At 40.9% G+C, this 288,358-nt stretch overlaps 9 protein-coding genes across 16 annotated transcripts in view; 5 read left to right on the forward strand and 4 right to left on the reverse strand.

Annotated features, from left to right (window-relative positions):
• Positions 1–77,249: 77,249 nt before the first annotated feature.
• On the forward strand, positions 77,250–209,598 carry nlgn3a (neuroligin 3a). Of its 2 annotated transcripts, XM_085422399.1 has the most exons (8): positions 77,250–77,598; positions 100,192–100,901; positions 101,981–102,040; positions 113,324–113,383; positions 122,376–122,525; positions 166,453–166,638; positions 198,081–198,870; positions 208,630–209,598. In XM_085422399.1, the coding sequence occupies exons 2-8, from the start codon at positions 100,430–100,432 to the stop codon at positions 209,483–209,485; spliced, it is 2,574 nt and encodes an 857-aa protein (XP_085278525.1). In that variant the 5' UTR covers positions 77,250–77,598; positions 100,192–100,429; the 3' UTR covers positions 209,486–209,598. The 2 variants fall into 2 exon arrangements, with proteins under 2 accessions (XP_085278525.1, XP_085278517.1); XM_085422391.1 differs by lacking the exons at positions 101,981–102,040; positions 113,324–113,383.
• Positions 209,599–228,301: 18,703 nt separating this feature from the next.
• Positions 228,302–231,945, reverse strand: LOC146677450 (regulator of cell cycle RGCC). The gene is made up of 5 exons (XM_085382007.1): positions 231,833–231,945; positions 230,908–231,072; positions 230,160–230,240; positions 229,475–229,537; positions 228,302–228,923 (listed from the first exon to the last, which is right to left on the reverse strand). The coding sequence occupies exons 1-5, from the start codon at positions 231,852–231,854 to the stop codon at positions 228,916–228,918; spliced, it is 339 nt and encodes a 112-aa protein (XP_085238133.1). The 5' UTR covers positions 231,855–231,945; the 3' UTR covers positions 228,302–228,915.
• An 881-nt stretch (positions 231,946–232,826) lies between these two features.
• Positions 232,827–237,275, forward strand: pcdh20l (protocadherin 20-like). Of its 2 annotated transcripts, none has more exons than XM_085382019.1 (2): positions 232,827–233,191; positions 233,624–237,273. In XM_085382019.1, exons 1-2 carry the CDS (start codon positions 233,144–233,146, stop codon positions 236,150–236,152), a joined length of 2,577 nt encoding a protein of 858 aa, XP_085238145.1. In that variant the 5' UTR covers positions 232,827–233,143; the 3' UTR covers positions 236,153–237,273. The 2 variants fall into 2 exon arrangements, with proteins under 2 accessions (XP_085238145.1, XP_085238154.1); XM_085382028.1 differs by having other exon boundaries at positions 233,121–233,191; positions 233,627–237,275.
• A 1,242-nt stretch (positions 237,276–238,517) lies between these two features.
• On the forward strand, positions 238,518–246,773 carry plp1a (proteolipid protein 1a). 2 transcript variants are annotated; one of them, XM_085422474.1, is made up of 7 exons: positions 238,518–238,890; positions 240,853–241,039; positions 241,173–241,329; positions 241,671–241,839; positions 244,157–244,230; positions 244,343–244,408; positions 246,245–246,773. In XM_085422474.1, the coding sequence occupies exons 1-7, from the start codon at positions 238,887–238,889 to the stop codon at positions 246,410–246,412; spliced, it is 825 nt and encodes a 274-aa protein (XP_085278600.1). In that variant the 5' UTR covers positions 238,518–238,886; the 3' UTR covers positions 246,413–246,773. The 2 variants fall into 2 exon arrangements, with proteins under 2 accessions (XP_085278600.1, XP_085278594.1); XM_085422468.1 differs by lacking the exon at positions 246,245–246,773 and adding an exon at positions 244,726–244,923 and having other exon boundaries at positions 238,615–238,890.
• A 1,878-nt stretch (positions 246,774–248,651) lies between these two features.
• Positions 248,652–253,320, reverse strand: rab9b (RAB9B, member RAS oncogene family). The gene is made up of 2 exons (XM_085422485.1): positions 253,217–253,320; positions 248,652–252,289 (listed from the first exon to the last, which is right to left on the reverse strand). The coding sequence occupies exon 2, from the start codon at positions 252,214–252,216 to the stop codon at positions 251,605–251,607; it is 612 nt and encodes a 203-aa protein (XP_085278611.1). The 5' UTR covers positions 252,217–252,289; positions 253,217–253,320; the 3' UTR covers positions 248,652–251,604.
• Positions 253,321–255,425: 2,105 nt separating this feature from the next.
• Positions 255,426–258,879, forward strand: pofut4 (protein O-fucosyltransferase 4). Of its 3 annotated transcripts, none has more exons than XM_085422440.1 (5): positions 255,426–255,596; positions 255,798–256,139; positions 256,276–256,656; positions 257,021–257,643; positions 257,821–258,879. In XM_085422440.1, exons 1-5 carry the CDS (start codon positions 255,591–255,593, stop codon positions 257,969–257,971), a joined length of 1,503 nt encoding a protein of 500 aa, XP_085278566.1. In that variant the 5' UTR covers positions 255,426–255,590; the 3' UTR covers positions 257,972–258,879. The 3 variants fall into 3 exon arrangements, with proteins under 3 accessions (XP_085278566.1, XP_085278582.1, XP_085278575.1); XM_085422456.1 differs by having other exon boundaries at positions 256,282–256,656; XM_085422449.1 differs by having other exon boundaries at positions 255,427–255,657.
• Positions 258,783–275,647, reverse strand: znf185 (zinc finger protein 185 with LIM domain). 3 transcript variants are annotated; one of them, XM_085422428.1, is made up of 32 exons: positions 275,490–275,647; positions 274,534–274,597; positions 274,124–274,241; positions 273,915–274,022; positions 273,801–273,827; positions 273,462–273,518; positions 273,336–273,383; positions 273,171–273,242; positions 273,013–273,093; positions 272,767–272,826; positions 272,537–272,659; positions 268,984–272,460; positions 268,198–268,263; positions 267,999–268,070; positions 267,665–267,739; positions 267,368–267,442; positions 267,128–267,208; positions 266,750–266,809; positions 266,281–266,349; positions 265,858–265,908; positions 265,706–265,750; positions 265,034–265,099; positions 264,774–264,827; positions 264,582–264,650; positions 264,155–264,289; positions 263,849–263,890; positions 263,487–263,522; positions 262,700–262,771; positions 261,314–261,376; positions 261,144–261,209; positions 259,483–259,597; positions 258,783–259,310 (listed from the first exon to the last, which is right to left on the reverse strand). In XM_085422428.1, the coding sequence occupies exons 2-32, from the start codon at positions 274,541–274,543 to the stop codon at positions 259,215–259,217; spliced, it is 5,589 nt and encodes a 1,862-aa protein (XP_085278554.1). In that variant the 5' UTR covers positions 274,544–274,597; positions 275,490–275,647; the 3' UTR covers positions 258,783–259,214. The 3 variants fall into 3 exon arrangements, with proteins under 3 accessions (XP_085278554.1, XP_085278547.1, XP_085278537.1); XM_085422421.1 differs by having other exon boundaries at positions 261,144–261,206; positions 267,999–268,073; XM_085422411.1 differs by having other exon boundaries at positions 267,999–268,073.
• Positions 275,648–277,750: 2,103 nt separating this feature from the next.
• nsdhl (NAD(P) dependent 3-beta-hydroxysteroid dehydrogenase NSDHL) lies at positions 277,751–283,918 on the reverse strand. The gene is made up of 7 exons (XM_085422500.1): positions 283,697–283,918; positions 283,441–283,602; positions 283,043–283,189; positions 282,813–282,941; positions 281,041–281,183; positions 279,341–279,443; positions 277,751–279,242 (listed from the first exon to the last, which is right to left on the reverse strand). Exons 1-7 carry the CDS (start codon positions 283,715–283,717, stop codon positions 278,910–278,912), a joined length of 1,038 nt encoding a protein of 345 aa, XP_085278626.1. The 5' UTR covers positions 283,718–283,918; the 3' UTR covers positions 277,751–278,909.
• Positions 283,919–288,143: 4,225 nt separating this feature from the next.
• Positions 288,144–288,358, forward strand: part of cetn2 (centrin, EF-hand protein, 2) — a 3,692-nt gene continuing 3,477 nt past the window's right edge. Inside the window, exons 1-2 of the mRNA XM_085422515.1 lie at positions 288,144–288,203; positions 288,331–288,358. The exon at positions 288,331–288,358 is cut by the window's right edge and continues 52 nt beyond it. The gene's annotated coding sequence lies outside the window, so the exon portion shown is untranslated. The remainder of the gene's footprint in view (positions 288,204–288,330) is intronic.

Here is a 288,358-nt window from a genome sequence, read left to right on the forward strand (position 1 = left end):
GCAGCATCATTAGAAGACATAGCATACATTTTCACTGCTATGCAGATGACACCCAGCTCTAACTGTCCATGAAGCCAGATAACACACACCAATTAGTTAAACTGCAGGAATGTCTTAAAGACATAAAGACCTGGATGGCCGCTAACTTTCTGCTTCTTAATTCAGATAAAACTGAGGTTATTGTACTCGGCCCTGAAAATCTTAGAAATATGGTATCTAACCAGATTCTTACCCTGGATGGCATTACCTTGGCCTCCAGTAACGCCGTGAGGAACCTTGGAGTCATTTTTGACCAGGATATGTCCTTCAACGCACATATTAAACAAATATGTAAGACTGCATTCTTCCATTTGCGCAACATCTCTAAAATTAGAAATATCCTGTCTCAGAGTGACGCTGAAAAACTAGTTCATGTTTTTATTACTTCCAGGCTGGACTATTGTAATTCATTATTATCAGGATGTCCAAAAAACTCACTGAAAAGCCTTCAGCTAATCCAAAATGCTGCAGCAAGAGTACTGACAGGGACTAGAAAGAGAGAGCATATTTCTCCTGTTTTGGCTTCCCTTCATTGGCTTCCTGTTAAATCCAGAATTGAATTCAAAATCCTGCTCCTCACATACAAGGTCTTAAATAATCAGGTCCCATCTTATCTTAATGACCTTGTAGTACCATATCACCCTATTAGAGCACTTCACTCTCGCTCTGCAGGCCTACTTGTTGTTCCTAGAATATTCAAAAGTAGAATGGGAGGGAGAGCCTTCAGTTTTCAGGCCCCTCTTCTGTGGAACCAGCTTCCAGTTTGGATTCGGGAGACAGACACTATCTCTACTTTTAAGATTAGGCTTAAAACGTTCCTTTTTGCTAAAGCATATAGTTAGGGCTGGACCAGGTGACCCTGAATCCTCCCTTAGTTATGCTGCAATAGATGTAGGCTGCCGGGGATTCCCATGATGCATTGAGTTTTTCCTTTCCAGTCACCTTTCTCACTCACTATGTATTAATAGACCTCTCTGCATTGAAACATATCTGTTATTAACCTCTGTCTCTCTTCCACAGCATGTCTTTTATCCTGTCTTCCTTCTCTCACCCCAACCGGTCGCAGCAGATGGCCGCCCCTCCCTGAGCCTGGTTCTGCCAGAGGTTTCTTCCTGTTAAAAGGGAGTTTTTCCTTCCCACTGTCGCCAAAGTGCTTGCTCATAGGGGGTCATATGATTGTTGGGTTTTTCTCTGTATCTATGAAGCGCCTTGAGGCGACTTTTGTTGTGATTTGGCGCTATGTAAATAAAATTGAATTGAATTGAATTAAACAGAAGTGTTGTTAGTTAAGTGTGAACAATGTTCATTTGAAGTAATTCTGACTCCCCGGAGAACTTTGGATTACAGACTTTGTGGAAATCCACAGAAGAGGAATAATTTTCCATTGCAATGGATGGCGAGCCACAGCCCATTTGGAATTGAATCTTGAAGTCTGGTTGCCTGAACTGTGGTAGGACAAAACAGTGCAAACCATACATCGATCGTGGACTGAACTCACACCAATAACTCACTAGATCACCAAACAGGCCTGATCTGGATCCTATTGACACTTTAAAAGACCCGGGTCTAACATTCTATTTTTTTTTTTTTTGGGTATCTGTGCGCGCACGCACAGTTTTGGTTATTATTGTAAATGCAATACAGTGCACAAATTTCAAATACAGTTGAACCATTGCTTCATCATTTGCAGTTGTGTTTTCATTGTGGTTACCCATCCTCTGGGCTCCTGTCGTTCCTGAAGTCTTCTGATTTGCCCATTGTTTATATAGTTTGTTACATACTGGTTACACACACAAGTCATCTCACTGGCTCATTGATTAAATTAGGTCTATATTTTTTGTTGTACATAAGACATCATTTTTTGCAGTTTTTCCTCTGTATACCATCACAGCAAAATAGTCAATGAGGGATTTAAGTGCAGACTTTTTTTTTATACCCATATTTTCAGTGGTTCAAAAAATAACTGAACCAGCTCTTATAATCTTAAGTCACGAACCCATGGACATCCCCAAATGCTGTACTGCTTCCCCTGAGATGCTCTGCTGGGCATTTACTGCAGCTGCTTTAAGTTGCTGTTTGCTTGTGAGTGTTTCTGCATCCAGCTTTGTCTTCAGTACGTGAAAAGCATACTCTCTTGGGCTGAGATCAGGTGACTGACTCGGCCATTGAAGAATATCCCATTTGTCTGCCTTAAGAAATTCTTCGGTTGCTATAGCAGTATGCTTTTTAGGTCATTTAGTTCATGATGCCTCCGCACTGGCTGATCAGTTTTGCAACATTTGGCTGAATCTCAGCAAAGAGCATAGATCTGTACACTTGAGAACTCATCGTGCTGCTCATCAATAAACACCAGTGAATTAAAGCTGAAAGTCTGTGCTTCAATAACTCAAACAACTTGTTTTTTGCCTGTGGTGTTGTACAGGGACAAAACTACAAAAAAATATGGCCCAAAGTATAAATACCAAAATAACACAATTAAGCACATCAAATAAAGCTTATTGTGTAAGTTCAATAAGAAAGATCTGTGATTACTCATCTGTCTGCTTTCCTGGGTGTTTGGTTGATATACTATTCTTTACATCACTTCCATTTTCTCATGCTGTCAAACTCAATGCTGACATCATTGCTCTACTCCAATCACCTTCTTGCTTGCCTTGTCCGAGCCAATCAGCCAACATTTTACTTTCAATATTAGTGCTTTTTTGTCATTCTGACTTCCAGACTTTCATTCAGGAAACACTACCTCCTCCCATATCCACGTTACCCTAGTCAAGTGGACCTCCTGCCAAGCCTACACCTTCACCTACAACATCACCAGCGTCTAGACTGCGGGTTGTCCTGTCCTAATTCCACTCTGCTATAATGGGCCATCATGGTCTAATTGCCAGCTGTTTAACTGAATTCTGTATCTCCACAAATCATGTTAAGTTTTTCGAAATGGTCTCTCCTTTATGAACTGGCAGCTTGAGCCATAACACCCACAAACTGCCCATCACTTGCAATTCCTTCTCAAACTGCTAACTGTTTGACTACTGGAGGATACCAGCAGATCATTGTAGCATCGGCACATAGGTGGAGCATAGTGCATGAACCACTTTTGTATCTCTGTCTCTCCCCGCAAAATAAGGGGGACCAGAGTAAACCGTATTATCTTTAAAAAATTATCACACAATACATTTTTGACACATCTCGTCCTAGCTTAGAAAAGACGGAAAAAAATGGTTACAGTGGTTAGCGGGTTCCTTCAGCCTACTGTGTGTAGCAGTGTTAGCTAGCATTAGAGCATAACATCTGAGATTTTTCTATAAAAGTTGTCTTCTCACCATCCTTTTCAGAAATATTCCAGAAGTCGACTGATTCTTCAACTGCTTTTTTGGTCAAGAGGCTAATTCGGTTGCTTGCTCTCAGCACCAAATGTACATATGATTTGATTATTGGCATGTGCATGGGTTTACAACAGCACCTCCCTGTGGTGATACCTAGTGTCACAGTGTCCCATGTGGGATGGTAAATATGAGTGAATATTACCTGAACTTCTTCTCAATTTGTATTTTAAGAAAGCTTTGTTTTTTCTTCATTCATTGAATAGGCTAAATAAGGTTGTGCTACTAACACATCACTCAAACTTATACTACATTTATGCACTTTTGCTCTTTTCTGTAGTGTTGCCATGAATTACCAATATGTGTTTGAAACCTTCAGGCTGTTGACAATGGAAAAGAAAGATTAGTCATAGCAGAGGTATTGCAGTGATATTGAGCTTCTGGCATCACTGGGGAGATCAACAATGTAATGCCTATTAATTCAGAGATGAACTATGCAGTTCTTTTCATCTTCTCTTTACCCCATGAACTAATGTGATAATACTTTATGCTCGAAACCAAAGTATCAGGTTCAGCAGCTTTACTTTGCAGTTCTTTCTCGTTTCCAGGCACATTTGTTAACATACTGTAAACCATTTAATCTGGATCACTATTTAAACTTCATGGGCTTTCCCTACATTCCCAAAGAAACAGCTTGAATACAATCTAACCAAACAAAATATAACACAACAAAAAATTTCCACAATAAATGATTGAACTTGGAGATTTAATTCAAGCAGCGCTGTGAGTTCTTAATAGCATTCTTCATGATGCACACAGAGATTGCCCCTCAGACTGGTGCTTTCCAAAGCCATCAGCATACATTTAATTATCCCCGGGGCTGTGACAACAATTAGCAAACAAACTCTACAGACATTTGAACAGAACTTTTCTTTGAAAACAGTGTAGGTAAACTGCTTTTAAAGTGTTTTTACTCAGGCTAGCTGCTTCTGTTTTAACGATATATTTATAGACCAACAATGCAGAAACTGTGCACCACATTAAGCTCAGAATCATCCTCCCGACAAAACACTAACATATTTATTTCTTTTTATTTATTATTTTTATCACTGTCCCTTTATGAGGACATCCCATCAAGAATTGAAAGAGCCGTTATAATTTATGCTATATATTCATTGCTTACAGAGAGCTAACAAAAGTACTGCATCCATACCCACAAATGGAATTACAAAAAATTCATCTAGGTACTAAAGCTTGTTAAATGAACATTTTAGATACTTATAAATAATGATAATTTAATTTATATTCTCATTCCCCATCCATCCTCTTCTCTAATTCAGGATACAGAACAAGCCTTACGATGGATTAAAAAATGTCAAAAATATTCAGGCTACAATGAAACAAGCAAACAAAAACACCTCACTTAGTGATTTAGTTGCAAGGCTGATAATGCCTTAGTGCCTCCTCCCCACTCTTTCACTCCATTTGCAGCTAGCATGTTTGTTTAAAGGTGTTTTCACAGTACACATCATGAAGTCTTTCACATTTCTAGGAAAACTTCAAGTAAGCTTCTGTTGTTTGTATTTGTGAAAATCAATTAATAAGATATAAAATGCGATACTTTGCATGGTGATGGATACAGACGACAGCGTAGTCATCCAAATGGTGTTTGATTTGAATGTGTATTCAAGCTCCGTCAGCTTCACTCAGTTGCTTAGTGATGCAGTTGTTATCCTTACTAGACTGCAGCATTAGCTCATTTGAAAACAGTGCACTCTTTATAGGACATAAGTCCATTACCAGAGTTGTCAAAAGTTGAAACTGAAATAAATGTTAAGAAATGATCTGTTAAGTGAAAAATATGTTTGTCCTTGCTCAGAATAGACCTTTGTGGGACGACAACATATCTCAGGATATCTGGCACTTTACAGTAAATGCCAAACAAAAAAATCAATAAATACTGGTAATAATTGTTTCTTAGATCTCTGCTTGGCACATGCATTAATTCACAAAGTTGATAAAGGTTATACAGAGGTTACATAGATCTCGTATGTTTACGAAGTGACTGTTAAATTTGAAAAAATAACGACGGAGGGTGTTTCAGCTAGAACAAAGCCCACTTGTTCATTGCACCCGAGAGATCTTGACAGCCTACAATATATTTCAAATTAAATAAGCTCCCAGTAGACAAAGAACGGCCAATGGATTTTGCACAGGAAATATGTAGGGATAGAAATGAAGCAAATAATAATAGCAATCAAAGTCCTATCCTATATTTCTGTGCAAACAAGCACAGTCTAAGAATAGAAGATTCAGGCAGCATAACTATATTTATTCAGATTTTTAAAGCATTACAAACATGTTATTAACATCAAAGCTCTGGACATCCTGCTCTTAAAATAGGCTTTTTTTAAGAGCAGAATTCACATGTCTGAGCAAACAGATGGTAGTTTCACGCAGTTATTCACTTTGAAGCTGCATCCTCACACAGGACCCCTCCCTTCTATGCTGCAGAGCTATGGGTAAAAACTATCTCCCAGCTAGAACATACTGACATGATTTCAAATGCTCCTACTCTGTTGCTCTCTCTCTCTTTCTCTCTTTCTGGCTGCTGGTGTACTCACCGCAAGCAGTTGAGAATGTGAATGTGTTCTGTATTTGTTTTGCTGAGGGAGAAAATGCACACACTCTAGAGTATGATCTGAAGGAAAGTAGATCGAGACGGGCACAGCCTAGATCTATAATTGGAATCTGTTCTTGTACGTGAAGAGTTCAAATGCCCATTCTCCAAAACCCTTTCTCTTCCTAATGGAAAAGGAACACATGGACACATCTTTGTAGATTTCAGCTTCTGTTTGGCAGTCTCAATGGAAGACTGAGCTAAATATTAATGCTGCATTGCAGAATTTCTCGTGGTAATACCACAACAAGCTCTTATTTCTTTGGGTGCAGATATGCTTTTCTAAATGGCATTATAGTCACGCACTATGCTATATGCTCAAGCATCAGTTACATATTTACAGTGGGAGAATACACATAAAGCTCACTTATTCTGCCAGAGTCTTGGATGGACATCATTACTGCTTACAATTCCTTGTTTTTGTGCTCTCGGGGTCTGAGTCCTGTGTTCTCATTGATTGGCCCATTATAGAAGACACCAACATAGAGCAGCCTGTGGTGCTAATGGCATGCTCTCTCATTCATACAGACACTGAGAGATGGTAAGCCATTACTACATGCAGCTCCTCAGCATAGCCTGTCACTGCTGCGGCTCATTCCGCATCCATCCTCACCAGAAGACCCGTGATTGTTGTTAAGGGAAAATGATAGGGCATGTTCATTTTTTCTCTCTTAAAGAAAACCAAAATAACATGAAAAGTTGAAAAGCAGCCAAAGTTATGATACATTTCTCAATCATTGGACCAAAAGATCTGATTGGAAGGGCTCTCTGTAATGTACAATATATCATTGTCATGGGAACCTATAGTTGACTTTTACTGGCAGAGCTTTGGGAGCATCAAAATCCCTGTTGGTCTGTTTGACCGTTGTTCAAAGCACTCGTTAACACTTCTGATACTAGCTTTAGCTGGCAAGACCTGGTTTTCACTTATTTTATGTAGGCATTCCACATCTCCTGTTTGTACAGAAGCATCTAATCTCACAGTGCAACACAAGGTTTACTGTCTAGTTGGTCTTCGAGTTTAACTCTTTACTCCTTGGCAGCCTACTTGAAGCTTTGTTCTGTTTCTGTTTCTGTTTGTATCAGAAGTTAGTGAGGGTGGTCTCTACCTATGCAGCTACATTTGGAAAGACCCAAAAACTATTCTAATGGTCATCAAACCACATCTTTATTGAAATTAAGGGTAGCACTCCAATGCTGTCTTTATGGAGGAAGGAGTTCACTGTGGTTGACAAACAGCCAGCATTTGGCAGTAGTAGACCATTTCTGCTACCTGGTAGAATCATATTTCATATATGTTACATTATTTTAAGACTAGAACACTTACATATACTATTAAGTTTACTAATTACTAGTGAAAAAGAACCAAAAACCACGAGCCTCATAAACTGCTGAAAACAAACAAGCAATTGTGAAGTGTGCAGCCTGGGCATCCAACAGCTGATGAATTTCAACCAACGTTTGAAGATCCTATTAAAAAAAACACATTTTGTGTAGAGCATAATGCATAGTTACTTTATTGCTGCAGTGAAAATGTGTTAGTTAGCTATAGGAAGTCTATAGAGCTAATCTGGTTCTCTGCTGCAACAAAGAACCAACAAGTTTTACTATTCTTGCTTCATGACTACACTAAACAAGTTATCATTCATGGAGCAGGCGCTACGACATTACACTTACACTATAATCAATAAAAGTGCTGCACTGAAGCTATACTGAAAACTTTTGCTATTTTTCCTTCAGATGCAGGTTCATTGCTGTAATACACTTTGGGGAAAATGTGTATAAGATGAGTTTGGAGACATTTAAGTTTTGTTTATCACAGTCTGTGAATAGCACAGCAATTTTTCACTACCTGTAATCTGCACAGATCAACCTGCTTCACAGAAAAAGAGTGAGTGAAGCACTTCCTCTTTCACATGCACATGTACTATTGGACTGTATAAAGCCAGACTGGCCAGTGACAGGGACCTAAAGGCTGTCAGAGGACAGAGCCACTAACCCTCTCTTGGAGAACTATTTATAGCTGAGCCGTGCAGATGTCAATAATTTATGCTGTCACATGAAAACGCTGCTGTTACATTTATAATTATGTCGCTAAATTAGTCACAGAAACATCACGCAGAGCGAAATGTAGGCGGCTGGGGAACATGGAATGCTTTTCATGAGTGTAAATCATCTAATGTTATTATGATCATAAGAACTGCACTCATGAAAAGCAGCCTTGCAAATGATGTTGGAAATCAGACCGAAACACATGAAACTGGTGACTTCGGTGACATATTTTATTTCAGTGTCATACAGCTTGAGCTAATGACAAATTCCCAGAAAGGAATTTAAATGCCGTTGCAGATACCTAATCCATCTGTCCTATAGCAGTTTGGTGCACAACGTGTCCCGTTTTACAATGAGCACATGAAGAAAGGCATAGCAATCAATATTTCTTGCACTAATTGAAGTGCTTTTTATCTTGTTGGACTTGCAGTGTAGTGTGCGTGTGTGTGTGTTTGTTTGTAGGCACTTGTATATTCAACCACACTGCTGTCCACTTCTCTTTGTCTGGCCTGTCCTACCTTTAAACTCTGTCAGCCTGTGAGAGCCCCTTGCCTTTTATCAATATTTATGCCAGACAGAAATCTGGACTCTGGTCACGAGGTTCTGCGCTACCTACAGCCTTCTGAAGCAACTCATGGATCTCATCAAAGCTGTATGATTCTTCAAATACAACAGAGTTAATCATTCTTTCTCTTTTTTGCCCAAGAATACTATGTGTATTGTGCAGCAGCGTCATGCGTTGTGATAATCAATTTTGAATCAGTCAGAAGTTGGTAAATTTATCCCAGTTTTGTTTTCACAGTTGGAGACTCAATCTGGCACAGTGTCTCAGTACAAAATCCAAAAATCAATACAGGGAGACACTGCAAATGGATGTTGCTGTTTGACAGTCTAATTCCTTTATCATGGCAAAGCCAAGGCCCAAGTCTTGACAATTAATTTAACAAACAAGGCCTCAAGAGATTTACGAAATCTCAAGGGCTTGACGAGTTGTCTATGGCGAAGGTAAGGATGAAGAAAGATAGGAGCAGTGTAATTTTATTCCACTGTCATAATCTGATGATTTATTCGCTCCTAAATGTCATTTCAAGAAAGGACATTAAGACTGATTATTTTTTTCATTTTATCTTTTTTTTTATCCTGGTCTCTCTTTAAATATGTCTTTGTGAGGCAGAAACCATGCCTGTGAATGTCCACTATAAATTCAAATAAGTCTACAGTATTTGAGGTGAGTTTACACAAATGTCTCTGTACATGTTCTGTCCAACAATCATAAGTTTCTCAGCTAAATCTTTGAGACCTTCAAGGCAATTGCATAGCAAATATCAAGTTTGCCAACCGGGAAATTTTGTCTGAGGCTATGCTTATGTGTGGTAATCTTCCAGACTTTCAAGTGCAATCACTCTACACTGGAAAGTCCTGCTCTTCATTTGACACGGGGTGTTACTCTGGACCAGCAGCTAATTATGTTGGCCCACTGATTAACATTTGGAGGAAACTCTATCTCCTACAGTCCGGGCAACAGTTGCATATTAGAGCTTAAGGGGTTGCCAAGATTCTTTTCTCCTTTACTTTTCTTCTTTTGTTGATGTGTCTGTGTTTGTGTGTGTACGCGCATCAATGAAACGATCTTGTCTTTTTTTAAAAAGCGTAATCTAGTTTCAAAACATGCCATTTGTTAGATGTTGCTGGCGTTGCAGTATATATGACCAAGGAGTCCTTCAATATCAGTGCCTTGAAGCACCATCAATATCAGAACATGAGGGATAGCGGTCCTCTTTTAAGGACTGATAATGTCAGTATTTGGAGGCTGGAGGAGTGGAAAGTGGATTAAGCATCAAGTTTGTTTGATGCTAGGGGAAGCTAGGGGACCGTTTAGAGTTCTGTTTTTCCAGTTTGTTTGTTCTCAATCATTTTTTTACTCTTTGGTTAGGTCTAGGCACCAAAAATACACTCACTGACCACCACATCAAGAACACCTTCCTAGTATCAGCCTAATTCTTTCTGGAATATTTTCAACAAGGTGCTGGCAGCATTCGTCAAAGATTTCAGTTTATACTGGCATGATAGCATCACACAGTTGCTGCAGATTTGTTGGCTGCACATCCATGAAACTCCTGTAACCAAAAGTGCTCTACCGGATTGAGACTGGGTGACTACGGAGGCCATTTAAGTCCAGTGAACTCGTTGTGATCTTCAAGAAATGAGTCTGAGATGATTTGGGCTTTATAAAACAGAGTGTTATCCTGCTGCCAGTAGCCATCATGGGAATATGGGTGCATTGTGGTCATAAAGGAAATTCTGACCCTAGCATCTGTATGTCGCAGCAGAAATTGGGACTCATCCGATCAGGCAACATTTTTCCAATTTTCTATTGTCCAATTTTGGTGAGACCATAAGTGGTTATTTGAGTTACTATTGCTCTCAGTCTCATCAAAGCAGTCTTTTCATCCTCTGACTTGTAGCATAAACAAGGCATTTTTACTCAGAACTGCTGCTCACTGGATATTTTCTCTTTTTTGGACTAATGCACGTAAATCCTATAGATGGTTATGTGAGAAAATCTGAATCGATCAGGAGTTTCTGAAATACTAAGACCAATTCATCTGGCACCAACATCCATGCCATATTCATAGTCACTTAAATCACCTTTCTTCCACTTTCTGATGCTCAGCTTCAATGCTAGCAAATCATCCTGACCATTTCTCAATGTCTAAAGTCACTGAGTTGCCATGTGATTGAGTGACTAGATATTTATGTTTTAGTATATTTTGTCTCATCATTTAATCACAGACTGACTCAGTACTGTAGAGATCAAGACTCTGTCTGGAGCCATACCATCTGTTGAAGGACCCTTTGTCCTTGTCAGTCAAGATAGTTCTTTATGACTCAGGCTATGTGTTTGGGCTCTATCACAGCCCTCCCTGATGTTATTGCATACTGGGTAAGAATCTAAACAGTTCCTGAAACTACATATACTGAACTTGAATCTTAATGGAATGTGTCAAGTAAATATTTGACTTTGCTAATATGTATGCACAAATGTAATGACTTTTTAAATCTTAGCTGGTGATCTCAGACTGGGATTTCCAATCTATTTTTGCCAGTTACAATGACAAATGCACACAAGCACAACACACTGAATGTCTGCATGTATCAAGATGGAACTAATGAGCATTGTCAAGATAAAGAACATACTAACAATAACATAATGGCCACAGTTTACAGAATAAATAACTGTATAAGTTTCAACACACCAGTAATTATTCTTTACAAAAAAAAATATCTTGTTCTTAGGCAGAAGCAAAAAAGCCTTATATGGTGTAATCTAGACTGGACATGACAGCATACAATTACAAGCACAAATTACAGGTCTCAGCATAGTTTTGTTTGTAGCTGCCGTGCTGAAACAATCGCTCTTTGAGGGCCATTGTTTTCCAGACTTATAATGGAATTCAAAGATTTAAGAAAGGATTTGTAAGACGCCTGCTCGCAACAATAGCAAGCAGAGACCTCGGGCTCCATTGCAGATCTGTTGCCTCATAAGTACAGCGCAAATTACCATTATACGTTTCTGAAGTTGTAGAAGTGTTTTAATTTGACAACAGGTTAATGCAGGGATAAGATACACTGAGGTTATAAGAAACTGAGCGACAACCAAGATATCCTATGAAAACTCAGCTCTGCAGAAGAAAAATCAAGAACTGGGAAGGCAGCTCAGTGATGCAGGAAATAATGTCCTGTGGCATGCTGCTAAGACCTATCCCCAATGGAAACACGCACACACTGCAGTAACCAAGCTACAGTTTTCAGCCCCCTGTCAGCTGTAAGACTGGGCGAGTCAGTCAGGACTCGCTCTCCTTGCTTCTTCATCTCATGTTGTGTGTCTTTCATGCAACCCTTGCATGGTAAAGTAACACATCTTAACAGGAGCTCATCTCTATATAACACCCAGCCCTGTTTCCTTTGCTAAATATATATCTTTGGCTACCTTAAACCCTCATGCTGCATGTATCTTAATTGCTATTGTTTGAGAAGTTTGCAAGGATACTCTTGTGGGTGATAAAATAGAGCAGACTGTCGGTGAAGTGACAGGTTTAATTTGACGCAGGCACAAACTTTCCTTTTATATATGGTCTATAAATGCCTACTCTCAATTGTTATATTCTACCCTTTGATGTAGTGCTGCTGGAAGTGGTCTGCAGTATAATATATGCCATTAATATGAAATCTATACCCACCAATGTCTTATCAAGTATAACAAAAAGCTTAAATTCTCCCTGTTCAGAGTAAGAGAAAGAGCGGCTTATACATTGCTGTGTGAACGTCACATTTTAGTCAGTAGCATACGCTTAGGTTCTTAACCTTGACATGGTTTATATAAGGGATGTACCAATATATTAGCCAAACACCATTATGGGTGTATCGTTGTTCTGTCCTCACTAAGTGTTGTCCTCATGAACGTAGACTCAGCAATACAGACAGCTAAACACTCTCCTAATCAAAATCCAAAGAACAGGCCGATGTGTTGAGTTGGATGATTTAATAAGGATAAAGTGTGAAACTGCTGACAAAACCAGAAATAAAACCAATAAAAATGTTGCGTCAATGTACAATATAACAAAAACAGCAGTAAGTCACACATTCAAAAATATGAGCACAATATTTACCTGCTTAGTGAGTCCCCAAATAAACCATCAAATGAAATCAAGCTTATGATCAAAATGTCAAAGAAACCACATGGCATATAAGCTAACTTAACCGAACTAGCGTAGGTTATACACCCATTCAAATTAGATTCAAACTACAAACTATATCACGCTTTCACAACAAATAATAATGCACACAAGTTGTTTCAATGATAACAACCAACAACTTTATTTACAGATGATGCTATTTATCAATTTGTGAAGGCATGGATGGCAATAGGTTAACAAAGGTGAAACTGCCACTGGCGAGATTTTGCGGAGTAAAATACACAAAAAACCACTAGAGGGCAAACTGCAGAACAGAAAATACCTAATTCCATCATAAACGATAGTCTGAGAATCTGTTATGGTGTTGTATACCACATGGACTTGTTAAACAGAACTGTGAAAAGTTGAACATAATCTCTAATATAATCCCCAAAAGACAAATCTAGGAATTACTACTCTGCTTTTGTTGTTCCACCTAAAATAATCAAGCAATTCAAGATCAGATTAGAGCAGATTCTGGCTGCTTCTGTAAAGCCACCAAAAACAACCTACCAGTAAGTCTCCACTGTCTCTGTGGGTCTTATATGAGCTGATGCCATAATCTTTGATAAGAGTTTGACAGGTTAGATTCTAAATTAAAAGAAAACATTCAGACTTTGCTCTCAGATGCTTAGATGGAGAGTTTCCAGTAAAAAAAAAAAAAGGTTGCAAAAGCAACTGCATTTTCTATGGTTTCTATGGAAACAATAATTGGAGAAGAAACCTGTCCACTGAGATCCCTTTTGATATCTCTTAGCTAGACAAGATGAGCCCTAGGCAGCAATTAGCTTAGCCTGGGAGGAACACGGCTGAGCATACAGTTTGAACTTCACCCCCAACAATTGACACGTGAGAAATAAGTATGTTTAAACAATTTAAAACACAGCTGACAGCATTTCAAAACACTTCTGTCCATCCATTGTTCCATCTCCTTAGGCATGTGTATGTTAGCTATTGGATGGGGGTTAGGTAATGTTTGAATTCATCTTCTTAAGCTATTGAGATGGTGAAGCACACCAATGAGGGGGTTTGCCTGCTGAAAGAGAAAAGGGCTCCTATACATATTAAACACAGCCCTGAAGAACACTGTGTTAATGTCAGGTGTTCCCTACGGTGCAGCAGTGTCAAGAGCATCTGGCTCATTTCAGGGAAGGGCGAAACATTTTTTTCTCAACATGCTGTGTGGCACAATGGCACAGAATAACAGGGGAACATCTGCATTTTTACCTCAGGTATGAAAGGGAGAGAGAATGACACTAGTTTGATGGCACCAGTGTGCAATATGGTGCCTAATGACTAGCACAGATTGGGGGGAAAACGTGCTGTGAAACAATAAAATTGTTATTGTCATGGACATAAAAGTTTGATCAGTTTTTTTTTACCTTAATCTTAAGTCACTGTGCACATTTAGGCTGAAGCCCTGAACTGTAGAGGAGACTAAAGTATTACTTAGATTGCACAGTGGAAAGATATAATGTTCTTGAGTGTGCTGAATGTCTTTGATGGACTCATGGCTGTATGAATTTTCCATTATTTTCTTAAAATGTGTCAATAATGAACCTGTATATTGAGCTTTTGTAGTCTTGCTGACTACTCTGAATAGTTTCGAATATAAGCCACAATTATATGTACATTCATAAAGTGATTTGTACCTTATCTACCTCACGTCCATTGCTAGTTTAGATTCACCAATTAAGCTAACATTCTTTGGACTGTGGAAGAAAACCACAGTTGAGGATGAGGAGACAGTGTATACTTGTCACTGAAGCCTGAGGTCAAGAGTCTTCTTGCTAACAAATAAAATATAATTCCAGATTCTAAAATAGCAGGTTCTTTGGCCATATCTACACAACATATTTTTATTATATTTTTATTATATTTATTATTTTTCTCATGTAAGTAAATCTTTCTCCACGTGTAAACATTAAAAACTAAATACATTTTTAAAAAATCAAGATCTCAAGCACTATCAAGGGCATTCTGGTGCAACAGGTGGAGCTATACCCTAACAATATAAAAATGTTGGCCAATTAAAAGCCTACATACAATAACAAAAAAACTGCACAACTTTGATGCTGCAGGACACAATTTTGGTCATTTACATGTAAATAGAGAAACTGAGTTTCTGAGAATCTTCAAAATCAAAATGCCGTCCACACGTAGACGAAATTTATGTTTGCCAAAAATAGTTTTTTTTCCTAACAGACCAACAGCCCCAAAACCAAAAATATATGGTGGAAAAGCAGTTCCATTATTATCATTACAGCTTCTAACTTTTATGTAGCCTCTGTTGACTGTTCCTGCAGCAAAACAGATTCAAGTTATTAGCACATAATGTAGGTTTCCATAGGACACTTTTAAAGACGTCAGAATAACAAAATGACAGTGGTTAAAATGGTTTTGAAAAGTCAATGCAAATTGTACAGAAAATCTTTAGAAACCTGGAATGGCTGTCTTCATCTGAGGCTCCACCGATTAATCAACTGATAAGGATGTGACAAAACAACAGAGACATGATGAAACTGTGCAAGGTTTTATCAAAAAGATTTTTTAAGAATCTTTTTTTTATCATCATTATTATTATTACAGCCACAGTCAGCAATACCCAGCTTGGAGTTAAAACAAAGCAATTCCTAATTTCGAGCAGTTACAAATGCCAGAACCCAAGGCACATGGAGGAGGAAGATAAAGTTGTTATTGGCAAATGTCCTTGGTGCAAGCAGAATGAGCGCTCAGTAATCCTACTGTGTTATTAGTCTCCCAAGACCCTGGGACTCTGCGTTACTATCACAGGCTGGTCCCATGTAGATAACACCAGCTCTATTCACCCTCAAATCTACTCATAGCTAAATCGTCTGCAATTATCAGGACTGGTGAGCTTATTATTGCTCCCTTTTATTTCCACGCAGACTCCCATGCAAGCCCTAAACTTTTTTCTCTTTGTGTATGGTGGTAGCCACTGGACATTTCAGAATATGTTTTTAATTCTCTATTATAGCCTCTGGAAAAAACAGCATTGATCTCATCTGCTTTCCCTTAAGCCTTAATTGACCACGGGGCCATCAGGTATTGTATGGTTTTCATTTTGTTGTTGACCATTTAAGAAAGTTACTTGGGAAAACTTGAGGTTAATTCATAGGTTTCCAGTTGTTAAATGTGTACCTATCTGCTACACTAGGTATTAAAAACTACAGTCGTGCTCAGAGGTATTTTGATGATGACTTTTTTTCTGATTTTGCCCGTACACAACACAACAGTGAATTTGAGATCAGTGTGTTTTAGCTTTACTTGTTGTATTGATTTTTTTTTTTTACACGATTTCTCCATTTCCACGGGCTCAAAAATAATTGGACACTCACCTGATAAGCAAGTTAATAGCCCATTTTGATCTGTTTATCTGTTACTTCAATACAAATAAAGGTGATACTAGATTAGGAGTTACTTTCAAGTGTTTAATTTGCATTTACTGATGTTCATGAAAAATCTCAACTTTATTAAAAAAAGATTCTATCGTAGAGTTTGCAGAAACTTTGAGAGTTACCAGACCAACAGTTTAGTCCATTTTCAGGAAGAGGGAAAGTAACACTGAAAGCCTTTTTGTTTGTCTGCAAAGGTGAATATCATTCAAAGGAATCATCAAATGGAGCAATCAACGAATGTGAGAGTTTAAGTACAAGGTTCAGTTCAAGATGCAAGCTGCTGGTCATATTCAAAAACAGAACAGAGAGGTCTGCCTAAATCTGGATAAAGCAAGATAATTTTTGGTGGGCTCATGATGCATGATCACATGATTGAGCCACATCATGGTGATGATGTTACTGTTGATAGAAAAAAGAAGAAGATAGAAACAACCAGATCAATTCTGAGGTCTATGGCGCTAAATGGACTTAAAGCTTCAGGTCAAGATAAACACTTGCAAAACAGATAGAACAGGGCTTGATAGTACAAATGGATGATTTCTGTATTTACGAAGATAAAATACTACTGATAAAGAATTCTTTTCATCATCACAGAAATATGAACATGTGCAGTAAACACATTGCAATAGACTGCCCAAAACAAGATGAGTAACAAAACTTATTTTTACAAGTTTCACATTTGCCTCCATTAACAGCCGCTATATGGATATTTGACCTAGTAAAGCCTGGGAAAATTATTTTTGGACAGAAAGTGTTTTGGGGGATGTTTATGAGCAACAGACGTCAGTCAGTGAGGCTGCAAAGGATTTCCATAGAAGCATTAAAAATAATCCTTGTATTTACAATCATCAGTTTGACTAGTTATTTGCCTGTAAAAATAGAAGAACAATAATCCACGGCTGTAATTCCTAAATGGTTAATACCGGAAATTAAAAACTCAATCAATATGTTGATTGCTTCATTTTAAATCCACTGTAGTGGTGGTCAGAAGCAAAATTTTGCTAAACTGTGTCATTCTCAAATTACTTAGACTACTCTTTCTGTTTACATTTTATTTTATGACTACAAGTCCTGTAATATTTCCGTATTTGTTTCAGTGTTGAGTTCATTTAATGCTAGGAAATGCTTTGAAAACAAGTAAGGCAGGGCCAGCGGCCTCAGTGCAAGCCGTCATTCACTTAAAACAGAAAAAACAAGTAAAGAAAAACAAAAACAAAACAGCATGCTCCTGAAAAATGCAAATTACCAAGCGGAGGAGAAGCACGGCGAGACCATGACCCTCTCTATCAAAAGACTGTCACCTGTGGTCATCTGCTCTTGGTAGAGCCGTGACTTTGCTCTGGTTCAAAATCTGGAAATATGAAGTGGCCAGTCAGTAACGTGACGTCTGGGAGGACACCAGTAAACTGGAAGGGAAAAATATTAAAACTTATCATTTCTGACACGGCATGTGTCGAAGCATTTTCAGTCTCATTTGTATTCTGAGTTCCCAGAGGCTTTTCTTTTCATTCATCCAAGCATGCCAGCTGACAGGCAAAATAAAAATGAGGCTTATCCATATGGGTAAACTGACATATACCGCTGGACCTAAAGCAAAGTAAACGACAAAATATTTTCTCGAAGAAATAGTAAACAACAATATATTTAGGGCCATACGACATAGTTGTACTGTAAAACCTACGTAATATATTCATAATGTTATATTTTTTTAAAAAGATTCAAAAGATTAACATCATAGTCACGCTTACTTGGAGTAACTGCAGGATTAGACAGTCATCCATTGCATCAAAGAAAAAGGGGCATGCATTATGTATGAGCTTTATCATGAATAAGTGACTGCTGCAACCTTATATGTAAGTGCATCAAACAGCCCAGAGTAATCGTTGATAATGCTGAAACAGTTCCTCAGTCTTGTCTTGCTTTTATGGAAGCGAGCCGGCAGTGGGTGCAATGTGGGTCAAAGTTGTGCAGTTAAAAAACGGAGGCACTGAATCAAATAACTCTGAATTCAAGCCCAAAAAATGGCAAATTTTATATGAATAAAGTTTCTGTCAGCAGTGGGGTTATTCATCAAAGACACTGCTGAATAGGGATATATTTGGATAAAACTATATGCATTCAGACATTATTGAAAGACCCATGTGCATCAAGTTTTCTGTGGGCTGTGTTATTCCAGCTGACCTTTTTGAAAATTTAATCTCAGATTATGCTGTATGGAAAAATACTGAAACTGCACAGGTGTTATTGAGAGCTCATATTTCATGTCATTGTTGTACATTTGTGTATGGAAATATGAAATACCTGTGTTTCTCATTTTCCAGGTAGAAAATAGGCAATTTAAAAACAAGTCTAATAGACTGGTCTTCTATTGTACTGACCTTTGAGAGAAGTGATATCTGAGTGGTGCATTCTATGTATCATATACATGAGTATATATAAACATATTCTTGTTTTTGAGTCCTGCTTCACATTTTAAATAGAGAGACATAAAGGTTTGTTCCCTTTTGAATGGAAATTCTGAGCAGTGAATTAGTAATACTAAAAAACCGCAATTAAAACTATTGATCTCGCATAAGTGTTTTCCAAAATTCAAGCTTAACGAGAAACAGACATTTAGAAGAACGGCACAAAAATTGCATGTTGAAATGAATTATTCAATTGGGTGTCTAAATACTTACCATCTTGCTGATACATCTAAATAGACTTAGTAGCTTTTGAAACATTCATGCAATTACACACTACATACACTGTGCAGAGCTGGGAGGAGGTTAAGTCTCATAGGCATTAGTCACACTTAAAAACTCTCCTATAGAATGTGCAGCACGCCAGGTGAACACAGCCACTACATTCTTTGTCATTCTGACTTCCAAGACATTTTTTAACTTTGGTGTAATTATATATTGACCTTATGGTCAGTTGTCGGTAATCATTGCATCACATTTTTTCTTTGTTTCAAAATTTAAAATGATACTCCAAACAACAGAGACTGAGGTGTAACTTACTGAAATATTGAGAACTGGATACAAAGAAATTTTACAGATATTATCTTATCTAGTTGTTGCACAGTTTAAGCAATGAAGACAGGGATTGATTGGTCCAAGAATGACCTTATCACATGGCTTAACTCAGCTGTCTTTTCTTACAAGGATCTGTGATTATAACTGATAGTCATGGTTTAAACAGGGAGTTTAAAAATATCAGAAATTAAGTCCCAGTAGCAACATCAAGATAAAGTCTGACCCATGATTGTTGGAACATCATTTTTGTAAAAAAAAAAAAAAAATGTTAAGGCAATATGATTTCAATATTTAAATGCTTTTGGTGACTTTAATAAGATTTCGTTTTGGTAGCTTGAATGTCCCTGTTTGTGTAATTACGACAGATGTGTGCAGTTAACAATTAAAATTCTAGCATTTAAAAAACAAAGATTCTTGTACACAAAAAAGATTCTAGCATCAGAACAAGCTAAAAATTTAACTTGTTAGCTTGTTAAGCACATGTGCTAACTCCTACATTATAGAAACATGTCATGTTGTAGCTATCTTTCAGTCCATTTTATTTAATAATTAGCAATAATAATTGGTTTGATAATAATTGGTTACAATTATTATTAATTGTAACCCCCCCCCCCCAAAAAAAAAAAAAGCTTCTAAAATATATATTAATTGAACAAGTCGATATTGCTTATCAGATTTTTGATTACTGGAATTACTGAAGAAAACCTTTTCTCAGTTGTCCAGTAGTAACTCCTCTTGTCATGGTTCAAAGGTCATCCACAATGATCACATTAGGCTGATTTTTCCTTTAAGTTGCATTTTTAGGAGAGGAACCCCAGTCTTCTCTTTCTGAATTGTTTCATTTTATGTAATAATCTGTGTTTGTAGAGTTTAATCAAAGCTTTTTAATGAGCTATTTCACATATTTAAAAATTATTCACCTTCCCTTCACAGATAATTCAATATCCGTGACAAGAAAAATAATAAAGGAGGTAAATGTCCAGTTTAACCTCCATGGTAAATTTAGTAATCCTTGCAGGAAAATGAGATATTAGGCTGTAATTGCTTGAGAGTGATTATAGCTTTTATTTTGAAGCCTTTGAAAGAGAAGGAAAATGAATCACCATTACAATGCCATGATTGGTCTGTTCTTGTCATCAACTGGATAATTGTTCACAAGTTCATGATCTCTCTACTGTGTACTAACTGAATTGATTTTGGAAATTAAAATTGCTGCTCTTTCCACACAATCCTATCCTACTGAACCACCTCGGCATTAATTCCGAGTTTGAGCGCCAGTGAATTGAATGGAGGTCCTCTCCAGCATCCTTGCCTGATAGCAGAACTGATGAGGACAGCAGACTTAGTACTGCAGCAATCTGGCCTCATCCAGACAGGCTCCATGGACATCAGCAATGAGATCTCCATTACTCTGTTAAACTGTATCTGAGAACGGAACCTCACTATTATGTCAATGTCAGGGGCTTAATGCTGATTCATACAGCCGCCCAAATCCCAGATTAACCTCCAAGCTGGAAGACTTTTTCCTGCAGAAAACTGCATGGGCAATTTTGTGTCTAGAAGGAGATTTTATTTTGATAGCAGAGGCAGACGGGCAGACAAAGGTGCATAAACTCAGATATCTGTATTGAAATAAACAATTACGCAACCACACAGACAGATAATTACCAAAGCATTCAACAGCATTTATCTTGTTTTAGTTATATTCATATTTTAAGGATATACTGTACTTTAATAGTACAACTTTTAAAATAAAAAAAGGTAAGATATAATTTTTTTAAAAAGTGATTTGAATCGTCATGTGATTTGAATACAGCATTAAAAAACTATTATGTTCTTGGCTACATTTTAAAATGCTGCCAAATGTCAAAAAGAAAAAAAAAAGACCTGAAACAACATTGTCCTTGCTCAAAGATAATATAGGGAAATCCGAGTCACTATTGTTAAAGTGAGCCTTCTACTGTATGCTGCAGTGCACCCCCACCCTGGCCTGGCTTCTTGGGCACTAAGAGCTGCAGTGTTCCTGTAAGAATGAGTATTAAGCCATTGGGGGTGTGGAGCACTGGCAGTGGGGTAGTATTCAGCTGCAAGCCCTTGTGTGCCGCCCAGTGGTATCAGTATTCTTATATAACTTAGCATTGCTGTGATGTGTGCTATATAGCTATATATATCTATTGTGTATGTACATTGTTTGGCTTTGTGGTTTTTTACAGCATACTAGTGCAGGCATGCATACAGTGGTGCTGTAGATTGAGGCACTCCTCGTGAAGTTGCAGAATTGTTTGGGCAGGTTTTGTAGCTGTAACACGTTGAGGCATGGCATGAGAAATTGCGATGTATCTTGTGCGAATCAGCGAACTGCAATCTTGCTGAATGAATAGGTGTTTGTGGAAATGGGTATGTGGTGAAAGAAGTGCAATACAACAATCAAAAACATGAAGACACGAGATGAAAGTTTCTTCCCTGGACAATGGCTTGAAGGGTTTATTTGAAGAAATTAGGGTTTGGTGACTGACAGGCTCTTCTTGAAAGATGTGGCACATCACGATAGCACGTAGCCTTAAGAACGTTCAGACTGTGAGATGTGATTTAGATTTCGAAATTCATTAGAGATCATTGATATAGAGTCTGGGTGGCCAAGTTGCTGAACAGTTCATGTCGCTGCCCACGCCCGCACCACTCTGCCCTCAGGGATATATTTTTACCTTCTTGTTTGATTGAGCTTACATCCATTTCCCATTTTCATGATCTGAATCATCTGTGTTTTGAAGAATCCAAGTTTTAATCCATTTCATCACTGTCTGGAGCAGATTGAGGAGTCCCATCAAGACAATATAAACAAATGTAGTACAAATATATCCAATAAACATGGTAGACTTGGATGATTGAACTGGATTTCTCTTCAAAGTGTATTTGTTTTAGTTTATTTATTTATTGATTTTAGCTCATCTAATCCTTTTCAGAATGGAAATCAAGGCAGACCTGCAAATAACCTGACCAACCAAATCAGCACCATTGCTTTAGTTTAAATGCCGAGCCTGGCCTTGAAGAATGATTCCAGTTATCATCAAGAACTAATTTCCGTGCATTTTTTTTCCATTTCAGTGACAATGTTCTGAATTGCTTCAGTTTTAGGCAGCTCTAGTTTACCAGGTGCATTGCTTTCAAACACCCAATGACAGCTGAGGCGGTCTTCAGTAACTGACTCATAAGGTAATTACAACTTGTTCTTTGCACAAAACGAGAGATCAGCATCTTTTGAAAGGCTGTGATTGAACTCATAGATGCTATATAGCATTCTTTACTTCCACCTCCTGTTTTCTGATATGTTCACATCACAGAAAACTTTAGTTGTTCTTCTAAAGCATGTTTTAAATTAGAAAGACATCCTCAAATGTGTGTGTGTGTGTGTGTGTGTGTGTGTGTGTGTGTGTGTGTGTGTGTGTGTGTGTGTAATTCATTCTTTTAAAAGTCAAAAGACATTTTTAAACAATTGTTAATAACCTCAATTGATGAAATTCAACATGAAACATGTGGCCTGTATACTGCATACTGTACCAATTATTATCTTTTGTAGTGGCTGTATATGGAGTCCATATTTCATAAAAAATATCATTATTGGTAACTGAGGTAATGTGCTCTTGGAAATACCTTATATGGACAAAAGCAGAGCGCCACCTGCACATTGCAACTGCAGGCACTGCTTGGCTAATGGAAACCATGAAGCTCCTGGTGTACAGTTTTTGTGTTGATGTAATAACAGAGTTACTGAGTATTTATTGACTTTACCCACAAGTTGCTGTGGTTCCTAAGTGCTTCCACTTTGCAAGAATAACACGTATCATTGACTGTGGAATATAGGAGGAAAGAAATTTCACGGCCTGATTTGTTGCAGTGATGACACCCTGTTAGTCAATCAGCTGTTTAGACTGAACCATTCCTTCACAAATGCTTGTAAAGGCAGAGTGCATTTCAAAGATTAAAAGGTGTGGCCCAGTGCTTTTGCCTACATAATGTACAGGGAGTGCAGAATTATTAGGCAAATGAGTATTTTGTCCACATCATCCTCTTCATGCATGTTGTCTTACTCCAAGCTGTATAGGCTCGAAAGCCTACCAATTAAGCATATTAGGTGATCTCTGTAATGAGAAGGGGTGTGGTCTAATGACATCAACACCCTATATCAGGTGTGCATAATTATTAGGAAACGTCCTTTCCTTTGGCAAAATGGGTCAAAAGAAGGACTTGACAGGCTCAGAAAAGTCAAAATAGTGAGATATCTTGCAGAGGGATGCAGCAGTCTCAAAATTGCAAAGCTTCTGAAGCGTGATCATCGAACAATCAAGCGTTTCATTCAAAATAGTCAACAGGGTCGCAAGAAGCGTGTGGAAAAACCAAGGCGCAAAATAACTGCCCATGAACTGAGAAAAGTCAAGCGTGCAGCTGCCAAGATGCCACTTGCCACCAGTTTGGCCATATTTCAGAGCTGCAACATCACTGGAGTGCCCAAAAGCACAAGGTGTGCAATACTCAGAGACATGGCCAAGGTAAGAAAGGCTGAAAGACGACCACCACTGAACAAGACACACAAGCTGAAACGTCAAGACTGGGCCAAGAAATATCTCAAGACTGATTTTCCTAAGGTTTTATGGACTGATGAAATGAGAGTGAGTCTTGATGGGCCAGATGGATGGGCCCGTGGCTGGATTGGTAAAGGGCAGAGAGCTCCAGTCCGACTCAGACGCCAGCAAGGTGGAGGTGGAGTACTGGTTTGGGCTGGTATCATCAAAGATGAGCTTGTGGGGCCTTTTCGGGTTGAGGATGGAGTCAAGCTCAACTCCCAGTCCTACTGCCAGTTTCTGGAAGACACCTTCTTCAAGCAGTGGTACAGGAAGAAGTCTGCATCCTTCAAGAAAAACATGATTTTCATGCAGGACAATGCTCCATCACACACGTCCAAGTACTCCACAGCGTGGCTGGCAAGAAAGGGTATAAAAGAAGAAAAACTTTTTTTTTTTTTTTTTTTTTTAAATGACATCAGAAACAGCAGTATGCGACATTACGTGATGGCAGAGCTTCAGTTCATCCTTTGTCATTTTTTTTTTTTTTTTTTTTTTTTTAATAAATAGGACAGGGGGAATGAATGAGAGAGAGAGGGGGAGAGAAAGAAAGAAAACCAAAGGGGAGAAGAGACGGTGAGAAGGGGGGGGAAGAGAGAGAAAAAAAAAACAAAACTCCTGGGTCACCTGTATGGAGAAAAAAAACAAAAAAACAAACAAACAAACAAAAACAAACAGAGGAGACAGCAAACAACAAAGAGCAACATAATAATAGAGAAAACAAAGCACCATCACAATAAACTAGCTAGTCATAGATATCAGTATTTACTAAGTAATAAACGATATTGTGCAGCACGCAAGATAGACAGCGCACAGTGTGCTTTGAGGCAGCAGCCAAGAAAGCTTTAGTCCGCGTCTGTGAATACCCATGTGTGCATACCTGTGTGGATCAGCATGCTTGCATTCCAAAGGTTTCTCCATGTAATGATCTGCTAGGGAGTGTGGGGGGGGCCACAGCCCCGTCCTCCAGGGTGTGAAGCGGGTATGGAGGAGATCAAAACTCCAGACATCCAGAGGCCCCCAGAACACAAGAGACCATGGAAGACCAACAGAGGGGCAGCCGCGCCACTGTTCCAGTAAGAGCTGAGGAGAGTCCCAGATGAGGGCTCGCCCAGCAGCCGCGGAGCAGAAGTCAGGGGGAGTTGCAGTGACGCGCCCGTGAGCTCCGCCGGCCCCCAGCTGCGCCTGAGTGACCGAGCCCTAGGCCGAGAGGCCGGGGGCACCCCACCTCCAAAGGGGCCCGAGCGAGCCCCAGGCCCCAGGCCCCGACAAGCGGCCGCCAAGGAGTGAGCCGGTGTGCACCCGGACGCCCACCCCTAGACACAAAGAACCACCAACACACCGACACCTGAGGGAGTCCGCCACCGGCAGGGGAAGTGGTGGTGAAAAACTAATGACATGGCCACCTTGTTCATCTGATCTGAACCCCATTGAGAACCTGAGGTCAATCATCAAATGTGAGATTTACAAGGAGGGAAAACAGTACACCTCTCTGAACAGTGTCTGGGAGGCTGTGGTTGCTGCTGCACGCAATGTTGATGGTGAACAGATCAAAACACTGACAGAATCCATGGATGGCAGGCTTTTGAGTGTCCTTGCAAAGAAAGGTGGCTATATTGGTTGCTGATTTGATTTTGTTTTGTTTTTGAATGTCAGAAATGTATATTTGTGAATGTGGAGATGTTATGTTGGTTTTACTGGTAAAAATAAATAATTGAAATGGGTATATATTTGTTTTTTGTTAAGTTGCCTAATAATTATGCACAGTAATAGTCACCTGCACACACAGATATCCCCCTAAAATAGCTAAAACTAAAAACAAACTAAAAACTACTTCCAAAAACATTCAGCTTTGATATTAATGAGTTTTTTGGGTTCATTGAGAACATGGTTGTTGTTCAATAATAACATTATTCCTCAAAAATACAACTTGCCTAATAATTCTGCACTCCCTGTATATTGTATAGCTTTGGCTCTTTAGGAGAGATCAGACCTCTGGATTGTTGTTTCCATTACTTTACAGGCAAAAGAGGGAGCACTTCACTATTGGAGATATTGTAATGTAAGCTTCCAGCCTTGATTATCCTAATTTCTTACAGTCACGCCCCACCCCCAGTCTCTGGACATACATTCAGCATGCATTTACTATTAATATGAATTCCTATAAATGTGGCAAACAGTTAAAACCAAGATTGGATACTCTCTGGGAAGACCAGCACCTTATCAAGATTTCATTTTAGATGATAATGACAAATGTAATTTCTTTGAAATGAACTTCAGTTTCATTATGACACGTCTTCCTGATATGAGTTCAAGAACATGGTGTTAAATTCCTGCCTGTTGGTCTGTTATTGATTCATATCTCCGAAGCTCAGTTCTAAAATCAAAGACAATGAGAGATAGCTTCCCTTGATGCAGTGGGATGCTAGATGAACTAATTTGCTTTGACAAAAAAGATTGCTAATATTTTCTGACATGTATGTTGGCATGCACTTTTTTATCTACTTTGCATTTCCAAGTCAGATTAATGAGAGCTAAGGCGTTGTCATTGGATTTATCAGGTTGACTTTGAGCTTCAACTTCAAGAGACAGCCATGTAGCTTTTATGAAAAAAAGAAAAATTGTCTCTGTATTGCATAAGGGAACTAAGAGCAGGAGCTAGTTTCTGGATAAAGTGGGAAATGAATCCATAAGAAGCGGCTCAGCAAGCACAATTGGAACTAAGGCATGGTATATTATAGGGCATGTGCTGCAAGGTCATGGAGATCTTGGTCTTGGCATAAGCAACACAGACACAATGACATCCACAAAAAAGAAGACAATGAATTTAAAAAGGCAAAGATGATATGTAAGTGAGAAGGACTGCAAAGAAAAATTAGTATTTGTGCCTATAGATGTGATGTTTGAAAATGGAAGCATACTGTTCAAAAATTAGTATGCTGAAAACCCTAGATGCACTAGATCCATTAGTGCATCAAAACATTGTCCCAATACCAAAGTAGCTTTCGTTAGTGCAGTGGTCCAATGAAATATTGTACACCCTTCCTGATTCCAGAGTTTATTCTCTATATATTGACTTTCCAGTGCCGCTGAGCAGGTCACATTATGCAAAAATATTCCCAGAGCCTCACTTAATTCTGTTTTTGAACTACTGAATTGGCTATTTCATTTCAAAATGAGCCAGCTGTTCCATTACTGTGTGATTGGCAGTAAAATCTTGTCTCTAAAGTTCTGAGTTGAAGCTATGAGGGTCGGCCGACCCATTAAACTCTGATTGCTGGTTCAGTTCAATGTAGGGATGGGTTTTTATAATCGATTTATCAATTAAAATCGATTCTGGCTTGGATAACATAAAATCGATTCATTAAATATATCAATTTATTTTGCCCGAAATGCCAGAATCTCAGGTGAAACGTCACAAAATTTCAACAACCACCAAACAGCTAAGACAGTAAATGAGAGCAGGAACACGGCTTCTGCACCAAGACTTAAACACACAGCGCGGACCTGCGGATCAGAATCAGTTAGCTGTCGCCTTTCTCACGGTCGGGGATGAAAGCCGACAGCTCGCTGATTCTGATCTGTCGGCGGGTCCGCGCTGTGTGTTTACGCCCTTTATGCGCTGATTCTAAAGCTGTTAGTTTGATGTCTCTCCAAACAATATTGACCGAACCAGCAGCAAAAGAAGATCCAAACTATGCTTCACGTAAACATCGTCATGAATTCACTCTTACTCTTACTGTTTTGCTTCCACCACGATGCACAGCTCTCTCTCTCTCTCTCCCTCCCTCCCTCTATTCCCTTGCTTGTTACCCACAAGTCTACCGTTGTTTACAGCGCTGTCGGCCGCTGTTTTTTTTTCCCTTTTACATTCTTCTGAAAAGAAAACCTCATTTCTGCCGTTCAATACTGAACAAATTTAAACTTTTAAAAACTATGCAAAACGCTTAGACGTGTCTCTAATAAAACCACTGTAACGTCAGAGGTAATGTTCATATGTTGATTAATTGTTTTCTTTCGTTTTTGATGTACTGCAGAATATTTTTATAAAATCCCAGGCCTGGAAAATCACCTTCATGTTTTTCTGTGTTTTATCTTCAGCTACTTTGACACAAAGGCATCTGCTGTGATGCTCACACCTTTGATAAAGTCTTGCGTGTGTCAGCTTCCTTTTTATTGATACAAAAATATGTAAATGTACTGATCCGAATTGTAATATTTCTGACTGTCAAAATTTCCCAGATTTAAATCGAATCGAATTAAATCGAATCGTGGATCGAATCGATTCGGGACCTTGTGAATCGGAATTGAATCGATTCTAGAAATCAGTGACGATACCCAGCCCTAGTTCAATGCTGTTCCTCAACTGCTGAATGGCAAGTTGAAAAGCAGCAGCGTCTGCTATTTTATTGAATGTTGTAGCGGAGAATGACTTTTTTTTTTGACATTTAAATCACAATTATGTAGACTGCGAACAACTGTAGCTATAGGTGAAGTAACTGCGGAATGCTGGATGAGGTATTGTTTGATCAGTGCTACAAGCATGTATAAAGTTTGCATTGGTTTGATGAGACTTTAGACACTTCATGCTAAATCTCTAGAACATTTTTTTTGTTGCCAAATTTATTCAGGTTCCTTATTAATGATTGAATGAGCAATGGATGGTTACAGCAAATGTTGTATTATGGTAAATGTAAAATATATTCACCATAATATCACTTTTTTCAACCCCTTTAGTGAAATATTTTCTATAGGGACCCCACAATGTAGGCAAAGCACCCCTGTAATTACTTATTGATGTAACTGCATTTGTTTTCCCATTGGTTTTTTATCGTAATAGGAAATTGGACACTAAAAAATGAAGTATATATTATATACTATTTAATCTTTTCAAACCTTGATGCTTTTCATTTTAAAAAGTGGATGCAAAATATGCCCCTTCCACACATTCAGTCCTTTCCATTAATCTGACAGCTTCTGAATGCCTGTTTCATGTCTGAATGAGCACCCTGGTCAGTTTTCCATAAAAGTCAAACTAGTTCAAATGCTAAATGGTGAGATTTACATATCATTTTAAAAACTTTCTAAACAGCATACATTTGGACAACATGCAGTCGCAGAATAAGTGTTCACAAGACAATGACGCCTGGTGTTTGCCTTGCATGGATCATCATATGCTGCTCAACTCATTAAAAAGATGGAAGCTGTGGAGAATGCAGAAACGCTAGAAAAATAATCTTTGTTGTGGTAAAACATTAACAGAAGCAGCATGTCGTTGAAACCTTGTGTCTCAATTTATTTCATTCCTACAGCAATATACAACAGGAGGATTTACTGAAGAGCATCTCCAAAGTCAAAACGGTGTACACATTTACACAAGCGGGGACGTCAACAGTCACTTTGTTAATTAACCTGCTTTAAATAAAATGTCACCAACATTGAGACAGGCTCAATCTATGATGTTCACTTCAGACAGGTGAGTTGTTACATAGATCCACACTTTTTAAACTACACTTTAATACTTTTCTGGTCCATTTAGTGTAAAACACTCCGTCGGTTCATAGGTATACCTGTTCAACTGCTTATAAGCAAGACTGAGAAAGAAAAGTGATTTAAGTTAATTTAAACGTGGTTTTTAGTGCCAGATAGGCTGGCTGGTTGGGATTTTTCCCACATAACCATCTCTATGGCTTACGGAGAATGGTCCAGAAGACAAAAAAAAAAACCTGACTTGCTGATGTCAGAGTATAATGGCCAGACATCTTTGAGCTGATCGGAGGGCAACAGTAACTCAAACAACCACCCATTAAAACCAATGTATGTAAAAGAGCATCTCTGAATGCACAATCCTTTGAAGCTTCAAGCAGAAGACCACACCAGGTGCTACTAATTTCAGCTAAGGAAACTGAGCATGGGCGCACCAAACACAGGCTTTTTATTCACAGCCTATTATTCATCAGTGATGCTAGTTTTAGTCATGGTGGAAGGTACTGTTTGCATGGTTGGGGAAATCTACAGTCATCTAATACTGAAGAAATCACTTGGATGCGTGATAAAACATTTCTCCCACTGAAAAGGCTACGTCCAGATGCATAGAATCAACTTACCTGGATGATTGAGCATGCATCAAGAAATGTGGGTCCCTTCAATACCAGTTTAGCATTCTTCAGTCATAGGCTATGTTGTGGAAATTTTAACAATAACCTGCAATACACCCAGTGAGCATTTTGAAGTGGTTTAATAACATATTGCAATATGGAGAGAAACATCTCAGCCAAACACTAGGATCATCTCTGAAATGTGGCCGCCGCCCTCACATCTTATATACATCCACAGAGAGTCTCTCAAACAAAGAACATTCCACAGCAAATTACATATCCCTATAGCTTCAATCCATCTCATCCTTGACCCCATCCCACTCTAAGAAAAGTTATGACCACCGGTCACCTCCCTTGAGCAGGGTGTCTGGAGATCTTTAAGTCTACAATGGGTCCACTGTGAAGTGCAATAAAACTTGGGGCCCACTTGTGATAACATTCTACATGCATGCATACAACTGGTTACAGGAGTGATGCTGCTATGCTAAAGTGAGAAAGTGATGTTACTATTACTAATGTGATATAATTAAAATATATGATTAATACATCAGAAAAGAAATCTGCGAGTACACCTACCTGACTGTTGCTGACGATGTCCATCTCTTTATGGCCAAAGCTCAGATTATCTCATACTGGTTTCTTGAACATTACAGTGAGTTTACTATACTCAAATGGCCTCCACAGTAACCAGATCTCAATCCAATAGAGCATCTTTGTGATGTAGTGGAATGGGAGATTCACATCATGGATGTGCAGCCAACAAATCTGCAGCAACTTTGTGACGCTATCAAGTCAATATGGAGGAATATTTCCAGGATTTTGTTGATGTCATAGAAAATTAAGGCTTTTCAGAAGGCCAAAGGGGATCAAGTCTACCTAATGAAGTGGAATGTGTGTAGGAGTGAGCTGTCATGATTATATATAGCAGCTGCATCTGAAGAAATGTCACCTCTTTACCTTTCTAAATCCAAGGTAACATTTCCAATCTCATCCATGATGGCAGGACTTTCTCTAACATTGTAATGGGAAAAATGTATGTTAAAATGACCTATGAATGTTAAATTGCCATCACTTCAACAGACTGATGAAGGCAGCAATGTTGTGTACGCCATGTCTGAAAAGGGCTATGTGTGGGGTTACTGACTATAAGCTTTTTCTGTCAGCATCAGCAGATAATAGAATAAATTTCTTCTATTAAATATATAGCAATTTGCAGTGATTTTTTTGTTACTATACCGTAAAAATCCTCCACTGTGCAGAAAATAAAATGTGTGATATGTTGAAATACAGTTAGGATTACAGCTCAGAGGATTAGGCTAAACCAGCTGAGCTCGTCTAAGAATTACATGTTAAACATTACGGGTAAGCGTGTTCAGGTGAGATTGTTTATTATTATCCATTTCAAAACACCCCTGACAAAAATAAAATGGAGAAAACCTACAGTCCCTCTGGTGTGTATGAGCTTTATCTGATGAGAGACAGCAAAAGTAGGGTTCAGCAGATTCGAGCCATTCATCACTTGCCTCTGCACCGTTGGGTTGTGTCACCAGCTAGATAGCTGTAAGAGTTTGGAGTGAAGCTGCAAATTTTGGTTGTTTATTTTTAAAAAGGCAAAGGGTTTAAAATAAGTACTGAAAATCCGCACTTATTCTCTTCTCCCTGGCCGGTTTTGGATTGTGTGTTTGTTGTGGTGGACAGAATGATAATGAAGAAGAATGGCATGCAGGGCTCAAGGCTATTTGATTGGATGGGTGACTGTAAATCCCGGGTTAAAATGTCCCAAAAAGCAGACTTGGCTGAATTATTTGACTCCGCTGTTCTCGCTGTGCATGATATTCAGAACTACCAGTTTTGCCAAAGCATAATTGGTAAAATGAGTAATAGTCATCAATGTCACATGAAACTTAAAAAATATTGAGTCAATCTCACTTGTCATGCTTAATTTTTTTCTCATTTGAATGAAATATAATGTAAATATAATGCAGTATTTTTACAATATTATATTAATATTACAATATTAATTTAATAGATTCCAGAAGATAAAGTTAAAACAAAGTTACATAGTCGTTTAAAAAAGATCCGAGTTTTGGAGGCTGCGGTGCCCCATATCCACTTTGGTGATGGAAGGGTGCATAATGCCCTGTGACAGCTATGAAATAAAGTAAACCCAGCCCTGCTGTGAGCAAGTATTTATCTATAAAGCCTAACATTTTGATGGCACAAACATTCAAAAATGATGACAAGCTCTCTATTTTTTTTTCATCTTGAACAAAATATAATTTCATGCTGGATTAACTACATATTGACCAGAAGTAAGAAAGAATAATATATGGGCACAACCGAAGCCTCTGGGCTTGGAGATCTTCATCAATTCATTGCATTTCAGCACATGGCGGAAAAAAGAAAAGAGAGACAGGGAGTGAGTGACGAGAGATGCACAGATGTGAAGTAAAGTGAGTCTGATTTTGACTTGTGACCTGAGGCCTGCCGCGTCCTTAATCTAGAGACATTACTTCTGACGCTGCAGTCTACACTGCCCCACACATCTATGATTAAATCCCACTATTTTACATTTTAATTGCTTTATTACCATGATAGTTCAGCATGTAGGAATGACTTATAGGTCTACGATAGTAAGATATCCCCTGCATAAGCTCCATTACAAAGGCACAGATAGCTGCATTATGAGAAACCTGCAATCATTCAAGCAGAATTATGTTACAAAATCTGATACTGCTGTGTCTTTGTCTTTGAATCTACTTACAAACAGCAAGTTCAGATTTTGAAGTAGATAAGTGCACTTAGATTCTACCTTCTATCTTTTTGTCCTGTAACACACTGTCCAAGCCAGTGCTGAAATATTCCAGCAATCGGTATTTTCACGCCATGCAACAGTGTTCTTTCTGTTCTTTCTTTTGATATATTCATGGAAAAAAAATATTCTGGGAGGTCTTGAGTGATTACTGATCCATGAGTCACAGGTAAGTTCAAAACAAAACTCTGGGGAAAGTGTTCATGGACATGTTACTTGATTGCGTTACACCTGACCTAACATAAAAGTTTATCATATTCCATCATTCAAAAAAAGCAACGATTAAAAAGTGCACTGTGTGTAATTTTTCTTTCATTTTTAATAATTGGTTATCAAAACCCTGAAATGAGCAGTTCTTGTCAAAAAAATTTCACAACTCAAAAAACAGTTTGTACTTTTGCGTGTCAGAACTACGTTTCTCTCTCTTACCTTAATACTGTGCATTTATGTCTGAAAGGACAAGGCCAGTCACACACTGTCAGCGGAAGTAGTGAAACTGGCATTCAGTTGAAAGCAAATATAAAAATACTTGTATCAAAGGTACTTGACACTCTTAGGCTAATTACACAAAAGCGTGTACTATACCTATATGTAGTGTCTTCACTGTCTGTGCTCTGTTCTAAGTTTATATATTTTTTCGTTGTCTGTTTTTGATGCATATAGTGTCAGGAGTGATTTGCAGTGAGAGCTGCTGTGATGTACAGCAGGTTTGGAGACGGTGGCATTGACAAAAAAGACAGGAGGTGGACCTGGAAGTGACAGACCTGAAGATGCTTTGATTTTCATTGGGAGTGACCAGGATGGACAAGATGAGAAATGATCACATCAGAGGGAGTGCTCAGGTTGAGTGGTTTGGAGACAAAGTTAGAGAGGCAAGGCTGAGATGATTTGGACATGTGTAGAAAAAGGATAGTGAATATATGGTGGAAAAGGATGCTACAGATTCAGCTGCCAGGCAGGAGGAAAAGAGGAAGACCACGGAGAAGATTCATGGAATAAGTGATGGTTGGTGTGAAAGGAGCTCTAGGCTGTTTGTTAGAGCCAGTCGAGCACAGAGGAGGATGCTAGGGATCGGGTGAGATGGAGACAGATGATCCGCTGTGGCGACCCGTAAAGGGAGCAGCTGGAAGAAGAAAAAGGAGATGATGTATCATCTTGGCTTTTTTAAACCTTTACGTTTCATTTTTGTGTCTGAACACTTTTTGCACTACATTAGGCCTTCATTCTTTTGCACTGCTATTATGTTTTGAGTATTACATTAAGAGCAAGTAATATTTTTCTCCCCTTTTTTTCAAAAGTATGTAACTGCTAATGCTATATTAAAGTGTATTATTTGGGTTTTAATTTTTAAAATCAGGCTGCAGTAATGAAAATGACGTGGCTTGGGTGGTGTGTGGGGGCGGGGGGCAGATGGATGTGCAGAATATTAGATGAAGCAGATATGTCTTACGGGTGTAGAAGAGAAACTGAATCACAACACACTGTTGTGGTTCAAACACAGAAAAACATCATGGGGCTTTTTGGATCATTAAACATCTTCAAACATTCGCTGTGTTGTGAGAAAATAATTTCACAAATATTAGAATACATTCATTCATCACCAGTAAAATGATGTTATCAAACACTGCTGTTAACTTGAAAATAGATCAAATAGAATTTGGTTTTGTAGATTGTATTAAATTGATAAAACATTTGAAAAATCAACCAAATGCTTCCTTTTTTTTCTACTTTTTCTACTGAATATGAACTTGCTGTGCCACATGGCTTCAAACTGCTGAAACCGAAACATTTTGTTATTTTCAGTTTCAATAATATCCTTTAGGTGAAGCCAACAAAATCTAATGAGCTTTGACTTTACTATACTGGGATTTGAGCAAGTGTTTTGCATGCAGAGTGGCATTGTTTAGAGCTTTCTGTCTTTGTGAAAAAGTTCGGGCTACTTCAGAGGCTTAGGGGGGTGGGATGACTGATTCATTTCAGATTGTATTTATTCACAACAGCCCAACATGTACAACAACCAGACCTCCATCTCTATGTCTAGCAGACAGTAAATGCTTTTTTTTTGCAATGCAACAACTGTGCTGTTAGCTCTGCTTAAGAAGTTTATAATTTCTCATTATTAAATTTGAGGTAATGCAGGTTGAGCTTTGCTAGCTGACCTCAAAATGCTCCCTTTGTATTTTAGACTTTGTCTCCCACTGTTTTTTTAATCTGCATTTTATTTCACTTAAAAGAAGGTTGATTTAATGGAAATATGCAATTTCTATACTACAGCTAGGAACGACTGAGGGAATTCTGAAAGTGTATTGGTGCTATATATAACTTGTCCCGAAATGACCGCAAACGGCAGATGACAGCATCTCAAAGTGAAAAATAATATAACAGCAAAGCACGTTTTGTTAAAGATCCTTAGTTAATGTAAAAGAAAGCACTGCTAAATAATTGAATCAGACTGATTGCAGCGCTACAGTCTACACGAAACCGTTTTTTAAGGCAATCTCAAGTTCATAACTGCTTCACAGTGAAATCTGAATTCATCATGTCATTGTCAACATGTTCTGTCATGCGTCTTTTTATTCCTCTGCATCTGTGTTCACACAAAACAATGCTGATGGCTTGAAGGCGACAGACATCATGCACAGTAACACATTAAGACTCGCCGTGGCCCCACAAGAAGAGGAAAAATATGGGCAATTATCATATCTCTACCAACGGAGTGAACAATTTCCATGATCACCAGCTGCCGCCTGCTAGCGTGTACACCTGTCTAACTAAAAGTCACATGCATAGTGTAAGCCTCAGTGGCAGTCCATGGCTCTGTGCCCTCTGATTGCTCCTAGTTATCCCCAGGTTTCTGCTTAGCTGACAGGCAAGACACACAGGCCAGATGGTCAGAACCCACAACCTGAGCTTTGAGTTCACAAGCCCACTTCCAGAGCTGCCACATAATAATAATAACAATAAAATGGATGATTTAGCAGAAGCTGTAAGTATTGATTTAAATTAATTTTCAATCAGTCCCAAACTCTTGAACAGAATTGAATGTCTTTAACATCATTAAAATTATATTTTTATATGTACACTATCATTTGCACTATATTAATAGCATTAAACTACTAATGGCTCACTGTAGCAGTTCAGTCTAGCTAGCTGTTAGGAGCCAGTATTCTGTTTTCTTGTCACTTTGGAATTGTAATCTTTAGGTAGGAGGTTCAGTGAAATTTATGATAGTATTATGGGAGTCATGTCAGAGTTCAACTTATAATCAGGTCATTAAAAAGCAGTTAAAACTTTGTAACACTTGCTAATCTAATACTAATTTCTTCTTTCAACAAAATCATGTATATTTCTCATCCCATGTCCGTGTTTAATTATTATGATTTCTTTTTAAATATTTTACATATAGTTAAGGGCTTATATCTTTTTTTTTGGTAAAAACTGGACACTAGTGGGGATATTGATGGTGTCATAAGTAATTCATTGAATTTCAAGTAGGCATAATTCTTCAAACTTCACATCACTATACAAGCCTGAAAACAGAATTTTCCTTTTAGAAGTATTAATAATGGAGGAACTATACAGCAACTTTCTTTCCTTACTTGAGAGACTCAAGACTGCTTTTTTTGAGAAATGAGGAAAATCATTGGCATCCACCAGCCCCAGGTCAAACTCATCAACACGTCCTACGCTGATGAAGAGAGAGAGGGGTGAATGCTAATGAAGGTGTCCTTGACTCACATTGAGTTAGGTTATGTATCCTAAGATCATTTAAGAGCAGTTTTATGAAACAGTTGCCTATTTGGTGTTACTTTGTAAACAGTGTTGGGAAGGTTACTTTTAAAATACTTTTAAAATAGTATTCCACTACAGATTACAGAATACATGCATCCTGTTTATACAAATACTCGGGCACTTTTGGCAAATTGTTTTTTCACATCTAAATGTATGTACAATACATTGTATGAAGTTATCTTTTCACACTTGCCTTGAACTGCTGACACACTCCACTTGTTCCCTTTGAAGATTGTATGATGTCCTTCATCTGAACTGTGTTTCTTCTGTGTCTGCAAGGAAAGCCCATCTCCAAAGAACCACTTAGAGGTTTCTCTGTGCAGGAAGTCATCAAAGCGTGTGATATCTTCCCAAGGTTCTTTGTCAGGGAGCTATTAATAGGTTCAAGGGACATCCTCCAGCCCCCAACAGTCCCACCCACCTACACCCCTTTTGCAACTGTCCACAGATGGGTGCGCCTCTGTTGGCGTGCCAAGTGAAAAGGGATGCGCAGCCAGCCATGATGCTGTGTTTAGATGAGAAAACTCCAACATGGTGAGAGACACTATGCTTGTTCTTTACAGTCAACAAGGCATTTATTTCATCTTTGGAATTTCAAGACACTGTTACAAAAAATATGGTGAGGAGCTAACACTGAATATCATAGGTGAATGTTAGTGAGACTGATCAGTTCTATAACCACGTCAGTGTAATTTACTGGACTTCTTTTTGAATATCAGGTGTATCTCACACAAATAGCACTTGTGGATCTACTACCATCAACCAGGCAGAGAGGAAAATACGCAGTACCTGCTGAAATAAAGTACACCATAAAAAAAGAAGTTGCAAAAACTGATGATGTATCAAAGCTTTTATATCAGTTATGTAATAGTATGCCAAAAACCAGTAAGAGCATCAAAGTTTTGACTATCTATGCATAGCTGCAGCCGGCATGCATGTAGCTATGCATAGTCATACTGTGCAAATGTTATAATGCAGAGTTTATTTTTAGCATTTTGTGTTTCTTTACTTACACGAATGAACTTCCAAGACTTATAGTTGAATGACATATGTGATGCATGTGTTATTTACATCTGTCATATGTTACAGATATGATGTCTACATATTTAACACATGTTGTGTGTGTGTGTGTGTGTGTGTGTGTGTTTCATGCCACACGTACATAAAGGCTAAGCTCCACATTCTCGGCATGCAGTTCTCCAATGTCCACTGATGCATCCATGTTATTAAGTACATTATTTCCATGTTAAATATTTGCCCACAGCAGCACCTTGACAGAACTGAATAAGTCAATATTTGTCTTTCATGGCTGTGTGATGAAAACTAAAAGGACTTTTAATACTATAGATTTTGATAACTCTGGAAAAAAAAGGGTGGGGATATTGTCTTTTCTTTTCTTTTAATAGTCTGCTCGCCTTCCATGGAAAATAAACCTTGAAGAATTTTAGAAACATGGAAAATCAACTCCCCAAAAACAGGTAAAGATCTCTATTCATATTCAAGATATGATTGGACCACTTTGTTGGCATTTAGTCTATGCAACATCACCAACCTAAAGAACATCTAGGTCAGTCTATATATGGAATCTCTCCTACTTTTTTAACACCTAAGGAAAGCAAAACTTACCTTCAACAGAAGCTACACCAATCAGCCACAACATTTAAATGGGCAACGAGGTGAATGACATTGATAAGCTCATTTAAATGTAATATTCTACTGAGAAAGCTTGAGCTGTTACATCCACCTGGGTTCCACTTTAACACATAGCATCCTGTTAAATATTGCTGCAAGGCAACCCCTACCATCCCTCTCCTATAAAACCACCCGACAGCAGCAGCCTCACTCAGTAGGTTGATGCGTCCCATCACATTACAAAACCTGCTCAGGAATGCCTCTATGAACACAGCAAGGAGCCCAAGGCTTTGGAGGCCAAACCTCTCACATCCCAGTCCAGCTTATTATTGTTTGTGTTCATCAGAACAAGCCGGATCCAGTGAGGCCCACCCCATCTCCCAATAACTCACAGGAGCCAAATGATTTGTTGCCAACATCCCTGTGCCAGATGCCACAGGACACTCTGAGAAGTCCTGTGTCCAACTGGTAACATAAGGGAAACCGACACAATATTAGGGAAAGTTTGTGGAGGCTAAGTGGGTGAGGTAGGTGTTTTGTTAGTAACACAATGAATGTTACTCTGTGTCATCTTCTTACAGAGTTCATTTATTTCAACATTTCTATTCTGTAAATGCCTGTTGTGTCTTGTAAGAAAATTCTTTCATCAAGCAAGAATTGGTTGGATGTTGCCCCTTTTACCACCTGACCTCTCTTATTAGTGGTCATTAGATTAATAATGTGTGAAGTAGTATTCTGCCACTGACTGACACTTCTCCAGGCTTGCAATTGTAAGCTCAACAATATATCTAATTCTTCAGAAAGTGAGTGCCAGTGCAAATCATCTATAGTATAACATCAACATAACAAGATTTAGAGCACATGTGTCGAACTCCAGGCCTCGAGGGCCAGTGTCCTGCAGGTTTTAGATGTGTCCTTGATCCAACACCACTACTTTTAATGGCTAAATTACCTCCTCAACATGTCTTGAAGTTCTCCAGAGGCCTGGTAATGAACTAATCATTTGATTCAGGTGTGTTGACCCAGAGTGAGATCTAAAACCTGCAGGACACCGGCCCTCGAGGCCTGGAGTCCGACACCCCTGATTTAGAGAATCTGGAGAAATCTCTGTGCACAAGGAACAAGGCTGAAAATCAATATTGGAAGCTGTAATCTTCATGCCCTCAGCTGCCACTGCATTAAAATCAGCCATGTTTCTGTCATGGACATCACTGCATGGACTCAAGAACACGTCCAGAAATCGTGGTCTGTGAACACAGTTCACTATGGCAACCACAACGGCAAGTTAAAGCTCTATCATGATAAGATAAGAACTTATGTGAACATAATCCATAATGATGGGCCAAAGGTAATTTAAAATGGGTAAAAATCTTTTGGAAAACATGGAAACAAGGAACAGCATCCTCAAATACCCCCAAAGCACACCCAAATAATGCATTTTTTCATGTAAACATTTGATAGTTATTTTTTGATGTTTTCTATTATGAATAAAATGTGGACCGGGAGATTCGCATATCATTGCATTTTGTCGTGAGCATTGTACTACAGTATAAGGTATAGTAGGCTGCAATTATGAGGTGGTCCATTAAACTGCACATAAAGACTGCAGGAAGGTTTCGTTAACATTCACTTCATTGCAGAAGGGCTGTATATGAGTGGAAATGCATGAACATATGTTGAGTAACTGATTTTGTCTTGCCCACAGGCTCTTGTAATTCTGTGCCAACTTAAGTCCTTGAACTGACTTTGCCCGAATCCAAATTTAATTGGGCAAATTCTGGCCCTGTTTCACATGATATCATGTAGCCTCCTATGGTACACACATTTTTTAAATCTGTGCCAAGCCAGTTAGTGTATCTTAAAAAAAGGGGGAAACATTATTGTCATAAGGAAATCACTAAATCAGTTGTGATGCTGAGCCAAGTAAGAAATTAGTATAGTAAGTAATATGTCTCTCCATGAACAATTTCCATAAGTGGACATTATCAGAATACTAATGATACACTGTGGTATGCTCAGAGAGCAAAATGGAAAATATCTCCTTGGCAAGGTCACTCTATACGATGATAAAAACCTGTAACTCAATAATTAAGTATATTAAAACACAATCAATTAAGAAATATAATTAAAATAGTCCACTGGAATATAACCATCAGTTGACCATTGCATAGGCTAGGGTTAGCCTAATTTGTTAGCAAGAATCTGTCAGTAATGACAGTCATAACCTTGATGCGCTCTTCTTAAACTTCAATTAAGTCTGTGTGATTGCACATATTGTTTCTGCATGTAGATAAGTCTCTGCTGTCCCTGCTTTAATTTTTCATACTTTGCTTGGCAGGTAAAGAACATTGTAATCACAATCACACTATACGGCATCACTCAGGGGTTTCATTGCGAAAATGAATACCTGAATCATTTTTAACGCACTACAGACTTTTCCTCAGTGTTTGTCCAGATAGTTACGCAGCACAGCAAAGGTCAAACACTTTTAGAAATTATCATTATCCTTTGTTAAGCAGCTCAACAGTCCTCACCTTTGCCACTGCAGTCTGTTGTTTCGTGGATTATTTTTACTGGGCTTGACTGCTTTCCTGAATGATACTGCTAATTGAAAAAATAGAAAAAACAGCCTTTTGGTCTACATCCATGCCTTATCCAGCTGCTGTGTGTAGCGAAGACTTAGAAAGAATTTAACTGACCCAGCAAACAGTGCCACAATTAATGCCACCAATTCAGTATTCAACAGAACCTGAAATACGGTCAGAATCTCAAATTTGCTTCCATCCACTGTCACGATTTGACCTTGTCACCTCAACCCTGACAAATGATATTTGTTTTAGACCTGGTTCTCTAAAAGCCCACAATAATCTCCTCAAGCCCGTCTGTATTCACATCAGTTCCAAAACACAAACTCTTCTTTCTGCCATTTGGCAGCTTGTTCCAAAACTGCAGAGTCGTCTAAAAACATCTGCAAATGGTAAGACTTGCACAGAAAGTCCAAAAGCAAAGACAATTTCTCCCTGCTGTGCTTTGGTGCTGAGATGCTACTAGTAAATGACAGCGAATCATGTGAAGAAGCATTAACCTTCCTGCCTTCTTGGGACCTTTTTGTGCCACTGCTATGTGTTAAATGGCTGCCATTTCCACTGTGTTCAGTGGAATATAACCAAACTTGCCACAGGATAGTTTTTACCTGTCAATGTTAATATTCCAGTGTGAATTCCTTAAATCAGCCTAAAATGGCTGAGCAGCAGAAATCCCCACACCCATCACCCTGGGGACCATTTTCTGCCCATTGACTTCCATTATAAACGCTATTTTTCAACCCCAAATTATCATCATATGATTTTATTTTTTCTTCTTTTCTTGGATGTCAATGAAGACTCAGGGCCTTGAAGTTTTAATTTTTAAATTGCAAAAAAAATGCAAAAAAAATAATGGCAGGTCAAAATGTATGTTGGTGCCAATCTTTGGTCCATCTAAAGGCCTACTTATAATGACAATCACATATTACTTCAACTGGTTTTTTGTGGAAATATTTAGTTTCGTTTTTTGGTTTTTGGGGCTTATAACACAGGGCGCTCATGTAATAACACTGGGATTTGAAGGGTTAAAACAACGAAAATATAATTAAAACTTTACATGAATATTTCAGGGAGAAGTAGTTTTACAAGGTTGGCTAATTTAAAGTGGAATAAGATATGGATATATGGTCTTTTTATGGCGTGGCTGAGAATGGTCCCTAGGGTGATGGGTGTGAGTTTTTTAAAGGATGGCAGGAGGGTTAAACTGGCACAGCATTTGAGAAGTAAATATTAGAGTCGATCTGCAGGAGAAAAAAAAAACACCAAAAAATTCAAAGGAAATTGTTTAGAATTGAGCTGCATCAAAAAATGTCATACTCCCCCCTGTTGCAGCTTAATAGCCTGTCTTTATACCCAAGTAAATGCCTGAATTCATAAATCTCTGCACACCTGAGTTTACAGTACAAAACATTTGTTTATATTTGAGTCTCCAAGTGGAATGACATCATTATGATACGATCTGGGTTATTTTCTCAGTGTGACAAAGCTCACAGAGCCACAGAAGAAATTATACAGCAGTTTCCTCTGGCTTCTGTTCTGACAGCTAAACTAATTATTATGTGCAAAACAAAAATCATATTGCTACAGAAAATAACTTGTCTTGGGAAATACTTGGAGATGTAAGCGGTTTTCAGTTAAAGGACACAGGATATGTTTGGCTTTGATATCGACCATGTATGCACTCTATCATAATCGCTATTGTCACCTCACAGTAACGCAATAATCTTTGCATCAGCATTTGTGCGTCTGTACCTGTGATTGTGTGTGTAGTGTAGCTGACAAGCACATAGTAGATTGAAGAACGCCAACAATCTCAAAATTGACTTTTTTTGTAATCCAATGAAAAGGAGGCACTCTATCAAGGAGAAATTGAAAGATGAATACGAGTCAAAATGCTGAAATTGTGAAAAGGGCCTGACAAATAATGGGGGAGGGGGCATTTCAGAATAGGCCCTGTTATTTTCATTAATGTCTAAAGAGGATGGATTTGTCAGGGTGAAATGGAGAGAGCACAGGCCAGCTCCGTGCATGTTTCCATTCCCATTATTCTGTCATGCTTGTTTCATGGCAGACAGCAGCTCAAAACCTTCACTGCAGTGCTTTTCAAATATAGCTGCTGTCTAAATCAAGGCTATAGGTGTTACTATAAGAATGAATTGCCAGCTTACATCAGTGAAACACAGATATCTTTCACCACTGCCCCGCTTCCTTCCCCATTTTTCACAAAAGTGTCATGAGAGTTCACTTTTATTACAGCAACTCTGGCACTGAAAAAGAAAATAAATTGTTAAGCCGCATGTAAAGCAGTATATTGTTTCAGCATTCATATGGATACAGATCTGGTAATGCTAAACCTACATATCGTCAGTTTGCTGAAGAGATAAGAGTTTGATGTAAAAATGTTTATACTGGGCAAGCTGGTCTTCCAGCTCTGTGGGTGGGAAAACACTCTTCTCTGTTTTCAAGCAGTTCCACTCTGAGAGAAGGCACCCCTGTGATAGTCGACATGTAAATGTAAATTGTAGGTAGGTGGTTATGCTTTTCTGCTCTCCAGCTGTACAGTCTAGTCTAGAAGACCAGTGCCACCTAGTGGTGTCATTCAAATCTGAACTCCAAGTTTGTCAGCATGACATCAGCTGATTAAAACTCAGTTGATGTGTCATTACTACACTCTATTAAGCAGTATATTTAAAATTGGCGTGGCATTATTACAATATTTTACTCTGATATAACAGTAAAGTAGGTACAGGATGAATATTATACTTGTTTTGTGAGGCCCATATGCCTCAAAGATATACAGGACGGCAGTGGCCCATCTAAAACAATGACTATAATTAATACAACACAGAGCAGGTTATAGTGCTACATCAACAATAACGTTTTAAGGTCAGTGCTTCAGGTGTTTCACCCTTTCTTCCTTTATCTCTGCGTCAAAGTGAAATAAATGACTTGGTCTGGGTCCACGATCCTGCAGATTTGTGATCCCGGGGAACCACTCAGCCATACCATGTTCATCAGAGTAATTATGTTTTGTTGTGCCCACAGAAGTGACTCACAAAAGGACAGCTGCATGTGTTGTTGCAAAATACAGGCGCACGCACGCAGACACAGGCATGCACATCTGCTCTCCATCCAAATTATGCTAGGTCAAACAAAGGGTAAAACCATTAGCAAGCTGAAAGCACTAATGAAAATTAAAAGTAAGGGAGCGCTGGGTGAATGTGTGAAAAACTTGAATCAGCTTCGTGAAAATCTGATTAAAGAAATGTTAGAACAAAGCTGTAATCACAGGTGGAAGAGAAATAATGTCATGGGAATGAGGAATTCACTGCAAGCAGTGTATTGAGAAGTTCTATAGACTCTGGAAACACCACTAAAAAGCCAACATATTCACGCACACACACAAGTAAACACAAAAGTACTTTCACCCTTTGAAGCGGGCTCTCAAAGAAATCGAAAGAGGCAAATCATAAATTATACATGACAGGTTATTTCCTTTTATACTTTAAATACTTTGTTTGGCACCTCGCAAGGTACTGTAGCAATGAGCTGGTTCAGTGGTTGATAACAGAAAAATGCTTAAATTCTTGACTACAAATTGTCTCGGAGTGCAAATGTGTTTGATGATTGCATTTCAAACCTTCGAACAATATTCAGCAAAGTGCATCGGCTCAATGGGACAAAACTATCTGTCAGCAAAACCTTAATAAACAGAAGCAGCGAATTAGAAACTAAAACTGGTGCACATTTGATCTCTTATGGGGAAATTAAAGGTGCAAATTCACCACTCAGCGGAAGAACTTCAGCTACGAGCAAGAGTGAGGCTTTTTCCCGGCTGCTGAAATGAATATTCAGAATGAGGAATTGATTGGCCATTATGAGAAACTAGCACTCTTAATTTGCTTGTAGAAATGTGTCAGAAAATAAATTTGCATATATATTGCAAAGGCTTCAAGATATAAGTAGCTTGTGTAGAATTCAGACCAGTTTAGCTGCAACATTGAATTACACCCTAATTTAATCCATCATTTACTGTTGTGAAGGATTAAATTTGGTATCTGAGAGGCCAAAAAGTTTATCAAAGAAAGCTTCTTTTGCAGCAGCTGTCGGGGCCAATTGCAACAGCTCGGCTTCTTATAAAATCACTGTTGTTCTCAATATACTAGTTCACCATATATATATTTTTATGATTATTGATGTTCCTGTAGAAGTTGAAAACTGCGATTTTGTAGGTTTGGCTGAAACTATGCAGTATCTCCCCTGGTCTCTGACTCCATCTCGTTCTCGCTCTCTCTGTGTTTCTTATCATACTCTCCACCACACACTGTATTGTTCAGCTGATGATGAATGACCATGTAGCTGGAAGCCAAAATGAGCTCTCGCTGAGACCACACGAATGCCGCACTTTCAATACCCCTCCAGAAAGATTCATTACAGTAATTAAAGTTTCTGTTTTCTCACATTCTTCCACAGAAGTCACTCCTTGCAATCATTCCAGACTTAAACAGAAGCAGAGCGCGCTGCCGTTCTGCTGGCATTTGGAGTGGGTGGCTAGACGGCTTTTCTATTTTTATCGAGGTGGACATCAGCAGCTTGGATAATCAACTCCAACAGATTGCACTCTGAGAAACAAATTGCTTCATTTAAGCATGAAAATGATTGAGCAAAAGGATGACAAACAGCGGAGTGCATTTATCAAAGCTGTTTACATGAGACACAAATCACTGCTGCTAGATCCACTTGAAAAATTGCTTTGTTATAGTTACAATTTATCATTGACATGTTGTATTTACTGAAAAACAAATCTGTCAGATGGTAGTCAAAATAGATCCAGTGTGTCAATTATTACTACTGGAAAAAAGAAATTACACACACTCTAACGTCTGTGCTGTACAGTTATGCAGGTCAATGCATATTCATGCTTTTTACACACAACTTCAAAAATTTGGCAAAAAAAAAAAGGTTCCAATAGAAAACTGCATTGCATCCATGCCCTTGATATCGCTTTAGTTTGACATATTCTGTATTTGCATATAGATGGCTCATAAATTAAAGGAAGCCAAATAAACGAGTGTAGAAACAGACGAATACAAATCAGTCAGCGCGGGGCATGACAGCTCACTGAATAGCTTGTTGTATAAAACATATTTCCTATGTCCCAAAATTGCAACTTAGATTTTGGAACAAATTGTTAGACAGCACTCTGAAACGCCATCCTCAAAATAATGAATAACGATTAACTCAGACACCTATATGTACCAGTGTTTCTTGCAGAGAAACATATTGACGTGTTTTTCTCCTCGCACGTTACATACCTGCTGAATGCACACTGTTTATCATGACAAGCACCATTTGCTTGCAGTATAGATAAAGAAAGCTTGCACAAAGAAATAGAAATTAGTTAAATAAAGGACAAGTGAAAATGCATCAGAAACATATTTTAAATGAGATGCCCTTCCAAAGTTCTCTTGACGCTGCTAAAAGAGAATTAAGATCACCAAAAACTCTTTTTTTCATCAAGTGAAACAACTAAACAACTAAATTTACATTTCAGTTTACCATTTCAGCGATGCTAGAAGCCTGGTGTCAGAAAAAAACCTGCTTAACCTGATGAATACAAATAATTCAGATTATTTACCATCCATCCATCGTTTTTTTCTGCTTATCCCATTCAGATTTGCAGGCAACGCTGGAACCAGCTGTCACAGGGTAAAAGGATACATCAGGACGTCATGCTATTGCAGGCTGAGCATCCGAGTTGGTGTAAATGTTCAGACAGAAAAATGTCCAGCAGCACTTACACGCTACCTTTAAGATTTACTTTTAATATGGAAACCTTCAAACACCTGTACTGCTGGGTTCACTCTTCTTGCCATTCATTTCATCATATTTCTCGCTGGGACAGCCTGGTAATGAGGTACTTTTTTTCTTCACAGCAAGAAGGTTCTGGGTTCCCTACTTCCTACTTGGCGGGACCTTTTTCTGGTTTGACGGGAAATGTCTTGCGTGGGTTTTCTCAAGGTGTCCAGGTTTCCCTCGTGGGTTGGCTGTGTTACTCCTGTAATTTGCAGACTGCCTCACCACTGGCCACCTACCCGTAAACCTGTGAACTACATAAAATGTTAACAAATTATGTTTCCAGCCTTCACGGTTTCCTGGAGTACATAACTGTGGTAAAAAGTTAAAACAACATAAGTCTACAAAAGTACGAGGTGTTCCCAATATTTGAAAAGTTTATCTCAAGTCAAAATTGGTCCTTTATACATATGCCTGAAGCTGCTTATTCACAGTATATTTATGGTCAGGATGTTAGTTGCCAAAAAGTTAGACAGAAATATTATAGCTCCAATATTATAATTTCAACCCATAATTACTGCTGATCATGCAAAGCATGACTGTTGCCAAGATGCCATTTAGACACCGGTTCTGAGTGTTCTGCCTGTTTCTACTCTGTTATCTGTGGCGGTTTCTGATTGCACAAGACCACACACACTTACACAGCAATCAGGTCATCGAAGAGACAATAAAACTGACCTGAGATTCTGCAATCACTGCTAAATAACCACGTGAACCATGCTTCCAAGTAAGGGTGACAGCAGTAATTAGTAATCACTCCTCACATTACACAGCTAGCCTGACTGTACTAAGCCTCTTTAGTTTGGGTTATAGATGTTTGTATTTAAAGGTTTTCCCTGTTTTTAGGAAAAATTGGGAATTGAGGAAAAATAGAAACATACAATTTCCTCTTTAGATTTTTACCTGAACAGTCATTGTATTGTTAATTGTCAGTTAGAATATTAGCCCTGAAATTCCCTGCCAGTGCATCCCCACCTAAACACATATGTTTGCATTTTCCTGTGTGTGTAATTACTGCCCTCTCCAACAAACCAGCAACTGTGAATTGTTGTCATGTGTTTACGTTCACAACTAAAGCAGAAGTGCCATGACAGTGGTCTACCACCACAAAACTCATGGGAAGGATGGTCAGGTTTGATGCTTTTGTCAACAGTGCATGTGAATATGATTAGACTGTGCTTTCCATCTCATTTCCTCCAAAACAGTCAACAATTGGTATTTCTAAGCATGCAGATATTTCCCTAACTTTAACCTCAAGGCTTTATGAATCACCAAAATATTTGTCCAAACATCATCTAAACAAAGTCATCAAGTTAGCAAATCCACAACCACTGTTTCCAGTGAGCCAAGTTTGAAATATATGTCTACTCTGGGTCTTTATTTTTTTTGGATACCAATTATCAGCCTACTTTAAATTTAAAAGACAAAAAATTGAAAACATTCAGTCGCACAGCCACCGGAGCAGGAAAGAAAAGCAGATCTAATCCCTGGCTTAAAAAAAAAAAAGACTTAACTCCACGACAGGCCCAATGTGACTGTTTTCCTATTACGGCCACATTATATGCCATTAACCACACAACACTCTGCTCTCACAGCAGACAGTAACCATAACAATTGCTTGGGGCCATCTCCAATCAGAGATGATGGTTTCATCAGAGAGACTTTAGCATGCTACTCCCCTCCCTTTCTTCTTCGGCCTGATCTTCACACCACACAAATTCTCCGGCCACACTTGGCACAGTTGAGAGAGATGATTATTAAAATGTGTGAGATGTCTTTGGTTTATTCTACCTGCCTTTGTCCTTGAGGTTTTTTCACAGACTTTAACACCAGCCCACACAGAGAGACACTCCGGAGCCCGAATCCATAAGAATTTACATGGCAGGCTCAGGCAGTGGTAGAGACACTGATGAAAAAGGACTGAAGGTCGAATGAGAATTGTGCTGCAGAGAATCTGATTTAAGGGCTGAGTTCCCAGATAGTTCCAAGCACACAGGGCAGTGATAAGACTTACACTTTGCAACAGTGCATGTTACTACAGTTAGTTGAGTAAGACTGTTCTAATATAATAAACAAATAATATTGATGATCATAATATATAATTGAAGAGAAAGGACTTCGGTGTCACCGAGACTATCATAACACCAGGTCCACTCACTTAAAATTAGCATGTGATTGAAGCAGTTAACCTTGTTGTTTATCAAAGCCTTCTTGAGAGTTTACCACCATCTTCTGCACGAGCGTGATTCCCTACAACATTGTCTTTTTTTCTTTCTTTTCAAAACAAAAGCTTAGGAAATTGGCAGAGAGATCAAAGAATGAAGTCTGTGATTTGGAGAGTGGTGTGTATGCTTGAGAGATTTCCGCACAAGTCTCTTCATTTCCCTGGAAGCAACATTAAATCCTATTCAGCTAGGCCAGCCATATTTTTTGGATTTTCGTCCAAACAAGAACTTGGAAAGAGACCAGTTGTTACCCTCATCGGGATTTATTGGCTCACTACTAGACAGTTTTAAGGTGCAAGATGATAATCTTCTCATCAAAATTAGATTCAGCTTTCCAACCACCACAGATGGCACCAAATACATACAGTGCTAGTTTTTTACACTATAATCGCAAAGTATTTTTCCTACTGCCTGGGTTGCCTTTTGGGTTTGTTTTCTTTTGGGCTCTGTTAGGGTAAGGATTAGTTCATGAGATATTCGTGCTTAATTGGCACTCTGCTCATATCAACTTTATTGTTAAGTTTCTGCAACTACAGAGCAGGAATGCTGTGTGATAGCAACCGCTCTAATTAATTAACTTGTGGAGTTTAAAATGATGTTTGCAGAGAAAAGGGATCCTGTGGGTACGTTGAGTGATAGAAGAATTTTGTATTCTTAAGAATGTGTTCAGCATGCCTGCTTTACAGCTTCTAGCGACTTGATCATCTTCTGAAAGCGGCATGTATTCATCAGAGTTTTATGGGCCTCAGGTAGAAATCTACAGGCCTGACACAGCACAATTTGTTTCAGAAAATATTTGACACATGGATAAATTTTGTATCTCTCAGACCTCAGTTGGCTTAGCTATAAATTGCTTTTTGTGAGACAAGCCCCAAGCTCCATTACCCTCGGTGGAAAACCATCTCATGGAAGGAGTTGTCACCTTGGGGGCGTTTTTTTTTTTTCCCTTTCTCGTGACTGACTGACAGCACTCCCTCTCTCTATCTCCCTGCCTTTCTCTGTTTGTCTCTGTTCCTCTATCTCTTTCTGTACCTCCAACCCCTCATTCTGCAGTCTGCTTAGATCAAACCGCTCCTGCAAGCATCTCTGATTTTCAATCAATTTCAGCAACGGCACTTCTGTTGTCTGCTTGTCTGTCAGTCTTCTGAGCATCCACTGGTGGAGGGAGTAGAAGCTGAATCCCTCAGGGTGACAACGTGATAGCGTTCACCATTTACTTATAAGTTTGAATAACACTTTGTGACCACTGCGATGCTTCTCTACCCTTCAGTTCTATTTTGAGCGTGCTAAATATCAATCTTGGTTAAAAGCTGGAAAATCCAACTCAAGGCTAATGCAAGTAATTACTTGTGATGCCAAGTGAATAGCAGCGTGACAGGCCTATTCATTATGACCAATTACACAAGAACCTGAAGTATTCACAAAACCTTCTAAAAATATATACATATAATCGTTTATGAGGCGTAACATCAATTGAAAAATTGAAATAAGAAGTAATGAGCAGGTTAATAAATTTTGTGTCAGTGAAATAAACCGGTAGCCTTATTAAACAAAAGCCATGAAGGGAGTAGTACGCACATTACTGTAAGTAATCTTATTTATTTATTGGCTTCACATGACAGTTTTTATTTCTTACAACATTAAAAAATAATATCATGCCCCACGCACTCTAAACATACTGCTTCTTTAATCAACAGAGCAGTTAGCATTGCTAGCATAATGAAACCGAATTGAATCAAGATAAATTTGCATTAGGTAACAATATATACCACTGGGACACTGTGATATTTGCAGAAAACACACATCCTCGTGGCTTCAAAGATGTTTGGAAAAAATTCTAATGGATACTTTTTGATTAATGATTACATTATTTGTTGTCTTTTGAAGCATTTCTTATCAATTTCATGCTACATTAGACCAAAGCAGATGTGCTTTCTTTCAATAACAAAGACATTTCTACATGTTACAATCACACAATGGAAAAGAGTGCTTGGAGACCGCAGTACGAACAAAATGACTGCAAATGTGTGCAATGAAATTGTGATTTTGCTGGCTTTGACATGGTTGCTTCAAAGACAGTCGGTTGCCGTCTTCAAAGCAACTTTGGTGGGAAAAGACAAAGGTAAGCTGGAAACATGATGCTATCACTTTGCCTTTAAATGAGATCAAGTTGGCAATTACGTGCAATTTGTTCGTGATAATATGGTTATTAACTGTAATAAATCAGTCAAACATCGCAAATTCACATGCATGACAGCCATTTGTGTGCAGAATGATATAAATGCCCGGCAACTTTACTTTTAAATGTTAATATAATCAACCAGTTGAGTTGTGTCCCTATTGCAAAGAGACATTTTGCAGATGAGTTGCATTTATCAGTGCAGACTGACATAGATTGATTGCAACATGTTGGCAGGAATCTTGCATTTATATATCAGACAGTGATGATTTGCAAACATTTACTAGTCTGTGCAATAGGGATTGCAGTCTGACCAAGTTAGACTGTGATTGTTTGGATATAAGTTGGCTCCCACCAGGAGAAAGTAGTACGCCAAATTTGGAAAAAAAAAAAAAAAAATCAACACAACCATAAGTTTTTCCTAGTTGCAAGAACGTTCTTGTCCGATTTTATGCTACAGTGTGACTGTGCCTCAAACTTTTGAGATGTGGTGTGTTTTAAGCTTCTATACATAAAAATCTTTACATCATAATAAATATGAATGCTATAACAACACAGACAGGCAGTTATATATCAGGTATTATATGTTTATGTTAACGTGCTCCTGTTAGCATGCTAACACTTTTAAGTAGTAGTAAATACAAAGCGCCTGAGGGAGATTCAGTTCACCATGTGATTGATCCTAAACCAGACTACAGGGGGAAAGCAGCATAGCAACATAAGTCATTAAATTCAACACTGTATCAAACATTTACTAAATATCACTGTGTTTATGTAAAGGGGCCAGTTTTATGTGTTTTTGGGGTAATGTCAGAATGGTTAGCTACTTAGTCAGCCAGATTTTGTGTCACATTAATAAAGCCCCAGAGAAGTAAACAAATGCGTTTTCCAGTCTCATTAGTAATGTTTCTGCACTGGTAGACCGCAAGGAAGCTGCTGGGTAATGACGTGTAGATCACAAGATAATAAATTAGACACAACCTAGATTTAACAAACCCTGACAGTTCATGGACAGAATATTATAGCTACATGAGCAAAACCTCCTTATATGGTGTCAGGAATGAATAAGAATATTGGTAATAGGGGCTGAAGGTAATACCTGAGTGATCACTAGTAAAAGCTTTCCGAGGTTAGGGAAAACAAAGTAGAAAACGGGGCAAATAAAAGATGTTTTGTGGTCCGTAAGCATCTGATAAAAGCAGAGGGAAGCACTGTAAAATCACTGGGAAAATGATTGTATATCATGTCCCATCCATTTTTCAAGTTGGTGCACAGCAGCTAAAGTTCCAGTTTTCCTGGAGGATTATAACTTGAGGAAAGGGATTATGAACTGAATCCCATATAATTAGGTCCACTGGGTGAATGTCTTAGAAACAATACATTTCAGAGGAAGCAAAAGTCAAGGTGATTGGGTGCAGAAGTAAGGCAAAGGAAGAAAACATGTTTACATGATTAGGACATGAGTCTGCATTTCACGTGTGGCATTATCTATATTTCTGTCCTTATTAAAAATCCCCCAGGGTATTGCAAGCATATTTATATTATCGTCTGATGGGAGGAAAATTAGCCTTTCACATCTGCTTTTGCTCACACAATCATCTCCTTTTACCTGCCATGAATGAAACGTCTTCTTCACTGTGTGCCATCTCTGTCTACCTAAACCTTTGTGCTTCCTCTAAGGTTCTGCTTCTGGTACCTGCCTTTGGCTTGAATATCTTTATTTTGGTCTCCATTGTGTCCTGTCTGCTCAGCCGGCGAGGCAAGATAAGGAGCAACGTGGTGATGTTCATCCTCGGAAGCACCTGTTGCAACCTTGTCAACCTGAGTCTGTGGCCCATGATCATTCACTGGAGGCAGCACGGCCGGTGGATGCTGGGCTCTCACTTGTGTGAAGTCATGGTGAGCGCCAAACACCTGACGAACTCCGCATCCTTTCATTATGTGTCCTTCATTACCTTCTCTATTTACCTGACAGTGGTATGTGGCTGCAGGCACCTGGTTGACAGCAGGGTTTTCCTAGCCCTAGAGCTTCTCTTTCCTCTGCTTCCAGTGGGCCTGAAGGAGATTGCTGTGAAACTCTTAGGTACCAGCGTGGATCACCTGGATCCCATCAACCTCACCTGTTTCTCTTTTATTAACGATCAAGTTATGAGGATCCTCTTACTGGTGAAGACTGTTGTGTTTTTGCCATTAATCCTGTATTTCTATGCTCACATTCTACACACGATCGTCAAAAGTGCTAAACTGATGAACAGGAGTCAGACAGTTAACGTTCAGCTGGCAAAGGTGTTCAGCCTCATATCTCTCATTACCTTCACAGCACATATACCTGGTAAGTGAAGTGAACTTTTGGATTGTTTAGCATGTTCGGACTTTCTTTTGGATAAATGTCCACATTTCTTATGTCTATATGTTGAAAAAATACGTTTCAGTCACCGTAACAGTTATTTGTCCATTTCCCATCCTGATTAATCAATTTCAAAGTGACTGAAGATAAATCAGCAGTTCTTTTAGAGTCTCCCACAACTTTCCCCAGGTAATTTGAAGCTTTAGCAGTCTAGAAAGTAAAAGGACAGATCCCCCCCCCCCCCCCCCCCAACAGAGCCCTGCAAAGGCATGTCGGGCTGAAAATTTATAACACTGGAATATTCTTTAAACTTCAATAACTTTTCAAATGTACTTTGCACCAATTCTGTTCAGTCTTCCCTCATTGTGGAAGCTGTAAAATAAATAACATATATAAATAATATGTAAATAACACACATATTCTTTATATTTACTTAGTGTTTCCTTAATGTACTTAATTTATTTAATGTACATGTGGTTTCTGCTGTCTCTCTGTTGCAAAACAATTACAAAAGAAAAGCGTAATTATTCATTTCATTTAAGTCGGACCAGTAGGAAGTGTTTTTGAGTATGAGCTCAGTTCCAAAGTATAACAGATACACTCTCACAGCTACATGTATAGACTCTAAACTTAAAAAAGATGACCCTATTTCATTTATGAAAGCTGTATAAATGGATAAAATAAAAATGGCGCCCGTCGCACTTGTTTTCTCTTTAATATTCATAAACACAGTTTCAAACAGAATAATCATCAGGACAGCATATATTAATTAATTTAAATAAATAAATTAAACATTTTGCCTAATTTTACCAGCTGGAAAAATCTTTTTGTGTTTGTTTTTTCTTTCTTACCATCTGTTATAGGATTAAAAATGAAAGCAATTTTAAAGGTTGTATTTGCCATTGTCTGCGTATTTCTTTTGTGCTATAGGTGCTGTGTTTGCACTAATGGATCACCCCTCTGTGTGTCATGAGATGGTTAGAGACTTGTTGCTCGACCTGCCTCTTCTCCTCAGCCCCATAATACTGCTCTGCATGAACAAAGAGCTGAGGAACCAGAGCCTGTTACTGCTGCAGCGCAACCCCACCGACCTCTACATGAAAGAGAGCTCCATCAGTAAGACAGATGAGCATCACAAGAGCTTTAACACTGAAGAAGCAGACACAATTCATCTCTAATTTCTAAGAGTCTGATTTATAGATCGATAAAAGTTAAACATTTCGTGTTGTGCTTAGACTGCATGTGTCAACTTGAAGAACATATAGTGCAGCAGATTAAAAATATTTGGGAGAATTTGTTGTTTTTCAGTGAATCTAAGTAGAAAATACAAACAGGAATTAAACATATTAATGAACAAGAAAGCACAAACGCTTTGTTTTTACTTATTTTAATTATATTAACTGCTTGTGTGTTTGTGGCATGTGAGCCGCAAACACACAAGGTCTGACTGTAAATTAACGTGCTTCAAAGTTTCAGTGACAATAACATTACTTCCCACAGCTTGTATGAGATCGGTATCTGAGAATTACTGTATTATGCAACCTTTTTTTTTATTTGCATTCACTGCACTAGTCAGCTTTTGCTTCACTACTGGTCATGCAGTGCCATCTAGTGATAATTTACTAGACTGCATCTGCATCAGTGCAACAAACCTTTGATTATGAAGTTAAATATTAGTTAAATATTTGACTAAATCCACATTTTTACCTATCCTTTAGCTCATTTGCATCGAATGTGATTGCATTTGTGCATACCTTTACTGGCATCAACTTTGCAAAACTCCTTTCAGTCTGAGATGAGACTTTATAGTTTTTTTATTGACTTATTTCATTTATTTATTTGTTTTCTACATTTTACTGCATCATTGTTTTACATTTTACTTCTTTTAGTGGCATTTTACATTGTTAAGCACTTTTTCCGGCATGAACTGTTTGGAAATGTGCTATATAAATAAACTTGACCTTGACCCTTGAACTTATAGCATTTGTAGTATTAATAAAAAATTAAAACAGCAGCTAAAGTAAATGTAAAGCAACAATACAGGTGGTTAAAAAAATTAAGAAAACATCCCTAAAGCTAATTGTGAGACTGTTACAATGAAGCAGTGTCTCACTTAAAGTCAGTTGGTGGTGCTGTCTGCCCACATTTGAAACGCTAACTAACATGAATGACTGAATAATATCCATCAATCTTCATGATAGATTCTGTGAGAAGGATGCAGCACTGGATGATGAATATGCATATTTATGAGCTTCTTCACTCATGACTTAGATAATCCAGGCACATATAACGCTTCATATTTCCCTGCAGCCAGTTTGCCTTCATTTACTGGAAGCTTCTTTGGGTCACCCACAGCATGGAGCTCTCACCGCTGGACCTTTAACCCTGGTAATTTCCCATGGGTCTCTGTAGCACCGAGAAGCATATAGAAAATGGTAATTACCGGTGTCTGAGACTACCCACATATTATATCAACTCGATGGACCACAATTAACATATTACTGAAACAGTCTAGTGTTTTGCAGCTAGTGGATAGCTGGTGCAGTGCAGTATTAGAGCATTTGTTAACACTGGCAAACAAATATGACCAGAAGTGATGGTGCGTGCACCAAATAAATGTAGCAGGATGTAAATGAATGGAAATAAAGGGCTAATTAAAAATACCACAATTAATTGCAGCACTTGGGTCATGCGCTCTAATTGCTTAGATTTATAAATTACCCTATACAAAAACACAATTAACACATATGAACTGAACACAATGTATATATTTTTTGTTTTTTGTATTAACATGTCAATCAGTGATGATCCATACATTAATGGCTATACTAGCCAGCTAGCACAGCATTCAGTCAGCTATTATCATGAAGTGAATGTGTGTATTTTACTCTCCACATTCATGAGAGCAAAGCTACTTTATGCAAAGTAAGTAGCTTAAAGGGAAATATATTTCAGTGATTTCGCCGTTTCATGTTGAGTGAGCTTGCGCTCTTATTCGCCGTGATGTGTCAACTGACATAACATTACACTCTTTCTAATTACAAAGACCATTTTTATGCAATTATATAAAATTTCTCCCCTGTAAGGCATTATATAAGATCTTTCCTTGAATCAAAGAATCATTTCAGTCTGCAGCAAGTGTCTTCAGTTGCCTAGCAACTCCAGCCCTAGTGCGGACTAATGCTGTCTGGTGTGTGGAGGTAAATCGGGGGGCAATCTGATTTCAAAATAGGTTGAATGTAGGCGGGGGTCAAACTTTGCTGTTGCTCTAGGATAGTTCTCCCAATCAGTGCTGTGCATTGAATTGTGCTGTCTGTCTTTAAAAAATAAATAAGTGGAGAATGGAAAACTGTGCTGCAATTAGAATAAGATTAAGAGACTATCGTCCAAGGACAACAAATAAGATCTATCTATTGTCTAGTGATGGGAAAGTGGCGTTTTGCTGCTGACCATGTAGGCTAAAGCTTACAACTTCTCATACAGTGAAATTAACCATGCTTGCCACCTGAGCTGCCAAGTCCCCAGGCAAGCTGTGGCTCTGTTCAGAGCATGGAAATTTGCTTTGTGGATTGCAGCCATGTCCTTACTTAGTGGTATGTATAATTGCAGTCTTATGCTCACATGTGAAATGCAAATGCCTATAGCAGTTGTTCTTTTCCCAGGTTTCCTCCTTCGTGTCCGTTACGCTTCACTAAAACAGTTCCACATTGCCTTAAGCAAATCAGCTTCTCTTTTGCACTGCTCCCTCTATTTCTACGTTCATTAAAGTTTCATGGCAGATTTTTTTCTTTGATAACATATGCATATTGTATGTCATGCTGCTGGATGCAGGTTGGGATCACAGGGGCTGAAAGAAGTCTGCGTCCTTTTTAGGGAGGCTCTCCAGCTAACCGTGTGCCTGTGCTTTTTTACTTCTCTTTACATCTTTGCAGCTGTGTCACTACGACTTAAGACCACTTTGACGGCAAGATGAGCCATTTTATTGTGTTTAAAATCATCCGTCCATTTCACCATTATGAAAGAGGCTGTATTATTGGATATGCTATTTGAATTTCCATAGGTTGTCATGCTTCCTATCCTATGCGCTGGTGACAGGCTGCATTTCCAACGCACATGCAATCTGTGATGTGCCATCTCAGTTTTGATGAAGAGAATAAAGTATGAGGAATTCTTCATTCAGACAGATGCGAAATGAAATTTCCACACTCGGCAACCATATGGTCAGCATTTTCCGTATTGATTTCTAATCAAAGACTGAATTTCACAAGTAAAAGGCTATATCTTGTAGATGCGGTTGCACTTATATATATAAAGAGTAACAATTTTCAGGGTTGTATTTGATGTTGTGGCCACCTATCACAACAATTCACATTTATCTCTTGGAAAACCAAAGTTATAGGAGATTTATATAAATGACACAAAACAGATCAAGGGAAAAATAGGAAAAGTGTGGACATGTGCACAATCTGAGGGCTCTATCGAGGTGTTCGAATGAATTTCAGCTCTAGTTTAGTAGAGCAGTATTTAAATAATTTATATCACCCCAAACTTTTGACAGTTACATCAGATGTGTTGGTGTTTCTGTTTAACCCTGACAAACAATTTGATGCTGTCTGACTCGGAGGATGCCCCACCCCTCTATCATTCCTTTTTCCTTCCCTCAATCTCGCTTTTCTTTTTCTTTTAAAGCTTTCTGATGCATTTGCGCTACTCTCTTCTTGGCCCGAAAAATCACTTTGTCACATAGCGACGCATCATTTCACATGCTAAATTTTTAAAAAGTGGAACTGGAAATCCTTTCTCAGCATGCAATATCCATTAGGGAGAAAATTATTCATATGATTCCCCTGCATTATTTATCTCCTAATGAAGAGAAATATATATATATGTATATATATATTGTCACCCGCCAATACTTCTCAGGAGTTCAGGTTTGTCTTTACAGGATCGCACTGTGGCTGGAGGATCTATAGTGGAAAATGACTTTTGATCACATAGTAACAGGATTTAAAGTGGCCTCATTCCTCTATCACTGTTGGAAGATTCACTTCATGGAGGTCCCATAAATCTCCACTCCAGAGGCTGTTCATATCTACTATATGTTGCTACGTTTTTACTTCACTTTTTGGGGGGTAGTTGGGCATTTTTTTTTTTTTGCTCTTTAGAGCAGATACACATGAATAACTAATGCTGGACCAAAAACCTACACTCACTATCTTTCCTCTTTAGGTCTGTGGGCCGCACCATCTCTTATACCAGCTTAAAGAGTTGAGATATAATGTGAAAACACGTTCTGAATGTAATTCGGAAAGACAGAAAATGCATTTATTCTGGAGACAACTGTAGCCGCTGCAAAGCATCATGAGGATACGCCTGTGTCAAATACAAACTGTCAGCGAGTATTACAATCAAGGTTGGTTTGATTGTGTGTTGGGTTATGGAGCTTTTGTGTCTTTTGTGCTGTGCAGGGAGAGCAGATGGAGACTTTGCAGGTGGGAGAATCAGGCTTCTGTTCTCCATAGAAGCAGGGAGAGGAGGAGCGGTATGTCTGCCTCTTATATCCCAGCCTCTCTGGGGTTTCTAATATCACAGCATTGAGGGTGATAAATGGACCTGCAAAAGCGACACTAACCAAGTTCATGGTTCAATGATTTGGTCACTCAGCTCCTCTTGTACACATTTAAACAGAATAGATAGTAATTCTTCAAGGGATCCTTATCACACTGGGGCTTACAAATTTCAGTGCATGTGTTCATATATATATATATATATATATATATATATATATATATATATATATATATATATATATATATATATATATATATATATATATATATATATATATATAACCAAGTGGCCGGCATAGTGTACAGGAACATCTGTGCCGAGTATAACCTGGAAGTCCCGAGGTCAAAATGGGAGATGCCCCCAAGGGTGGTGGAGAATGACCGAGCTAAGATCCTGTGGGACTTCCAGATACAGACGGACAAAATGGTGGTGGCTAACCAACCGGACATAGTGGTGGTAGACAAACAGAAGAAGATGGCCGTAGTGATCGATGTAGCGGTTCCGAATGACAGCAATATCAGGAAGAAGGAACACGAGAAGCTGGAGAAATACCAAGGGCTCAGAGAAGAGCTCGAGAGGATGTGGAGGGTGAAGGTAACGGTGGTCCCCGTGGTAATCGGAGCACTAGGTGCGGTGACTCCCAAGCTAGGCGAGTGGCTCCAGCAGATCCCAGGAACAACATCGGAGATCTCTGTCCAGAAGAGCGCAGTCCTGGGAACAGCTAAGATACTGCGCAGGACCCTCAAGCTCCCAGGCCTCTGGTAGAGGACCCGAGCTTGAAGGATAAACCGCCCGCAGGGGCGTGCTGGGTGTTTTTTATATATATATATATATATATATATATATATATATATATATATATACACATATATATACATATATATATATACATATATATATATACATATATATATATACATATATATATATACACATATATATATATATATATATATATATATATATATATATATACATACACACATGACCTTAGTGCCTGTGGCAGCATGCGGCATATCTAGATTAAATTTTACGGATGCAAACACAGAGCTGCATAATGTTTTGAATATTTCTGCATTTACATACAGTACAGTAAATGCAATCAAGTTTGACTGCTTGTGTGCACATGCTTACATGTTTGCAAATTGAGGTAAATACCAAAGACACTGGAAATGTGCGCACACTGACCTTTACCACAAATAAACACTGGCGACGGAGGCTTCTGGTTCTCTGTGCCCTGCAGCTCTTATGGGTCACAAAGAACACTTAAATCTGTACGCATGTAGAGACACTAATGCTTTTGGCAGCAGTGTGTAAACGAAAGGCCAATGATTAATTTTAACTTGGATACAAAAATGCTCAAAGTTTGATTTCATGTCAGAATCTTTATGATATTCGAGGTATTTCGGAGCATTTTGTGGCATTTGTCCGTCTCCTTCTCTGTCCAGCACCATCCTGATGACCCCTTACCTTTATTCACACATTTGCCCTTGTGGTTTTTCCTCACTTTGATAAATAATTGACATGCTCTTCTCCTTTGATATGTACTTTAATGCTTTTTTCACCAACCTTGTAAAAATCTGCTCTCATAGCACTCTATTCCTGCTGTGTTCAGAGTGCACCTCAGCACAGCCACTGATTTCATGGTGACAGTCTCTTTAATTTAATATTTATATACAGTTTGATTCTTCTTTATATTACCAGAAAGAAAAGCAGGCATGAAAACACAAATTTTGCACCTCGCGCGACGTGACTGTCGCTAATTTCCAAAAACAACAGCCGATGAGTGTCTTTGTCTTCAATTCCTTTTGTACCAGGTACGATCCATTAGGCTTTTAATGCGGTTGTTCTGTAGGATGTAGTTAAACTCCATGCTGCACATCTATAGTTCACAACATTTAGTGCATTGTTGACAAAAGTTACTGCCTGCTCACCGGAGCCTCATTTATTGTATGCTCCAGGCAAGAAGCCTTTCAAAGTGAGAAACTGTCTCTGAGAAACATTTTTTTTTCTGGCAAGTGCTGTATTTTTAACAGAACTGCTTGACGTACAGCCTGCATATGCTCAAAACTATTTCAAAATGACATTAGTGCAGCCTTAGAAATGTTTAAATATTTCTCATTTTAAAATCAGGCTAAGGTCTCAAAGAATATCTTGCTGCAAAATTATTCACTATGGATCCATCTGTTATCGATGGAGACATTAGTATGTTTGTACTACTGTACTGGGCATTTTAGAGAGCAGGTCATTATATTTTCCGTTATAAAAAATAGATTTTCTTTTGCCTTCTTCTCCCTGTTGCTTAAGCTCATAGCAGCCCTGACAGGAGAAAACCTGCTACTTAGTTCCTTCTGTGACAGGGCAGTGCGCCAGCAGTCCCCAGCTGTCATTACTACCAATAATAAAGGCAGGAAATGTTGTGTGGCGCTCAGGAGACGGGGCTGAGATATGCAGTAATTTTTTTTGTGTGTCATCATGCATGTTTCAATCCGGGCATCAGTGGATGCCACTTATTAGTCGTTGTTATCTTGTGTTTAATCAGGAATATTAATGCTTTTTTATTAAAAAAAAAAAAAAAAAAGCCAACTTCACACACTTGAGGAAATCCCCACAAGAAAGATGAACGCCGATTCTCAGCAAAATTCTAGGAAGGAAGGAAGAAAAAAAGAAAAGAAAACTGTTCTCCACTGGCATCTTTTTCTGCTTATTACAACTCAATGAAGACAATTTGACACAAAAGTGATTATGCATCCAGGCTAGGAAATGGGAAATAGAAGCGCCGACGGGACGCAGATTCATAAACAGCCAGTGAAAAGTGATATTCTGTTGGAATGCAAATTCTTTGAGGGCTTTGTTCCAGAGGCATGCAGGGTGAAATTGGCCTTTAAACACATTGGCATACTAATGTCTTGAGGTGCCTCCACCCTCGGTCCTTTCAGAATAACCGCGGCATTATAATTGACTTGTAGTTTATAATGACACTGCATACATTTGCATTAGATAGACACTTCTGTACCCTAAGGTGTGTCTGAGAGTATGTTGCCGAGCGAGAATGCATATGTCTGTGCCTGCAGGTATGGAGACAAAAGAGTGACTTGATTCATCCTATGAGGTGCTCTGGGTGGAACTAAGTTTGCTTTGAGATCTGAGTGTGATGGCACTGCTAACCTTGGAAGGCTCAGCAGGTCTGTTGGTTGGCTTTGTAGTGCAGCTGTTTGATTTGCTAAGCATGCAGGTCTATTCTTCTTTTTGGTCTGTTCCTTTGAATTTCGAGATAAAGAGCTGCACAGTAAATGAAATCAAATACAGAAAAAGAAGCAGGTCATATGTATGTATACACCCACACACACAGACACACACATGCACAATTGACACAGAACAAAACCATTAAAAAGCAGCAACAGTGAGAGGGAATAAAAAGAGGCTTCAGCTTCACTTGGTGAAGGGCATTGAGTATAATGTTTTAAACTGACCATCCTGGTTTTACTTAAAACATTTATTTATATCTATTTTAATGAAATCTATTAATTGTATAAAGCATATTGCTTTTAATCTGCTGCCCTCTTTTAATCTTTTTAGCACTGTTTTTCAAAAGTGCTCTGCAAATTGTAATTTTTATAATATATTCATTACTCTTGTTGTATTGTTGTTAGAATACTGAAAACAACAACAATCCATCAGCCGTTTAACAGTTTCCCTTGTTATACAGTGAGCTGCTTAAGCTACAATATTTAGCTTGAAGAGGTAGATTTACATCAATCAGGTGTCATACAGTATAGGGTGTGTTGAATGGCGCAGGCTGCAGATGCATGTTTGTCTCAGTGAGTCAGCGCTACGATTGGCATTCAGTTGAACTCCCTGCAGGATTTCAAGCAATAAATATGGAAATCTGTGCATGAGAGCCAAGCTCTTGTCTAGCTGCTTTTTGCCTATTGCACAGTTTAGTCAAGTATCACTTCAGCATAAACAGACTAATAGCAAACAGTGAGATTGGCGTTTTCACAACTGGCAACTATTTACTTCAACATGATCGCCCTTTTAAAACATTTTAGACAGCGAAACTGAAACATGTCTGCTTACCCCACTTTGTCCGTAATTATACATGGCAGGTATGATAATTGTTATAGTGAAATCATGTGTGCACATTAGATTTTGCATGTTACATTTAGCTTTCTAAAGACTTGGGTAAGAAAAAGCTCAGCTGAGCCCTGGGCACTTGGCACAAAAATATCCCTAAATCCCCTCTCCAACCCTGGCCAGTGACACATGCTGTGACTAACCCTTTTGCGTGATAATGCTGTTAAGATTATTGTACAGAAAATAAAAGCTTGCCCTAATAAAAATAGTATGGCGGTACCTATTAAACCCAACGAAAAAGTACGTCTGCTAAAAACATCAGTATTAAGAGCATGCTTCAACGGCTTGATTAAAACTCTTTATTCCCTCGACTATTGGAATCCCAGGGAGATCTTCTGATTTTTGAGACTACCTGGGAAAGTGCTTGATGTGGAAGCCATAATCAGCCACTGCCTGAGACCCCATCAGCACAAGAGGAAAGTGTCTTGAAATACTATAAATGTGTCCTGAAACCACAAAAAGCAGTTCAGCCAAGCTGAAAATGGATGTTTATAATGAGAAACGGTGAAAGGGTCTGTACAATTTACAGAGGGATTAACGTGAGTTGACTGTAGGCATAAACTGTGAGTAAACCGTGAAAGTCTTACAACGCTATCAAGATTCCCTGAAAGTCTGAACACTGAAAAGCAGAATTATCTGGCTTCAAAAAAAATTGGAAAAGGTAAAAAGCATCTCTGCATGAGTTTATTCAATCAGCCAATGTTCGTTCCGTTCTCCTTATTTGACTTTGCTGTTTTTAAGATAACCTGTGATTTCGTCATCTTGTGAGCACAGTATTTTGAATAACGGACTCGTCCTGATGGATCCTGACAAAATGTGGGGTTCTGTGTGTCTGAGTGCCTGCACTTTGGGCTGGTTGGTGTCTGTTGAGATAAATAAACGGGCAAACAACACACTAAATAGAGGCGCGGTAAAGCGCTGGGTTATCATCCCTTTCATGTTTTCAGGCTTAAGCATATAATAGTGGAAGTCTTACATTTTTATCGTTATGTTTATATGCAGCGAGCATCATTTCACTGCGAGATCAAGATGCCGTATGACCTCAGTTTTTCTGGGTTCAAATTTGTGCCACGGCTGCATTCTGTTTTTTTGTTTCATTCTTCCATCTGCAACCCAAAGGTAAAGAGTGTGAAAGGTCCTGAAGACGGTCCTGCTTTTGCAGAATTTGCCAAAGTCTCTGGGGTGATGCTACAATAAGAGAAATAAGCAGGCTTTAAATTACTCAAAATACAGCAGGAATTATTTTATGGTGTCCATATGAGAAGCATGTAGTGCTCTGCCGTGGACATCTGTTACAGATAGAACTGACAGAAGCACTCAATTTATCCATCCGTAAACAACAGAGGAGAACAGAAGATCCTGATTAATCTGTAAAAGGTTCAACTGAAACACATGATGTCAGCTTTAAACTGTCAACATGATTCAGATCTCTCTGGAGAGAGAATTTGTGCAATGTTTTCCATCCTTTAACCCTTTTGGCATTGTCCTGCAGCAGTTAAATAACTGTAGACACTCTGGTATCACTGCATGCAGGTGCTAACGAATGAAAATAAGCCTGCATTGTATTTACACTGCAGTTATTGTTCGTAAAAAGACATCTGACTGTGTGGCTGGCAAAGAGCAGGATATAGAGATGACATACTAATTGGTCTAGATGCCAGGAGCACATGCTTGGAAGATATTTACATAGTCAGAAAAATGGGTACGTTGAAGGTATAAATACAGGTGACATATTATAGGAAAAATCTACATAAAGTGTGCTGTGTTACAGTCACTCTGGGGAAAACAGTGACCAAAATTATTGTATCTCTGTGCAGTGAACTTTGTTCCCTGTGAAATGGTTGCTTCAAACATGGGAACTAGATCTGCGTGCAATTCAAAGCGGCTTTGAAGTGCATCAGTACAACAATAAAATGGCATTAAGAGGGGATGTGACCCCATTTGTTGTCAAGTTGGCATTACCATAATATTTATTTGTGATAGATGCCGTGGACAGTTCACTGTGATCAATCTGCTGTTGTCTGTTGCAAATCTGTAGCCAGCTACGTAACCAGGAATTAAAATTAACACCTGATATTCAGAGTCCGGACAAAACTTCATACATCTAAAAAAATAAATTCCGTGATTCCTTCACAAATAGTGAATGTAGGATGAGACGCATCAAGAGACTCATCATAGATGAGTTGCACTCATCAGACATTGATGAGTGAATAATTGCTACATGTTGACAATCTGTCTGTGTTTATAAATTAGACAGTGATGATTTTCAAACCTTTACCTTTACCAGAGTTGGACCACTATTGTCTGGAGACTGCAACCTGTGAAACTGCCTGGTGATGAAAAGTGACAGAGACACAAGTGCTTGGAAATGTCAAAGAATGTAAAAAGATTCAATGTCATCATGAGGGAAAATAATAAATCTATGGTATTTTTTTAATAATATATGCAAAGACTATCAACAGATTTCCATCCAGTTAAAAGACCTGACTATGGATCACTGTGTATGATTGCACTTTCCACCGTTATCATCAAAACTACAGGCAGACTGGCTTATCAGCAGGCCAATATTATCTGCTGACATTAGCTATTTGTGAGTCAATCAGTATTAGCATTTATAATGGACACAAAACCAATGATCTTTTTCTTAGTCGCAAGAAGGTTATCCTATTTATCCTTTTGTGTGACTAAGCCTTTACCAAGCTGTTGGCCACTCATGTCTTGGAAATCTCCTGGACAGACACAATACCATTCAAAATCATTTAAAATAATCACTCATTTAGCATTTTGATTAGTGTCTGACCAGTACAGAATTATTAAGGCATATATCTGGTGATATAACAATGTGATATTCCAATATATTACCCATTTTTTTTAAACAAATTGATTTACTTGCTCTCCCCAACTGTGCTCAGATGAGCTTCTTCTTGTTGTTGTAGCATTCTAAACACATGTGATGCAAAAAGGAGCATAGCAAAGTGCCATCCTAGTGGACAAACTATGCAATGTCAACATTCATAACATTCCTGAAGGGTGTTTTTCTTTTCTTTTTTATGTTACACTGCAGAAAATGATGGGCCAACTCATCTCCCATGCAACATGTTTAGTTTTACACAAACTGCAAAAACAGAGAAAGGGTGTATGCTGCCTCATCATGTACTGATTACACTTCTTCTAGCCAGGTGTCAGCGACTGATGCGTAAGACACCAAGCGCCCTCTGCTGGCGAAACTTATATTAACTTATATTATAGCACAATAGACAACTAATTTTTCTTTCATCAGCCATTATAAATGCAGATACTGATAGATTGGTACTGACAAATATTTTTGTCATGGCTGTGTGCAGGCAGGCAAGGAGAAAGGAGCCAAAATGCAGGACTCACGGAGGCAAAGGTGAACTCTAAATAAATCACTTTCTTGCAGGTTGCAGACTGAACAGAAGACTAACTATACTGGGGGACCATAAACTAACACGCATGTAACCAGAACACACAGAGTAGTAGTAGGGTACGACATGACAGAGAACAAAGGAAAACACAGGGCTTATATGCACAGGGGAGTAATCAGGGAATGGGAAATAGGAGGGAGAGACAGCTGGGAGAAATTAGGCTAAGGAGACAGGGGAAGTAAAACTGAATACACTGACATAAGACATGAACCTTCAAAGTAAAACAGGGCACAAGAAACAAAACACAAAGACGTAAACTTGACACTGAACTAAACCCAGAATAATAAATAGCCAAACAGCACAACTAAAGAATCAGAACATAAATCCTAATACAGAAAAATAACCCACCAAAATATAAGAAACAGAAAATGCTGGGTCGAAATGACCCAGAACCGTGACAATTTTAAGGTAAACAGATTGCCATGGTCCTGGGTCATGCAAGCCAGTGTTTCTGAGTTTCATGATATTTTGTTATTCATCTGTATTCTAGTTTCTTTTCAGCTTGTCTGGTTACATTCTGTCAGACCTAGCTTGCAGTTATATGTCATAGTTTATCGGGTTCCCCTTGTGTCTCATCCCTGTGTTAATTCGCCCTTAGAGTGAGTCTTATCTGTTATGTCTCCTGTCTCCATAGTTTACATTGGCTAGCTCATGTCACGTATGGGTCCTATTTAGGGTTCCTGTTTTACTTTGAAGGGATCTTGTGTTCAATGTTCTTTGCTTTACTTTCACTTCCCCTGTGGTGTCATTATAATTCATTTGTATCAGGTGTTCCCCGGGTGTCTCCACTTCCCCTGATAACCTCATGTGTGTATTTAAGTCCTCTGTCTCCCTTTGTTCATTGTTGCATTGTCTGTGTTCCACCCCTCATGTCAGGATTTAGGACTCTGTGGACGTCATAGTCATATGGCTTGTTCATGTATGAGTTCATAGTTCCTTTATGTTCCTGCACAAAGCCCTGTTCATAGTCGTCACAGTCCCCTTGTCACTGTCTTCCTAATCTTTATATTTAAGTCTCAGTTTTCTTAGTTTTCGTTTTTCCCCAGTTTAGGTTTCAGTTTAGTTTTGCCTCTGTGCTTACTGCCTTGTTTTGTTGAACTGATTATCAGCTGTAATAAAACTCACTTTTTGTTCAAGTTAATTGTGGTCTCCTCGCTTGTGTCTGCTCCTGTGAGGACCCAGGAGCAGACACAGGTGTATTTGCACATATTCCACATCATTTATAGAAATATATTATTCCCATGGTAATAAAATACCAAAAGCCACTGGATCCCAGGAAAAATGGTTCAAAGTTTTTCTTTAATTTCTCACCTATATATACAGGGTGGGCCATTTATATGGATACACCGTAATAAAATGGGAATGGTTGGTGATATTAAAGTCCTGTTTGTGGCACATTAGTATATGTGAGGGGGCAAACTCCTCAAGATGGGTGGTGACCATGGTGGCCATTTAGAAGTCGGCCATCTTGGATACAACTTTTGTTTTTTCAATAGGAAGAGGGCCATGTGACACATCAAACTTATTGGTAATGTCACAAGAAAAACAATGGTGTGCTTGGTTTCAATGTAACTTTATTATTTCATGAGTTATTTACAAGTTTCTCACCACTTATAAAATGTGTTCAATGTGCTGCCCATTGTGTTGGATTGTCAATGCAACCCTCTTCTCCCACTCTTCACACACTGATAGCAACACCGCAGGAGAAATGCCAGCACAGGCATCCAGTATCCGTAGTTTCAGGTGCTGCACATCTCGTATCTTCACACCATAGACAATTGGCTTCAGATGACCCCAAAGATAAAAGTCTAAGGGGGTCAGATTGGGAGACCTTGGGGGCCATTCAACTGGCCCACGACGACTAATCCACTTTCCAGGAAACTGTTCATCTAGGAATGCTCGGACCTGGCACCCATCTTGAGGAGTTTGCCCCCTCACATATACTAATGTGCCACAAACAGGACTTTAATATCACCAACCATTCCCATTTTATTACGGTGTATCCATATAAATGGCCCACCCTGTATTCTGCAGGTTTCTGTCACGTACAAAAGTCCCAGTCACAAGACATATTTTCTCAAGTGCTCCTTTTCTTTGGCACAAGATTAAATTGTTCTTGTATGTGAAAGCACGGGCCTAAGAGTTCTGTCTCTGACAATGTGCCCCACAGAGTCCAAACAGACTGTTTGAACCAGACTTGACTTTCTTCAGGTTTTAACAGTGATCAGACTATTTGTGGTTCTGCCATCAAGGAGCTGATATTTGTGGATAAGATGATTCAGTGTGACCTTCTAAAGAAGTACTGGAGTGGGACCAATTTTACCTGCAGACTGCACACTACAAATGACAATCTGTCAACATAACACAGTCACAAAGCACTGTCATTAGGTTGTAATCACTTATTTTATCATTTGAACTGTGTATGAAGCTCTAAATATGTTTTCATCTCAATGCTTTGATTCACACATAAACCCTCCCTATTTCTGGAGATCCCAAATATAAAACTGTAATTGAGAGAAGTCATTAGTCCCAATCCTTGGAAAAAGCACCTGACCACACAATTGCCTGAGCCACTGCCTTTATCTGTGATCACTTGCAAGTGTAAGCTGCATTATCTTACTCATTATGTAGCCACTTATCAAACATACTAATCATTTCACACAAGACTCTGATTTTAATGATTTTTATTACTAGCTTAAGTACATTACAAGCTTCTGGGGAAAATGAATTGAATCCCCAGAAACGCTGAGCCCTACCCTCAATTTTAAACTGATTTATCAAATAGCTTTTTTTCTACTATGTTATTATGCATGAAAATTTTGCCATTTACTAGTCAAACCCAGTATGTCATTATTAACAATTCAGATAAAAGTCAGCAATGTGGAGTGAGGATGGCAATGTACAGGCCACAGGCATCACAAGACCCAGCCACGAGGCAGTTTCAAACAATAAACTCTATTGCTAGGTTAGTAGGTTAAACATAGACTCAATTCTCTTAAGGTCAACACAGTGTGGTTGTTAAGCAATGATATAACAACCCTGCTTCTAGGTCCAAGTGTTGGATGAGGGTACAGTTTTATAGTGCTGTGTCACTAGTTTTTTGTATAGACACAGCCTGAAAAACTACTCAGTTATCATCCAAGGCCTGTTCTCATTGTTCCTGTGTAGCATGTCTGCGCTGGCCACACCCCTAAATTTGCTGGCCCCTATATAAACGTGTGCACGAGAGAGGAAAACACCCTACATTTGAAACAGCACAATAAAACTGGAAATTCTGTTTTTGGTGTGCCATGCCAATATTTTTAGTGGGCCCCTTAAAGCCACCCCTATGAAAAAATTCTGGAGGTGCCCCTGTATCACACGCAGCAAGACGCAAAAAAGGGATCCAGAACTGCATTGTTGGTGCAGATGTCCACAAGGTGTGGTCAGCGTCTTTCTAGCTGCTACAGAAGAGCTGCAAGGTGTCTGCTATCCAAAGGTGCAGCTGCAGTATTTTCCAGGCAGAGAAAAAAAGAATGTGAGATAACTTCACTCAGAGATGGAGAAAGATCTGAAAAAATAAAATAATAAATGAATTAAAAGGTTAGGGGAGGAAGAAGAGATATTATTTTTTAAAGGTAAGGACTGCTCAGTGACATTTGATAAACTGGAAATCTAAAGCTTTTATGTATACTGAAGCATACTCACTTTGTGTTATTCAAAGGTTGCATGATCGCTACAGGGGCTACAGAGCTAGTTTGGGGTTTTTTTGTTTTCTTATTCTCTTTGCTTCTCTGTTCGTGTTCTACATAACAGATGTTCAAGCTGCATACACTGATTAGAATTAGAATTTAACTTGAAATAAATGTTTTATTCCCATGCATTAACATTATTTTATTATTATAAATAATATGACACAGGGTTCAATTTCCCTTGCATAAAAATAGCTGGTAGGAATATTCTCCAACAAGCTGCAGTTCTGTTTACATTTGACACTTTGGTACTTTTTAGGGCCTTGACTTTTTCACTTTTAATTGAGTAAAAAAGTTTAAGCAGCATTTCCTATTCAACAGTAATTTTTTTTTAAACCCAGGAATCTAACTTTTGCCTAAGTGAGCAATGTATCTCTGAAGACTACGCTCTGATTGCGGATGCGATGGTATCAAATGTCCTGTTGGCTGAGGTTTTATCCATTCCCATCTCTTGTTCCTTCTTTGTCCTCATTATTTTCTTTTATTGGAAACAATTTGACCCTTATTGTGCATCTTCACCACATTTATGTGTTTATATTAGCCTATCCACAGCTCTGTAGTTAGCTACAGAGTAGCAGCAACCAAACCGATCGTTAACTGGAGTTGAAAGAATTCGGAACATGTTTTAACTCTCAGTTGTGCTTTGGAATTGAAGGAATGCTTAGATCTGGAAATGGCTAATTGCATCAGACTTAATAAGTAACAAGTTCAGCCTTACCCTAATACTGTCTTTGTTGCACAATTAACAATAAAAGGAAGAAAGTTTTAAAAACAGGTAGAGAACTAGAGAAAATCTTTGTATTTTATCATACCAGCAACACCAGCATCAGACATCATATGAGGAATTACAAAACACTGCAAAAAAAAAAAAAAGGGATGTAGACAGAAACCTAAAGTAGAGAGCTGGCAGTCCTTTGGCTCCCAGTCTAGAGTGTTCAGTATTCATAAGTCAGCAGACCACAATCATTTTCATGCCTGACCTTGTGTAATGCCAGCTAACCTATACACACCTGTCAAAATACTCAAAACTGCCTTGATGGTAGCTCTAACTAGCATTTTAACACAACACATACGACACACACACAAACATAAGGGATCTTGAAGGAAAGTTCTCAGTGGTAGCCTGTGTTGTCTTCCTAATGTCACAGATCATCAAAACAGCACTGCCTGCAACCGTTCAGTCAAAACGATAGAAATTCTGCAGGAAGTGCATTCCAGTATAAAATCAGCACTGAGATCGCTTTGCTTTCGATGATAATCCATCAGGGATGTCATAAATGTCAGCTGAACAGCCCTGCTCTTTCTGTAAACATGCTTATAGCAGATCACTGACCAAAGCCGGATGAAGTTATTCTTTAATTTCCTTACTATTGATTGTTTCTCTGTTTCTATTGTCCCCATTTTCCATTACTGTGCAATATGAAGTTTTTTGTTGTTTGTTTTCATGTGATGGTGATTTTGTAATGCCCACTGGTTTGAATTTTGAACGAAGAGCGGCAATAATAATCTGCTGACAGAAAATTGAAAACACTGTGGTTTTGTCATGTGGATGAACAAAATAAGTGGCTTAGAAGTATAAAAAATATGTTGAACATGTTTTCATGTTTTGCACATCTGTTTTTTCCCCTCCCTTAGTAGATGTCTTCTGCAAAGTTTTTCTATTTCTAGTTCATATCAGTCAGGTTTTCTTGAACTTATCTTGCTTCATTAAGCCCAGCAGTGTAATTCTGAAGCTGTTTAATAGCTATGTATGCTAATCACTTTCAGCAACTCAGGATGGAATGAAATAAGAGAAACTATTAATCTTCTTGAGAAAATGATGTTCCCGCAGACAAAGAACTGAGATGCTAAACTTGGGTTTATAGATGAAAACATTGTCGTACAGTATTCAAACTGCAAAGTTGCTGCAGAAGCAAATAATAAAAGTCTGTAAATAAAAAGGCTTGAAATCATAGCGTTCTTTGCCATGACTTGTATTACATTTAGATATTTCTGTGCAAATAGAGGATAACTTCCACTAATCTGACACAAGCATTTAAGACCGCTGCAGTGATTAAAACGGTCTTTAAAATATATAACAAAAGAACTAGGTCAGTGTAGGAAAACTTGTTGAGTATTGTTGGATATTGGATCCTCTGCATTTCTGTCTTTACCTTTTCTGTTTTATCTTGATTTGCGAGAAAGTGAGGGAGGTGGGCCCCTTTTATGCACATTATCTGTGTGACAAAGAAAAGAAAAGAAATGAAACCGTCAGTTGTGTGAAAAAAAGAATGCAATAATTTACAAATAGTTACAGTCATCACTAGAATAAAGGGTAACATATTAGAAAATACATCAAATACTGAGAAATCTAGTGGGTTAAACGATATTGTAAATCTCTTCTCTTTAAAAGCTTTTGGCAAATGTTTGGGAATATATGAAACTAGTCCCTGTAATTGGAAAAAGAACTGTTTTTGGCTGCTCAGCACATTGTGGTATTTTTCTATTTATTATGTATCAAATGTTTACCACCGCAGAGCCACACGGTTGTAATATTCTTGCTGCAATTGACTGGATGATTTACTAATTTACGAATAAATTCTTTACAAATCCTACCATGTGAATTCATGGATTTTTTTTCACATTCTGTCTCTCACAGTTGAAGTGTACCTCTGGTGCAAATTACTGACCTCTGTCATCATTTTAAGTGGGGGAACTTGCACAATCGGTGGCTGACTAAATACTTTTTTGCCCCACTGTAATTGTGTTTGTGCTGCCTCTACGCCGTATTTAACTTTTGTTTTTTGGCCTTTTACACTGAGTACAGAGATTTCTCTGGACTTTTTCAAATCTTAGGGTGTGCTTCTTAAATTTTTGAACCAATAATCCTTCCACAGGTAGCTCTCTGTGATGATTTTTTGATACCCAGTTGTGTTACTCTATTACTTCCAGTTAATCTAATTAGCTGTAAAATATTCTGTGAGGGGATATTCTACATTTATTCCAGACTTGGTTTATTAGAACAAAGTATCAGTTTCTACATTGACCATATTGCCTTTGCACATTTTAAACAAAATATTGTTTTTAAATAATAATAATAATGGATTGCATTTATGTAGCGCTTTTCGGGGCCCTCAAAGCACTTTACAATGCCACTATTCATTCACTCTTACATTCACACACTGGTGGAGGCAAGCTACAGTTGTAGCCACAGCTGCCCTGGGGCAGACTGACAGAGGCGAGGCTGCCATATCGTGCCATCGGCCCCTCTGACCATCACCAGTAGGCGGTAGGTGAAGTGTCTTGCCCAAGGACACAAGAGACTGTCCGAGCCGGGGCTCGAACCGGCAACCTTCCGGTTACAAAATGAACTGCCAACTCCTTGAGCCACGATCGCCCCCGATAGTAATAAATAATTTGCAAATCATTTTGTTTAGGTTTTTGTTTTTTACATTTGGGTTTCAATTCTTTGTTAATATACAGCAGTGGTCATCAAAATTTTGTTCTGCTGACTCTCGTCCTGCTCGCCTGTCTCATTTACTTGTCTTTTCCTTCTTGTATTTCCTGCTAGACATATAAGATAACCTTTATTAGTCCCACACGTGGGAAATTTGTTTTGTCACAGCAGGAAGTGGACAGTGCAAAAGTTGAGGCAAAAATTAGAATACAATAAGAATAAATACAGTACACAACTGTACAGAATAGAATAAAATAAAATACTATATACAGTAGAATAAAATAAAATAAATATACAATAAGATAAAAATAGAATACAAATACAAATACTATATACAACTGAGTAAAAATACAACGATGACAGAAAGGATTATTGCACTTAGTATTATTGCATATGTATGGATGTGTGTGCTTGATCAGTTAAAGTCTTTATTATGGAGTCTGACAGCAGTGGGGAGGAAAGACCTGCGAAATCTCTCCGTCCCACACCGTGGGTGCCGCAGTCTCCCACTGAAGGAGCTGCTCAGTGCTGTCATATTTTTCTAAAGAAGGGCCCAATCACATTTGACAGACATGAACTCTATTTTTATCTATTTTTATATGTATGTGGGTTTTTCTTTATTTGCTCTACTCCGTGAACTATTTCCCTTTATGTTTTTTGACTAATGTCATCATTTTCAAAACATGTGGTCAAGACAACTGAGAAAAAAAAGAAAAGCTCTGATTTACTTTTTAGACAACCCCAGCTGTTTGCATTCCTGTTTTGTCCACAAAGAGCTGTTTTACTTCATTCAGCCGAAGACTAAATGATATTTGAACATAGTCAGTATTGCACTGCCATAAGAAGCTTTTATGTGTACATCTAAAATCCCATCCCACTCACACTCAATTCCACCTGTTTCCCTCTCATGTGGGTGCTGCGTGTATTGTTATTGATGTAGACAGTGCTCTAAATCTTAATATTTTTGAAAACAGTGTTGCAAAAAATGTCAGAAAACAGTCTCGGGACAGTGAATTGTTGATATTCCTGCATTTCTGTAATGTTCACATGACTCACTTCTAAGGCATAAATAGTTTTTCTGAGTGTGCGTTTGATGTAACCCATCCGGTTGCCTCAGGCAACATTCATCTGTTTGCATGGAGCTGACTTTCTCCTTTGGAAAGAAAAAAATGTCCTTGTGAATGAATGACTTTACTGTGCCCACCTTTAAAACTTGGAACTGAGCACACGCAAAGTTATCCCTCAACATTAGACGGTAAAGGGTTACAACGCTTTAGAGTACCCTTTGAATTTTTGCTCTTCTTTTTTTCAGCTGACTGGTTCATAAAAGTAACAGTGCGTCATGATTGAGCGTCTTGCTCAAAAACAATATGTCTTGTGGATGCATTGCACTCCGGTTTGTTTGTGTCAGTACCCCCCCCCCCTTTCCTTTTCTTTCCCTTTTTTTGTATTTTACACTGTGTGAGAGTTGAACATCAGTGGGGGGAAAAGCAGCAGCAGCAGCATCAACCCCTTGCTGTTCTATAATTAAAAGGTCTCTGCTCACAAGAGTCATGTGTATGCTGGTTTCTGTTCCAAACACCAAATTAGATTTCAGTGATTTCCAGCTTTCTCTTAAAATGTACAAGTGACTATTATACCTCTAATTAGACCTGCACTTAGTATTACCTGTTTTATGTGGTACACTTATGTGGAATAGTGTTTCTTTTATTTGCATTTAAACTGTCCTAAAACGCAGTCAACGCTATTTTTTTTTAGTGTTTCATAGATAGGTTAATTCTGCCAGATCGTTATAGAGGACTCTTTGTAATGCTGCGGCGAATTTGGAAGGACTGCTTTTTATGGTTCATCTCAGAACTAATGTTTGTATTACTTTTTTGACAACTGAAATAATTACTATTGGCCATATTACAACTTCAGTAAGCTGAGAAGAGGAAACGGGTAACAAAATAAAATGTAAACAGCAGAACACAAGGAAAAAAGAGGAACAACAGATGATACAGTATCGATCTCAGTGAGGTGGCCAATGAGAAGCGATGGGAGATTTTAAAATATCAATAGAGAGAGCAGATGTGTTGAGATAAACTGTTCCATATTATTATATAGCGACTACAGACCCAAAATGACTTAGACTTAAATCATAGAATTGTTTTTCACTGCAGTCTCGCATTAATATTTCAACGGTGCACTATGGTTTCAGGAAAATACAGTAAAGGTTTGCAAATACTCGAGAGCTCATTTCATTAAAATTATATGAAAGTTACTTAAATGTTTTACTCAAAAGCATTCATTTGACAGTTATTGCATGCCTGTCTGTTCCAGAGAAGGAACTCTTTCTTTTGCTCTTTGTCAGAGTTTTCTATCTTTCTCCTAATCAATGTAATCTTATTTTGCATATCTGAAACGCGGACCCAAATTCTCTGCTTTTCCCACACCAACACTGGCCAATTCATCTCCAGTTATATGTACTTCAATGCAGCTAACATAAAGCATATTCTACATAAACTACTCAGGCACTGTTACGGTGATATATAGAGGTGGTAATGTAATGACTTGTAATGAAAACAAAATGTTTGAAACCACAAATTATCCATTTGTCTGCTCTGTAATCCTTTTATCACAAACACTTTTTAAAATCAGCGTTGGAAAGAAAAAAAAAAGATGATTTCCTTTTAATGAGTATTTGTTTGAAAACAATTATATAATGAGTTCTGTAGCTCTGGAGGAGGTATGTCAAGCCTGAGAGAATTAACCTGATGATGTCATAATGGCGTAAAGTATGATTTATAATAGAAAGCTTGCACTGGAAACTGACAGCAGGAATAAATGGGGGCTTTTATGATGCTTAGAGACCAATCAAAAGCTGCCTTAGCTCAATACGGCATCCAGTGTTGGTGGATCTGAAGGATTCCAGGCCTAATCTTTACTCACCTGTGCTGCATTGTGTTATATTATTATCTCACTGACTCGTGTAAAGATGGGAGCTAAATAAATGTCACATAAATCTTAAGAAAAGCTATAATAGCTAGTTCATTTATAAAGTGAGAAATGCTGGAGCCATCTGAAAATATGCTGTGATAATTTAATTATTTCTAACCAGCCAGTTCAGCATTTATAGATCTCACCTTTACTTCATTTATTTTTTCTTTGACTTCATCCAAGTGCTTGGATGCCTTTAACGTTTTATCCTCTTTATAAATTGCTAATCTGCCATAGAAATACAATCTTCATTTAAAACGAAGTTCTCAGAGGCCTCAGTAACTCTACAGTCATTATTAAATAGGCTACGTGTCTGACTTGCCTTATAGATTTTGTTCTGGTGAGAAACGTTAGTCCGGGGGAAAAGGGTTGTGTTTGATGAGCTGTCAGAGAAGGTAGAGAATAGTTGGAAGGCATAAACCGTCTGCTCCTTTTCATGTATGATGCGTGTGCCCTTGGTTACCTAGTAACTCTCTTCTCCATCTCAAATCGGCGCTCCCGAATATTCATACGGGATAGCGCCGCGCGTCCCCGCGAAGCTCGTGTTGAGCTCAAGAGTCAAGGCAAAAGCAGCAAAACGCACCAGGACTAGGAGGAGACTTCCCGCAGGAAAAAAAGGAAAGAAAGAAAGAAAGAAAGAAAGAAAATTAATCACTAAAATAAAACGTGGGAGAAATCCATTAAAATGACAGCGGAGTGAGGATAATGAGAGTCGTTATCGCTTCACAGGAAGGTCATTCCCGAAAAACATATAAGCGGTGCGCAGACTATACGGATATTTGGAGTACAGAGACTCGACTGCGAGTGAAGACCCCGAAACAGTGAAACATTATCCCGGCTTTTTATTTCCAGAAAGGCATGGGGGGATTTAGATCTCGACAAGGCAGGTGAGTCATTTCATGAGACTTGATGAGCAACTAGAGGAAGGGGCAGAAAATCTAAGGCTGTCTGCGTTCTGAGTGACTTGGGGAGATGTGCAGGGGGGAAAGAGGGTATATCAGGATACTTGGATTTATTTTATACGACTTAAGCTTCTATTTTATTTGTGTGCGTGTGTGGAAAAGATTAAGAGTGGGAGCTATTTTGTAACGCAACATCGACGCAGCGCTGTACCCCGGCACGGAGGCACGTATACTTCCAAAACGCATTCGGATTTTGTGAGTTGGACGGACTACCCGGAGTCTTATTAGACGCAGGGGTTTTGGATGCTGCTAACTGTCTGCATCTTTTCCTCGCACTGTCATATGTAGCGTGTTGCGATACCAGCGCACGGCAAACGTCAATGCAGAAAATAAATGCTTGCGATAGACGTCCAGAGCACTTGTTACTTGGGCATAAAGACATCTTGTGCGCGTGATGGGCGCAAGCTCTGTGTCATTGTTCATCCTGTAGCAAGGAAAAACCCCGAAAACGCCAAATGAGTTGCGTTTATTGCAAAAACAAGAAATAAAAGGGCGGAAACTGCGAGCTCTGAACTTTAAGGTACATTTAACAAAGAATTGATGGCTTAAATAGATCAGGTTAGAAGCAGATCTAAGGTCCCTTTTTTTTTCTTTTTCTTTTTTTTTTTTTTATAAAATATGATTGGGACCAGTTTGCACCAGGCTACCGACCTCCATCAGGATGAGCAGGATAATCTGCCACGGGGATACATGGGTATCCCCCGATTCCTATTCCCTTTTTTAATAACATTTTCTCCTAATTGGTTTGTGGATGATTAGATGAGTGGCTCAGTATAGAAGCTTCAGTGTGAGCTTAACTGGTTATTAAAGGGCATTTTTCATCTTAGAGTGACAGAGTGTGTGTATATATATATATATATATATATATATATATATATATATATATATATATATATATATATATATATATATATATATATATATATATATATATACACATATATATATATATATATACACATATATATATATATATACATATATAGGTTATTCTACTTGCTGCTTGACACTTATTCATTCTTTTTAACCTTTTGGCTTAATCACATTAAAAGAGATTTTTAAAGAAGCAGGAAAAAGTTATGTTTTTTCCATCTTTAATACCTATAAAAGCTGCAGAACTGAACATATTGCTTGCAAAGCAAAGAGTTTATTGTGCATAAAACAGTGTAATGATCTTGTAGGCCACACACGTCTACTTTCCCATACAGTCTGAAATTCCTGGACACATGGCTTCAGAAATATACTATAAATAAATAGTCTGGTTGTTATCAGTGGCAGTAAGAATAATTAAGAGAGAGAGAGTTGAATTCCAAAGAGAGAGGAGGAAGTGGAAATGTCAAGCAGGAGTTGTCATGGTGATTAGTTGAATAACCAATGTGTCCCTGAAACCTAAACATTTAGGAAGTGATTCAGCCTGTTATTTGGCATGCAAACCACACTGCTGATAAAAGAAGACCCTAATAGATGATAATCACACAGACACGTAGAATTTCTAGTTTTTGTTGCGTACATATTTTTTCAAACAAAAAAGGGGGAAAAAAGGCCTTGTGAAATTCTGAGAAGGGCTCCTCGAATTCAGTTTTGATTTGCAGGAGAATGGTGTGTGTCTGTATTGTAAGTGGCGCTTCAATATCATGTGAAGAATTATGCATGCTGGTGCTGGTGCTGCTGTTTGTGAATTCTCTTTCTGACCCTTCAGTGTTTGCATTCCAGTCGAGCAAAGTGCTATTTTTTCAAGCTCCCTGCTGTTTTAATATCCATTCTTCACCCCTTTCTCAGATTTTTTTCTTTTCTTTCTGGGATGTACTTGAGCTGTGTAACAATCGTGGCAGCTTAATTTACGACAAAAACTGAGCTTTCGGGTTTCAGCCGTTGGAGAGTAATTACAGAGAACGGCGCTCTCCCAGTGTGTTCATTTGCTAGACAGATTACACTGGAAGGGGTTGGGCCATCGAGAAGCGGTCAACATGTGATCACTGATAGGCACACATGCTGACACACTCCCGTAGACACACACGTGCACACATATGCGCGTGCACACACACAAACACACAAGTGCAGCATTGAGTCCGTTGTTTACCCTGTGAGTCTCAGGGCTGCTCAAGAAAAGCTCCATGAGACTCTCTGTCTACTGCAAAGGTCAGCGAGGCTTCGTGCTGACCTAACGTGAATACACCTGAGTGTGTCTTGGCCTGACTTAACATGGATGAGCCGCTCATTGGTCTCTGGCCCGAGAGTCCTCTTGTTCCTTAGCCTTCAGTTTCTCTTTAAGCATCGCGCTCCTTATTGCTTTCTCATCCAGACACATGGGCAGAGGTGTGCAAGCACATGTGCTCCTCTGTGTATACACGGCGGTGTGTCGTCGCACATATAAGGAAGGCTGTGGAAGGTTATTTGTGTTTTCTAATATTCTTCATTGCGTTTGACGTGTTGTCTCGAAGCAGGCAGGAGCTGAATAATTTCCCAAATGGATACCTCTGACCTTCTGAAAATATGTCCTATCACTATTTATCCTGCAGCCAAGGAAAGGCCTGTCATTGTTCTAGCGCTGTTCTCACAACGTTGCAACATCGCTCAAACAAAAGGAAGAGGGGAGGTGTGATGTTTGTGAATCTAAAACAGATTAGCTTATTACCACGTTACCAAGCAAGCGGGATAATTGCCTTGGCTTGACTGCTGCTCTTGAAAATCCACAGGTAACAAATGCCTGCCCAAACAGACATAAAGTTTACAGACTTATTTTACTTCTTGAGACTCATCTAGAGAGCAGATTTAGCTTTTAGGTTATTGCTGCTTAAAATGTAAATGATTCTGAGTCGTGTGAGGTCTTAATGGTCTCTCACAATGGCTGTTTCGCAGAGACCTCTGAGAAAGAGCCCAAATCTTCAAAAACCAAGTAAAAATGTGCCTCATGATGTGTCACCCGAGCCCTTTCCCCCTGCCTTTCGCAGACATGGATGTACAGTGACTAATGCAGGAGGATCAACTTGTCTCTTCGTGTTTGCTCAGGAGGATGCGCCTTCATCATCATTAAATCACACTCGATATGACTGAATCGCTGCAAAACACCCTGATAGTTTCTCTATTAAACATTAGTCGAAACAAGCGGCGGTGCTCCGTACACTTGTGTCACACTCGTTTCAATAATGAATAAGACGTATTTGTTAAATCAGTAAAAAGATGAAAGAGTGTTTGTTAGACTAACAAAGCGGTTTTGGCCCGAGGCACAAAGATATGCCTCAAGTCTTTTGCACATAACATATTTAACTGAGATATTACATTGTTCATGGCCCAAAAAACATCTCCCCTGACTAACAGGTTTCCCTGCCAAAGACCAATGTCTGCTTAGTAAACAAGATTCTTTTGGACATCGCCATTCTAACTACAAAGCAGATGTCACACAGTATGTCTCCACTTACTGTCTGCCAGAAGTTATCTACTTATTAATTATTTATTAATTAGTCAATTTACTCTCAATAACACACAGACCAAGGACGAAGCCGACTGAGCTATAATCAGGGACAGCCGAACGTGCAGTAGAAGCAGCAGCAGCGGCAGCAGCAGCAGCAAGGAGCTGTTTTTGATTGTATCCCCCTTTTAACTGAGACTTTTTAAAAATGCATCACATGGAGGGAGAGACAGCAGGAGCGGGGTGCGGGAGACCATCATGATATGGAAAAGCAAAGTTGTACTTTAAGCTTACGTAAGCTTATGTAAAGTTCACTTCTTTTCATTCATGTGTAACATGCAAACATAAATGACCTTTTTTTTTTTTTTTTTTTGCTATGGCATACAAGAATCAATCCACTGAAGCAGTGCGTGTTTCACATTCCACTGACTTTATTTTGCAAATCCGTTGCATTTATTTGTTGACCCTGACTGCGATTTGCATGCTTGCCGCATGTGCGGTACATATAGATTTCTGGACCTTTGACTACTGAGTCATGCACGGCTTTTAAAGACTTGCCAGCTCACTTGAAATGTAAAAAATCCGTCAGCCATCGTAATATGTAAGGCCGGCCGGAAACAAACAAAGAAGTTAATCGTTCTTTCTGTGTGTCGTGAGCGACAGGGGTGAAACCCTGCCTGTTTGTTTTCGAAAAGTCACCTTAATCCTTATGATTTAAATCGCATTTTATTTTACCTAATCCGCCCTGCAAATACAGAGACAAGTGACAGGGAGTCAACACGTTTTAATCCCAGGGGATGAACGTTACTGTCCAGGTAAAGTTTAAGTGGCAGTGTGCCTTTCCTCTGTCAATTCCTCAGCTTCTTATCCAACTAAGCAATCACTAAGCCCCTTTCTCTCCTCATTTTCTTAACATAGAGTGAGTATTGTGTGGGTCTGGCAGTACACAGAAAGACGGGGCTGTCTAATTCATGGGGTAAATTAGTGGAGATAAGGCCTGAGTCAGTACCTCCAGCCTACCATAGATCCCCCGGGGCAGGCTCTTAAGGAGCTTAGTAAAAGCCTGTCGTATGAAGACATGACATGGAGCTGGCTAAATGGGCTACGTTGGAGTGTCTTCCATCAACCTAATATTCATATATGGGTCACTGTCGTTCAGGCTTAATCCCATTCAATTTATTCACTCTTGGTTATTAATTCAGAGTTTTTAGGAAAATATAGCAATGTGCGCAAGCTAGGTGGGGAACAAGGTGTATTAGCATTTCTTTAATGTAGTTGTGCACCAGAGTGACAGAACACTTAAGCCCACTCATAAGACCGCGTTGTGTGAGACTATGAGTTTGTGCCACCAAATCAATAATGAATGCTGGGTTGCCCGTAGTAAAAGAACAAGAAAGAGCTCCTCCAGAGTCACTGGGTCACATACACTGGGGAAACAATTAGAGGCTTCTTTGCACTTCACAGTGCTGCAGCTTGTTTTTCTCTCTCTCTCTGTCTCTCTTTTTTTTTCATCTGCACACGTTTCCCGTAATTTTTCTCTAGGGTCCGGCAGCATGTCTGTTCCGCTGTTGAGAAATTACAGACATCGGGTGCAAAGTCTTTTCCAGCCAGAACTACAAAAGGCCATGTCAGGTCCTTGTGATATATGTGGGGGCCATGTGAGGTGGAAAGCATAGTGACGGATAGGACACCAGTCTCGCGGGCGTGCGTTAACCTCATAATGCTGACAGATTACAGATTTAAATATTTTAAATCTCAAAGAGCACATGCTCTGGTGATGAAGAGAGTGGAAATGACTGCAGTAATGCAAGAGATTAATAGAGATCCGTCCTCCCTCTCCTCCCACGCACACACTCCAACACGCACAAACTTTCCGTCGCAACTGTTCAGCCGTCATAAAATTGCAGATCTCTGCTCTACAAGTTGGTTTTCAATTACAGTTGCTGTATGTTCTTTAGGATAATCTTTCCTTTATTATCTCCCTTCCTTTTGCCTTTCACCTGGACAAAAACACATACATCTGCTACTCTGGAGAACAAATATTGAAGTTTTACTTTTTTGAAATTATATTTGAGATTTAGTGAAATGTTGACATTGAGTTCAGCACCAGTGTCATGCTAATTCATCTCCTGTTAGTCCTTCCTCTCTGAAGACAATGTGGAAATCATGTAAACACATTTATTTGTGTGTGTTTTTATCTAGACACCAGACCTTTCACCTGTATTAGGATTTATTTGTATTTGTTTTGTTTTTTTGGATATTTGTTTTTTTGTTGGTTTTTAGTATTTTGGATGGCATGTACATTAGGTTAGCCACAGCTCCGAGTTGTTTGAAGCTGCTGCTGACTGAGGCGCTATCTATTTCACTTTTATTATCCATTTCACTATGCTAGCCACTGAGGAGTCTTGAGGCCAGTAGAATATTATGTGTGGGCTTTTGTTTTGTCCCTGTGCAGTTTGTAGAAATACAGCAACTGATTTTTATCAAGGAAAACCCCTAAAAGTAAATACTGAACTACATTGTCTTCATTAATATGTTTCAGTAAACATTGAAATTCAAATTTAGCGCTTCTTTAACTTTAGTGTTTTCGCCCTAATCGTTTATTTTACAGACCAGAAGATCAGAGCAGGCTATAAAATTTCACGTGTAAAGTGTGTGTAATTGCAGAATGTAAACTCTTCCTCAGGTTATTAAAACCCCTCAAATCCCCCCAAAACAGTACTGAGCGCGGGTCCTTTGTGTCTTCGGTGGTGGTGGTGTCTCTGCCTGTGCTTGTGCTCGCATTTCCTCCCCATCAAGCTGACTGGAGACTGAATTGCCTGTAGGTGTGAATGTGAGTAAGTGAGTGGTTGTTTCTGTACTATCTTTTTGATGGAGGGAGTCCACTGTGTTTTGGCCTAGTTGTTGTGCAATGCAGTGTAACAGTTCAGCGAATAAATGAATAAATAACATTTATATGTAAATGAAATATCATATAAATGTAATATATAAGCATAGCTTTGAGTAAAGCCATAAAAATGCATTATAAATGCTATTGTAGTGGTACAAGCACAAGCCATTATATAAAACAGTAAGTAGTAATAAGCAAATCTAATCAGATTCTCTTAATAATGCAGTGTTATGCAGCTTTGGATAATGTTTTGTAAATTTACCTTAACGACATTGTAAACCCTCTGCCTTAATAGGATGCTACCTACTTTGGGACTGGTTTATTTTGGTGCTTACATGTAGACCTGCTCCTCGCTGTCGTCTATTTATATCTCTTGCCAGCTTGGCAATGCTTTCCGATAGCCTTTCCCTTTCAGAGAAATTCCTCTATCAAGCTCAGGGCCCATCTGTGCCCATATTTCTCCCAAAAGGAGCCATCCTCCACAATTATAGCTTTCTTCCAATGATACCATCAACATGCCATCACTCTGTGTAAGAACAGGCTCCAGGAAATTGACTTGATATTAATCTGACAAAATTACCAAGAAAGGAAATTAGACTGGGGAATTTTCTCTGGCATCGATTGTGTTTTCAATACAGGATGCACACTTTTCATGAGTCTTAAAGTTTAAATAACACAACGTTTAGCCATAAAGTAAATGAGCATAAATAAGAAAATCGTTTCTTTGACCTAATATGCTCTCCTTTGATTTGCCGCTGCTCATTACAATGATATGGATCCAGATTTACCTGAGAATCTGGGTCATTACAGAAATAGCCTCGCGACTTACTCCCCTAAGATGGCAGCTGTGATGAATTGGTGGCTGTAGGTCACTATGACAATAGTTTGAGTGAAAAAGTGAGGCTGAGGGGAGGAGCCTCATTTTGATGAGCTTCTTGGTTTGAGGTTTTTAATCTAGAAAAAAAAGACAAGTTTTGTTTCTGGGGAGTATGGTGATGTGGGCGAGCACATAAGACCAGGGAGGAATCCTCGAGGCGCTCTTTAAGTAGCACAGATTTGAGGGTTTTGCTAAAACGCCCCAAATTATGTGCTCCAAAAGCCCATAATCGCATATTATTTGCAGAAAGCTGTAAATATGTGGGTTGCTGTTTGAACCATGACTATTAACATACTGTACTTTTCATAAGCTAAAAGTAAATAGAGCCTCATGGGCTTGTTGTCCAGTGCGAACCTGAAGAGTCGCACTTGCATTTTGTCTTTACGAGTCATTACAGCAGAGGAAGGTAGATTTGGGACAAGAGACTCCAGAGCTGTAGTTTCTCTCGTAGTTCCATTGCCCTGGGCTCACCGTGAATTTCAACCCGGTTTAAGTACAGGTGTTGAATGACATAATAGTGGTGGGCAGTTCAGTCCTGAAGCTGAAGAGTGAAATGATACCGTTGGATAGAAATGGTTCTCTGAGAGTAGCAGGAATGGAGAGGGGATCAGAGAGGATAAGAACGAGGACAGAAGGAAGAGGTGAGATTGAAAAGAAACAAGAGGAAAATAGCTAGGGTGGAGAAAAATAAGCCTGGATAAGCCTTTTGACAAGTGAGCTCTGGGCTGGAGAAAGCCAGTCAAACAAAAATCCACGTTTGTTTTATTCATGCTGCGGACAACTACAGCTTTACTATCTTTTTTTTTTAAAAAACAAAACGAAAACCCCACACTAGTACACAAACAAGCAGAATACAAATCCTAGTCAACTGTATCCTGAAGTTTTTCTTCATTACGTCTTTTTATTTGAAGATTTTTTTTTTGATTGAGGCAGATCTCCATACCATATTATTAAATCATTCAGTGTTTTCTGACACCCCAGAATTTACTGGCATTCTCATCTCATATGCTCTTTAATCACATCCTCTTTGAATCCAAACCTGCTTCACTCAAATTTTTTGCACATTTAAAATTCTACAGAAGCCTTAACTCCAAAGCAAATGATGACAATACGGATTTATTGTTGAAGTTTTTTGTTTTTTTGGGAGGGGGGGGGGGGGAGCCTGGCACCCACTAATATGTTAAATATTGCGATGTCCAATAGAGTTAGGGTTAAGGTTAGCTTATGCTAAAGGATAACAATCGGGCAGGGTAACGAGTTTGCATTCTCTGAGCCTCCTCTTGATTTGTATGACCGAGCTGTCTCCTAAGTCTGCTTCTGAAATAAATTATTTAAATGAAGAAGTGTGTGTGTTTTACAGTGCAAAAAGGCATCAGAGCTCTGCAAGAGTACAGATGCATTTCAGTAGGACTGCTACACATCGCTTTCTTGATTGGATGTTGAAAAAACACCAGAAAGTCATGAGCCATCCTAAACACACACGAACACGCTGCAGCTGGAGACTCCTCGGGGTTGATTCTAATGATACCCATGTGATTTATCCAGCAGATCCAAGATCAGTTTGTATATATATTTACAAAAAAATAATAATAAACTGACCTAATAAGCCATATCTTTGCCTTTGTTTCCCCACTGTGCTTTTTGAAAGAAGAATGAATAAAGGAACCTTATCACAAAGGACGTTGGAAAAGTGACATATTTCCTCAGGGATAATTGTGCTTTGTGTCTCCGTGGCCCACTTTTCTTTTATATTGATGCTTAGCTGCACACAAATGACAAACAGCTGCATCACATGTAAAGGTCTTTCAAAATGTTCGACGCAGTGTGAGAGGAATCGTCAAATTGGGTTAAATGAGGATCCTCTGCTTCCTCTGCTTTTTAATCTGAAACTTGCACCCCGTACTCGTGCAAAAACAACAAAATGCTGCCGGAGATAAAAAAAGCAACCAAAACAGTAGCGCGCGGATATAGTAGTGAATGGCTTATAGAGGATATTTATGTAATCTGGGGGCACCAGGGCTGACTCAAACCCGACTCAGAGCTGCTGTTGCAGAGAGAGGCCCAAGGACAGTAGCACATTTTCTAAATCCCTGGTAGACACAGAAAGTTAAGACAAGCAGCGCTGCAATAAAACAAAGCCCAACCCATTTATCTGAGCATCCCACACAACCCCTGGCCCAGATTTACAGCCCTGGGCATCGAGTGCTACCAAATCTTCTGGCAGCCACCGCCTCAGATATTGATAGGAAGCGCTAGAATCCCACCAAGGAATTCTGAGCTGGAACTTCCCAAAACATGAGCAGTCCCTTAATGGTCTGGGATCACAGAGCAAAAGAGTATGATATAAAACCTTTTGCACTATAATGACATTGTAAATTGGTATAACTTGTCATTGATTTTTTTTTCTCCCTTGCTCTGAACCTGTCTAGCAACTATCTATTGCCGTGTGGCATTAAGAGTTTATGGATTGTTTGACAAAGCCAGGTCTTTGATGAGCATTCGTATCCTCCGGAGACGGAAAGCAGATGCTATTCCATTAAGAGCAAAATGCCTTTTGAAAACAAATAAAAACAGGGCCTCTCTCATCATTACATCTAAAGCGCTTAATCCTACACAGAGGAGACTCTCCCCTCTTCTGAAAACCTTTTCTTTGTATCCATCACACGTGGATTTCTTTCTTGGAGCTTGTCTGCATACCAAGTTGGCGATGCTAACCTCTGGATGTAAAAGGCAATCATGCAGCTCTTAGGTTCTGCAAGAGGTGCATCGTTTCTCTCTTTTTTTTTTAGTTCTAGAAAAGTATAGTATTGAGTTTGAAAGGTGCATTAATTGCAACAACGGGCGCTTTTGTTCCTGCAAAATTAAAGCGTTCCCTTTTTGTGCTGACAATACAAAGAAACTCTGAATAAAAGCTAGAGTAAAAGTTTCCTTATTATTTTTCACACAATTTTTGCAAAACATATATTTAAAAAAAACAACAACCCCAAAAACAAATCACCTGGCACACAAACCCACACTGAGATTTACCTACATAGAGTTTCCATTCACCAAAAGGGTAGCAGTTGTATTGGTAACAGTTGACATGCCATTTTTGGTCCTAAGGGCTCTGCTTTTAGTGTCTGTGAAAATTGCGGGAAGGCCTTGTAGTCACATGAAATTTTACAGCAGGCATGGAGGCACTCTCATTGTTGTGTTTGCTCCTCGCAGAAGCTCCAAGGCTCTTAAGCTAGAAAACAACAATGGCCCCGTTGTTCTGTCTCCTCTACATTCATCCCTGGTAAAAGGAACATAAAACTCCCTTCCCTCTGCGAGCCCCCGCTAGTTGCACTCGTATCAGCGCAGTTCAGGCACAGAGGAATAGTTTTCAAAGTGTCACCGTTTAGGGCATGGTTTGGATGTCAGCAGTGAAATGAATAAATAATGTACCCTCCAGTTTCATTTGATGTAGCGGGATCTGATCTGATATGACTTTTCATTCGAGCTAGCTAACATCCAGATGTTAGTGGATGTTAGTTTTTACCCCCCCTTAGGTTGCTAATGAAACACGGAACAGGAAAGGATGTTTAGAAAAACAGGCGAAAAATAATAATAAGAAAAAGGGTAAAAGAGAGGCAGATCAAGGCGAGTTTATTTTAGAAGAATTTGGAAATCAGTGTAGATGTGTGATCAAAGTTATGCATGGGTTCCCATACAGTATCTACAGTATGTGCTGTCATTGCTCTGGGCTTCGTTGGTGCAGAGTAGGCACAGAATAGGAAGGGAGATTCAGCATCCAGTGTGTGTTTGGTGCAGTTTTTGAGGAAGTGCAGACAACCCGAGGCCAAATTTGCCTGCAGTGTTTGGACATGGCCTACTTCTAAGCGTGCAGTCATTAATGTGGTCTTCTACTCTGCTTAAAGTGCACAAATGGGATTTTAATTCATGCCATATGCATAGTGTCTATGCTGTAGCTTCCCGTTCTGTTGAATTCAAAGATTTTATCTTAGAGTACATATGGTGAGGTCAAAATATCACTGGTTTCACTTCCTATCTTATAATACAACCTTGAGTACCCTCAGCGAGCTGCCGCATCTGAGGACGTATGTGTTCAGCCTACTCTTGTCTTATGGACTTTGTAGCGCCTGTGTGTGTGTTTGAATAATGTCCTGCAGGAGACACTCTAAGTACAATGTCTAGGACTTAGGCGTCAGCAGTAACATCAGGGCAACCTCTCCTCTCCTCTGTGTGCAATGGCATGGGGATATTACAGCATTAGAAAGCATGAATTATAGCCGTGTTGTTTAGCTCAGTGTCAGGGGACAGAGACGTGTTTCCGCTATCACCATGGCATCAGTCAAAAGTTAGAAAAAAAGGAATGGAAAGATTATGAAATGCCTTTTAGGTATATCCCTCAGCATGCTGGTTTTGGAAACTCCTGATAAATTTAGGCCAATTTCACTGAATAATGGTATATTGAATTAGGATGCCACATTTGTCAGAAACTATTTTGAGCTTAAGGCAGTTCTCCTGTTTGATCTGAAGGCTGCTGTACAACCATAGAGCCAGGTACGACTGGGTATTCTGCATCACAGTGAATGGATCTGAGCATTTCCCAAAGACGGGAAGGCGGTGAGACCAACAAGTAAAATAACAAAGGATGCATTACCTAATAGAGTTGGCAGAAATGCAGAGTTCAGGGTAGTCTGATAAAGCTGGGTTACAGTACTTTTAATCAATCACTAAGAACACGAGCCAATTTAGGAAGGAGCCTGACATTCAAGCTAGGCTTTCAGACAGGATTAGAAATAGTGAATAGAGAGTAAACATATCTGCCAGGGCTAGCTGAAAGGACTGCTGTCAGGGGACAGTGTTCCCTCCTCCACGTGTGATATTGAGGCATGTCTCCTTCATCCGCACCCACCCCCAACTCCTCCAGCCAACCCTAACCTCCCTGTTTCTAAATAATAGTAACAGTAACAGTCTCATTTACCAGCTTTGCTCCAGAGATATTTTTTTCCAGTGAATTCAGATCAGTGTTAGCAACAAGACAAAGATGGTTGCCTCCGTTGTTTATGCTATCCCTTCAAGAAAAGGCACTGTCATTTAAAATGTCCCTCTGAGCTCATCATCACGTGGAGTCTCCAGACAGACTAATAATATCAAGAATATCAGGGTGAGCATGCAATGAACAGAGAAATACAGCTGCTTTTCTAAAAGACAACTGGGAGAGACACTGGTGGGAAAACAATAATAATCCAGAGCGCCTTTTAAATGTTTACCATACATTTTTGGATGCTGGAGGTTTCTGTTGACTTTTAAGTTTTATAAATTAAAATTTGATATAAAATGATTTTGATGTTGAGTTTTATGGAAGAGAAATTAGAACACTTACTGTACCTTAAAGTCCAGCATTGGCCTGTGGGCGTCAATGGGAGAAGCAGCCAGCGGCTGTGACGGTGCTGGATAAAGGGGATGCTTTAGCTATGGCAGCTGTCTGTCCACATCTCCTCTAAACTCACCCGGCTTTAGCTATAATTAAACCTATAATGCGAGGAATGACGATGTAAATGCCCAAACCATATTTACATGTAAAAATGCAGATTATTACTGGATTTAAGATAATGCCATCAGGAATTTTTGTTTCTGATGTTTTGTGGGTTTTCGTCTTCATTCATCTGTATTCAGGCTGTCTCGACGCTAAGTACATCACACCTTCTTTTGATCTTTTTTAGATTGGAAAGCATTGAAGGGAATACCAGCTTCTGAAATGTCAAAGATTTTATGTTAAATAGTTCTTCTTAATATTAAAGTACTATTAATTTCTTAAACGCCTCCTATTAATGGCTGATAGAGGCCATGTAGAGCAGTATTAGTCAGTTTGGTCTTTGTTTATGCTGAAGATGAAGGTCACCCCCTCATTAGAGCAGCAGCATCTTTTTTGATGTTGTGATATACATAGTAATCAAGTGTGGCTCACCTTGCTGTTTACTGTTGACCTTTAGTTAAAAGCACATCACTGTCGGGTTGTTTCAAAACTTAATTATGCTCCCATAAAACTCCTGGCATCATGTGCAGACCTCATTTAATCTTCTGTCATTAGGCTAAAGTAACCCTGCGGTCCCTCTGTAAATAGGACCCCCCCTCCACCACCATGTTCTCAGATCCATTATTTTTTTAGTAGTGTGGGTATATGTGCTTTGGGTTTTGCCATATCAAACACACTTGTGTACATCTCTGCTTCCAGCTTTGTATTCAGAAATTCTGCTTGTCACACAACAATACACTCTGGCGCCTCTCACTTCTCTGCAACTACCAGACATTTGCATGTCAATAACATCATTCTACCACTGTGCTTTTGGCATCTGCGAAATACTCTGCAAGGAAGCCAAGTAGTCGCAGTGTTTGAAAGGAAACATCACAATAATGTGTCGTGTGTTGCCGCTTTCATTAACATGTTATTTTCTCAAAATTCACCTTGGTTTAATTGTTCATCAATCACAATTAAGGACTCTCAGGCGTATGATTTAGGGCCGCTTAAGAAGAACAGCTAACATTTAAGTACATGTCTCCAGGGAGAAGGTGAAGCTATTTCTAAGCTGCTCTATATGCTGCAGTGGAGTCCCGTTACAGAAACAGCACGCTTGTAGAGACTCTGATGCTTTCAGATCAAAACATTTAAATTGCCGTAATTTATGTTCTCGAAGTAAGTCTTGAGTCGGACATCATATTTTACCTGAATGTGGAATATTGCTGTTTCCAAATTACCGCTGCAAATGTTAAGGTACTTAAGGCATTATTAGCTCATTAATTTAACAAGTAGCATCTGGGTCATGTCTCTGCTTCCTATATGTATAATTCTGTAAGTCGTTCGCACCGAATGATAAAGCTGATCTTTGGATTCTCAGTCAGAGCCGCGGCCTACTTACCTTAAATTACTGCTCTTATTTAGCTCATTAGGCCACGGAGAGATTCATTTTCCCAGCATACTTACAGTATATGTTCATGCAGATGCACAAAGCCACAGTGGTGCCCCAGAGGCCTTCTTCATCTTCGTCTTTTTTTGCAAAAAAAATTAATGAATTTCACATTCTTTTGGACAAGATGATCTGAATTTTTAATCTCCGTCTTGAGAAAACATAATTCAAAATGCAGTGGATGAAAGTGGTGAATTACATGCACTCAGCACAGGACTCCACTGCTTTTCTGAAAGCACTGTGGCATTATATGGTTTGCAATGTTCCTGTGTTCTTTTGTTTTTTACTTGTTATTATTTTTTATTGGAAGATGGTGGGTGTTTGGGGCATTTGGAAGAATTTATTTTGTCTGCTCCTACTGGGAGATATCTACTAATGATTCCTATGTCAAATGTGTATTTTATGCAGTTTGTTACTTTGTTATTAAAACTGTTCTTCTTCTTTAGCCAGTCTTTTGTTGTTTTTTTTAAAGCACTCCTCAGTCTGAGTTCATTTTAATGCGTATTAGTATTTGATACTGGCACTGCAAATGGTTTTTTGTAGGGCAACGAATGAATGGTTGCTTTAACCCAGAGTAGAAGAGTCAATACTGGCCATAGGAGCTGATCCATCTAAGATTTTATAATGTGGTGCCAATGAACTAGGAACCTTGATTGCGAGAGATCAACTCTCTGTTGTAATTACCAGCCAGACCTCAATTAACTCAAAGCAAACCCTCAGTTCAAGTCTATATGTTTGTTAAGTGTTAATAGCTGCTTTAAGAAAAATGTTTCCCCACTCCCATCCACTTAGGCCAGTCTGATAAATGTGCAGAGTACTGCATATTGTTAGATGCATTACTTAAAATGACATACTTTAAGTATTCAATACAGAGTTTAAATTGGAAATAAGCCATTTATCCCCACCAATATCCCCATTAATCTCTATAACTATAATCAATCAGTGCAAATTTAAGCGTTTTCTTCTCAGGCACTAACTGCCAGGGAACTCCAGGACAAGCAGCATTTAGCCAAAAGAGTGCAGCAAAAGTAATACACAGCAGTTCACATTTGAAGCAATGGTCATAAACTTACACTTGCTTTATATACGTAGTGCCATGCCGGTACTGTTCAGGTTCCTTGCTCTTGCCTGAATTTTATTAGGAAAGAATCCCAGAAGGCTAAAAATCCATCCTCTTTTCCACTGTAAGCCAGAAATTGATGTTTGTGCTGCCATGTTATACGTGCTGTCCTCACAGTGGAGGAGATGAAGGAAGCTGTTTGAAATATCTGCTGAATTCTCCTTGGTATGCTCGAGTGGTTCCTCATGCGTTAAAGCAAGCCCAATCACATGAGTTTTCCACTTCACAGATGTAAGATGATTTGACCAACTACAGAAAACAAAACATTCAGAAAAATGTTCGTTGTAGTAAATTGGACATCCCATGGTTGCATTTCTAATGCACTGATTTACTTAGTCAAGTAGCTAAATGACTACCCACCAACCACCTAAATGAGTGATTACATTGTTTTCTACACCAAAATTATAAACACTCAACAGGAATTTTGCAATGTTCCCCTTTTCAGGTGCTCAGTGAAACAAAATCAGCCAATCAGAGGCAACTCAGTGCATTTAGGCGTATAGATATGATCAAGACAAAATCCTAAAGTTCAAACTGAGCATCAGAGTCAGGAAGAAAGGTGATTAAAGTTACTTTGAATGTGACTGTTCGTGCCAGCAGTAGATCAGCAGCTGCTAATGAGAATATGTTATGTTGTGTGATCAGCAGATCTACTGGGATTTTCCCACACAACTATCTCTAGGATTTACAGAGATTAGTAAAAAAAAGAAAGAAAAGAATATCCTGTTTTCAGAGCGAAAATGTCTTCTTGATGCCAGAGGTCAGAGGAGAATGGCCAGAGTGCATCAAGCTAGGAAGCTTGGTCTCAAAGCAGTTGGACTACAGCAGCAGAAGAGCACATTAGGTACTACACCAGTAAGCTAAGAACAGGAAACCGAGGCTACCATTGCCACAGGCCTCATAAAAGTTGGGCAAAAGAAAACTGGAAAGCATCCCCCAATAAGTCACGATTTCTGCTGCAACATTTGGATGGTAGTGTGAGAATTTGACATCCATCCTTGTATCAACAGCTTAGGCTGTGATATGATGGTATGGTGGTGGTGGTATAACGGTATTGGGATATTTTCTTGGTAACACTTTTGACCAATTAATACCAAGTGAATATCATTTAAACACCACAGCATACCTGAGTATTTTTGCTAATGATGTCCATCCCTTCATGTCCCCTGTGATCACATCTTCTAATGACTGCTTTTGGAAGCATAAAGCTCCATGTCACAAACCCCCAAACAACCGCAGACTGGCTTCCTGAAGATGACAATGAATTCGTTGTACTCAGCTGTTATCAGATCTTAACACCTTTGCGAGGTGGTGGAATGGGAGACTGGTATCATGAATGTGCACCCAGCAAATCTGCAGCAAGTCTGTGACTCGTTCATATCAATAGGGTCTAAAAATTCTGAGAAATGTTTCCAGAACTTAGGTTAAATCTATGTTATAATGAATTAAGGTTGTTCTGAAGGCAAAAGGAGATCTGAATGAGTGAGATGTGCCTTGCTAGTAAAAGGGATAGTGACGAGTATAATATGTGTTTTTAGAATAATGATAAGCATTTAAGTGTATGTTGCATATTGCTAATGAGAATATGTTATGGTGTGTGACTTTGCCTGCAACAAAGGCATCTTCAACTTATAAGATCAACCTTAATACGTAATTACACAGTTATGCAGTGAAGAGTGAAAAGCATTATATAAACAAAATCACAGGATTTTAATTATTATTGTTACGGTCAAAGACTTAACTGAGGCCACCTTCATCTTCTGCTCTTTGGTAAGCAATGCTATGAAACTGTGTTGGCAGGGTGATGGAAACTGCACACAAAAGACTTTGTCAAGAGAACAGATCTCTCCCTGCAATCGGCATCTGTGGGAGCTTGGATAATGAGTATGCCATGTGTAAAGTCTTAATGTGTTTACATACAGCTAGATTAGAGACGGACCCAATACTTGCCCCTGCGGTTTCTCAACGAATCCCTGTGGGCTTCTTGAGTGATTAGCTACTTTAAGATTTTTCAGTAGGAGTGTCTTGTGGGACTCTGTAGGGGATCAATAGGAGTTGGGATGATGAACTGTTTGGGAAAGTTACGTATATATCATTTTTTTTAAATGTAAACTCCTCCGTCCTTTCCCATCTAATTGAGATGGTTAGCTCTGATTAATATTCCTGTACCCCCACATATTGTTTCCCACATCATATTACTTACTAAACTGTATCTGACACTCAGAGGCATACACACACACACACACACACATTCAAGTGAAAGAGAGAGAGGGAATATAGATGTAAGAATGGGCTCTCTGCCTCGACTCGCAGCTTTAAAACTTCTAGATCAAATCTGTCCCTATCATTTAAGTCTCGAAGAGCAAACAGTTGTTTCAAGCACCGTCAGCAGTTAACAGAATGGCCATTATTTATTTGCTGTGCAGCCGCAGAATTCATCTCAACACATGCTCACCTGGAATCTGTCTTTATTTGGCTTGCCAAGCCGATCTTCCTGCGTTACTTTGGCTGCTCGGCTGGTAATGATAGTCATGGACACCTTTATCCAGCACTTAGGAGAAGGGGTGGAGACGCACAGCTTAGCAGGTGGCCACAGCCGCACCATTGTCGTCTCCCATTTGCTTCTTTAAAAATATGTCAGCATCACCGCGGTGATTAGCAGTCAGTATGTGCCGCATTTTTGTCCTTGATTTAGTGCCAAATCTCCTAAGTAATAATGACTGCACAACTCTGTGTCTGACGAAAAAAGGAAGAGAAGGGAAGAGTGGCCCCTTATTGCTCACTACACTGGTTCCCAGCAGGAGCCTTATGATGCCGCAGTTTGGTTTTGACATTTTGTGAATGTTGTTTCTGAAACATGCCAATCTCATTGATTTAATATGGCATGCTATTTTTGTCGAGCCCAGGAGCTTATGTAAAGAGTGTGTCTGTGAGCTAACACATGCACAGTGCATACATTCATCACTGATTTTGGTGTGTAAAGATCCCTTGCATATTTGAAACAAACATGTGTAAGCAGACCATTTAGAGAGATATGTATTTTCCACAGTATTGAAAACAAAGAGACCAGAGAGTAATCCTGTCATAAAAAGAGCTTGTCTGAAAAAGTGGCCTTAGCATCTTTTGGTAGCACAAATCAAAGGTGAAGACAATTTTAACAAGTTCAAGCTAAAGTTACCACCTGGATACTTTGGTCTGCTTTCCATTATATTGACTGTTCCTTAAAAGAACAAGAGTTTTGTCTATAAAATAGGATTAGCTCATTCAGTATAATGATTTAAATGTCCGCTCATTATTTATTTACTTATTTTGCCCATCCTTTCGTGACAATGCCAAGGTATTACAATGATTTACATAATTATCCAGGTAGCACACAACATTGCTGTTCGTTGATAGACAAGCTCTGCCTGAGTTTTTGAAAGTTTTCCAAATGGCATAGGCTCCAGCCCCCGTGCAACCCTGAATTTGATAAGTGGCAGAGGATGGATGGATGGATGAATGGATGGATGGATGGAAAATAGTAGCACTCTGTCTTAGATTTTTGCTCCTCCCTCTGGTTGACCATGAGCATGTTATGTCACACGGGTAATCAAATGTGCAACTCAGAGAATCTGAGTTGAATTGGCTATCTTCGATTGATGCTTTAAAACACTGACCTTCAGTGGGCTGCCCTAATCATTTTTTTGCATCGCATTACATTGTCCCTCGGTTTCCATGTAACAGCGCTGCATTTGTAATCACTGATTACACCCTCTGAGGTCGGGATGGCTCACTTCATTTGAAGTTAGATGTTCCAGAAGACTAATGCAGCTTTTGTTAATGCTTTTGTTGCAGACTAGTTACTATAATAACAGAGTGTGGCGAGTCAGATGCCCCATCTACTCAGAACTCTTATTGGTTCCTTTTTTATCAGAGTCCATTCAGCCTCTCTCTAAGGGATGTCGGAGCGTAGGAGTACATTTGGCTCAGACTTTTATTGCGATGCAGAAATCTCTCTGCTGTAGGAGAACAAAGGGTCTTCTACAGTAAGTGTGCACGGCTCTGGACTCAGACCAATATAAAGAGAAATAAAATGTGGTTTTTTTTCTCTTCTATACATGAGATCTGTACTCACATGATGCACCAGTGTGGCCATTTTGAATAATGCTAAATATGATTTGGACTGCCAGAAATTTCGCATGTCCCATTAATCAGTCACTGGAGAATTGGGGAGGAGGGTGTTTAATGGCATGTACTTGGTGGAGTGCCGTCTTGCATTAAGGGCTAATAACCTGACTTAGAGTCAGCACAGCACCCACCTACCCATCCTCCCCCCCTCCTTCCGCCTCCATCACTCCAGCTGTATTTATTACGGACTGCAAGGCCACAGTGATGAGACGATCAATATTTCTGGGATGATGAGGGAGAACTCATGCAATCGCTCTCTCTCTCTGTTTCTCCCTTGGCAGTGCTTCAGCAGGTAGAGAGATCAAAGCGGAGGACCTCTGAGATGCTGTTGGAGAAGAGACTGATGAAGTCCTCTGTGCTGTGTGTCCTCTAAACACACACACTCCATCACAGTGTCCTATGTCCTTGCTATGTCCTGATTAAAAAGTTTGACCTGATGTATTTTATCTTGACTAGAATTAGTCCCATCACTCCTATTCTCAGACGGTGTGAGAAAATCCAAACAGAAAATACTTCATTTAAAATTGCGATGGAAAATTGACTATCTGTGTCTGCAAATGTGTGAATGGATGGCCTTTATGAAGCCTCCTTTGTCAAGCATTTCTGTTTTTTCAGGGAATCAATATGTGGAGCTTTTTTGTGGCATAACTTGAAATCAAACACAAATCATGTGCAATTGAAGAAGAAACTGTTTTTGAAAAACAGCCTGACATATAGGCCTGGTCATTAGCTTTCTGTCATTAGAATTTAATAGTACTTAAATACTTAGCTTTAATGCAATGTATCCTGCCGTTATGAAGATTAGAATACTAGGAAAAATCTGTTTTAGAAGTAGTTTCATTGGTATTTATTTGACCTTGTGGTAATTTAAGAGTATAGTTTGTGGTGCTTTTGTTTTTTTTAAAGGATGTCGACATTTTATTGGTATTAATAGGCTGAATATGAATAAGGTGGAGTGATTGTTAGACATACAGCAAATTTATTTTAGTGTATCTCTAAAATATATATCTATATAGTAGGATTTTGCACAAGGCTGTTGTGTTAAATAGACAACAAATCACTTTTAAAAACAGGAAAAAATATCATCAGCAAGCTGCTGTGCATATTTACGGTATAATGCACTATTTTTTCTTCGGCGAACACAAGAGCAAACGTTAAGCTTAAATAATTTATTTAAGTGCTGTTATTTTGAGTTTAGTTGTGTTTAAGCTTTAATTACTGGAGATGCAGAGCATGGTTTCTTGGTCAAGAAAATAAGCCACAATGACCAAAACACTTAGCAGTTGGTTAGTTCTCGTCTTGAATATGGCAGCATTCCCATAACGGTGCGGTGTAAAGAGCGGAGGGAGTGTAGCGAAGGTGATTTCTTGTCTTAGTTCAAGTACATGTTATTAGATTTTACAGTAATAAACTTTTCTGTATGGTTGCAAGCAAGCTATCAAAACTATAATGTTAGACTTGTATTGTACTGTGATTTTTCTATTCTTTTACAGTTATAAGCTGTTGATATAGAAAACAATAACTGCAAAATAGCAGTTCAAATTTGATCGCTGTAGCTGCTGGTGCTTTGCTGTTAGTTAATGGGGAAATTTGTAGTTTTTATTTGTCATGCTTTTGCAGGTTAGTTCTTATAGTGCTGTGTTTTAACAGTATCTGATTATGTTCAAGTGTTTCACATTAGCTCGGCCTTTGAATGCTGTGGAATTGGTTTATTGCAGGTCCATGTCTTGTGTAAAATTTACATAATAAACAAAATGTTTTATATAAAACACAAACACAAACACACACATATACATATATATACATGAGTGAAGTGAGATAGGTTTTCTGCTTCTGGTACAGGGATCCTACTGAGCAGTGACCCGACTTTGCCAGATTGGCTTTTTTTAAATTTTGAAGCCTTTTCCACCATCCCCCCCCCCCCCCCCCCCCCCCCAGCAATGAATACCTTTTAGTCCCCACACTGGATATGGATGGGTTTTTTTCGTGTATTATCATTTAACAGGGACTCTGTGTGCCACAATCTCTGAGCAGAATTGTCCAGCACACATGTTCCATTTATCCAAGTGTTATTGAAAGTGGCCTGATTTTGAGTATTTACTAAATATGTGCATGCACGTATGCATTATGTTTTTGATCTGAAGTGAGGTTTTGCATATACAACTAAGCATATAGATTTCACCGGCAGACTGTCTGCTGATCCACAGCTGCGGCGGATGGTAATAGCTGCCTAGCGATAACAGCACCTCCAGAAACGTCAGGATTGGTTTCTCTCAGCGGTTAGGTGCCCTCCAACGGCTGCTGATACATTATAAATCATTTACACAGTCATTTTGGAATGCAATATCCTCCTCTAAATGCTGGCTTTTCTTCTCCATTGTTATTAGAGCAAACTCTGCAGTAGGCACACAAGGTTGAGAGGGACCCTAAGCCACAGAAATTGAAAATTGATCAAGCAGCGTGGGAAGGTGTTGTTACTGGTTCACCCTGGTACTGTTGATTAGCATTTGCAGCGCTGTCACTGGAGGGACCTGCTGCCTGTAGCGAACATCCTCCCCTCCCCCCTTTTGTGTTCATCCCAAAAAGTGATCTCTTGAATAAGCAAACAATGAGAATGACATTTAATTTATACCTTGTGCATAACTACTCCAAAGGGCTACGCAGTGAAAAGGCTGCCAACATTAAAAATGACATGAAATTTTTAGCGTGTTATTATGCGTGTGTGACTCCCACTGCTAGTTTTACCACTGCCTTTTGTCTAAATATTAACCGTTAATATAAACGTCAGACTGTAAAGTAGAGAATAATTACCTAATGACAGCTGATGGCTTTCACACTTCAATTGTCCTGTTAGCATTATTTGGTACATCTTGACAAGTTACCCAACACTTAATTGCAATATCCAAGTCAAAGACAGGTTCTTGATTATATGGATTGATGATTGCACTAAGAGCTCTGTCATGTTTATGTGAGCTTTTTTTATGTCATGACTAAAAAATAAAAAAGGACTCAAAAAGTGGATAAAAATGACTGATTGAAAATGGGAGCAAACAGGTGGATTTTCAAGTAACTGTCATTAATTTTTCTGTCCTTTTTTTGTAGCACTGGTTAGAAGATCCGACGAGCAGAGGAAGGACAGTGAATAAGGACCTCGCCACAGACAGGAACTGCGCAACTTTTGACTGTCTCATCTGTAAGCTGGTGGGCTCCAGTATCCCAGCTGATGACTGTCCCTCAGGTGCCTGCACTACTGGGCTGAGTGGGAAGCCTGTGCATTTGCTGAGGGCGGTGCCCTGGCTTGTATGTTGGTCACTTGCACTTGTACTCGCTCACAAGGACCATGTGGTTTTCTCCCGGGAGAAATCGTTTCCCCTCGCAGAACTGGCACGGTGCCTATAATTGCACCAATTTCAGCGTGTCCTTGTGGGTGTTAAGTTTTTGTTGGTGCTTTGCGGCTGTGAGTGGTCAGAACTACCACCCCACTGTGAACACACAGTATGGGAAACTCAGAGGGGTGAGGGTCCCCCTGCCTAGCGAGATTCTCGGGCCGGTCGACCAGTATCTGGGGGTTCCTTACGCTGCCTCCCCCGTGGGAGAAAAACGCTTCATGCCCCCGGAGCCTCCATCTTCCTGGTCAGGAATCAAGAACGCCACCCATTTTGCTCCTGTCTGCCCTCAAAATATACACAATGCCGTGCCAGAGATAATGATGCCGATATGGTTCACTTTCAACCTGGATATAGTTACCACATACATACAAGATCAACATGAGGATTGTCTTTACCTAAACATCTATGTTCCAACAGAGGATGGTGAGTGTGTCGAGTACACAGGAAGAAACCAAACCTCTCCTCCTCTTCTTTCCTGTCTCTGCTTCCCACTTCCTTCTGTCTTCTTCTCTAAGATTTTGTGCCACCTTTGTTTTTTGCGCGAAGCATGAACCGTTGTTTAGCGCATGCTGTGTCCGTGTCCATCATACGACATCCCATCTTGACTAGATCTCTCATTTAGTCTTTTCATCAACTCTCCCCTTCCATGCCACTGTTAGAGGTTCCTCTTTTGATGACTAAATGACTTCTTAAATATGACTTATTGAGAAAAATAAATAAAGAAAAACGAAATCTAATCAGACATGAAACAGATTGGAAATACTCGGTGCACCTTCCTACCCTCACCGTCTTGATTGTTCTGGGGATATTAGCAATTAGTAGCCTGCCTCATAAGTGAATGATCTTCTGTAGGGTTGGTGAAATATTCTGTCTGGTACATGAGAGGCCTGTGGCATCAGCCTGACCTATGTAAGACCCTTTACTCTCCTTTCTACTTCCAGTTTGTCTTTCCACAAAGAGAAATGCAAAAGGAGACTTTGTGCAAAAAGGCAAACACAGATTGGGAATTTGTGAAGACTGACATTGCTAAAAGTGTTTGATTTCTATATATCTCTTTTAAACAGACCCTATTCTTTATCACTTGAAGGAGAGCCACACAGGAAAATGGGCTTGAAATGTTAAGTGCTCTGAGCGTCGCACATACAACGTCAAATATCACTTAACAGATTCGGATGTGAGCTCCAATATCTTCCAAAACCTAGCCTCTCTGCCTTCCGTGTGGTCGTAATGGGTCTTAAATAGAAGTGCATGTGAATATGGGCTTCTTGTGTCCCAGGGTGCAGCAAATTCATTCCACCATTTTGGAATATTTCTGCAGCAACACCCCAGTTACTTTTTCAAAAGGTCCTCTGTTGTTCTTGTTGTTGATGAAGACCGGGAGGGTGGGAGGAGGAGGGAAAGAGGGAGAAGACGGGTTCTAACTCAGTCTGAGTTGTTGCATGTCACATGCGATCTTTTCCAGAGCTCTCTGTTATTTTGTAGTTTTTCCATTCATTTTACAGTCAAAAGAATATCCAAGGAATGTGCCAGGAAACCCAACAAGAAAATGTGTAGAAAAGGAGGTATGTAAAAAAAAAAAAAAAAAGAAAAGAAAAAGAAAGAAAAAAGAAAAACATGGAACGAAAGGGAGGAATTGAAAGAGTGAAAGAGAGAGGAGAGTGATGGGTGCATCCTTCCAAATCACCACCTATCAACTCCCAAATCAAAGTGCTAATTGGGATGAACATGGGACTTGTGACTCAGATCAACCTTGACATGAGTGTGAAAGATGAGTGAGTGGCTGTGCTGTGCTGCATGCCTGTGTGAGTAAGTGTGTGTGTGTTTAGGTTGTTGTGTTGTTTAAATGTGCGAGCTAAAGTCAAGGAGTAAAACTGCAGGTCTTCAAATAAGCGGCAGAATTTTTGTTCAGCGATAGATTGTGATGTCTACTGATAACCTGTGTTTTTTTTTTTCACAACACTGTGTGGATTGTTCATGTCTAAAGTGCATTTGTTTAAAGGTAAATACAACTGTTGATTAAATCAGAAGCATAAATGCCTTTTTAAATGAATATTATTATTATTTTAAACTATCCCTGAAATGTTAATTTGCTACTACAAGGAACTTGAGTCCCGTTTCAGACAGCACTTAAGCGGCTTATTGAAAGTATTCGTCAAGCACGACACCTGAAAGCACCCCAGCATCAGCGGTTGATTTAATTTTCTACAAAAAAAGTGTAACGCCACCTCTATCTCAAATTGATTATTCCCATTGTTCAAATAAGGGGCGGTGGGGTGTTTTACTGGCACGACAGCTTTGATCTATCCGTGTAGCAAATGGCCTCACGCGCAGCCACGGAAAAGCACATCACAATTTTATTAGCAGCGGCTAAAGCACAACCACTCTTGACAAAAGAGTGTTAATTTTCCCAGCTTTCCCTTAAGGCACCGGGGGCCCTTCCAGGTAGCCTTAAAGTTGTGATCCTGAGCATATCTCGCTGCACAGTAAAGATTCCGTTTCAGCTGGGAGACCTCTGCTGCTGATTTCCACGGAGACAGGAGACAGCTCTTGGCCTCACTCTGTGCCTCGTACATTCAGCTTTGGTAAACCAATTTTGTTCGAGACAGACTAGCCCTTCAGGCAGTTCTGCTTCTGAATTAGTCCCAGTTGTGGAATATACACAGAAATATCTATTTAATATTCCCCTTCCAGTTGGAATTTTTCAATTATCTTCCCCGTGTTTGGTAATGAGAAAATGGTTTATCATAAGTTTTATATGTTGGTTGTTCTGACATATTATTGTGCAGAGAGCTGACTGTTGTATAGTTCCTCTGTTGTTATAAACACAAAGTTCATCATTTTCAGTCTCCATGGAAACGCTTTATATGAGATTCACCTTTTTTTTTAAACTGCTTCCACTAATCATAGCTTTTGCTGACTCACCCAAGAAAATGGAGCATAATTCATTCTTACCAGGCACACTTTGGTTTCGGTCATAATAAAATAAATAAATAAATAAATACTTCCAACAAGGACGTTTTTTTTTAAAATTGGAATTCGAAGAGGAAACAGTTCATGAGTCATGTGAATGATAATATATATTTTTAATTATTGTTTTTTAGTTCCTACTTTTGGTTAAATCCTCTCTGTAAAATTATAAGTAAATACACTATAACCAAGTGTATCTCTGTGTGTGTACACAGATATACACACACAGGGTTTTATGTTTTTGCAGTACAGACCGGTATAATGCAGTAGAGTCATACACACTGTTCATATTCAGTACCAATAACGTCTCCACTACCAATTTTCCAATCTGTAACCGTAACTGATTTTCAGAAAGAAAAATGGTGATTCTGGATGAAATGGTTGTGTGATTGTTGCCAAGCAACAGTATGCAGTTGTGACAGGAGCTGAGTAAAAGGCATGAAGCACCTTTGCTGTAGTGGTGATGCTCAAGTGAGAAAAGTACAAATCCCTAATCGGATGTGATCATAATAAGATTCCTGCGTGCATGAGGTAAAGTCTTCCCATACGATGACTCAGAGAGTGTTTTGCATAGTAAAACCACAGTGAAAAAAAATAATGGTTAAATAAGAGGTTATACAATTCAGTTATAAGGGATTCATTTCCAGCAAACAATAGAGAAAGCCTATCATATGGATTCTGCGCCGTTAGCGTCCTGCAGAGCATTGTGCAAGTAAAACATCTGATGCACTGATATCAAAGCTGCGGCTCATTTTCCTCCATTAAACAGAGGGAAAGCCTTTAAACCTCACTAGCAGTGCCCTGAACAAAGATCAAAGAAAGACTCCTTAAATAAAAAAATAACATAAAGCTCAATACAGATTGCACTAGCTGTTTATTTTTTCAATACCAGCATGGTTGATTGTTAGAGAGAGCGCAGGTTTTGCAGCTAATTTTGACAGGGCTAATTCACCAGAGCGTTTCTCTTTGTTCATAAACACTCTGATGTTTGCACTGACCACAGTGTTGCTCTAGAAGAGCAAGCGAGAAAGACAGAGATGGTCTCTGCCCTCTACCACAGCACCGCACATCCAAGATGTCCGAGCAGGTAGCGTTTGAGGTCATGTGTAGGTGATCTAATGTGCAACATCAGCACCGTAGCCCACTGCTCACTCGCTCTCTCTGATGTGGCCTTACAGCACGTACCGAGAGCATGGAGCAGCGACAGTGCTGGAGACACTGGAGCCTTGGTTATATCACTCAGTCATTTTCCTGCTCTGAGTCAGAGTGAATGGAGTGAAGAGGAGGGTAATGATGTGCGGGGACACAGCTAAGCAGTATTCAGCCCCAGAGTGCTAGATTGGCTGCAGATGGGTCAATTTTGTGAGGACAAACCCGACGAGGTCAATGTTTATCTGTAAAAGAGCTTTGCATTGAGAAATTGATCGACAAACATGAAAAAAAAAAAGACCTGTAAATTCACATGCTTTCAACGAGGTGGAGTTCTGGTTATAATACGCTCCTGCTGCGCCGTGCGCTTCTTGTTTGTATAATGCTCACATTATTTTGTACCAGGTTTTACAGCGTGTCGCTTTCATTGCTTGCAGCCTGCCTGTAAAACTCGTCCTCAGAGTCCTTCATGCTCACGTCTCTGTATAACGCTGATTCTGAGAGACACTCTGAGATCAACCTTTCCGACTCCTAAATTCATCCCTCATCATGAGTCCATTTGAGATAAGTGCAGCAAAATCTGTTGTACGTTTTGGCTTGATTTGGACCACTCAACTATCATTCCTATGTAGCCCTCACAGGCAGCAGGCTGCCATGTGTTACTCAGCTCAGCGCCAGTACTGAACAGTCCGATCGGTTGCCAAACCTGTAGATTAACTACCCCAGAAGAAACATGGTACAGTTTTTTTTCCATCTTACCAGATGACCTCCAGATGCTAGAAAGATGTGAAAACTGTATAAGAGCCCCAGTCCTGGTTAGACTGCAGCAGGGCCGCAGCAAACAGTAACACACCATGGTAATCCTGTTGGTTGGCCGACTGTGCTTGCCTCGAGGAAGGAGGGGCTGCTCCCTGAGTGCTGCCGAGAAGATCTGCACGCCAAGCAGACAGGGCGAAAACTTTCCAAGAAAACAAGAACAAATATTGGCTTGTGTGATTCGAAAACAGAGCAGATGCCCCATGTTTTTGTTTTAGAGAAAATTGCTCCTATGATCTTTTACAATTATCTATCTGGGATGTTTGATGACCCCAGTGAGGGAAGGCTGTTGCCGGCCAGCAGATGCAATCGCGCTGACTTGAGATGCAAAGCATGACCTAAGCAGGAAGTTCCTATTCAGTGGCCTCCTGCTGCTGTGCTGTCCAGCTTCCCCAGTCAATCCAAGGCTCAATATCTCTGTTCTGTTCTTTGTTTATCCCAAATTAAAAAGAAATGGTGGACACAGCCTGTGGAGTCTTAAAGCCCATTTAAAGAGGAAAAAACAATTTGTTGCATCTCCTATCTCTTGTTAAGATAGACCGAGCTTCCACAGCCCCTCGGATTTCCTCTTAAGTGTGATAAATTATTCACACGCATGTCCCTGGCCACACTGTGACATATAATGTTACACGTAAAGAATTCAGTCTTCCAAATTTGGTATCTTAAAAAATTGAGCAATACTTTCACACATATCATGCATTTGTAATTGCGCACCTGTCTGTGTGTTTGGGAGGGATAAAGAGATTAATGGTGCCTTGCGGACTTTACTTGTAAGCAAGCACCACAATGCGTTGCTATTTGTCTCCTTGAGGTGTAAGATAAATATTAAGGGGAATTTATGATTTTTAAACATTTAAAATGATCCATTGTTCACATTTACACTTGCTTGTTAGCTTGCGGTCTTCATCTTTACTGCCTTCGCAGGGCTGGAATTGCAGTGCACACGTACTCGTGTGTAGGGACGTATAGTGATATGAATATATCCAGCGATACCAGTGCCGTTATTGATTTTGCTTACGGGTGTGTTTATTAATTTCCATATTGTGTTAGGTTGCATTTATACTCAGAAACCCGCGGCCTCTGTGAAACTTGTCCCTTTCTATTATGTAGCTGTCGTCGGGCAGAAAGACAGCTTGCTGGCCTTTATTTGTTTTGGGAGTTTTTTATTTATTTATTTATTTATTTTTGTCAAATTTTTTGGAGCAGCTGAATCACAGTGTGAGTTTTGGCTGTCCTTTACAGCAGGATTACAGCCTCCTTAACCTTTTAGCTGCATTCTCCATCATTCTCTCTTATGTGTCCCTCCCAAGCTGTGCCTTCACCTCTATGTAGGAAGACAGATTGAGGGAGATGAAGACAGACAGACAGACAGACAGACAGACAGAGAGGGAAAGAAAAAAACAACAGAAAGAGAAAAAGAGAGAAGAACAAGGGAAAACGGCCACCTGAGGATTACAGACTGAATATAACTGCTCTAAATTGTCAAGGCTGCAACATTTCACATTTCACTAAGTCCCTTTCCACATTCTGACCTTTCTGATATTTAACTCCAAGGCCCATCTATTGTCAGCGAACCTTTTTCCAGCAAAGGAAAGGCAGTTAACATTCAGCCCTTCCACGATGTATTGAGTGAATTGTGGATTCAGTCAAGAAGCCTCCAGAGTGTGAGAGCACTCTGTATCTTAATGTCTGCGTGCAAGTGCGTGGGTGTATGTGTACATACGTACGCATGCTTGGGTTTATTCATGTAAAACTATATAGCAAACTAGGCTGTCTTTATGAAATGTTTCATTTTGATTTCCTCCGTGTAACGAGTAAGCCCAATCGAGTGCGATTTCGTTTGAACCCGATTTGATAAATGCGACAGGTTTCTATTTTACCTGTCAAGGAACATGAATAATAGCTGTTATTCTACATGCCTGCCTGTTTTGAAGCAATGCAGGTTTAGACACCTGAAGGCCAGCTATTCAAAAGGAAACTCGGCACTTCATTGTAGTTTTATTTTAATGGCGCACACTTTTCACTGTGGCATTGCTTCAAACATTCAAGGTCAAGTATAGGATCGCCGGCTGAGTCACTGCAGATGTCACGTATTTGCAGTCCCTGGTAAAGATCCAGCGATTGACACACACACGGGCTCACAGACAACAATTCAAAATGACGGAGCTCACTTGTCGACACCTGTGCCCGTCTTGAGGATTATTACTCAGTAACCTAATTGTTTCAGCATGTCGATAGCAAAGGCGTTCTATAATCACTGTGTTTCTATCATTTATAATTCATAGCAAGGCCTGAAGCTTTTTATTTATTATTTATTTTGTAATTAAATCTGTATTTGTTTAAAGACAAGTAGCCCAAACCAAGTGTCCCTAGAGAGGCCTTTAGGTTACATAAACCCTACAGCAAATACAGAACCCACTGCACAGACTCAACAATAAATAAGTATATATATATATGCACGTTAAAAAAAACGCAAAGCCTGAGCAGATTGAAGGGACAATACAAAACACAAAGCATGATGCAATATGAAATGAGAATTTCCATCTTTAGAAGCTACAACAAAACCTATTTGTACAAAAGAGGATTTACGGGGCACCTTACAATTACAGCCAGATGCTCCACACACTACTTAGCCCAGAACTCATTATTTATGGGGCTGATATTAGCAAATGTAATAAAATGATGGAAGCGAAACTTATTTCATTTCTTGAGAAGTCGGCGGCGATGATCTTCAGACTAATTTCAAAGAGAAAAAGCAAGCAGCCTCTGATGAGTCTAAATGTTTTTGTTTGTTTGCAAGTATTCTTGCTATTTTTGGATGCGTCTAAAATCTAACGTTTGAATAATGCAAGGTTGAGATATTTTATGTCTCAAATCTGTTCAATACAGTGCCTATTAATCTTTAGTTTAAACCCATTTATTTTTATTGAGGCCCAAGCCCCGGAAGAATTGTTTTTCATGCTGAGTATAAAACACCAGTTTCCGAACCATGCTGCTGTTAAATGACCGGATTTATGAGCGGATCACCACCATACATTTAAAAACTTGTTTCAAGACAAGTTTTTGGTAAGTGGGTCATACTGTATATATAAAGGTGACATAATCATCGTCTACTGTTCTAAAGATAAGATTTAAAGATACCAAAAATAAGTTTATATCAGATAAATAAAAACTGGGAGGGTTATGATTAACAATACCACGATTTAATGTGTGAAACGCCTTTTTAAGATCCAGAGAAAACTGCACAGAGTTCTTCACTTTTATCAAATGATGACTTAAGTTGTTCTATAAAAAAAGCAATTAGCAGTCTCTGTGGAATAATTCAGGTGGAATCTAATGGCTATAGATAATGGTTTGACTCTACTTTCTTCGTGGTGAGCTACAACTTTTACTGAAGATTAGAAAATACAGGTACGATACTAATTGACTATAATTGTATGTCTGATGAGCTGCTCCTGATTTATAAATTAGCATCACTCTGCCTTATTTAAAAAAAAAGGTCCTGATGATAATGGAATGGTTGACAAAATCCATAATAGTTTGTTTGTTTTTTTTTACTTTTGTAAAGGTAGTGCACTGGTTTTAAAATAAATGAATTGATTAGAAAAGCACTTATAGTTACCAACCAACTGACCCCCAGTTTTATGTTTACTCATTGTTGGCTGTAGCTGTGTAGTATTTATTTCCTTTTATTGCTGGGTTAGGGCTATGATACTGACAATGAGTTACAGTATAAGCAGCATGTGCCTTAAATCTTGTATAACACGGGTTTCTTACACTGTAGACTTTATTAATAGAGCTATGTTCATGAATTCATTGAACTTCGCTGGACCAGGTTAAACATTTTTTATTTGATTGATTGCTATTCATTTTTAGTAATCAGTTTATTTATATAGAACTTAAAGAAAATCTGCCAAAAAATCTGATTAAAAAAATACAATAAGAACATCACCCTTAACAAGTTCCTGCCTAAAATTGTCCCATTTTACAACAATTAATATATTGTGTATAGCTTTAGGTTAACAGTTAACTTCAGTTAATTTGATGTTGTAGACAACACTTCATAAGAATTAATTTGTGCCCTGACAGATTTTGTGATTTGCATGTCATCTTTAATAATTTGATAGGGGTCAAATGTTGTAATTGACATTTGAAGTGTTGACCGATCGTTGTTATAATCACCAAAAAGAGAAAGATTTCAGATTTAAGGTTGATTGAGTTGTGTAATCATTAACAACACTGTCAAAAGCAGGAGGATTTTATAAAATCATAATCCAAAAGACCACTTAAGACAAAAAAGTAATAGCTATTAAAAATTAATAGCAAGAATCAGACACTATTACAATTGTTGAATATTTATTGAGTTTCCAGTGGAGATTATTGCTCCCTCTCCTTTCCTAGTTTTCCTGTGCTTCCAGTTTGTACCCAGGGACATACATTAATAACAGCTTTGAATCAATTAGCAATGTCTTATTTAATCATGTTTAGGAAATAAACTGCAAACTCTAAAATGTCTACCAAATATTCCCTTTGGTTTATTATATATAGGTCTCATATGACTTTTACATAATTGATGAAGTTTATGTTCACTCAGTAATCTTCTCCTGCAAATACTCATTTGAGACTTTGTCCAGATCTCCTATCATGCAGGTCCCTCTTTGCGCCTTATTCTTTAGCATTTTGAGACAGCGAGTGTTCTCCATGTGGCTTCCTTTTCCCTGTTCGACAAAGCCGTTGTCACTCTCACTGTTATGTCCCCCTCATGTGACTGCATCTCCACAGTTGCACCAGCCACTGCCACCTGCCTTCAACCAGAACCAAGCCAGACCAAATTCTGTCATTGTTTTCCAAGGTCTTCAACCGTGTATATGGCTGCTGCCAACCGGGTTGACAGTTGAAAAATCCTGTGCAGCTATTACAGTCACCAGTTCTACAACAGTGAGCCATGCCAGTAATAGCACCCACTGCCTAAAGGCCCCAGCAATGCCAGCCTGCTTACTGGCATCATTACTGTAGCTTGTGTTGTCTGAATTCTTGCAAAACTACTATTTAAATAAACAGTAGCCAGAACAGTATATGAAAAAAGAACTGGAAACAGTTAGCGTTAGCTAGTATTGTCTATGTGTCCCAAGAATCCATAAAACATAGTTGGAGTTGGCTTGTTGTTCCTTCTTTGTCAAGATGGTGTCATTATGTATCTTATTTCTTTGTACGAGTAGCCAGCTAATGTCACTACAGGTTGTGAAAATGCATTTAAAAAGGCAAAAAGAGAATAAAACAACATGATGCATGCCCAACAGGTCATGCTGATTTGTAGCTGCCTGACCTGCCGGTCTCCACCAAAGCTCTATATTCTGTTCAGGCTGTTAATCTTCTTGTAGGTTTCTAGAAAGCCAACATGATAAATGTGACATTTGATAACTTAATGGTAGCTGATTTCTACAAAGGGAAGTTGACATTAGCGCTACTTGAAGCAACACATTTGCTTCAGTAAGATCACTGTGCTGGCATAACTGGGCTGCTGACACAGAGGGCTCCAAAAATATATCCTGGCGCAGAAGTTACAACATATTCAGCAACATATTCACCAAGTAGCTGACTGGAACACCAGATTAATTATTTTGTTATACGAGTCCCACATTTCTGTTATTATTTGGCTGTAGATACAGGGTAGATGGGATTTGAGAACCAATGCATTGGAATACCGTGCCTCCAAGTTTAGAAATTCCCTTTATTAATACTGATATGTTTTTTTTCTGACTGTTGTGCATTGCAAAACAATGACTTCAAACGCATGGCAGCGGCCCCCATGCTGCTCTGTTTCTACTAAGCAAGTTGATGCTCAGTAAGGAAAATGATAAAGAACATACTAGTAGATTGGATATTGGCATTATTATTAATCAAAATCTCATCAATAACAAATCGGTGTTGTTCACCAACAGTCCACTTACCTTCTGCTGTCAACGAGATGACACAAATGTTGGCATTTAAGCTTAAAGTTGGTATATTCATATCATTATCTTTGTTTATCTAAAAGTAATATAGCATGATATACAGTCTGCATTATTCATTCACCCTATAATTGAAAAATGATGGGCAGATTAAACAAAGTCGCTGTACCAACCATGGCTCCAGTTCAGAGCATAAATTTGCTCAGTAAATACCATCACGCTCAGCCTTTTACATTATGCATAACACTGTATTGCATCTATCAATTAACAATGCATGAGGTATTCAAAGAGGACAACGCATTTATTCAAATAGAGCCTGTTTAACCAGTATCGATGAGGTCCACATTGCTTCTGACTTCTGTGAGTTATAGCGTTCAAGTCCGAGTCCACCAGACTGACTGCGTTTTCGGCATGAACGTTAGAAAAAGTTTCCTAATACTGTAAACTCTCCGTTACAGCAAATAGAGGATTGAGAGGTTCACGCTTTAACATTCGCTGAGTCTCGTGGTCTGAGTGCATCCACTTTTGTCTGCTGTGCCATTACTGTTTGCAACCTCTGTGCTTACTGGGATCTTCCCTACTGATCGGGAATCTACAGCACATTTCATGGTCCCCACCTCAATTTCCTCCAAGGTCATGAGAATAAAAAAAAGGATTACATGGGCAGAGACCAAAAATTCCCCGTGAAATCATGTTCATTGCCTGCAAATTGATGTTAGAAGATGTGGCATTTGTTTCACGCAAGGCTCAAGCTTATCACTCCTGCAAAAGCATTATTCAAATAAGTCATCTTCTTCGAATAATGAATGGTTCTGTTAATTCAATGTCAATCAGCCTATTATATTTTGTTATCAATTTGTATTCATTCTGGTCTTTCACTGGAGGAAATGCCCAAGGTCAATAAAAGCATTAGGAGTTGCTGTAGTGAGTACAGAAGAGGAGCGGACCTGAACAGGCATCAAGATAACGGATCAGGGCATCACCAAAGATCTGCAAGGTTTATAAAAGAAATAGAAAAGATTAGAAAACATTTTTTCTATTTTATTTATATTCCCAATATGTTTAAAAGCTTGTGAGAGGATGATTGACTACTAAATGGATGGTTTTGATGGATTGCCCTGTTGACTAATCACTGCTGATATCCTTAGACTGTGCTGCTGGTGAGCCACAAAAATGACAAGGATGTCAAATGCTTATGGGAAATGGTAGGTGAAGATATAGCTTGCAGACCCAGGGGAGTACATTTATGTACTACTGCAAAACACTGCATAAGGACAAGATATTAGCGACTCTTTTGGGCAAAGAGACAGACAGACCAATTGCATGCATTGTTAGGATTTATTCAGATCTCAGCAGCTCTGGAGAAATTGCATTTGTAGTTTAAAACGTTTCCTTTCAAAAAGCTTCCTGATTTTCCTGTGCTCAAGTATCATTTTTCTGTTATCAAGTTACAAATTAATACCAAGGAGACTTCCTAGAGTCTCCTACAGTGTTTAAATGCACAAAATCCTCCAAAAATCAACATAAAAAGAAAACAAAAACTGAATGAGTTGGTGTATCTGTTCGCTTCTCCAACAGACTAGAAAAAAGTAACTCACATAAATAGGCTTGGGTTGTTTTTCCTGATAAATTTTAAATGGATTTTCTGAAAATGTCAGTGGTGTATGACTCTGCTACAGATACACGTTATAGTAGCAGTGAAGTTGTGTTCATATATAATTCTGTAAGATAGAAATGTTTGTTTTTTTCCTCATTGTAAGGTTGTTTTTTTTTATGTTTGTAGTCCTGCAATTGTATATGCTCTCTGTGCAAAATGAAAATTGTGTGGGAATGTATTTAAATCAGCACTGTTGTAATTCGTGTGTACTTTTTGAAATGCCTCTCTTCCCATCTCTATTTTTCCAAACATGCTATTTTGAATTTCCCTGTGCCTCTCTATGTCTCTCCCTGCTTCAATAACAGGGACCCATGCAAAAAAACAGGGCGAGGATTTATCGGATAACGACGGTGATGAAGATGAAGGTATTTTCCATGGTGATCAAAGATGGTGCATGATTTTCTTACAAAAATGACACTGTTTTCTGATCATTTATGGATTTTTTGTTTTCTTTTCTTTTTTTGTTCCAATTCCAAATGCAATCATCAAGCACCCCTGTCACATTTCAATCTGTAGAGCAATGTAGTGAAAAAGAGTGCATGTGTGTGAATGTGAGTGTACGCGAAGGCTCTTGTTCCTAAGCATCTGAATTCAGTCAGTGAAAGGAGTGTTTAGCTTTAGAGGCAGATGGGATCTAGTAACTGTCTAGATAACCAGGCTCGGGTTGAATAATTTTAATATCTCACACAGGGACTGGAGCAACTGTTATTACAAGGGGAGAGTCGGTAGTTAGAGCCCCCTTTTAAGGTGTGGCCAGTAGCTGAATTGGTGGCGATAATGACAGAGGGAAAGTGAAGCAGCAGTGTAATATCAGACTGTTCACCCGGAGTGCCGGCAGATTTAGATGAGGAGCGGCAGTTCAGGAGTGCTGCTGGAGAGGATTAGAGGCGAGAGGTGTAAAAAATGGGAAGTTGCTGCTCAGCAATCGCATTGTTCGCTTTCCATATTTATCTTGGGATATTCCTGGCTCAGGGTGGATCTCTGCTGAGATTAGAATGAGAGACGATTCTTGTGCTGCAACAGAAACAGCTTAAGTGTCTGAATCTAAATCAAACCCTTGATATCGCCCCGCCCTTGTTCTCCTTTGCCATAGTAGGGCAGGTGATGCGAGCATGATGTCGGGTATCAAGGTAAACCCCTTGTTTTATGCTCCATTTGTTTGTTCTGGACAGATTGGATCTTTGCGCATGATGTGTATATTTGGTGAAAACGATTCAACTGAATCTGGAGGGAAGCTTTTTGGGACTTTAGCACATGTTAAGGACTGAACGTCACACCAAAGCGCCATGTCTTATCACTCATTTCTCTTAGATACTGAAAAAATGAGCACTGGATTGATCCTGCTTTGGGTTCCTTCCAGATATAGGGTCTCTTCTCACTCCTTGCTCAGTGAGCTGTTCTCTCAAAAAGGAGCCTCATGCTGGCCTTGATCACAGAACAGGAAGAGTTGCCATAGCACCACTCTGACACACAGGTGTTTCCTCATTCAAGCCCAGGGCGAGCTGTTGCAACCGAAGCCAAATTGCCTTCAGTCTTCAGCTCGACTGAGTGCGTATGTGCGTGCGTGTGGAAGGTTCTTCTTCCTTCAAGCAAACCCACATGTATGCAGCCCTGAGTCCGTTTAAAATTGCTGACAAGTGCCGATCCCTTTGTCTGGCAAGTCTATGCATGCGTACACAGTGGCTTGGTCTCCAAGCTGTTGTGCTAGACTAGCCTCACTGAAAATGTGACAAGTCTATTCTTTACTGAGCGCAACTAATGCTATTTACAGAGCATCACCGTAGAAGTACAAAACAGTCCCAGCAGAGCCTCTGAAACACTACTGTAACTAATGCCTGTGTGACAGAGTTGGCCATCAATCCCTAAACATGATCCAGAAGATTTTTATTGTTCCGCTGAATGTGTGGAACTGTCATGGCCCAACATATGAACACCGCTGTTCAGGGACTCCTCTTTGTTCCTCTGTAATTCCCCCCGCAGAGAGCTGATGCCTCAGGAGGAAAAGACTTTACTCCCTGAAGGAGTAAAGTGCACAAACCACAAAGTCCTTGTAAGTCCAACGCACATTTGCTCTCACAGGTAGCACTGCTATTATTACCAAAAACTGTGCCTACAGTCAAGGGATCACCAGTGAAATTTAAACATTTGCACTCAAGTTAAAGGGCAAGTAGAATCACAACACGAGCATGACTCGCACTCTCACCCGAGCTGAGCTGGTGCACATCTTATCCACACATTCTCATTCAGTTGCGAGAGCTACTGTCTTGCCTGCTTTCCCTGTCTAACCCCCTCCATCTCTCAGTCTGTTCCTCCCAGCATTACCATGTGGTCTCAGTTGGCTGTCTGTCTATCCTGGCCTAATTTGCTTCCTCCCTACAATATATCTGAACTGCCCTCCTCCCTGTTATAGCCCCTCCAGACATGTTCTCAAAGTCAAATCAAAATAAATATTGGAACAATAAAGAATTTATTTTATTGCCAAAGAAATATAACGTATGGAATCGTAATATATAAATTTACAATAAAGAGGGTGGCTAACAGCCAGTAAAAGTATTCAAATGAGACGAAGAGATAAGAGCAATGAAATATGTAGTCTGGAATATATTATACTGCACTACTATTATATTGATGTATTTCTTTCTAAGGCTCCATGTTTTTAACATATCTGCCTGTTTATCCCTTCCTGTGTCTTGCTGTCTGTCCCTTTGTGTGTCCATCTGTCTGTCTGAGTAACATTCAACCCACTGGCACCCCCAAAGTGCATTCAAATTCTGCACAACACTCCCGCCTGCAAAACAAGCATGGAGGCCAAGTTGCTGTGATTTACACCAGCCCACAATCAAGACTCAATTTTACAGATGGTGTTATTGCACTGTAAAGGGGAGTGCAAGCTTTCAATCACGTACCTGCTGTTGTTAGATAAAGGTGGGCATGTAAATAGAGTAAGCGAGTCCATGTAGGGGCTAAATCTTCCAGGTGGAACATAGCAATGGTGCTGAGGTAGAGCGCCTAGTGATAGCCTGTGAGAATCAGCAGTCTGCTCTCCACCTATGGACTGTCTTGCGCCACTGCTGCCTCAGCCCTATCCCAATGATGAAAAATAGAACTGTGTGTTTCTGTCTTTTGGCGCTTTGAGACTTAGCTCTAATCAGAAGGAATACCTCCACCGAGAGTGTGCTCGCACACACTCAGACATGTACGCTCGCATCCATTAAATCAGTGCACACACAAACTTGCTTGCTGCCCAGCTCTAGAAGCAAACACTTATGAAGACAGCGAGCACATGCAGATACACGCAGACTTACCCCCACCCTTAGAGATGCTCGGGCTGTGCCAGAGAGCAGAGCTGAGCTCCACCTGCCTGGGTATTACCATTAATTCCATCGCACAGGCCTGACTGGATCCCTATCCAGCAAAGCCCTCAGCTCAGCTCAGGCAGCCTGGAGAGTGGCAAATCGACAGTGGGGGCAATTCACACACCATTTTCTCTATTCTGCCACTATCCTATTCTCTCTGATGTGGCAGAGAAGAGGAATCATGCCCCTTGAAGCCCATTTATGCAGAGATCTTTGGAATGCTACTGCTCAGCTTCTTTCCAAGATAAGCATTGCTGCTAATGGCTGATCCACACGGGCATCATTTGAGCCATTTCAAAGGGTAGGAGAGCCAGACTGGTACTGTCATCTTTATTTTTTTCTTTGTCCTTTCCTCTTGAGTGGCACAAAATAATTGGGAAGGCAAAACATGTAAAAACAGACTTCTTTTGAAAAAATTGTCAGGAATGGAGTGGAGAAAGGCTTTGAATTAGTTCACAGAGGCACTTTGACTCTTTCCTCATACAATGCCAGAGCAGGTCTGAAGGGTTTGTGCGCTGCAGTGTGTTTGTTCGTGGGCTGTCATCGAGCTTGCAGTGTGTTTGTACAGTTACCAGCTCTTAAACTCATGTCAAGGACAGCAGGCTTTATTGAAAGACTAAAGGGTTACGTCTCTTTCATTCTGGCAGCAAACAGCTGTCTGTGAGTCTTAGGGATGACAGCACCTCTACTGCTTTCCTCCTCTAAACTAGATCCTGGCCAGCTGTAGGGGGATTTGGCTAATAGCCTTTGTAGGTTTTTCACACTGTCTTTCTTTTCATTTAACTCAACCACTGGCTATCCCTGTGTTTCATTTCTCTATCCTCATGTATTTACACACTCTATCTACCCTGTTTCCAACATCATATTTAACACACATGCACAGCAGCCAGGAAGCAAGATGTCATCTTCACACAAAGGTCATTCCTCCCATTAAGTTTACTGTAGTCAATGTTCCTAATAGAGGCGCACACACTCACAAGCTTCTCCCTTTTACTCTATCCTATTTTCAGTTTTTTAATTTTATTTTATTTTAGTTACTTAGACATATCAGGTATGGAGAGCAATCACGTAGTCTAGCGCAGAGGTGTTTTAATACATATATGACAATATCATAAATATTTTAATAATTGGAATAATTTGGTTACAGACTGTCTCACTACTGTTCACTCACTGTTAGGTCCATAAATATTTGGACAATGATTCAAAGTTGGCAATTGTTCAATCCACAATGCGATTGAAGGGCAGACTTTCATCTTTAATTCAAGGGGTTTAACAAAAATATTCAATTAATTGTTCGCATTAACTGTGATCTTTCAGGCAAAAAGGTCAAGTGGGATTGTAAGATTGTAGAAATATTTCTACGTTAAGAAATTACACCACATCTAGCCAAGTCAGGAATCCTCTCTAGGAGGTAGGTGTATCATTGTATACAACCAAGAGATGCCTTCCAGAATAAAATACAGAATAAGAGGACCAGATTAGACTTTGCCAGAAAATATCTAAAAAAAAAAAGGAAAAAAGATAAGGTTAACTTGAGAAAGTGCAGAGAAGAAGAGAAACAGCTCATGATCTAAAGCAAAGCACATCATCTTCAAAGACAATATTATGGCAATGACATGTTTGGCTGCCACTGGAACCGGGTCACTAGTGTTTATGATGATGTGACTGCTGATGGAAGTAGCAGGATGAAGTATGCAGTTCTGCCCTCTCTGCTCAGATTCAGCCTGAGAAATGCTGCAGAAATGATCAGACAGCCCTTCACAGTGCAAATACATAATGACCCAAAGCACACTGCAAAACCCAAGAGTTTCTCAAGACAACGAAATGTGAAATTCTTCAGTGGCTAAGTCAGTAACTGGATCTCGACCCAGTACAGAGCAGCTTTTAAGTCATTGAATACAAAACTGAATGCAGAGGAACCGACAAACAAGCAGCAGCCGAAGGAGGCTGCAGTAAAGGCCTGGCAGAGCATCTTAAAAGAGGGAACGCAGCACTTGGGAGTCACTGACTACAAAGGCTCTTGATCCAAATATTAAAAACAATCCTCATATTTAAAATTATATTAGTTCATCCAATTAATTTTGAGCCTTTGAAAACAGGCGACTCTGTATAAAAACTGCTGTAATTCCTAAACAGTTAATGCAATACATTTGTTAAATCCCTTAAATTAAAGCTGATAGTCTGCACTTCAGTCACAATCTTGACTGTTTGCTTTAAAACCACAGCGGTGGTGCACAGGGTCAAAAAAGGGAAAAAAGTATCAGTAAAGGACCTGACTGTATATTGTCAGTTTCATTATTCTGCAAAAAAAGACAACAGACAATAAACAAAGTTATTGATGAAGTTGACTGATGACATTATTGATTTGGTGCTGTGATGATATTTAGGTTGCCATGTGTTTTCTTTTTCTTTTTTTTCTCAACCACAATAGTCATGAAGGGAAAAATATGACACCGTGACAGCTCGACTTCAGCCCTTCCCATCCTTGTCTTATAGCAGATTATAAAAGCCCTACTGGCTCAACATTTATTAAATTTTTCAAATTTTATAAATGTTCCTCATTTAGCTGTCTTTTCTTAGCACAAAATAGAAAATTTGTAATTTGTCTCTGTGTGTTCACTCTTTTGAGCCTCTTATCTTTCCCATTGCCTAGCCACCCGCACTAGTTCATTAACTTCGGTGTAAAGTGAATATTAGGAAACATTCAGTGACTTTCAGAATACCACCAGTGACACTGGCAATGAAACAATCCACTGTATAGTTTCTTGTAGTTGCTTTCCCTGTTTTAAAGATCCTCCCAAAATGTATCCGCGATATCCTGTTCTTAAATGCAAACATGCCAGTAATGGGCCTATCACGGGTGGACCGTGAAGCTTGACCTGACAAGAGCACTACAGTAGGCTGCGTGTCATGTCCTGCCACATCAGGACATTGTCACCTGTTCCCCCAAACCTCAGCCCTCACTTATAGCCGCTGACAGCCACCATGTTTCACCAAGTGTTGACACAGTGAATGCCACCGACACTTATCTCCACTTGCCTTTGTCCTGTCCTAGTCCGGAGTGTCAAGGCCAGTTCCGGGGCGCTTAACGTCAGATATATGACTGACTGCTTTCATTGGAGTGAGAAGCAAAAGGACAAAAAGGTGGAGGTACAGGTAGTGAGAGAAAATAAGATTGCATAAAAAAGGAAGGAGTGCTCCAAACCCTCCTGGTGGGTTTCGCTTGCAGCAGCAATACTAAGGGGCTCAGCTCAGGCCTGAGTTATGCCTCCCACTGACACTCCAATCAGACCAGAGCCACTGTGAGGCAACCTATGAAAGGTTGTGCCCCTCAGTTGCTTTTTAAAGCTCATGCTATATATTTTTAACTCCGGCTGCACCTACCATCCAAACGGAAAACATTTGATTTATTCATTCATTAGGCAATTTTTTTTCCCCACAGTGAGACATTTATTTGCTGTTTGTGTAATACGTGCTGGGAGTGTATGAGTGTCACTGTGTAGTAGCTGCTGCATGACACCACATCGTATTAAAATAAATGTGACAAAAGTGTACATACATTAAGTTTTTTTCTCCCCCCGCTGAGTTCATTCTTCATTGCACATCAGCTTTCATCTACATTGCCATCAATCACGTTTTTTTGCCCATCTCCAAAACACAAGTTTGTTTTTGTCTTTCTGTAATATTCTGAGCTTGTTGTGCATGGAGTTCATATTGCAAATATACCAGCCTGTGCATTAATGAATAAATCTCTGTTTCTTTTCCGCCACAGCGCTGTGCTAAATTTTGATTCTAAGAATATGTGTGTTGATGTAATGATGTGTTTGCCCCCGGAGAAGCAGTGAATCAGGAAGCAGCTTTTTATTTTGAGGTAGCCACTTAGTCACCTGCTTCACTAGATTAGGCAATTAACCGTGACCAAGTAAACTCCGATCTGATTGGTTAAGAAGACTTAGTCATCGGCCCAGATGTATCCGTAAAGGATTATCATTTCTCACTGTAAACCAGAATCCGATTGGGATCTGTTGCGTACATATCTTCCTCTGACAACAGATGAGTGAGAGCTGTATATCACATCTATGTGACACCTCCCACATCAGATCAACTCAATGAATAGATTAGAACAAATGGAGCTCGAATGTTTTGTATCGCTCTCCCAAAGGGATTTAACTGTTGTCATGGAGACACGATGTGAATCAACAAAAGAGGTGACTGATAACATTGACATGACTAATCTCTTTTTTTTCTTATTTCTGCCCCCTGTTCCTTCTTCCTTTCTGCCATTCTCTTTGTATCTGTGGCCCATTTGTTTTGAATAGCTTGTGTAGGATATCGTTTTGCCTCTCTGAACCCCTCCTCCTCCTCCTCCTCCTCCCTTCTCTGACTGTACTTTTCATGCCTTCTCACCCCATGCATCCCCTCCTCCTCTTGTCTAAGATAAGTGTGTGTACAGAGAAGTGTCAGCTATAAATCATATTTCACTGTGCAGCCTTCTCAGATACCAGCAAGATAAAGGAATCCATAAATAAGGCCACATCATATATAGTACAACTTATTGCTTTGCTTTAAAATGTAACAGGGCCATGAATAACCAAGGGAATAATGTAAAAAAAAAAAAAAGAAACAGGCTAAGTTCTCTTATAGAGGTTTACAAAAAAAGGGTGTCTGGACAAAATGCATCTAAGTAGTTGTCTTCTGTGTTGAGCATGCTAATGTGTTGGGGTGCATAACGATGAGGAGCGCCTGCAGATCGATGCAGATTAGCCTGTTCAGGATGTGGTCTGCGATTAGCTGTTCTTGAGGATTTTGAATTTTGGCTCTCAGTCACCATAGCAACCAGAATACAATACCATCCTTTTAAATCCGAGCCCATTGCTTTCTTTCCTTTTTTTATTTCTCCTGCTCTCTTCTTAATATCCTTTCCATTTCTATCTGTATTCCTTTCCTTTCTTTTTTCCTTCCTTCCTTATAGTCTCTGTGTTTTTCTTTCTCCCTCTCTGTTCCGATGTCATCCACACTTTTTGCACTCCTGCTCCTTCTCATTCTCACCATTCTCAGGGCTTGTGGGGGGGACAAAAAGAAAGGCAGGGAGTTGGACAGAGACGGGGAGAAGGCGGGAGAAAAAACAGGGAGAGAGACAGGGGAGAGTCTGTGAGTGAAAGTGATACAAAGCAAGGGAGGGGGAAGGCAAGAAGCTGCACCGAATGCAGGGGGGAGCACGAGTGAAAATGAGAGTTTCTTGTCTTGTCTCCCAGCTCTAGCTAGCCAGTCAGTAATTCAGTCTATTCCTCAGACAGAGGCTTTTTTCATCCCTCTACCTCTGGATGTGCTTTATCTGGCTGGAGTGTCGCTCCAGCTGGGTATCAAAAACTGCTCCAGGAATAAAATAAACAGCATTTTGCCAAAAGTGAAGCAGAAATTTTAACTGCCTGCAATCCCAAGCAGGACTGTGCAAATAAATTGCGGCGGCATGATAGGCCTGTGTAAAAAGGAGGCGCGAGGTAGCATTGTGTAATTAGCCAGTGTGTTTTCCCTATCACTGTCAGGCCAGATTAGGCTTCTCTCTGCTTAGGAGATGTGTCAGAGTACCTCTCTCTTTATTCTCCCTAATGGCTTCCTGCATGTCTATATTAGGAAGTGGGTCTGCCTCCTGGGAGGCAATGCAAAACCAAATACAAGCCTAATAGTTTGGTTTATATGAAGTAAATGACTCACCACGTTTTTAGATGAGATAGCTGATTGCTATAATAGAGCTGGACAGCAAAAAAAAAGCGTGGACAGTCATTTGTTTCTCGTACAGCTGATATGAAAAGAATAATGCTTCCAGTTCCATTATTAGGCCAGAAGACTGAATGAATACAGCTGGTATCTGGGAGGTGATCGTCAGCTTGTCTGTTTGTGACCACTATGTGCTATAACTTCTTTATCTGAATCTGCGCTGACCCTTGATCAGAGAGGATGGACGGCTTTGTGAATATGTTAATGATGGCCGCTCTTGCAGACATACGAGACACTGGGGCCAAGCCCGTGATGGTCTACATCCATGGAGGGTCCTACATGGAGGGGACAGGCAACATGATCGATGGGAGCGTGCTGGCCAGCTACGGAAATGTCATCGTTATCACTCTCAACTACCGCGTTGGAGTCCTCGGTAAGCATCCTTTCCTCTCTCTGTTTTTTTTTTATTTCCTTCACCTTATTCTTCAAGGACATTTTCTGGGGCAGCTTTGCAGGCCACCTAGCTTAGAAGTAATGAGCTCTGCTGATTGCCACATACACTCTAAATAAGGCTGAAAGAGAGAGAGAGAGAGAGAGAGAGAGAGAGAAAAGCAGGACTGTAAATACATGGACTGGCTTGTTGATGTAGTGCTCATGTATCAAAATCACAGTAATTGAGTGTGCTGCATAATGTGGGTTTGTTGTTGTGACGGGTTTAGAATAAATTAAGAAATTATTGAAATGAAGTAGAAAAAATGATAAGATGGGCGTGATGCTGGAAGGATAGAGGAGTGCGGAAGAGTGTGCTGGAGAGAAAGAGAGGTTCTCTCTGAGTTGCGGTTGGTTGCATTGACTCATGCAGCTGAATCCCCTTTCAGACACTTGTGCATGTGTGTGTATGTGTAAGCCTGTGTGTGTGTGAGAGAGAGAGAGAGAGAGAGTGAGAGAGGGAAGGGAGAAGCTGAGAAAGAAAGAGTGAGAGAGCAAAAAGGAGAGACAGAGAGCTCCATGGAAACAGCTGCAGCAACACAAAATGGAGTTTGTTAGTGCACTACCCGAGCTTTGTACCTTTTCCATCCATCTCTCTGACACAGTTGATTTCCCTCCTCACTTATTTTTTTTTTTTTTACATTTAGAGTGGCCTGACTACAAACAATTTGAATATAAAATGAAATTTCCATGTTGCTGAATTTCTTTAGAATATTGCTTCCGATTTTATCGAACTTGTTGGCAGCTGTTAGCATAAAGGATATAGCTGCTTTATTCTGTGTTTCCTATTGTCAGTAAATCCCATGAAAAGACAAAAACCCATACTTCCTCAGTGCTTTCAGACTTCACTGCCCTATCAGCCCAAACCCAGTTGCTTCCAACGTACTCTGAATATTTAAAAACATTTTATTTTCAGGCACAATTTAAAACAAGCCCGAGAAACTTAGTCACCACCAGTAAAAGGGGCAAAAATGGGGTGCTGGAATGAAGTGATTGAGCAATGCAGATAAACACCAAAAGCACAGTAAAACAGCAAAATCTAAAGATCACTAACATTATACAACATTAGCAACCGTTGCCATTACACACTGAGCTGGCCTGTAGCAGAGCACGTGATTGCATTTAGCTGAGCATTTTGTGTATTAGCTTTCGGAGCTGCTGTAGCGTGTGCAGGATTAACTCACAAAAAAACAAAAACTGTCCAATGAATTATCATAATAAATGCATGCAACTCAGGAGGAAATGGCTTGGTGAATGTATTTATAGTTAGAGAATAACAATGTGCAATTATGGATTTATTTATATAAGATGTGGATATAGGCATTATTCTGCTTTATTAGCTTTTTGGCTCCAGAAGAGACTGTTTTCAGATGGTTGGGATGCTAGCCAATGCTAGCAGGCTTGGTTAGTGTTGGGTGTAACACATTCCAAATATTTTTCAGTAAGGCAATAATGTAACATTACTGTACTAAAATAAGTAATTACATTACAGTTACAATTAGGTATTACTTTCAGAAATACTCTATATTTATCTGTACACTGTGAATAGAAGGAAAAAACAAACAAATAAATATCTTTTTCTTTGTCTGCATGTTTGCGCTACAGTCAGCTGATTTCATCTCGTATACTGGGAGGAAGAAAACGGTTTAGCGATCTACAGCCTTTGAAAAATGGAAATATAGACATTACTTTTATTTTTATTACACAAAAGGACAAAAGTGCTGTTGTGAAATGCAAACTGTGTCCGGGACGGAGCCAACTGCTACACTGCTAACACAACTGTGGCTCTCGGCAAGCATCTGCACAGACAGCATGCTAACACAAAGCTAGCAAAGAGCCCATAGTAAATGGTGAATAGACTGGGTTTTGTACAGCACTTTTCTACTCTACTCAACCACTCTAAGGACTTTGTACAACCTCTCATTCACTCAGTCACACAAACATTCATACATTGAATATGTGTGTGACTTTTTTCTTCATCTAAGTGCTTTCTATCTAAAATTCACATTTAAACTGAGTGTAGCTTTAGCAACACCTGAGCTCATCGGCCAGACCCTGAATTTGAACCAATACCAAAGCCAGTGATGAGCAGTGAGGCTTGCAGCTTTTTCACCTCCATTTCCACCTGTATGTGTTTCTACAGTAGCATCACAGTGCCTTAAAAGCCTTTTTTTTTTTACTTTGTAAGTGTTGTGTTCATATGTAAAAACTAAAAGTGAGATCATCTGTGTCCTCATTAGGATAGACATTTGCAGGATAGACTTTTAATTATGTGACAGTGCCTTTCAGGTTAGTTTATGGAGTAACACCAAAGTACAGTAACAATAACATAAAGTAACAAAGTTGAGTGCAGTATTACTTTTATGAAAAGTAATAAGTAATGTGTAATAAATTACTTTTTTGAGTAACAACCCCAATTGCACAATGTAAAAAGTCATCCTTCATACATATTTGATATATAAATTGCTGGGTGGTCCAGATAGAGGCTAATCATGTAGATTAATGTATTTCTACTTTGGTAAACAATTTGCATCACACTGGTCTCTCCAATCCACTGTGATTCTCTCTTAAAGTGATGGACAACTGGAAATGAAGGGAGATACTACTGAGTCTGTTTGAGGGCAGCTGGAGCTGTACAATTCAACTAGTGTTGACTTTTTTCTCTTGTTTAAACAACTAGCAAATAAATCACCAGAAACGTCCCTAGTTCATGGTAAGTTGTGAGAATATGTTACTGTAACTTGTTTATTGGCAACCCGTTCTCACTCCCAAAGCGTAACATTTTACGCTAGGTGACAAATCGTCACCATATTACGTTTTCGGCTACCCACCACGTTCCTAAATGACGACCTCGGAAAAAGAGGAAATATGAGAACCGTCTGGACTGAACCTACACATGTTCGCTCTTTTTCTTCAAATCGCTTAGAAACACGCTATTTAACATCATTAAAGACCTGGTTAAGGTCAGGAATAAGGTTATGGTCAGGGCTAGGGATAAGGTTAGGTTTAGGGCTGGAATACAGGTCTGGAACGTCTACTACCGCGGGAGCGTCATTGCACTGGATTCCAGCCATAACCCGCCGCGTACCATAAGAACGCCGAAGGTCTCCTTTCGCGTTCCTCAGGAACGCCGCGGGACGTGACAAAACGTCCACATGTTACGCCTCGGGAGTGAGAACGCTCTGTTATTGGTTGCACTAGTCCTTATACCCATGACTGCTAGGGCTGAATATTCACAGGTTGACACTGAATTAATGTGGTAAGGTGAGGTGAAATGAAACTTTGCTTCACTTTTGGTGTGAACGTACATTAAACTGTACGAGTGCATATGTACATATATGGTTACAGCCATAGATACCTTTGATTAGTGCTAAGAAACATTGTCTTTCATTCTCCAAACTGAAGCACGGATCTCTTGAACACACTGTTAACATTTAAAAAGTCACATCAAGACATGCTATCAGTCAGTATATTAAAATTTTAAAAATTCCATAGCCACCTGTGTAATGGTCAGAGAATCTGATCAAGTCTCTAATAGTGATACTTTCATTCAGACTGCATAATTTAAACTGTGGAAAGAAAAAACATCTCCATCAGCAGCTCATGAGGTTGTAGCTTGGGAATGCCTATAACAGTTAACAGTCGTTGAAAAATAAACTCCTCCCAGCTCTACAACCTGTGATGAGCTGTCACATGTGATTTATTTTTCAAAAGGGCAACAGACATGTGGGATGAAAACGACTGAGCTACAGTACATCATGATTTGGGTTGTCAGGCAAATAAATTGTTAGCAGGATCAATTCATGATTGCTCGTAGTAGCCTTCATGACACTTGTTTTCAACAGTAAAAATATAGGATGTCACCGGTTTTATATATTAAAAAAAACTGTCTGCCTCACCTTGGTGCTCAAAGAATCCAACACATTAAGAGCAGGAGGGTGACTGCTTTATCCTCCAGGACATTCGGATGCTGAATCACAGAAACTGCATTCATCTTAGACTCTCTTTTTGATGGAGATCACAGAGCCACGGCCTATCGATTTTATCATCAGGATTGCTCACCTTGAATACTGTGTGTTTTCCTCTGTCATTTTTTTCCCCAAGTATCATTTTGAGCATTGTAATCAGCCTTCGGGGTGGTAAGATAGTCAGAGGACTGGCTTAGCATGCTGCCTCATGCTCCTGCCCCTGGTTAAACCTGAGCACGTAAGCCCAATACAGATTCTTGTTCATATTTCTTTCATGGCACTTCAATTATGAGTCAGATGTTTCTTCTCTCACTGCCACATTTCAGTAAATGTCATTCTACATGCGTGCACACACACCCTTATACACCACATACAAATACTCGTGAACACCCATGAGCACATTCACACGCATACTACCGGCCACATTAAAACACACACGCATGCACACACTATGAGTGCAGGCATTGGGACAAAGCAACAGCAACCCCCACACACATATACTGATGTTGTTTGGCAGCTTGCACAAACGCACACACTCCAAAATGCAGTTCACAAAGCAGCTCTCTTGGTGAGCTCCCCAACAGCCATTCTGAGCAATGAGCGGAGAAGAAGCGATGCATGTAGTTGAGCGATAATGTCCATCACTGTAGCATGGCCTGATAATCTCCCTACGGTACGGCTTTAAACTGTTATTACCGACACACTCATATAAACCAAATAAAACCAGGGCCAGAGAGAAATCGCACCATGACAGACCAATTAACACTATGCTGTCTGCATATATTCGGCCATAAAGTACAAATTGTAATACTCAGAGTGTGAGAATTCATAATTACATGATTTTATTTCTATTTGTTTGCATTTTTATATAGAAAATGAGTGTCGTTAACAGTGTCAGCCCTAATCTACCCTAAACTGTATTAAATGGAGGGGATTAACTGCTTGTTTTGAATACAGTGAACTGCAGGCTTTAACAGCTAGATAATATATGGTCATATATGGTCATCTGACATGGGTGGGTGGGGGGAGTCTGTTCGAGCTGTGATAGGGCGAAAAGGCAGGGTACAGGTGGCCAGTGCATTGCAAGGCCAATACGTAGAGACAGGAAACCATCCTACGCCTACAGCCGTGGATTGGAGGTCTCTGAGCTGTGGGAGGAAGCCAGAGTACTCTGATAGAAAACGTGCAAACTCCACACAGAAAGGCTCCAGCCGGGCCTGTGTCTCCTCGTTGTGAGACGACTAAACCACCGCAACACCTATAAATGAAGAATAAATAAATCATTAAAACGGTAAATATTTGCTTTGTTAAAATTAAATAAAAAAAGAAAGCTGTTTTAATTAGGCTGCTTAAAGGGATGAGCGAATTAGACGAGATGATTTTTAAAGTGAAAACAGACAAGGCAACTCAAAGTACAATTTCTGACACTAATACAGCTCTCCCTCCGTCCCTAGGCAGCCTGAATAGTACATTAATAATGCAGTAAACACCTTTGAAATACACACAACAATCTGAATATTTAAATCGTTTTAGAGAGGAAAAAAAATACACTTAAACTATTAGGCAACAACAGACACCACTAATGCGTCTGCTCAGAGGATTTCATTTAGACGCGGAAAAACATTTTAATAGCAAGATTTCAATAAACTGAACAGCACCAAGCAATGTTAAATGTCAGTGATGAATGTTTTATTTATCCGTTCATCGATCCATCCATTTTCTGCTGCTTATCCGGGTCCGGGTGACAGGGGCAGGCGTCTAAGCAGAGATGTCCAGATACCACATCCTGTTCCTCCGCTTGTATACGTGAGGCATTACCAAGCCAGCCAACAGACATAATCTTTCTGGCATGTCATGTGTCTCCCTCCCTCAGGGGTCTCCACCCAGGAGGGCATGCCCGAAACACCTCAACCGGGAGCTCAGAGGAGCATTGGCTCTATTCTGCTTTGAATCACTGAGCGTCTAAGACTGAGCATAGACACCTGGCTGTAAATGTGATCTTGTTGTTTTAATCATTACCGACTGTATAGCTTGTGACCATAGGAGTGACTCGGATTGCCTGGTGTCATTTTCATCTCCACAGTGGGTTCTGTCTTCCACTCAACCTGTCTGACAGTTTCCCCCTCTGCTCTGCCCCCACTTGTGAACAAGACCCGAGATAATTAATACTTTTGTTATGTTTTTTTTTCTTTAATTTCATTTTCTTTAGACCGTTTTTACTCAAATGGAGAAAAATTATTGAGAGATGCTCAGTGTGTATGAAATTTAGATTAATGCATTTGGTGTTTTCCACAAGAGCGACCACAGTGGATTAAATGTGGTTTTATGATATGCAAATAGCTGCTGAAGTGAAACAGAAAAAAAAGAGAGAGAGAAAAAGAAACTGAGACTCAGGTGAAGTACTGGAAGAAGGAAGAGATGAACATGATGGAGGAGAGATGTACAGATTCATTTCAGATACCATGATGTGCTGAATTGCCACCAAGCCCGGTCCAATTAAAGAGGAATCTTCTGAGCTTCCAGTGCTGTTCTCTCATCCCCCTGTAGCTATTAGCCCTACGCTGCTGTAATGGTAATTATTGCTTCAAAGGGTGGACCACAATACTTCTGAGGCCCCATTTTTAAACTTTTACGATTCAACCTTTTGCTGTTAAGATGAACGAGAAATAATTTCAGATTTAATCTTTAATTACACATTGACCCACGCGGTGCGATTATCGCCGGATGAGATAACGAGCGTGGAGTTTTACACCGTCTGTGCTGTCCTGTTAGGGTTCGCTTGGGTCAGAGGCTCAAGGAGCTGTGTTTGTTTACTAAAGAGGACCAGTGTTTGGATTTCTTCTCATTGATCTGTATTTGTGTGTGACAAAGAGAGAGACGTGCGCGCGTGTGCCTCAAAATGCCCACATGTATGTGTAGGTTGGTTTTCGGAGAGGGGGTGGCGCACGTGCACGTGCCTAGTTGCTGCTCCTCTCTAATGATGTGTAATGAGTCCCAGTCAGAGGGGAGTATCTTGTATCACTGCTCTTTACAAATATAATTACTCACTGGCTCTCCAGAGCATGTCAATTTCCCAGTCTGTTGGGGGTGGTGGTGGTGGGTTTGGTGTGGGGGGGCTTAATTACTAGTTTCCAAATGCATTAAAAATTAACAAAGGCCGCCTCTCTTGCCAAAACCCAAGGTGAGATTCATCCTCTCGGCCGTATGCTCTGAAAAGGAGAACGGTCAAGTACGGCGCGTACTTGCAGACGCCTTTCACCTCTGATGGGGTTTATATGCGACCTTTGATTTCTATCTTCCATATCTCTGCCATCACAGTCATTTTACTTCACAATCATCTCTGCTTTGGACTGTCACCTCTAGTGAAGTTATTTAGGCCTTCAAAAGTATAGTTTTAGATCCAATCACAATAACCTCAGCCTACAGCATGAGAGTATGTGAAAGCGCTCTCAGCACTGAGGCGGCAGTGTGGTGATTTAGCATTGATTTGCTGAATTGCCAGGGTTATTCTGTGTTTGGTAAGTGACTCTGTCTTTCTCTGTTATGTCCCTCTCCTAAACTAAAGATAGTGACTGTTGGTAATTCAGCCAGGGATTTGGGGAGCAGAGGATATTTGTGTCTGTGTGTGAACGATATTGCAGAGCAAAATATAGTCCATTGCACGAGTTTGTGTAGTCGTTTTTCATTACAGAATAACTGCTGAGCTCCACTGAGAGTTGTGAAGCACCCAGTGTGCTCATGGCCTTCTGACCCAAACACTGTACTCCGCTGGATGTTGATTCAGTAGTAATACTACACGATGTCATCTGAGCACTTCTTGTCTGTGCTATAAAAGCAGTTGCCCTTTTTTATACTCGCTGAAAGTACTTTGCAGCCACAAATGCTTCTCCAAGTGTTACATCATTTATACATTTATTATTATACTGTATAATATCCATTTGCATATAAGATACATTGCAGCAACAGGCTTTGCTGTGGTTAGCACTGTGTGCTCAGAAAAAAGAGGTCCTTGGTTGGCTGGAGCCTTTCTGCATGGAGTTTTCATGCACCAGGCTTAATCTCAAAGTCCAAAAACAGGCTTGTTAGGTTAAATGGTGATTCTAAATTGGCTGTAGATGTGGATGGCTCTCGCCGTTTGACATCCACACCTGCGCCACCAACTCAACACAGCTAAGAAAATTAATAATTGCAGGATAAGATGCATTTTATAGTTTTATTGTATTGGAAAAGAGCTCTGTTTAAAACGTTTATACAATGCCGAGCTGCTGACATTGTCGTGGGGTTTTAACAAGCGCAACGTATAATTAGTAACTGCAACTCCCTAATAAAATGTTGTGAAGTGAAAGTAAAACATACAGACAGATAGACAGCTATATTAAAGACATAAGCATAAAGACTACATTTGCATCTTGCAGAGGCTAAGATTGCATATTAGACCAATGCTGCTTCTGTGCTTCTTGGATGACTTTCCACTCAGTGTGCGGACGTGTAAAGTGATTAAGTGTAAGCAAAATAATCTGTATTTGCTTCAACAATTTTATTTTAGCTCTTTATGATTAAACAGAACCCTTATCATTATTTTTTAAACCTACTAGTTCACGTCGATTATATAATCCGTGTAGCTGCGTCTCATTTGTTACATCCCTCGTCTGGGACCCCGCCCCCTGGAAAAAAAAATCTTTCTGAGTTACTACGGAGTAAAACTCAACATGACAACCTCCTGTGTGGTTTATTGACTTAAAACAAACCCTTCCCATAACACGGGGCTCCCTCAGTACATGTTCCTAGTCTCAGTCATTTTGGTTAGCATCTGATATATGAGCTCAGCACAGAGGAGAGGAATTCTCCAACAGTAGGTGGAAGAAAAAGAGAAGGCAGAGTGAGTTCTCTTTGTCTTTTGTTATCGGGAGGAGAGCTGAGATGGATATTTACTTGTTTTCATAGCCATTTGGATGAATCCATCCAAATTAAGCAGAGAACAAAAACATTTATTCATCCTATTAATGTCAGGGAGTGAGGGATTGAAGTAATGGTTTTCATGCTCCAGTATGCAGCAGCTTGTTGATGCTGCTCTCCTACAAATCACTGCCAGGAAATTAACTCTTAAGCCGCTCTTACTAGACACACTGCTACAAACGTCTGGCTTTTGCAAGAAAGGGCCACGACGGGAGCCTATTGTTTCTCAATGTTTTTCCAGAAGTTGTTTCCTCTGTAGCTTCAAACTTGAAAAATATTGATTAAAACTAAAAGGGGATCATGCTGAGCAGGACTGAAATAATAATAAGCCCATAGAAATAATGGTGCATTTATGTAAAACGGCATTTTTACAGCAGGACCAAGATTCTTCTTTGTGTGTGATGAGTTTGGAAGATACCGCAGCTCTTTTAAATGTGTGATGTTATTAACTTTTTTTTTTTAATAAATTGGTTTTTGGTTGTGAGAAGGAAAAAAACATAATTGATTTCATTTGAAATATACATCCTAGGTTGAAGCACAGAATTGGGCTTTAATTGGTACATATTGCATGCAGGGTGTGTCATTTCCAAATGCTGCAGGCTTCCCTGATAAAAAAGATTTAGTCCACTGTTGAGGGAGGCAAACCAATCAAGGCTAATTTTGTTTTCACACACTGATGGCAGAGACGAAAAGCCAAAACCTGCAAATGAATTTCCTCACACTTTTGCCTTTGTGAGGTATTTTTTGCAGGAATGTAAAACCAGACAAACATGAAACAGCTTCAACCAGTCAAAATGTCTTTTTTTAATACACAGCAGACCGTTTTGCTCTTCAGCAGGAAAAGTGCGTGTGCAGTAGGTAGAACACAAATGAATTTATTTCATTTGGGATTTTTTTACAGGGCTGCTTTGAAAATGTTTGCATTGGAAGTCTGGCTTCCTATCGTGGCTTCCTGGGAACTATTTACAATACAGCCTTTATTTTGTAGTAGCCATTGAAATGGAAATTAAATCTATTTTCTCTCTGTCTACATTACTGATATCAGCTTCACTGTTAGCTCACCACCTTCCTGTTGTCCTGTTAAGGTGTAATAAGTTTGTAAAAATACAAATCTAAACATATTTGATTTCCTTAAAATCAACTTATTAGCAAAAGCAAAAGATGGCTTTTTTGTCTAGAAGATGTTAAGGTTGACAACAGTCATTTATCAAAAGCATTTTGGGGGAATGGCGACCTCCTGGTGAAGTTGTCAGATTACATTTAGTCATTTTTTTTGCCAAATACAAAAACTACAAAAAAAACGTTGCAAGAAGAACAGAATAATTGTTCAGCGTTACTTTGTATTGTTTTATTTTATTGTTGCTATCGACTGCACCCAGTTGGACAACCCCCATTCCTTTATTTTGTAATGATCCCAAAGGCTGTAAGCACATTCATCAAGCAGCCACTAACACCCACTGGTGCAGGGCTTGTGGAGATGATTGGCCTTTACTCTCTGTCACCTAACCTTTTAAAAACAAAAGCGTTAATTATGGCTGCTTATTAACAAATATTCACATTGTTACATGCTAGTATAGAAAGTTACCTGGCTAATGTGGTATTTTTCAGGTTCTGAAAAGCAGGTCGAGTGCTGCATAATGAATAAAAAACCAAACCTGACATTCCTACCCTTTCCGATTGATAGTATTAGAATTATTTTGTCGTGTTATTTCTGCATTGAAGTGTGAATAAGGTGGCACTTTGTTTTTTATTTTTTAGCAAAAAACTCTTTGAGTGCTAGTTTTGCAAACATGCGACTTACTCTTTTTTGTCGTACACGTGCACTCAAAAAATTAAAGGAACACTTTTTAATCAGAGTATATCATCAAGTCAATTCAACTTCTGTGATATTGATCTGGTGAGTTAAGTAGCAGAAGGGGTTGTTAATCAGTTTTAGCTGCTTTGGTGTTAATGGAATTAACAAAAACTATGACACAATCCCGAGAACAGCAATGCTTTTACAGGTGGAGTCCACTGACTTTCTCCCCTCCTCATTTTTTTCTGACTGTTTTGCATTTGGCAGGGGTCAGTGCCACTACTGGTAGCATGAGGCAAATCCTGAAGCCTACACAGGTTGTATAGGTAGTCGAACTCCTCTAGGACGGCACATCAATACGTGTCTTTGCTAGAAGGTTTGCTGTGTCTCCCAGTACAGTCTCAAAAGCATGGAGGAGATTCCAGGAGATAGCCATTTATTTTAAAAGAGCTGGACATGGCCTTGACTCATCAGCAGGACAAGTGTAAAATGATGTGGCATCGTTTTGTTTCTAACACATCATCCATCCTTTCTCAGTATCGATATCCAGCAGGATTTTTTTTTCTCCATTGATATCCAATATGTTTCAAGTTGTTCAAGGTGTTCCAATATGCATTATCATTTTCACCTCTTGCATTTTTCTTGTTATGTACTTTATTTAAGTACCAATAGTTAACTACTCATTAACTAGATTTCTAACTTTGGTAGGTCATCCTATTCAGAGATGAAAGAGGTGGTAGTATCAACAACACACATCAAAGGTTCTTCTACACAGTACGGCGTTCGTGTCTAGCATTTCTGACAAGACATCAGTTTTACATGGAGGCACAAAACATGACAGTTTCCATGTTTCACATTGTAAGACTTCTTTTCTTTCACATACAGCTGCTATCCGATAAATCTGACCACAGAAATAGTTTCTTTCTCCTTCTTCTTTTCACCTTTGGTCAGCAAGTGTTTGCCAGAGTTTTATGGGATATGACTCACTTTGAACTTTGCTTCAGAACCTTCGATTTTTGTCATTTTCAAATCAGCACTCTCGTGTTAAAGGGCATTTATTATTATTAGTCTTTTATTTATCCAGGTAAAAAATCTCATTGAGATTAAAAATCTCATTTTCAAGAGAGACCTGGCATCATGGCAGGTCTCTCTGCCATGATGCCAGAGAGACCTTCATCCCAGCACAAATCGAAACAGGAACAACGCTCATTAAAGAGCTTGTGCATGATTAGCCTGCTTTCCAGAGCCTTTTATTTAAGTTGAACCAACAGGTCTGAGTCATTATAGTAGATTTGTATAAAGATGTACTACACTAGATTAACAAATACTGTGCAAACAAATGTTCTCTTTCTAACTTGAAATCAGATTCCTGATGTATTGTTAATGAGAGTTTGTCCTTTTTCTTCATCCCAGCACAAATCGAAGCAGGAACAAAGCTCATTATGTTTCATAAGCATGACATTTCGGAAAACTGTGACATTAAGAAATCAATTTCTGTGGTACAGTAATGTGTTTCACTATGCAAAACAACCTTTGCTGTAGCACTTTCCAGAGATGAAAACATGTTTAGATGATTGCAGCACTCTCGCCAAAACAGTAAATATGCATTACAAAGACATCAAAGAGCTAACCCGACAATTGCTTTCATCTGGTCAAGGGGTCCTCTGTAGCATCTCATGTAAAAATGGAGCACTTCACCAAAAGATGGCAATATGAAGTGCACAGATGGAACAACAGTTCACTGGGAGAAAATGTCAACCTTGTGTCAGTCTTTGTGGTTGAGATGCTTTATTGCTGGAGGTTTGACCTTTTCTATTAGTGATGGAGCATGTTCTTCTTGAAGCTTTTATTTGCATCCTGAACACGGGTAAACATTATCCCCATTCTGTCTAGCAGCATTCAAAAATTAGAGTTTCTGCAGGCAGAGATTTGAGTGGTTTCTCAAAGACAGAAGACTAATATTTACTCACCCATTCTGACGTGACATGGTAGAGCAACAAGAGATGACATTTCCATTTCCACTTCAGCACAATCTGGCCCAACACAGAATCAGGGCCAGGGCTCCAATTTCCAGGTATCTGGATCTATCACTGCCAATTTTTTTGTTTTAAAATGATCTTTACATTTAGTGCATGTGAGTGTGAGACTCAAATAAAGAGGCAATTTATAATACATTGCACACACAATAGCAGGAGCTGTTCCTGCTTTTTCTTTCATTCTTTTATGTTTTGTTTTTGTTTTATTTTTGTGGCAAAAGGTCATTAAATCACAAAAAATATGCATTTCAGAATTCCGTGTGAATCCCTAACCTTTCAGCTTTTCTTTCAGAACCACATGACCTTTTAATCGCCATACCTGTGAATCCCAAAATATATCCACACCATCCTGTAGTGCTTGGGGTGGCTGTCAACAAATCAGAAGATTGGTGATTCCATCCCTGGCTGCTCTAGTCTACATGTCAAATACCCTTGGGCAAGATACTAACCAAGTTGCTCTCCAGTGCGTCTACTGGAGTGTGAATGTTACACAGAAAGCACTTAAACATAGAAAAAACATGCTTGTATGAATTGGTGTGAATGACAGAAGTGTATAAAGTGCTTTGTCCTCAGGTACAGTAGAAAGGTCCTTTATAAGAACCAGTCCATTTACAAGCCTTTGACTTTGTGGGAACTGCTGGCATGTAGACTGATATATTGCTCAACAGCTGCAAAATGACCTTGGTTTCTCAAGGATATAAATTAAAGTTTGTCTCACTGAATACCATATCACCTTATATCATCATATCATGAACCATATAGTTTTAACTGATGTGTTACCGTGCTCATTCTGTCAAACTAAACCCCATAAACTCAAAAAAACAGAAGTTTCAAAGCATGTGTAAAAAAAAATGTCTAGAAGCTAATAACCAGTATGTGGATTAGCGTGTACTTCTAAATAATGCAAACCACTTTGCATTTCCACAGCTGGGGTGAATTCAGTGGCAGAAAATAGCACAGTAAAAACAATGCATTCTGTATGGGATCTGCAAATTACTGCTGTGTTTCTCCGCTGAGATATTGACACAGGGTCTAAAAATCAATTAAATGAAAACAGCATATATCGTGGTATGAATTCTTTGAACAAATCTCATTCCATCACAAGATGACACCGCCACCATATATTCAATACCTGAAGGTGAATATTTGTATTTCTCAGACTTTTATAACTTTAGTCTATTCCCAACTTGTATTGGGCTCCTTGTTTATGCTTCCTGAAAGATCTATCTGTGGTGATTCATTGCTTGAATGCTTTGTTTTCCTTTATGCTCTACTCTAGGAGGGAGTATGGGGGCTCCTAATGGCAGCACAGCTTTTCTTCTTAGTGCATTTGTCCTTGAGGGATTTTTAACATCACAACCTAAAACACACAGGCACTTCTTCTTCCTCAGGGCAAAATACGCACAGGTAACTGCCTTATCGAACACAAGCCGGCATGTACACCTTCCAGATGAGCCCAGTGCAGCATGTTTGATCATTCAGAGAAGAAATAAAGTATGTGTGAAGCTAAACCTCCCTTCTCTTTCATTTGTTTCCTCCCTCTTTAGCAGTATTGTGCAATGAGGATTACAGGAATCGAAACGGGTTAACATCTGTCCATCATCTGGTTTGCCCATTGACAGAAATGATGTGTGTAAAAAGATATATATTGGTCGGGCAGGTAGAAGTACTTGCTTCTTGTCTTGTAGACACATTAATCATAGCAGCGGCCAAGTCTAACCACCAAGGTCAGCAGTCCTAGCTCATGTGGGAAATACTCCCCACAGCTTTCATCACAAAGGGCTGCTGCAGAGGGCCTAACAGAGGCAGGAGTTTGAAAAGAGTGAGGAGCAGGATGTTGAACTGACAAGGTTAAAGTAGTTGGTGAAGAACAGGGAGAATACGGCTGAATTAGTGATGACCTTGTGGGTGTGTTAAGCAAAGTGTGGCATTTGATGCTGTAGTGAAAGAGATTGCTAAGCAAAGGTAGGTGGACATTTTGGAATAATGGATTAAAGTGGGCAGTATAGCTGTTGGGAGGGTAGCAAATTAACACTGTGCCACTGGTACAGTGGGTGGAACCACCAATCAGGGGGAGGAAGGTTGAGAGGGACAGCATGTGAGCAAGGTCTAGCAACAATGCTTTTAATCACACCCCTCAAGTTGGAGTTTTCTATGATTAGAATCTGACGGAGGTGAGAATTACATCTCTTTGGGAAAAATCATGGCTGCTTGGACCTTTGAGAGAGATTACAACTGATAAAGCTGCTGTTAATTTAGAGCCAGGTATCCAGTGTAACCCACACACTTAAAAAATCCAGGGAAGGATTATAATAAGTAAATAGGTGACAATATATCCATGACAGGGTTTATTACATCAGTTAAGTTCATTCCTCCTATGAGGCCTGATTTTATAGGGTCTTATCAGGTTTTGAATGTGTGGTAACCCAGAGAGGGTTTATCAAATGTGTGGGAGGGTATTTCTGCAAACTGAAGAGAATACAGTCGTTTTCTCCTGCCATGTGAAACAGAGGTGCAGTATATTCTTAAATTCTGTAGTCAAAGCAGTGCTGGCAACAGTCCACTTCAGTCCAGTTTCTACTCCCTCACTATTTAGGAAACCTGGTTGTTATAAATTTGATCCATGAGGGATTTTCCTATATAACCTTTGCCCATCCATTCTTTTCAAACCCCGTAAAGGTGGAGATACTCTGGAAGTGCTTTCTTATTGTAATCCAGCCTACAATGATTTCTCTATGCCTTACCTGTATGAAGGCCCATTGCTTATGTAATTTGTGCCATGTTTTTATGTAGGGAGTGAGGATATACACTATACACTATTTCTGTGTCTAACAATTACATATTACACATAATAAATATCTTTTGCTTTCTGTCTTCTCTATTTAGTTTTCTCTTTCTCTCTTGTTTTTTTTTTAATAGGTAGAAAAACAGCATTGTGCTTCTATGTATGGCCTGAATGACCAATGTATGTTTAGGATGTTTTGAAATATGAGCTAATTGTGAATGTGAAAGGGATGATATCTAGTGGAGAAGACTTACTTACAGTATGCAGATCAATACAGTAGCATTAGAAGTCCTCATGTAGGCTATGCAACTAAAATCATTCAAAACACAGACCTCCATGTGCACTCCTACACTCAGTACCTGCAAAATATTACTTAGAATAAAAAGACTAGTGTAGACTTCAATTACGTATTTGCTTTAAATTCATTACATAATTATCATCAATGAAAACATGTACAAGAAGTACGCCGTTTGACTTGTTCTTTATATTTTTTTTTAATGACATCAGTACTCAAAAATGGAAAAGGCTTCATAAGTTTGCAACAACCCAGGTAACACCTGATATCCCAGCGTGACTTCACAGTGTTTCAAAGAGATGCCAGAAATGCTGGGCTTTGAAAGTCTTCAAGGGCCACCATAAATGTCCTGTGTGACCGTACAGGAACGTCCACGATAGTCAGCTCTCTGAGGTCGTCTTTGGTCTTAGCTTTGCAAAGCTTTGATGTGTAGTTGGGCTCAATGAACTTCAGAATTCTTTCCCAGTATGCAAAAAAGAAGTTAAATCAAGTCTCTGAAAAATGAAAAGGCACTTTTGCTTTTTCAGGTTAGATTATAGAATTTAGTAGTGATTATGGAGCCACATCCTCTCATATATTCAGCCATATACACAATTATTATAGACAATTTATTAATTACACTTTACTTTTTTTGGTTGGATCCCATTTTGCTTTGAGAACTGTCTAAATTCTTTACGGCATTGATTCAACAAGGTGCTGGAAATATTCCTTAGAGATTTTGATCTGTGTTGACTTGATAGCATCACACAGTTACTGCAGATTTGTTGACTGCACATCCATCATGTCAATGTCCTGTTCCACCACATCCCAAAGGTGCTCTACTGGATTGAGGTCTGGTGACTGCGGAGGCCATTTAAGTACAGAGAGAGTTCAAGAAACCAGTTTGACATGAACTGAACTTTGTGACATGGTGTGTTATCATGCTGAAAGCAGCCATCAGAGGATGGGTACGCTGTGTTCATAAACGGATGGACTGCAATATTACTTAGGCAGGCTGTGGTGTTTCAAAGATCCTCAAATAAGAATTGCTACACACTGGATATTTTCTCTTTTTCAGACCATTCTCTGTAAAACCTACAGATGGTTGTACGTAACTCTCTACTTGTAATTCAAGTAGAGAAGTCGTTTCTGAAATGCTCATACCAGCCTGCCTGGTCAACAACAAAAGCACAGTAAAAGTCACTTAAATTGCCCCCATTTTGATGTTCAATTTGAACCCCTGCAGTTTGTCTTGAGCAATGTCTACATACTTACATTTATTGAGTTGCTGCAACGCGACTGGTTGAGTAAATATTTGCTCTAACGAACAGTTGAACAGCTGTACCTAACAAAGTGGCCTGTGATTCTTTTTGAGCCTAGTTATTCCCATTATCTACAGAATAAAGCTATATTTCATATTTCTGCTATACCCTCACACTACACTACATTCTGAAGACTAACAGTGGAGAAAAAAGGAGAGGACTAACTAAAGGTTCACATAACACTGAAATAACATATGTAGTGCCAGACATGGAGGAGGAGAGAGTTGATCAGTGCATGAGCTGGTTTCCAGAGCTGGTTGTTCATGTGTCAACCGTTGGCTAAAATGTAGTCTTACATCCCCTTCCCTTTTCCATTTCCTTTTTTTGTTAATGCACAGCTCCTAAAACGATATTTTGCTCATGAAAACGTGGCCACAGTCTTTCTCATGTAAAAAATGTATGTTAGTTAAGCATGTCAGATAGGAATGACTCTTCGGATAGCCAAGGTCATTATAATTTTTTGTCTAGCAGTCAGGTTGCTAATGACTCAAGTTATGAGCTGTATTTCAGTTAAGAAACTAAATATCGACAATAGTTATTTATTCTGTATGCAGCAAGCAAAACGAGTAGAGTAGGCTGGAAACAGGTTCATGTTTGGGGTTTAAGGTTAGGTGCAGCAGATTTACCAGCTCTTACACTTTGGCATATTGCACTATTACACTTTCACACTGACCATATAATCTCATGCCAAATACGAGAAGCCTTGCTGACCCTGTGAAAAAAATGTAGGTCAAATACTCTTTCTGTCTTCACAGAACAAAAGGCATTTCCAGGCATTCCACATTTCAGCACCAACACTAGTCAATAAGAGAAGACATACTTTAAATTCCTCGAAGGAGGTTCTTATGCATATGTTTTGAGTTTTGCACCATTTACATGGCTTTACAACTCTATTACTATGTTATCTGTTACATTGAAATGGGTGTAAAATATTGTAACAGGCATAGACTCAACCATAAAATAAATGTAATGTGATTCTGACTAAACTTTAACAAGACCTGCTGCAACACTCCCCAACACTCTCTGTGAATGGTATTTATGGCCAATGATCAGTGATCAATAGTCATTGATCAGTGGTTGCTGATCAATGGTCATGACAATTTGCATATTAATGATCAAGAAAACTGACCTCACAGCCCATTGTTCGGCAGTGGTGCTAGTTTGAGTTATTATTACTGTTTAAAAGGCTGGGGTAACCTGCAGTCAGCCGAGACTGAAAAAGTCACTTGGATGAGTGACAAAACATTTCTTCCACTGAAAACGCTACGTCCACATGAACACAATCAACTTTGTGGGTTCTGAAGTTTAGTTTGTTGTTTCCTAAGTTCATTAATTACCTGCAGCGCTGTATCCAAAGGCAAAGACCTGTGTGCATGTACACATGTGGCACAGCAGCGATATCTTGAGTAAATATGTATAGGTCCCATTATAAATCGTCAAATAGGATTGATTCTGATCTCAAGGAAAGTGACATTTTGTACTTTTACACCCTTCAGCTGTGGACACACACAGGGTCTTTCTCATTTACACTTAAGCTCATTTGTTACAGTAGCCATCCTCAGGTGGAGTCTTGAACTCCGTCATAGCTGTCGGGACATTATTTTACTGTAAAGGGCAAAACACAAAGATGTCACGTCAAATCAGCACTCTTCATTCATTTCCATGTAAAGCCTGTCAGTCAGGGCTTGTGATTGCATCATCACATAGCACTTCATGCCACTGTCCTATTGACAGCCTCAGTACCCCTGTTTTTTTTATGATTCAGACTTTGCTTGTACATCCAAACCCCTTTTGCAACTCTTCTCTGATCCTGTGACAGCTCCCTTCTCCTCACTTGCTGTCACTGTCTTTCATGTATGCAGAATAATGGATGAGTAGGGCCTAGCTGCTGAAGTCAAGAAATATCCTAACCAAAGCTATAGTGCTAAAAAAAATATTGTCATTATCATAACAGTAGCAAAAATGATTACCTAAAGGGGAAACTCTGCATATTTGATCTTTAGGTGAGAAATCAATTTTAAGTAGGGTGTGACCATACACACAATAACAATAACAGTGTTGAGCAATAATTCTTGAGGCTTTCTGGAGGTTTTTTTCTTTGGACATTAGCTGCTTTATCATCCATCTTCAGTCAAATTTTTGTTCCTGAAAAAATATTTTTTTTGCTAACACACTCTGACAAGCATAAAATATCTATTTTGGACCAACAAGGTGGTTCCCAAAGAGCAACTAAACAAAAAATTGGCATATCGCAGCATACTACAGTGTGTGTGTGAAAGAAATTGAAGAAACTGGACAAGTGGTGGACAAAAAAAGAAGTGGCAGCCCAGAAAAAAATATATCTACAGCAGATGAACAGTATCTGAAAGTTGTGTTCTTAAGAAATAGTAAAAAACCTAAATATACCTAATATATCTAACACACGACCTGAGAGGTGCATTTGGCCCCATCAGAGTGATGTCAGTAGAAGGATGGCTGTCAAGATGCTATGGGAAACGTAGAGAAAAGGCTGAGGTATGCCAAATTACACAAGAGCTAGACTAAAAATTAGTTTGGGTACAACAGTGAGTCTCCACAGCCATCTGTAAAACATGGTGGAAGCTCTGTCATGGTTTGGAGCAGCATTTCAGCCAGCCGGGTTTTGGAGTTCTGTCAACATTGATAGAATTAGTATCATCAGATTTAGTTCCACAATGCAGAACCATCTCAAAAGCATTTGATAGGCAGTGGTGTAAAGGCATATCTGGACAGAAGAACACACAATAGAACACATTAGTCCTGGATTGGCCTCCGCAGACCTCAACATTATTGAAGCAGTGTGGGATCATCTTGACAGATAACAGAACAAAAGGCAGCCAAGAGAAGAAAAGCTCTAAATGTCCCTCAAGAAGCCTGGAGAACTATTCCTAAAGACTACTTAAAGAAATTACAAGAAAGCTGCCTAAGAGTTTCGAGCTGTATTGAAAATAGTAGTCATACCAATTCTTGACGTTCAAGCTCATTAAATTTGTCCGAATTCAGTTTTTCCATATATTTGCACAATATAACAACATACAACTTACATATAAGTTATAATAAATTTTCCTAGCAAAATATAAAGGAATAAGGGGTTGGTTTTAAACCAGCCATTTTTTTATTGTAGATATTTTTTATTGTGTCTTATTGATTGCTGACATACTGTAGAATGGTGCTAGGGACTAAACTTGACTTCTCTCACATCTACCAGAATTCAATTGGCTTTATGTACCTTCATATTGAATGTCAAATAGCACCAGGTAACTTTGTAACAGTGAAAACACATTTTATGGTACAATCATTTGGTATTATCAGATATCAGATTATCATTGCAATAGAGTTTTTAACAGTTCGGAAAGGACCTGAGTTACACAGTTTACAGTTTCAGAGTGATTATTTAGATGAAATTATGGGACTTTATGTATATCCCCCCCACCCCCCATCCGCGCGCACACTCTCCTCCTCCCTGTTTTCCTGTTCATATACACTACAGCAGTGATCCTCAAAGTAGGCTGCCACAGAGTGCTGGCCTGCCAACTATGTCATTAATTTACTGGATAAAGTTGATTGAAGAGGTTCCAGCTATGCTTAATGTTGTATAAACGCTTTCAAATATAACTGAAGCATTTTCAAATGAAGCAGGTATTGAGTGCAGTAAGATGTATGATATCTCTGTCATATAGCCTTGGCATCAATCCTCATACCAGGATAGTGTGGTTAAGTCAGGTAATTTGAAAATAAATTGTTTCAAAGGACGATGAATTATGAGCATTTTAATGTGAATCAATTTTATCTTTACTTATTATTGTTTATTAAATGGCCCATGGCCTTATTCATTTTTAAATAGTGGCCCCTGGACAAAGCAGGTTGAGTATGCACAGTAGCCTCTGCTGGTCTGTTTGAAAGGAGTTTTTACCCAAATTACTGTCAAATTAAATTCCTTTTAAAGCCTAAACTTTGTTGTCAAAACAGCATAATTTTATATCTTGGCAATTAATTGGCTTTATTATCAGGTTTTGCTAATAATACAACAATTGTTGGCAATTTAGCAGTACTTCCAATAAAGAGATGGACTAAGAACATATCGTTATACAGAATATATAGAACATATATAGAATAAGAATATATCTATAGGTCACAGTTTGTAAAGAAAAAACAAACAGTTTATACATCACTGTGGTGACAAGAATTCTTCATTATTATAATTATAATAATTATTATTAATATTATTTGTTTTATTATTATTATTATGTCAGTAAACAGCAAGTAAAGAAAGTTGCGTATCAAGAGCGTTTTAAATGGGGGAAATGAAATTCCAGCATGACAAAGCAGCTTACAGAGGAAGGGAAGCAGCACAGATGGTTGATATCCAACAGTTCAGTTGAATTTTAGAATAAATCTGACATGGTTTGCGTGTAACTAACCAGAAAATAAAGGGAAACAAATGAAAATCACAACATGCAAAGACTCAGGTTAAACTACCAGGAACCTTTTCAGCATGCAGTATTTGTGTGTTTCATTACAGTAGAGTTTACCTGAGTAACCAGTATACAACCCCTTCATTCCCCCCATGCAAAATATTGCCATTGTAATACAGTGCAGATGCTGAACAGTTCTACCTTTTCAGTCTTTATTGTTTAATTTGATTTGTTATGTTTATCAGAGGATTAAATATGTTTTTTCAAGAGTTTGGGTTTCCAGCAAAAGCCCTTACAGGGTAATCACAGCAAACACAGCCAGTGTGATGTAATGATAAAAACTCAGATATTCAACTTTTTTTAAAAAGAAAAGAAAAGGGAAAAGAGAGTAAATCTATTAAAACTGGTGACTTGCAGGAGGATAATTCAATTGAACATTGTACAGAACTAAAAATAAATACATTAGTGCTATTAGACTTGCCTTTTCTTTTTATAGTGTCCAACCTTTACTGACTTTCAAAGACTGCGCAATCAACAGCAGGGCCTAATTGAGATTATTTTGTGGAACAGAAGGCAGCTTTGTTCCTCACAGGCGAAAGAAGTTCAAGGGATTCTTGTAAATATCATGCAGGACTGATGTGAGTGTCAGGTGCTGCCGAATGCCAGTTTTCTCATGAATAATAGCGGTGAAATGTGTTGATAAATCCTGAATGTCTTGTTGAAGTTGCATGGCTTCAGGTGTTGGCTGACATTCTCTCTGTGGAGCTGCCTGTCAAATCAATGCAGGGCTTCTGGAGAGCTGTCTCTGTCTCTTTCCATGAGGTTTTTTCAATAGCACAGCCACTGCACTTCTATATCTTGCTTTCCTTCCACAATGTGAGCGCAATACTGAAAATCCACAACCTCACCATACTGTAGAGACCCCACCCTCCATATTCTAAGATCTCATCTGTTTCTGTTTTGTTTACACAGAAATGGGCCTTGCTGTGTTTTCCCATATCAAACTGTATTAGTTTCTGTCATCGCTAACCTAACGTAGCAGGCTAATAAAAGCATCAGTGAAGTGTGCAGCACATGGCAGCCGCTCTGGGAACGGTTGCTGCAGAGAAGCAGCTCTCATGTGGATGTGGAGAATTGTGGGTCCTACCATATATTGGCCAGGAGCCCATGTGAGTTGTGACCCCATGCCACTTGTCCTTTACACTCGCTGGCTGCATGCTGGCAAGTTGACCTTTATCATTAACCCAGCCTGTCATTTGAAGTCTTTATTATTCTTGCTTCCCTTTTGGTATATTGTATATCAAGGAGCATAAAGGAGGGATGCAGAGCTAGTTAGCACATTTGCACTTGGCAGTTAGAACACTTAGTTTCTGCTGAGTACAAAAAGCACAAACAGTAAACAAGTTACGTTTCTGCTCCGTTAAAGCCATCTTCCAAGCATACTCTTGTTAATTTATGTTACTAATACACATAAGCCTGTTTATCACTGCACACACACAAACACAAATGTATTTGCTTCAGCTGAGATTGTACCAATGTACTTTCAATGCTTTGAAAAGAACAGAAAAGTGCAAATCACTTACACATTTTTTATATATTATTGAATCGTCTAACCTCTTTATACTGTTTCTTTTCAGCATCTTTTTCATTTCCCCCCCCCACTTTGAACTTTAGAGCTCAGCCAGACGAGCACATGCTGTGGCTGAGGCACTGTTGATATTCTTTGGAGGCTCATCTTCATCCACAGCAGTTTTAATCAGCTGCAATTCTAATTAAACTCAGTTTGCACTTGTAATGCTTTAAAACATGTTCAAACACTTCTGAACGGCAACTTTTTGATTGGACACATTTCTGGCACCGTCCTGTTCGCAGGTGATAAGAGCACAGTCTGCAAAGGGAGTCGGTGGGGATGTATTTTTAAAGTGCAGATTGTCTGTGTGTAATCACACCGAGTCAATCCACATCATACACCTTTCTTGTGATGCTATTCAGGAATGTTTTTACCCAGATCCCACATCCATTACATCTTTATCAACTATTTTCATTATCATCCAGCTCTGCCACTTGCCTTCACTCAACCTCATTCTGCCGCGTGCCAAGTCAGCAGTCTCCCACAAAAAGTAATCCACTGCCTTCACTGATGGCCTGTGATATCGCTCTCATCGTTTTCAGCGCTGCCGCGTCGGCTGCAGAATGTGGCAAACAGGCAGTTGACACCTCACTTCTCCTATTCCATTTGAACCGAACACTTTCACAATGAATCCTATCAAATTACCTGATTACATTATACACTCAATTACAGCATTTCGGTGCAGCTATCACCAAGGCATTTCCATTTGTGAGGCAGGTGAAATATCAACCCATGTACTTGAAGTCAAACGGTACAGCTCAGTTCTGCATACTCTTTGCATGTGTACTGGTTTGCAGTCCGGTCAAAGCCTGAACAGACCCTGCATACTGCATTACATAAAAGTTAGCCAGAGGACAAATTGCAAAATGCTTTCGCCTCAGAAAATTTTCCATCATTAAAAACAGAGCAGAGGCATGCCATTTGGATTACAAATGAAAAAATTGCAAATGCCTATTTTTTCCTCCCTCCTTTAGCCTGTCTGAATCAATTGAACAAACTGGCATGATATTTGATGGCCTGTGAGCTCCAATTATTAGAACAATATTATGGCTAGGGTAAGTCAGGGGCACTCCAGTGGAATTCCAATAGTGTTTGGGAGCTGTTTGTATTGGTGCTAGTCCTTCAGGGGCTGAAGAAGGGCATACAGCTCAATAACTCAATTCTGAACAATTAGCTCCTGACATGTCTTCCAGAAAACAGATAGAGAGGACTTTAGTGGATAATATTTTCCAAACTATGGGGATTATTATTTCAAAGTCCCAAATAGCATCACAACAAAGTTGCAGCTATGATTTCAAAACATGCTTGCCTGCTGATAAGATTGGGCTTGATAAGTACGTAATTCTCCATCTCTCGACTGTTTAGGTGGCTTTTATTTTGCCGGCATCAGCAAGGATCTCATCACAAGCCCCACCGGCTTCTCGCTGTGCTGTGAAGAAAAGAAGACTGCCTGTTCTCCTGGGTCACTGATTATCAACAGCACACTTGCAACATTTTAAATGGCACCGCTCCTTATCGCTCTCAATTATAAAGTATTATAGTGTAATCGAAAGGGGCTCGTGGATCTGGAATCAGATCTCATCTAACTGGCCACATGTGCGCCACTCCCCTCCCCTCCTCTGAGCACACCTCCTCAGCTGTGGACCCAGCAGAGTGACCTTGGACCAGGGCAAATCTTGCTGCATCGCTGCGATCTGATGTTATTAGATTGTTCGGGAGGGAGAAAGGTTGAAAAAGCATACGCAGTCCATTTTGTCTTAGTTTGGTCTATAGTGCACTTTCAAGGGGATTGGAAGAACAAATAGAGCTGTCTGTGGGTGTTTGACTTTAGTGTGCGAGAGTGCAAATGTGTGTTTGATGTTTGCACGTGTGCAAGCACTTGTGTCTGTTCAGGCACATAAAACATGACTTGCCGACAGACATCGAGGTGGCATTTCGAGTTGTCTGCTCAGGGGAGAGCTCCCATGCCTGAGGGGATCATACTCACTCAGGCTCTCCTTTGGGTCTTGATGGGCCATGCGCTGTGGTCTGATTGTGAAGAGGTTATAGCTTTGTAAAAGAAGCCCTAGAGGCCAGCTAGAACAATTAGAAATATGTGTTTCTGGGTCACTGGAACACAGTTACAAGTCTAGTAATACTATTTTATTTCAACAGCAGCAGAGGGAGAGTAAGTGGCTTTACTCGGGCTTTTGTCTGATTTCTGATGCGAAATCTCTGTGCTCAAAACACCACGCACGCTGCCACGTTTCAACGGGTTTGCACTTGCAACAATGCCATAGATTTTCAGGCTTTTACTTTATACTGTATACTCTAATCTTGCTCTCCCAAACTCAGTAGTCCTTAAATCAACAGCAAGCTGTGCTGCAAACACGGCACTGACAATACAAATGCATGAGCAGTAACCTAGCTACAAGTAATCTAAGCCTGAGGCACACATGGCCATCATCTCACATATGCTCAGTATTCAATGCACTGAACCAATGCAGGTAATATATCCTGGAAAATAGGGCTCATTATTTGATAAATATTTGATGAAATCAAAATATAGGCTCTACGAACTTCACTATACAAGAGCACGTATGTAATTTAATTCAGGGCTCCGGTAACACTACTGTGAGCTTAATACTTTCATTGGAGGTAAATTGCCACAGGCTATACCTCTCTCTCTCTCTCAGACAGCAAATCCGGTGCTTAATACAGCAGTAAACAAGTTAACAATGCTTGACAGGCATTAAAATTCATATGGATTTCTGAGAGTCAGAAATCCAATGACACAGATCATATTAGTTTTACTGTAAAAAGTGTCAGACCATGTAAGTTGCATTCAGATTTTGGGTTGCATGTCACGGATGTTCCTGACTCACGCGGGATCTGTGTAATTCTTTGACTTGAAATGTCAAGATAAACAGAAATGGGTTTACGAGACTCAGCTGACAGCAACAAACAGGAGCATGTTTACCTGTACATTTTTTCATTATTAAATATGAAAAGGAAGAGGCATTGAGTTGCTCCTGCGATCAGTCATTCAAGGCGTTATGTATGAATGAGAAAATTGGACGGTATGAATTATCTTAAGGGCTGCATCAAACAGTTTCTCTCCTGGCTCAATAAATTTGATGGGTTGCATCATACCAGTCTAACATGATCATTCACCCCCATCATTTTAGACTTGAATTATGTATCAATTATCCCCGGTATCTAGCAGGCCGGGTTATGAGTTCAGCCCTGTTTAGATTTGGTGTATCCTGGTTCAGGCATAGGAGGCAATATACACACCTCCTGAGGTTGCTCCCGTTTTCATGCAGGATTATAAAACGCTGACTGCATGCTTTTGCAGCCTGCATTTGCAGCTTCGCATAAATTCCCATTTACATTTACTAACAATACCACTGTTTCCTAAATTATAATGGTAATACTAGCAATTGGTTGAGAATAAATAGTTTTGAGGGAAGGGTGGGGGAGCCCTTAAGGCTTTAAAGGAAAAAGGAAGGCCCTGTGTTTTTAAGATATAAAGCTAACACATTTTTCTGTGCAAACAAGTCAAGGTCCAATGCCATTTGCTGGTGGCACTAGTGCTCTAATGCCCATTTCCCCCCATGTTTTAGAAGGCTAAATTAGCCTCCTCTGGAGCCAATTTACTTGAATTAAGGCACTTAGAAAGGTCATACTTACATTTCATTTGAAGTTAATAGACATTGCAATAAGAGTGCTTTTCTGTATTTGCCTACATCACCAGACATTTTCAGATTTAATAAGACCGGATATTCTGTCATTATTCTTGATCCCTCATCATGCAGGAGTTTTACAGGTGACTAGTGCCAAAACCTCAGGTATCCGATATCTTAATGGCATTTTCCCCAATTAAACCAGCAATCCACAGTATGTTTGGCCACTGAACTACCTTGTTAAGTTAAATAATGATTGAATTGCATGGGTAATTATGAAAACTGCTCACAAGCGGGACTAATGCTTCTGCTGGTTTAATTAGAACAGGAGCCTGCCACTCAAGGATGTTCCCCGTGCCAGTCCCAAGGACAGTGGCTCAGGCTGGGGGAGATAAGGCTCAGTATGCTACAGACTTACCGCTACAGCACATGCTGCTACAGGTAGCAAGGCTGCAGAATTTCCATCCACAGGTAGGGATGTTACCAGCAGTGAGCAACAACACAAAGCGTGTTCCAGTTTTCCAAGGAAAGAGATAGGAGAAGCCGTTAATCACCTGTTTCCCAACGTGGGAGTAGCTCTCCTGTCAGAGACAAGAGGAGAGTGTTGCCATCAGCATATGTCTTCATAGTACAACACAGAGCATTACCAAATATTACAGTGCATTATCAATGGAATAGCCAGTTTGTCGACCAAAGTAAATGTGGGCTTGTAGAAACAGGATGATTAGATCAACAGAATTGGCTTCATTTCTGTGCAGCTGCTAGCTGTCAAAGAGCCAGAGGGCTACAGGGGCATTGACTGAAACAAGATGTCTTGCTAATAAGATTCAGAATCCTTTCTTCCAGGTGTCTGTTTTCCCTTGCATTAATGGCATTGTTTTTGAGCCTATAATCCACCCTTGTAACCTCTTGGCAAACTGCCCCTCGAGAACGCAAAGTTAACAAGTAAATTAAAGTAAAATTTTATTTATATAGCACCTTTCAAGATAAAATCACAAAGTGCTTTACAAAGGCAGAAAACAGACATTAAAAACTAAAACAAAACAAAAGCAACCAAAAGCAAGTTTAAACAGATACGTTTTTAACTGCTTTTTACAAAACAACAAAGTGTATTAACTCAAAGATAGAGAGTGGGAGCTCCACGACATGCAGCAATGCCCACTCAGGCTAAGGCCAGACTGAGGAGAGGTGTCATTGGTCTTGATGACCCAGAAACACCACAATGCAATCTGTATAATGAGTGGTTTCCCTCCTGAGATGGCTTGTCATTCCATTCATACGTCGTAGCTCGATACATCCTCGCCAGCTCCACTAAGCGCTCTCAAGCGTGAGGAGACAGTGGGGGTGACATAAACACAGAAAGGCATAACTAAAGTGTTCACCAGGGAGAAGGGATATATGCAGTGTATATTGAATTAAATGCACAGTGGCATTTATTCCATTTACTTAATAATAATATTACAAATACGTGGTAAAATACAAGATTGTGGCATTTAGTTATATAAAGTGTTTTTTTATGTTAATACAATTTCATCAGCACATTGTCAGAAAGTGGTTAGACTCATTTATGCCCCTGGTGCACAGCAAATGTCTGAGCTGTTGTTTACATATGTCTGTTTTGAGAAGTATGAGCATGTGCCCTAGATAAGCCCATAGGCTTAGGCAGCATGCAGCCACCACTCAAACATATGAACTCATAAACGTCTGCTATCAAATAACAAAAGAAACTCAATTAAGAGAAGCGATCTGGCAGGGATTTCATCAAATTAGGTGACTGACGAGCTTGGTCATCTGGAGTATATAGCATTTTTCATCTAATATCACTTGCAGACGTCTTGGAATACGGAGTAAGTTTAGCTGATAGAGGGGACGAGAAGAGCAGAGCCGCCACGGAGGAGGTCGTGTTCGAGCACAGTGACAATTTCTTCCGACAACGTCCCATCTGATTTTTGCTTCGTCAGCATCCTCTTTAGAGCAGGGATGTCGTATTTAATCAAATTACCTGCAGGAGCTGCTCCTCCTTTTATTAATTTATTGGCAGGGTGGGTAAAGGAGCTCCTTCTGGATGAGTGTGTTTTTGCTCTTTGAAACGTGAACCAGAGGAGGCTGAGCTAACAGGACCTGACAGTGGCAACCGCCCTAGCACTCGGCTGTGAGAGGACCAGTCGGCTCTTTCACTCAAGCCTCATTAGGGATACAGTGAGAATAGTCATCTGAGGCTCAGAGACAGGAGCTGGGTCTGGTGCTGCTGCCCTTCAGAGAAAAAAAAATGGATCAGGCTCAACTGTAGATGTCAAGAGTTTGAGGCTCAGGAGCTGTTATGTTAAACGATGGTGAGGATAGTGGGCTCTTATCCAATCACATCTCCTTGGAACACAAGATGCTGATTTAGCGCCGTCGATGAACGATCTGTGATATATTTGTAGTTTAATCACATAACTGTAAGGTTAAAAACCCTAATCTAATTCTCCATCAAAGCCGATTCTGCCAATGAAGATAAAAAGCAGACGGTTAACAAAACGCAGCGAAGGCACAGACAGCGAAATTAACAAGACTGGAAGCTGCTCTTGTCTCCATCCTTCCCCCTCTTCCACACCGCTTTTGCTCTGCGCTTTGGCCTTCGGGCTCTCAGGTGTACAGTGCATCTGGCCAGCCTATAGGGTGTATGGAACAAAGCCACAGTGACATTTTATCTGACGGTAGCTCCTGTGGGGCCTGAGCCATGCTGCCAAACTGTCAGGCAGATTTCAGCACGATGAGGAGGGGGAAGAAAGCCAAACAAACAGAGCACTGGCACAATCTCCCATCGCCAAGCAGCGCAGACGAGCACAGAGAGACGTCCCTGGGGATCGCAGGAGGCCGAGATGAAAGCGAAAGCGAGATCTAACCTTTTTGTTGTTGATGGAACCTAGTTCTTTAGTGCTGCTAGATTAAAAGCAAGAACTGCGAAGTGAAATGAAAAAGGAATCACTTCAGCTGTTCGAACACGGAGACCCTTAGTGGAGACAGGACTTCCATATCAATTGAAACGAAGAAAATAGAGTAAATATTGTCGTCCTTTGTGGGACATGGATACAAGTGTGTTTTGTACAGTGCGTGCCCTCTGTGGTACATACAACGGGCACGTAACGACCACACTCCCTCCTGTAGTAGAATTATGGTAATCACACACAGTATTTCAAAAGCTTTTCATCTATTTTTCATTTCTCGCTGTTCTCGGGGTGAAAGAACAGGCATATTTCATCAACAAAGCAGTACATGAAGCCAAGCAAGACTAGCACCCTCACAAGGTGGAAAGTTATAAATTCTGCATATGCACAAAACCAGTGGTTTCAGATTCTATGATACAGAACTGCTAATATGGATATATCTCATTTGCTCAGTGCTGGTGAACATTTTGTTATCAAAACCACATTATCACACATTCAGTAGGTGACAGTCTAGTGCTGGATATTCTTCTTCTGCTGGTCTAATAAAAAAAACGGTGCCCTTGGTTACAGTTCAGAAAAAAGCTGCAGCACTGACCCATATTTGTTTATTAAAGGTGCTTTGCTATCTCTCTGCAGCATCCATTTTTGGGGAACCTTGAGGGGGGGATTGGCTTTAATACACTAAATGCTCATGTTGACAGTGCCTAATTAAAAATGTGGCACAATGAAGCCACCACCCTCACTCTTAGATATAGGGTTGGTATTAACCTCCTGCTGCTTCGTGAGCAGATAAAGAGATATTGATGTTAAGCTGGAACTTGAGCTGAAGCCCCAGGAGTCTGTGATCAAATCCCCAACTTAACGCTCCACTGTGCACTGCGTAGCCTACTTCACCTTCACATGGCCCATCATGCCCCAGCTTATACCAAAGTGATCCTTTCTCACCATTCTCCCGGCATGAAAAGGAGGCTCACAGTAGAAAGAGATGGAGATCAGATGAAGAAGAAGAAAGTAAGAAGGAGAATGATGATTGAGAGGTACTTGGCACTTCCAGGAATGTCCGCGGCAGTGTCAAAGTTCACGCAAGATGGGCAGGAGCTAATTACAAGGCTTGCTGCTTCTGGGGCTAGCAGCATCAGACCTTTGAAAACAGGGCCCAAAACTTCCCTTTAAAGTGACAGACACTTTAAAATCAGCCTTAGTCCATTACTTAGTGGTGTCAAGCTTTTAAGAACAAGCCAATAAGCAGCTAGTGGGAAGGTTAGACCTTTATACCTGAACTCAGTTTGTCAGCAGTGCTGCTCACTGCACTGGCTGGTACAGATCTTGTACCTTTTTCTACATCAGAGAGTAAGTGCATGCTATTACCATTGGCCAGAGCCGCTGCTCACATTGCCATCATTTCGGCACTTCATCAAATTGATATTGTGGGAAAACACACGGGCAGTGCCCAGTCTTTAGTTCATAAACACACCCAGACTCTCTGCCAGTTTCCACTGGCTAGTGTGCTGGCCATAGACCTAGTCAGTGCTTTTGGCTGATAATATGAATGGTAATGAGTGACTGGCTGTTGGGATTGAAAGCAAAAGCGCTGTCATAATTGAGTTAGATTAATTAAAGGAGCTCCACTGTATTCTTACAGATCAGTGCATCTTGTTAGAGGGCTGTGGGTTGAGGCGCTCGAGGGGGTGTGTTTTTGGCTAAAGTGTATGTGTTTGTGCATGTGTAACCTGCAGATTGTGGGTTAGGAAGGTTGTTGTGTGAGGAACTAATTGAAATGAGAGGCGATGTGCAAGTCTCCGCCAACATGGCCAGTCCATTTGTCAGGGTGACATCACTGCACTCACACCCCATCCATCTCGGTGCAGCACCACAGAACCATGCTTCTCACCGTGATTAATATCCATACCTCCCTCACTGCGCTGCATAACCCCACCACCGTACTCACACAACACCCCACCACAGCTCCACACATGCACATCCACAAGCAAACAAATACTGACACACACACACACACTGTTGGAAGCCCTTCTCTGCACTCACCTGCACTCACTGCCATGGCGCTCCCATTTACTCTGTAATACACACATGGCTGGAGCCCAGAGACAACCCAGATATGCACACATAACCTTCCCAGTTGTCTCAAACAAAAAAATGTCCTTGTAGTTTTCAGTGGGTTTGAGTTGGTTGGTTTGGATGTATATATGTATATATATTAGTTTGGTTTTTTTGTTTTTTTTTGTTTTTTTGTGTGTGTGATAAGACCGTTTTCTCCAGTTTGAGATGATTTGAGCTTTGTGACATGGCACATTACCCTGCTAGAAGCACCCACCAGAAGATGGGTGCACTGTTGTCGTAAAGGGATAGGGATTGCAACGCGGCAATGCACAGGTAGGTTGTGGTATGTAAATGATGGTCACTTAGTAAGAGGCCAAGAAAATATCCACCACTGCCAGAACCATAAAATGCAGGATGGATCCATGTTTTCATGCTCCATGTCATCCCAAAACCTGATCCTACAATCATAATGTGGCACCTGACATTAAAATTCAGCCGTCCAGGCAATGTTTTTCCAGTCTTCTGTTGTCCAGTTTTGGTGAGCCTGTGTTAATTGTAGCCACAGTTCCCAGTTCTTAGCTGGCAGGTATCTGGCTTGTTCTTCGGCTGTTGGCAAACAATCAGAGGCATTTTCTGCATACATTTTTTCAGTTACTGTTGCCTTCCTATCAGCTCAAAGTTTTCTGTACATTCTCATCTGATCTCCAGCATCAACAAAGCATTTGTCCCCAAAGAACTATCACTCAGGCGTCTTTTTTCTTTCTAGACAATTGTAGAGATGGTTGCTTACATCAGCAGCTTCTGAAATATTCACAACAGCCTGTCTTTCACCAACAACCACCAGCAATCAAATTCAAAGTCACTTAAATCATCTTTCTTCCCAATTTTGATGCTCAGTTTCAGCAGACCATCTCTAAATGCATAAATATATTGATTAGATATTTGCGTTAATGAGTAGTTAAACTAGTAACTAGTGACACTGAATTTACCTCTTGCTTTGTACATTTAAGTTGACTGATTGTCTTTAATCAACTCAGTTATTAAGCCACCTATTTATGTGCTTTGTAGTTTTCTTGGATTTCCCACATATGAGCTGTGTGTCTGTTTTTGGATGTCGCCCTTTTGCCTGCTCCTACTGGATTGTTTGTCATGCTGCTTGCCTTCCTGATCGTGTGGTGGTTAGAAGCATCACCTCACAGCAAGAAGATCCTGCATTCAATACCAGTCTGGGGCTTTTCTGTGTGGAGTGTGCATGTTCTCCCCGACTTCTTTCTCGGTACTCTGGCATCCTTCCACAGAAGAAACATGCATGGGGTTAGATTAATTGGTGATTCCAAATTGGCCATGGCTGTGAGCGTGAATGATTGTCTGTCTCTCTGTGTTAGCCCTGCAATAGATTGGCGACCTGTCCAGGGTGTACTCCGTCTCTCACACTATGACAGATGGGGTAGGCTTCACCCCCCCCCCCCCCCCCCAATGACCCTGAAATGTAAGATGGATGAATGGATTTTTGGACCTTATTCTGCCTATGTGCGTCCTGCACTTGGGTCATTCTCCTGTGGTGACTGTGAAAGCATTATTTTTAAAAAAAAGCTGTCATATGTAATACAGTAGGAAATGATTTGTCATCTCAGATTGTCTTTATACTATATGCCATGATTCCATTTCACTTTATCACTGCTGTCTTTGACAAGCTTAAAGGATAAAGCCAGTGATATTCTATATTTCTGCTATTGCCAATAATACCTTACTACATCCCTCAATACTTTTTGACCATCTGTGATTCTTTTCCCAAGCCTGATTTTTACTACTAAAGGTAGTTTTATACCAGAATTTATTGATACAATATATAGAAGAGAAGCGCCTTAAGACAACTGTTGTTGTTTTTTGGCTCTATATAAATAAAGTTGAATTTACTTGAACATGGAAAATCTGTTACCATTTATTTTAATAATAGAACATATTTAGAATCATTTAACCACAGTAAAAAGTTATATGGCACACATGATCTCTGATTCTGCACATTTCTAGATCACCAATTATACTTAATCACTTTTGTGACACTGACCATGTTACGTCCTTTGTGAAAGAGAAAAACACACAAACACATTTCAGTGTGATTTAATCTGCTCATTAGAGGCTTGTCTCAGTAAATGATTTTGTAGCCATTGTAGCATGGAACATGGCATCAGAACCAAGTGGAAGTGTCAGAAGTCAGAGTCATACCTTGTCCAAAGGTTATGAAGGGCGAAAGAAACAGCACAGAAGCTGGATCAGGTGTATCCAAGGTACAAAAGAGAGACTAAAAGTGACCATACATGAAGCTAGAACATCAACGTAAGCAGAGTTAAAGGAAATAAAAGCACATCAATCTCCAATTAGTTGTGTAAAGAAGTCTATGTAGTTTTCTCTGAGGATGAGTACCAGTCTGTCAACCAGCCTTGGAAAGGCAAACTAAGCCAAACACTTGGATGGGCTAAGACCTACCAGCACAGTGGTAACTGTAAAATGGCTTTTTGCTGGAATCAAAAAGTCAGACATGTAGTGACATCATAAAAAAAAAGCACTTTGGAAGATTTTCAAATCATGCTGGGGCAATGTGGGTTGTCAGGTTTTACACGAATTTGTTGAGGCTCTGCCAGCTCGAGTGCATGCTGTCGCTAAAGCACAAGGAAGGCAGGGCAAATATTCAAAGATAGTCTGTAATTAAATTTATGGAGAACATATGTAGATTTATGTAGATTGCATGTTATATGATTTATGTCGATTATATTATATTAATTTAGGGAAATTATGAACCATTTTCATCTGTAAGGGAAAAAATTGTATTCAATTCATAACAAACACAAAAAAACAAATATATTCTAGAGCGACGTAAGAATTTTGGTCTCCAGTCTGCTTTTTCTTTTCTTTTTTTTTTAAATCCAAATTTTGTTCATAAAATAGCTAGACTCGGAAGATTTAAGCAAATACTAGAGTGTATTTGTTGAGGACAATTTTCATTCTTGGTTTTGTTAGGCTATAGAGTATTCATGGTAGCACAATGAATTCCATCAGTCTCTGAATAAACTACAAGTTTATTGTAATGGAGGAACATATCATCCAATCATGTGGTTCTGACCAACAATAGAGGTTCTAGTAAGTAGGGACGAGCTTTATTAGGCTTTGGCTCCACAGGTAGTGCTTGAGAAGGATAATACATTGTTATATATACTTTTTCTCTTTTCAGGACATTTTTTGAGAACAAGAAAACATATATTATCAGCATTCTTCTGCTTTACAATTCTGATTTGTACAGTCAAACAGGTGTAACATGCAAATTTTCTTACTGCACACAATGAGCACAAACAGCACATTTCTGTAAAATTATTGCTTCTTGTGAGCTTTGAGGCAGTTTCAAATTAGAACACAGCCCCACTGGCAAGAGCGCTGCATTGTGTTGCCAACCATATTGTACCCATCTGAAGACAAACACAAAAAAATCACTCATTCAGCACACACACCACAGTGCTAAACCTCTGGAAAACAGATGTTCGTTCAAATTTGCTGCGATAGATTTACAACTCAAGTTGGCAGGTTTCAATAAATGAACAAATACTTGAAGGCAGGATTTACAGTGTCGCAAATGGAAGCTGTAAAATTGGCCGCTGGGGCTTGTTTCTCAACTTTTTCAGGGGTAGGGTCAACCAAAACTAAGCTCGTTATGGCCAGCTATCAGAGCTACTCCAACCTGAGGAGAAGTGGAGTTAGGCTTTGAAGATGCTCTAAATGATGACCTTTTTCTCCTACCCTGCTCCACTGATGTGCTTTGATAAGCTGGGCTCTGATCTCTTCTGTGGTATCACTGCATCACTGCATCACTGCACACTGCGCCGTCCTCTCCGAGCTGGCTTGCGCTAAACTTTCTCACCACGCCCTCAAATTACATCACCCAGGCTTGATGTCATTTTTCACACCATGCCTTTGAACTTGTTCAGCCACAGGCCAAAAAAGTGAGGCAGAGCACCCTGACGATGTCTTGTTTTGAACAAAGGATTATGATTATACTAAGAGTGCATTTAAAAAAAAACATTAGACATTAGTAAAAGAAAATGATTGTGCAAATGTGAAATATATCCAGACGACGCGTGCTCCTCCAAGTAGAACCAAAGTGCTGCTTAACCTCACAGTTGTGGCTCTCAAACACTACTCTCTCCCTCTCCCCTTGTGGAAGCATGCAAGCACGCCTCCGCACCAGCTGTGAGATGCAAAGCTCCCCTTTGTGTAAAAGCCTTTTGCTGTCTTTGAGAAGCCTCTGTCCATGCTATTATGTGAAAAGAACGACAATAAGAGACACGGCAAAGAGAAAAGGTGATGGGTTGGGGGAGGCAGAATGGAGAAAGACACTGAGAGGAGGGGTGGACAGGAAACTGAGCCAGCGAAAGGGAAGGATGGCGAAGGGGAGATCGGGAGAGAAGCAACGAAACTGACAGCCCCAATAGTCGATGTATGATTGATGGAGTGGTGCTCGGATGCCAGGGGTCATACATATGCAAACTGCTCATTTGTAGTTGCTGCCAGAGCTGCTGTTCACTAGAGCCCTTGAACAGTGTCGTCTGACCACTGGGACACATCGCACAATCAGATTAAGCAGCCCCCGAAATCACATGCAGGACGACCAGCAGCTGCCACGTGCACCACCGACTTTGACTTACAGTATCTGTTTTTCATCCCCCGCCTGCCATAACAGGCCCTCGTCTGTCTGTAAGAGATCTGAGTTTTAGGGGCTCAGATATGTGTCAGATGAGCTCTGGTGTCTGTGCGGCATGGATTTTCCCTCTTGACATTTTGTTGTAGGTTTTTGTTTTGTTTTGTTTTTTTCTTATTGCTTTGTTGCACACAGACCACATTTTCCATGTGAGTGGCTCAGTCTGTATGTAGTAGCACAGTATGCATAATAATCTACCAGAGGTGGGACCAAGTCATTGTTTTGCAAGTCTCAAGTAAGTCTCAAGTCTTTATCCTCAAGTCTCAAGTCAAGTCTCAAGTAATGTCAGGCAAGTCAGAGTCGAGTCTCAAGTCACTGGTGTAAAAGTCCGAGTCAAGTCACAAGTCTGAAACTTTGAATTTCAAGTCCTTTCGAGTCTTTAAAAAAAACAAACGAAAAAATAATGTTGCAGTTATGCTAAATGTAAATATTAGACCATGTAATTTTAAAATCTGTGTTTTTCTCAACACATACAAAATAGTGAACTTAGAAAATATACACAAATTGTGAAATTGCACCTCTTTAAAATGCAGCTCAATTAAACCTAGCTCCAAGAATAATTTTCACCGACAGTTCTGAGATAAGCTGCATGTTATTCTTGGATGCGGTTGTAGGACCAGCTTTAAAATCGCATGACAAAAATATCATACACATTAAAAAAAACTGTATCACCAACGTAGCCTGGAAAACATTTGCTAGTTAGATGAAGTCAGCTATCTCATCGTAGCATATTTATATGCATATTTATAATCATACGGTTCTTGGAGTGAGTGCATACACTCATGAAGTTTAGTAACTTCCGGTCACTGCAACAAGCCCAGGTACAGTTTACCGACGGATGGGTGCAGGACCTTGAAATGCACCGTGTAGAACGAAAGACCATCGTACGTATCATAAGTTTACCAGTCTCACAAATCGTCTTCATAAATACACATTCGTTAACCGTTTATTAATAGGACCTTTGAGCTCAACGGTAATTAATTAGTAGTGGAAATAATTTCTGGTAGCATCACAGAAATGTAGCAGTGACAATAATATTGTATGCTGTAATCGTACTGGGCAATTAGTGATACAAAAAACCTGTTTTATCCTGTGAATAAAAGTATATGTTTTTGTCAGTGTACCATAATAACAGAAGCGAAACGCAATATTGTGTCAGGACAATTCACTATTTATGCACAATAAATAAAGGAGCATAGCGCGACAATTTCTGTTCAGCGCCAGACTTGCTTGTAACCTATATCACCAATTATGTTAAGAAAAATGACGCATTAACTACAACAGCAGACTGACCTTTGTGTAAATGTTTGGAGCAGATTAACCTGTGAGCTGGAGGGTTCTGGGACGTTATATTTGATCTTTGAATGGCTGCGATCCAGGCCATCCGTCGCCTCTTTGTTACTTCGGAAACATGGCTCGAACAATTTCTCTTCAACGACGTAATCCGATAACAACCGATCTCTTTACCCGTCGGCTTCCCGTGGCTGTCATGCGACCGGCTATTGCAGTTAATAATACAACAGCTTCTTGACATTTTTGTGTTTCTTTTTATCGCTGTATAACTGATTTTAATTGAAAGCCTGCGTGCGCTAGTACCGCTTGCCACGAGTTCCCAGAATCCTTTGCGGTTCTACCCGTGAATGACGTCACATTTTCAATCTCCATATAATATGCATGTTAAATTTTATATTTGGGGTAAAATATCAAGTCTTTTCAAGTAAACCAGTTCAAGTCCAATTCAAGTCCCAAGTCATTGGTGTAAAAGTCCAAGTCAAGTCACAAGTCTTAGAACATTTTTTCAAGTCAAGTCTAAAGTCATAAAATTAATGACTCGAGTCTGACTCGAGTCCAAGTCATGTGACTCGAGTCCACACCTCTGTAATCTACCTCTAGCAGCGTCCAGCCGACACCCGGCATCTACTGCGTCCGGGAATCTTTGTGCAGCTGAGACTAATGCTAAGCCAAAGCAATTAGGTTTCTTATAATCATCTGCGTGTTGACGTTTTGGGAAAAGACCTGCAGTATACTGACTGTGTTATGATTTGGTTTGAGCTTGCAAAGTGTCAAGGGCTAGGGCCTCGAACATCAGACGGCTTTGTTGCCATGTGAAGCGTTGTGATTTTTAAAATTAATTATTAATTTGCGATGAGGCCAGGACAGAATCGGGGTGGCATGCAGGGGATGGGGGCTTATGCATAAATTCTTTTAACCATTTTCTGGTTTAATTCTGTGCTCATGTTATATTCATTAATATGGAATAAGTAATTTATTGGAGTGACAATCAGAAAATATGTGATTTTCCCACAAGTTTTTATTTCTGTCCACCGCAGAAGCTGTGATGTGGCGTGGATCACAGAGTCTTCTGTGTTCAGCCATAAAGAGGCTTTCTTGTGCTTTTCCGCATTTCACTCTTTCGCTCGCCCTGTTTCTATAGCTCTCTCACTCTCCTTTTCTCAGATCAGACTGTGCTCCAGCCACGCTATTGGGCACCGAGCTGTAAACAGGAGCGGCACACTGATCCGAGTCACCTTCATTCAGGCCCATGCCCCAGTCGCCTCACACACCATTTCTTTTTTTTCCTCCCTCTTTTTGAAACTCGTCAGTGTTTTGAATCCACACTCCCAAAAAACTGGTAAAAATGTCATGGGTACAGCTCCCTGTGCGGAGGATGGACCGCTGGGTATGCCCCTTGCTCATCGTGAGCCTGACACATAGGCCCTTTATGTGGCTGTGAGGAGGGTGGCCCCTTCCATCCTCTGCTTCTCATCCACACCCCAGAGGCTCTCATTCAACCCAGGCCTGGCTGGGGGGAAGTTGAAGCTCTTTTGTATTGGGGGGGAGGGGGATTCTTAGTGGGGGCTGTCAAGGCTGTGACTGTGTGCGCCTTTATTTCCCCAGAAAAGAGATGGGGTGGAGGGGGTAGAGATAGAGGGAGAGGGCAAGAGGGAGGCCGGAGAGGGAGGAGTGGTTCCAAAGGAGAGTTTGGACACAGAAGGCCTTGTTAACCGGCTCCCTCAAAGAGAGAGAGGATGAGACATAGAAAAGAAAGACGGAAAAGGCAAAGTAACACCAAGCATGAATTTTTTTTTTTTTTAAAGCCAAAAAACCGTTTCCCTCTGTTACGTCACTGTGTTATTCCCATTTTACTCTACCCTTCCCTATCTGTTCCCTCCATCTGTCCCCATGTAAGCTCAATCTTCAGCTCAACAAGCTTTTGCCCTCCCCCTCACCTCTTCTCAACCTCGTCCATTAGTTTACGCACATTCTATTATCTGGGAGAGCGGGCTAAAAGAGATGTCTGGGGTCAGAGCGATCATTATCATCACCCCTTGCTGCTACACTTGTGAGTTATAGCCCACCATACTGGAAACAGACATTTAAATCATAATCAATAAAGCAATATCAATGCTGAGAAGCATGGCAAAAGGAAATCAGGCTCCAGGCTCTGGAGGAAACACATACTCTGAGACTGAGACGGTGGCACGCACATATTGATGAAACATGATCAAGCCAAATGAAAAAAAACACACACACAATATGTGACGTCACGCTTTGCACTTTTTTTCTAATGCTCAACTAATGCACATTGTGGCTGGTGTGCAAAAATGTGTGAAAGTGGAGCGAGCGCGTCATCATGAGGGGACGATGACGTGCCGTAACCGCTATCCGACTCTCTGGTCACGTTAAGGTAACTAGGGAAGCAATGGTACTTGCAGGGGTAGCCGTACAAGACGCACACAGTGTTTCGTCCAGCAGGGACAATGCGAGGAGACAGGTGTGACCTGACCCAGCTGTGACCGGACCACGTTCTTCGTTGCCGTTGCAGCTGAGATCACGACTGAGTCTCTGTCTCTTTGCTGCCACGAGGAGAAAATGCCAGTTGCCCGCGTACAGAAAAAGTGAACCACATCACTGTCAGGGAAGAATAGGTTTGGGACATGATACAAAAACTCATCATGTAATCAGTCAGTATAAATTACAGTTCTAACACACAGAGAAAGGCTACACAATCACTGTTATTAACTTGCACAGTTTGTGGTGAATAAGATACTCTCGTGCAAATATAATGCATAATCCAGCTGAACTGCGCAGACTTGTTGGATTCCATATTTAGAAATCTTTGTTTCACCCACAAAGACCATTTGAAGTTACTATTATTATTATTATTAGATGTGGTTCTTTTATAACTTCTTTTCTCACCAGATGTTATTGAAAACATTATGGATTTGCTTTATATGATTTAAGAATAGCAACTTAAATAACGCTTATTTTGATGATTTCTTTTCTCCGCTCAAGCCAACACGTCCCGCTGAGGCTCTCGAGCTTGACGTAGGAGATGAGTATTGTTTTTGAGGTGGCTTTTTTAATGTTTTAAGAGAAAAACAAAGCATTAAGTAAATCACACATTATCATAGGGATTGGGTTTTGAGCATTGCCTCACTTACTGAGTGAAGTGAAAATACCCCACAGCAAATCTATAGTTTGTTACAGAGCTCGCAGCAGGCAAGAATAAAAATGTAGCAGGGAAAATTAAATGAGTACAAATGATGTGTTTAATAATTAATAATTTATTTGTTTACACAGATCAACTAGAACTATTTAGTATTTAATGATGATTTCACGTTTGCTAAATTAACTGGACTGGGACACTGTAATTGCGTATACAGTTTGGTTGAAAGTTAATCGTTGACATCATTTAAAAGATCATTTGCATATTGATTTGAATTTGGGTAACTAACAAAGATGGATATTGTTTGATACTGTATTACAGTTTAGAATTAAATGCTCTTTGCAAAGCACCTAATGTTTAAATGTTTTTTTAAACATTTTTTGTTAAAAATCAAATGGAAGTCAGGTTGAGTAGTGCAGTCAAGCACATTGCCAGCTTGATCAAACACTTCAGGAGCATTGAGCTTCAGTCCAGAATCCCAAGGTCCTGTGTAGGTGTGAGCTGTGAAACGAGAGTGCAATGCACATCATGGTTTATGTGCAGCCAAAGCCCACGCAGTGCTGATCAGACAGGGATCATCTGCTATATCTGGAATCTATAACCCTGTCGCTGGTGCTTAAGGGGAAATTTGGAGAGCTCAAACCAGAACCAAAGTGAAGCTATACAGTGTGTTATGTGTCATTGAAGTAAGCTTACTTTTTAGTAATTTTTTTGTAATCATAGAGGAGACTGAGGTGTTTTATAGGTCATCAACTCCAAATATGTACAAAATGGCACATCCATAGTAAAAAGTCTGCAATGTAAAAATAGCAATAGGCATGCATAAAAACAATTACTTTGCTATCTTAATTGCTTTCCAAAGAAAATACTTTCTGTCACCTTTCCAATTAAAACATAACCAGGAGCTATATTAGATGTATTTTTAAATGGTGCCTGCAGCATGTCTTGCTGTCTAAGATATTGGATTCCACCTCTACATTTTAATGACCAGTTTTATTTATGCAGAGGAATCAACACGGCTAAACAAGAAGCCACAAAAGACCATAGCATGAAACTGTGTTTTGTTTTTCTTTTTTAAACTGTGCCAGCTGAGGATTCAGCTCTAATGATTTACATCTTGTTATTTAGCAATGCCGCATATTACAATGCCACATGGATAGTGTTTACAGTATCTTTTCAATTAGCCTAACAGTTGTACAGAGTCCGTTTTCACATGCCAGTCTCCTGACATTTCTTAACCCAACTGACATACACTTGGTGAAGTGTGAACCATTTTGCAAATGAGGGTTATTCTGGGAGAGTCACGTCTCTCCTCCCTCTCTCTCCCTCTCGCTCTCCTCCATGCACCCTCGAGAAGGTTGTAAAAGCTGTTGTCCTTTAGTGATGACGGAAAGCGAGGAGGAGCCGCGAGAGAAAAAGAAAAGGAAAAGCTCTTCAATTAGAGCCCCGATTTCTCCTCTCTCCGTCTGCGTCTGTCTCTTTCACTCTCACTCTGCATGTGGCCTGCTGCTCTGTCATCCTCAGGGATGCATCTGAAGGAGACCATCTGTTGATCCATTTGTCTCCTGCTTTGCTTCCTGTGCCACTGCCTCTCTCCAATCGATGATCAGGCCTGGCCTTTCCCCTGCCCACCCTCTTTGTGTCTGCCAACAGGCCCTCAGGGCGAGGCGGGTTTGCTGTTCGGGTTGAGATAGGAGATTGTGCCCGGATTCAGACAAAGAGAAATGATAAGCAGTGGAGAACATGCTGGGTTTTTGTACACAGACTGCTCACAATGAACAAGCTAATGACCACAGAGAAAGCTACTTTCTAATCAGTGCTCATCTAAAGTGAGCATTGTTATGCTGACCTGAGTCAAAAAAATGTAATTCTTTTTTATGCGTTGCTAATATCAAAACCGTAATCTTCTTTCGCTTTGACAGTTTATCCTTACACGGATAGACGACAGACCACGAAATAGATGTTAGGAACAATGCCGAGATGCCGAAGGACCACCGGAGGCTTCCAAACATTCACCACCAACACATTCATTGCTTGTGAAGTGTTTGGCAGCGTTGCTGCTAAAGAGAGTGGGGTGCTGGTTTCCACACATCACCCATCTGTCACCTCACATGCATGCTCATGGGTTTGACGGACACCGACTCCACCGTGGGGACTTTGGGGATTGCTTGCCCTTGATCTTCTCCCGTGACTCTCCATTAACCATCAGTCGGCAGAGCTCAGGCCCTGGAGAGCAACTGGGAAAGGGTGGCGTGTGAACACAAGCGCTGATGTAGCCAAGAGAAATTCATTGTCCAAATCTAGCAGATTACTGACATGGAGGAAAATGTACATAAATAGTGCTGGATGTAAATGTTTTGACTGTAAGTTCGTTGGACTATGGAGCAGGAGAGAGAATGGTAATGACAGGATAAAACTCAGAACACGTGTGCAGTGTGTGCGTTCCATACTGCTTATTTTTGCAGCATTTGAAGCTTTTTTTTTTCCTCTTTCTCTGTCCGCAGAGTTTTCATAGATTTGCAAGGTTTTCATCACGGCTGCTCAATATTGTTGATGATGGGTGTTTACCCAGGGAGACATGGCATTGATTTCCAATAAAGTGCAGATGGCATGCGGTCACACACACTCCTATTTTACCAAGAGCCATCCAATAAGTCATGATTTCACAACCGCAGTAACCTGGTGTTGTGGTTCTTCTGACAAAACCGGGGTGGGGTGTCCGTCATTGTGGAAAACCTTTAGTGGCTAACAACTTTATGCCTGGGATTCATTTGACTTGCTTTCACTGCATGGCTTTTTAATTTCTTCTTTTTGTGTTGCAGGCTTCCTCAGCACAGGTGACCAGGCAGCTAAAGGGAACTATGGGCTCTTGGACCAAATCCAGGCTTTGAGATGGATCAGTGAGAACATCGGCTTCTTCGGAGGAGATTCCAATCGCATCACAGTGTTTGGTTCTGGGATCGGAGCTTCTTGTGTCAGCCTGCTCACGCTCTCCCATCACTCTGAAGGTACAGTGGGGCAGAGGCGCCGGTGTGGTGGGGCTGTGTGTGATATAGCTGTTCAGCTTGTGCCTGCTGGTGTGCAGGCTTCTTGATATTATCTAGGCATGCAGGTAGTGAGTTACAGCGAGTAATCTAATCGAGTTCACTGTGCAGCATAAGAAATGTTTTAAGATGAAACAAGTTTGCATTCAAATGAATGTGATTTTCAGTCCAGAAATGGAAACTTCACGGTGGATTTCAAGCCACATGTGGGCTTTGGCATATTCTGCCGGTTTGTTAGTATTCTTCCCTGTACCAAAAAATGGGTGTAGTGTGACACTGGAAGCAAGACACTGTATGTTAAGGAGAGCTTTTCAAGGTAGCCACGTCGTGCTAAATGGTGCACACTTGCAAGTTTTCTTTTTTAAAAAAACAAAATCACAATGTTTAGCTGCTACTTTAATGTCACCTCATGATGATTTACTGCTCATGTTGGACTTGTCTTTAATGCAACATGCAAGCTTGACTTGGACATGAAATAAACATCCCTCATACTAATCCTCCTCTAATGCATCACTAAATTCAAATAGAGCATTACAGGTAAGTAATTGCTGGAGGCCCAAATGCATAATACTGAAAGTGAAATTATTACATGTTTTTGTGCAAACATTTAAAAGTCATTACTGTAAGGGACCGCATCCTCAATTAGATTTGACATCATGGATGGATGCATGGATCTGAGGTTGCAGTTTGGGGAAGGCCTTCATAAGGACTGGCTGCAGCTCCCAAGCTGGGCTGGGGGAGGTAGGGTGAGGTACAAAAATGAGAATGAATTGCCGGTGGTGTAGGAAGGGTCATTTAAGGCATTATGGGTAGTTGTGGCTCAGCAAGTAGAGCAGATCGTCTACTAATTGGAAGGTCATTGCACAGTTTTGTGGCTACTCCAGTATGCATGTTGAAGTATCCTTGGGAATGATACTGAACTTTGAGTTTCCCCAGATCCATCCATTGCAATGTGAGTATTAGACAAACTATATATATAAGTACCAGTTCATTTACCATATAGTCAAAGCACTTGAAGGGGAGTGTATGAGGTGCTGTCCAGCTCCTAAAATTCAGATAAATTAACTCTTAATTGACCACAGTTGTGTGAATGCGACAGGCTGCAGTCCGCAAAGCGATGTTATATTTTTTTATATGTTATTTTCCAACTGAGAGATTTTTACATTTAGCCAGGCTCATGTAGCCTCATTGCAAACATGTTAACAAGCCACAAACATGTTGCTTTGGACACAGATGGCTGGAGGTGTAACACTGGGCTGTTACTGTACATTACATGGAAATAAACCATATCAAAGAAACCACTCTTGCAGTAGATAGAGGCCTGGTCCCAGACAGTGTTGTGGCCACAAAGCTATTAAGCGATACACCCCCATCACTACACACACCAGCTCAAACACACACACAGAAGCACACACTATTCAAGAACAGAGTGAAATCTCTCTTCTTGGATTTTTGATTAGTGGACCAACCAGGGTGAGTTTGAAAGAGGTCATTTGATCGTCTCTTCCTTGGAACCCCATTACAGTGCCAAGGATTTGTGATATGTTTTGCATTCTCCAATTTGCATTAAAGTGTTACTAATTGCCTTGATTTCCTCCGATGACTGATGACTGCTTTTGAATTGAATTTTTACCATAAATGCCTTTTTTTTATTCATACTTCATAATGCTACGCTCCATGTAGCATGTTATTATACTGCCAGAGAAACCATCTCCTCCCAGTAAATTGGATATTACCGGCTCTGTTTTTTCCCCTGAATGGAAATGTATGCCCCACTGATGGGATAAGAAAAAAGAAAAAGCCAGTAAAACTTGAGCGATCCTAGCAAATTGAAACAGGAAGCCTTCTATCACGCCAGGACTCTTGCTGTGAATGTTACCAATGGCAATCAGATTTCACACAGACTCTCTGGGAGCACAGATTGTTGTAATTATATAAAGTTTAGGACTGGAGTGGGCTGCTGGATGTGACAGGAAATACAAGTGAAGAAATGTCTTTTTGCACCTGCTTTCACAGCCTCCACTGTACACCACCCCGCCCCTCCTTCGGTCTTAAGCGTCGAAGCGAAAACTGGTAAGATGCTGTTGTTGCCAAGGCAACGTCACAAACAAGAAAGGAATCAAAGTGTCCGGGTCTACAAAGTGTTGAAAATTAAGGATAAAAATATATAATCAACTGAATTACAAACTGTGACACAAGAACACCTGGTTTCAGGTGGCCTCTGGTAATGGACTTGTGTAATGATTTTCTATCCGTGTCAGCAGACTGTTGCATCTCTGATAGAGCCTCTTATATTGAGCTTCCTACTTTGCAGTCTGAATGAAAATTAAGTCAGAAACACCACTCACGGTGCATCACAGCCCCTGAATTTATACTCCAACTTGCTTGCATGTAAACCCTTTTCCACTAGAGAAGTAGTATTTTCATAGTAGTGGTACATGTGGTATTATGGAATAAGATTTGCATCCCTACATACACAAACATTTCCCTTCCTGTTCTGCTCAGATGCACGATAATGAAGCCCAGGTGAAAAAATAAAAAAAGAGGAAATCAATGATGGCACACTGTACTGAAGCTCCCTGGTGTGTTGGTGTATTTAATGACAGTATTCCCACTCTTACGGTACAAAGTCTGTCATCACCGCCTGCAGTGCATAGACTTTCCATCTAACCGAGACTCTTTTCATGCCTGTTGGTGGCAGAGTGACAACTTATTTTAGATGCTCCATGCTCCTCCTGAAGCTTATTTAATAAGCTGAATTCTCCTATATCATCCTGGCCCTCTGGCCTCTCTCTTTGATTGCCTGCTCCGCTGGCCTGGCCTTGGTGGCGTTTTCGTGTGGGTGTGCCGAGGGCTCCAGTCACAGGGTACATCCATCACGGAGTTTTCCCCTCCTGGCCCGTGTGGAGGCTGGTCTGGATGCCTTCTCGCGAGGGCTAGCTTTTTTAGACCATGGTGCCTGCCCTGCCTCGTCCTACATCCAATCTCATCCTTACTTCACCCATCTGTCTCCTTGCCTACACAGTCAGTAAAAGCATGCACGGGACATGCTCTTTTTCACCATGTGCCAGTGCGTCTCTCTCCCTTGTCTCCCTCTCTAGGTTTCTGCTCCCTAGTCTGCAGCATGTGTGGTGTGTTGCTATTAATAAGATGGCTGCCTTGTCTGGTATGTGGCAAGCAATCTTGCTGCACATCTGAGACTTTGGAAGCAGAATGGTCATTAAAAGCGCAGTCTCTCTCGGCGGGAGAGTGTTTTTGACCAGCTTATTAAATGTAGCTCAACAGTTGTGTTCCCACTGAGGAAAATCTCTGTCCCCATCTTCTTTTTTTCTCCATCTTCAAAAAGAAAATGGCTAAAGAAGTTCAAAAGAAAGGACATTAGCAAGTCCCATGTATTATCTATCTGGCATCGCACAGGCGCTAATTAAACATGCAGATTTGGCTTTTTCCCCTATCTCCTAATAATCGTTATGATTTCAAAATTGAGATGGCTTTTCTGTGCATGAGCAGAATACCAAGTGCCCAGTGACTCAGACATGTGCATTTGTACATATATCTCTAGAGATTCAAAGAAGTGTTGCTCAATTCAAAACCCAAAGGAAATATACTATGCCATTCACACTCAGTGTCAGTGTGCATCTCATCCCCGCACATATGTCAGCACAGGCGTGTCCATTCACAGCTCACACATGAGGGAAGGGCTAGGTGTAGAGGCGCTGAAGGTCGTTTGGTTTCTTTTTTCTTTTTTTTCCTTCCTCCCTCTCTTCCAGTAAGCAATCAGGATAAAAGCTCCACTTCTAAGGAAGTGCTCCCATTTTAATGGAATGTTCTGGACATTAAAGACAGCTAGTGAGGAGGATCCTTCATGCCAATGTCAGCTTTCATTTTTATTAAGACTTCTGGGTTATTGAGAACCATAAATACACATGTTAAATGCCTGGGTTTTATTACAGAAGTGCAAGGAGTACAAATGCATTTTAATGCAAGACGCCTCCTCGCAAATACTTAAACCCCATGAACCATGAGGGCAAGGGAGCAGGTACTTTGTTTTCAGGAGAGGGCATAGGTTTGAATCTATTTAGTGGGAAGAACAGGAGAGGATTTGATTAAGTGATAGAATGTGTGATTGGATCTGGAGAAACTGAAGATCAGAGCGACAGATTGTTTTTGCTTTTTTTTTAAAAAAATCTTAAATATGAACTTTATTACAGGCCACTGATGTTGTTTTAAATTTGCGAGTGTCTAGTGTTTCTAGTGTCATTCTTTCAAAATGTGTTTTGGAAGACACTTACAGAGCATGTTTAGCCAGGTAGGTAAGATACAGCCACAAAGCTTCAAGAGTATAACTGAGATTCAAGCAAAGGTTGATTTTGAACATGGATTTAGCCCTTCTCGTTTCATGGGATTTGATAGATCCACAAGGTATTTTATGGCATTTACTACCATCGGGGACTGTGGCCCTGAAATCATCGCACAAACAAAACCTTTATCAATTATTTATTAATGCTGTTAAGGGGGATTCTTTAACCCAAATCCTAACAAACTAAATATGAAAGGAAAGATTAAAAGAGAGTCCAAAGGATTAAAATCAACAAGTGAAAACCAAGTAAAACAAATAGCAGGCTTGTTAGAGCCATGAGTCATACAGTGATGGATATTACAACATAAGTATGCACTTACACAGAAGGCTAACTAAAGCATTCAGTCTTTGTTTATAGTAAGATGTTGTACAAAAATAGCTGATTGTAGTGTTAACCTGCTGGCGTTAGCTTGCCAATGATTGTAATTTAAAGAAATATTAGGCTTAGCGTTCTTACACCACGACAGTGGCCCCTGCTCATTCTAAAATGGGCGAGCATTGCTCAATCTGCAGCTTAAAGAAAATATCAGCACACCAGAACGAAGACAAGATGGAAGGAAGCTCATTAGCATGCACGAAATACCAGACCTAGTGTCGAAGAATGGCAGTTTCTACATGCACGGTACAGAAATAAACACTCAAAAAGTACAAGCAGGAACCTGCAATAGGTCAAAAATACACAGCCTGACATGTACTTGTTCTTTAAAGCAGCCACACTCCAACTTCTGCGCCACTTTACTCCCCTTTGCCTATGAGAGTATTAATTTAGCCTTCCAGTGGGCGGCTCATTGGTGTCACAACATAATAATGCGGAGGTGATAATCAGGTAACACTTATTATTCTTCAGCAAGAAGAAATCATAAAAAAACAGTAAAAACTCAGAGATGATTAACAAAAGATGATTTTTTTTTTTCATGTTCAGCTCTGGCTAACATATAAGATAAGATAAGAAAGATAACTCTTTATTGTCATTGCACAGTCATCCATAGTACAATAGTACAATGAAATTGGAAAGCTGTACGTCGGCACTTCATATAACACAACACGACATGATACGACACATCACAACGCAACACAAACAACACAACACAGTATATTAACTTAGTAATAAAAAAGAAGAAGAAGTGTATTTGAATTCCACACTGTTATTATTGCACATTAATTGTTATTGCATCTTGTTATAAATATAAATATTATTATTGTTACTGTTTTTACCGTTGTTACCTCCCCCCCAAAAAAGTCCAGGTAGGTAGCCAGTCAGGTCAGCTATTTGCATTGATTAGGACTATTGCCCTGTTGTAAAAGCTGTCCTTGAGTCTATTTGTTCGGGACCTCAGCAGCCTGAACCTCCTGCCAGATGGCAGCAGCTTAAACACCCGCTGTCCTGGGTGTGTACCGTCCCGTAGGATGCTGCGTGCCCTCTTGAGACAGCAAGTGCTGTACAGGTCCTTCAGGGAGGGAAGAGGATGTCCAAGGATTTTTTGGGCCATAATGATGACTCCCTGGAGTGCCTTTCTGTGTGCTGTGGTGCAGCTGGAGAACCACACACCGATGCAATGTGTCAGCACACTTTCAATGGAGCAGCGGTAGAAGACGGTCAGCAGCTAGTGGTGTGGAGCTTTGGGGAGCGGGGCGATTGTGGCCTATGAGTTGGGTGTTCGTCTTGTAATTGGAAGGTTGCCGGTTCGAGCCCCGGCTCGGACAGTGTCGGTCATTATGTCCATGGGCAAGACACTTCAACTACCGCCTACTGGTGATGGCCAGAGGGGCCGATGGCGCGATATGGCAGCCTCGCCTCTGTCAGTCTGCCCCAGGGCAGCTGTGGCTACAACTGTAGCTTGCCTTCACCAGTGTATGAATGTGAGAGTGAATGAATAGTGGTATTGTAAAGCGCTTTGAGGGGTCCCGAAAAGCGCTATATAAATGCAATCCATTATTATTATTATTATTATTGTAGCAATGGCATCTTCAGTTGATCTGTTAGCTCTGTATGCAAACTGGAGCGGGTCGAGTGTGGGTGGCAGGCAGGACACGATGTGACGTCGGACCAGTTTCTCGAAGCACTTCATTATAACAGGTGTTAGAGCAACTGGTCGGTAGTCGTTGAGGCTGCTAATGTTAGTACGCTTTGGCAGTGGGACAATTGTGGCTGACTTTAGGCACGGCAGGATGCAGGACTGGGACAGTGAAGTGTTGAAGATCTTAGTGAAGACCCCAGCCAGCTGGTCTGCACACTCTTTTAGGACCTTTGCGGTTACCCCATCTGGTCCGGCGGCCTTCCTGGGGTTCACTGCCCTCAGTGTGCGCCTCACCTCATATTCCTGCACCATGAGGCTTGGGCTGCTGCTGCTGTCCGATGTTTTTGCTGCTGCCGCCTCTGGTCCCTTCACCTCAAAGCATGCGAAGAAGTGGTTCAGCTCCTCCTCAAGCGCCGCGTTACCCTCAGTCAACGTGGTATTGCAAGGTTTGTAGTTGGTTAAGTGCTGAACTCCCTGCCATACCTGTCATGAGTTGTTGTTGCTGAAGTGGTCTTCGATCCTTCTCTTGTACGCTGCCTTGGCTTCTCTGATGCCTCTTTTCAACTCAGATTCTGGTTGGAATACACCAGGAGACGTTTGTCCACAGTGACACTGTTGACACAGAAGTTAATATATGAGAGCACTGATGTTGTGTGCTCTTCAAGGTCCTGATGTTCGAACACGCTCCAGTCCGTGTTTTCAGGGGTTGCTCTGTAGCCTTTTTGGATGTTGCTGTAGGCTTTATCCAGTGTGTGTTTTCCCCCTCATTGCACATTTAATATGCTGTTCAAATACTGACCTTAAATCAGCATGGTTGAAGTCCCCAGCTATAATGTGCACTGCACATTAACATATGTGATGTGTTACAGTTTCAAGCCTGGTGGGTGTGTACGGGCAAGGCTGTGTGTGTGTGATCCAAGAGCTCACTGGTGTCATGGCTTGTGCGATCCTGTTAATTTATGTATTCCATACATTATAACTTTGTAGATTTTCATTCTGTTTTACACTGGACTTTGAATCTCTCTCAGCTTGAGAAGATTCAAATTTTGAAGGTCAATGTAGGGACTGATTCTGACTGATTCCAAAGCAAAAACAGGGGAGAAAATAAAGATGCCATCTATTTGAACTCAAATAAATCTGCCTGTTTTAACTCAGTGCTTGTGTTGGCATGTGCACCCAACCTCTGCTCTGATAAGCATTTATGATGCACACGCAGGCTTGTAGTTGTCCTTAGAGTAAAGAACACAAACACTGTTGTTCTATGCATGCTTGGAATTGCAAGGGTGTGTTGAGCCTTGAAAACTTGTGCTCTTATTCACTGGTGCATCTTGAGATACAACACGTAATTTAAGGCTAATATATATGCTGCTTTAAATTACCCTGTCTTAGAGAGTGAAGAAGGAGGCCAACAGGCTGCATGAAGTGTTGCAGTGAATCACTTCTTTAACTGTAATGTTGGTCTACGTCTGGCTATGACCTTTGAAAAATAACACGTGTGGGTTTTCTTTCTGAAACAAGACTCATGGGACGTTCTCCTTGCGGAATGGCCTACAGGCCTGCTAATGTCCCTGCACTGAGCTCTTGCTGTACAGATCTAGAGGTGCAATCCATCTACGTTCTTGGCCCACTTCATTTGTGTGGGTTCACCCATCCTTTCCCTGTCTGGTTTAAGCGACAAATAAAGGTACCTCGCAAGAGCTGGAATTTGCCTCAGAGTCGCCAGGAAAGATAGCAGCATAACCGCATCCCTGGGATGTTATTCATACACCATGCAGCTGCCATTGTTGTGCAAATGCATCCAGCTTGAGAAAATTCAGGGACAATTGTCAAACTTGAATAGACCCCATTTCTAAGGTGTCAAAAGCATTCAGCGACTCGGCACTGTAAAGTTACCTGGGTGTTTGGGGCAACAGAATGCCTCTATCTCGAGGTTTGATTTGGCTGTTTGCTGAAGGGTGTCTGTGCATTTCAGGGTGTGAAAAAGACCTATGCGAGATGAGAGAATGGGGACGCGCCTTGTCAGGTGCTGTATTCTTCCACCTCGATTGACAAGAGCGATAATTAAACCAGGGGGATGCCATCTCTGCGGAGCAAGAATGCTTGTATTTATTTACGCTGACTACTCAGCTTTGTTGTCTGCCACATACCGTCGCCTTCATTGTGTGGAAAAAGCAAACTGCTTTTAACAAGTGGTCTTTGTGACATTTTTCAGTCACTCTTCGACTTTGTATAGTGAAGCAAAATTGCCTAATTTTTTCCTAAACAAAGACTGAGGATTACCCACCAAATAAAAGGTATTACACTCTTTTTGAAACTGAAAGAAATTGTAAATAGCCTAATTCAAGCAGCAAATTGGCTTTTTTTTTCTTCCAAAGCTCCGCAGAAGGAAATTGAAATCAAAGTTGTGCTTAGCAGAAGGGGAAAAAAAGGAAAAGCGCCCCACTAGAGTAATGTGAGGTGGGAGGGGTGTTATGAGGGGAAAGAAGCCTTTGAGGTCAGATAGCCAGTTTGAGGTGAACACTCTAGAAAATAATATCCAGTCGGACTGTCCATCAGAGTGTGGCAGCTTTACCTATCCCTCACCAGGAGAGAGCCGAGGAATGAAGAATTGACAAATGGTCCTAAAATGGAGAAAGCAGTTTATTCAAGTGCTCCAGACATTAGTCTGTCTCAGCTTGCAGCAGTTCTTTGAGCCTATAAAGCATGGAGTTATAGGTGTTAAAGAGACAAGCAGCAGGTCAGAGTAAGAAGCAGTGGATAATTGAGTACTTTAGTAAATCCATGCCTCCATCAACCAAGGTAATACCTCAGAGCATTGCATATACCTGCAGCCCAGGACCCACAACTGGTACGATAGACCTCAGCAGCTTGAGAGACTCGTGGCACACACGGGCTGTCTGAGCAGCATTCTTCAAGATAATACAAGGAGACCCATCTGGTGATGTATTGCCGAGATTACTTTTGGGATCTAATCGCAGCTGATGAACGAGGTCACTACAGAATATGTCATCTGTTTATGACCTGCAGTCCCCGGTGAAGACGCTGGCGAGTCATTAGTTCAGGTAGATGTAATCTATGAATCATTCTTGATAAATCATTGTCAAGGGCGCATTCAAACAGCTCCTAATAGACAGTGACAGCAGTGGTGAGGGGAATGGTGGCACAGCTCCTCGCTGTGCCCTTACTGTTCTTTGATCCTCTTAGGCTTTGGATCAATCATACCAATAGCTGCATCATATTGCTCCCAGACTGTCTGGTCTGCTTCCTCTCTTTATTGGTCTAATGACTTGATGGAGGTTTCTTTCCGTCTGTCTGTCTGTCTATTTCCTCGCTGCACTCATCCCCACTCTAGCACCTTCATCTCCGAGGCATTTTCTCGAGCTCCTTTTCCTTGTTCTCAAAGCAGTTTCTTTCTTTCTCTGTTGCGCGCCCTCCCCCGTGTCTCTTCTCGTCTTCTCACCATGTCTCCCTCTCTCTGCCTCAGTCTTTCTCTGGCACCAGTGTAAAGCATCCATTATAGAGCGATGCATGGGTGTCTGTGTGAGTGGGAGAGAGGGACTTGGCACTCCTCCTGCCCCACCTGCAGAGGAAGCACTGACAGCTGAGCACTGGGGGCTCATCGTTCCCCCTCCTCCTCCGCCCATCTCCACATCTCCACTGACCTCCCTCCTCCTCTCACACCTTCTCCCTCGCTTTCTCTCTCTATCTCTCTTTGGTCGCTGTTGTTCAACACAAACCGGCCCAATTTCTGACGCTCACTATCTTCCCTTTACGCCATTTTCACATTTCATTATGTCCATCTAGTTTATTTCTTTCCTCTCCTTATGTCTTCCTATTTTGTTGCCCTCTTTCCTGCTTGTTAAAATTAGTTTTTTGCTCTTTCTTTCTTTTCTTTTTTTTTGTTATACCCATGATTGTTTGTACTCATTCATTAGGCATTCTGCACCAGGCAAAAAAGGCCGGTGAAACGTGTTAATAAATACATGGTTGTTTCTGTGTTTGTCTGCCAGATGAACAACTACAGTGTAATTAGCTGAACTTTCCCCTTTAGCGATGACCCCGAGCACTCCGTGTTTGCTTGTTGTAGCTGACAGCTCACCTCCACGGCTAGCTGGGTCAGTCCTTCGGTGGCTGTGCATCTGTTTTCTCGGCTGAGGGAAAGAAAAAGCGCTCAGTGTCTCTGCATGAATAACAGATGGATACTGTGGAGCTGCTTTTAAAGCACGCCATGCTTGAAAGCGCCATCGCGTTTCTCGTCAATTTCACAGGTTTTCATACCATGTGATTTATGTGTGTACATCCTCCGCTGGCGGAAAAAGGGAGCCTTACCAGGTGTTTCCGAGTGCTTTTCGGTGATGTTTTTCAAACTCCTACATTATTTTCAAATAGGAAATGTATGATTTTACTCTCACTCCATTCTCCTCTAACTACTCCATCCATACAAAGAGAAAAATACTTGCCTGCTTCATGATTATAGGCATCCAGAAACATATGCATCGTTCTGTTTACATTTACCCTACTTGGTACAGTTTGTGCTTACAGACAAGATGGTTTGAAGGGAAATTTGTTTTTTCAGTGTGCGATAAGAAATGTCGCATAGGAAAAAACATCAGTCCAATTACTTTGCAGTTGGGCCGAGCTCGTGGGATTTTCTCGCTGAGAGCCCATCACAGTGTGATGCAGACAATGATATTCGTGTATACCATCTGGATTCCTACCAGTGACATAATGTGCTGTAATTTACACCTCAGCTCTTCACTGTGCGTGTGTGAGGCTGTGACGTGCAGTCGCAAGCTGTAGCTCCGCATTTGAGTCGTTCAGTTCCGGGCAGTGCAAATGTATTAGCTGTAAAAATTTGCATAGTCTGAGCACAATAAAATCCCCAATGAGACGAACTTCAGCAATCATGCTGACAAGCAGAAACCCCTACTGTAAAGGGCCAACATTGTGCAAACTGACAAAAAGACTAAATCTTTAGCTCTCAGGCCCACAAGGCTGTAATAGATTTTTTGCTTAGAGAGGTAACATAAGCTATAGATCCTTTTCAGTGGTAAAAGAGAGTGACTCACCAAATCGAATGCAACTGTTACAGAACAACATTGCCAATTTGCTATTTCACAACTTGAAGACAGTTTCTCTCTCCTGAACAGGAACTTCTATCTCAGGTTACAGTGATCACCTTTGGTTTGTATTTGAACCGAGAGATTACCTGTTACAGGTTTTAGAGACAAATGCTTTGAGAAGAAAAGTTCACTTTTTACCTTTATACCATCCACATGCTACAAATAAAGTATCATCTTAACAACAGGTAATGGCTTCTGCATGCTTTTAACAAAGATGTGGAGCCCACCCACCAGCTGACCTCCTATACCATAATGATTGAGCAATCATAAGAGTATAATTCGGTGCACTCTACAAATTGCTCCCTTCGTGCCACAGATATAGGACTTCAAAACGGAGGAGAACCCGATTTATTTTTTTGCCCTTTGCCACAACTGCCTCAAATAAAATAGTATGCTGAAGTTCACTGCAGTATCTTTGCGCTCATGTAATTCACTGGTGTGTGATGTAAAGTTATCGATGTGCATGTTGCCCTGTATCTATATGTGTCTACACTGCTCCTGGCTCCTCTAGCTCATCTTTCTGGGAGACAGAACATGCACAGGTTGTCAATACAAATGTCTCATCCTGGGACAATGGGTCTATCTTTTTACTAAATCTCTGGCTGTGTGAAAAGGAAGAAAAATAAGAATCAGCTCTGGGTTTACCCCTGGAAATTTGTGTACTGATACATAGAAAACTCACAATCTTTGCACATGATTTATCAATACACAACATTTGCAGCATTGACAGTATAACCAGGTTAGAACGCTGCAGCTACAATTCAATGGTTAGAAGGAAAAGGCTCTCCTGAGCCACGTTAAACTGCTCATGTGTAGAATTTGAAAACTTCTGACTTTAGCAACCATCAAACGCGTAACTGTTTTTATATTTGGGGGGATATATTGGGGTTTTAGGACCTGTGTGAAAAGTTTCACAGTATTTAAGTAGTCTTTAGCTCTGCAAGCTTCATGAAGGATATTCCAAAGCTCTTCTTTGGATGATGCCGTTTGTTACATTCTCTGTAAAGATGATCCCACACACCGCTTCAATATTTTTTTTCTTATTTTCTTAAGGCCTTGACTTTCAGAAGTTGTACATGGTTTTTCAGACCTACAACTTCTCCTGTTACCCTCTATTTGTCTGGTTTCCTCACATTTTTAAGGACATGCTGCACACCATGCTGAGATGTGCCAGGTTTTTGGATACTAGCTCTTTGGAAATCACCTTGTTGGTTCAAAAGTACAATTTTATACCTGTCAAACTGTGTTATCTTTGACATTTTTTAGAGATTCGGCTAAAGAAATGGGAACAAATTATGTGTCTTTGCAACAAGGTGGTAAGAAATTGCCTTAGGGTTCTTGTTGTGTGTAGACAAAACACTGGTTCATCCCTTGAGTTAAAAGGGGTCTTTTTATGCTTGACTGATTCATAGGTCAGTGTTAAGTGTGTTGTAAGGGAATTCCCAGTGAAAAAACACTCCTCACCTGAGTATTGCTTTTGAACGCAGCATTAACCCTGACTCATCTTCTAGCTCTCTGATCAGAGCTTGATTACAAGTGGCATCTTAACCACTGTTAAGTCTCTCTTTGCTTTTTGGTCTCATTCTGCTTGTAGGTATTTAGAAAATGCATTCAATGTGTTAAACTAACTGTCAAAACATGTGTAGTAACTCTCTTTCTGTTATAGTCTTCCTGATCCTAATGTTTGTGGACTAGCTTTGTTATCTCCTTTGGTGGCTTTTTGGCTGCCCAGAGCCTGACAGTGGTGAAAAGGATCACAGCATTAAATCTCTAGTTTGGACTACAGTAAGGCAGATAACAGCCAATTTTCTCCTTTGTAGTGATTTCCCCTGCTACTCTGTTGTCTTTTGTATGTTAGCTTGATTGCATATTTCAATATATTAACCACAGAAGTGTTTTGTATTTGAACTGAGTTGCCTCATTTGGTATTGGGTTTCTGTAGAGTTCATCTGTTTTTGTTTAGTTTTAACTTTCAGTCAGCCTTCACAGTTAGCCTTTGGTGAGGTCCCCTCCCAAGACTTGTGCCTGTGAGTAAAAGCACTGCGGCACAAATACAAAGAATACGATTTCAGTTTGCATTGAAGCACATCTGTTCAGTAGTAAGTTGCACCCCTGGGCACTCCTTAGTGTAAATTGTCTCCCCAAGGTAGCTGTATTAATTTGCTTGTTTTGCTGGGCTGATATTTTAACTATTTTAGTATTGTGATTGTAGCTCTTGTGTTTTTGAAATGGTTAAGATAATACTTTATTATCCATCTATTTTCTTCCACTTGTCCAATTTAGGCTGCGCTTGCACAAATCCCAGCTACTATCAGGTGAAAGGCAGGTACACCCTGGACAGGTTGTCAGTGTATTGCAGGGCTAGTAAAGAGAGACAAAACCAATTGCACCTATGGGCAATATGGAATCTCCAGTTAACCTAACCCCACTACTTGCATGTCTTTAGACACAAATAGAACACACAAACACAGAAAACACATAGAAATCGATTGGCTAGATGAAGGATTGCAACCCAGAATCTTTGTGCTGTAAGGCAAAGGTGCTAACCACCGCACCATCGTACTACCCACTTATACTTCTAATTCTATGGGTTTTATTAAACTTTTGTTTGCTGCAGATCCAGTCTTATTTTTGATTACTTGACTTAATTATCAAATAAACGATTGAAATGAACCTGTTACATCGAGGCCTTGCCACTACCAAGTGATATGATCAGATTAAGATTTCCAAGGTGGCTGGTCTACTTCCTCTTGTAACTACCTCCTGCCATAAGTGGCTTCACAAGCAAACAAAAAAACAAACAAACACAAAAACATTCACCTAAAAATAGTCGGATACAAGGGCTGGACTGAAAATCAGTAACAAGTGAAAAAGCATTCAGTGTCCAAAAGAAAAATCTGAAAGACATCCAGAAAGCCTGGAGCACTATAGCTCAAGACCACTTTGAAAGCACAAAAATTAAATGAGCCATGACTCAAGACTTTTGCACAGTAATGTGTACTGATGTCAAAATTTTCCACACATAAAGTTTTTATATTTCATATCATTGCACCGGTTCATGGATTTGTTTTGATCCAATAGTTTTGGGTTTAAAAAAAAAGAACTGTTTATACAATAACAAGAAAACAGGTGTTGCCTCAACTTGATTATGCCTCCTCGAGTGTTTTTCAAAGCTCGAGGTTGTGGTGGATCAGGAACCAGTGAGCCTCCAGTTCATTAAATTAAAAACAAGAACAGCGATGTACGAGTCAAAGAAAACTCGCGCGAAATCCAGCTAAGGTAACAAAGTCAGATTAAATAAAACACTAAAAGGAACCCTTACGCCTCAGAGCTGTTCGTGATGTGGTGTTTAATATTCAACAGAGTGGCAGAAGTAACCGTGTGAACAACGACCAGAAAAGAAATTGCACTGAACTCCTATTTTCTCACCCACAGTAAGCGCACCTGGCTAATTGCTTCAAAATCTAAGCAGACTTTTAGAATCCTGACACTTCCTGCCCAAGCTTTGATGCAGTTGCACATTCAAAACAGCACTTCATTTAAGCATGCCAGCAGGCTTTGACAGCTAAAGTTACTGCTCAACAAAGCAAACAAGAATACCTGCAAAGTAAATCTTAACTGTGTATCCTTTTGAAGGTGACCCAGGCTTTCAGTACATAATCAAGCCTTTGACAGACTGAACATTTAAGTAAAACAAATAGTGTTTTTTTTGTTAGCCAGACATAATGCTGCATCATATTTTATAATATGAAAAATAGTCAGCACCCCTGAATCATTTCTCCTTGTTTAAGTGAAGGCTGTTTGGAGAGCGCGCATCCTCTGCAGTGGTTCGGATGTTGACAAACCTATATGGCGTGCCACTAATCTTGATCGATGCCCACCACTGTGAACACTGCTCACACTGTAGAGGATAATGAAATGTAACAGTGCAACATTTCACAAAAATCATCCCTGTGATTGGTTTATTATCTGATATGAAATGCTTCATAGCTTCGGACATTTTCCAGCCAGAAAAACACAAAGTCGGTGTTTGGTTACCAAATACAGAGCAGGACGGAGTGCTCATAAAATTGTCTGAGCTTGCTCGCCCAATGTGCTATTCTTAGGGTTCCCCTTAGAGCCACTATCTAATTGGAGCCCGAGTTGTCCTATCGGTGAAGCTATCCTCGACATAGACTTTATAGGAGGATTGTGAGTGACTGAGAGTCCCTGACTGAATGTCTGTGGCTGTTCTCCTGCATGTCACGGGACTCCTGTTCATCGGTGAGGGCTTCATTAGCCGAAGATGGGAGGTGGCAGCAGAGATAGAACAGCTGTTTAGCTAACCGCTTGCATTGTTAGCCAGCCTTCTCCGTATGCCTAACTGCCTAAATCCGTCCCCTAGCTGCTAATAGAATGCTCATTAGGAGGAGGAGAGGGAGACTCTATATGAAACAGAGTCACTTTACTACAGTCCTACCAGCTTTTGCTACTCCTCCTCTCCCTCTGGTCTCTATTAAAGAGATGTACAAAATAATCCTTCCCGGCATAGATCAACTATTATTCCAACTTGCTTTGCCCCCCTCTCTCTCTCCGACCCAAGCCCACAGGGAAAATGTTTGGAGCACGGGCACCTGCGCTTTCTCTGGAGACAGCCACCAGCATCTACGATGCCAGGAAAATGCTCCTCACTTGTAGATAAAGAAAGATACAAGATTTCAAAATCTCAGAGGACGTGCAGATGATACCTTCTGCAGAGAAAAGTGGGCAGTTTGGTGTGTCTGTGTTTTTTGTTTTTTCCAATTCCCCCCCCCCCCCCCCCCCCCCCCCTCAAAAAAAAGTAGTACGGTGTTAAATTATTCAAGGACTGTAGATTGTATTGCTGTAATTTGTCAGAGACCCAAACGCACAAGTCTATTTCTCTGTGTCAAAACTGATGAAGCTGGCAAGGAGGATGGAAAGCTGTGACATCAGAGATGGCACTGTGAATATCTGATGGCATTCACTGGAACAGCTACAGATCAGAGCCAAAAACACTGCACCCACTCTTACAGCCAAAACACATCCCTGGCTAAAAAAGACTGCCTCATGTTTGATTAAAATTCAAACAGGAAAACATGTTACCATGGAAGTACTTCATTGAATTAACACAAGCCAGTCAGTAACAGTTTCCATGCAGAAATGCAGACAAACAAAGTGCACAGCTTCATGGTGAGAAGCTGACAGGAATCAGTGTGTGGTAGAACAGATATGCTCCCAGCTATTTACAGTAAATGACAGCAAGTGCAGACTCTGTTGTCACTTTGAAATCTCAGGAAGTGTACACAGAATAAGTAATTCTTTCCCTGGCAAGTAATAAAACCATGTTGGACAAACATAAGACAATTGCTGACATGAGACAATTAAAGTGCAAAAAGTTGAGAATAAAACAATGTATGTGCACTTATGAATCTTAAGTATTTTAAAGTTTGAGAACACAGCATTTTTCATTAATTCACTTAAGTACATTCATCTGTCAGATTTGCTAAATGCAAATATATCTGTGTAGCCCTTTAGTCTTAAACCGAGCACATCTATCAAAGTGATAAACATTCAGTATGTGCGATATTCTACAAATACACACTGTGATCAGGAGTTTTATTCATACTGCCTTTATGGCACTTAAAAATGAAGTAATTTAAATCTAATTTAGTAAACATGAAACACTACTGCTTGCTGTTTCGACCAAAAAACAAAACAAAAAAACTCTAGCTCCAATTAATACATTTTAACAGTCAGCAGATGGTGTTTGCTCAGTGGCCGTTGTCACTTTATCCAAGGATCCATGGATAGACCATGTAATTTGCTGAGGAGTGTCAAACAAATAGTTGGTGGGCCTTAAATAAATTATTGTGAAAATCAAACATATTTTGATAAATATAGTAATACAATATAGAGACTTATATACATATACATTTCTGGTCAAAAGAACACACCTTCATATATGTATTGTATTCATACAGATATATATACACATGTTCATTTGGACACTGACCAACCTCTGCATTAGCTATACCTGTTTAATTGCTCATTAACATGAATACGTCTAATCAGCCAATCAGGAGGCAGCAACTCAATGCTTTTAGGCATGTCGATATGGTCGAGATGACCTGCTGAAGTTCAAACCGGGCATGAGAATGATGAAGAAAAGTGTTTCCTGTTCCTGTTGGAATAACATGTTATTACTATATAATCCATATTCTTATTATCTAGCAAGGGAATCCTCAGGGAATCCATGTTTGTAAGCCTTTAGCTAGTTAAACCTCATCGATTCTGACCAATCAGCACAAGTGTTAGGTAGTGTGAGAGTTGTTGTTCAAAACCAACAATGGTGGCTCCTCAAGCGATAGCATAGATGCTACTGTGGCATCTGTTATATCAAACAGTTTTTAGTGAAAAAATAAAATTAAGGCTTTTTTTGCCCAATAAAAAAGTTGTTTTCCTTGTTGTATATCTAGCTGGATAATATTGATTATTTGGGGAAGGTATGAAGAAATAACCATGCTGACACTCGTGCATAAAGCTGCATGATGGATGTGCAAGGATTCACACTGCTAGAGAACCACGTAACCTGTTGATGAGCGACATCACTCGATGCACATTCATTTGCACTGACCATATATAGTTGAATGTGGGTGTTTAGATGATGGGATATGAAGCTCATCCACCCTATTTCCAGGTGGACTGCGATTTATAACGGGTACACTGACTGCAGGTGTGCGTACATATTCCTTTGTGTGCATGCACAATTTTAGCATCAAGCCTACGCACTGATTTATAAACGAGGCCCCAGACCCGCTTGTCATTTCTTTAGGTGGTGATGAAAGCTGACAATGACATATTCTATAGTAATGGCAATAGGCTTACCGATGCCACTCTGAATGTGCGCTGGAAAAGAATGTCTGTGGGTGCGATATGTGTCAAGTGTTGTGACGTTAGTTGCTGTTGAATATGTGTTTGTTTGACATTGAGAAAGTGAAGCATGCCAGTATGCGGCCTAACTGATAGACTAGCACACTCTGTCTCATTCACACACACCCGTGCGCACTCATAACTCATCTCTGCAGACTCGCATCAGTACTGCACAAACATGCACAAAAAGTGGGGTGGACATTTTTAGCACACAGCTCATACACACAATCTGGTTTTGGCAGGTCCAAACCCGTGGGACTGACTGTCATTAAAGGTTGTCCTGTGTAAATACTGCACCCCCCTCCCCCGATCTCTGTGCTCACCTCACCACAGCTACACACACAGACACACACACATACACACACTCCATGTGTTCATGTAAGACCACATACTTTCCCTCTCCGGGCGGATTCATGTGGCTACAGCTGTGTGCCTGATGGCACTGGCAGCACGAGGCACAACAGAGAGAAGAGAATACAGGCGAGGATATGAAAACTGAAAAGCATTTTAGCACCAAGAAAGAGGACAGAAACACGACAAAGATAACCGCGCATGCTCTCACATGACCATTATATTTTCTTTTTCTTTTTTGTTTGTTATCTTCTCTCGTCTCCTCTTGCCTCTTGACTGTGAAAGACTGATAATCTGAAGCTGATCGCTGAGGTGGAACGGCAACTATTGAATGGGCACACAGCACACAGCGGCATGACAAAAGTTAACCAGAATGCAGATGTATGTATATGCTATATATGCATACAACATAAGTGAAGAGAGTGATGCCTCTGTGTACGGGCTTTCTCACACACGCACACACACATACAAAAGAGGAGTGAATGAAGTGACCAGGGAAGAGACTCACAGCTTTTTGCCCTTGTGCCGAGACCTCGGCCTGTCACTCTGTGTTTTACTCCCTGCAGCCCGACTCCACTGTAAACAGCCACCACAATATTTGGTATTGAGGTGGTGAAGAAACTGCCCACCACTTCCCATTTGGCCTTTTCAGAGTTTGACAGAGAAGACTGGAGGTAAAAATACTCTACTTTCTCCCCTGCCAAAATTGAAAATGGTTGGAGTGCTGCTCTGAAAGGGGAATGTATATAGTCCTTGTTATTAGACCGTCCCGGATTGAAATGAGGTTGACTCCATGCCAGACATTGAGATGTTTTCTGTCATTCGTTCCCCCCCCCCCCCCCCCCCCCATCTGAAATTCAATATGATACATTAGTGTTCCAAATGGAGGCAGCGCAATAGATATTAATTACTTGTCCATTACAGTTTGTGACACTATCAATCTGTTATCAGCTGGCTCCACCAATGACTGAAATTAACTGTCACATTTCAATATCAGGAAAGTCATCTCCATGCTTTATTGCCTCCATTACAATCTTCAGTTCTTAAATGGTATCCTTAAGAGATCAGAAAGTAACCAGGATTTTTTGGCAAGCACCGACACAGAAGGTGTGTGTGTGAGTGTGTCGCTGTGTTTGTCTTTTGCAAACTTTGTAAATATCAAAGTAAATGTCGGCAGCAGTATCGAACAAGGAATACAATGAGCACGAATGTGCTGCGGTCGTGGGGAAATAATGGGAGCGCTGCCATATCATGATCTCCACAAGTTCATGTATATTTGATAGGGTCTACCAGATGTGGCCTTGGATATGTATCAGCAAGCAATCTCTCTCACTCAGCTCGCAGAAATTAGATTTCATCTCAGGCTCCAAAATCTAATACACAGGCTTATATTTACTCACAGTTGCAGAGCATCATAACCGAATATGACCTCACAAAGAGGTGGCAGAGCTGCACAAAATACGGTTAAATGGAAATACTTACAGTAAATTATTTCAAGTGCCAGCGATGCTGCTTAGCTGTCAACTAGCTGAGAAAATAAAACTGCCCAAATGAAGAAACAAACTTATTTAAGGTTTTTTATGGCTTCAGTAAAATAAAAAATCAAATAGTTCAAGCACTGGTTTGACAAATCTGCATTAGTAGCAAAGCCGTTTCAGTTGGAAATCTCAGGTATGTTGCGATCTCAAACTGCTGAGAAATTACATTTTCCAAATCACAAATCACACTGCAATCATTTCAAAGCCTTCTTATCCGAGCTTTTGGAGCAAGCGCGTATTCGAGATGAAATGGTTGCATGAGTCACCCGATACATTAAGATGCTTGTGTCTTCCTCACAATGAATGCAAAGTCACAGTTAGCATGCTGAGTGCTATTTCCTATGCAGAGAGTCTCTGCCTTGCCTTGAATACTCTCCGGGGACAGTAGCACACACTGAGGAACTTTAAGAGTCTTATCACCCCCCACACACACTCACACACACCCCTATCCTCCTGTTATCCTCCCATGACCTCCCTCTTCTTCCCCGTCCTCTGTTCTTTGTCTGTGACACAATGAGAATAGATGTCGGCGGCTCGGTTCATCCATACGTCAGCCTGTTTGTCTTGCTGCGATATGTTTTTCAGTTTGGACGGCAGAGAGAAGGGGTGAAAAAAAACAAGGCATTTCAGATTGATGAACACTTTGGTCAACACATTTTTAATCTCTATTACTAAAGTCAACATCTCAGCAACTCTGTGTATTTTTCTAATCAAAATAAAAACATTTGAATGGATTGATCGAGATTAGTTTTGAGGAGGTTCGATGCTCAGTCGCTGGTTGCTGAGTTCAGATAGGCTGCACAAATAGCTCTTAATTGTTCGGATTTCCAGTTGACTTGATTTGTTTGAGTAGATTTTTCTGGGAGCCTCTGCTGCCGATGGAACTTTTCCAAACCATTTTTACAGCAGAACATGTCATAACCCAATTGTCTCAACGTCCACTTACAGTAAGTGGCCGTGGTGGCTAAAGAGTCTGCCACGGTAATTGACTCAATGGGAATTTACAGTATGAAGCATGAGGCAGGGAAGGCAGGCATAGTGCTCTCCAGGGATAGGCTGTTGTCACACTGTTGCTATCTCTTCACTGCACACAGTAGGCAGGCTACTGATGGGCACACATGGTAGTGTGTGTTTATGTGTGTGTGTGAACAAACCCAGCTGCCCTCTTCAGAGCAGGTAATTCCACATTCAGGTGCTGAGATCAGGTCCCATCCCAGACTCAGCGTCGCTCTCTATCTTTAATGTGTGCACAAGAATGAGGTTGAGGAGAAGGAGACGCATATCCCTCCCATATTTGGCCGCTGTTTGCATGGAGTGCCGCCTTGAATTAAACAAAGCTTTTGTGGCTTCTGGCTGCAGGGCTGCTGGCACGACGGGCAGAGCAGGGAACAGTGGTGTCAGACGTTGCGAGAGAGGAACACAGAGTGACACAGGCACAGCTAGAAGAATATGTTTACCCTGTTGGAACCCGTGCCCGCCCTGGCACGTTCATGCATGGTACAATAGTTAATCAGCTCAGATTCTGCTGCTGGTGTGAGCACTGACCCTTAAAGGCATCTGTAATGGAGGGAGTCTTTCTAATAGGAAGAGCACTGTAATTTCGAGAGTGGAGCAGGAATTACAACACGTCCAGGGGAGGTTTTTTTTTCCAGTGTGTCCTCTGGTTCTGGTTCATTTATGCTGTTTTAGATTAAAAGAGTTGTTGATGTTCTTGGTCAGAGAAAAAAGGTTGCTGCCTACGAGGCAGTTTTTAATGAGTTTCCTGAATTGTTGAATGTGCCCGTGTATGTGTGTGTGTGTGTGTGTGTGTGTGTGCATTAGTATTTATGTGGGTGTTTTGCATAGTGTATATATAATAAACATCGCCTTTAGGTATTTTCTACGTAAGCCGGAGTAGGATTGGACTTCCCTGGAGAGACAAATGATGCTTTGAGGACGCACATGTGCATGCTTGGCCATCAGCTCTGTGCGCATGAACATTGTTTGCCTTTGTTTGTAAGCTACAATCAGATCAGGGACGTCGTCTATTCGAAACAAGACTCAAAGGCTTGCAAGCAAGCAATCTGCTGTTTTGGAAGTCTGTGAAAAGGCACAGTAAGCTTCCACCCACCAACTGCTTTTAGCTGGGTTGTGCGTATCCATCTCAGTTTCACCTCCCATACCCCTACAGCTCACAGCTAATTTTTTTTTTTTCCATAAGACTTTGACCGGGGCTCTCTTTCTCTCTCCCTGTCACTCTTCCTTTACTTCTCTGCCTCCCCCAGGGGGGTTGTACGCCCCTTGTGATAATTTGTCTGTCACAAATGCAACTGCGCCCTCTCCGTGGCTTTCCTTGGCCCAAAAATGAGTTTCAGCCGTCCCATCTGGCTGTCATTGGCAAGATGTCGCCAAGAATAGAAGCTTCCCATCCTTTCACATTTCATGGCTGAATTGTCGTATTTGTGTGTGACTTATATCTTTGACCCACCCATGCTAGACATATTTTACATCTGATTTGTACTAGCTTCCTTGAAGTCAGTGCTCTCTTTGTTTCCAGCTGTCACTGCTGGCTGCATATATAAAAATGAACCAAGCTTTGGGGCTGCTATACAATGCAGATGGGGTGTAAAATATGGTGCATATATTTAGAAACAACAGGAGTCAGATGTTTTTTACTGGCGCTACGCAGCAGCCACTTGCACAATTCTCTCGTGAAAAACCGGTTTCCGTGGGAGCTAAAAGCACTAATCATTTCCTCTCAGCACACTGATCTGAAATCTATTTGTGGAAGCAGTAAGAGAGAAGAGAGAGGAAATCAGAAAACATCTTTAACAACTTGTCTCATCTAATGAGATTAGCAGAGCCGCTTACACAGTCATGACATGGAGATACACACAGATAACCCTGTAATAACTCATTATTCTTCACATTTCCACATCGACGCCTTGTCAAGGCTCGCTGACAGTGCACGTTGTTGTGTGTACACAGCTATCAGGCCAATCTTAGCACTGCAGCAGTGAGGAGTGAGCGTGGCGAAAAATCGCCTAAAAAAAGCAACTGCACAAAGCGAGCTAGCATTAGAAGGACAGAGAGATAGCTTTCTCTGCTTTTCAGAGGCTGCAGCATTAGTGACACATGCATGAGTGCAAATGGAGAAAAAAAATCACAGCGCCGGCTCTCTGTCTCTCTTGGTGTAGCAGAGTGTCTGAGAGGGGAAAGAAGTAATGAAATCAGTTCGATGTGTGTGCATGCATACTGTAGGTGAGCAGTGCTGGGAATGCACTGGTAGCATCCAAACAGGAAGCAGCTGAACGAGCAAGTGCATGAAAAGGGCAGATTGTTTAAGTATGCATAAAGTCAATAATAAAAACTGTGGAATGATTGCCTCCTTTCTAAACTGAAACTCTCTGTGTCGCATAGAAAGATCTCCATTCATGTTTTATACATATTCTATTTCTTGCATAGTGAATCCCAAAACGAAAAAAAAACAAGCCTGCATGCACCCTTTGATTTTTTTTTTTCATCCATCAAACACGTTTCCACGTGCTTTTCTGGCTTCTAGCCACCACGGTAGAGAGCTTTAAAGCTCTTCTAACCTTCGTTTAAGTGTTACAAATGCTATTATCATCCAGTAGTAAGTGTAGTAAGTGTAGTAAGTGTTGCGGGTACCTTTATATTTGTATTTCTCTCTCTGTGAGTGGACGTCATAACTGGATCACGTATGATGCTCGAATAAATGGCAGCGTCATCCTGCTGAAAATGTCAGATCCAATTTGTCACATCGGGCAGTGCAGCGCAGAAGCAACAAAAAGTTCAGACAATCACAAAGATGTATGCAGAGTAATCTGCTTTATTCTGAATGACAACGCACACTAATCTGGAATGTCCTGGTGTAGTAAACTCCGCCCACACCGATCCTCGGCTAAATTAAATTCTGAGAATTAGTCCACAAATACTGTTTGACTCAGGTGTGGCGTGCACGCCATGTGATTAGCAGCCAGATTGATGAGTTCAAGGAGGAGTCGTGGCCCTGTTGTGCTGTCCGTGCAGACAGGGGGGAGGTCAGCGTGTGTGATGATGAGGCCTGGAGTGTGAGGTATTGACCAGTGGATGTCGTGTCGTGATTAGTAGGAGATATCATACTCACTGGGCTCAGATACACATCGATCCTTAAACCTAGGTACAGCCTGTCAGCGGGGTCATTTTTACCCTCCTTTCCTCTCCTCCTTTCGCCTCCTCCCCCTTTGCCTCACGCTGTTTCACATTTTCTCGCCTCTCCTTCACTAATACCTTCATCTTTGCCCAGCCTTCCTCTTCTCTCTGCCCCCCCCCCCCCCTCCTCTGTTCTGCTTCCCCATTCCCTCCCTCTTCCATCCATCCACCCTCACTCTTTATCTGGCCTAAGCCACAGCCTGGAGGCAAGCAGGCAGTCTCTACAGAGGCTGGAGGAGAAGACCAACAGCTTCAAACAACATTATATAGAGCTGGCATGAAGCATGTCTCACACTGATAGATGAAAACGCTGGCCCCTCAGCCACTGTCTCTTTATGGGCATGATGAAACATGGACATAGGGCAGTCCTCCTGTGTTAAAGCCTGCTCTTCACTTAAGTGTTGCTACAAGGCCACCTGGGATTTAAGCCAGGCTAAAGTTTGCTACAAATTAGGAAACAGTGTACGTCTGTATTATGATCGGTAACAAAAAAGAAAAAAACTGTCAGTTTCTGGGAGGACGATACATTTTCTTTGGCAGCTATCCTGTTGGATCATCTGTTATGAAACAGGTCCAGAGTAAATCTAGTTTAGAGGGGAAAAGAATTGAAGCTACTGTAGGTACTAGTAACAGTTGTAGCTCTGACGCTAAATAAATTGTGCATGCAATCAATCATAAGTGGGCTATTTTATGTCTTTTTTCATTTTTAATGTTTAAGCAAGCAGGTACTACAAATAACAAATCACCTAGATAAAAAAAAAAAATAATAATAATAATAATAAAAATGCATGTTTCTTTCTGATCTGTAATACTATTTACATATCTAGATTGTCTTTGGTGTTAGTTGCCCAGTTTTGGGTCTATAGATTTCTCTTAAAAATAAAGTAGCTAGATAGAACTTGCCTTGTTGTCCATCCATTCTCTTCTGCTTACCCTTACCCAGGTCACAAGGGGGCTGTAGCCAGCTACCATAGTGTGAGAGGTGGAGTACTCCCTAAACAGATCTCCAGTCTGTCGCAGGGCTAACACAGAGAGACAGAAAACCATTCGCTCTCACATCCACACCTATAAGCAAATTAGAATCACCAATTCACCTAACGCTACTAACTGCATGTCTTTGGATTGTGGGAGGAAGCCAGAATACACGGAGAGGACCCACGCAAACACCGGGAGAGCATGCAAACTCCTTATCGCCTTATTATGTTAGTGGAAAAACACAGAACCAAACACATGTTTTTTGAAGATTCCTTTACATAAATGATGACACAATTATTTGTTTTAAATTCCAAAAATCTTGGTGCATTTTTTGTTTATGCAAGAGGTATGTTCTTTACACCAGTCTCCATCCAAGAGTCAAAGGATGTGTGCACCTACTGCAGCTCAGCCTGGAGGTGAAGCCATTAACGTTTACATCATGTCTCACTGTCATGAGCACAAGTCTCTCATTGATGGTAGTTCCTTGCCTCCCTTTCCACAGTAAATGGGTGAGGAGCTGTGTCTTGGTAGGAAATAGGAAAGGAATGATTCATGGATACATGCTCACATAAGGCTTGTGGAATTTTTTGACTGACCTCATCATGACATCTGGAAAGAGAAGCTTTCAAATGAATTTGTTGGTGGTCTAAGACTAAGGCCACCTCACCCCAAACAATCTAGATGGATAAATCCACCTTGTCCGTAACAGCTTTTAAAGTCATGTAAATGTTTCGTATATGCCACTTTTCTACTCTAGCACTCAACGTGCCTGATTCACAAACACGTTTTTCCAAGTCTGAGTGCTTTAAATTCACTCCTGTTGCACTTAGAGCAACAGTTCAATATCTTCAGAGATACTTTGGCATGCAGACTGGAGCAGCTAGGGATTGAACCACCAACCTCCCAAAGCCCTACCGTACCTCCTGAGACTCAGCCACCCAAAGTAGAGCACTGGAAGAAAAAATGAATCACTGACCTATACTGTAAAATGCAAGTTAGCCAGTCCAAACTTTCAAAGTTGTTCCCTGCTTTTTTTGTCACGCCAAACAATCTAAAGCAGCACTACATGCCAGAGAAAAAATATGGACATTCAGTTTGGGCTGAACTGTCCCTTTAAAAAATGTCCTTGCAGCCTAAGGGAATGCAGAAAGTATTTTCAAAGACGCTGCTGTCCTAAAAGTCATTTTGCTCGGATGTTGATTCTGTCAGTGTCATTTTGAAGTTGACAAGTTTAGTGTTGGGTGGAAATTTTAATGGAACAGAAAAAACAATGTAGGTGTTGTTTCGGGGCTGCCATACCGATGTGAAATTACCCATGGACTAATGCATGATCAGACCAGAGGCACTTGTGTTTAAGTGGATGCTGCCTGTAAGCTGTAGCCATGGAGACAACAGCTTTAACTGCAACCGGCCAAGGATAGATAATTTGACAGATTTTATGGTCTCCCACCTGGCTTTAAATATTTCACATGCGAATATTTGCATTAAGTTCACTGCATTTATTCCCGTAGTTAATTTAAAAAAAAAAAAAAAGGAAAAAAAAAGACACTAACACTGTGGATTCCTGGAAGAAGATAACAACACTACCGACTGAGTGAAATGCAGCAAGAGAGGCAGAACAACACTTACTGTGTCCAACTACTGTGCTAGCCTAGTTTGGCTGTAGACGGAGAGAAATGCTTTCAACAGAGGGGGGGCTCTGCAAAGTCCACGGGTCTGTGGAGATTTGCTTACAGTGATGAGATGGTGGAGGTAAGATGGCTCAGAGGATTCAAGCTCCGCTGAACGCAAGCTTATGTCTAATAATCAGCAGGGAAGGACTCAGCGTGGTCCCTCAGAAAAGGAGACTGCGTGAATGCAACAGAGAGGGAGGAAAACCAGAGCAGGGGATGGATTGAAGCAAGCAAAAAAAAACAAGTTGTTAGCGAGGAGAAAAAGGAGCGAGAAATACATGTCCCCATGGCTACGTTATTTCTCCCCTGCGATGGCTTTTATGTGTTGGAGAAGAGTTTTGATAACATTTTGCTGCCTTGCATATTTTTGTCCATAATAGCTTTGAAAGTCGTGTAGGAATATTGGAAGGAAAAATGAATCGCTGACCTATGAAATGAGACCTAGCCGGTCCAAACTTACGAAGGTGTTCTTTGTTTTTTTCTTTTCCTTGTTGTTTGTGCGGATGGCATTTGGAGCGGTTCTGTGGGATGGATTTTGCCGTTAAAAACATCACGGCACCGCAGACTGATGAAACTCACCACTGACGCTTGAGTGCATTTTGCCAGCTGTTCCAGATTACAGAGTACAGTCATTTATCGCACTAACTGGCACCAGCATAGCATCCTTGTCCATTAACACAGACTGAACTCTCACACATGCCCGTAGCTGCCGCATAATACATCACAGTGATCCAAAGTACAACCACGTCATGCTACTCTCTCCACTGATGCAGGATTTGCTCATTAGTATCAGCACGTTATCCATATTGTTATTGTCAAAACAATGTTTAAACTTGTCTGAGCCTGTGGGTGTGTTTTAGTGTGTGTGGCTCTCCAACCGATGCGATGGTCATCATTGGCCCCAAGGTCAAGCTCTTTCTTTCTTATCATCAGTGAATTATCTCCACAAGGCACTCCACCAATACGGGGCCTGAACTACACGCCTGTTTAACGGGAGTCTAGCGAGGATGAAGTGTAGGGGGGGGGCAACGCGGTCGAGGTCAGAAAACCACAGCACAGAGGCGGCTGCGGGGCGACACAACAGCATTTTAGCAGGGGCCCAATGAGTGATTACCTTGCAGCTCCAGTCATAATTCAGCGTGACCTCAATCTGCCAGCAATGCTATAGTTTGATGGATCTGCTCACAGTTTGGGTGTCGGGTCCTCGCATGTCAAACACAGGCAGATAATAATCAGGCTATCTGTTGCTTTTACAAAATAAAACTTGGTGGATATTAATGCTGCGCGTGCGTTCGTGCACTTTCTGTTTAATTCACCCGGATGGCGCGTAAGGAATCACTGCCTCCGCAGGTGTCAGAGTAGATACTAGAGACAAAACGGTGTCACAAATGGTTAATTCCCATCATGATGATGCCTGTCAACGGTTGCTCTATCCATCGACAGGCCCATCTCTTTGCTTTATCAATCAAAGTCAGCAAAAACATGCGTGGATGCACGTACACACACATGCAAACGCACAAGTGTGCTCTCACATATGCAGACATCCTCGTCCCAGTGTGGATAATTAGTGGATTCCCTCAGTGGGTGATAAAGCCTGTGCACTTCTCTCCTCTCTCTTTGACCTTCCCCAGTGAGCTTCCGACCACAGTGGGGCTCATCACACACAGCTCTAATACATATTTATCGGCCCAGTGACAGCTCTTGAGTGCTGGATTTATATGTTTCCTGACAAAACAATAGTAAAACCTTATTCATTCGTCCTTCTTTTCATCAACCAAAGCAGGAGATAAATCCAGGAGTGTCAACCTGGCTGTAGCTTCCTCAGCAGCTGGCCATCTGTTGGTTGGTTGGGGTGTATCTGGACATGGGACCCAGCCAAGGTACACTCAAGCAGCTCTCTCCAATTACTGCAAACGGATTTGATATACGTATGTCTGTCAAATTGCCTTGGCAATCACAGGAACCTGTGCACTGGCAAACGTTTTCCTACAGCAACTTCTGATCAAAGACATTCAAAAAGTGGCTGTGGTATTGCTGGCGGCATTGGGATTCAGGACAGACTTCCTGCACCATGACTGGCTCTATTTGAACAGCGCAATCAGAGTTGAGATGTGAAGAGAGGCAATACCACTAAAGAGTGAGGGGAGGGGAAGGCGAGTGGAGAGGAGAGGAGGAGGAAGAAGAGGAGGGAGGGATGGCAGGATTAAGCCCCAGCCCACCCCCTACCCTCTCTCAGCCTCCAAGCGGCCATCTTTCATCTTGCGACTGCCCCTCTAATGCTTTCAAGTGGGCGAAGCCCTCGACATCTGCTTCCGCTCCGTGGGACACAGCACAGGCCACCGTCCTGCGGAGATGCACAACCACAGCTCAGTTCAAGGGGCACTGTGAGGCCAGCACCACTGAAGGCGGAAGGTCTTATCCACGTAGACAGAAAAACAAAGACATCAAAAATGACAGTGTGGCACGGGGGATTAAGTCAAAAACTTATATTCAGACAAGTAGAAAAATAGAATAGATCAGCTCTTGAAATAAACATTAAAATGCATCATATACTAGTGAACAGACTCACAACAGAAACGCTTTACAGTTCACTCACCCAGACACATTAATTCTACTTACTACTTGAGAACAAATAAATGTAAATAGTTCTGTAAATAAACACTCCGTCTTCGCCGAGAAGAAATAAACCCCCTGCCGCCTCTGATTAAGACTACCAAAGTGATATATCTGGCACTTAAGTCTGCTGTTTACCTCATAAACACAAAGATTTCAGCACAGCCACCCACACTGACGCTGAAAAATCACAAACTGAGTCTGCGTGCCTGTATGTTTCTCTGCTAGTCTTTTTGGCTTCAGTGTGGGATGTCTAATGACATTTTTTTTAATGCATGCCATTTCAGGAGTATTTCTTCCGCTGTGGCTTTCAATATCATGAGTTCACTGGAATTCCTTGACTCCGGCAATGATAGCGCCGTGAGCAATAAAGCGGCATGGTCAAGTGGTAGGAGCTTTGCCTCTGATTTTCTCTGAGATCAGTAAAATAGCACTTGTGATTTTCGAAAACCATATCTGGAGTGCAGATGAGTGGTGCTGTCGAGGACAGGGCGCTGCCGGTGATATGAGGGAGGCCTAACTGACACTAGGTGTGTGGAGGGGGGTGCATGTCGTTTTACCTTCACTCTTCTCAAATTTTCCAATTATTTCTAAGGAAATTATGTTTGTTGTTTTGGATTTGTTCCTTGATGAACAGTCATTTCAGATTTCCTTCATACATCAGTGCAGCTAAAATGTAATTTAATTTGCAAGAGCTCCCCGTGAGACTGTAAATGCGTTCGCCTTGATTTCTGAACCACCTCCACCCCCTTTTCAAAACCCACACACAAGAAACAAACTTCCATGTAGATTCGTATAATGCGTGATCTGTTGACTCTTGTTTCAACATGTGTCTATTTCTGCAGCGCACAAGCAGGTGAGACCTTTTCTGTGCAGTCTGGTCTTCTTTCATTGCTTGCCACCGCAGTGTGTTCTAGTGCCAGTTTAAAAATTTGCAGCTACTTCTGCAAATGCAGTGAGTGGGAGTCAGGGTTTTTTTTTATTATTATTATTTATAGAAATCCACCCACCCACTATGTTGAATTTAGTGGTCTTCCACATGGAAAAAATGTGAAAGACTTCAATTTTGCTATGTGAAAAAAACTGACATATAACTGATGCAGGGGTGCTATGCATATATAATGAGCGCAAAAAGTCTGTGTGTAATTGCTTCACCCAGTTTAAGCTACCTTGAAAAGAACGTTATCACCAGGAGGGGATGGGAAACAGGGTTCATATATTCTTAAATCAAACTGTGGTGCATGTGCATGAGGGAATTCGGCGTTAATATATTTTACGGTATAGACTTGTTTGGCAGCTTTGATTCATTTTCCGAGAGGGCACGTAGAGATGGATAGGGGAAGAGAGGATGACAGACAGAGCGCTGATTCTTTCCCATGTCTGCGAGCTGTCGGCGAGACCAGGCCATCTGCACATTCATTATCACGGCAGTGATTCCATTATTGTTCTGCATGGCAACAAGGACTTTTTCTGTCTCTCCTTTGTTATTCTTATCAACTGTGTAGCAGACAGCCCCCTTTTGATCATGGCAGCAACGAAATTAACTGCTATCATGTAGTATAGTGCATAACTGAATTATCCTTCAGAATAACAACAGTAAACATCATCTTGTCTCTTCTTGTGTCCTTGTGCAGGTCTGTTCCACAGAGCCATCATTCAGAGCGGCTCAGCCCTCTCCAGCTGGGCAGTGAACTATCAGCCGGTCAAGTATACGCGTCTCCTGGCAGAGAAGGTGGGCTGTAATGTGCTGGACACATCAGACATGGTGGACTGTCTGAGGAAGAAGAGCTCCAGGGAGCTGGTGGAGCAGGACATACAGCCTGCAAGGTACCACGTGGCCTTTGGACCTGTAATTGATGGTGATGTTATTCCCGACGACCCTGAGATCCTAATGGAGCAAGGAGAGTTTCTCAACTATGATATTATGCTGGGGGTCAACCAGGGTGAAGGGCTCCGGTTTGTGGAGAACGTGGTGGATTCAGAGGACGGCGTATCTGGAAATGACTTTGATTTTTCTGTGTCCGATTTTGTGGACAGTCTTTACGGGTACCCGGAAGGCAAGGACACACTTAGGGAAACCATTAAGTTCATGTATACAGACTGGGCAGACAGGGACAATCCTGAGACCAGACGAAAAACGCTGGTGGCTTTATTTACTGACCACCAGTGGGTCGAGCCGTCGGTGGTTACGGCTGATCTCCACGCTCGCTATGGCTCGCCCACCTACTTCTACGCCTTTTACCATCACTGCCAGAGCTTGATGAAGCCCGCCTGGTCTGATGCCGCCCATGGCGATGAGGTGCCCTATGTTTTTGGAATTCCTATGATTGGTCCCACTGACCTTTTTCCCTGCAACTTCTCCAAGAACGATGTCATGCTGAGTGCTGTGGTCATGACCTACTGGACCAACTTTGCCAAGACTGGGTGAGCACTTTTTAGTTTTCCATCAGAGGGAAGCTACCATTGCCATTTAAATTACAAACGTATTCATAATGGTAGCAGCTTGATATTGATGTATGCCTATGTGCTCAAGTAGTCAATTTCCTGTTTGCTCATTTTCTACTCAGCAAAAGCACACTGTAAAGATAAAAGGATCAGTCATTTAATCAATTAGCTGTTATTTAAGTTATTTTCAGTTATTTTAATTGTTAAGCCTTTTTTTGTAAGAAAACAATGCAAAACACTTGTTGGATCAAGACGTGAATATGTTTTCTTTTGTATTGCTGTGACTGTTTGCTGGATAAAGCAGGACATTTAAATCGTACAAATATATTAGTAATTGATCAAAAATATGTTGCAGTCCTAGTATACAGTAACTTACATTTTTACCTGAAGCTTTACTCTCTAAAATTGATGACTGAGGTTTTACCCCGAGGGTTACAGAGTGTTATCTTAACTTAAGGCCAGCTCAGTAAGATGTTCTGGGCGAACCGATGGACTGATGGATGCATGCATGGATGCATGTTGATAGTTTATGTGTGGGTTTTCTTGTGCTCGCTCTTCCTCCGGTAGCTTATTTCTACCACTCCATAGACCGTCTTAAGAGCATAAACTCACCAGCACAATCTGTAGTAGTTGTGCAGTGGTAAGAAACCATAAGGAACATGAACAGATAGCTACAAATGCAGAAGCTCATTTAACAGTGGGTAGACTGGATATATTAATCTCTGATCTCAGATCAGGCAGGTGTTTGTGTTGTGTTTCCTCCTGCAGAAACACAGTGCTTCTCCACATTCCCCCTGGTTTGTGTTTTCTAACAACTGTACTTTTACATTTGTTAAACTAGTGCGCATGCAATTATGAACTTGCTAAGTTATTAATAGAAGGTTACAGATTTTTTTTAAAAAAATCCTATTTCAGTTCTATTAATAGCACTTCTGTGCCGCAAAAAATGAGCTGCAGGAGAAAGGAAGCTCTACAATAGATAGTATAGGGCAGAAAAGGCATTTTTCAAGAGAGACATTTTTTCTGAGGTATTTTTTGCCCCGACTTCCTGGGTCTCAGTCTGAAAACCTGAGACATATTGAATGTGAGGACGATTAAATGTTCCTGCAGAATGTGTGCTGTGCTATTCGTGCTTGGCTGCCTGTTTGGGTGCATGGCTGCCTGCCCTTCTGTATACTTGCGTCCATATGTGTGTGTACTGTGGCTGCGTGTGTGCGTGCGTGTTTGGCTGGAAATACTATCTATGCTCTATTATACCGGGGACCAAAAGACACAAAGACTTATCAGGGAGGCATATCAAACTCTTGCCCTCAGCGGTATTGATTCCCTAAGCCTGGGCCCAGTCAATCACTCGTGCCCTGGGTGTCTCTTGCTCCCCACTATGCTCAATTTCCCCACCACCCATCACAAAACCGGACCATTTTGTATGACTACTAGTAATCATTTCTAACAACTTAAATTTAATTTGACAATCCCTGTTCCTAGAGGGGTATTGATCCCATCCTGAATGGGATGCCATCAGAAATCTTGTTCTGTTTTTTTATCTGTCTCTACATCATCTGCCGTCCAATCAGGTGGCATTTACATCCAATCGTCTGGCTGATAGGACCTTGAGCTGCTAATGGCTGACTAGTGCAGATGGAATGATGTCGGAAAGCACTGAAGTCCATCAGTGATGCCCGGACAGCTGTCTCCTCTGCCTGGCAGCCATTTTGTGTCAACACACACAAAGCTGCATTTGTAGATGCGCACAGATTGATTTTCGTTTTTCTTTTTCTTTTTTTTTTAACTTGTCATTTCAAGAAAGTGATCTGGTCTCATGAGAGGAGACAATGTGTTTAATCTAAATGACAAACAGAAGTTTGAGGTCTCGAGTTAACAATGCATGGTGCTTATGTCTCTGATCTTGGATCTTGTGATGTCACCAAAATTAATTCTGATGAAGGATGACAGCATGTCTGCCATGCCTATATCCAGTCAGACTCAACACAGCGCCGTGGGCAGTGAGCCTGCTGTAACCCTAACCTAGCCTTCACCCTGGCATGCGCCAAGAGTAGAAAAAGCAAACTGCACTTTACAACTGACCCCATGTCAGTTTTGTAGATTTCCATGTCACTGATTGATTGAGATTAGGGGCAGAGCAGCGAGAGGATAAACCGGTTCTAGATCTGTGTTCACCATGTTATGGGTATCTGTCCTGTGGTGTGTCGCCTTGGCCTGTCTCCAGATAGAAAGATTACAGGCAAACCACAATTAGGCACTCAGATGGTAAAGAGCCCAGGATTAGATACCAGCAGAATAAAAACTCACCGTGCTGCTTTAAAGGGTAATTTTACCCAGGCCTATGTAAAGGAATCTACCATAAACTCTTAAAGGAGGGGGGGAATTGAGGATTTAAGATATTTCCCACAGACTCTGAAGTTCGTGCCTCTCATTTAGACCACGTGAGGGGATATCACTCTCTTCTAACACCACCCAACGCAATCTGGCTCAGGAGGACGTATTTTTAATTAAGACCCAACTGAATTGGCTTCGCCTTCATGGCTCGTCCAACAGCCATCTCGCCTGTATCTGCAGAGTAGCTCTCGCTCCCCTTCCAGATGTTCATAATGAACTGACCCAGATTGCACTTCCTGCCCCTGTCTCTAAATCGGCTGTAAGAACATGTGTGACACGATGTCGAAACACTTGGGCTGCATGTCAACAGTGGGTATCATAGCAGCATTCCCCCCAAAGCTCTTCCTGTCCCTGGCTCTCTTGTGTCATCTTTACAGGGCAAATCCCTTCCCATGCCCTTTTTTTTTTCCTCCATCAGCATCAGTGAAGCATAAAAGCATACAGAGTGCACACTGTCAAATCTTCTTAGTGTGTGTGCGCACATGTGTGCGGGTGTGATTGTGAGAGCGAGAGTGTGCGTTTACACTATGGGGCCGTTCTTTCCCAAGAGTCAGAGATGTTTCCGAAGCGCAGGGATTTGCTCAGCTCTGAGGGTTTTTTTTCTGGCTGCAACATTTGTTTTACTATTGACTAGCAAAAATTGGCCTGGGCTTGCCACAACAACTTCATCTGAACTGTATTGTCAAAACTTTGGTTTTCTTTTTTTTTCGCGCACAAGTCTACTGCGACTGATGCGAGCACAGCAGCGACACAACTTTACACAAAAAAGAAAGAAAGAAAGAAAGAAAGAAAGAAAGAAAGAAAGAAAGAAAGAAAGAAACTTTGGCAGAAGTCTTCAGAAAAAGACAGGATGATGAAAGGCCTGGAAAAGATCAATCATTATATATCATTAGTGCTAGAAATTTGTTGGTCCATCTTTATACTTGTTTTTATCCTGCTGGCTTGTGCTCATTTCCCCAGTTCTGTGTCTGAGCTCTGCCACATGCAGTGCTGGGTATAGCTAGGTAGTTAGAGAGCAGAGCGCTGTCACGTGTTGTTGTTTTTTTTTTTAATTCTCCTCCACAGATCCCCCATTCCTCTCTCACTCTCTCTCTCATTATTCTATACAGTCATGTATTACGATCACAGTGTGAGCTAAAATATGCACCATTGATTGGTTTGGTGACAAAGGCTGCCAACTAAACAAATGTAGACAGAAGTAACTACACTGTGTGTCTGTGGTACAGTGTTACAGCCAGCACTCTGATTTACAACACTGCTGGTTGATTTTTCTTTTGTTTTCCTCCTACTTGTCAATCGAACACTCCTCTTCTGTAGGATTAACAACACACATACATCAGCTGTTTCTCCTGTCTGACCTCATTCACGCAAAGCTTCAGCCTTTTTTTCCTTTTTTTTACCCCAGCTGTCTAGTAGTTACATCATTCAACTCTGATCTCCCTCTTTGTCCTTCGTCTGGATTATCCCTGGTTCTCTTCAGTTTCCTTCGTTAGGCCCAACCGACTAAACCTGCACCGGGAGTACTGAATGCTTGGCATTGTCGAAAAGCTCAGCCCCCAACAGCAACCTACCTACTCCATTAAATAGGCACTCACTTGATAGGAGATTTGTAGCCAATATCCTGATTTGCATTAGAGAAGGTAAGGAAGTGGTGTGGCTTGTTAAGGGGCCGGGATGCCATTGATCGGTGTCCATGCTGTGCAGTGAATGTAATGAGAGGAGGGCCGCAGGGGAGGAGAAGAGGAAGTAGATCTGCATGTATGCGTCTGCGAATAAGTGGTTGTCAGGTTAAAACATGAATAATATTCTTAAACGTATTCATGTAAAATGATCTTCAGACGTAGCTTAAAGCTCCTGATTGTTCAAAAAAAAAAAGGACAAAGTGAAAGTAGGGAAAGTTTCGTGAGAGCCAGGAGAAGCGTTTTTTTTTTTTCTTCGCTGCCACTCATCTAATCAAACAAATCAATGGCATCTATAACAGGGAGCGGCCCCAGAGCTGTGTCCTCCAACACTTCTGCCCACCCCAAAGTCACAGCGCCTCGCCCCGCATCACTTAGCCTGCTGAACCGAAGGCTGCCATTAAATATGAACCTCGCATCACTCAGCCCCATGTCCCACCGTGCAACCACATGAAGGGCAAAAGAGCACAGGCTGATAATTTGCCTGTTCAGCGCTGAGGATGCCCCCCTCCAGCCCATCCCATACACTGAACCAAGACAAAGTCTACAAACAGAATGAGACTGAGTGTATTTCTTCAAAATTTCAAGCACAGTGTTGGGGGAAAAGATCTGGTAACCTTCTCATGGAGTGAAAATTACAATTAGTTCCTTACTTTGCGTCACCTGGTAAGGAGATAAACAACTGCAGGGGATGAATTTGTTACGCAACAATGACAACAATACCAAAGAAAGCTTTTTTTTCTGCAGCCTAGCAAAATGAGCATCAGTGCCGTTAAATTAATGCATGCTTCTTGGTATATTATATATATATATATATATACATATATATATACATATATATATATACATATATATATATATATATATATATAAATTGAGAAGCTACACTCAGCTCAGGATTCAGAGACCTTGAGTGCAGTGAAAATAGATTCTTGTCTTCCGCCTTAGGGCACGTAAACGTGTCTTTTCAGATTTGGTGATGGCTAGGTCTATGATCATTCAAGCGCTTCAAATTACATCAGGATGAAAAGGGGAAGGAGGTACACCGGGAATGAAAAAAGACAGAAAATGATATTCATTCTCTCCCCTTATCTACCTTTTACATCAGCGCTTGCAGATAGAGCTCGGAATAAGTAATGAGCTCCGGTCCCATTCTGCCACATGTGTAGGCAGAGCCGAGAGTCGTGTCTGTCATCCAGGTGGCACGGCTTCTTATAGCAGAACTGCTTAACACTTTTAATATCAGCCGGGAGAGGCCCATTGTCCTCACCACAGAGCGTGAACAGCTTTGTGAAATGTGACATGTCTTGTGTTTAAGTGCTTCACTTGTTCAGTCCAAGAGGTTATTGTACCATAATGTGGCCCAAATCCAGTACAATCACACACACACACAGATGTGCACATGCAGGCACGCAGGCTGACAGTCGCGAGATGAAATCCAAATTCTCCATCAATCATAAATAAGAGCACATGGGAACACTTAAATACGCTTGACAGGCCAAGGTTAGCAGGGGTCAGCAGGTCACTGAGATTGGTGGTGGCGGGAGGTTGTGACGAGGAGATGAAGGCGATAGTTTATACTACCACGGCCATATGAACACATCAGAGGAAATCTGAAAGGCCATTAAAACGCCTGCTTTTATGGGTGTAATAATCCCTCTCCTCTGCCTGGGAGTCCAGCCACAGCTTCAGTGGCCATCCCCAGATTAGGTGGGAGGTTTGACAGGAAGCAGGCTATCAGCTAATGCAGGGGAGCTCTGACAGCACCAACAGGACCACAAACATCACATTATGCCAGGGCTCTTCATGCAAGTCACACCAGGCATTCGCCACAGAGCTGAACGCATGCGGTGAGACGGGACAACAGTGCACTTTGCAGAGTTTTGTACCCAGACTGATGTTATGTTTAAAAGTGAAAAGAGCTGGTGATCACAAGATTTGGCTTTAATCTGAGTTTATCCAGACACTTCAAATGAATAGCTACACACCCTCCCATTTAATATCAGCTTGCCAGAAGTGTTTGAACAGGTTAAAATTGTTTTTTAATATATGTTTTAATTTTTTTAACGACAGTGAAAATTCACTGGCGTAACTTCTAATTAGCATCCGAATTAGACACTGGAACTCCTTTAAAGTGTCTTTTTTATTTATTTTTATTAATTGGCCTCTGGGCCTGAGGCCCGGTCCTCTCTGGCACAGCTGGCTGCCGGCAGAACCCGTTGGCACGTTACTGCAACCCCCTCTGGCCTCTGCTCCATGGCTGCTGGGTGACCTCTTGTTTGGAGCTCTCCTCAGCTCTTCCCAGGAGGGTGGCACGGTTGCCCCCCTGGTGGTCCTCCTTGGGTCCTCGTATTCTGGGGCCTCTGGATGTCTGGGGCCTGGATCTCCTCCATACCTGCTTCATGCCCTGGGGGATGGGGCTATGGCTCCCCACACTCCCTAGCAGATTGTTACATGGAGAAACCTTTTGAATACAAGCGTGCTGATGCACACAGGTGTACACACGGGTGTTCACAGACACAAACTACACCTTTCTTGGCTGCTACCTCAAAGCACATTGTGCGCTGTTGATCTTGCGTACTGCTCAATAACATGTAATATTTAGTATCTACTGTTATCTACTGTTAGCTAGTTTATTGTGATGGTGTTGTATTTATTATGTTGCTCTTTTTTGTTTGTTTTCTCTTCTGTTTTTTCTTATCTCCATACGTGATCAAGGTGTTTTGTTTTTTTTTTCTTTTTTTTTCTCCCCCCCTTTCTTACCATCTCTTCTCCCCTCTATTTTTCTTTCTCTCCCTCTTTCTTTCATTCTTTCTCCCTGTCCTATCCCCCAATCATGTCTGTCCCATCTGTAACAACCGAAATAAAATAAAATAAATACATAATTATAATAAAGGTCAATCAAATGGACCAATATGGCAAGGCCATGATGATCCAATTGGTAAAGTAAATCCGCTTGGCATCTTTCTTGGCCTTGAGACAACAATTCTGATGGCTAAAGATCCAAACAGGACAGGCAAAAAAAAACCCCAAAGTGTCTTTATTATCTTTACATGTTAAGCACAGTATCTGCTGAAGCATCATACTATTTTTTCCATGCATACATGCTAAACAAAGATTAAAAAAACACTTCCCAACAAAACCTGGCACCTTCATTCTTGCTGAATATATTAAAGCCTATTGTGTTGGATTTTACAGTAGACCTGTTATAAGATGAGCATGCAGTTCAGACAGGTTGGCACCTGTAGAGACTTTAACAAATGATTACAGCACTATTTTACCACAGATGGAGAGCACAGCAGCACAGCACTCAAGAAACAGTCAATCTGACAACGGCGCACAGCAGCACCCACTGATACAAATCGAACAGGGTAACCTAGTTGCCCTCGCTACACTGACTAGTAAAGCTTGAGTTCAGATCACTCCCTGTGACTCTGCAGCTCAGGGCAGCACTTCAAAGCCACACAGGAGCCCAAAGTTGAGCAGCAGTGGTAGAAATTGTTCAAAGGAATGTAGCCTGTTTACTATTGACTTTGCAACAATTACCCAAGCATATGTGTGTGTAATTAGATAAGGCAGCCAGTTGTTCTCTAATGCGGCAAATCAAATTAACTAAAGATGCCACATTGATTTCTTTGTGTTCCCTAAATTATTCATCTACACTTGCACTGAACCAGCCAGCCAGCCACCAAAGAGCTTTTCTAACTCCTCTGCACCACCACTCCCTTGCACTCCCCACATGCACATGCTGATTGTTTTGTGAGATCTGTCAGAGGACAGTTGCAATATTTGTGCCATCACCATTCAGCAAATTGACCTTCCAGAAAAGAGAGTATTTATGGTGTTATGGAAATAAAGAATTCCCATTAAATGCAGCAGTGTCGATATCCATCGTTCTTGTCGATGCGCATGCACGTGTGTAAGATAGAGGGCGAGAGCCTGTGCTTGCATGGGTGTGTGCACACTGGTGCACTCTTGCAAGAATTCATGCAGCACGCAGGCTGCAGACAGCTACGTCTGAGGCGGCTCCATTGACATCCTGTTCTCTGGCATGTTGCGCACGGGGAGATCAATATGACCTTACCTCCACCACCTACTCCTTTGAAACTTAATTACTGATATTCAGCTACAAAGTCATCATAGTCTGCCTGTCAATATTCATCGGGGATCATTACGGGCCTAATAAAAGAGGTTATTTACGGGCCGCTCTGCTGACACCAGCCGTGGTCGAAGGAATTCAGCTCCAGCCGTCTCAATTTTCTCTACCTCTCTCGGTCTTTTTTTCTCGTTCTCCTTCTCTATCTCTCTCTCTCACTTCTCCCAGAAGCACTGACCTGAAAAAGAAAAATTGACAGCAGAAAAACGAACAGGAGAGAGGATGGAGGTTGAATTCTTCTGGCATGGCTGTTAATTCTCTTAGCCATGTTTGGTGGTTTTTCAGCCAGTGCCAAAAAAAAAAGAAAGAACAGGAAAAAAACACAACACTGTAGCCACTATATCCCTAAATCCCCGGCTAAATTTTAACTTTGCTTGCCACTGACATTGCAGTCAGATCCACAAAGGGATATTTCATGATATTTAGAGAAATGTCACACTGCTCCTTGCCTCCTTGCAACAGCGCAAGTTTTAACATCACCGCTCCAACATCAATTATTGGGTTTTCGTGGCTACAGGACAATTCTTTCATCACTACCAGAAGCAATATTCTGGGTCACAGAACTCCCACTTCTGACATTGTACGGCAACAAAGAGTTGTGTGATTGTCGGAGATTGCTATATGTTAATTTGTTCAATAAATCAATAGCTTCACTGTAATTGAAATGGCTGGTCATTTGAGGCAGCATGTTGAAAACCGAAAAGTGGAACAGTGAACTCTGTAGATCACAGGAGGTACTGCATCCAGAAGAAGCTCTTTCCTTTTTGTCTGTCATGCTCAGTCTCATAAACATCCATTCGCTCTCATGCATGCAAACATCCTGATATCCATGCATGCACACATATATATGGACACACAGGGCTAAGCAGTTCCTTTAGTATCTTGATTAATATGGTCCACTTTACATCAGCACATTGGATGCCAATGCACACTGTGCCGCCTTCCCTAAGCAATTAGCGAAACGGCTCCACCAGCGTTGGATTATCAACAACAAGATGCCTCCTGACGCGAGCCCTAAAGCCTGCTGACTTATTCATATGTGTTTACTTTAAAAGGCTTTGCCCTGTTTTTTGTAGGTGGGCTGCCTTAGAAATGAAATAAGAACAACATCTGGAGAGAGAAGAGAAGGGGAGGGGGGTTATGCTCAAAGAGGTGTCCAAAAGCAGAAAGACATTTGGGAAAATATAATATGAAATCGTTCTCAACTCATTCATTAAGAAGAAAGCATATATATATACACAACAGCATGCACACGCAAATCCTATATAACCAGGAGGATTTGGCTGGTCGATGCGAGTTTGTGCTTTTGCTGTTGTGGATTTCACTGAGCAAAATCAATGAATTCTCCACTAGCTGAACCCCTTTCACGCCAAAATATGAGCTGTGAATCACATGCTTGTATTTTTAGTTTTTTTGGACGTTTCCTATCCCACATGAATGTCAGAGCTTGAATAATTTAATGTACTCTTAGAATCACATTTAACAGTCTCTCTTTCTTGTCTCCAGGGATCCCAACAAACCAGTTCCCCAAGATACCAAGTTCATCCACACCAAGGCCAATCGCTTCGAAGAGGTGGCCTGGTCCAAATACAACCCCCAGGATCAGCTTTACCTGCATATTGGCCTGAAGCCACGTGTGCGCGATCACTACCGTGCCACCAAAGTGGCCTTCTGGAAACACCTAGTGCCCCATTTGTACAACCTCCACGATATGTTCCACTACACCTCCACCACCACCAAAGTGCCGCCCCCAGAGACCACGCAGAACACACTGTCCACCAAAAAGCCCAATGGGAAAAACTGGCCATTCAACACCAAGAGGCCACCTATGTCCCCGGCCTACAACAGTGAGGACAAAGACTCCTGGGGCGATGATGAGGAGACAGGGCCGCTGGTTGTAGAGAACCCTCGGGATTATTCTACAGAGCTCAGCGTCACTATCGCTGTTGGGGCCTCGCTGCTGTTCCTCAACGTCCTGGCCTTCGCAGCCCTCTACTACCGCAAGGACAAGCGGCGGCAGGACTCCGGCCACGGGCAGCCCAGCCCGCAGCGGCAGACCACATCCAACGACATTGGCCACCACGCGCCGGAGGAGGAGATCATGTCATTGCAGATGAACCAGACGCACCATGAGTGTGAGGCTGGGAACAGCAATGAGGGGGCACTGCGCCTGGCCTCGCTGCCCGACTACACGCTCACACTCCGGCGCTCTCCGGACGACATCCCCCTGATGACCCCCAACACCATCACCATGATCCCCAATTCCTTGGTAGGCATGCCCAACCTGCACCCCTACAACACCTTCACAACTGGCTTCAACTCCACCGGCCTGCCTCACTCTCACTCAACCACCCGCGTATAGCTTTAAGGAGGCATGGGGCAGCCGGCGAGAAACGGGGAGGGGAGGAAGAGGCGGCGGTGCAGGGGTGGAAGAGGAGGAGCAGTCCGGATGAACGAATGGAGGAGAGGATTGTGTTTTATAAATATCACAGGGAGGGGGAGGGCCATGAGGGGGGGTGGGAGAGGAGGGGAAGGGCATCAGTCAGATTAAAACGTGAGGAGATTTAACACGACTTTTACTACGAGGAGAGTTGCTGAGAGCTCTCCGTGGATGTCAAGTTGTGCAGAGCTGCCAAAATCAAACTGCTTCCCTTCTCCCGACCAGGAGAGAAGGGGGGTTGCGGGGTCTTTCTGCAGTGTTTTTTTCTAAAATAATCATTTTAAAAGCCTTTTTAAGCAGACTGAGGAGATATCAACAGTTTTTTTTTTCTTGAATTCATAACAAAAAAAAACAAAAAACAAAGAGTAGTGCTTTTTATTTCCCATCCCTTTTCCTCCTGCGGGAGACACGTCTAGAACAATGGCCTCTACGTCGATATTCACGAAATGTTTTTAATTGCTTCTTTGTTTTGTTTTACGTTTCAATGCCTTACAAAAAGCTTGTTGTTGTTGGGTTTTTTTGTCATTATTTCTATTCCCCGAGACTATTCCATGTGGGGTGTGTTGCAAACAGTTGAGACTCAAAGATGAGAGACTGAATCCAGGATGGGAATCTAGAGGATATGCAGATGTAGAGATTTTTAAAATCCATTTTGGGCAACTCATTCTTTTTTTTTTTTTCTGTTGCGTATCAACACAACAGCCACCCAAATGGTGTTTTTTCCTTTTCTTTTTTTTTCAAGCTCATATAGAAATGATTTGTCTGGGACAGCTCTTGCCGAGAGATGAGAAGGCAGAGATAAACACTATGTTACTGTGATTGTTTCGTTAAGAGAAAAGTGCATCTTTTACAGCCAATTTATCTGTTCAAGCTATCCGATATTATCTCCACGAGGTGTGCACGTGCACATGCTGCTTAGAGCACCTGTGTGTTTGTGTGCATGTGAACATGATTTCTCATTCCTTTGCGTGCAAGCGCGGTCAGGAGCGTGAGATAAAGGAAGAGACACATTGTCGGAACTTGCAAGCTCAAGAGTTGCGAGAGAGCGAGAACGGGTGTGTGCGCGTGTGAGAACGAAAGTGTGCGAGCGAGTGAGTGTGTGTGTGTGTGGGTCCGTGCACCTTTTTTTTGTTTGTAGGTTATATTGTGTGGTTATGGGTGGGGGGACGGGGTGTTGGGGGCTGAGTACCTTCCCATGTTGTTGATTTCGGTTCATCCACCAGTAGTGTTTCTGCTGCGTCTCTGGGTGTCTGTCTTTGCAAAATAGCACTTTTGTTATTTTTAAAGTTATATATGTCTAATTTTTTGCTTAAAGATTACAAAATAAATCTATTATTTTATGTGTAAGAGAAAAAAAATAGCTAAAGATTCAACTGAACTAACTGACATGATTCCATTGACTTTGTAAGAGTTCCTCTTCGAAAGCAGACAGTGGCCTGTTTGCACTGAATAAACCTACATCAGTGCACACTTGTATTTCTTTGAATATATATATATAAATATGGGCATACATACATGTATGTATAGGGCTTCTATGAAGATATATTTCCCACTTAAAAAAAACAACAACAAATATTTAAAACTCTCTTTAGACTGAAAAGCACCAACGCAATTAGTTTCTTTGTACTGTTGTGATTTGAAACATACCAAGCCAAGACCTCTCCAGGTGTCTTTGTAGGAGCTCTATATGTATATTTATGTATAAAATATTTAATATTTATTTATGTATTCCAGATGCATACATGCTGATTGTGCCATGTGCCAAATTAAAACTTTAAAAAATGAACAATATAAAGTTTCACTAAACTTTTTTTCCCTCTCTTGATCAAAGTTCTTTTCCTTCCTATTATGACTTTTTATTATTTCCATTTTGAATGAGTTAAAAAAGAAATAGTCTTGCAGCAAGTGCAAGGCTCCCCCCCCCCCCCCCCCCCCCCCCCCCCCAGGACTTCCTCTCTACCTCCCCTCTTCCTCTTTCCCCTCCTCCCCCTCCTCCTGCCTCTCTCCTTTTCTCTCACTGAAACCTTTGAGAAAAACAGGCTAACAGCTTGGGGCCTATCTGCGTGCATAACCCCAGATTTTACTGTAATTCATGCAAAGTAGTGCTGCAGCAATGGGAGATTGTGAAAAGATTGCCTTGATGTACTCACAGTGCATCCTATTATGTGTTATTCTCGGGGTGAAAACTGGAGTTATTGATTCTGTGAGTAAAACTGACAATTTTCATTAAGTATCTTGGCGTCACACAGATTGTCTCCCGAGTTACAGTGAAATGCAGTAATGCGACCCAACTAGTGATCCAAGATCAGCGCTGCAATTTTCAGAGACTTCATGCACACAGACTTCACCATTTTTATGAAGTATTCCATTACAGCTTCCTCTGGTATTTAATGATTGGAGGTGTAGCAGAGTCTGGTCAGCTTATCACCGATCCTGCCAGTAGCAGAAAGAGAGAAATGGGTTATTTGAGGGAAATTGCTCTGAGACTGATCTATACGAGTCATCTTGTTTTTTGCTCATCTTGCTTTATTTGGGAATCACCTACTAATCAGCCGCTCGCTTCAACTGAACCACATCTTCTAAGAAAGGAACAAGCAGCTGGTTTCTACCTGGAGCGCTCTTGTGCACACAGAAAACACTTTATAAGGCGTCCATAACTATAAACTGGACAATGCAGTCACCAAACATTGTGGCATTGATTTATAGGCTGCATATCAAAAGATGGAAGTGGCTTCCAGACCTAAAAAGTAACAATAATGCAGATCTATCTTAAACCTGTATTCTTTCTACTGACCAGGATTAGGGGGCGATTCCTCTGCTGGCAAAAAAGAAGTGAAATTATAGAAATAGAAATATATAAGAAAAATGACTCTTCTGCTTACTTGAACTTTGACCTAATTAAACAGTCCCTAGGTTCAAGTAATGCTGAATATTAGATGAGGTTGATCTTGTAACTGCCATTATTTAAGAATCAATTAGAAAGCAAGGCACGGTTTAGGTTTTGCCTACTTTGAGATTTCCATGGTGCTACATTATGAGCATGCTGCATTTCTCAATAATATTCGTCAATCCTTTGGAGCACCCAGTTTCAAGAAACTGCCAAAGTCCTCCTCTTAATATAACTTTACTAACAAACTGGTGTGTCCTTTTCAATATACAGTCTTTGCATTGATTACACTTTGTTGAGCGAAGCTGTTTTTCAAATATTTCTGATTGTGAAATATGTGCACTCCTTTATTACTGAAGTCCATAAAGGGTTGATTCATTCAGTCATTTAAAAACATCTTCAAACTTTTATGAGAACTTATATTTCTGCTGCGCACTCAATATAATATATAGTATACTTCAATATAATAAAAGTAAGTTAAATTTTGTTTGTGGGGCTCTAGGCAGGAAAATAAGTGTGTTTTGAATATAATAAAAACAAAAATGTGAGATCTAGTTACTGAAACACTGCTTACGAAATCCACAAAAGACACTCTTTGGACTGGAATTTTTAGGGAGCATTTCTTTGACAGAATGTTCACAGTGAGCTCTGTTGAGTATTCCAGCATCACATTTTGTCAGTTTTCCATTGCTGTAGTCATTATCTTTAGATTGCATCAGCTCATGTGTGACCCACACTTACAACTTGGCTAACTATATCACTATATTGGTTATAAATACTATAGATTCTTAGAGGGCAGTAGCTGAACCACTGATTGGGCATAACAATATGAGCATAACAATATATCACTGACACTGAATAACAGTGATTTTCTCTTCATCACAGAACCTGTTTATTTGTGGGACATACTAGGGAGAAAGTGAACATTGCGTCCTCAAAGTTGATGTGTTAGAAGCAGGAAAAATGGGACAAATTATGAAGGCTAGGCAACTGGGTCAGAGCATCTCTAAAACTGCAGTTCTTGTTAGGTGTTCCCAGACTTCAGTGGACAGTGTCGGTCAAAAGTGGTCCAAGAAAGGAACAGTGGCGAACCAGCGACTGGGTCATGATTGGCCAAGGCTCACTGATTACTGCACTTATCTGGGGAACACCTGGCACAAGGACTTATTATGGGAAAAAGGCAACCCAGTAGAGGCGGTGTGATGCCCTGGACAATGTTCTGCTGGGAAACCTTGGGTCCTGCCATTCATCCAGGTGGTATGTTGACACGTACCACCTGCCTGAGCATTGTTGCAGACCATGTACACCCTTTCATGGAAATAGTATTCCCTGATGCCTGTGGCAGGATAATACTCCCTGCCACAAAGCAAAAATGGTGTAGAAATTGTTTTAGTAAAGCAATGTGTTTGAGGTGTTGACTTGGCTTCCAAATTCTCCAATCAAGTATCTGTGGGATGTGCTGCACAAACAAATCTGATCCATATGGAGGCCCCACCTCACTGCTTGCAGGACTTAAGGATCTGTTGCTAACATGTTGGTGCCAGATACCCCAGCACACCTTTAGGCGTCTAGTGGAGTCCATGCCTTGATGGCTCACGGCATTTTGGGAATCAAAAAGGGGGACCAACACAATATTAGGCAGATGGTCATAATCTTATTTCTGATCAGTGTATTTTTTTCTGTTGTATCACATCAATTTTGTCCTGGTTAAACATTCAAAGAGTCTGTGAGCACACAGTGGGGAATAAAAAATCATACAAATAAAAACAAAGGAAACAAAAAAGCCTAATTGTTATGCTAAACATCGGCATCTATTGGAAGATCGTCCCCAGTCATCACATAACTGTGCAGCTCTCCTCCGTGTTTCAGCATATTTCAAGTTTCACAATAATAAGCTATTTTGGATCACTTCCGCTGCACTGATCGCTAAATTTGAAAAGAGGATAACTACTGGACAGGTAGCCAGAAATATCCCTGTAAAGCTCTGCCTCTGCTGAATGCATGAATAAGCAGCTGTTTGCTAACAAGTTTACAACAAGCTCATGAAAATTTTACAGGAAACGTACTTTGAGCCTGGAAGTTATTTTGCCATTTGGGTAGGGTTGCCAACCGTCCCTTAAAATACGGAATCGTCCCGTATTTCGAAACAAAAGTACACGTCCCGTATTGAGCTAATAAGGGACGCACTTTGTCCCGTAATACAGTGAGAATCAAAAGTAGTCTATAAATGTTTATGGAATTAACACTTTGTTTGAAAACATAATTCCCAGCCCCTCTCCTGCTTTGTGACCAATGAGCTGACAGCACACTTATGACAATTCGAGTATGACAATTCAGATTACCGCTCATCTCATTGGTCGAGGAAAGGTCGCTTGCGGAGAAAATACCGGAAGACAACAGATGACCACAACAAGAAGCATGGCCAACAGGGGAACAAACGCCGACTCTGCGGTGCAAGTCTCGGATGACAGTACACCTAAAGCTGGGCAGACACTGTGCGATTTTTTCAGTCACGTTATTCAGCTCCTGCTCAAACTGCACGATCGACTCACAGGGGTTAGAAGTTTGTAGGTCACGATGCAGGTCTCACACTATACGGCCCGATGCTCTGATGCGACCTGAGTGCTCACACTGTGCCTCCATAACATGAAGGTTATAACAGAAAATCTGTCGCTCGCTCTCTCTGTCTTTCACTCACACAGACACACCACTACCATCAACTTTGCTAAATTGCTAATGAAAAACATTGATCAGGCAGCTGTGATTGAGCAGCAGTGTAAATCCAACTATTTTCACGGTTGTTGTGGTCGTGATAATTTTGTGATGCCACATCGAAAAGGCTCGGATGAGCTTTCCAAAGTTCTACAAGTTGTGCCTCCATCGCTTGTGTCCAGATCACACGCTGCACAGCCGTGCTGCGCCGTCTTTTTCACCAACGTTTACGTTTGCGCGTGAGCAGTGTGAGCGCCTGTGGTGACACCCTCACGAGCGATTGATGATCGGGAGCTGGTCGTGAGGTGTTAATCACTTCTCGTTACCCCACGTATACTACACGACGCACGATGAAGGCCAAAATCGGTCCGATCACTCAAAAATCGGCTCAAAATGGGCCAAAAACTGCACAGTGTGAGCCCAGCATTAGAGCAGCAATGTTTGTTCCCCTCAGAGAAAGGGAAGAATGGGAAAAGGAAAACACCTGGCTGGAAAACGTTAATATGGGCATGTGCAGTGAATATCAGCACTATGTGGCCAGAAGTGTGATAATATAATTTATTTTGTGTAATAAACAACTGCAAGAATAGATGATTACAACAAATAGATGACTAATACATAAAAGTAATACATAGATGAATAATGATGATGAGTTATGATGCGTAATCATGGGAACAAGCGGGTTTACAAACAGGAGCAGCTGATTAGCATTAGAAAAGCTGAAATAATACCTCAACTGAAGCCAATTGTACTAAATGCACTAAATGTGCACTGTTACAAGAATATTTTTCTTTCTATTGTTTTCTATTATTTTAAGTTAAGCAGGACAGAGTGCTTTTAAAGAAAGATTTACTTATATTCTCAAAAGTTAAGCATGACAGGCTTCTGTTTAAGAAAGAGACCTGTTTTACTGTGTTAATGTTGTCATTTTGAGCTAAAAATAAATGGCTAAATGATCATTTGTTTCACATGTGTTCATATCACAAAGAATAGAATATGCATCTACTTAAATCAACTTCAAGTCAAATGGTTAAAAAAATAATTTCACACACAAAAAAAGAGCTAGAAAATTCACCACACTGGGAAGGGTGAAGACAACTGGGTCGCCCGGCCCTGGCCACGAGGTGTCCCTTATTTATTTTTCAGGGAGTTGGCAACCCTACATTTGGGTGAACAGCACCGTTATGAATCAAAGCGGATTCTTCTCTTCTCTGATTCATGTGCAGTGGTGTGAGGTCGGTGTCCACTGGCCCCAACACACACACACACACACACACACACACACATAGAGTGACACAGAATTAAAATTGAGTGGTGGAGCTGAGAGTGAACTATCAAAGGGAAGAAATGTCATGGGAGGGCAACTTGTTTTTTGCCATGTAATTTTCCCATATGCTGTTAAAGCAGAGCAGATGTCACTGAGTATTGGCAGGGGCAGACCTAGTGGCCTCAGGGACACAGTTTGGGATACATGGCCCTGTGAAGAGCCACATAATTAAGTCACGGACCAAAGGAGGAAGACCATGGAAACTGCGGCAGGAGGAAAAACGGGGTCAAACTTCCTCTGCACTCAGTAACCTGAAGGCTTGATGAAATTAGTCCAAACTTCCTATGACACGAATCGCACGAGGGGGAAAAAGGGAATGGATGGCTCAGTGGGGGGGGGGGCGGTTATGAGTGAGACGTGTTTCCACGACCGAGATTTGTTTGCAGTTCAGCGAGTGTGCTTCGAAAGTGACATCATTCAAGGAATGGCTAGAATACCCCGATGGGGGTTGTGACTGCCTCGACAGCAGCGAAGACAAACCCAGCCTAGGAAATGGATGTGCCAAATTACACAGTCCCACCCGCTGGGAGAGAGCTGCAGGTGTGTGCAGTTGTGGGTGTCTTTGTGTTTGCGTGAAGATATTGAGAATTTTATTTCTACCACAGAGAGCACGTTGTTACCTATATTTCCTCTCACCTTCTTCCTCACCTTCATCTCTCTGCTCTCAAGCCTCGTTCATCTTTTTCCCCATCTCTCTTTTTCTTTTGTGCTCAAATGTTGTTGGGGTTTTTTCTGCTCCCCTCATGTAAAATATATCTGGGCAGCTCTCCCTCTGTCTCGCACATATATGACGCGCCCATTTTCTCTTTCTCCAGCTTTGTAAGTGCCATAATCTGGGCTACTCATTTCCACTCATTTAGAATCTAATTTTCTTGAGTTACTGTGTTTCTCTGCTGACTACGAAGCTAATGAACATTACTTATTGAGAAGCAGACTCGAGTCAGTCAGTGAACCAAAACTCTTGCACTTTGAATTTAAATAGCCTGTTTTTCTCCAAAAGGGATATCATAATGTGTTTTGTCAAAACATCAATAATCTATTATTTCCATGTGAAAAATGCAATCTTGAAAAAAAAAATGTTTTGTACCCATACTGCATAGACAAATCTGTGGCATTTTTTTTTCAGGTTCACCTAATGAGGAGTTTCATGCGAAGGCAGATATTATAACACAATGTATCACTGGAAACGAGGACTGTAATCAACAAAAGCGATGGGCTTTGAGTCCAGATACATCTCTGATAAATCTATGTTATCTCAGTGTTATTGTACAGATTACTAAAGATGCCCTGTTACTTCTATGTTTATGTCCATAGAATGTATTTATAATCATGGAAACTGGAGTAATCAAAAATAAAATATCTATTCTTTATGTATCTTATTGTGATTCTCGTGAATATAGAACATCACATTCATTTTCAGAAGACTTGAAGTCAAGAGGTTTGGGTGTTTTGTGTGTGTTTGTACATACCCGCCAGACACTTTGATTATGTACACTTTGCTAATACTAAATTGGACCCCCTTTTTTCTTCTTCAATATTTGTGGCACAGATTCAACAAGGTGCTGGAAACTTTCCTCAGAGATTTTGGTCCATATTGATGTGATAGAATCACAGAGTTGCTGCAGCTCTGTCATCTGCACAGCCGTGAAATGAGAATCTGACATTCCCCCACATCCCAAAGGTGCTCTATTGGATTGAGATCGGATGACCCTCGAGGCTATTTGAGTACAGATGATCTGAGCTTTGTGACACAGTGGGTTATCTTCCTGCAAGCAGGCATCAGAAGATGGGTACACTGTGGTCATAACCGAAACAGTACTCTGATCATCTCTGTAGGTGTTTAAATTACTAAGGGATCAAGAAAATATGCCCCACACCATTACACCACCAGCAGGGCCCTGAAATGTTAATAAAAGGCAGGATGGGCCCATGCTTTTCTGTGGTTTATACAGCAAATTCTGACTATTCCATCCCAAGTTGTAGCAGAAATCAAGATACATCAGACGACTGTTGCGCAATTGTTGTGAATTTACATGAATTGCAACCTCAGTTTTCTGGTCTTAATCAGAGTGGCACCCAGTGTGGTCTTCTGCTGGTTTAGTCCATCTGCTTCTAGGTCTGACATGTTGTGCATTTAGAGGTGATCCTCTACATGCCAAGTTTTGTGTCAGCTTGAAGCAGTCTGGCCATTCTCCCCTGATCTATGGCATCAGCAAGACATTTACATCCAGAGAAGAGTTGCTCACTGGATATTTTCTGCATTTCACACCATACTCTGTAAACCCTAAAGATGGTTGTGCGGAAAATCTCAGTAGATGAGCAGTTTCTGAATACTCAGACCACCCCATCTGGCACCAACAACCATGTAACTTCTATCCAAGTAATTTAAATCCCCTTTCTTTCCCATTCTTGACCATGCCTGCATGCCCAAACGCATCAATACTCGATTAGATACTTGTGTTCACGAGCAGTTGAACGGGTGTACCTAATATAGTGGCCACAAAGTATGAATCAAACAAAAATATTTATGGAGAAAGCACCACAGTCCTAGACAATATACCTGACTACTATGTTCCTTCAAAAATCACACACTTTTTGCATCCATTAACAAGGCTGGCATGTTTTATCTTTGGTATAATTAACAACAAATTCCACAAGCAGACCAAAACCAAACAAGGAATTTATCCCACTAACAAGCACTGTCTTTGCATTCACAGCCAAATGAAGCATACGTTTCTGTGCCATTGAACTCACTGTTGTCCAGAAACTGTGAAAAACATGGAGCCAAAAGCCAGAATGGTGTGTTCAGTGATGTATTCAGTAATTACAATGAGGACAAACAGTAAAGCTTTCTTTCTTTAGCTCATCCGAGTAGCAGAGGAGACACGTTCCCCTTGCATCCTCTGTGATGCCTTCTCGACACGGAGCTGCTGTCGAGGCAAAATACAGCGGCAGAGCTGTCAAAATAGGGAGAATATCACCCGGTAGTATGCATGCTTTATGTGATTTAAGTGGTTTTTATGCAGTGATGGAGTTGTGTGGCACAGACCATAAGCTACAAGCCGAGTCTGCACAGACAGCACTTGTTAGCCAGATAAATTCATTGATGTCTTTGGTTTTATGGGATTAGCTGGTAAAAAATAAAATAAAATAACACCAGCATTTTAAATGCAGCTTTGGTCGCAATAAACTGTGGCATCAGTGCAAGAATAGAACAAGCCCAAGTGTAATGTAGTATTCAAGAGTTAAAGGAGCCAGTGTGCTTTTATGGAGGTCCAGTGAACAACAGTAGTATCCTATAGTTCATCTAGCACAGGCATTCCCACCTGGCTCCAACCTAAAGCTACCTGTCGACTACATAATGATCTGCCCTCTGTAAGATAGATGGCCTGGAGATACCACTGACACCGCTGAGACTAAAGCCCGCACACTCCCAGTATGTGGGGAAAGTAACAACAGCAGGCAACAAGCACATTTTAAGCCTCAGCAGAGGATCCATCCTGCAAAAAACCTGTTACTGTGGAGTTCCCACTTGACATCTAATTTTTCCTACTAGTTGGTCTACTTGTGACTGGGAAAAGTTTCCTTCCTGCTCTAACTGCACTCATCACTCATATTCAGAGCTTTTTTTTTTTCTTTTTCTTTTTTCTTGCAAGGTCGTTCGTCACCAACTGGAGCAACACTAGCTGCTATCGCTCTGTTGCATCAGCTGGAGTTCACCATCAGATGGCAGTCCACTAATGCCTTTCTCAGATGTGGGTTACTGGTGGCAGTGGAAAGGTTGCGTCAGTGGACTTATGGTGTCAGAACTCGCCAGCCTGTGTTGCTTCGGTGCAGACTACAGAGGACTCCCACAGGACTTCCCGAAAGTATCTTATCACTTAGATCACATTACAATGACTTTCAGTAGCAACAATTTGATCTTTAGTTCTAATCCAGGCTACCAGGCATTTCACAGATCTTTCAGATCAAATGCACCGTGAGCTTGACTTTAGTGTGTGAGCTCAGTCCAAGAAAATCTGCACCATTTTTTTTTTCATGAAATACTGGAAACACCCTTTGAAGTTAAGCCTATTTTTGCCCCGAGAGGCAGAGAGCCTCATTTATCAGTGAAAGCCTAAATATTAGCCTTGTGTAGTGAAATAGACGTTTGCTTCTTTTTTCTTTTTTTTTATCAAAAAAGATAGATATATAGTTAATACTTAATCATGTAGCTTATAAGACATCTGACCTTAAAAAACATTTGCAAAATCCTTTTTGGTTCTTTTAGTTTAGGAGTTGGGAATCCATCATATTTCAAACTTGTCCATTCGTCTACTGTTTGTACATAATATAAATAAGATAAACACTGCCTACTTTATGGTCAGATGTCAGATGAATGATTAGAACGAAGCCACAAAAATGATCTATGCAATGGAAACACCACAGAATACAGCAACAAGGCAGTCTGGTCCCTAGAGGACCTCTGAAGTCTTCTCTTGGATACTAAAAAATTCCACACGTTCGTTTCTGTCCACTCCAGGAACGGTTAATACACACTGGAAGCATCTTCACAGCTGCAAAGATGCCCCGAGACCTCCTTGTATGACTGACAGCTTACCAGCTTGCTACTTTACGATACAGTTTTTTTGCCCACTAGGTAGCCCATGGCATTTGCTAAAGCTATGTTCGCTGTCACGACTCACTTCCATTCACACATCCACATCTTCTCACAGCTTGGTTTTGCTCCCTTTTCCCACCAGTGTTTTGATTTATGGATTGAGCTTAAATTGGACATTAGTTAAGACAGAAATGATTTCCATTACGCACAAATGAAACTCGAATGATGTTTTAGCTCATTGTTTGGTAATGCCTGCTTTTCTGTAATGAATTCAAGTAAACTGACTGCCTGAGTTGAAAGAGGAACAGTGAAGTGGCGTCAAGAAATCCCCAGTCAGCAGTGATGTAATGGCTCATTGGAGGCCAGGAACACTGTGTGAATCGCATTCCTCGGGAATGAACTCCTTTAAAAGGAATCACACTGGTTTCCTGTTCCATGGTCTACAATGAGACGGACGTCAGAGAGCAAAACAGGAAATGACATGGATGAAAGCAGAGATTTACTGTACGTGACGGAAACCACTCAAATCCAAACACACCATTAAACTGTTTCCACCTCTCCCAGCAATACGCCTGATAAGCACAGGGATTTTTAACCTAAATGAGTTGGGTATTGCATTGTTATTTCATAGTAAGTTTACAATTTTATTATTATTATTATTATTATTATTATTATTATTATTATTATTATTATTATTATTAAGAAAAACTCCACAGAAATTTTTTAAACACTCTTCAGTTGACTGGAGGTTTACACGTTGTTCTGGCTCTGCTTGGGAACAGATGCTGATGTTTAGTGGGCGTGATGTATACGGCGCCCATCACTGTAGTAAGCCAGCATTAGTTTGTACTAAGCAAAATACATCTGATGCTCATGGGATTGTTAGCAAACAAAATGAATATTACTATGGGAACATTCAAATATCAACATGTTTGTGGCAATAAATCCAAAGTTTGGGAATTTCAACCAGAAAAAAACACAAGCTTCAACCAGGTGATCTTTATGTCCTGAGAACTAGGAACATCATCTTTCCAACTCTTCACTCACCATCGTCACCCTCCAGTTAGCTAATTCATGGTCTTAGTTTTCACCTAAAATAATGTAACTGCGATTTTTTTAGTGAGCCCAACAATTTTTATATGTTCAGGTGTGGGGCTGGAAAACCCATGCAGAAGTACGAGGAACAGAAAATGAACTTTTAATGAATTCCTGTAACACCCTGTGGGATATTACAAGAATGCAAAGCTGGGGAACATCTTTTTAGGCTCCAGTGTTGAGCTATACAGAGCTGAGGAAAAGGAACATAGGAGGCTGTTATGTTACCTTTATGCAGTCAAAGTGGAAATTGCTATGCCAGTCACTGTCGTAGAGAAAAAAATAGTCCTGCTGCAGGTCAGTGTTTACTTTCATTGAGCCAAAAATGATTTTAAGGCATTTATGGCTTACACATAAATATCTCACACGACTTTAAAGTGATGCTATTTTAGAGATTGTTTATGCCTGTAGTCAAAGGTTTGGGCATCCTCAGGCAAACTGCTTGTTTTCTTGATTTTTGAAGTGAAAAGAAATAAATACAACCTGTGCAGCAAACATGCATTAAAAATGAGTCTTTCTTCAAATGTTTGCACACAGCCACTTATAATTTCTTCGAAATACAAAAGCTGAAAAAAAGGAATCATGACTGTGGGAATTTTAAATTATATTTTAAGCCTACTGGTGTAGCTTTGCATGATTCACAGTTTAAAATAGTCCTTATTTATCTTATACTGGGATTTGTAGCCTATTAATTTATCTACAGTCTGATGTAAGCCTCTCCCTGAGAGCTTCTCTCCCATTAAGACTGCACCCACTTTAAGTCAACTTTGTTCTGATTGCCATTGCAATTAGATGCTTTGTGGTGCTCACAGAAAGAGATGTGAACCTGAGATGAGCAAATTAGGGATGTCTGCTCTTACTGACATGATACAAATCCAAAGGTAGAAAAGGCTTTTGGAAACCAAGCAGTCTAAAGTCTGAGAGCTTTTTACTTACAGTGATTATTTCCACATAGACTGACCTCATTATTTTAAACTTTGGCTATGCTTAATGAATGAATGAATGAATGAATGAATATTCTTTATTGTCATTGTCACAGGTACAATGAAATTGAAAGATGTCTCTGGTCAGTGCAACATCACAAAAGATAAATACTTAAAAACTATAATTAAATACTTAAAAACTATAATGATAGGATATAAAAGATAGAAATACATATAAAATACAGTATTCTCATACCGTAGATACACCCAAGCAATCCAGGCCTAAGGCCCCATACAGACACTCAACATACGACCTAGTTGATATATCACTCAAACAATCAATCACTCAATCAATTTGTTAGCGCATCCAACAAAACATGTCTGAAAGCATTCCAACATCAAGGGCACAAATGACAACAGGGGCAATGAAAGTCATCTACTTTTAGTAGCATTGAGACATGATATTGCAATTGGGTAGAAACTGTGTTTGAGTCTGTTAGTCCTTGTGTATGTTGTTCTATACCGTTTACCTGAAGGCAGCAGTTCGAACATGGAGTGTCCAGGGTGTGAGGTGTCCTTTATGATGTTATGGGCTCTTTTGAGGCAGCGGGAACTGTGTAGGTCTTTCAGTTTGAGGAGAGGGCAGCCGATTGTCCTTTGGGCAGCGTTGATTACTCCCTGGAGTGCTTTCCTCTGAGCCACTGTGCAGCTAGCGTACCATATGCCTATGCAGTACGTTAGTATGCTTTCGATGGAGGCTCTGTAGAAAGACACCAGCAGTCTCTGTGTGATGTTGTTCTTCCTAAGCACTCTCAGAAAGTACAGTCTCTGTTGTGTCTTTTTCAGTAGCTCAGAGGTATTCACACTCCAGGATAGGTTTCCCTCTATGCTGACTCCCAAGAAGCGGAAGTCTGCCACCCTCTCCACACAGTCGTCGCTGATGATTAGTGGTTGGATTTCTGTCTTGTGTCTTCTGTAGTCAATTATGAGTTCTTTGGTCTTTTTCGTGTTTAGGAGAAGGTTGTTATCCTTGCACCATGAAGACAGCCGCTCCACCTCATCTCTGTAGGCAGACTCATCTCCCCCAGATATGAGCCCCACCACAGTAGTGTCATCTGCGAACTTTACAATGGCGTTGCTCTGGTGGGCGGGGGTGCAGTCGTGTGTATAAAGCGAGTAGAGCAGTGGACTAAGCACGCAGCCCTGTGGCGACCCAGTGCTTAGATTTAGGGCTGGAGATGTGTAACATCCCACTCTCACTCTCTGTCTGCGGTCGGTGAGGAAGCTATTGATCCACTTACAGGTGCTGTGAGGAAGCCCTAGGTCTTTTAGCTTGGCGTCCAGTTTGTATGGAAGAATGGTGTTAAATGCCGAGCTATAATCCACAAAGAGCATACGCACATAGCTTCCTTGCCTCTCCAGATGTGTTAATGCTACATTGAGTGCTGTTGCTATGGCGTCCTCTGTCGATCGGTTTGCTCTGTAGGCAAACTGGTGTGGGTCAAGGCTGCTGGGTAGGGCTGCTGTAATGTGGTAACGCACAAGTTTCTCAAAGCACTTCATCACCACCGGGGTTAGTGCCACTGGTCTATAGTCATTTAGGCTAGAGATATGAGATTTCTTGGGCAAGGGTATTATGGTGGAGGTCTTGAGGCAGGGTGGGACGTTTGACTGTTCAAGGGATTGGTTAAAAATCCTGGTGAAAATATAGGCAAGCTGGTCTGCGCAGTCTCTCAGCACACGTCCTGGTACGCCATCTGGGCCGGCTGCCTTCCTCGGGTTAACAGCCCGCAGGGTGCGCCTCACTTCATGCTCCTCCAGAGTGATGATGGTACTGCTGCTGTGGGCTGTATGGTGTAGCTGTTCCTCTGGGGCATAGGGTGCAGTGACCTCAAAGCGTGTGAAGAAGATGTTCAGCTCCTCCGCCAATGCTGGGTCACCTTCAGCCATACCTGATTTGGACTTGTAGTTTGTCAGCTGCTGGACACCCTGCCACACCAGCCGGCTGTTCTTACTCTCCAGGTGGTTCTCGATCTTCTTCCTATAGTCCGCCTTGGCCTTCTTAATGCCTTTTTTCAGGTTGGCTCTAGCCCTGCTGTAGCTCTCCCTGCTTCCGGACCTGAAGGCGCTGTTCCTCTCTTTTAACAGCTGCTGGACTTCCCGGGTCATCCATGGCTTTTGGTTGGTGTAAACCCGGATCTGCTTGTCTACTGTGACAGTGTCTATACAGTGTTTGATGTAACAGAGGACACTGTTTGTGAACATTTCCAGGTCTTGATGTTGGAAGATATTCTAGTTGGTTCTGTCAAAGCAGTCCTGTAGCTGTTGAGAAGCGCCCTCTGGCCATGTTGTTATAGTTTTAGTGATGGTCGACGCAGTTTTCCTGATTGGGGCATATGCAGGAATTAGGAGCAGGGATAAATGGTCAGATTGGCCCAGATGTGGTAAGGGTCTTGCCCTGTAGCCCTTCTTGATGTTGGAAGGGCTACAGGGATAGTGGGCATCCACCACTATCCATGCATCAATCCATCCTTCGGCTTCTCCACAGTTATATCTATATTGTAAAGCATACCACCAAGTCCTGCTTTTGTGAGCTCTGCAGGAATAACAAAGTGCTCTGAGTCCTTGATCTGGGCTCAGAGAGCAGCCTCAGTTATGTAAGACCCAGTCAGACTTTTACAATTCATTGTGTGTGTGTGTGTGTGTGTGTGTGTGTGTGTGTGTGTGTGTGTGTGTGTGTGTGTGTGTGTGTGTGTGTGTGTGTGTGTGTGTGTGTGTTGGGTGGTTGAGCAAGCTAATTCCTTGGGAGAGCGTTGTTAGCCTGGACCATTTGGGGGACTCTCAGGGGAAAGGCGTTGCTCCGGTCTCTCATCAGGCAGATGACAGAAGACTGCGTGCTCTGCATGCTGCACTCATCTCAGCCACGATGGCCTCGCTGCACAGGCCATATCTCTGCTTCATTTACTCATTGTCTGATAATAACAAGTGTCTCCTTTCTGCTGCACTCAATTACGTCTTCATTAGCTTGCTAACTAGTTTAAAACAAGTATTGTGTGTAGCGGTTTTAAGTCTTTGTGACATTTATTACAAGGATACCTGAGTATATGGGTGAGGGTCATAAAGGGGACAGCGTGATTTTTATTACGTCTTCATTTCTCAGGACTATTCATTGTCTCATCATAGCATCAATTCATTCTAATTTACCAGCTAATGAACTCAGTTCATTCATCATTTAGTCTGTCTGTTATCTAAACAACGACTGGCTGACATATTGACCTCTTACTTCGCTGTGCTGCCAATCAAGCGCCGAGCTCATAGTAATGAGCGCATAAACAATAACGAGGAGGCGTTCCCAAAAGCCAAACTGATATATTACATCAGATCCCACTGAAGAGCAATCTAATAAAAATCATGCCGCATAATTAGCTGCTGGTGACTTTTCATGTAGCCTGCGTGGATTAGTGTGGCAGCAGTGTCACAGCAGCAAGAATCAGAGCGGGATGGAGGACCTGAAACATCACATTAGAATGACAAAGTGGGAAGCGGTGCCGGTGAAATTCCTTTCACTCTTGCTTGCACTTCACCATTGTGTTTCCTGCATTCTTGCTGTTCCTCACCTTCATTTAAAATAAACAGGATGTGCCCATCGCTTGCGAGGGAACTTCCATCATGTGGAAGCCAGCTTTGTAACTATCCTGAGCAGCTGTGGCCTCAATCAGTCAGTCTGGCCTTTCTCTTAAGTGGAACAGACAACACAGTAGAAGCCGGATACTCCACGCTTACCCCTCTGTATTTCCTTACTCTTTGAGCAGTCTCAATTTTTCTTTTAGGTTCCCATTATTCCTCTTATCTTTACAGTAGCATCACATTTGAAGCTCATTTGCTCTCGCCACTACACTCTTGTCTCTTCCTCCTTCACCTTTTGAGGTGAAGCGGCTCTCGTCCCAGTCAGCACGGTTAAATAGTTGGCCACAGTTCAAAGCGGGAACTTGTCTTTGTCTTCTAATGAGACATAATCAGACCAAGAACAGTAACTTAAGTGTCCAGCCTTTCCTCTTTTGGACTCTGTCACTGACATGCTGTCAAACAAATAGGCCCACCCAAGGAGTCTATCTATAATATATCACCACCAGGGCCGGTGATTATATCAGCTATAGCTGCCTAGAGATTCCTAATGACAAAACAATGGCAGTCTGAATAACTTCTACCCTGACAACTATGTTTTTCAGCAAGCAGGTGTGTGATTGCAATAAGCAGACTCTAAATTTTTCAGGCTGCTTTTTCAATTCCTCATTCAGAATCATTTGAAACTCCGCTTTGACATGTTACCATAGGCTAAAAATACATTTGCATAGATCAGCTGGGTTACAGTGCCTCTGTCCCTCATTGTAAAATTACAAGTCGCAAAGAGTGACAACTTTACAAGCACAACAGTCACCTCACCCTCATGTGTTTCTGTGGCGCTCTGACAGACTGGAGGAGACACCTGCACATGCATGTCACTAGCAACACCTACACGCCCGTGAAATGACAGCAGAGTATAGAAAAAACCGCGATGGGAAAGTCTGCATTTCAGTCAAAACGCAGCGGTTTCCTGCCTTCAGTTCAAAGATTAGATTTGTGTTAGGAGTAAGTACACAGTCTAAATGAGCATTGCTTTTCTCAGCAGCACTGACGCACTTCCTTTTTAAGCCTGTGTCTGAGCTAAATTTGTGGTTTTCCTGTGCTGGTTGCTGAAGTGAAACTCAAAGAATAATCAGAACAGACACAGAGGAAGCAACTGCAAAAATAAAGAAAAACATTTGAGGGTCTTATGAGACATGAAGTGTGACAATGGCAGAAGTCAGTTTAGAGAGAAAGAAGATGTGGGCACATTGAGTGTTAGTTGTGAACACTGTCAGGAGGTTTTGGGTGTTTTGCTGTTTTTTTTTAAGAAAAGTGACAACCGCTCAGACTTGTGTGGCAAATCATATGTGGCTAGTAAGGCCAGAGTCTCTGCACAGAGTGAATATGTTTTTAAAAAATGGCAACATATTAGCCCTGCAACCAACCTGTGGAGGGTGTACCCCACTTATCGCCCTATGGTAGCTGGGATAGGCTCCAGCTCCCGTGCAACACTAATAAGGATAATTGGAAGGAAGGATGGATAGAAAACATCAAATTCATTACAAATCTCTTTTTATTTTTACATGCATTCATCTGTATATACATTATATATTATTAAAACAAAACAAATATCATAAAGACCTGTACACCAGAAATGCCCTTCTAATTAAAATTAGTTTGAAATTAGCCTAAAACTTTTGTGCCGTCTAAGATTTTGATCCAGACAAAGCTCAGCTTTCTTCAAAACTACACAGCCGTGAGGATTTAGAGCCCTTTCCAGGCATTGCACTTATGGGATTTTTTTTTTAAATGTGGGATAAACATGCTTTCTATACTCTAGGCAGTGTTTTTGTTGTGTTTCTTCCTTCTTTTTTGTCACATGCCCAAACAGATGGAAGCTTTGTCTCATTTTAAGAATATGTCACACATCCTGGATCTGATGCTGCAGGCGGACGTTGTCTTTGCTGGCTGGACGCAGCATCGCCGGGGGTCTGTGGGAGTTCTTGCATTTTCGGAATGGACTGCCCTTTTAATTTCGGATGTTAACCTTTTCCCCCGGAGCGGCGAGGGGACCATTTGCTCCATCAGATCTGCTCTGGTGTATATCTCTCTTTCTGCTCAGCAGTAGCCAGTCATGTCGCCCCCAGCCTATTCCCTATCCCCCCCCCCCATTATTGTACGTAGCTCACTTTTGCTCTCTGTTCACATCTCTGCAAAAAGAAAGAAGAAGAAAAAGCACAGGCATGTGAACAAACACATCAATATGCAGTGACTAAGTGAGCCTTGTAGAGATACACGGGGAGTTACGATTAATTTGTAACGTTAATTCGCTTTGTGTCGAGACCACTGATAGCAGTGGATTTATGCTTTGCTCCCTGTTGCTTGTGTGCATGCTCTGGGTGATGCGTGTGTGTTTAGGGGCCTCTGGAACACCACTGCTTTACCGCTGATAGCAGGATCATGACGCTCATGTAGTCAAGTATGCCATTATCACTAAAGCGCGTGTAGATAGTCCACCTGAGTCCTCAGACATGATATTTACACATAAAGGGTGCTCAGAGATAAACAGCAGGGGGTACAGTACACTGTAGAAACAAGCTGGATACTGCTACACAGTCCAAAACACCAAAACATACGCCACACTCATGTCGGCGCGTCTCTGCCACTGTAACATACTCCAACCTGCTGGCTTGTCGACTCAGTACAAAAGAAGTCAAGAAAAGATTGGATGATAGAGGGTGTAATTTTCTTAAATACGCACCAGCAAGTTCCCGGTCCAACATGTCGATAAAACTCTCAAGATCCCTTGTGTCTCCCAGCTTGGCTGCAGAAAGAGGACAGAAAGAAATGGAATTTGAGAAAGAAACTATAAGAAAAATAGAGCTGCAATGGAACATTTTTGTAGAGAAAGGCAGCTCAGTTCAGTGGTAGCCTATTTCCTTTGGACCAAACGCTGAAGTTATCTAAGTCTCGGCATTACATAAAGTTTGAACTGAACACGCAAACTGAGATAAAGCTGATTTTAAGAGCTCCAAAAAGAGCCTTGGCAGCCTCGTTCCCACCAGGATCTCTCTGTTGTAAGCTTTTTCTGTGTAAAGCCAAACAAAATTGATGAAAAAATATGACTGACTCTTTCTGGTCACCTGATGTTTAACTTTAACAGTAGTCTGTGGATGCAACTGCAACAGCACTCATTAATCCACATGCGCACGCAGCCAAGAGCCGGTCTCATCACTGCATATAACAGCACAAATGACTCCACCCAGGAGCTTTGAAAGAAGAGCGCTGAGACGTCACAGCCACAGTGGAAGTTGCTTTGTTGTGTAAACCAAGACAGATTCCAGGGCATTGCAGATGCTTTCTGTGTAGCTCTTATAAAGTGATAGTGATCGCTGTAAGAACTGAGGCTATCTAGATGGAGATGAGCTGATAGAAGGCTCCAGTACCTTTTGATGCCAGCGTTATTCCTGCTGTGTGGAGCTCCTCCTCACTGGTATTCAAACTGTTCCCCATAGATGGTTCACTGCCTGGGGGAAGAGAGGGAAGCAATGAGGGAGTAAAAGGAGATAACAAGCACTAAGGGCAGTCCTTGCAAATGATCAGTGACAATGACAAAACTCTAACATAATGCAGGAGTTGCACGTAATGATGATAACATGCGATAAAAAAAATTAAAAGGTAAGTGTTCGGCGCTAGTGACTCCCATGTGTCGGCCTTTGAAAGCAGTTTGCCTGTTGAATGGTTAGGGGGGCAAAATACTTTCAATAATGACGACACATGGGAGCAGGGGGGGGGGGGGGGGGGGGAACTGTTTCTTCTTTTATCTTATAACCGTCGACAAATGCAGAACAAAGGGGGGAAAGACAATTACACAAGATGGGATATCCGTAATTGCAGCTCATTCCAGTATACAGCTATTGTCACGAGCACAAACAGCCACTTTAATGGAAGTGTGTAGGGATGTGTCCTCTTGTACCACTAATTTCATGCAAATTAAATGTGTCAAGCTGCAGTTGTTTGGGCTGATAAAGGGGCTCAACTGGAGTCCACGGGGATTCCAAACAATGTCACTCACCAGCATGATGCACTAAATAATTACTTTCCTTCCCCCACACTTTGTACATTAGGCAGATATTATCTTAATCACTTCTCTAACGTATTCTTTTTTTCTTTTTCTTTTTTTGAATAACTTACTGTAATCTGAGTCCTCGACTCCACTGTCTTCACTCAGCCCTGTGAGAGTTTTGGCCTCGTGCAATGCTTTCTGGTAAGCATGCGGTCTGCTTTGAGAAGGGGCCTTCAGCTCCTCCACCACATCCTGGAACTCCTGGAGCAACTCACCAAGCTCCAAGTCCAAGTCTGTGGAAAATGTGACAGCAGTTGGAAAGAAATCTTCAAGATGGACTCAGCTTATTTCAGCAGTAAAAGAAAATAGTAGAAACACTGAAATAAATATTTTTAAAGACTTGATTAAATATGGGGACCTGAGAATGTTTTAAAGGGCGTTTCAAAGATACCAAATTCCTAAACCTAAGAAATATACATTAAAAAAAAAAAAAGGAAAATCTAAAAACTACCAGCTGAAGTTTATGTCAGCGTGCTGCATCAGATAACTGGACATGTTCCCATATGGCATATAAAACAGTAGACGGACAGTAAAACACCTGGTCTGCAAAGTGTGATTAAAAATATATTTATATATATTACATCATAAATCAGAGCTACTATAAAAACTTTTTTAGCGCCGGCACCATTATTTTAAAAATGGGTGTTGCATAAACGCAGTTTAGGTTTTCTAACATTTTATTAGGCTCACATAAATATCTCAAAGTTAAAATTCCTTATGGAACACTAAAATTAAAACAACTTTGGTGTGTTTGGTAGATACGTAAATACGTATGATTACAAAAAAGTACAACTACAAAAAGGATTAGGAATTTAAAATAAGTGTCACAGCGAGATGATTTTTAAATCTTCCTATAAAGCTTTTCTATCTTTTACATATATTTGTGTTTTTTTTATCTGTTTAGTAAATTTAATAAAAGGCTGGGAAAGCGTGCTCTATGATCCATCACTGAAATAAATTCAAATTATTGTCTCAAGCAGGCGTTGGACTCACCCATGGTACTGTCTGAGGACATAGCGGGACGTGAAAGAAAAGCGCCACGAAGCTGCTGTGTGTCTGGGTTCAGAGCGGTTTGATGCTGACAGTACTACTGTACTTTTATTCTAAAGCCTTCCACACCCGCTCTGTGAGAGGGCCTGCCCAGCCAATCATGTCACAGATTAAAAACCTCAGAGGTCGAGGGGACTGTAAGTGGAAATGGGGAGGGGGCGGAAAGTAAAAAAACGAGGTTGTTACGCAAGTGAAAGAGAGTGGGACTGGAATAACCCATTAAATGCTGTAAGCGGGGCTGTGGGAAAAAATATCCGTTGGGGTTTTAGATGAAGACAGAAAAGAGGGGTGTCAAATCTTTGAGTTATTCCGTTTTGGGTAGGCGGCGTAATGCGGGGGTTTGGGTTTTATGTACATTAATATTATATTATTATTTTCCCGATATAATTTCCTGGCTGTGACACAAGTAATCTTAAACACAGGACACTTTGATAGGAAAGAGAAGTGTCGCACACGCTCCAAAACAAAACTCGGAACAACAAATTTTATTCTTCTTTCACACGTACACTACTCTGCTCTGTCTGTAGGGGGCCTTAGAGAGCAAGCCTATGGGTCATGCAGTACTTTGGAACTGTCAGGGAAACTTAGAAGCCCTGCTGTGAAGCAATACCACACAAATAAATGCTGCATAACCAGTCTTGTTCTTTGATATCTTGAGATCTCAAGTAAATGTATCTTGCTTTCATGACTACGGGTCAAATTTCACCAACCGTTTACTGTCACTTAACAGCGTGATGATTAACCCTAAAGAAAATAAGCATTTTCTTTTTTCTTGTTTTTTTTTCTTTGCTTTGCGTTCCGGTTTGTTTGTTTGTTTTGTTTGTTTGTTTGTCTTGTTTTTTGGCACATGAAAAAAGCATACCAGAGGTTACATACTGCACTCTCAAATGTACTTTTATTGTAACTGAGGAGTCATTGTTTCTTATGACAGTTTACATCTACGTGCACTTTAAATCTATGCACGAGCATGTGGACATATATTTATATATATTCATAAATGTGTTTGTGTGCAGGCTTGCGTGCGTGCAGTTGTAAGTAATTTTAAGCAACAGTGCATTCGTAGTTCCAGCTTAATGCACATGAATTCAGCTCAGCCAGGTAAACCTGTTGTTCCTCCATCTTCCCATGTGGCAGCCTGACAGGAAGGTAAGTTTTGTAGGAGGAGCATAATTATGCCTTCAGCAGTTTTATTTTGCTGCCTCAGTCCTTAGCATTCACTTGCTGCTGGGAACTTGGCTAACATGTGTGAGGGCGATGGGCCATGGGACTCCTGATAATATGAATTGTGCCGGACTACTGCAGGTAAGAGCCAGCTGAGTTTATCTCTTTTGATGGTATCTGCACTGTATTAGCGTTTCTAATTGAGTCATATATTGCAGCAACACACGAATGTGCTCGGTGTATTGTACGGCATCATGTTCTAAAGAGGTGTTAAATTGTATGACCCTTTATTCATTTTTAATAAAGAATGTCTGCTTTGATATTTTCCTTTTATTTAAATTCTCTGTGTTATTTGTTTACAAGAGCACTTGGTTGGAGATAAGTGAGAGGGAGGCATCGAATTACCTTATTGTGCAGCTGCTTGCTTTTAAAAGAGCTCACTGAGGCATGAAGTTTAAATTTTATCACCACGTTGAAAACTTTTAAATAACTTATATCATAAGTTTTAAATAGAATAGTGTAACTCTACAAAGACTACTGCTCACTGGTTTTTTTGTTTTCTGTCTTTGTCAGAAGCTGCTGATTGTGGTTCACATCAGGCAGATCATATGTAGTTCTCTCCTGTTTTCCGTCCCAGAGGAACTGGAGCCTGACACTCTGGTTGGATCACTTAGTAAAAACTTTTCTCCTCCATATCAGCTCCTGCCCCACAAGTACCTGAGGATGGACATAAACACGGGGAATTTCTATACCACTGAGTTAAAGATGGATCGCGAGGCCATCTGCCCCGCAGAGAAAAAAGCTGAGGAATGTGTTACTTTATACAATGCCATCGTGGGGCCCTCAAAAGACCTTATACAGTTTTCTGTGATCATAGAGGACATCAATGACAATGCGCCGCATTTTGAAAATAACAAAATACACCTTGGGGTGCCCGAGGATACAACCGTGGGGACCAGTTTCCTGCTAGATACTCAGGCTCTGGACAGTGACACCGGTCCTAATGGAGAGGTGCAGTACCACCTAAAAGGCTCTGATGGAGCTTTCGGTTTAAAAATCGAAGAAGACAGCTCTTTAATTATGTTGGTTGTAGAAAGAGCCCTGGATAGGGAAACTCGGGACCTGTTTCAGATGCAGCTAGTGGCCACAGACTGTGGTGTAGACCCTTTAAGTGTGTCTGCAGATTTAATAGTCACAGTGACAGATGTCAACGACAACTGTCCAGCCTTTAGCTCTGATAGCCCACACAGTGTCACCATCCCAGGAGACTCTCGGAAGAACACAGTGGTCACTCAGGTTAGAGCCACAGATCCAGATTTAGGACCAAATGGTGATATCGTTTACTCCCTCAGTCCCAAAGTCTCTGAGCAGGTCAAGACGCTCTTTAGCCTCAACAGTCTCACCGGGTCCATCAGCCTTACACGGGACCTTGAGAGCAACAACTCAGAGGAGCTCGTGTTGAAAGTGTTAGCCAGCGGCCATCACTGCCCTCCAGCAGACACTCAGGTAACCATATCCGTGCTCCCCAAGGCGAACCAAGAGCTGACGATCAAGATCGGGTTCATAGCGGAGCATCAAAACCAGACTATGGTGTTACAAGAGAACCAGCACCCCACTGCCTTAGCCGTTTTAGAGCTCGAGGGTGACAGCATCTTTAAAGACTTATTTCTTGCCATTGAAGGTGAAGTGCCTTTCACTTTGAGCCCACAGAATGGCAAGTATCTGCTTTCCACATCAAAGCCCTTAGACTATGAGATGGATCGTGAACATCATATTTCCGTGGTAGCACGCGTGAGATCAGCTGAGGGATCTGTGATCGTTCCTTCTAGACGTGTAGTCACGGTGCTGGTGGCAGACATCAACGACAATGCGCCATATTTTGTACAGCCTCACTACGAACTCCAAGTGGAAGAAAACAATCAGCCAGGAATGTCACTGCTTCAGATCTCGGCTTCAGATTTAGACAGCGGAGAAAACGGCATGGTGACATACAGGCTTGAAAACTACAATCCAACCATGTTTAGCATTGATTCTGTAACAGGTCAACTCTCTCTGCTGGTTCCTCTAGACAGGGAGCAACAGAATGTACACAGACTCACTGTGTTTGCTCGGGACAGCGGCTCTCCTCCCTTGGAATCCATGGCCACTGTATCCATTCACGTTCGTGACCAGAATGACAATCCACCTGTTTTTCTTACCCCTCACTTCATCTTTTTCATTCCTGAGAATGTTCCAACATTATCCCAGGTGGGGAAGGTGGAGGTGAAAGACCCAGATAAAGGGGAGAATGGGACAACAGAATTGTATGTTGTAAACAGCAGTGCACCTTTTGTTGTGGATAACACCCAGGGGATGCTACGCACCACTAGGAACTTGGACCGCGAGACAGAAGACCGCTATGAACTCTACCTGCTGGCCAGTGATCACGGCCAGACAGTTGCTTTGACTTCCACTGCCAGAGTGACCATCTTTGTGGAAGACATCAATGACAACCAGCCAAAAGTGATCCTTCCCGGCAGCAACTCCTCATGCCTAACTGTCTCTCCAGGTACCCTGGCAGGTGCCACGGTAGGAAAGATCTATGCCATCGATGAGGACTCTGGACTGAATTCAGAGATTACTTACTCAGCTACAGCACCGGAGCTTTTGCAAAACAGAAGTCCCTTTCAGATCGATTCAAGGTCAGGGAACATCACCTTAAGCCAACAGCTCCTTCATACAGACCTGGGAATGCATCACCTGTTCATTGTGGTCAGAGATGGGGGTAAACCAGTTCCACTTTATACCACTGTCTGGATGAATTTGTTGGTCAATGACAGCACAGAGCCTTGCCACTTGGACCGGGTGCCCACCTGGACAGGGACACTAAACTTGGTTCAAACCCCTTCAAAGGAACCGATCTGTGACGTGGAGACAGCCAGATTTTCAAAAGTGATTCTGTTAATAGGCCTGGGTATGATGCTGGTGTCCACATGTTTGTTTGTGGCCACAGTTATTTGCTGCCTAAAACAGAGGAGTAGAAGTCTGAAAATGAACAAGAGAGCATACACTGAGGCGAATGAGATTCCACTCAGGCTCAAAGACAAATATTACTCTGATTAATAACAGCAAGCAATGTGTAAAGCTCACAGTCTCAAAGATAAAAATGTCCTGTGAATTAAATGTATTCTGTGTATTTGTCAAGGGCTTCTTGCATTGTAATAAGTCATTGATTCAGTGTGATGCACGGTGTATTCAAACATGTCGACTGCAAAACTGACAGGTTCTGTAGAAATAAAGTTGATCCATTTTCTGATAATGGAACGAGCATATACACGTTGACCTGATAAGTGAAATATGTCAAGCCATCCACAAAAACGTATTCCCTGACAATTCTCTGAAAAAAAACAACTAAATTCAACTGTATTTCACAGATTTATTCCATAGCAGGCCATCGGTAAGCTACCAGCATTACAGACATTATCTTTAAGGATTATTGCCCATGACCCCTGCGGGTAGAAAGATTGAAGTAATGGTCTGTTAGGTTGATTGGTCCTTTCTCAGATTTCTGACTGAGTGATGGAGAGTTTAAAGTATTTAGACACACAAAAGGGTTTAATGTTCCTCGGTTGGGGAAGTGATGAAAGTCTCTCAAGAAGTAACTCTGAGATGAGCTCAGGAGGCAGAGGGTGGCCACAGACAGGTGAGAGGCGGCAGAGGGAAGGCACAAAAACATCTCAAGTAACCGCCTCACACCTGTTACTTGATAGCACTGCTTTTCACCCACAGAGCTGGATCGCACCAACAAGGCAGAAAAAACCCCAAACCTACCGTACTGCACCCAGTAACCTGACAGGCTTGTTGTTTTGATAACAGATGTTTGGAGTGAAATCACACCGTGTTCAAAGACACAATTACAAAAGACACTTGCTCTTGTGTTTTACTGATGCATTTGCATGCTGGAGAACAATTGAAATATCAAACCAGGTTAAGTGATGCATAAAGTATGAATGAGTCAGGCTGAAACGTGTTTGCAAATCTGTCAACACACAGTCGAGCACAGAGGGCAGGGTAATTGTTTCAGCTTTCTCAAACGAAAAAGCTCCCCCACCTTTTAAAATCATCTTTACAGTATCATAAACCATTAAGAAATCCTTTGAAGCTACACCTGCGTTAGAGGGAAGAAGGGAAGCAGAGCCTGTAAAACACAATGTACAACAACCTGGTTAGTGGGGAACAAGGCTTGTATAACATGAGTGGTGCCTCTCTGAGGATTTCAGAGCTGGCGGCTCAAAAAATAAATAATCTATTAACACTTCGGTGTGAGATTTACTATATCAAATGAGAAGAAACAAAGACTGCTACATAAAAATTACAGACTAACAGCAGATCTTTACATAAAAAAACATGTAGAAATGTATATTAAAGTATATTTATTTTTATTTTATGGGGGGGGGTTGTTTGTTTTTTTTTGTTTTGTTTTGGGTTTTTTTACATAATTTATTGATTGTTATTGGCCAATTTTTAGCCCCAACTACAGTCCACTGGGGGACGAAACTAAACCCAAACCCTTACAATGCTGTTGCAGGGCAACGCCTGCCATCTACTGGGCGCAAATGAAGCAAAATAGGGCTAATTTTGTTTTTACATTTCTGGTATTAGGCCAGAGGGAGGAGATGAATCAGAGCACAGTCTCTCACTGCGACACAGTCAGGTGCCCTGGGATCAGGAATGTTTCCTTGATGTGCACAAAAAGGACATTTTTATCTTAATCATGTTCCCTTTTTCTGCTTCTTATGCTGAACATTTGATGGATGGCTATCTAGCACAAAAGAGAGCTGTCGTGACAGATAAGTGATTGCATATTACAAAACGAAAGGGACTCATTGAAACTCTATCTTGTTAGGTAAGATCGCTAAAAAATAAACACTTCTCATAAGTGTGCACATGTTTATAGTTTTCCTTTCGCTGGAACATTCCAAAAGAGGTAAAAAAAACAAACAAAAAAAAAACAGTGACACCGTTTATTTGGGTTGCTGGGATGCCACTTCAGTCACGGTAAAGTGTATCTCACTGCAAACAGATGATATCTGTCAATTTCCTGTAAGAATATCACCTGAACGCTCAAAGGGCAACACCATGATAGCCAGTGTTATCTCAATCAGAGGTCGTAGACCAGGGGTGCCCAATCCCGGTCCTCGAGAGCTACCGTCCTGCAGCTTTTAGATGCATCCTTGTTCCCACACACCTGAATCAAATGAATGGCTTGTTATCAGGCCTTTGCCAAACATGATGGCATGCTGAAGAGATCAAACCATTTGATTCAGCTGTGTTGGAGTAGGGATGCATCTAAAAGCTGCAGGACGGTAGCTCTCGAGGACCGGGATTGGGCACCCCTGTCGTAGACCGTCTGAAACAACAAGCTCGACTCAACATGATGTACGACTCATTCCTCATTTGCCTGGACATGTTGGCATTTTGACTTTTAAGACAAAAAGGTCTTAGCTAACCACTGTTTGTCCCCACACACACGAGAAGAAGAAAAATCTATTCTTCTCTGTGAGCACGTCTGTATGCAAATGAGCGTCAACAATGAACTTAGTAAATGTCCGCAAGTTTAAGGACCCCCGGCCTCCTCATCATTTCTGCTCCTTGAAGTTCATTGAAAAGCGACATTGTTTCTTTAAGGTTGCACTCGCAGTCATCGGCGGGTCTGTCCATTGTTGGGGGGAACAAAACAGCGAGTTGAGATTGATATACGGGGGCCGGAGACAAGTTGCGCATATCATCAGCGGACCAGCTGCAGTTCGGGCAGCGAGACAGTAGCCGACAAGTCCTTGAACGCATCTTTCCAGACATGGGTAAGAAACTTCACACAGACTAGAGTCTACCTTTATTAGCTTGTAGTATGTTCTTATTATCACTTCTTTTCTTGATTGTATGCGATTGTTCTGGGAGGGAGGGGAGCAGTGAGAGGGCATCAGAAGTTATTAAAGTGGGGGCTCTCTTTTTTTGTCAGTGTAGAGGTCGGCTTCTTACCGGCTGATATTATGAGATTTATTTCATGCTTGAGATGGCAGGGCTACTTTTCAGACGAGCCTTGTCGCATTTGCTTTCGCTCGCAATCCTTCTCAATTTTTATAGAGGCGATTTGGCCCCAGCTTTTGCATTTTCAAGACTATTCCTGCAGGGCTTGTCTTTTCATTTGGGTCACAATCAAAGAGCCAGAGAGGGCCGCAGTGATTCGTAATTGGCTAATTGGCACAAGGTGCATCTGAAGGCCGGCCTGATTGACTGACTGAGGTTAGTGTTAAAACTTATGGATTATGCTGATACAATGTGTGTGTATATTCTCTAAAAAAAAAAAAATCTATCTATATGTACTGTATATAATTTATTGTGTAGCTATGTTATTCACAATTTCTTGTCAAACTCTGTGTTCTGTGCACAAACCCTCGCTATGTGAATCGCATGCAATCAGTTTGCATGTCTGGTCATGCACAGACACCCAACAAAGCTATGCGTTTGCTTAAAGAGCCATCTATTTGCCCCTCCGGCCATCTGTGTTTACTGCAATGGTACCAGCTACAGTCTGCCTGCTTCTATTGTGCATGTCTGTGTGGATGCATGTACACATTTACACAGTTCCATTGTTTGTTTCTAGGTTTGCTTTTTCCATCCTCTTCCAGCACTGGCAGCTCCCCACTATCATTTTCTTGTTCCTGTGTCTTCTTAGTAGGAAGTCTGGTGAATATGCTTGTGTGTGTGCCCGCAAAGCACAGAGGTGCCTCTGGCCTTTGTTTGCTTGACATTGGTGGCCCTTGTACCCCCATGATGGTGTGGCACAAAGACTGTTGTCTCTCCAGTCACAAAAGCAGCCACTCTTTCTGTTTCGCTTTGCCTTCTCCTCAGCGTCCTCCCTCTTTTCTCACACTCTCCATCCTGGCTGGTGAATGGGTGTGAGATGGGGTCAGAGTCGACACGTCCCCATGCCCGTGGCCCTTGGCATCCATTCAAACAGCACATGACTAGTGGGGGGAATGCACAGACTTAATAAGCGAACTTGTGTGTTTACAGCTGCAGCTTGATCAATGCTGACATTTTATCTTTAAAAGGTTGCTTTGGCTGGCTTTGTTTTTCCTTATTGCATTTTTTACCCCTAGTATTATGTAGGTAGGTTTTTGGGTTGTCAAATTTCATGATTCTTATCTCTGGGGTTTTCTGTCGCCACCAAGTTCAGCTGTATTTTATGCCAAATGCTGTGTTCGTGCTATGAAATCAGATGATAACCTTTTTGTCTACTCCCAATTATGAAAATTGACAGAAGCCCTATATTTTTAATTATCAAGGGTAACATGAAATAGTTTGTGTAGAAAGGATCTGCTGTTGGATATTTGGGGCACGAATCACACAAAGTTAACTCTGAGTTGCACGTGTTTAGATTGAAAGAACGATCAATAAACTGTTCTGCAGTTTTAAGCAGCACAAACAAACACAAAAAACTATTTAGCTTGTCTGTGCTGGGGTGGAAGCAACAATCTCATAAAGGGATGTCTTAAAACCAGAACAAATGCAATCAAAACTATCTGCATGGCACAAATCGGAGTTCAGTGACAGTAATTTTAGTTGAACAGATCATTTTAAAAGTTGCGGCACAATTTAATTTTCATTAGCTTGAAAGAGTGAAAACATATTTCCTGTCCTTGGGAGAAAAAAAACATGCAGTATATTCTTTAATATTTCGTACGTTTTAATGGTGTACTATGTCTTTCCGCTGTTCATAATATGCTTTGTTTTCCATGGCGCTGCATGTCGACTAATAGGTTGCTATGAGTGCTGTATGCGGTGTTTGGGTGGGGTGCCGTACTGTTCCCTTGTTGCCACACTTCTCTGCTTCTCTGGCATTGCCCTCTTCTGTGGTTGTGGGCACCAGGCACTCACAGAGACAGAGAGGCTCATCGAGACATACTTTGCACGTAACCTTCAGGACTACATAACCCTAGCCTACATGTAAGTCGTCCTATATTTCCATCATCGAAGCGTGATCAAACCTGATCTTCAGACTTCTCATGATTTCGTCTGTATTTTGAAGGTTTAACCCTTTTAACCTCTTAACATTTTCTTTTTCCTTTGCCACTCTCAGCATTCAATATTTCCAGTATGTCATCTATGGTTTGGCCTCCTTTTTCTTCCTCTACTGCATTGTGCTTTTGGCCGAGGGCTTCTACACTACGAGCGCTGCAAGGCAAACCTTTGGAGAGTTCAGGAGCACCATGTGCGGCCGCTGCCTCAGCTCCTCGGTGAGAGGGCCCTGAGTGGGAAAAGTAAAAAGGATTGGACAGATTGGATAGGATTTAATACATATATCACTCCCTGGTGGGTGGTGAGCTGAAAAATCTTAAAGCTCCTAAAGAAGAAAAAATCTTAAGGGACATGCAAAGATAAGCATACAGTGAGTGTTTGAGTGGTCTAAGACTTGAGTAGTTGGAAGAGGAGGCAAAAAGGGAGATAAGTAGAACTAACCTGAAAAACAAGCGTGGCTATTAAGTGAGTCACGCCTCATAAAAACACTCTGAGATTGTGTGCATCCATTTAATATGATAATGCACCCTAATCTGTGGCCTGCTCTCTCCTTGTGCAGTTTATAGTGATGACGTATGTGCTCGCTGTGCTGTGGCTGCTAGTGTTTGCCTTCTCGGCATTGCCAGTCTACTTCTTCTACAACATGGATGCTACCTGCCACACTATTGATATTCTGACTGAGACCCCAGCAAGTATCAACCAGCTTTGTGTTGATGCGAGACAGTACGGTAAGAGGAACTCCCATCGCAGTCAGTGTTGGGCCTCCTCATGCAAAATCCATTCACATAAGGCAAACCTGTTAACACACGGCATATTTATCTTACTGTAAACAAATCTCTTGAAACGGCCATTTCCAGTGATGATTTCTTGCCAAAGAATTGGGAAAATTAAATCCTGATTATGGTTTCTGCTATAACCTCCACTGTTCAAAAACTCTTTAGCACGCTCGAGGTCAACAGCCATTCCCACAGCTGTCTGAGGCTTAACCTAAGGACATAATGCAAACAATATAACAATTAATACAGAGACAAAGCAGCTGGAGGGGAAACGGTTATGAGGCTATTACTGTGGCAAAACTATTTGTGCGTGTAGTTTTGCTACAGTAATGGCCTCATAAACAGTAGGCCACACACCTTGTGTTGACACTATTAGCATGCTAATGTAGTTAGCTGAGGTGCTTGCAAATATATTGTTGCTCGTGGTCAGTGGTGGGAAAACTCAACTGCCAAAAGAGGCATTTTTGAGAAGTTTTTGACCCCCAAAAGTTTATATGGTGTGACAAAACTTATTTGATCTTTTAACACATGTGAAATGATTAGTTGGCATTTTGCATTTTTGAAACTGGAACAAAGAAAAAGTCTACACCTGTACTAGTTGGAGAATACGTGCATTTCATTCATCAGTCAGTGTTTTTGTAAATGAATCAAATTAAAATCTGTCTACTTTGATGATAAAACATTTTGCATCATAGTAAAAAAAAAAAAAAAAAAAGGGGGGGGGGGGCAGTTTGAGTTTAATTCCGGTTAAAGTCCTTGCTGAGATCAGGCTTACCAGTAAGCCAGCAGCAATAGTGGTGAAAGCTCTAAATTCTCTTTTTCCTCTGTGGATTTACTTTATTTGGATTTGAATGCATAAAACTATAGGGACTCAGAACTACTTATTTATGTATACAGCCATACAAGCCACTGCAGTCCGACTTCAGCAAATTTGAGAGGATAAGGTGCCATGTGATAGTCAAACACTGTGATGTACATTTTAGGTACCAAATTATTAAAACTTGACCTTAAATTCTGTGTTTATAATTGGAGATATATTTTTTTTTTATAATCAAGAATTGCCTAAAGCTATGATTTGAAAAAAAAATTACTATTGCTCATTTCCATTTTTCACTGGAGCCACTTAAAATAGCCCGACGAGCCCAATGCAGCTCTAGAAGGGTTCATGAACCCTGCTCATGCCTTTCTGAATTATCCACACTCAACTTTAGTACAAGTTGCATGGTGTCAAAATACATTGCCTAACTTGTAGATACATTCATTTGGATGTGTGACTCAGTGGCGACAGCTTTTACTGCACACTGGCATTTCGTGTTAGATTCGTAGTTTTTCCTGTTCTTCTTCCTGACGCCTCACATCTTGTACTTGAGTCTCCCTGAAGGCCTAGCTCTTATAAAGTTTATGTACTAGGAGGCATTTTCATGCCATCCAGAGCTGGTTGAGACTTGTCTGCTGCCTTGATTGCGCTCTCTATGGCACCTTTTATTTAGTTTGGTAACATTTGTGAATGATTAGCAGTAAATGCAAAAAGTGCTCCTGAGGTCATTGGGATCTCATTAGTTTTGCAGCAGTTCTGTCATATATCATAGTGCTGATCAAATTAAAATCTCAGCAAGGCAAAGACACTGGAGGGAAAAGTCAGACGAAATCCAGAGGGGAACATCAATCTCTGTAAGCTACAGAGTTTCGTGGCAGCTCGCATGCCACTTAAAGACATTTTTCCTAAAATCCCCCAGAACGTCAGCTTTCATTCATGCTCCGTGGGCTATGTTTTGTACAGAATTTCATAGCAATCCACCTAATGGCTGTCAAGATATCAGTCCAGACTAAAAGTGTCAGCAGACCCACAGCACAACGCTGCCATCCCTGGAGCCCCAGAGTGTGGCTAAAACACATTTGCCACACAATGAGGCACACTGTTGCACTGAGTGATTTGTTCTTTCATTACACTGTCCTGAGGGTTAAACACTCGCTAACACATCAAATGTGCGTATTAATCTGCAGCTGAAAATAGTCCCCAACATACACACACACACAAACTCTTCTGTTTGGTGGAAGTTTAATAAATTTTAACATGCCTGGCTCTGTGGTTTGATTTGAGCGCCGCAGACCGTGAAAGTCAAAAAAGATTTAGAATGAACAAATTAATTGATTTGTTGTGGACCTTTAATGTAATTTTACAGGCAGCAAGAACAAAATATAATAATTCTATCTTTTTATGTGCAATTGAGTGTTATATTTGAGTACATAAGTTTATTTTTTTCAACAGGACTCTTGCCATGGAATGCAGTACCAGGGAAAGCTTGTGGTATGACCCTGTCCAGTGTCTGCAAGACAAGAGAAGTGAGTACGATAATATGAAACAACTCGAGGTCTGCTGTCATGTTGTACAATTTGACTGACATAACACAAATACAACATGTTGTATTCACTAACAATAATCTCCCCCTACTAGTACCGCATGACCTACGACCTCTACATCGCTGCCTTTGCCGGCGCTGGCATCACGCTCCTGGCTCTGGTGAGTGATTATGCTGAGGTTGAGGCCAGTCTGGCTGCAGTGTGGTAATATAACACTGGTGTTATGGCTCATGTGACTTAGTGACGCTCAGAGTGTAGGCGACAAGGCATCTCAGGCATCCATGACTGATGACCTCTGTACTGTTGCTCTCTGTTCCTCTTTGTCAGCTGATGCAAACATCATAATAATGCTGTAATGTCTGGTGTTCCAGCCATGCAAGCAAATTGTGCAGCCATTATACTCACATGCTTCATTACAGAAGCTGTTATGTTCGTTTTATTTTCTGATTCCTCTTGTTTCTCTTTGTCTTTTCATAGCTGACCTATACTATGTCAACCACCTATAACTTTGCCGTTCTGCGGTATCTGGGGAGAAAGGGCATAGGTGCACGGTGTTAGGACCCAGCTTCCTGTCTTTTCTGGCTTCACCACGAACATGGGCGTTTAAATCGATGGCAACTCTTCTTTTTTATGTGATGTGCACACTACTACATCTGCTCCTGGATAAATTTTTTTTCTAAACTTGTTATATTTTTACTTTTCTTATTATAAGGAAGTTTTTTTTTTTTAATGGTTTTGTTTTTTTTGTGGGTGTAATTTCTGCTTTGAAATCGTACTTTCATTTTTTCTGATGTTTTTCAATCTGTGCCAAAATATTTGTGAATTATTGCTCTTGTTACTTGCCAAGTTCAATGTTTGAAATGAATTTCTGCCTCCCGCTGTACTCACAAATAACACAACTTTAACAAATTACCATATGTATTAAATGACCACTAAATTAGAAGATGTGCAGGTAGTTTGCAGCTGTTAATAAGAATTGGGGATTAGAGGTTACTATGGCTACCAACCATCACATCTGGCTGCCATGGTAGCAGACAAGCATGCACTTGCGGTCTTATGCTGATCTCCCGGACTTTTCTCACGGGCCGGAGAAAAGCTCCAACAATGGAGTCATGTCTTTCTTAAAAGCTAACCAATAAGAAGCCAGTTCTGGGGCCACCTGCACCATTACTCTCTGCCAGGGGTTATATTGCATGTCAAGGGACAGGGTCCTCTGGACAAAGAGAGGGTCAGACCTCTCCAGAGCCACAATGTAGCTCTTCTGGGACAGCAACAACACACACATACAACTCATCCACATGCTGCTGCATGGACCCCACCCCCAACACCAACACCATGTAAAATGGATTCATGGTAAAGGGACAAAGGGGAATTTTATTTTGAATAGTTTCTTATTGACAAAGGGACAATTTGTTTTTGTTTAGATCTAGTGAGGTCTGAAATTGTTTCTCATAATGTTGAGATGGCAGAAGCACTAGGTGCTAATACTTGAAGTAACCTCATAATATAAGCCCAAAACCACTTTGTTGAGGTGTGATACCCCCTGCTGGTAATGAATGGCTGAGGTACTTAAATAGAAAAAGGACAGGTTTGTTTTGTGTCTAATTCTTTAGGGATTTTGTTGTAGTTATTGTATAACACTTGTTTTTCACTTAATGTAGCTTTTTTTTTTTAAACATCTGGATATTCCTAACAAAACCTTTTGAATCCTAAAAAGTAGACTTAGTGGAAGCTTAGCATAGCTTCTAATATTGGATGTGTCATGTTGCAGCAGTTTCATTTTCATATGTCAGTAATATTTAATTTAAAAAGAAGAATGCTTTGAACTGTTTGTACACATGGCCTCTGAAAACATTTGTTTGTAGACTTTATGAAACCTCAGTGTCTGGTGTATTATCAGAATGTGAAGCTGATGGTTCATCCTTGGCTTTTTGCCACATTAGGAGGCCAAGGTATTTTGTAAGGTGTTTTGTATTCTCTCCTCGTGTGTCCACAGGTGCACTGTTCCCTTCACTTGGCTGTGTACCAAGTCTACCTGAAGATGCTACGACACAGGGCAAAAAATGAGGAGAGAGGTTACGACCTGTATAGGAGACTGCAGAGGGACAGAGGAGGGATACTGCGCTCTCCGTACTCTGAGAACAACCTGTCTGACACCTTGTGAAAGGACATTTTGTAGTAGTTTTGGTAACAAGCTTTCTGCAATAACTGTAACACCAGAGCGTGTCAACAAATGACACTGTTTTGTAGATTGTTCCACTTTAATAATATTGTAGAGGCATATTTCAACAGTTGGGGCATGATACAAAAGCAGGGTTTTTTTTCTTAACCAAGCATTACAACTTCGTATTTATCCTTATTTCAACACAATGTGCTGCATGTGAATAATTTCTATAGATTATGTACTTTTTCCTTAAAATGTACTTTTGAAGGCAAATGTGAAGATTTCCTTTCCTGCCTCAATCTAATTTGACAGTATGCAGCGGATCCTTCTAATGAAGGGAAAATAAAAATGTAGCACATGGTTTGATTTTTGTTTATAATGGAGAGGAACACCATTCACCATCAGGTTCCCACACATAGTCATTCAGTGACACTCAAGGATTTGATGCAATTTAAATACGGCACAGTTTGGGGTTAAATCTGAAGCTGTTTTTCATTTGGGATGTTGCTCCAAAATCCAGATGCTTCATTTTAACCTTTAAACGTTACAGATATCTGCTTTAAAAAGTGAAGTAGCTACTGCTAAAAGGGAACCAGTAGTACAGAGATGCATTTTAGTGACCTGTTAAGAGATTAAAAACAGGTTTAGGTATTGTTTTTAAAACTTTAATAACACACTCAAGGATTTTCAAGCAACATGTACCAAAAGAAAAATAGGGTCTTTATTTGGTAGTTTGCATGATTTATTTGTAGCCAAGTACTGGAGCACATTCGTGACAGGCTTCTACTCAGCAGTGCAATAAGAAGGGAAGTTTTTCATTACAGTAACACAGAATCAAGATGAACACACTTAAGTTTCACACAGCTTAACTCGTACTCCTTGGCTGAGCACTGAAGGGGGAACGGATGTTAGGTGTTGTTTTGTACATCATTATAAAAATGAATACAATTTACACAAGGACAAGCCCACAAAAAATTAAAAATCAGCTTTTACATTCAATATTACAGCAACATTAAAAAAAAAAATACTGACATTAGGCAGGACTGCAGTGACACAGGAGATGGTATCGTGATACTGAAGGTTATAAATATTGGATTCTCAGGCATGTCAGACTTCAGGTAAACGCTGAGATGAGCTACATTGTTGAAACAGGATTAAACTGGAATCGTATTATAAGACATCAGCCTTTTGTCTCATTACAGAAACATTAACACTGATAATAAGCAGAAAGCCCTCATTTTTGCTTTGAATTAATGTAGACTACCAGCCTGATATTAAAAGCCCTACTCACTTCACAGTTAAAAAAAAAAACAAAAATACCAGTACTCAAACACACAATCAATTGCATGAGCTGTTGTAAGCCTACATTTCCAAAAAAGCACATAATAGGAGAATATGACAGTACCTGATTAGATTTGGTGCACTTTGAAAGTGAACCTCTTGTAATGTTCGCATTAGTCTGCACGCTCACAGAAATATGATTCAATTTTGACTCGGAAGGCAAACACTGTGAGCCCACTCTGACGGACGACACAAGACCGCCAACGTTACAGAAACCGTTACGAGAACACAGGGGCCATAATGAGAACTTTATGCATCCCATAAAAAGAGAAATATTTTATCCGATTCGTGCAACTGAATTTGTTGCTTGAGAAGATGCAGTTTCAAGATCAAAATAATAACAATACATTTAAATGTTAAATTACATTCTTCAAAATGAATTTAAGCTATATTATTGTTTTAAAACAAGTTTTTTTTAAAAGCAAATCCCTCAGGCAGACAACAGTAAAACAATGGGGAAGAAAAGTCAACAGTATCTGTAGAAAGTACCAAAACAACCCAGCTGAAAACAAGTAAATATCACTAAGTATCAGAATATGAGGTTGTACATTTCACTAAATACTGTTTAATGGATATGGAAGGACTCAATCCATGTGGTCAAACTACCACATTCAGCTGAGACGTATAATAATTGAACTGACAGCAAAAAGTGTATGTTGTATATTGGTGAAGTACAGGAGCCCATCAGAATAGGCAAAGCTACAATACGGGAATCTTAAGGCCTACTGAACAATTCACAAGGCAGGCACAGGATTACAAAGGTGCCATTAATATTTATAAACCTCTCTACTCATCAGAACTTTAATCTGTACCTGATCAAACATTGAAGCCCAATTTTGTTAGATAAAAATGTAAAACTACAAAAAGAAATATAACACTTTGAAGGATGGGAATGTGCTTCACACAAAAAATAAACACTATCACCAGTAGTACTACTTCTGATTCTGGACCAACCCCCCCCCCCCCGGCCTTAGTAAACATGTACATAAATTACAAGAAGTAAAAACAATAATGTCTGATTCCCTGACACATCCAGCTACAATGCAGTGGAAGAAAAATATAATTAACAGAATAAGGGTACCACAATTGTTCGCACCGTTGCTCAAATTTGAAACAGCAAAATTAAAGCTTACAATTCCCTTGCTACTGAAGACAAACAAGGTCATCTTCCTTTTGAGTGCAGCAATCATTTAAATAACCCGTACTTTCAATGCTGTTATCTCACTGATGTGGGGACTTCTGAAGCTCAATATTTGCCTGTACTGGGAACACTGTCATTCACAGACACAGTCAGTGTCAGGAAAATACATTAGCTCTCCAACAACTGCCGACACATCTCATAAAATGAGACTTTTTCATGAACAGAAAATGGAGCAGTGACTAGAGCTACTGTGTGTTAAGCTGCATTTCCACCTGAGCCTCTCTTATAACAAAAAGCTTCCTATAGACTATCATTAGTCTCCATTTCCTCTGCAGTGAAAGATCCATAGAGAAGCTGGACATATTAAAAAGTGCTGGCTGTTTTTTTGTTGTTTGTTTTTTTAACATGTCAGACTATTGAAATATATAGTAACCATGTTACACTGGCTGCCTCTGTCCATCTCAGTTATGTAGGTCTTTGTGCACACACACACAGAAAAAACGGAGCGGTCACAGTCAACGAGATGAAGCCTGGACAAAGTCTGGCATAGGCCTCTTCCCTCGGGGTGGTTTAGGGGTGAGAGCATTTCTAATCAGAAAAACTTCACCAACAATGCTTCTTCTGTTTATTTACTCTAGTTACTTTATTTACCCCAAACACAGAACTTATTTGGGCAGGATGTCAGCTATATTAACAGCTGTCAGGGCAGATTTTGCAAGTCATTTTAGATTTTTTTTCCCCATCTATTTTTTACTTAAGCCATTCTTGACCAATTTACTAGTTGACAGTCCCCTTGCTCTTATTTTGAAATATTAGTTGGCGTTAACCAGCTAGCCCCAGCCCTTCCAGTCCTATTTTCTGCCTTTCAGCAGGCTGACCAGAATTTCTCATCTCATGGACTCAGAATCCACAGTCTTGGACTCCATTTTTGTAGGTTTGTTTTTTCTGCTCTGTAGATGTGACCACTAACCACAAGACCACTAACAAACATCTGCAGCAGGTAGAGAGCAGCTCACATGTCACTACAGCTGAGAAGAGCAAAGACAATCATCTCCAAATGCAATTCAAGGAGGTGGATGTTTGTATCTGGACAATTCTGAAGCATGAACGACTCAGAAATCAACAATCGCTACAGCACGGTGTCGTGACATTATGTGTGGCGATATTGTATAAATACAGGCACATACAAGGGGACTTGAGTCAACTGGCTGCCAGCTGGATGTATTCTGGTTACATTCCTATAGAACGGGAAGGTTGCTGAGCACAAATGTGAATTTCTTTCTATCTATACAGCAACAGAGATTTGAGATTTTAAACAATTCACCACGGTTCATTTCTTGTATTATCAGAAATAGATTGCATGTAATTGTCAAGTTGACCCCATTCAATCGCAGACTGATAATAGACTGACCCTGTCTTGTGGCAACATTTACCGCAGGTTTTAGTGACAGTGTTGGTGTGCTTGACGGTCTCATTTTGTATCAAAAAAATAAATGGAGTTAGATAATGTTATCTTATTGGATAGAACTGTTACAAACATTTACTCTGAGGATGAAATTTGCAGTTTAAAAAAGGAAATAAATGGTTCAAATGTTTAAAAAATGATAAACGCTAAAAATAAAATAAAATAAAATAAAAAAATCACAGTAATATCTTATCGGAAGTAAAATACTGTAATAATAATATATTGTGGGGTGTCTGGTAGTACCCATCTAGTGGACAGATAGCTGAATATATCCGTTATTTATTTCTCCCAAAATATTTGAAAATTAAAAGAGTCAGAGGGGCACATTATATGAGACGCTATTTAATTTCATTTAAAAATGTGTGGGTGTGCATAATTTCTGGGCACATTTACAAAGGCACCCCTGGTACCACCACAATTACAATCCAATTCTGAGCAAAACACTGCACTCTCTAGCTTACTCAACCACAACTGCTCTCTTCATATATATTTTTTTAGATAAACCAGGCAGACAAACCAAGTCTGAGTATTGTGCTTAACAACAGTAATCTCTGATATAAGCCTTAAAGTAAGCAAAATAAGCAACTGCAACAACTTGAAGTAAGATGACTAAGATGGACTGGCTGAATGCTACAAGTTTAGTGCTGCAAACATTATTACCACTGTTCCTAAACCAAGGGAAAACACTGTTGCACAAACAAGAGCTTTTTGGAGGTAAACATTTCCCAGAGAATTTAATCTTTAGACCTTTGTCCCTTTGATGGAAACATACAGAGTCCTTTCAAAGGCTCCTAGTCCCTTAGGAAAGTTCCTATGGTGGAAACACAGCTTTACAGAGCAAAAAAAGGAGTGCTCTTCAAAGGTGGATTGGTATATTCTTTGTTCAAATGCATTAATTCCAAATTATATTATTTTGATTAAAGTTAATCCCTTAAATGCACTAGATGCTATAGTCCCTGCACAAGCTGGAAACAATGGTTTGTACCATACTACTGGCAGCACAGCTTGTAAGTGTGCCGGTACCTTTGTAGGAGCAATAATTCAACATTCTAGAAACCAGCTAAATCCTTGATACGCCTCCTCAGAGCAGGTGTATCCTATTCATATTATCTTCAGGGAATACTGCACTCAGTACCTTGTACCAACAGTACACGTACCATAAACAATATATGACTGGCTCTTAAAACTATCACAGGCAAGTTTCAGCCAGAGGGATTAAAACAGGGTGGATTCACACCTATCCAATCAGCAACAAGATCTTCGGGAGGTTTTGCGGTTTCCATGGAGATCAATAGTACTACTCAAGAGCGCATGATCAATCTGGTCCTCAGCAGCCAGAACCTCCCTGACAGCTGCCTCAAACGCAGCGGTGACATTAGTGTCATCTTTAGCACTGGTCTCAAAGTAAGGGCAGCAGCCGTTCTCTTCACACCAGGCCCGCGCTTCATCCTCCCCAACCTCCCTCTGCTCCATGTCTATCTTGTTGCCCAGTACCACAAAAGGGAACCGCTCGGGGTCTTTGACGTCAGAGTAGTACATGAACTCCTTCTTCCAGCTGCCCAGGTTCTGAAAGCTCTGCAGGTTGTTCACGGCAAATGTGAGCAGGCAGCAGTCGGCGCCTCGGTAGAAAGGTGTACGTAGTGACTTGAAGCGCTCCTGACCGGCTGTGTCCCATATTTGAAGAGTGACAAGGCGTCCATCCACTTCCAAGTCCCGATTAAGGAACTCCACGCCGATGGTGTGGAAAGACTGGGAGTCAAACCGGTCTGTGACATAGCGGTTCATCAAGGAGGACTTGCCCACTCCACCATCTCCCAGTAGGATTACCTTGAGCAGCAGGTTCTTCCCACTCATCATGCCACCCACCCAACTAGGCTCCTCACAGGGCTAAAGTCCTCCCCACTTGGTGGTAAACTGGGGTGAACCTAACCTAGAAACAGGAAGGGTGAAAACGAGATGTGGAAATTACTGCTGGTCATTGGGATGAAACATAATGACTTCTCAGAAAACATTTAAAAGCCAAAGCAGTCTGTGGGTTTGTGTCCGCTGATGATTCAGAGTAGGTAATTAGAGGAACAGTCAGCAGCCACAGGATAACTGTTATAACTTGGAAGTAAACCTTTCTGCGTAATTAAAACCACATGACAGAAGTGTAATGGTTGACTAGCTTCAGGGACAAAATGACGGGGTGAAGGACCGAGATGTCTTCCAAAGGTCTCTGGCGTAGAAAAATACAGGGTAGCAGACAGCCCTGCTGTTTACGACATGAAACTATAATACTGGCTAGTCCACACATTATGCACTACAGTGAACAGATGCCAACTACAGATTAGGAAGTAAAAATTAAACATTAAAGAAAACGGGGGGGTTTTTGTAGTACATCATGAGGAAAACCCCGACACCACAACCGGCTGACCATAAATCCACTCTACAGCACCACCACTGCACCTGCGCAAACCACAAATATGTACCAGCTTGCCAAACTGTGGCTATTGGAAAACAAAAACTCTCGCTGAACTCTCTTGTCGATGCTGTTTGTGAAACTGTCCGCAGAAGTGCTTCAGAGAAGGAGTTAAATGGGAACCGAAACAGGTAAGACTTCTAAATCACGCCATGCGAGACAGTAAAGCGGTTGTAATGTATACCGGCTTAGCAACCCTCCCATCAAACTAGCAAGCTAGCCGACTAGTCTGATGCCTTGTTGACATTCCATCCCGGTCAGGCTAACCGTTAGCTCTAATTTATATGCGGCTCAGAAGAGTTTTAAAAAGCGACGCAGTTACCAGTAGCGACTATTGCAGTGGGCTGGTGTTTTCAAAACTGAATGCATATCGTAGAAACATTTATTTCTACTTACCCTGCTTCTGGTAGGTAATATTGCGTGGCTGTCCCGCTACCCTACATCTGACTGAGATTCAGTGTCGTGACGTGCGCGCCCCATCGCGGACCTGCACGTGCACACCGCCCAAGCAAAGCGGGGTCCTAAAGCCCGTAAAATGAGCGGATACCCCAAATGATAAACAAACGGAAGTAAAAACTTAATCAAGCATTGCATTAATACACTAAATGCTAGTAATCTTAGTAGGCATCTTAGTAAAAAACATCATGCTTTGCTTTTTGTAAAACTGTGGGTTTGAAAATGAATGGATAACAACAATAATGATATTTTAGCGTTAGCCAAATAATTTTGGAAATTATCAGTACTGTTAATTTAGGGCATCTGTGACATAAATCGTACATTGGGTCGTGGGTAATCGTTTTGCTAAGAACTGTAAGTTTGTAACATTTTGCATTTGAGTTCAGTCTGAATAAAAGCTGGATTTATGAAAAATGTGCAAGAATTTTAGTAAATCTTACTATTTGCTTTGTCTCTTTCTACTTTGTTGTCCAAGCATAATTTACTTATTACCGATTTACTGATTATTTTCCAACCCATTTAAACCCAGAGCTGGACTTAATTTCCCTTCTCTAACAGTGGTTTAGTGACAACTATTCATTCTCTGAGATAACTAACCATCCTTCTTTTGACACATCTACTTGATGTGATGAAGTGGCCTTTCTGTCTCTCAGTAAACAAAACCAGATGCTCTGACCTGACAGTTGAGCTGATGTGGTTTTCACTTCAGGTCTGCTAAATGTTACTCTGGATGCATTTCATGGCACTGACCTCACAGGGGTGGCCCCCTCTGCTAATCTCTGTGTAACCATGATGTGAAACTGACTTCTGGCACTTTTTACTTACACAAAAATCTGAGAACTGAGTTCTATTGTGAGACTGATATTATTTTTGAAGATCAAATTATACAAACTCTTCAACTGCTCATTCCACTGTTGAAGTCTAAATATCTACCGTAGACTTTAAAGTTCCACGTTTGACCTGTGAAAACTGAAAACTGGATCATGATTGGTTCCCCGCCTCATTCCAAAGTCACAAAGTCATCTTTTAAGTATGAGTTTTAAACTCTGGCCTAATTTAATTTAACTTACATTAAACATTAATTTGATTTACATTAAATTTAACCGATATTAATTTAACTTACATTAAATCAAGTCAACCGAAAAACCATCCAATACTGGACACACAAAGCTGCCTCCTCATTTGGAGCAAGCTAATGGCTCAGTCACACGAGCCATTAGCTCATGAATTTCTCAGTGAAATTTCTCCCTTTAGCAGAAACTACGAACACATCCTGCAGTAACAAGCTTTATGCAAACGTTCTTCTGCACAGTCAAGCTCAAACCTCAAAAATGTAAAAGTAATAAAAATGCTTTTTTAAATGGGAAACATCAGATTTACACTAACATCCAAATCAAGATCTGCCAGTGTTGCACTGTAGTTAACAGCAGTAAAGGCGAACTCTTTTCTACTCAGCAAGACTGATGGCAATAAGCTGGCAATCTGTCTGCATTTATAAATTAGACAACAGTTATTAGCAAACCTTTGACAACCTCTCTCGGAGTTGGTCCAGGTCAGACTGTGACTGTTGCAGAAAGGTTGTCTCCTACCAGGTGACCTATGCAATCGTCTTGTGATCAAAAGTGGTCGTGAGAGTGCAACACCCTCAAGCTCTATGTAGCCATTTAGTTACCACAATCTCCAATTGGTTGCAGAATGTGACAAAAATTCAATACAATCACCAGGCAGCCACCATAGATGCAAGGAGATTACTGTCCCTTCCTTGTGACTGAGCCTTTACCTTACTCTGAATTAGGAGATAGCTTTGCAAGAAGTGTACCCACTGTGGCATGATTTTTCGGCTGAGCCGATTTAATGCAAGTTTCCTCAGATAATCTTATTTTAAGACATAAAGGACGTGTTATTAATTCTGCTAATGTTGTTTGCTTTTAGAATGACTTTTGTATTTGCTTAAAGTTCATAGAAATCTCTAGGGTTTTTTTTATCTTAAAACATATACTCTATGTTTTTATGTATGATTTGCTGTGTTTGTTGTGGCAAAATCCGTTAAGTATCAAAAGATTCTGAACTGAACCTGTCTGACCCAATCTTACTCCCGGGCTGTAGGTGGCGCTAGAGTGAGATGTTTTTGAGACCTAGAGAAGAAGAAGAAAATCAGGACTCTACAAAAAAAAAAAAAAGAAGTCAGCTGTTAACTGATGTTTGGGGCATCTTGTTAGCACTGCTCATCAAAGCGAGCTTACGTGAAAAGTAGCGCTAGATGTTTTATTTTGTAAGCTAAGAAAAAAGCCCCTTTCACGTGTTTCCCGCGGAGATGATGGTAGGAAACAGTGTGAATATTCCGATGTTTCTCCATGCTCTGAAAACACTGGCTCTGTAGAGTAAGTCGCTGGATTGTTTGCGTAGCGGATCGCATTTATACAACCGCATTTATAAAGAAAAACAATCATACTGCTGTCCCTACACAGTAATGTGGTGTTTATTTTGAATTTGTGTGTCTTTGTTCAATTCACCCCTGCAGATGGCGGGTAGGAGCAGACTACTGCCCTTTGCTTGTCTGGGGTTTTTCGGGGTCCTGTGCTGGGTCTGGGTCTCCTTTGCCTCCTTTCCAGATGACCAGGTGCTTCCCCTGGAGGCCTTGGATGCACTAGACCGAGGAGCCTTTCAGCCTCAGAGTGCTCTCTCAGAGATGGAGTTTTCCTCCGTGGTTTCATACAGAGGACCAGGGAACCGCGACCGTCGCAGTAACAAGGAGCTGCCCATTCTCCTCTGGTGGAGCGGTGGGCTGTTCCCACATTTTCCAGGCGACACTGAGCGCATTGACTGTGCCACGTCCTCCTGTCTGGTCACGAGCAATCGTAAGGTACCCGAGATACTTACCCTCCTAAAACACCTTTCATGAATCTCCTGCCTTGGACAGGAGGAAGATGCATGTACACATTAATAATAATTAGCTTCTCGGGTTGCTCTGCAACTAATCTTGGGTTTGATCTTGAAAGGTGCAGCTGTACAAACGGACAACATCTATCATCTTTTATGGGACAGACTTCCGGGCATATGAGGCGCCTCTCCCTCGTCTCCGCCACCAAACCTGGGCACTGTTCCACGAAGAGTCACCTATGAATAACTATGTCCTCTCTCATGGGCCGGGAATCCGGCTGTTCAATTACACCGCTACGTTTCGCAGGGAGTCAGACTACCCCTTGACCCTTCAGTGGCTTCCTTCTCTGGAGTACTTGCTGGAGCCTGTCGCTGTGTCCTTGGAAGAGAAGAACCGCCTGAGGAGGGAGGGTCTGGCTCCAGTGCTCTACATGCAGTCTCACTGTGATGTACCATCAGACAGAGACAGATATGTAAAGGAGCTCATGAAGTACATAAAGGTAAAGTGCAGAATAATTCAGCTGTGTAATAACCACAGTCAAAGAGATTATGGTCCTGTGTTTTTTGTTTTGTTTTTTTTAATGAAAGATATAGCGGTCCGTTACCCCTAATGTTTTTTTTCTGCTTTACACAAATGCCGAGATTCTTTCTCAGTGGTAAATATATCTTCTTATTTTATTACGCACTGCACAGCAGATAAAAATCACTAATCTTTGTGCTTCCAATTGCAATAGCAAATGTGTAAATGTTTTGTATAGAAAATACTCAGTGGAACAGCCAAATCTGTCATTGTGTAATAATTAATCTGTTCCCAGATATGCCCTAACTGTGTCTCCCATCTTTCCAAACATTATCTCTGTGTAGATCGATTCTTATGGGAAATGCTTGAACAACAAACCCCTACCAGAATATCTGGAGGACACAGCCACTGCTACCGGTGAAGAACCAAAATTCATGAATTTTGTGGCGCGCTACAAGTTCCACCTGGCTCTGGAGAATGGCCTGTGTCCAGATTACATGACTGAAAAGCTGTGGCGGCCTCTACACCAGGGGTGCGTTCCCATTTATCGAGGTGCCTCCGCGGTGGCGGACTGGATGCCCAACGACCGCTCGGTGATCATCATAGATGACTTCCCCTCACCCCAAGCTCTTGCCGACTTCCTCATACATCTGGACGAGAATGACGATGAATATGCTAAATATTTAAAGTTCAAGAACCCCAGCCGCATCACTAATACTCGTTTGCTAGAGTCACTGAAGACCCGCGAGTGGGGGGTGAATGACATGAGTAAACCCAACTACCTGAATGGATTTGAATGTTATGTATGTGACCAGGAGAATGCTCGATTAGCTGCAGAGCATGCACATAAAAAGGCCCCTAAGACAAATCAACCACCTCGGCCTAAAATGGCTAATAACTCTCACATGGGTTGCCCGCTCCCCAGTCCGGGATATGGAGACGTCAAAGACTTACCTTCAGATGATGGGTGAGTTTGTCTTTAAATGAACAACAGCACCAGGTGTGAACACAATTTTTTTTTTTTTTTTTTTCCCTGCACTGAAATGTGAACAATGTCCTGCGGGGAGTGAAATCGGTCTGTTTTAATAGTCTAATTAAAATATCCTCTGTGATGAGCCTAATCTGTTTGTTTATCTGTCTGCAGATGGTTGCAAATATGGCCTCAGGATTACTGGCAGAGCCTCGACCAAGCAGAGGGGCTGGAGTCTCTGATAAGACACAACGAGTCAGACCCTTCTCTGCTGTGGAAGCACATCCAAAGCATTGCTGTGAGCAGAGCCAAAGGAAAACACTGACACAGGCCTTGAAACAAACAGAGGATGGAGTCCGTCCAGGATTATAGGAGTGCCCCAGATTATGTATTCCCCCCTCTTGTTTAAATGAGGGAACGAAGTACACATTGCTCATAGTTTTGCACCCAAGCCAACCCCACCCCCTTTTTACCCATGTGAGTAGTTTAGTTATCCTGAAACAAATTTTGCTATTTTGTTGAGCTGACATTAAACTTTGCCTTCATCCCACGCTCAGTAATGGGAAAATAACATTCTAGACTTTTATAAGCGAATATTTTCCAACCGGTTTTATCACCGTAGCTGAGTTTCCATTATATTGCCCATAGTTAGTATTAACTACTTGGAGGACCATTGTCCCAAATGGACTTTTCATTAGACTGGGGCAGAGCCAAAGACTTGTCCTCTGTACTGTGGGAGCTCTGCCTAACTGTGTGTGAAGACCATCAAGACGGTAGCCAAATGACTGCATCAGCTTCTTTACAGTTACTCAGCAGGTAGCTGATGGCTATTAGCTAAAATCCCATTTAGATGCAAAGCTATTGTGACTATGCAAGGAAAATATTATTTTGCCAAGCAGAGGAGAGGTGCAAATGTAAATTTAGTACAACCTCGCATTGGGATGTTACCAGAGTTCTCAGGATCAGCTCAGCTTGGAAAAACTCTGATTTTTATGTTAGAATATCACCTTGTCTGACAATTTTCTGTTACATCATTTAGGATCATGTGCAATAACTACCAATCATTCTTTTCTGAAACACTCTTGACTCATGTATCTGGTAGCAAACTACTTTTATATGACATGGATACACCAGGATTATAGAAATTGTTTTATTTTGCTAACAAAGCATCATACATGCAAACACTATTTTGTATCAAGAAGAGCAAAAATTAAGTAAACATTTTGTAACCAAGTTCTTTTTTTTTTTATTTCCTATTGTTGCTAAATTCTTGTATCCCTCTCACCAGTATTAATCTGTTCACATCCGTGTGTGATGTTGGACAGACGTATCCTTCATAGTAAACCGAAGCAGATAAAGCTTTCACCACCATCAAAACACAACGCAAGGTTTTAAAATATGTCATTATCAAGTTTAAGAAATCATACTCGCCGGTCACTTTAAGCTACATTAATCAGGAGTTCAAACAAATGCAGTGCAAACTTTGAAAAAAAGAGCAGTTCTCGCTTTGTGCGCGAATTAACATGACAGAAAGGAGAGAGAGAGGAGGTCTGCGAAGCTCTTGATGATCAGATGGCCCTGTAGCAGGTCTCGCAGTGGACTTTCCCACCGTGCAGGAACATACTGTGGAGAAGGTCTCCCATGGGTTTCTTACACATATCACACTGAAAGATAAGAAAACCTCGTGATAACGCCTTGATGAGAAATGTTTGCAGGAAAACGATTTGAGCCACAAAAACGTAATTATCTGGTTAAACTTGCCTGGACTGGCAATAACAACAAATATGATTATTATTATTTAGGAAAAAAATTATTCATTGTATCTGACTAAATTACCTTGAAGCAGGAAGGATGGCAGTTGATGTTGAGGTGCTCAATGGTAATCTTGGCATCATTTCCCACCTGCTCTCCGCAGTATGTACAGGTAGATGACGGTGGGATCCTGGAGTAGCTGATTGAGAAAAGATAAGTTGATCACTGAATCAGGAACAGGTACAGTGCACTGAAGCTCAGTCTGGTTGAATAACAAGATATTTGGAGTCCTATGTGAGGGAAATTAATAAGTGTAAATAATCCTTGCTCAGCCTCTTAATGAGCAGGCTTGGTGGAATTTCTGCCCTTCTGCTTGCACGTATCTAGTTTTGTCAGTAGCAGAAATAACAAAGTGGGGGAGAAAGAGCTGCGGCTTATAGCTGTGGTTGCGGCTTTAAAACGCGTTTAGGGAATAGTCTTGTTTATGGAGGTGCCGTAGGGATAACCAAGAGGCTACACATGCTCAGCACTCGAAATATGTAACTGAAATATGTCAAATAGTGTAAACGGTAAAACAAATGCTAGTAGTTGCGATAGAGATACTAAAAGAAGGTGGTGAAATTTAAGCACCATGGCAACCCCCACAGACTCACATGTTAAAATAATAAAAAGGAAAAAAACAAAACGTGTTTACAACCTGGTACAAAAAATGTTTGTCTTTTTTATCTCCTTGAAAACTGCAGGTGCTCAGTCATAACTGCTATCTGTCTTCGAAGCAGAATCTCAGCTGATTCATGTCACTGAATTTCTCAACTGTGTCTACAGAATCTCTGTTTTTTGGAGCATTTTTTAGTCTGCCAAAATTGGATAAAATATGGCTTGCTTTGTGATTAACTGTACCAAACAGCAAGCCAACCAAGAAGCCTGTGCTCAAGTTGTTTTTCATTTGTTGTGTTTTTTAATTAGGTGAATTTCTAATACTCTTTTATTTTTGTCAGAGCTTATTAGCAGGTATCCAGAATTGTAAAATAGAGTTTATGGCTCCAACCTGCCAAACAGGCTATCAAAATACTGTCAATTTTGAATACAGGAAATAAAATGTAGCCAAAATGCCAAACAAGCATTTTAGCCCTTGCATGCTGTTTGAAGCCAACTTGACTTAATGTGACAGCAGTAAAAATACCTAAATATCATTCTCCATCTATTCTCCTCTGCTTATCCTTGTCATAGTTGCAGGGGGGCAGGAGCCTAGCCCAGTGTATGTATGTATGTGTACACACACATATATATATATATATATATATATATATATATATATATATATATATACACACACACACACACACACACACACACACACACACACACATACATTTGTGTATATATAGTTCAAACTTTGATAGAGAGACGTCTAGGTCTGGTTCAAAAGTGAATGTGCAGTATTTTCCTGCCATAGGCTAAAATGTTGCTCTGTAAGATTTATTCCTGAAACATGTTCAGATTTATAAACAGTGATTCCAGCTGAAGTACTTGAACTGTGAGAACTGAAAATGGACACAGTAGCAGCAGGTTAAACTTACACAGCTAAAAGGGTTTGAAGTGTAATTAAGAAGGAGTTTTGAGAAACCCATGAATACAGTTTAAATGACGTTAGTGGGGGGAAAAGCTGAACTGCCATTTAAAGAGCAAGAAGTGAAAGCAGTTAAAGTATTGAGAGAGAGGCAGAGCTCAGATTGTGTTATTACCTGGAGTAAAGAGATGGGCTGCTGTAAGAATAGCTGGTGGAGCTTGAAGTCAGGTAATCTGACCTACTATTGGAAACAAGATCAATGAGTAAATCATCATGAGGGCAGTGCTTTAAAGCAGTATTTTATATCAATATGGCAGTTGACTGTAAATAATTTATTGGCCCCACCTATTGAGCGTGTCTCTGGGGTTCTGCGTTGCATTGACATACTCCTTCACAAACACAAACGGCCTTAAAGGAGAGGCAAAAGGTGGGTTAATACACATAGCTAAAATATATACACAATTGTGGTCAGAGGTTTGCATATACTCATCATGGGTATGAATTTCATGATGATTTTTTTTTTCAAGGGTGGAATGATTGCATGACATACATCTTTAATGTCTTGAAAAAAATTGGATACACAACATAAAGATTTTAATAAGTAGTCCTAAAGCTTCAATGCCTTTTAACTTGACAAGCCAAAGCTCGCTAACTTCTCATTAGTGAACATGACTGACTGGTAGTTTCTCTTTGCCAGCATAAAAAGGATTTGTTTTAATAATACTCATTGGACTGACAAATACTCAGATGTTCACTGAGTTCCTTGGACTTTTCCATTGTTCCAAGAAGGAGAATTGTAGATTCACATAAGTTGAGAGCGTCTTTGGAAGCCATTTCTAAACAACCGCAGATTCCAGGTTTATCAGTTCAATCACCACTTTGCCAAAATCCAGAAGAAGACTCAAACTATCACAAATTGCTCCTGCTCCAAAATCGACATTTTCAAACTTGAGTGAAATTTGCGGTTGTCCTCATGAACAGATCAAATGCTTTTAGGAGAAAAAGATTTATGGCCAGACAAGACAAAGATTGAGTTATTTGGCCATAATGATGAGAGGTATATTTGGAGGAGTCAAAGGTGAGGCTTTCAAACCTAAGAACACTGTCAAGCATGATGGTGGTAGCATCATGCTCTGGGCTGGTTTGCTGCTAGTGGTACTGGTACACTGCACAAAGTGATTGGAATAATAAAGGAGGACTACCTCCAAATTCTTCACCTTTACATCCAACCAACAGCTAGATGGATTTAATGTGGACACAACTGGCTGTTACAACAGGACAATGATCCCAAACACACATCAAAACTGGTTTTGAATGGATAAGGCAGGCTAATATTATGGAATAAGCTTCCCAAAGCCTTGACCTCAGTCCTATTGAAAATTTGTGGAATAGGATTAAAAGCTGGGTCCTTGGTAGCAAACAATTTAAAATAACTCCAATTCTTTCAAGAAGAGCGGTCACATATCCAGCCAGAATTATTCCAGAAGATTGTTCATGTCTACCGAAAGCATCTGAGTGTAACTGGCTAAGGAACATTTAACCAAATATTAGTGGACGTGTATGTACATATGTCTGAGCCTGTGTATGTATACTTTTCAACAGTTCAAAGAAATAATTTAAAGCCCCAAATTATCTTGACGTTTACACCTGCCATGAGTGTATTCAGGATTTTGACCACAATTACATATGCTGTCAATCCAAATTAAATTTATAGTTTGTACAGTCACTCACTTTTTGGTTTCAGGTTCTGGGGTTTTGACTCTCTGCTCCTCTTCTCTTATGGTCCTGGAATAGGTATCAAAACTGGAGACATGCAACGTGCAGCAACATTAGTCTCATCTTTTACTCAATGATGGCATTACAGTGATGGGTTATAGAGAAAGACCCCACATCTGTCAAACGCAGCCCAGGAGATAATCACTTCTGCCACTGCTTGTTAATGACAGGCTGGTTAACGGGCTGTGATTTGACAAAAGGACATCTCTAATACACATCATTATTCTGACATCTGGAGGCTGATAATTAGAGGGAAGGAAATGAGGGCAAATTGAAAGACAATGGAAGAGCAGATCTTGTCATTCAACTTCAGTAATAGAGTTGAAATGGAAATCTGTCTAACCGGGTGTCATGATGGAGTTACGGGTAACTTTCACGGATAACTTTCAGTTGCTAACCATTTTCAGTTACGCCTACTAAAAATGGCTGCGTTACAAAGAGACAAAAGCAGATCCAGAAGGTGAAAGCGTAACACAAACCCACACGTGCTAAATATTCGATGGCGTGCATTTGTTTTTAGATACATTTCATAAAATAACCATTTATTCCACTCGTTGAAGAACAGGTAAATGTAAGTTTCATGCAACACCGCACCATTGCTCAAATTTCTAGAGGCATGAAAGGATTTAAAAAGAAAAAAAAGGGCAAGCCAGTGTTGTTACGAAAGTGAGAAAATCAACAGACGAGAGAGAAAATAACCCTCTGCATTACGCTGTCTGACTTTACAAGATCATAAACTTACCGATCCATGGAGGGCTCAGGCTCACTGCGTATCTCCCTGGAAAGTAAAGAAAACAGTGTTAGACTTTTATAGTAGGCTGAAGCAGTCAATAAGCTGGACGCAATCCAGTAAGCAAGACCGCTGCATTTTTAAAAAAATGTGTATGAAACTGATCTTTCTGGCTCACAGCTCCACTAGGGTCACGGTTTATTGACCAGCTGTGGTCTGCTTTATATAGTACTGCACCACTGCCTGATCTGAGGCCCTCCTCCCAAGCAGTGTGATTGTAACCTCCACTTATACATCTTCTCATGCTCTTAACCTGAGCCCTTCTAATCTCTACAGTTTTCAATCTCAATACGCAAAAAAACTCTTTTCCCTACCTGATGGTAGTGATGGTTGTGACCGTTTGTGTATCCTCAGTGCTACAAAAGAGACAAAATTCCTGCATTATAATGAGTTTGTACAGGTAAAGATAAGACAATATTAAAGTTTTAAAAGAAAAAAAAAAGAACAAGCTGAAAAAGTTAATTATTCTCCGACTGAGCCGGGAGGATGTTTCATCTTGTGTTCAGCTTTCTTTCAATTAAATGCTTGACAGCCACTGAATTTTAAGGTGCTATAATCACATCCTACTAAAATAGTTTCCAAAAGGTGCTTTAATGTGCATTTAATGAGCTCAACCATACCGAAGATACCTTCCCTGCTCCTCTTCTTGCTTCTCTTCTTCTTCTTCGTCGTCGTCCTCCTCCTCCTCTTCTGTGGGGATGGTATAGACAGTCGGTGATGTCCATCGGTCCCACGGAGAGTCATTCTCAAGGGACCTTGAAAACAAACAAAGACATAGCAGCATTGGAAGATGGCCGGTTCACATGATGTTTATTCTTCCAAAGACAAAAAAGGTAGAGGGGGGAGTGGGGGGGGGGGGGGGGGGTGTTTACCTCAGTTGTGAGGGAAAGTTGTAACAAATATATGTCTGACCTATTTTCATCAGCGCCAGTGCACAATGTCTTCCGACTCGGTGAGCAAGGCGCTGCAAGAGTCTCGCTACTTCACCGCGGTGAAAAGGGAGGAGGTTACAGAAATAAAAAGGAGCCAATATCCAAGATCACTTACTTCCTCTCAAACATGATGACTGTCTGTTGATCTTCAGCTTGGCCTTCTGCTTCTGGTTGCGCTTCTTGGCTGAGAGGGGAGAGACATTGAAAGGCTTTTAACACGCAATGGACACGGATGGGTGAAAGTAGATGAATGAAGCACAGAGTGTATAGTGTGGGGGTGCAAAAGTACATCAAAGCATGTCATCACCTCTCCTCTGTGTTCGACTCCTGGACTGTGTTGGTTTCCCATGACCGCTGAGTGCTGATGTTAAAACAGCCAAAGTGGGGAGAGATAGCAAGAGGGAGAGGGGGAAAGGATTTGGGAATTGTGACAGATGAAGCACATCAGACAACGCTCAAGCAGGAAGGTTTGAGAAAAAGATTTCTGTGGGTCTGCACTTTCCCTTCCACTCCCATTTCTCAATCATAGATTCGTCACAGAAGTATGCAGCTGAGTTGGTTCAATACCTTGTTTTGTCAGTGTTGAAAGGGATGATGTCATCTGCAAGGGACCGCAAGGCATTACTGCCCATACTGTCAGACACACAAGAGAGAAAGCCATCAGCATGGCTCACTCACGAGTATTTCTTTCTTTCGTTCTTTTTCTTACATTTGCAGTTTAGTTTCCTATAATGAATCATTTCAGGGGCAACTTTGTTTCAGGTGCCAGAGAACGTTTCTACAGATTTCCCAATGGCAGGCAATCTCCCTTTCCTCACAGTTCCAGTGTAATTGGTGTGTAACTGTATGAATGGGTGCATAAAAAACTCATTGTGGAGGACTTTGTAGAACCCCCTAATGCTAAAAATGTCCCCAATACTCACAATATTAATTTTTCTTAAGCTGAAACATGTAAGCAATAACAAACTTATTTTGTTTCTGAGCTCTTTTCCATTAAAGCAGGTAATGCACTAAAATTAAAATTAAAACAGAAAACAAATAAGTAAATCAGCTTGAGCATGTCAATAGATCCAGACTCCTGGTGCTTCTTGCATCACATCTACTGATTATGAATAACAATTCTCGCATTAGCTTACAAACTAAAGCAGTTGTAGTAATGAGGAAACCGTGTGCTAACATCGGCGCCACAAACAGAGGTTACAGTATCGAAAAAGGGAATTTGCATTATCATTCCCGTACCTGTTGATGGAACTATCAGAGAGGGGCTGGCGCAGGTCAGAGGAGCTGGAATAGAGAAAAGTGTCTCATAATCAGAAACTGCTGAATTATGCATGCTGAGATGCTATCTGTCTTGCAGGAAAACAGTCATAGCTCCAAACCAATATGATTACCTGTTAGGGGATGTGGTCCCTATCGGATATGGATCAAATGGATCAGCCGAGCTGAAAAACAATTTCACACTGATTTCACTCTCAATTGTCAGCGTTGCCCATCTTGTGTCGAAGGAATTCTGATCACATTGACTCATAATGGAAAGATTTAATGCAGTTTGAATGGTAAATAGAAACACGGAGGGACGTGGGGCAAAACTCAATAAAAATCAGAATCAGGATGTTGCTGACAAATGGAAACACTATTCCACTGCTGAACAGCAAAATCTGCGGACTTCAGGATTTCTTCACCTAAGATTAACCCTTGAACAATTACACCAACCCGGTCATTTATATTACCGAGCTGGAGTGAAACCGTGTGTTATTATTTACTATTTTTAAGCACACTGGTTTGCATGTGACATGTGACAGTAAATAAACTACCTTGATTTAGTGACTACGGTTGTCACTGTTGTCACACGTGAGCTCCAGGGATCCGCATTGTCCTCTTCACTGCACAGCGGTGAGATAGAAGTAAGGAGGGCGGTACGGATGAATGGCATGATGGGAATAGAAGAGAGGGCAAGTAAAGGTTAGTGTGGTTGTTCTCATACACTATTTAAAATGTCTGTCCTTTAGTAAAGCTCAAGATGCACTGAATTATTTAGCAATCACAAAAACCATCTGAATAAAGCACAGACTATAGCTTTGTATGCTGTCATGCTTTTTTAGGTAATGATCACAGTTTGGACATTTTAGTGACTCTGTGTCTCTGTGGGGTTTGCTGGCAGCATAGCTGCAGGCAGACTTGTTATAAATCATTACAAGCCGTGTGTATGGAATGCATTTCTTGGAAGGAACAGTTCTGCATAGATAGATAATTGTTTAAGAGCAGCCTGTCATCTCCCGCTACCTTTGTGTTTCTTTGGCTGTCTTGTCTGTCTGCTTCTCCTCCTCTTGCTGCATGCTGAGGCTGGTGGAGACAAAACAAAGCAGCAATACTAATCAGTACAGAGCATTCCCTTCTATTTCCAGTCGTGCTGCAGATGAAAGCTGGCTTTCCCTTTCAAAGTCAGTCGTTTCAGGAATTTGAGACTTTGGTTCTATTTAACGTGGAGCAGGAGGTTAAAATAGAAAATGCCAAACGGGAGCGGAGCCCTGCTTTGTGGATCAAACTGAAGGAGGGTTTATCAAAGTCTTTCAACTCAGCAAGTCGGGATCTTATTAATAATAAGGATGCATAAGCAAGGAGGGTGAGATGGGAGGAGAAGCCGGTCTGTCTCTTTCTCACCTGTGTGCCTCTGTGCCTCTTACAATGACATCATTTGCCAGAAGATCCAGAGTGCCGCTGGTCTTCACTGGGTTTGGCTTACTAAAGACATGAAACAGAAAATTGAAATATGGGGGAGAGTTCTCTTGAAACTCTACATCCAACTCTGGAAAGGTAAGCTGAGGTGGTATTTTGGTTTGCTACTGACAAGGAAGTTATTTTTACTCTTTTTTTTCTTAGGAGAAAGAATTCTTCCTCTACCTGTCCATTCCACCAAGCAGATCCTGACTCCAGCGTCCTGGGCTGGGGGGAACAGGTTCTGCTGGCTCCTCTGGACTGCAGATGTAGAAAGAGGAGAGGAAGAGGAAGCAGAGAAGTTGATGAACAAAGGGGGATTTACGATTCAGTGGAGATTTCAGAGCTAGAACAGGCCAGTTGAGGTAAAGGACGGGCAGATTATAAGAAGCCCAACAGTGCCACCTTGTGAGAGCTATTCAAATATTTGCCACCGTGACAACTTTTTAATTGCGCAATTGTAACAATGTATTTTTAACAAACCCATCACTGAAACCCAGGAGATCGTCTGTTATTGGTTCACAGTTGTTGAGCTCTGAATCTGGCTTCTGTTCAGCACTGCAGTACAGGAGAGGAAAAGATATATTAGTGCACCTGCTTTGGCAAGAAAGCATATATCTCTATATCAAATGTTTAAGTGCCACACTTAATCAGGCATAATTAGAGACACCCCTTGGTATCAGGCTTTTTGAGCGCCTGAAAATGAGATGTGCATTATTTTGTAATTACTTTGAAGTGAGCTCAGTGGCAGTTAGCCCTCATCAGTTTTCTTGCCAACACTGCTATGACAATAATGAGGAAGTTGTTGGTTTTATACCTGTTCTCTGTGGGGTGATCGTCCGCAGAGTCTCCTTTTTGGTTTGCCAGGGCTTCCTCATCATTCTTAAAGCTACTGAGGAAAAAGAAAAAAAAACAAAAGCTCTTATTATCAGATGGCATATTGTTGAGGCTGTGGGAACTAATGTGTCACTGCATTTCTGGTTTCTCCGGCTTTCATCTTTCTCTTCTGGAAGTACCTGGATGAACTGGTGTCGAAAGAAATCAGAGTGTTGGACAGAGCAGGGAGCGTGTCAGCAGCGGAGCTGTGAAACAAGATGGACAACAAACACATCACATTCCAGAGCAGCTTTGAATTACACATGTGAAAGAATGAGAGCAAACACACCTAAACAAAGAAAACCACTTAAACCACTGAAAGCATATTTTCATAACAACCATAGCTTTGCTTACAAATCATGCTCGAGGCTCATTATATACGTAGGTAGTTTTATGTTATATTGCTGGAGTGGTAGAAGCAGTATTAAGAGCTTTTACTTAAGAAAATAAAAGTAAAATTACATCCGGAGAAATATTTCCAGCTAAAACAGCTTTAAATACTCCAAAGTAAAACTACTCCAGGCAGATGAATGGTCCCTGTGAGGTTTTTATTGCTGTACTCTACATTACTGGAGCACTAGAAAGGACACATTAATGTGCAAGGAGAATTTTACTCTTGGAGCTGGTCTAAGTGGAAGTAATTTAGCTTCCGTTTCTAATGTTTCTTAGTGTGATCTTTAACAATCCACTGAATAAAATTATACTATGTTGATCTTTGTCTGTAAAATACCAAACCAAATGCCATATAAAGCAAATAGTAAGTTAATAGGTTATATAAGCTTAAATAAATTGTTATGCGCAATTATAGATCAACACAGTTACATTAAAGTGCAAATTCATTCAAGAGCTAGTAACATAACACCTGAGTTTATTCCATTCCACCTGTTGATGCTACAAAATGTGCCAGGACTGAATGGAAATCTGACCTTGGTTTTGGAGGCAATTTAGTCTGTGGCTCTGGTTCCATTTTGGGTTCAGGTTTTGTGTTCAGTCCAGATTCTGTTACAGCAGGCACTGGGACAGGTGACTTGGTGACAGTGGAGGTTGGGACAGAGGACACTTTAACATCTGATTTTTCAGGGGTTGAAGCCACATCAGGGGACACAGGAGCAGGCGACTTGGTGACAGTAGAGGTCGGGACAGGAGACACTTTGACATCTGATTTTTCAGGAGTTGAAGTCACATCCGGGGACACAGGTGCAGGTGACTTGGTGACAGTGGAGGTTGGGACAGTGGAGGTCAGGACAGGAGACACGTTGACATCCGATTTTTCAGGAGTTGAAGTCACATCAGGGGACACAGGTGCAGGTGATTTGGTGACAGTGGAGGTTGGGACAGTGGAGGTCGGGACAGGAGACACTTTGACATCCAATTTTTCAGGAGTTGAAGTCACATCCGGGGACACAGGTGCAGGTGACTTGGTGACAGTGGAGGTTGGGACAGTGGAGGTCGGGACAGGAGACACGTTGATATCCGATTTTTCAGGAGTTGAAGTCACATCAGGGGACACAGGTGCAGGTGATTTGGTGACAGTGGAGGTTGGGACAGTGGAGGTCGGGACAGGAGACACTTTGACATCTGATTTTTCAGGAGTTGAAGTCACATCCGGGGACACAGGTGCAGGTGACTTGGTGACAGTGGAGGTTGGGACAGTGGAGGTCGGGACAGGAGACACGTTGACATCCGATTTTTCAGGAGTTGAAGTCACATCAGGGGACACAGGTGCAGGTGATTTGGTGACAGTGGAGGTTGGGACAGTGGAGGTCGGGACAGGAGACACGTTGACATCTGATTTTTCAGGAGTTGAAGTCACATCAGGGGACACAGGTGCAGGTGATTTGGTGACAGTGGAGGTTGGGACAGTGGAGGTCGGGACAGGAGACACTTTGACATCTGATTTTTCAGGAGTTGAAGTCACATCCGGGGACACAGGTGCAGGTGACTTGGTGACAGTGGAGGTTGGGACAGTGGAGGTCGGGACAGGAGACACGTTGACATCCGATTTTTCAGGAGTTGAAGTCACATCAGGGGACACAGGTGCAGGTGATTTGGTGACAGTGGAGGTTGGGACAGTGGAGGTCAGGACAGGAGACACGTTGACATCCGATTTTTCAGGAGTTGAAGTCACATCAGGGGACACAGGTGCAGGTGATTTGGTGACAGTGGAGGTTGGGACAGTGGAGGTCGGGACAGGAGACACGTTGACATCCAATTTTTCAGGAGTTGAAGTCACATCCGGGGACACAGGTGCAGGTGACTTGGTGACAGTGGAGGTTGGGACAGTGGAGGTCGGGACAGGAGACACGTTGACATCCGATTTTTCAGGAGTTGAAGTCACATCAGGGGACACAGGTGCAGGTGATTTGGTGACAGTGGAGGTTGGGACAGTGGAGGTCGGGACAGGAGACACTTTGACATCTGATTTTTCAGGAGTTGAAGTCACATCCGGGGACACAGGTGCAGGTGACTTGGTGACAGTGGAGGTCGGGACAGTGGAGGTTGGGACAGTGGAGGTCGGGACAGGAGACACGTTGACATCCAATTTTTCAGGAGTTGAAGTCACATCGGGGGACACAGGTGCAGGTGATTTGGTGACAGTGGAGGTTGGGACAGTGGAGGTCGGGACAGGAGACACTTTGACATCTGATTTTTCAGGAGTTGAAGTCACATCCGGGGACATAGGTGCAGGTGACTTGGTGACAGTGGAGGTCGGGACGGTGGAGGTCGGGACAGTGGAGGTCGGGACAGTGGAGGTCGGGACAGGAGACACGTTGACATCCGATTTTTCAGGAGTTGAAGTCACATCAGGGGACACAGGTGCAGGTGACTTGGTGACAGTGGAGGTCGGGACATTGGAGGTCGGAACAGTGGAGGTCGGGACAGGAGACACGTTGACATCTGATTTTTCAGGAGTTGAAGTCACATCAGGAGACACAGGTGCAGGTGATTTGGTGACAGTGGAGGTCGGGACAGGAGACACTTTGACATCTGATTTTTCAGGAGTTGAAGTCACATCCGGGGACACAGGTGCAGGTGACTTGGTGACAGTGGAGGTCGGGACAGGAGACACTTTGACATCTGATTTGTCAGGAGTTGAAGACACATCAGGGGACACAGGTGCAGGTGACTTGGTGACAGTGGAGGTCGGGACAGTGGAGGTCGGGACAGAAGACACTTTGACATCTGATTTTTCAGGAGTTGAAGTCACATCCGTGGACACAGGTGCAGGTGACTTGGTGACAGTTGAGGTTGGGACGGTGGAGGTCGGAACAGTGGAGTTCGGGACAGGAGACACGTTGACATCTGATTTTTCAGGAGTTGAAGTCACATCCGGGGACACAGGTGCAGGTGACTTGGTGACAGTGGAGGTTGGGACAGTGGAGGTCGGGACAGGAGACACTTTGACATCTGATTTTTCAGGAGTTGAAGTCACATCCGGGGACACAGGTGCAGGTGATTTGGTGACAGTGGAGGTTGGGACAGTGGAGGTCGGGACAGTGGAGGTTGTGACAGTGGAGGTCGGGACAGGAGACACTTTGACATCTGATTTGTCAGGAGTTGAAGACACATCAGGGGACACAGGTGCAGGTGACTTGGTGACAGTGGAGGTCGGGACAGTGGAGGTCGGGACAGAAGACACTTTGACATCTGATTTTTCAGGAGTTGAAGTCACATCCGTGGACACAGGTGCAGGTGACTTGGTGACAGTTGAGGTTGGGACGGTGGAGGTCGGAACAGTGGAGGTCGGAACAGTGGAGTTCGGGACAGGAGACACGTTGACATCTGATTTTTCAGGAGTTGAAGTCACATCCGGGGACACAGGTGCAGGTGATTTGGTGACAGTGGAGGTCGGGACAGTGGAGGTCGGGACAGGAGACACTTTGACATCTGATTTTTCAGGAGTTGAAGTCACATCGGGGGACACAGGTGCAGGTGACTTGGTGACAGTGGAGGTCGGGACAGTGGAGGTTGTGACAGTGGAGGTCGGGACAGGAGACACTTTGACATCTGATTTTTCAGGAGTTGAAGTCACATCGGGGGACACAGGTGCAGGTGACTTGGTGACAGTGGAGGTCGGGACAGGAGACGTTGCAGTGGTCGACTCAGGGGACTTTTGATTAGATGATATTGGGGGTTTTGATGGTGGCGAAAGATCAACCAGAGGCGTTTTAGTCTGCCCAGACTCTTTGGGTTGTGGCTCTTTAGAGGCTACTTGAAGACAATCTTTGATTAGTTCAGGGAGGGGAGCAGCCACCTTGGTGTCAAAAGTTGGCTGTTCTTGTGTAACAGACACTTGAGGGGTCTCTTCTTTTGCAGGCTCTGGGGTGGCCTTCTTCTCCAACTTTGGAGCAACCGGCTCATTAACACTCACAGCAGCAGCTGTCTTAGTGCTGGTGTCAGCACTGTAAACCACAGAGATAATGAATCAAACTCAAATCACGTGTTGCACTGGAAATAGAAACATGGTGCGGGATTTACATTTTCTGAGGTTCGGGCGCAGGCTTGGATGCAACAGATGTGACAGGAACAACAGGGGATGGCAGCACAGTGCTGGCAGGTGCAGGAGTCTCAGAAGGCTCATCATCATCAGTAATCTCCACCCTGCACATTTTTAGTCAACCACATGATGGCACAAGTAGAAATGCATGCAAGTGTAGAGCACATATTTCACATATCTTTTCTTTTTGCCTCTAGGAAAAAGGGCTTACCTTGTAGCCACAAATGCTGGACTGCTATTGCTGAGCGATGTGTCAGGCGTTTCTTGAGACCTTAGAGTTTTGAACACAAAGCCTGTGTGAATGCCTCCGTAAGTGCTCAGCAAGGCACGTCAATAAAAAGAATTTCCCACTGCATGGGAAGTTTTAAACATATGCACTGTTCTTTTATGAAAGCATTACAGAAACATGCTGTATCTCAAGATAAGCATTAGAATAGTGGCATGAGAAAATACGTACTCGTATTTCTTTGCAGCTGAAAGCACGTAAGACCGTTGCCTGGCTGCAGATTTCGTCAGAACATTACTGGCTTTCTCCGTCCTGCAGAATGAATCAGAATAATGTTAATGTAATCTCTTTCCCGGGTGTCTAACTTCAGGACGCAAGGAGAGTCTTACCGCTTCTCCAGCTCCTCGAGGCTAAGCTGGCCCTCCTGTTTCTCTGCAGCAGACCGCACAGTGTGGGGGGCTCTGAGGAACAGAAGCACAAACATGCACCTTGTGAAAAGACTCTCATCCAGCTGCCAGCAGTTAAACTGGGAATCTGAATTTACGTTTGCTCACATTTTCTTGTAGGTCTCTGAAGGCTTTTTGTTGAATTGCGGTGTTTTGCTGCAATAAAACCAGATAATAAGTAATGGAGGAAAGGTCAAACTGCTTGTCGAAGCTGTGTGGTTCAGCTGCTCTTACCTAAAGCCGTTAGATGGTGAGGATGGAGGAGGCTTGTCCACTTTAGTGAAAACACCCCTGAAGAAAAAGAAAGAAAGTCCTGAACAAGCCCTTATTTCTTTATACAGTTTGTGTGTGTGTGTGTGTGTGTGTGTGTGTGTGTGTGTGTGTGTGTGTGTGTGTGTGTGTGTGTGTGTGTGTGTGTTTCTTTTTAAGTGTTCACTATGATGGTGACTGAGACTCCACTTTGGCTGACTAAAATCTCTGTTTTATAAATATATATGTTTCTATATGCTTTGTGGTAAACGTATTTTATAACCCAGATGGTGGTGCTCAGAATATCAGAAGCCTTTCTCTTACCTGATAAGGTATCCGGATGTTGGCTGCCTAAACTCAAAACAGAGACTTGTTATCAGCACAGTCATGTTTCAAAGAACTGCAGATAAGCCTATGATATTAAAAACCTGGGTTTACCTCTCCGTGTCAGACTTGGTTGGTGGCGGAGTAGAATTTGTTGGCGAAGACACTGGACTGGTGTCAGCAGGGGCTCCGCTCAGACGGCTGGCTTTAACTTCTGCTATCCTGCAATGGAATTTGGTTTTATCTTATTTTCATTTATTTCCTATGTGACAGAGTAGATGATAACGGGATGATGGGTATCGTGCTTAAACAGGGGTGTTTACCATGGTTTCTCCTCTTGCGTTTCATCCTTAGAGTCATTGCTGCGTTGCAACCAGCTGGCGTCTCCCCTCAGCCTTGTCCGGACTTTGGTGGTACGCAGCACGGACGCTCTGTCTCCCTCTGAGATACAAACATGTGCATATCACACACCCGCACACAAGCTCACATTTGAGATATGATACACACTATATGCTGCATCATAATGACAGCTTAGTAATTGTCTGCTTGATATCTTCTAAGATATACAGTCCCCCTTTGAGCCAGAAGACACTATATCATCAACCACTTGTAGTTTGCCTTAAATCAGGGTAATAAGTGAATTTATAGCCAAGAGCCCGGCACAGATGCATAATACTCCCAGCTTTTATTGGAGGAAACACATCATCTCACATTAAAATCAAAATCTGCTCACCTTTTGACATGCTTGTTTCACGGGGTTCTCGCTCTCTTCTTTTTTCTCTTTTCTTTGCAGGCCACTAAATTATAGATAATTCAGAGAGATGATTGGCATCTTGTAAAAATTAGGCGTATGATGTGAGCAGCGAGTTGCAACTTTGTTCCCACACTATGTCCCCTCCCATTGAGAAACATGTGCTGTGTCAAACATTCCTCAGTTTCATCCTTAAAACATGCAGACGATCCTGTCTGTCCACTTTCCAAAATATGCAGCGATTGACCAAATATGAATGGACGCAGATAGGCATTCTGTGTATCTGACACTCTGTAACAATATAAACTGGCCCACATAAGATTAACCTGATTACACAAATATCGCTTTCTATTCGCTCATTTCCAAATGACCTGAGCCCCAGCTATTTAGGATCAGAAAACAGAAACGAGTTGCTCAGAGGCAAGCCTACGTCCTCAGGGGAACTTCAGTAGAAAGGGGAAAATACTAATGAAACAATCACAAGTGTACCCTTATCTGAAAGTAGACACAGAGTAGAGCTTATGCAAAACTGTGGAGTATTGTTAAAGTCAGAATGCAAATATCACTTTTTAAAAAAAGTCCTTCCTTAGGCTGTGAATTCATTCCCTTTGGAGTAAGTCGGCGCAATATCTCTTGAGGATTTTCCTGAATATTGGTGACAAAACAAACTGAGGGCTCAGAGACCATATTTATCTTCGGTTTAGCACATCAGTCTATAAGAGATAAATGATTAATGAAAGCCAATAGCATTTTAAAGCAAGCCCCGAGCACGATAGGAAGCAATCATGGCAAAGAAACATCCAGAAAATGAGAGGGCAGACACTCATAGTGAACACTTTCAACAAACAGTTTATATAACCCAACCAATCCGATCACTCTGACACTTTTAAAATACACAAAATATCATGTCATGAATAAGTGAACACCAGAGTTCCTACCTGCTGTCACTTTATATCCAGCACAGGAAGATTTGTTGAGGATCTGTGTCCTAGTGAGTGTGGTTGGTGTGAACAGAGGAAAAGTCTTTCTCTGTCTAACAGGTGTCTCAGCCCGACGTATTAGCCAACAGGTACAGGCGTGAGCACTAACAAGCCCAGCCAGTCAAGGGAGGTAAATATGGGGTGGAGCAGCGTGTGTTTGTCTATCTACTTGTGTGTGTGTGCGTGCGCGTAAGAGAGGTTGCTAAGAATTAATTTCTGTTTACTACATCTGGGCTTTGTTCATGGATGACAGCAAGCGCATACCTGTCGCACAGGTGGCTGGCAATCAATGCTTAGAACCAGCAAGGCATAGGGGCAACGACAAGGTGCACTGCATGGCAAACATAAACGAAGTGACACACAGCAACATCTCCTTTGGGAAACACTCGTCTCATGCTCACTGGGTAGGACAGCCCAGGAAGCACAAGCATTAAAACAAGAACAAGAACACAGCACAGAGCCGAGATAATGAAGAGAAACAGCGGTCGTCAGAAAAAATAGAACACAAGCTTGGAACATTCTTAATTTTATTCTTAAAGCAAAGGTGTTTTATACTTTCACGTGTGTTTCTGTGAAGGAAAAATCATGAATGTTGGCGTGAACATTGAATTTCTTATATAAGCTCTGGTAAAGGTCATTTATGGATTATCCTGTGCTTTGCAATACGCAGGATATCCTAGGAAGAAAAACAAATGAAAGCCCATTGTAAACAAACTGTTTGCTCAATCCGAGCGACTATATCCATGTTTGTGTAAGAGAAAGTCAAGGATGTGCCTGCAATTGTCGAGCAATTTTTTTCTCCTACAAATGGCAAAAGAACACTTTCTGAGCATTTGGCCACAGTTTCAACTTTCTGAAACCACACTGTGCCTTAGAAAAAGCACAAAAACCCCATAAACAGTCTGTGTACATATTTACGAGGCCGTTTCAAAATCACAGAAAGGGTGTAGATAGGTTTCACAACACGTCACAGAAAGTAGGTGGAAGAGGAAATTGGCAACTCTGAATGTGCAAGTGTCGCTCTGGCAAGCACACTTGCAAGTGTAAATGCTAACGTGTATTATTCACCTGGATCTCTCTCCCTTGTTCCCTTGTAGAAGAAACCAGTCAGACGGCCTTGCCCAGTGGCTCTGACTCTAGCAAGTGAATCATTAGGGTGCTGCTGCTCAGAATTAAAATGAGAATGCAAAGTATCTGAACATAACCCCCACCTTATTCTCACCACACGAAGACAAGGAATGACAGAAATGCTGAACAGGGAAAAGACAAACTTAAGTAATGTAACCAATGCATTTAACGCAGTGAAGCACGTCAGTGTCGACGACTTCATTGGTATCTCAACTTTCTCATTTCCATGTAGGAGATGGATGTGTAAATATTAAGATTATAGCTGTGTTTTAGTATTACCCAGCCCATCATTGTTTTTAATGACAGTGCTTGAATAACAGAGTCTCCCTGACTCATCAAAGCACACGCCATGCTTATGACACCCAGCACCTAACAGCTGAGTGACTGGAACCTGTGGATGTTAATCTAGTTCACATGATGTCATATCAGAATTTTATTAGACTGATGTGCATGCATTTACCTGTGCACTGAAACCACTACTGGTGGCTGCGTTTATTTCTCCTCTTATATCAGAAATGGTGCACTCACATTCTGCTAATTTTCTCCTCAGGATGTCGTCCCCGTGGACAACAACACAAGATACCGACCCAAGGAAGTATTTTGGTACAGAGGTTAGCAGAGGTTTGTTCTCTCATTGTGCAGGAACAAGATCCTGGGTTTGAATCCACTGCCTGGCCATGACCTTTCTGTGTGGAGTTGGCGGATTCTCTGTGGGTACTACGGCTTCCTCCCATGTAGGTCCAAAGACCTACACATTAAGCACTATGGTGATTTAAAATTGGTTGTAGGTGTAAGTGTGAATCACTCTATTAGACATTTAACAAACAGGTACGTCCAGTGCATTCCCCATCCCTCACCCTATGACAGCTGAGATGTTCCAGCCCAAACCGGATGAAGACATATGAATGGTTGGATATTCATAGGGAATATGAACAGTCCCAAAAAAGTAAAAAAAAAAAAAAAATATCATAATGATGTGAGAGTGTTGTTTAAACAGTAGTTCCCCTTGGGGAGGTCTGGAGTTATAGCAGACTGCAGAGACTAAATAAAAATAACAGATGGCTCTGCCCTGCAGGCAAGGTGTGGGCAACTTTGTAAAAGTGCTGCCAGGTAAGCAAAGAGCAGATAATAAACCTGCACTAACTACCACAACTACAAAAAAAAAAAAAAACAACAACAAAGAAATCCCCTTGGCTTCAACACATTGTGTAATAAAGAGAGACCCAAATGTATTGGCTGTCAAAATCCTGATTTCTGTCGTGACGCCAAACAAGCTAGGACTTGTTTTTTCTGTAATGTCCCACACTGCAGATGCATTTCTAACCAATTAGTGTTTCAATGAAATTCTGTATCGGTTTATGGCTGAAGGATGCGTCTGAGAGCCTTGTTTGCATGGGCATGTTTGCAGTGACAGTGCAGTCAATTCTCTTAGAAAAGTTTTCCACATACTTCTGGAACCTGACTGCAGGGATTTGTCCCCTTTCAGCTACGAGATGATCAGCGAGGTCAACCACTGATGTTAGGCAATAAGACCTGGTTTACAATCAGCCAGTTAAGCTATCCCAGAGGTATGTGACAGGGTTGAAGTCAGGGCTCTGTGAAGGCCATTCAAGTTCTTTTCACTCCAAACTCTGAAAAACATTTCCTAAGAAAACCTCACGTTGTGCATGAGGGCATTGTCAAGTTTAATCAGCAAAGGACTTTCTGCCCAGACAGTTGGAACAAATATGTAAGCACAAGACTGTCTACAGTATCGCTGAAGATTTCACTTAACAGCATGTCAGAAACTTGTGCAACGTCTGTTCCAGGCCAAACATTCACATAATCATATATTACACACATGTAAATATATATATGTTCTATCAAGAGCATGTGGAGGAATGTATAAAGGCATTTTGAAAACTCAAGAGCAGCATCTCAGTGTTTACAAGTACAAAGAACAGAAGACAACAAAAATCAGCTGTGATCACTGTACTGGCATTAAGAGTGGATGTACTCTGCAGTTTGTGTATGATCAGACTGCAATAAGGGCACCAATACCAGCACCATCTGCTGCCATCTACTGGTGGAATGCTACATGAAAAATAAAAAAGGCATACAAATGCTTCACATGGTGAAGTTTATCTATCACTAGTGACTTCCATCATTTTCCATTTAGTATTACCACATCACATTATTCTCATTATGAGTTTAATTGTATAAATGCCCAGAGCTCTACATGTCTCAGCAGTCTCTAATTCCAGCCACCTGTCAAGCCTCGCATCTGAGATGAGGATAGCTCTCTACGGTGCGTGCAATCGCATCCTTCAGGCTGACCACCGGTGTGTAGCCCAGGTCTTCTTTGGCACGTTTACAGTTGTAGTAGTGGTGGGTTCCAGCCAGAGCCACTCTCATCGGTGTAAAAGTTGGCTTGAAAGATATTAAAGGACTCAATAGTACGGACAGCAGCCAGAGGAGAAGCGCCAGTCCGTACACCAAACTGTAAGGCAGGTGGTAGCGGGGAGGAGGATATCCAAGACCCACCAATACTTGAGACATGAAGTCCCAAAAGCGAATTGGCTCATCGTTGGTTATGTGATATGGCTGGAAGACAAATGGAGAAAAATTAAAGTAAATTAACTGATCGAAAAGCATGTTAACCACTTGGTGCCACCACTGCTGTGGATTTTATTTTAACTCACCTTCCCACATATGGGGGAGTCTGCTCTCAGCCGTTCAGCAGCCAGAATGTGTCCATGAACTACATTCTCCACAAAGGTGAAATCTACCAGATTGGTTCCATCACTGAAGGAGACAAAAACTAATTATTTAACTGAAAACCATCAAGACATCCTTTTTGAAAATAAGTACTAGGATCTAATAATTAGTGGTAGTAGCACGCTTTCATGCTGCTTTCACAGGAATTACAATGTTAAGTAGCTGTTGTCAGATGCTGCTAATCACATGAACAGTTGATCATCAGCAAGTGCGAGCACTGCTATGAAAGCAAACGTTTGAGCGCTTTATTGGCATTGAGCAGTCAGGTGTGTGGTAACACAATGCCACAATTCTCCCAGGAGTGAACGATTCAGCAAATTCACCCCAAGATCAGATTGAGTAATATTCAGAAAACTGCCCAAAAGCTACATCTCAGACTGTACATGTGTAAGTTGGCGTGTTAAAAGTTAAAGTTCATGACAGTACAATTCGTAAAAAACTGAAAAAGTACAGCCCATTTGTAAGGACTGCCAGGAGAAAGCCTCTTCTGTCATAAAAGAACACGGCAGCACAGCATAGGTTGGCATAATTACATCTGAACAAACCACAAGAGTTCTCGAACAATTTCCTTTGGATGGACCAAACCAAAGTTGAGATGTTTGACCAGAATACACAGTGCCACATTTGACAAAACCCAAACACATCATATTAGCATAAACATGGTAATGGAGGGAATCATGATTTTGGCTCGTTTTGCAGTCACGGGACCCGGACACCTTGCAGTCAACGAGTCGACCATGAAAAGTATTCTAAAGTCAAATGTAAGAACATTCATCTGACAGCTAAAATTCTGGCAAAACTGGGTTACGCAACAGGACAATGATCCCAAACACAGCTGAATGGCTGAAAAAGAACAGAATCAGTATGTTGCAATGAACCAGTCAAAGTCCACACCCCTTCCTGGCTGAAATACCATAGAAGGCCTTAAACAGAGTTGTGGGTAAACATCAATGAACTGAAGCAATGTTGTAAAAAGGAGTGGGCCAAAATTCCTCCACTTTTATGTGAGAGATTGATAACGTCATACAGAAAGCAATTCAAGTTTGTTTTGTTTTTCACATGGCTGTGTGGGCTGAGCCACTATCTCAAGGCTGCTTTCAGCTTCGTATTTCAGAAACACCAATACTTCACTGATAACTTAACTTGTTTATTAGAAGAGAATGCTAAAATCCTTGATTCAACTCGGTATTGTTTCACCATCAAAACCCACTCAAGACCAAAGAAAGCCTCGCTTTCAAATCCTACAACTCCATGTTGTCACTTTCTGTCAAATGCTGTGAGTCCAGCCTTCCACAACACAAACAACACATCACAGTGTTTTATGCTGAAGGCAGTACATGCAGATGCAGCAGCTGCTGGCTCCCTCAAAAATATATTGGGGGGTGTTTTTCTTGTCTTTTTGCTGACGCAGGCTTTACTCTGAGCTCTTATGACACACGTGCACTGATGTCGTCAAAGAAGCATAGGAATTGGACTAAAATCAGCAGACCTTCAGATCATCAGCAGTGATTGTTGCTGAACTGATTATCATTTAGTCTTATCAGTTTGTTAGTTGTGTTTTATCATATTCAAGCTGTTTCTATTAAGTGAGTGATTATTAAATTTTTAAAATGCTATGACTCACCCAATGATGAATTTCATTTTGCCCCTGCGAGCCGTGTCCACCAGGATGGGAACCAGCTGTGGATCTCGAGGACCAAAGATGCCGTGAGGCCGAATTGCAACTGTGAGGAAGCCCTTTTGCTTGTCACAAGCCTTGAGGACCAGCTAAACACAAAAAACAGAATAGGATACAGCTGCAAAAGAGTGTCTGCAACTTCCAGACTTCAGCTCTAAGCCCCTACAGGCCTCACTTTTCTCAGACAACCCACAGAATAGCAAATGGACAAGAAACAAGAATTAAGGAATAAAAATTTGGAGGGAAATAAATGTAACATTTGGACTCTCTCTGCACTAATACGCATTAAAAACAAAAACAAATTTAGCTTTTGAACCTCATCATTTAGATGTCAGGTATCATAGGCTGTGCACCCAAGCCAAAAACCTGTTTTTCCATAAGGCAGCTGTTCTAGCGGTGACTAGATTTGAATTCTTTGAATTGGCTCTGATGGTTCAAGAACAGTTTTTAACCTAACTTACGTTAATATAGAAACCATTAACTCGAACGTTAAAATGTTACCAGATTAAATATTGGATCTTAACAAAATAATGCAACAAGATCATGTGGAGAATGCATGTATATATGCATTTAAAAGCAAAAGAAGTAGGCTAGTAGGAATTTTTATTTGTTCGCATGTTAATAATAATAATAATAATAATAATAATAATAATAATAATAAATAATAGATTGCATTTATATAGCACTTTTCGAGACCCTCAAAGCGCTTAACAATTCCACTATTCATTCACATTCACACACTGGTGGAGGCAAGCTACAGTTCCCTGTGGGCTTGCATGGGCTTCCTCTGGGTAGTCTGGCTTCCCCCCCCACAGTCCAAAGACATGCAGGTTAGGTTCAACACGCTCCAAAGCCCTATTGGTGACTCTAAACTGGCTGTAGGTGTGAATGGTTGTCTGTCTTCAGGTGTTAATCCTGTGATAGATTGGCAGCCGGTCCAGGGTGTACCCCACCTTTCGCCCTATGACAGCTAGAATAGGCTCCAGCCCCCTGTGACCGTGAATTGGATAAGTGGAAGAAGATGGATGGAAAAAGAGGTATACTATTAGATGGCTCAAATGTGGCCCTCCATTGTATAACAACTGAGTAATGAAGATAGGAAGATATGTCAGATGGAACAAATAATATGTTGAGAATTCAAAAAAAGATCTATTCATCATAATATTGCTGAGATGAGTCAGTTTACAGATTGGAAACAATACACAAATCTGTGTATTTATGCATTCATGCACAATCCACTGTGAGGTCTTTGTTTCTCGTTTTTCTCTCTTCCTTATGCCGTTATATTTGTCTTAAATTATCCATTTTATTTTAATATATTTAATAACATTTGCATCTCCATAATCTGCATAATTACTCCAGCTGTTCTGTTCAGCCATTATCAAGATGAGGGGTTTTTTTTCTATGTATCTAACTGTACAGATACAAACAGTCTAGATGAGGCTTAAAAATGTGACAATAGAAAACAAGAGGCTAAATTATACTTGTAAATGCATTCAAATGAAATGCAAATGAAGAGTTTATTATTTCTCCTGTTCTCTCTAAAATGTATGACTGACTGCATCAAAAAGTGGAAATTAGAGCCTTCATTTCACTCCTATTTTGGTTTAAAATAACAAATAAAAATTTCTCTCTTGCCTTTGGGCTACAGTGCCAACTACAGGGCCTTGCCAGTCACACCAACAAACTCGAATACACCCTCCTACGTTCCTGCCTACCTTCTCCTGCTCAATTTTGGTCTTTGTGTAGTAGTCAATGGGCTTCTTGGCATACGGCAGATCCTCTCTCCCGTTCTTAACGTCAGTCCCCTCAAACACCACGCTGGCACTGCTGGTCAGGACCAACCTCTGGCAAAGAAAAAAACAAAACAAAACTGCACATTAAAGACACTTTGTCTTCTCTTATTCTCTAAAGAGTGAACTTTAGGCACCTAAATGCTCTCCCTCACCTGTACTCCAGACTCTATACAGGTCTGGATAACAGTCTGTGTGCCCTGGATGTTGACCCTCTCAAACAGAGCACGGTCGTCACTGGCAGGCGATGGAGAGGCACAGTGAAAGACCAAGGACACATCCTTCAGAGCTGCCAGCAGAGCCTGGAGCAGAACAAAGCAGACACCTGGTGAAATTTGGTTTGCATTTGTTTGTCCTGGGGAAGGAGTTTTGTTATCTGGTGCAAGAATGAATTAGAAAATTGCACTTAAAGAAATCTTTACTCTTTAAACTGACCCGATAAGCAATAATTTAAGGCCTTTTAACCCGATTATCACCCAATATTTTGTGGTCTAGCCATTTTTTTTTCTTTTTTGACCTTTGAGCCCTCAGAGATCTGAAAGAGCAGCCTCACTTGTTTGTCGCACAGGTCTCCCTGGTAGAAGGTGACGCCGGGCAGCTCGTAGCTCTGACGGATGTCAAACACAGAAACAGAGTAGCCTCGGTCCAGCAGCTTCTCCACCAGGTGTCTGCCCAAGAAACCGGACCCCCCGATGACCGCACACCGTTTACTACTCTGTATCAAAACAAGCGGGGGGCGATTACTGACAAGCACAAGTGAATATAAAATATCAAAGCACAACTGGGCTGATAATGATGTTTTAACTCACCGGTCGCACACGTGTAGCCATGGGAAACCAATGAGAAGTGACCAACACGTAAGTAAACCGTGGTGGGTCTCAGGCAGCGTGGGAAAAAGTTTTGCGTGGAGAAAATCGATGCTCAGCGCAGACAAGATAAATGTGACGACTTTTCGTACAAGAAGCATGCGACACTGTTTCCTGTGTCATATACCCGAGCCCAAGGAAACCGCGCACGACCCACCTGAAATGTTCAATCAGCTGAGAGAGAACCGCTCTCTCATTGGTCAAGTCACGAAGCTGACCCTTGCGAAAAGCCAGTAGTATTTGGGATACGTCAAAGAACGCCACCTCATTGACCAATCAGGGGGCAGAAGCTTATTTCAGCCGTCCGCCAGCTCAAAAACCACGCCCCTTGAAAATCTAACTTCAAGGAGCCAGCTTGAAAATCGTGATGTTTGATACTTAGTAGCCCAACAATCAACATCTTTTCTGCAGTATATCCGCTATCTCTCCTCTGCACATGTCCAAACCATCTCAGCCTTACTTCAAACATTTTGTTCTACAAGCCACTCAAACAGAGCTTACACAACTGCCAAAAATGAAAGTACTGCAAGCAGAGTGAAGGCTTTATAATGTGAGGCGTGTTGGCATATACAACCAGTAGCGGTTTTTGATAGGGGCGACACGGGCAGTCCTCGGTGCGCCTGCTCGCTGCTGAAGTCAAAGTAAACTTTATTGTCATCTCTGCTACATACAGTCCAGTATATAGAGAGACAATACGACGAGACTCCAGTTACAGCAGTGCAAGTAAACAAACAATAAATATAAGAAGAGTAAGAAAATAAATATACACTTTAGGACCAGGAGTAAAGGGATCAATAACAATTTAAAATGTATAATTTACAGTTTGATGATTTAAAGTCTCACACACAACCCATCGAAAAGGGAGGGGGGGCGGCTGCTTCCAAATAGAGCACATTTCATTCATAATGATGTAAATCCAAGCCCATTATCTATTCATGATTTGAATCCTGGGTTGTGCGAAATCCCAGAAATTCACCCTAGACAAAGCCAGTCTGTGAACTAAGGTGTAGGTCTATTAGGTTATGTTGTGGTGATCCTCGGGTTGGGGGATTTGTGTTCATACTGGAGTGCAAAATTAAAACCAATGGAAGATGGACAAGAAAAGTTCAAAGTCATCAGGTGCTCAGCTTAGAAAAAAGAGAAAAGAAGAGGAAGAGAAACGAGCAAAAGATACAGGAAAGCAGATGTGTCATTGGATAATGGCAGGTCATCCTGAAACAATCAGAATCAGAATCAGAATACTTTATTAATCCCTAAGGAAATAATGTGGATTACGGTTGCTCCAAAAATAAATCGTAAAACTCCAGAGGGAGTGTTCGCCCAGGGCGCCAAACAGGCTAGGACCGCCACTGTATACAACAGTGATAAAAATGAAGAATAGAAAAAATGACGCTAAAGAAAAAAATATATAAAACTGAGATCGTGCAAAAGAGCATGAATAAATAATATGCACACAGTGAGTCTGAGAAACAACAGCAAGAAGGTATAATACAGACTCGTGTTTGTGTGAGTTTTGCAGAGAGCAGCGGAATTGATTTCTTGAAGCGTTCTTTATGGCAGCAGGGTTCAGAAAGTCTGAGGGAGAATGAGGTCTGCTGGGTCTGCTGGGTGGAATGAAGCAGGGATGATGGATTGTGCGTGACTGAGAGCAGCTATATCAGTGAACCTCTGCTCCTCACTTACTCCAGCGCATCCAGATTCAGGCCAATGATGCTTCCAGCCTCGTGGATTAATTTGTTGATCCTGCAGGCATCTCTGGCACAGATCTCCACCATCTCGGTGAATATATTACAAGATCTGTGCTTAAGCATAAATAACTTGCTCACATATGATTAGGGTTGCCAACTCCCTGAAAAATAAATAAGGGACACCTCGTGGCCAGGGCCGGGCGACCCAGTTGTCTTCACCCTTCCCAGTGTGGTGAATTTTCTAGCTCTTTTTTTGTGTGTGAAATTATTTTTTTAACCATTTGACTTGAAGTTGATTTAAGTAGATGCATATTCTATTCTTTGTGATATGAACACATGTGAAACAAATGATCATTTAGCCATTTATTTTTAGCTCAAAATGACAACATTAACACAGTAAAACAGGTCTCTTTCTTAAACAGAAGCCTGTCATGCTTAACTTTTGAGAATATAAGTAAATCTTTCTTTAAAAGCACTCTGTCCTGCTTAACTTAAAATAATAGAAAACAATAGAAAGAAAAATATTCTTGTAACAGTGCACATTTAGTGCATTTAGTACAATTGGCTTCAGTTGAGGTATTATTTCAGCTTTTCTAATGCTAATCAGCTGCTCCTGTTTGTAAACCCGCTTGTTCCCATGATTACGCATCATAACTCATCATCGTTATTCATCTATGTATTACTTTTATGTATTAGTCATCTATTTGTTGTAATCATCTATTCTTGCAGTTGTTTATTACACAAAATAAATTATATTATCACACTTCTGGCCACATAGCGCTGATATTCACTGCACATGCCCATATTAACGTTTTCCAGCCAGGTGTTTTCCTTTTCCCATTCTTCCCTTTCTCTGAGGGGAACAAACATTGCTGCTCTAATGCTGGGCTCACACTGTGCGATTTTTGGCCCATTTTGAGCCGATTTTTGAGTGATCGGACCGATTTTGGCCTTCATCGTGCGTCGTGTAGTATACGTGGGGTAACGAGAAGTGATTAACACCTCACGACCAGCTCCCGATCATCAATCGCTCGTGAGGTTCTCACCACAGCCGCTCACACTGCTCGCGCGCAAACGTAAACGTTGGTGTAAAAGACGGCGCAGCACGGCTGTGCAGCCTGTGATCTGGACACAAGCGATGGAGGCACAACTTGTAGAACTTTGGAAAGCTCATCCGAGCCTTTTCGATGTGGCATCACAAAATTATCACAACCACAACAACCGTGAAAATAGTTGGATTTACATTGCTGCTCAATCACAGCTGCCTGATCAATGTTTTTCATTAGCAATTTAGCAAAGTTGATGGTGGTGGTGTGTCTGTGTGAGTGAAAGACAGAGAGAGCGAGCGACAGATTTTCTGTTATAACCTTCATTTTATGGAGGCACAGTGTGAGCACTCAGGTCCCATCAGAGCATCGGGCCGTATAGTGTGAGACCTGCATCGTGACCTACAAACTTCTAACCCCTGCGAGTCAATCGTGCAGTTTGAGCAGGAGCTGAATAACGTGACTGAAAAAAATCGCACAGTGTCTGCCCAGCTTTAGGTGTACTGTCATCCGAGACTTGCACCGCAGAGTCGGCGTTTGTTCCCCTGTTGGCCATGCTTCTTGTTGTGGTCATCTGTTGTCTTCCGGTATTTTCTCCGCAAGCGACCTTTCCTCGACCAATGAGATGAGCGGTAATCTGAATTGTCATACTCGAATTGTCATAAGTGTGCTGTCAGCTCATTGGTCACAAAGCAGGAGAGGGGCTGGGAATTATGTTTTCAAACAAAGTGTTAATTCCATAAACATTTATAGACTACTTTTGATTCTCACTGTATTACGGGACAAAGTGCGTCCCTTATTAGCTCAATACGGGACGTGTACTTTTGTTTCGAAATACGGGACGATTCCGTATTTTAAGGGACGGTTGGCAACCCTACATATGATGCAAATATCACAGAGTGTAGAAAAGTGTGTAGAAAAAATTAAATAAATAGATATATAAATAAAATAAGAAGAGCCTTCTAATTGCAGTATTAAACTCCATATAACTTGGACTAATAACTTCTCGTTTCATGTTCTTCTTTATTGATTCTGGAGAAGATTATGCTTTTTCCACGTCGTGCTAACCCTTATTATTATTATTATCATTGTGCATTATTGTGAGCAATGATGAGTTTATATAAGACTGTATTATATTGTGTTGTATATAAGCGTTTTATTTTACTTTTATATTTTTAATTTATGTTCTTTAGTGTGCACTGGGGGCCGTGGATACATTGCAATTTCAAATTCCTGTCTATTATCTGTACTTATGGTTTTTGACAATAAAGCTGACTTTGACTTGATTTATTGTCTCATCAGACTGTGTTAGACTCTCAGTGTGTTTCTGAATCCCTAGCACGGAGGAAATTAAACTGATTACCACGAGGAATCACACCATTTACATAATGAAATGACATCATATCTATTTAGGTATGACTTCTCAGATCTCCACATTATCTCCAAGCAGCTTCTATCAGTAGCACACCTTCTGCGCCGCTGTGAATGTTGTTACCGTAAAGCACCCCGTGATTTTCACCAACCAATCAGCTTTTTTCCCGACTGTTGCGTTTGATTTCTACTTCTCGTTGTGCCTCCGTGCATCCTTTCTCTAACTCCTCCACGTCCAGGAACCACTGGTTGTCCGCTGGCACAAAAGGTAAACAAATCAAACATCCGCTTCGTGACACAAGCTGGTTCGCCTGCGCTTTTCTTTTTTCATCCACATTTTAGCAGGTAGGCTGTTACAGCGAAATAAGAACGATGCTTTACTGTATAACATATTTCTCCCAGACTAGGTGTCATTAAAGCAGTGATGTAAACTGGAAACCGCTTTATTGTCTTCCCCTTCCCAAAATGACAGCGTCACAGCCCAGACGAAAACAGTGATT

This window comes from Rhamphochromis longiceps, linkage group LG2 (assembly GCF_057381845.1).
Source record: "Rhamphochromis longiceps isolate RC_006_pf linkage group LG2, R_longiceps_female_GT1.1, whole genome shotgun sequence".
In the NCBI taxonomy this organism is placed as follows: Eukaryota; Metazoa; Chordata; class Actinopteri; order Cichliformes; family Cichlidae; genus Rhamphochromis; species Rhamphochromis longiceps.

Excerpts from the sequence above, each read along its gene's own strand:
- nlgn3a (XM_085422399.1), top strand. The coding sequence starts at position 100,430 with ATGTGGTTTTCTCCCGGGAGAAATCGTTTCCCCTCGCAGAACTGGCAC. Across the intron at positions 113,384-122,375 it reads CGACGGTGATGAAGATGAAG|ACATACGAGACACTGGGGCC; the intron begins GTATTTTCCATG and ends CCGCTCTTGCAG. Across the intron at positions 166,639-198,080 it reads GCTCTCCCATCACTCTGAAG|GTCTGTTCCACAGAGCCATC; the intron begins GTACAGTGGGGC and ends GTCCTTGTGCAG.
- LOC146677450 (XM_085382007.1), bottom strand. The coding sequence starts at position 231,854 with ATGTCCTCAGACAGTACCATGG. Across the intron at positions 230,241-230,907 it reads AGTCGAGGACTCAGATTACA|GCAGTGAACCATCTATGGGG; the intron begins GTAAGTTATTCA and ends CTCTTCCCCCAG. Across the intron at positions 229,538-230,159 it reads AATAACGCTGGCATCAAAAG|CCAAGCTGGGAGACACAAGG; the intron begins GTACTGGAGCCT and ends CTCTTTCTGCAG.
- pcdh20l (XM_085382019.1), top strand. The coding sequence starts at position 233,144 with ATGGGCCATGGGACTCCTGATAATATGAATTGTGCCGGACTACTGCAG. Across the intron at positions 233,192-233,623 it reads ATTGTGCCGGACTACTGCAG|AAGCTGCTGATTGTGGTTCA; the intron begins GTAAGAGCCAGC and ends TGTCTTTGTCAG.
- plp1a (XM_085422474.1), top strand. Across the intron at positions 241,330-241,670 it reads GCCGCTGCCTCAGCTCCTCG|TTTATAGTGATGACGTATGT; the intron begins GTGAGAGGGCCC and ends CTCCTTGTGCAG. Across the intron at positions 244,231-244,342 it reads GTGTCTGCAAGACAAGAGAA|TACCGCATGACCTACGACCT; the intron begins GTGAGTACGATA and ends TCCCCCTACTAG.
- rab9b (XM_085422485.1), bottom strand. The coding sequence starts at position 252,216 with ATGATGAGTGGGAAGAACCTGCTGCTCAAGGTAATCCTACTGGGAGAT.
- pofut4 (XM_085422440.1), top strand. Across the intron at positions 256,140-256,275 it reads TGGTCACGAGCAATCGTAAG|GTGCAGCTGTACAAACGGAC; the intron begins GTACCCGAGATA and ends TGATCTTGAAAG. Across the intron at positions 256,657-257,020 it reads AGCTCATGAAGTACATAAAG|ATCGATTCTTATGGGAAATG; the intron begins GTAAAGTGCAGA and ends ATCTCTGTGTAG.
- znf185 (XM_085422411.1), bottom strand. Across the intron at positions 268,074-268,197 it reads TTCGACACCAGTTCATCCAG|TAGCTTTAAGAATGATGAGG; the intron begins GTACTTCCAGAA and ends CTTTTTCCTCAG. Across the intron at positions 267,443-267,664 it reads CTCCTGGGTTTCAGTGATGG|TCCAGAGGAGCCAGCAGAAC; the intron begins GTTTGTTAAAAA and ends CTACATCTGCAG.
- nsdhl (XM_085422500.1), bottom strand. The coding sequence starts at position 283,717 with ATGGCTACACGTGTGCGACCG. Across the intron at positions 283,603-283,696 it reads TGGCTACACGTGTGCGACCG|AGTAGTAAACGGTGTGCGGT; the intron begins GTGAGTTAAAAC and ends GTTTTGATACAG. Across the intron at positions 282,942-283,042 it reads GTATAGAGTCTGGAGTACAG|AGGTTGGTCCTGACCAGCAG; the intron begins GTGAGGGAGAGC and ends TTTCTTTGCCAG.